The sequence below is a fragment of the Ooceraea biroi genome, chromosome 1 (genome assembly GCF_003672135.1).
Source record: "Ooceraea biroi isolate clonal line C1 chromosome 1, Obir_v5.4, whole genome shotgun sequence".
Classification (NCBI taxonomy): domain Eukaryota; kingdom Metazoa; phylum Arthropoda; class Insecta; order Hymenoptera; family Formicidae; genus Ooceraea; species Ooceraea biroi.
Genome location: NC_039506.1, coordinates 12,288,608 through 12,559,103, shown reverse-complemented (window position 1 = coordinate 12,559,103; position 270,496 = coordinate 12,288,608). Strand labels below are relative to the sequence as shown.

The window sequence follows — 270,496 nt, the reverse complement described above, 5'->3', positions numbered from 1 at the left end:
CCAGTCACACGCCCCAGTCCTTGCCGTGATCACCGAGTGGTCACTTTTCACGTCGCACGTTCTCTTCCGAACGGAATCAGCAGTCAGAGCCGGAATCCGACCACGACAGTTGGATCTCGCACACCGTGTGTTCCGCCCCCCTACGGAGGGGCTCCACTACTGTTAAAAATAACCTAACCCAACCCAACCCAACCCCGATTTTTTATTTAATATCGTCCTTCGTCTTGTTCATCTTTTATTGTATCTAAATAATTACCCTCCTTTGATATAATCTAACTCAAATCATAACTTATTTCATATAACATAATAATAAGAGTATATAACAGTCAAATTCCAGTTTCTGGTATTTGATGGTGAAAAATGATCTTTCCATATTAGTCGCACAAAATTCTTTTAAGGGCCTTTTATTTATTTTATTTATTTAAGGGCTTTTCATTTTGACCAAAAAGGAAGGTTTGTACCAAGTTTCATCGAAATCGGAAGTAAGTCGTTTTCGGAACTTTATCCCTTATTTCATGTATGCAATAAAATCATGTGTGTAATGTGTATATGCGCAATAAAGTTATGTGTGCAATGTGTATGTGCGCAATAAAGCCATGTGTGCAATACGCCATGTGCGCAATATGCATGGGCGCAATGAAGTCATGTGTACAAAATAATAATGCAACTTTCTTATTTTTTGTGTGCAATAAAGTCATATGTGCAATATGTATGTGTACAATAAAGTCATGTGTGCAATATGTATGTGCGCAATAATGTCATGTGCGCAAACGTACATTCGTATTTTTAATTATTACATGTATGCAATAGCGCTTGTAGGCAATCGCTCTGTAGGCAATTGGGAATGTCGATAATCGGAGCTGTCGGCAAAATGTTGTAGGCAATTGGGAATGTAGGCAAACGGGACCCCCCCCCGAAATTATAACATAACATGTATATTACTGTTACTTTGTGTTTACTGGGTATAAGCATGTTAGATATGCTAGTGAAAAGATATTGAAAAATCTGTCATGTATTGTTAGCATTATGTCAATAACAAATTACATGTAATACGTAATACATAAATCATGTGAAAATAATTAACTATTTAAATAATTACATTACACTATTTAAGATATGGAAGAAAATATGCGTCGCATGCTTTATGTTATTTTGTAAAGATGCATTTGTTACCAGATTTGTCAACTACTCGAATATTTATTTTCATTACTTTTTAATAAAAGTCCTTTCATAAATATTGATTTTATGTATCAATTAGTGTTTAAAGTGCATTTTATTTTTCTTTAATATATTTTCGAAATTTACAAATCCAAAGGTTCTAAAAATTTGGCTTTTGTTTATATTAAGACCAATCGTTACAGCACTCAGTCAGCCTCGTTCTCGTTGATATGATAAGATCTAAAGAACATGATATTCACATAACTGTAGGTCAAGAGACACGGTAGTGTCTCGCGCCAAGTATACGCGCAGCGAGACCGACTGTGTACTGTTACGCGAAGCGACGTTTTCACACACGCTTAGATTATCAGATCTTAATAACCTCTGAAAAGATCATTTTCAGAGTAACCTCAATGGATAGCTTGGGGTCGAATTATATAAGAAAAGTTTTTTTATTTTTTTCTATGTGCCCTAAGAGCGGAGATATTGCAATGCAAAGTTGGAAATGACGATTTTACAATTAAGATACTCCGTTTTCTCCGTCATCGTCAAGTGCGGGCAAGGGGGGTTGCGGAAGGGGAGAAGAAATGTGCTACAGAACGTTCTTCATTGGCTAGAGACTTGGCCAATCAAGAGGCACGATAATGTCTCGCGCCATGTGTGAATATTAGTGTTTACGACGTGATGAAGTGCAAGAAGTAGTTTGAATGAGTTCAAGTGCAATAGTCCAGCACTGCAGCTATAAAGAACACATGTCAAGGAAGATGTGAGACCGGGCGGAGAATCTGAACGCAGCCAAGGAAGACATGTGCGGTTGTAAGTACTTTTTGGTTATGTTGATTAGCTGTCAATAATTTTATATCTACGTTCTTCATGCCAGTGTTACCAGACTGTTCGCAACCTGCTAATAATTGCATTTCTGTCCTTTATCAATGATTAATTTTATTTATTGCATTTCTCTTCTTTAATCGATAATTAATTTTATAAATGTTCTTCATGGTAACTGTTCGCAACTTGCTAATATAGTTTATTGTATTTTTGTTCTTTTATTGATGATTACGTTTATAAATTTTATATCTTTGTTCTTTATGGTATTGCTAAATGTTTATTGCATGTGTGTTCTTTTAGTTTATTGCACTTCTGTTCTTTTATCAATGGTGAGGATGAGAGCGGAAGAGTGATGTGAAAGTTGGATGGATGCGGAGAAACATTTAGAGATAAAGAGTCAGGCATGAGTTCCTTTACGATGGTGAGGTTGATGCCGGAAGAGTGATGTGAAGTTATCATTACAATTACAATCATTACATTCGTGTATATTCGTTCCAATGTTTCGCATCAGCGTTCATCGAGTTTCCTTCGCTTCCTTTTCGTTATGACAGTTACATGTAGACAGAGATATATATTATTGTTAATATGTGTTGTAATTGTGTAGTTTATTTACGAAGATATTTACGAAGAAAATCGTTTTGTTAGAAAGAAACTCGTTTTGTTAGAAGTAAGATGATTTTATAAGATGATGTTGAAACAGTATAATTGTCTAATGGCAAGATTGGCTGTGTATTCTGTAATTCTTTCAAACCCGAAATTCTTTCAAAAAAGAACTCTACAAAACTGATATCTTTCAAACCCGAAGTTCTTTCAAAAAAGAACTCTACAAAACTAATGATATCTTTCAAACCCGAAGTTCTTTCAAAAAAGAACTCTAACAAAACTAATGATATTAACAAACTGCGCCAACTACAATGGGTATTTATGCAAACCAGAAAATCTATTACTTTAGTTGGGTATTTATGCAAACCAGAAAATCTATTACTTTTTATTATTACTCTTTGGCCGATATTCATTGTTGATTTTTATTTAAGACCATCTTAAGTACATTCATAAGATATTTGAATTGATACGAATAAATATTTTAATACATATACTATATAAATATGTCAATACAAATGTGTTTTTTGAAAATACTTGGCGCTGCTAAACCGAATAAAAAATTCTTAGTATTTAAATAATCTAAACATTACAATAATTTGCTTAGACTCTAATTTACACAACAACTTGCCGAAATACATAAAATATATGTACAAATGTAGTTAATTACACTTATTCTATACTTAACTCTAATGTCTCACATACACACACACGCGCGCGCGCGCACGAGAGAGAGACACACACACACACCTAACTTACATAACACAATCGCCGAAATACACACACACACATATTCACAAGAGAGGAAGAAAGAGAATAAGGCAATTAACATATTGGTTCGATTTGTTGAGAATTTTTTATTCGGTTTAGCAGCGCCAAGTATTTTTAAAAAACACATTTGTATTGACATATTTATATATGTATATGTATTAAAATATTTATTCGTATCAATTCAAATATCTTATGAATGTACTTAAGATGGTCTTAAATAAGAATCAACAATGAATATCGGCCAAAGAGTAATAATAAAAAGTAATAGATTTTCTGGTTTGCATAAATACCCAACTAAAGTAATAGATTTTCTGGTTTGCACAAATACCCATTGTAGTTGGCGCAGTTTGTTAATATCATTAGTTTTGTAGAGTTCTTTTTTTATTATCATTACGGTCGTCGTCGTTTGTGCAGTACATTTTTCTCTTCCTAGATAGCAGCAGCAGCAGTCGATCTTTTAATATATAAGTAATATATAATAAGTTGCACTACGTCGCCGGACGGCGACGGCGAAGACGTTGCACCACATCGCCGGACGGCGACGGCGAAGACGTTGCACCACGTCGCCGGACGACGACGGGGACGACGTTGCACCACGACCGGGTATTTTTACGCGAAGCGACGTTTTCAGACACGCTTAGATTATCAGATCTTAATAACCTCTGAAAAGATCATTTTCAGAGTAACCTCAATGGATAGCTTGGGGTTGAATTATATAAGAAAAGTTTTTTTATTTTTTTCTATGTGCATTACGAGTGCAGATATTACGATGCAAAGTATGAAATTGGAAAATTTTCGATTAAAAAATGTCGTTATCATTACCGTCGTCGTCGTTTGTGCAGTACATTTTTCTATTCCTAGATGGCAGCAGCAGCAGTCGGTCTTTTAATATATAGGGTACTCATTGCGGCTCGAAAACCCCGTCGAATGGGCCCTGAACGAACCCTCTAGGACTCTCCGTTCGCGAGATATCGCGAAAAAACTATTTTTCAAAGATAATTGCGAATATCTCGGAAACTATGAGAGATAGATAGTTGTTTCTGGCAGCATTCGACGCGGCTCGAAAATTCCCGTCGAATGGGCCCTGAACGAACCCTCTAGGACGCTCCGTTCGCGATATCGCGAAAAAACTATTTTTCAAAGATAATTGCGAATATCTTGGAAACTATGAGAGAAGTAAAGTCAAGACGATTCAACATGATTGCCCTATTCTAAACATATGTTTATATGATATAAACATATGTTTAGAAATATATATTTAGAATATGTCAAAACTTACGACAAAATGTTGCTTGGGTTTTACATGGTTTATAAAATACAGACAATGTTTCGTGTTATGTAAATACAGCATTACAATGTCTAATGCATTTAAGTCCTATTAGAAAACAATTGGTGAAGTGTAATAAATCAGATGTTTTAAGAATGTTGATGCATCGATATGAAAATGGAATGTGCAATTTGAATACATATGCAGTACGGCAATATTTAGGAGAACCGTTTTCAATAAATGTAAAACGTGATGTGTTTGAGTTTCTTACAATCCTGTTCACTAAATATGATTGTATAAGACAACTGGTAGAGCATCAAGTAACTTCTACTAGTCGATGTAAATCTTGTGATTATACAAAGGAATTTATTTGTAACGATGTAGTTATTTCAATACCTATTAACAATGTGAGAAAAAAAGCTATACTCTTAATGATTTATTAAATGTTACAGTTTCACATTGGTGTGAATCTGATGGATCATGCGAACAGTGTACAGGAAATGATATTTTGTTTAAGAACGAATTAACAGTAACGAAAGATATAGTTATTATTCGTTTAGTATTATTTTCATCTCAAGATGATAAAATGGTGAAAGCAATACGTAAATTTAATATATGTACTATTCCTACAACTAAAGTTTTAATAGCTAGACAAACGTATAAGCTTATGAATGTTATATTTCATAGTGGTTTTAGTATTGAGGATGGTCATTACACGAGTATATGTAGAGAAGGAATGTCTAGTAATTGGACTGCAGCTGATGATGCATAAATTAAGAAAAGACAATGGCCTAGAGGTGCTAAAGATATTTATATATTATTCTTACAAAAACTTGATAGTACATAAAGTATATATCAGCTCCCGTATATATACAAAGATCGCTTTGCGCCCGTATATATACAAGGATACAAGGTCGCTTTGCGCCTATACAGGGTTGGTGAGAGTAAAATAAGTGTTGCATAGTTGCAAAATTATACTGTAATAAAGTAAGTAACTAATAATTTAGTGCGAAATATCATTTCGCTGATAATAAATGTTATTACTGCCGTTAATAAAACGAAGAAAAAAAGAACTCTAAAAAAGTAATGATATCACAACAAAATTACCTTTTTAAAAAAAGGTACAAAAAAGGTGCCAAGTATACGCGCGCGAAGAAAAAACGAGTTCTACAAAAGTAATGATATCACAACAAAATTACCTTTTTAAAAAAGGTACAACAAAGGCGCCAAGTATACGCGCGCGAAGAAAAAAAGAACTCTACAAAAGTAATGATATCAAACCATTGCGCCAACTATAAAAATGGGTATTTATGCAAATCAGAAAATCTATTATTTTATTATTATGTATACAACATCCTATTCCAATCCAAGCGTTGTTTTAATTCTCTTTAAATATTATTATAGTATTTTTTCACAAAAATGTATGAAATCTTCAAATTGCGCCAAGTGCAGAGAGAATGTATCGAAAATTAATTATTGTACTATTTAAAAAACTCAAGTGGTAGTATTCTTATCAATTAGAGAGAGAATATATGTATATATTGTTTTGAAAAATTATTGTTGTACTACTTTTAAAAAATAAAAAGTGATACATATCTTTTTATTGTCACTCTTCCTCTTCCAATCCAAGTGGTAGTAGTTTTCATTTATCACTTGGATTTTAATTTGTTTGAATTCTAATGGAGGGAATAGAAAACGTAATAGAAAAGAATAAAAGAGGTTACAGTACAAAATGTAAAAAAAATAATATTTAGTTAGTGCAAAAAACTTTAAAAGTCTTTACTGTGATAAAGCTACGTGACAATTTGAAATGAATTATCCATTATCAAGCAACAAGCATGAATTATATACTCAGCCAGGGGGAAGGACAAGTGCCGTTGGCATCTTTTTCTAATATTTATTACAATAATATTGCCTAAAACATTTTGTTTATTGCTTTGCTGCGCAAGATTTGTACTTCCTCGCGCTGATTTTACATCTTTTTTAATTAATATCTCGATAATTATTGCGAAGATTACTATTATAATTAATTTATAATTTATGTATAATTTATTATATTATAATTAATTAAAGAGAATGCAAAGAGAACGGTACAACACTATTCTTTTCAACCCAATGCAATGTAATTCCACGAGCATTGGTACTTTTATTATGTTACAATTTTATTATCCTGTACAAGATATTATACATATCAGTATACAATATATTATACAGTGCTGGCAAAAAGTTCCGGAACGGTTAAAAATCTTGGAAAATAATGATTTAGTGGAAAAATGTTTCAAACAAAAAGCAGAGGGCTTAAAAAAATCTATTAGATGATGTCTATTTGACCTTGGTATGACCTTGGAAAGCCCGGTCATGGTTAACATAAAACTCTTAAATGGAAACCCCTATTTTTTATTACATATTCTTGTAGCTTAGCTCAGGAGCTTTTCGAAACGCTATAATAAATTTTTTTTCTCTTACATACTTTTTGACTTATAAGGCTTGAAGGTTACACAGTACCGCCGGCATTAGAATTACCCAAGGTGTACCGCGTGGAGGTTGCACGGTCGGATTTACACCTCTTTTGTGTGCGTGCGTGCGTGTGTGTGCGTGTGTGTGCGTGCGTGCGTGTATGAGTGTGTGTGTTTTCTTCATAAAACTAACTTCACAAAAATAATTTATTCTCGTGTTATGTCCAGAAGACTCCACGGTTCCTCGCTTCCATAAGAAAAATATTAAATTTAGAAATAGGAAAAAGTAACAAATAAGAACTAAACCCCACCAACGGAAAAAATGACCGAACGAGCGCAGGGGGGCCAGGTGGACAGGCGTTACGCCAACTATAAGGCTCGCAGCTTTTCCAATCCCAACTGTGCTCGGCCGGAACGTCCGATAGGTAATAAACAACCAGAATTAAGAGCTAAAATCACTTAGCGAAGATAGCTCCAGAACCTGGAAAAGCGGAGCGGTACCCGCTGACGGCAATAAAAGTAATCCACCAAAATTAAATACTGAGAAATCTGCTATATATGGGGAGATTCAAACTAGAGATACGACGCAAATGAACTAATGGAAACGTGAGCATGGATTGCAATATGGTAAACGGAGGGGTCTTCACAAGTGCCGCACTTTAACTTTCAAGAACAAAATCATAAATCTATCGGATACCAGCTGCAATTCGGGAAAACCAAGCGCTCCAATAGAAATGAATTTGTTTTACTCTTCCTTTCTTCTGGGAAACAAATAATCCCCACCTACGCTCTTTTAGCCCTATATAAAGGGAACAATTTGGTCAGAGGTCCTCTTCAATCTTCAGTTGGCTTACAATGCATATCGTACTGTTTCGTTCCCGTGATCGGGACATCGAGCATAAATCTTAGAGTCAGTGCTGGACTCCACCCGAGGGACCTCTGGTCAGGTTGGCTCCCTCCTCGAACGCATTGACGATCAACTCCATCCAAGAAGCGGTACCAGAAAAGTAAGCCTAAGTTAATTATTAATTTCATTTTACTCCCCTCCAACCGTCTTCGTGGTTTCATTTCGGTTACTGGCACAAAGAATCAATTCCGTCTTATTTCATTTAAGTGTCAAATTTCAATCGCGGACGCAGAAATACCCCGACAGAAACACAGGCAGAAACTGTGACGTGCAGCCAAGGGGCATCTTACACCGATTCAGCACAATTAACAACCGATTCAGCACAATTCACAACCGATAACACCGAGCGTTACTCACCCCTTTTTGTGAATATCTCGTCACCTGGATCTAGCGTAATCGGGAATCCATCTTCTTCTCCCGACCACTCCCCCCTTTCCCTCCCTAAGTTGTCCCCGCGGTGGTATTTACCCATCCCCTCTTCTGAGTTCGGGCGGACCCCAAACTCGACCATCCCTTCCTCTACACCCGAACTAAGTACCTACCTTCCCTCACCAGCTTCAATCCCTGAGAACCCAAATTTTTCCGGCCTGCCCATCCCTACCATTCCTACATTAAGGGAGTTTTCGCAGGCGCTTTCCACCTTTTATTAGAATATTTCCTAGATTTCTTTCCCACCTATTCTCTTCCACTCCCTCCTACCACTATAATCTGCGGACCAGGACCCATAAATATTCCTACTCTCAGGATCGCGGGCGAGAACGCTGGTCCCGACACATTTATACCCTTTATAACCCACCACCGCGTTCATCCTGTATTAATCACGGCAATTTATATTAGAGAGTTTATGTTTAATTTGGACATTTAAGCATGAATATGATAGATTTATTTTTATTTATCATTATAGTTTGAAATATCGAATATGTATCAATAGTATAGAAAGTTTAAATGCGAGTTTAATTTTTGAATTTTAAAATTATATAGACAACCTAATATTACCTCCATTATGCGTTACGAAATTATAGTTATCTATCCGTTACTGTAAATTATGTTATATATATATATATATATATATATATATATATATTCTTACCAACGATGTTCGGAAATGTATCATTCCTCTAATCAGAATTTTCTCAAATCATTTTGTCTTGATTTTATAAATTAGTCAAAATTACAGTTGCGCTATCTATAAGAAATAGAATCATGAATAAATTTGTACTCCAAATTCTAAATTATAGTCAAACGTATCAGTAGCGGTTCATTAATTTCATTTATGTAACCATTAGACAGAATATATTAGTGGAAATGTTTTAAGTGACAAACCCAAGTTTCATTTATTTCTAACTACCCTCGTATAACATCCCATTCCTTGACAGATCGTACAGGTCCTATCCTTGGTAATAGGGATTCATTTCCCTTACCTAAAAAGGACCATCGAGTTGACCATCTCGAATAGTAGGGTAAAATCGACTTCGGTCGTTGACCCGAAAATCGAGTGTCCGCTTCGAATAATAGGGTAAAATCGACTTTGGTCGTTGACCCGAAAATCGAAGGACCGTTTCAAATAAAAGGGTAAAATCGACTTTAGTCGTTGACCCGAAAATCGAAACGTATTGGTCGGCTCGAACACACGAGGTACGGCGGTTGTGTGCCTACGTACCTCGAGAGGCGTCTGGTTGCGCCCTTCCTCGAGCTCACGGAGCTCTGGACGTAACACTCGTATGTACGAACAACGGCATTACACATACACACGCACGCACGCAAGCACGCACGTTTTTAAAATTTAAGGCTTCATCCCTTCCTTGTTTAATATTGTTTATTGGAGAAGGAAAGGATACCATCTCTACCATTAATTATTATATGTATGCCAAACATAAAACAAGGTTATTTCAAAAATTATGTACAGAGTTATGTACCGTATTAGTACAGTATTATCTAGTTTTTTTCCATTCGATTTAATTGCGAATGGTCACACAAGTGTTGCGATGACGAATGAATAACAATGCTTTCGTTACCAATGGCAAAAATTACAAAAATTAGCGGCTGTATGCGCATTATGTAAACTCTGCGACTCTAAACTATGAAATGTATTATTAAGATAAATAAATACTTAATTAATGATATAAAAAATTAATAAAATTAATTAAAAGTTAATTAAAAAATTAATGATAGAAGAAATGAAAAAAAAATTAATGTGAAAATAAAGAATTAATGAAAGTTTTAAAATCATTAATACACTTAAGAGAACCTTTTTTAGAACACAGTTTATTTGCAATCAAATAGTTACAACCATTTGATATGTATCAATAGTTTACAATGATTTAGGACTAGTTACGACATGTCTATATACGTGTACGTATGTGTGTATGTAATTTAATATCTGAAGTCTAATAAACATGACGTAAAAGCAAAGGATTATTCAACGTTCGGACGCATTCGGAATCTTTGAAGTCTCTGGGGAAGAGATTCCAGATCCGTCTGCCATTCCGAATAATGGAGGCGTGCAATTTCGGTCTGAGGAAGTTGAAAGCGATAGGACTAGTAGCGTCAAACACGCGACCGAACAGGGTCGATCTGTTTTTTAGAGTGAGTGTCACGATGTCGCCCGTCAACAGGCAGTCGCAGAGAGAATCTAGAGAGAGTGGAGCGGATCGTGTTCTCTTCTCTGATTGGTGCCGCCATTAACAGGTTAACTTCCGTTAACTTTGTACATTTCGCACTTTCAATGAGACTGACGTGGACTGACGCTACATATTCTGGCATATTTGCACTTTTGAACGCATAGTTGAATGGTGGAAGACGTAAGAGTGTTAAAATATAACACTGTAATAATATTTTGATTTTAATTTTTGTGACTTATCACTGTTGATTATTTATTGCTATCTACAACTTTTTTGTTACCATATTTTTATTTTATACTACGTTTTATTACTTATTTGCATTCGATGATTTTAACTTTTGTTTGACTCATCACCGTTGATTATTTATTGTTAGTTTAAAAATTTTTTTGTTAACACAATTTTAGTTTATTTTATAACTTTTATAACCCATATATAAACAATACAGGTTAATGAGCTCCCACATGCGTCAAGTAAAACGAATGCGATCTCGTCTGCGATTTGCGTTGTGTGTGATAGTGCTGGATTCTTGGTTTGCGGTATGTTAAGCTTTTTATAATCTGTAATTTTATTTTATTTTATTTTATTTTAATTTATTTTATCTATATTCTTACATTTGCGCTACTCATCTGTTATGACCCAACATATTTTATGTAATTTATTATTTCACTGTTTACCCATTTTTACCTATATTCTTACATTTGCGCTAATAATTTGTTATGACCCAACATATTTTTATGTATTTTATTATTTTACTGCTTACTCTTTTTTCACTTTACGATTGTTTTTTCTTTTATAATTTATTCATTATATTGTTCAACATTCAAAAAAACACAGGTCGATGAGCCGTCAATCCGTTCCGCAATTAGCACACTGAGGGCGTAGTCCTATGGTGCGGAACGTGCGCAATGCGGAATTGGCGGAACGCTCGTGATTGGTTCGATCATTGTTACGTTCGTTCCGCCGATTTCTTTCCGCACATTTTCATTTTATCGCGGAATTACGTTACCAGATACCAGTGAAAAAAGGCAAAATGATTTTTAATTTGACTTTGCAAAAATATATGGTAAATAGTATTGTCAGTAAATGGCTTCACAAGTATAATGTTTTAGATTGTATTATCAGTGTAATCAGGAGCCGCATTTCAGGCAAAATAGGTTCTCGAACAACATATTTTTTACTGATGAGTGGTCGGACCAAATGTTAATAACGTTTCAAATATTTGAGGTGGCATTCTAAAATAATCTATATATTTTTCTATATGTCTTCCAACATTTCTTTTACAAGATTATCGCTTGCTCCTTGTAGCAATCTTTTTTCGGCACTAAATATGCTTCGTACTCAACACTTCCGTTGATTCTGTATATTTTCATTTTTTCTTACAATTCTGTATAATAAATACAGTTTTACAATTTTGCGACGTATCTCCTGTTTTTTAAATACACACCAACTTTGTTTTAATCTTTTTAGTAACTCACAAATAACAATAAACAATTCTTCAGAATTCATCGTTTTGCCTACATGCATTTTCACGTGCATACACTCGTAGTAATTCCGATCAGCTGAAGTTTATTTTCCTATGTCCCATGCAGCGGAAAACGCGGAAGCGTAATTTGTGCGTGCCAATAATATACGCTATTCCGATAGACACAACAGAAGAATCTACGGAAAAAATCATGTGATTGGCGTAGGCCAATTGCGCTTCCGCAAGTTCTGCTGCATGGAACATAGGAAAATACATTTCAGCGGATTACAGTTGGCGGAACTTCTGTGATTGGACGGACTTCGTTCCGCCAATTCCGCATTGCGCACGTTCCGCACCATGGGACTGCGCCCTGAAGATGGTCTAACGTATAGACCGAGACGTTTGTGATTCACGATCGATGTATCTCCAATCTTAAATAACAAGCACCTACACCCAGCTTCGCTTTTGCATCAGTTTATTTTCATATTACTGTAATAATATATTAGCAAAGTATTATTTTGTATGTGTGTGTGTGTGTGTGTGTGTATTAAATCTTCCTCAAAAGTTGCCCTGTTAATGGCGGCTTCCGGCCAATCCGCTTTACTCTCTTTAGATTCTCTCTGATGAATTCCAGATAAGCTATACAGCAGTGCTCGACGTCTATGCACTGAACTTGATAACGCTCGATGTTTATGTAGTGATTCTCATTGTTCGGAGCCTTAGTTTTGATTTTTATGTACTTGGCGTATATATTTCTTCTTTTTTTAAAAAGGTTTTTGTAGGGATTATGTATAACCTGTTGTTTTAATTCTCCACATTTATATTTCAAAAATTGTTTTATAAACATTAGATTGAAAGATGTAATATTTTCAAATATACACCCTACTTATAAATAGTCGCGGCAAAATATATCAAATGCGAATTTGAATTAATGACTTTCGATAAGTATATTTCATTGGTGAAATCATTAAATTTTGAGTTTCGATTTATAATATATTTTTATATTGTAAACCACAGCACGTAAAGTATTACAATATATTTTGCTCCTAATTTCTCCAAATAATGGTCTAAAAGAATAATAATAAGACAGAAGTCTTCCAAATCAAAATATCGTCCAAGCTACAAGACATTGAACAATGACACATACGTGTGTCTATGTTTACAGAAATTCATATAGTCTGCAGAAAATAAGATCCCATTTCACGTTAGACAAGCGAAACGTAAGGAGTGTAGAAAAATCTAGATCTGATCAGTGCTTTTTTTATATTTGGCCGTATCGAATCGATTGACGTCGAAAGTTACATTTTATAATTCTCCGTGTGCCATTTGTTCATGTTAAGAACACACCATACGAAAAGACGATTTGGCGAGAAATTTGGCAAAAAGGAGATTTGATACGAGAAACTTACAATCTAAGCAGCAATAATGCATAACTATATAGAGGACTATACAAAGAAACTGGCTTCGAAGTTATCGTATTGCAATTCTGGTAAGATTTAAAAATTACGTATCTACTACATTAAAGTTTTGTTTTTATACACATTTATTAAACGTGATTTAATCCGTACTTAATGTATTGTTTGCGAAGTGCATTGCGACAGAAAATTGGGTAAATCTACCGATTAGCGAACCCACCTCCTATCACCTTGTCCTTGACATATATTATAGAGGTCACCCTCCTGAGTAACATTGTGCAAGTTTTAGCCGTCGGTCGTTGTTTACTAAAAAGTTATTAACAAAAGAAGTTTAATGATTTTGCACGAATTTTCAGCTGTCTACGCGAACCAAGAACATAATATTGACATATATTACAAAGGTCACCTTCCCGAATAACCCGCACTAGGTTTTAGTCGTCGATCGTTGTTTATGAATAAGTTATTAACAAAAGAAATTTTACAAATATAGTAGTTATTTTGAATATTGAAAGATATAAAAGACGAATATGTATATGAACGAAGGAAGGAAAGTCATTTAAAGCAGTGAATCGTTAATATATAGAATAGTTTCTTTTAATATAAGTACAAAGTATTCTTCACTTTAACCAAAAGCATAAACAGTTAAATACAAAGTATTCTCTGCTTTAACCTAACCTAAACTAACCTAATCTAACCTGATTAGGTTATATTTTCCGAAACTGGAGCCTCAGACAGCTCGTTTTCAGCCCGCTTCGCGGGAGGGCGGGGGGAAGGGGCTTCGCCCCCCCCCCCGCCGGAATCCGTGCCGTGTACCAGGTGATCAAAATATGTACAGTAAAATCTGTTACACTGGTTCTGGCGGGGGGCGGGGGACGAAGCCCCTGCCCCCCGCCCTCCTGCGAAGCGGGCTGAAACCGAGCGTATGTGTCCGAGGCTCCAGTTTCGGAAAATATAACCTTTTGCTTGTTGTGGACGGCTGAAAATTCGTGCAAAATCATTAAACTTCTTTTGTTAATAACTTTTTAGTAAACAACGACCGACGGCTAAAACCTTTTGAAGGTCACTCAGAAGGGTGACCTCTATAATATATGTCAAGGACAAGGTGATAGGAGGTGGGTTCGCTAATCGGTAGATTTACCGAAAATTGTTTCTTTTCGAAAGCGTTACGGATTTCCGATAAAGTATTTTTAATTTTAGGTATTCTATCTCTCCTCTTAGTTAAATGGTTGTTTATCCTAAGTCCGTGTTTAGCAAATACTTCCATCTGTAACAGAAATATTCCATAGTGGCAGTAAATTAATTGTAGTTGAACATTACACGAATATATAAATGTTTAATATTATGTTATATTAACCTTCTGTAGCTGATCTTCGTTGTTACACTTGTCGATGAACTGAATAATAGTCATGTGATACTCCATTACATCTGGATTACTGTAAAATATATTATAGATATTATTTGAAAATAATTATTAAACATAATAGTAGTTATGGATATTGTGCGATAGAACGCTGAAACTCTGAAGAAGAATGCTGTACTTACGGTTCAAGTCTGGAAATATTGGCGAAGTTATTAATGAAAAGATCAATTGCTTTGTCTACATTTGATGGATCCTCCAGCATGTGAACAAATATATTGAAGGCACTGAACCAACTGCTAACGTTAAAAGTTAATTGCTTCTGCAGAATGTCCAGATTTGTCGAACAGCCCATGAAGTTATCATCTGACTTGTTGAGTACTGGCTGAATGTAGTAGATACGTAAGTATCTACTACATTCACTACCACCCGCATATTAGATGATTTTCGATTCACACCAACTATTATTAAAATTAAATATAACTATCTATATAAACATTATATAATCAAGTAGAAGTCTTAATAAATAAAAACGGTAAGTTATTTAGATGTACATTTTTACATATAAGTTATAGTTTCCTCTTATTATTATGTAATTGTTATCTTACAAATATAAATAACTGCCTGTATAATATTATCTCACTAAAAAAACCTGACAAAGGTGAAAAAATATGCCAAGTACATAAAAAGTCCCAACTTGTATACAACAAAAAGTTTAACAAAATATTTGTTATAAAAATCAAAACTAAATATAAAATCAATTGTTAAATAACCAAGTACTTAGAAGCAATTCACATAAAGCAATCGGTTTCTATCTCGAATACACAAAACAGGGAAGTGAATTTCCTGCGCCTATCTTTTCACGCCTCTCGGCTAATCCTGATGTTGAAGATAAAATGCGGTCAAATACAATGTTTTACTTGGTGGCATTGTATTTAGAACTTTTACATCATATAAACTGTGACTGCGATAGCTAGGATCTAGAAAATCTTGTAAAACCTATGCAACTTTTTCATGAATCAGTGGATAGAGGCAACAGCGCATCCGTTAAAAGAAGGTTATGCGTGGGCTGCTGCTATATTTGACTTTTCTCTCTATTTTGTAAGATATGGAAAGATAATAGAGACCGTCAGGTCGCGTAGAGGATCAGAATGAAAACAATACGATGACAACAGTAGGAGCATTGGCCATACACGCTAACAAGACTAGGCGTGAGGAGCCAGGGATCCCGATAGAGTCGAGGTCAAGACCAAGGCAATCTCCGAATTATTTTTCGCTTGCAATTTCATGAAACACTTGCGCTTCAGTGATGCTAGAAATTATCTCGCCGCTATACAATATATCTTACAAAGGAACATCGCGAAGTGGAAAATCCTGATTTTGATGAAACTTTATACACATGTAGGGGAGGTTAATAGATGAATTTAGAAATTATTCGTAGCGGCCCAAAAATGGTTTTAAGGGGTGAACCACCCTTCAAACGTAAGACGGCTTTTTGCTTTTCTCGATATATCTCTGAAATTATTCAAAATATCGAAAAACGTTTTATACAAAAGTTTCATGGTAAAAACGCCTCTATTTAATCACCTTAACAAAATTTTTTAAAAATAAGTTTTGGAAAAGTTTTTTCAAAAACTTTTGAAAAAAGGTATTTTTGAAAAATTCTATTGATGCGGTTAAATAGAGGCGTTTTTACCATGAAACTTTTGTATAAAACATTTTTCGATATTTTAAATAATTTCCGAGATATATCGAGAAAAGCAAAAAGCCGTCTTACGTTTGAAGGGTGGTTCACCCCTTAAAACCGTTTTTGGGCCGCTACGAATAATTTCTAAATTCATCTATTAACCCCCCTACATGTGTATAAAGTTTCATCAAAATCAGAATTTTCCACTTCGCGATGTTCCCTTGTTAGATGCATATAAAAAGGAAATAAATAATTATTTGTCTGTAGATTGTTGTACTCAGGATTTTTCCATATGGTAAGGCGTCTTGCTATAAGATGGAGTTGGTATGGTAACTATCTTTCGTTTTCTTCGAAATATAAATTGTCGTATAGTAAAAATATGAAAGTTCGTAGAGCACGTAAATCAAAATCAACGCCTTCTGTCGAGTTACCTATGAAATCATTAATATTCACGACCTTGGAGGAACATGTAAAAGATATTGTCAGTCAAGTTCCTGTTACTGTGTCAAATCTCGATGATGTTAATTTAGTTTACAAGTATAATCTGAAATGATTTGAAATGACTGAAAACTACATAAATACTGTAATAAATTTGAGTGGCTCTTTTGTAAACAGAACTTTATGCAAAATGGAAGCAAGCAAATACTTGACATACTTTCAGGTAGACAAAGACAAACACATGATATCTTATAAAAAGCGAATAGAGTCGTTAATGATGGTCAAGATTTTTATTCCAGATCTATTATTTTATTCCAGTTCTGACGACAAATACATTTTTGATGTACTCTCTCTACGCTGTAATTTTGAACTACTAATTACTTACGGCAATATTCTAGACATGATACTAGAGGATGCCGAAATCACTGAAAAAGGATTTGAGGACATAGAAAAGGAAGTGTACAACTATGTAAAAAGCAATGTAGAATGTTGTAAAGTGTTCTTAGAATAGTTGAATGTTATGAACCACGCGAAAAACGAGATTAACGTGGAACATGATCCAGTTTTCAAAAGCGCGATTGTATCAATGTTTAGTAGGACTACAGAAAAACTAGTTATAAATCAAAAATTCTGTTTTTTATAACTTTGACAAGCATCTACAGAAATGTACAGATATGATTAATAAATGGTTGTAGAATATATAATATATACATAATATCTGTTATATCATGCATAATATGTAATATTATACGATGTGCTGTACAATAGATATGTGTAATATATTCAATGTCATATAGTAATGTATGTATAGGAAATGTAAAACTATTCACATATTCATACAAGTTCATACAAGCATACATATTCATACAAGCGACACAACAAAAGCTTTTGCGAAAATGGACTCTTCTTGGATTTGTATACTTCGATACAAAACTATAAAATTGCTTGGAATCACTCAACTAGATAATATTAATTAATTATAATAAAGAATGTTGAATAAGTATTAAACTTATTTTATATACTTAACTTGACATAAACACATTAAATAAGAAACCAAATAAAAGAAAAGTGATCAGGACATTTAATTTTGTAGAATTAAAAACTAATACTTTCAAAACCTTACTAGATTTGTCACTAGATTTTCAAAATACTCCAGAATTTAGCAAATACTCCACTAAGTATTTAAAGTATATTTTATTAATTAATTTAAAGTATTGGTATTAATTATTTCATCTTAACTTGTCGCGTTTTCAAGTTATTAGCATCTAAAAATTTAAATTATATTGATATATTGATTGAATTATATTGATAAAATATGAAATATGACAATTATTTTATATTTTGTTATCATATACAATTATTAACATTTTAATTCTATTTTATAAAACTCCTTTTGTAATGCATTAGCTATGTACAGAGTGTCTCGCATAAGTTGTCCAATCGCTCTCCTGCAGGTAGATCTCGTTAAGTTGAACTAAAAAATCTTACATCATTTTGCAATTACCACGCAAAATTTCGAGTTATTAATGAAAGAAGATTAGCGAGTCAGTACGAATGAGAACGCGACTCATGTGGCGAGGAGGGTCGCGCGCTCGTTGTTGGTTACGGCACAGTGAGGCAGCGGTGCCAGAAAGCGTGCTTTGTAGCATGCGGTGGGGATGGAGTGGGAATGGTCTCGCGAATCGTCGCACGCTTTCTAGCCTCACCCTCTCCACTCACATCAGTGACGCCATGTACATGTATAAAAGATTGTCATAACTTACCTGTTAAAATAATGAAGCCTTTTATTATATATATTGGGTCGTCCGGAAAGTTCGTGCCGATTTTTAATAGATGGCGTTGGAACATGTCTGAATATATCAATGTTATTGAAAACATACGATTTATATACATATGCTTAAAGGTGACATTTCAACACATCTTTAGGAAAAAAGTTGTTTCAGATAAATTGATTCGTGTCAGTTTTGTACTCTTTTGAAGATGGAAGAAAACAAAGAACATTTTAGACACTTGATGCTTTTCTATTACCGGAAAGGCAAAAATGCCTCACAAGCAACAAATTCGATATGTTCTGTTTACGGAGAAGGCGCTTTAGTTGAAAGAACCGTACGTAAGTGGTTCGCTAAGTTTAGAGCTGGTGATTTTAACCTTAAAGACCAAGAACGCTCGGGCAGACCCTCTACTACTGATGATGACCAAATCAAGACACTGATCGAGAATAACCCGCGCTACACGACACGCGAATTAGCAGAGATACTGAAAATATCGAAAACCACTGTCCACGATCATGTAGTGAAGCTTGGTTACGTAAGTCGCTATGATGTATGGATTCCGCATAATTTGGCCGAAAAAATTTAATGGATCGCATTTCCATCTGCGACTCGCTGTACAAGCGCAACGAAAACGTACCATTTTTGAAGCAATTAGTGACGGGTGACGAAAAATGGATCATTTACAACAATGTAGAACGAAAAAGATCCTGGGGTAAGCGAAATGAACCAGCATTAACCACTCCGAAAGCCGGCCTTCATCCAAAAAAGTCATGCTCTGTGTCTGGTGGGATTGGAAAGGAATCCTATATTATGAGCTCCTACCACACAACCAAACGATAAATGCAAATAAGTACTGCTCGCAACTGGACGAATTAAAGACAGCGATTCAGGAAAAACGTCCAGAATTAGCTAATAGGAAGGGCGTCGTGTTCCATCAGGACAATGCCAGACCTCATGTTTCTTTGACTACCCGACAAAGATTGTTGGAGTTTGGCTGGGATGTGCTACCTCACCCACCGTATTCACCAGACATTGCACCTTCAGACTTTCACTTATTTAGGTCTGTGCAAAATTCTCTTAGCGGCAAGAACTTCAACTCTTTGATCGACATAAAAAACCACCTTGAGGAGTTTTTCGCCGAGAAACCTAAGAAGTTCTGGGAGAATGGAATCTTCCAGTTGCGTGAAAGATGGACAAAAGTTGTGAAACAAAACGGTGCATATATAAGTCAATACATATTTATCGACATAAAAAAATGTTGCCTTTGAATTTTCCTTCAAAATCGGCACGAACTTTCCGGACGACCCAATAGAATACGCATATCTTGCAAACGAAGAGGATTAGAAAATCAACAATATAGGAGTAAAACAACGGCAATGCATTACACTATTAAGTAGTGTTTTTATTTATAATTTATTACAATGTAAGCGACCGATCGGTATTACCATCCCAGACATAAGAGGACGAGGAGAAGTGTGGGTAAGCGGGGAGTTCGGGGTAACTTACAATTAGTGGACTAGAGCAATTGCCCGGAAAGCGAAAGACCCGGGTTCGATTCTCGGCTTCGGCTATCCGTACTCCCATACGTTTTTCTCTCGTCACTCTTACAGCTTCAGTAGTGGGATCGCGTATCCTAAAATGTCTTCGGAAAAGTTCGGGTCAAGCATTTCGGGTTTTTATTTCGCAGGGGTGGAATGGAGTTTTCAGGTGTAACCGGAGCATGAGTTGTGTCCATGGGCCCTGGGTGATGGGAACGGCCGGTGTGCACATTTAGAGTCTACGTGCTCATTTAACTCCCGTTTTGATCCGCAAGTTATATCGAACTAGCAGCGAATTGACACTAAATTTTAATCAGTGGAAACGGTTGAAATAAATTGGAGGTAGATGGTGTCAACCTCTACGTTTCATTAGAGTTACTATAATCAGAGTTTGGTCATAACGGCGGACATTTGCTTTAAGCAAAATTCTACGAAAGAGAGGAACATATGTGCAATCTCTTTTTTTCTATCTCTACTTCATACAAATTAGAGTTCCTATACTAATTTATATTAAAGTTATTATAGTAACTCTAGTATAAATTAACCTAATGTGACGCATCAATGTGTCAGCCTTACGCATATGTCCCTCTCTCTCGCAGAATTTTGCCTAAAGCAAATGGCAGTGTAGTGGCCAAACTCTGATTATATAATAGTAACTATGTTTCAATATTCGACAGTTATTTGTACGAGCCAGTATAACGAAGAAGAAGACAGTTATTTGCGTTCATATAGGAAAATGGAAAATTAACGTAATTTGTGGTCATATAATGAAACTATGACATTAATTAACATTTTAAAAGAGAAAAGAAGTTTGAAAATTATGGATAACAAAAGATTTCGCATAGGAGAAAACTTTAAATCGTTAGAAGACGATATGAAAAAAGAAGGTTGTTGCCGAAGTGCAACACAAACACGTATAAAATTTAAAGCATTAAAGCGCACTTATAAAGGACACCGCACTATTTCCACGTAAAAAAGGTTCCGACCGATTTTCTTCAAATTCTGTATACAGTTAGAAGTATCATTAGGTAGATAAAACATAATAAAGATTTTTCGAAAAAATCACTTTTTCAACCTATTGAAGCGATATACCTGATAATGATGCAGCATCCGTATTACACGACATTTTGAGATGTGCATTGTTCCTCTCTCTCTCTGTGTGTGTGTGTGTGTGTGTGTGTGTGTGTGTGTGTTCCCATCGTTGCTGGCAGGCTTTGGCGTACGGCCTAATGATGTAGAGTCCGCATTATATGAAACCTCCGCAGTCAGTTGGTGAAAGGATTACTCAAAAGTAATAATTCACGATCCCAGAGTGTGCCACGAGGAGGATGCGGTAGGATTTTACACTCTATTTTTCTAGTTTTTTAAATTAGCTTTTGTATTTTTTATTGTTTTTTATAGTTTATTTAGTTTTTATTTAGTTTTTTGTTCTTATTGTTTTATTATTTTTAATGACATGTATTAGTTTTTGAAATCGTAAGTATATTAAAGTAAATCTACGGCCGCCGGCCGCCCTGCGCGTACGAGTGTTTATGGGCACGTTACCCCCATTTTCGCGCTGACTTCGTGCGACGGACTGCAAAAGTTCCCATCTCTGGCCGAAGCCTGCCAGCAATGATTGCAACACGCACGCACGCACAGGAACAATGCACATCTCAAAATGTCGTGTAATACGGATGCACATCTCAAAATGTTGTGTAATACGGATGCTGCATCATTATCAGGTATATCGCTTCAATAGGTTGAAAAAGTGATTTTTTCGAAAAATCTTTATTATGGTTGATCTACCTAATGATACCTCTATAATTGTATACGGAATTTAAAGAAAATCGGTCGGAATCTATTTTACGTGGAAATAGTGCGGTGTCCTTTGATGTGTGTTTCTCAATTTTTCATAATAAAGTTTTGTTTTACAAGGGGACGACGTGACGTTCCCCTCACCGATGTGGATGAAACTTTACATACGTGTAGTACTTGACAAAAGAAGTTTATGGAACAAGACACTCGACGCGCCTCTCAAACGTTTGGATTTTCAATACATTGCAAATTGATGTGTATTTTCTTGTATTTCATCATACAAGCTCGGATTTGTTTGCCCTCCCCAAGAATCTATCAACAACAGAAATTTCTTGTTTCTTACATACGATGATAACGTTTCTTTCAAATACTTGGTATATAAATAAGTCGTAATAAGCTTCCCCGATTTTGATGATGTTACAACGACATTTTTATACTTTTTCACCATTTCGTCTACTCTTTTCTGTACCTGGGGCCCAAAGTTTCCTGTTGATTCTTGCAAACATATAAAAACCAATGGCAACAATTTTCCGGAAAGAGTTATCGAATATTGCGCTGTGTACGAATGTGTTATTTTATTAATACTGGATTTTTTAACGAGGACAGTTTTCGACCCTCGTTCAGCAAGACTGCGATTGTACTGACGATTGATACTGACAGCCTGAAAACAAATAAGAAAGTATATTAATTTATTAACATGTGAAATGATTTTATCTGTAAATTAGGTTTTTAAAATTACCTGTTTGATCAGTATTAATCACGAAATCTTTATCAAAATGTGGGATGAGAGCTCGTGTTTGTATACGGAAATTATCTGCAGCGGCCAATGTTAATAATGAATAATGTTAATGTTATTTAATGAATGCTGTCTGCTACGCCACGCATTCGGCTGAAAACTTGATGCGCTGCACAGGTACTAGAAGATACACATCAATTTGCAATGTATTGAAAATCCAAACGCTTGAGAGGCGCGTCGAGTGGCTTGTTCCATAAACTTCTTTTGTCAAGTACTACACGTATGTAAAGTTTCATCCACATCGGTGAGGGGAACGTCGCGTCGTCCCCTTGTTAGACAATACTGAAATTCTCAATAAGTGGCTTTTGTTGTACGAAACTATAATAATTGTACACTGAAAAAAATTTTCATCGGATAAACTGATTAAATAGTTTTCCGATTGTTAATTTTGTTTTCCGATTAAATGATGGAGATGTCCAATTACCTTCATCGGATATGTCCGATCATTGTTTTTGTCTTTTATACAATTTAATCGGATATCCGTTTGTTACTATGAAATTGGATTATCCGATAATATCAAACATATATGTTCGATTACCTTCATCGAATATGTCCGATTATTTTCTCTGTCTTTTACTCAAGTTAATCGGATATCTGTTTGTTACTATGAAATTGGATTATCCGATAATATCAAATCGAATATTTTTCTGTGTATACTGAGAAACATTTTCATCGAATAAACCAATTAAATAGTTTTTCGATTGTTAATTTTGATTTCCGATTAAATGATGGATATATCCGATTACCTTCATCGAATTTTCTTTGTCTTTTATACAAGTTAATCGGATATCCGTTTGTTACTATGAAATTGGATTATTCGATAATATCAAATCGGATAGTTGTCTCAGTGTATACTGAGAAACATTTTCATCGAATAAACCAATTAAATAGTTTTCCAATTGTTAATTGTGATTTCCGATTAAATGATGGATATATCCATCATGGATATATACAGGGTGTCCCGGGTTTTAACCGACAAACTGCGGGAGCATATTCTACTAGTGGAAATAAGAAAAAATTCTTATATTGAGTTTACTTAGAAATGCTTTATTACAAAGTTATAAACCAATATTGAAAAGAAATATGAGATAAGTAACAACGGAACAGTGTAGAATTTGGAAGGTCGAAGATGTTTATGTTATGTGCCCATTTGCAATTACGTAATTTGGGTTCATTTCGACCTATGAATGAATATGATGATGTTCGTTCAGCTCTAAGACACCGACGACGCTCGGAAAGAATCTTAAATCTTTTTGATAATATTCCTACACAAAGTGTTCGACGTGCTTCAGCTCAACTGCAGATATCACGAAACACTATTTGGAGAACATTGCGTGCTGATGACAGATTCGCATTCATTACACACCTGTACAAGAATTACTTCCAATCGATTATCAGAAACGAGTCGAATTTTGTAACTGGTATGTGAATGCAGTAGAAAGGGACAATCTTTTCTCATCAATAATATTATGGACAGATGAAGCGACCTTTACAAGACGAGGCATATTCAATTCTCATAATAGCCATGTATGGGCTCATAATAATCCACATACTACCAGACAAAGAAACTTTCAACACGAATTTCGATGTAATGTTTGGATGGGTATGCTTCATGACCGGCTTATTGGTCCGTTCTTTTTACCTGACCGATTGAACGGAGAATCTTTTCGAAGATTCCTATCAAACGATTTACCAATTTTGATGGAAAATGTGCCACTGCAGTTTCGTCAAAACAGCTGGATACAGTTAGACAGTTGTCTATCGCACTATGCTAGACAAGTTAGAAACTGGTTAGATGAACATTACGCTCATAGGTGGATTGGTCGAGGAGGACCGGTTTTCTGGCCTCCAAGATCGCCCGATTTAACGCCTCTTGATTTTTATTTATGGGGAACTTTAAAAAATAAAGTTTACAGTACAGAAGTAATCTCGCTTGAAGATTTAAAGCAACGAATTACTAATTCAGTTACTGAGATGCAACAAAATTTTCAGGAATGTCGTACTGTAACAAATTCTGTACTACGTCGATGTCTAGCTTGTATCGATGTGCAAGGACAACATTTTGAAATGCGTCACTAAATCATTGCGTACATAATTTTTATTTTTGTGAAAAAATCCGTTGTTACTTATCTCATATTTCTTTTCAATATTGGTTTATAACTTTGTAATAAAGCATTTCTAAGCAAACTCGATATAAGAATTTTTTCTTATTTCCACTAGTAGAATATGCTCCCGCAGTTTGTCGGTTAAAACCCGGGACACCCTGTATATCCGATTACCTTCATCGAATGTTTCCGATTATTTTCTTTGTCTTTTATACAAGTTAATCGGATATCTGTTTGTTACTATGAAATTGGATTATCCGATTATATCTAATCGGATATTTTTCTCAGTGTAGGATTGTGCTTTCAAAAAGTGGTGTAGGAGTTATGAAAAAATGTATATTCTATGATGAGCTTCATGAATTATTTAGATGTCGACCTATAAATATTCAAAAAGGAATGAATTCTTTAAATGCTACATCATCAGTTGACGTGAATATGTTCGACAATATTCCCGATGCAGATGGAGCAATTTCAGGGTGTTCAAAATTTTCTGATGAGTTTAATAATTCATATACAATAATCAAAGTAAAAAATCAGTTTAAAAATATTGATAGAAGTATTATATTTGACGGCTGTGTTCAAAAATTAATTAAATCATACGAAGATATTGCTAGAATTGCTATAGAAAGTCAAAATAAGATGATCCCACTAAAAACACCTTAGAAAGATGAAAAAGTACGCCAAGTACATAAAAAATCCCACCTTGTACGCAACAAAAAGTTTAAAAAACTATTTATTATAAAAATCAAAACTAAATATAAAATCAATTGTTAACTAGTTAAGTACCTCGAAGTAATTCATTTTGAGTATTTTATCCAAATGTTTTCCATGTATACTCTTTTATCGTATGACGACATTGAAGTACTTGAAGTGCCCGGGTCGCATTAAAACATACTGTTAGATTCAAGATACGATATAAATCAAGATATTGTACAAATTTATAAGAATTTTATAAGATATTTACAAGAAAACATGTTCAATGCGACCCGGGCACTTCAATGTCGTCATGCGATAAAAGAATATGCATGGGAAATATTTAGATAGAACACTTAAACTGAATTTCTTCGAAGTACTCGGCTAGTTAACACTTGATTTTATGTTTAGTTTTGATTTTTATAATAAATAGTTTTTTAAACTTTATGTTGCGTACAAGATGGGATTTTTTACGTACTTGGCGTACTTTTTTCACCTTTCTAAATGAAATGGCGTTCTTCGAAATGATATCTCGACAACGCGACAACATTTGCATGTAAGTACATTATCGCAGCTCATTTGCAGCCAGCCATCAATATCAAAAATTTTAGTTCGAAATTCGATGGTAACGCATTAAAATGGAGAATACATTTTGAACAAACAAGTGTGTGTTGCAACATAATTTATTAAAGCTTGTATTTGACGAAAAACTGTCATTAATAATTGTGCACGACTTTACTGTGACGAGAAAACGTGAATAATGATTGGGGAATGATGATGACAATTATTATTGCTCCGAACAATTTATTGCGGGTAACTGTATAACATGACATCTCTTTTAGGTGCATGTCTGCACACAAATTCCGCAGGATCTAAAATCTTACGAAACACATTGGGTACTCCATTCTTCGCGGCTGTATATTGTGATTTCTATTTTTCAATGTTGCTATGTTCCTATGATTTAACGTTAGCATAACTTCTTGCACCTAATTTCTTAATTGAGATATCGGCCTTTTACAAAAAAAGGAGCAAGAAGTATTTTCAGTTGTCCATAGCATCCTTCGTCAGTTTCTTCATCATTTTAAGAAATTGTAATAATTCTAAAGCTCATGTAAAAGTAAGGAAGATAATAATGTTTTTATCTTTTCCATTTTTATACGCTCTCGACATTTGCGATATTCTAATCTAAAATGATTTATGAGTGTTTACGAACAAAAGCGAACGGCTGTCCACAATGTTAACACAGAAACATAAAGGTAGATAACGCAAAAATATGAAAAACAAATGCATCTTGAATATTGTATGTCCACACAGAAAGAAAATTTTTGCTACCGTAGCTAATCATGATTTACTAAAAAATATTTGCTGCTGTAGCTATAAATTTCTAAACTACAGCAAAATGTTTACTCTTGCAGCTAATGAATTAGGAACTTTATCTAATACAATAGGTATCACAGCTAAAATTTAGCTGTCCATATATTACGACTGAATTTAATTACCACACGCAGTTTTTAGCTATGGCAGCTACTTTTTTCTTTCCGTGTAGGTTGAGCGGAAGTACACGTTAATTGATAATGAGCGGCAGATGGCAGAAGTTTAAGGAAATCGGCTGAGGCTAGACCAGCAGGACTCTCTCTCTCTGTCGCGGATCGTTGTAGCGTGCGGACGTAGGCCTACGTAAAGCGAGATAAGTTGTCGGGTTTTTTTTTAATTGTACTGCGTTCTCTTTGTTAATTTTGTAGCGTAGACTCCTCTTTCATATTTTTGTCAAATCGGTTGAATCTGTTGTTTTGTAACAAATCTTGATATTCGAATATCGAGCCGAATTGCTTTAGTTGGTGAGCACGTTGTGCCACGTGTAATTGCGCTACTCTATTACGCTGTATTATACTCGAATAAAATGGCTGTTATATCGTGTATTTCGTGGGTATTCCATAAAAATCACAACATTTATGTACTTGGCGTCGCGACGCTACCGCGTCGCTTGATTAATAATATTTTACAATAACAAGAAAAAATGATACAACAGCAAACGCAATTATTTATACAAAACTTGCATGAAAATACTTCACAGTCGCCAGTAACTATAAATTATTCCTTGGGGATACTACGATTTCCGGAGCGCCAAGGTTTGACCATGGATTCTTCATCTACAGGTCATTACAAACAAAACTTAAAGAGTGGTGAAAGTGGCTATCTGGTTTAGTTGAGAAGATATGGAGGTTTTTAGTTGGAATTTGAGAAATCGACAGAAACACTTTTTTGCCAGTTGCAGACTATTTTCGCGTTATTCAGAACAATGTAGGGTAAATCACAACAAACTTACCTTTTTAAAAAAAGGTACAAAAAAGCGCCAAGCATACGCGCCCGAAGAACGCGTTTAAAGATGACCTCTATAAAACTAATGATATATCAACAAATTTCGCCAATTATAAAAATGAGTATTTATGCAAACCAAAAAATCTATTACATTTATTCTATTTATTACATCTATTATATTTTTATACAACTAAATATTTTAATACATATATAAATCCCTCTAAAAAAACCTTACAAAGGTAAAAAAATACGTCAAGTACATAAAAAAGCAAAACTAAATATGATGAAATCCATAGTTAACTAGTCAAGTACTTATTGTTAGAAGCAATTCAGTTTGAGGATTTGTAATTTGAAATAATACTTGGCGTGCCCGGGTCGCATTAAAACGTACGTCCTACCTATAATTTGTGTAAATGTATGTGTAAATTATTTGTATTGAGTGAGTAATGAAAAGGGATATTTATAATCACTCGACTAATGTGCAAAACTGTAAACGTATTTGTTTTAATATTACCAAATACAAAGATTTACGAGTCATTAGTGAAAATACTCAAGGCAGTACAAATTTAGAAGAATGCATGTTCAATGCAAAACCCGGGCACGCGAAGTATTATTTCACATTACAAATCCTCAAACTGAATTGCTTCTAACAATAAGTACTTGGCTAGTTAACTATGGATTTCATCATATTTAGTTTTGCTTTTTTATGTACTTGACGTATTTTTTTACCTTTGTAAGGTTTTTTAGAGGGATTTATATGTATTAAAATATTTAGTTGTATAAAAATATAATAGATGTAATAAATAGAATAAATGTAATAGATTTTTTGGTTTGCATAAATACTCATTTTTATAATTGGCGAAATTTGTTGATATATCATTAGTTTTATAGAGGTCATCTTTGAACGCGTTCTTCGGGCGCGTATGCTTGGCGCTTTTTTGTACCTTTTTTTAAAAAGGTAATTTTGTTGTGATTTCACACATTTTGTAGTGTCTTTGTAGGCGCACAGCGACCTGTCTTTGTGGGCGCACAGCAACCTGTCTTTATGGGTGCGCAGCTACCCGACTTTGTAGCAGTGTGCGTGCGTGCGTGCGCGTGTGTGTGCGTGTGTGTCTCAAAATCGTCATATTTCGAATTTTCCATAACTTTATAAACGTTTCTTCGATTTTAATCAACTCTTAACTACCGTGCCATATAAAATGTATTAAGAGATGATTAAAATTAAAGAAATATTTAAAAAGTTATGCAAAATTCGAAATGCGACGATATTGATTGATACTGCATTTAGCATTATCGACTCTACATTTACGTGTCATTTCGAGCCATCTAGCGTCGAAATTAGCGAACTTCACATTTTTTTCATTCGTCTCTCAAGCCCCTCTTGCTTTCACTTGACAGACAAGGAGAAAACGGAGTATCTTAATCGTAAAATCGTGACATTTCGAACTTTGTATCGCAATATCTCCGCTCGTAGGAGAAAAATAAAAACACTTTTCTTATGCAATTCGAACCCAAGCTATCCATTGAGCCTACTTAGAAGTTGATCGGATCAGTCGTTATTGAGATCTAATAATCGAAGGCTCTCTCGAAACGTCGTCTCGCGGAAAGAGGCACTCTGCGTCTCGCGCTGCGCGTATATTTGGCGCGAGACACTACCGTGCCTCTTGATATTGACAATAACGGAGCTCGTCACGATGACCTTGACCTTGACATATATTATAGATGCTACCCTCCTGAGTGATCAAAAAGTTTTAACCGTCGCTCGTTGTTTATTAAAAAGTTATTAACAAAAGAAATTTAATGATTTTGCACGAATTTTTAACTGTCCACGTGAAGGAAGGACTTGAGTTTGACATATATTACAAAGGTCACCTTCCCGAATAACCCTCATTTTCACCCGTCGCTCGTTGTTTGTTAAAAAATTATTAACAAAACTGTTTAATGAATAGAGCATAATTTTACGATACCATATACGTTTACGAAAGAGTATATTTGATGGAATTATACATGGAAAGAAAAAAGTAGCTGCCGTAGCTAAAAACTGCGTGTGGTAGCTAAATTTCAGTCGTAATATATGGACAACTAACATCTTAGCTGTGACACCTATTTTAATTAGTTGAAAATGTTTAGCTGCCTTATATGCAAGACTTAGCTGCAGTACATATTTTAGTTAGCAGTTATCACAACATATGTTGCAGCGATTAGTTGTAGCGTGCACACTACTTGTATATGGAAGACACAATTTTTGCTGTCGTTGCTAATACTTTTGCTGTGGCGATCAAACTGATGCTAAACCCGAAATATGTTCTGCAGCTAAAAGTGTATACAAGATAGCTACATTAATTAGCAATAGCTAGATCAAGTGAATCACTAACTCAATTATTTACCACTGCGCATGCGCAGCGCTGTTCGCGCCGCGTTTGCATGCGGCAGCGAAATAATGTTGTATCTGTGACATATCGGTTAGTTCCGATAGCTATTTTTATGTTGCTGTACAATATGATCCTTACAGCTATGCATATTTTGCTACTTTCTTTATGTATTAGGTTAGGTTTCTCACTCATTAGGTGCCACAACAAACCATTTTGCTGTGGTTTCGAAATTTATAGCTACGGCAGCAAACACAGTTTTAGCAAATCATGATTAGCTACGGTAGCAAGATTTTTTCTTTCCGTGTAGCTTTAAATCAGAAATAGGTTTGGGTTATTTTCCGAAACTGGAGCCCTGGACACATACGCTCGTTTTTAGTCCTTCGCAGGAGGGCGGGGGGAAGGGGCTTTGCCCCTCCCGCCCGCCGGAGCCGGTGTAACTAGAGAGCCTCTAGGAGAGAGAGGCGACACGAGATCATGTGACCAGCTTCTTGCGATTGGCTGGCGGCAATATGGGCTAATTTGTTCATTGCGACGCCAATGTAGACCACATGTGACGTAGATTGCCGGCGTTTTTCAGACTGTGTGAAGGTGACTGTAAAATATGTGTGGTTAAATATATGAGGTAAATCTTACAAAGAACATAATAAATTACCTGACAAAGAAATCAGCGTCGCCAAATTAATAGATAGGGGGAGTTCCCTTAGCGCCGGACGGCACCTAGCATCGGACATACATTATATCTATGCGAAAACATTTGCGATCGAGCCATCATGTGACGATAGGGCGGGGAGGGGTATAGTGATCCACGCGCAGGTTGTGACACGATTCAGTCACGTATATGTAGGTGAGAAAAATAGTTGATTGTTGCATTTGGCGAGAAAACGTTGTATTGCGTAATTTAAAGACGAACTATACCTATAAAGATTTACTGACTACAATAAGTGTTTTAGTGTTATGATACACTTTGGTAAGGTGTTTTCAAATTACCTATGTGGTTTTTATAAAAGGTAGACTGGCTTTTACGATTATGTTATTTTTATTATGCATTTGTTGTCCCCTGGTTTCGGACAGAACATTTTTCATTTTTTTTTGACGAGAAATAAAATGAAAAGGAAATTAAAGAAAAAAAGAAAAGTTTAAGAAATAAATTAAAAAAGACGAATAGAGTAAAGAAGCTAAAGAAAACACCTACAAATACAAACGAAGGAACAACCTGCTTGGTGTGCCTAGACAGCAACGAAGAAGATTGGATTCAGTGCTGCAATTGCCAGGAATGAGCTCACGAGGCATGTGCTGATACCCCTGAGTGTTCTGATTATTATATTTGTGAGCACTGCAAACTCTAAGCTTTAATTTTAAAGTAGTCCAGTATTAGGAGGCCTATTTTAACCTTGTTCGGTACTAGGTGCCATTTTAATTTCTTACCAAATTATAAGTCAAAGTTTGATGTTGAGTTGAGCCTAATTTTTTAAGAAAGTTGATTATTCTGTACCCTTACTTTCGTTCCTAATAATGTCAACTTGTAATAAATGCAAACTAAAAAATAAATAAAACATATTATTTTTTTTATCTACGAAAAACCTTAAGTGTTCGCTGCTAGGGGAATTCCCCCTACTGTAATATTTATTATAAAAAACTAGAATATACAGTAAATGTATTATTTCAATATATTTCCCAAATGCAACTGACATTTCTTACAATCACAGTTTATTTATAATTTCTAATAATAAAGATTTACCTCATATATTTAACCACACATATTTTATAGTCACCTTTACACTCTGAAAAACGCCAGCAATCCGCGTCACATATTGTCTGCAATGGCGTCGCAATGAACAAATTAGCCCATATTGCCGCCAGCCAATCGCGACGAAGCTGGTCACATGACCTCGTGTCGCCTCTCTCTCCTAGAGGCTCTCTAGGTGTAACAGATTTCCTCCGCCCTCCCGCGAAGCGGGCTGAAACCGAGCGTATATGTCCGGGGTTCCAGTTTCGGAAAATATAACCTAACCAGATTAGGTTAGGTTATATTTGATTGAATGACTATCCTTCCTTCGTTCATATTCGTCGTTTATGTCTTTCAATATTCAAAATAACTACTATATTTTCGAAATTTCTTTTGTTAATAACTTTTTAATAAACAATGAGCGACGGCTAAAACCTTTTATAGTCTGCAACTAGCAAAAAAGCGTTTTTGTCGATTTCTCAAATTCCATCTAAAAACCTCCATATCTCCTAAACTAAACCAGATAGCCACTTTCATCACTCTTTAAGTTTTGTTTATAATGACCTGTAGATGAAGAATCCACAGTCAAAACTTTGCGCTCCGGAAATCGTAGTCTTGCCTATTCCTCTAATCCTGAACAGTTCAGACCTCCATTGCAATCATTTAATAAAGTTCGTTTCATAAAAGTACCATTTAATGTTAGTCAATCTTCAAAAAGATGTTTGCCAGTTATTCTGGCAAACACCACCATCCACACCAACACCACCATTATCATCAACTGTACCTTTTTCAGTTTCTTCCATATCAACAACTTTTCCAACAATTTCCCCAACTTCTAATAATTGTAATTTAAGCTCAACCTCTACTTCAAATCAAATCACAAAGTAAGATTTAAAGTTGTTTAAAAGTATTTCGGTTTTATTTGAAAGTGAAAACAACTTCGGCTTATATGCTCGCTTATGTTCTTCCCGTGTATCGCGCTAAACTAAAAAGACTTATAATTGACAAAACGCAACTGAACGAAAATAAATTCGCGTATTCGAACAAAAGATTAAACGCTTATTACTTGCGCACTTCGCTTAGCTCTCTTTGTCGAAGTAGTATCGCTACGACACAACTATTATTATTTAATGCGCGAACGTGTCGGAAGCGCCACGCATGCTAAAGAGGCGCCGCATATCGACACATCAACAAACGAACGTTAAAGCGCTATTGTGCACGTTTACTTTTTTAACAGAAAGTTTTATATGAAAGTTTTATACTATTACTATAGTTTAGAGTTTTATACTTTATATTTTATTTTTAAAGGTAACAAAGATAGTCATTTTTTGCTTGATCTCATTAAAATGAAACATTTAATTGTTTATAAAAGAATGGAAAATAATTTAAGTTTTTAAAATAGAAATTAAATGCAACTTGAATATAGTGATTTAATATAAATTTTTAGTTGAATTATTAAATAATGTTCCTATTATAAAATGTACCTGCAAAAACCAAAAACTAAATAGGTATATTTTCTTATTTTAAATATTATGATAAAGTATCCTGTGATATAGTTTCTTATTTTAAATAATGTGATAAAGGCAAGATATATATTTATAAGGGCAAGCTAATTTATAAAACATTTTTTCAAAGAACAATTTATGATAATATTAATAATAATAATATTATAATAACCAGTGTTCACTACCGTTTGTAAAGTTGTGTGTGTGTGTGTGTGTGTGTGTGTGTGTGTATGTGTAATATATGTAATAAAGTAAATAAAAAAATTACTTTTTAACAAGAATAATTATTTTGTTCAGACCCATGTCAAAACTATTAATACTTTCATAGTATTTATATAATTTGGTATGATTTTCTTAGAGGATATTGTGTCATATAATCACGTAGCGCATCTCGTATATTACTAGCATTATAAAAATAATATGTTCTACATTTGACATTTTGTTTCTTGATTCCATCCACTGAGGTAAAATTGGTTCATTTTTTAATTCCATAATATTATGTAATATGCAACATGCAGTTACTACTTTAGTCATACAGGTATAATGTAGATCTATACGTTTTGATAAACATCGCCACCGTGATTTAAGACGTCCAACTGCCATTTCAATATCCACTCTATTACTATTTAAATAAACATTAAATGATTCCTCTTAAGGTGTTAAACGTGCAATTTTTGTATATCTTTTTATTAACCAAGGTAGTAAAGGATATGCTGGATCTCCAACTAAAAGAATATGATATCCCAATACCATTAATTAACCTCGTTTTCTGAAATAAATATTATGATTATTTTACTTCTCAAAAATATTGCAGTAGAAATTCGTATTTAAAAAAATATAATTTTAGAATAATATATTCTGTTTCTTTATACAGCACAGAATTTTTAAATACAGCTGCGTCATGACAAGATCCAGGGGGTTGGCAGTTGACATTTCTAAACCTGATTCAAATGAAAAACTTAATTAATCAAAATTGCTTTTTTGCTACATATAACTAAATATTATTTTACCATAAATTATTATCTACTACTGCTTGAAGTATAATAGATGGCCATCCTTTGCGATTAACATAATCGTTATAACCATCTACAGGTGGTAGAATAGGAATGTGAGTACTATCGATTGCACCTATTACTTATGGAACATTAGTACGAGCTTCATATGCTGCAGATATCATTGTACATTCATTAATATCAGGCATTTTTATAAAGTTTTGACAAAAGTATTTTATTAATAGCAGCAACTGTATCATGAACACATCTCCATATAGATGTTTTATGAACCCCACAAATATTCGCAATTACACGATACTCGCGAGAACTTGCTAAATATTATAATGTTATAGCCACTTTTTGTTCAACACTTAAGGGGATCCTGGAGTCGTCTGTATTACTGACGGAGTAAATAACTGTTTTTAATAAATCTTTTTATTTGTTGCGCAGAATGAAAAATCCTTTCGTACGATGAAAGAAATCCTTTTGCACGATATCAAGGACCTGATCTTGTGCTCTGTTTTACTCTTGATCACGATTTCACATTCACAAAAGTTTTATAAACACTAATCTTTTTTACTATGCTTCTAACTTCACTTCTAAAAGCATCCTCATGTTCCTTCATTCTGTTCCGAGTTGAGAGCCCTATTTTGTACGAAATGTACGTACGAAATGTACGTACGAAATGTAAAATTGTTGTGGTCAAACAATAAGCCTAGAAGAAAACTGTAATTTTAAAACTTTTTCTCGTTTTTCACTATACTTTAATCGTGGAAAAGGATTTTTCATTCTATGCAATCAATAAAAAGATTAGTGTTCACAAAGTTTGAGTAATACAGATGACTCCAGGATCCCCAAGAATGGAGTAACAGGATGAAGGAGTAACAGGTTCTGATCGCACCTCATCACAAATAAATTGAAAAGTTGTACGTGTCATTCTGAAACATTCAAGCCAATCCTCATTTAAAAAGTGGTTAGGTACTATTATTTTCCACCAATGTTTTCTATGAGTTTTCATCCAAAATCTTCTTTTCACTCGATTTATTTTCTTCAGGTTTTCAATCATCATCACTAACACTTTCATATTATTTTCTTGTATTTTTAATATATTTTGCCAGAATATTATATGTGTGTTTATAATTGCTAAAGAGCACTGATTAATTATATGTGTTACATTTAATTGATAATTTAACACAATTTGTTTAATTGTTTTCTTTTGTTCCATTGTCTTTTTACTCAACTGTATGTTCTTCAGCGGTTATTCATTTATATATTCACAAGCAAACGATAAGTTGGCTCTACTGAAATATCAATCTTTCTCATTCCTACTCTACTCCTACTCTACTTCCAGTGGAAACAGTACATTAAATTCGATCCGCACCGAATCAGGATCGAAAGCGTGCTTTATAGCATGCGGTAGGGATGGAGGGGGAATGGTCTCGCGAATCGTTGCACGCTTTCTGGCAGCACTGATGTGAGTGGAGAGGATGAGGACCTCGACGTAAGGATTATTCTATCTCTCTTTAACACTTAACGACCAACAAAGACAGAATGCTGCTCACTGTGGTCGCTATCCCTATAAGCGACTTTATGGGTGGAACTTACCCTTGTTATGTCACAATAAAACCTCATCCTTTATTCCTACAGAAGATTTTGGGCATAGGAACATGTTTACAGAAAAATAGCAAGCAATATGCAGGGATATCCTGGACCACGCGGCCACATAGCTATAAAGATAAGTAGAGACTATACACTCGCTTCCTGTGCACATAAAGAGAATTTTTCCGTAGAATCTTTTGCAGCATTATATATATTCTATATATAGGTTGTAATAATTTTACTTTTGCGGATAAAAACATTTTACATTGCATTGTGTCTTGTGGAGATTCATCTTATTTCGATAAACCATTCTCAATCTTGTATGACACTGCAGTTTTTCTTCATATGAATCAAACTCTCATTTGGTAACCTTTTTTACTTAACATCGCAAAATTTTAGTAATTATTTAGAAAAAATGATATAAAATTTTCTTATTCAACTTAACCCACTGTTATGTGAATGTGTATGTATGTGCACATATTTAGGTACGGTAAGACATATGTTTACTTATGTTACCTATATGCGAGTATTGTATTATAATTATTGTGCAAGTAATACATAAATACTCGTACCAGGATTAAAATAAATAATTTTAAAATACTGTTGTTCATAAGTTAAGGTTTTAACTTCTTGCGCTAGAGTGACGTGCTATGCACGTCGCTCTGTTATCTGTTTCTAAAATGGGAATGACGTGCTACGCACGTCACTTCTTATCGCTTCGAATTGTTTTGTACGAGTTCGTCACGGGCATTTATCAATTAATTTCCGGCGTAAGAGGAAATACTTGATACTTAACTTCTTTGAGTTCTATTTATTTAAAAATAAAAACAAAATATTTGCTAAATTTGTTTCTGTATGTGTGCGCGTGTGTGTGTGCGCACGCGCGCGTGCGTGTGTGTACGTGATAATAAAAAGATTGTAAGGTGGAATTAAAGCTTGCTCATTTCTCAAGATATTTATATGTCATATTTTGCTGATAACACTTTTATTTGTTTGATAAGGATAATACTTTTGTAATTATGTTGAAATAAAGATATAGTTATGCAAGTTTGTGTTGTTCATATGTTCTCTTTTCTTATGGACACGTCAAAGTAACGTATCACAATACGCAATACCATACACGCTGACTTCTCAGAATTAAAACTTTATTGATACATTTTTTGAGCGAAGGTTCTTTATCTAGCTGTTTTCTTTGTTTAATAACAAGGTATCTATAAACTATTAAATGTTAATATTTACGTTGTATTGAAAAGTGGAAATACATAAGTTTTCTTCTAAAATCAATGATTTCAAATTTCGTGTCAAAATTGAATTTCACAATTTTGAGACATTTCAATAATTTTCCTTCTGGCTCGATATCGCGAAATATATATACGCGTGAATGAATATCAATCAGCTTTAATCCCGATTAAATCGATTGCTTTGTGCAAGAGATAACTGCATTGAAGAACAGGAAGTAACTTAATCCATGAGATTAAATTGTCTTATTTAATATAAAAAGGTGCTTCAAGAATATCTGAACGTTTTTCAAGTTCAGCTATATAATTATTATGTTGTCTTCCTTCCTAGTGTTTAGTTAATTAAGTTCCAGCAGTGTTTTTATATACACATCAATATAAATAAATTTATATAACACAATTATAAATAAAATTAATGTATAAATTTATGGCATTTATAAGTCAATATAAATATTGAATATTATTAAATATTAATTGTGTATCAATTAATGCAATTAGATATGTTTAAAAGCTGAGAGAGAATTCATTATAGCACATATATTCTAATTATAATAATTAAAGGATTACATTAAAAATATATATATAAGTAATTTAGAAGAACACGATATACACAGAAAATTATAAGCAATCCTTGATTACAAAAATAAAGTATACTTGTAATTTGTAATTAAAAACTGTATATTAATCTGTACAATGTACAGTTATAATTTATTTCCTATTTTTTATTCTGATTTTGAATCTGAATTTTCTTCGTACAAAAATGAAATGTCGTGGAATATGCACTTTTATCACTTGCTTATATTTTCCTGAAATTGTCCTAATCTTTCTCGGATCTAACAAATTAATTCGGCCTAAAGTATAGCAAAGCCTAGTAATTAAGTTTGACCTTGATAAATAATACGTTATTTATCATGTCACTTGCTGTGAGTTTGGAAATCTTAATTGTATTGCTTTATTGCGTCCCATTCGGCATAAATGCAATCGACTTGATACGTAATCTGTTTCTTCTTAATCAAACTTCCTTGAAACATTCTTTAAATATAATATTTTCTAAAGAATCCGCGATTATTGCTAAACATTGATATATGAATTCCATCATTGTTATACCATTGATATCGATGCAGTAAGCTTGATTAATATAGATTTAAAGTCAGGAATGACATGTACATACGTACAATTGTTCGAAACACAAATGTATGTCATAAATTGTGCTAAAATATTAGAGAGACCTCTCTTTTCATTGCGGATGATATATGACTTTAAAAGACTCACAAACAAATCATACAGATATTTGTCTTCCTGTAATATGGACTTAAATAACAATTAGACATTTAATATTAGTTGTATTAGAAGTGCTCACGTTATTACTTTATTTTTCAAATTAATAAAAATAACAAAATAGACAAAAATTCGTGAATCGAAAAATTCCTATTCTTACATGTGTTTGTAGAAATATGATTCATGCTCTCTAATAAGATTTCTAACAAGTTGTTTTACTATATTTGTTTGTTAAATTATTTCTTTTATTTAAAAAATAATAATTTTATTTTTCTCTTAATTAAATTAATTTTATGGTTATAGCTTTTTGCTCGGACATATATTAGATTAGCAATAGTTGATTGAAAATAATTAATTTTAAATATATTCATAACAAATTGTATCATACGGTTCATCGCCAAAAGCATGCGATTAAAAATAAAATATAAATATCAGAAATATTGGATACAATTAAATGTTTATTAACACATGTGTGTGTGCGCGTGCGCGTGTATGCGTGTGTATGTAAAATTTATTCTATATATATATTATTATATACATATATTTAAAATACATAAAAAAAATTTATTATACTTATAGTATTATATATCGTTTAATCAATTGCAGAATTACGTTAAGAATCCGAATAATAAAAGAAAAGAACAAGAAGAAATTAATAGTATTTAAATTATAATATTTTTTGATTTTTCAAATACTAAGTGATATTAGTCACGTTCGAGATTATCATGATTTCTTAAAATAAATAATAATGCATAAGAGAAAAAAATTAATATTGTGACAAAATTAGAATGTATAAAATTTTATATTGAAAACAATTTAATATCAAATGGTTAGACAATTGTGTAAAAGACTTCAATATGTGAGATTAAAATTCGAAATAAAGCATTTGAGTAAAATCATATTTAAAATTATAGTTTATGTGTGTTTTTTCCTTTCAATACATAAGTATGATATACATAAAAGTATATAATTATAGGTTACATGCATATTCCTTTGCCAAAAGCAAGAGCAATTCACTTTATACGCGAGCAAGCAACGTATTATAGTTATATGTGTTTCGTTTGCGAAATAGCACACGCTCACAAGAGAATATGCATTATCAGAATGTATCTAAGCTCAAGATCTGTACGTAGATCTGCGTAAGTGTATAAAAGCGATACGAAATATATCAGATCCCGTCATATGTCATCCACTTTGCAACAATGCATATTCTCCACCAATCGATCCTCCTCAGTGCGATACTAATTTCTTTTGGTAAAAACTTTTATTCAAATTCTTTCTTTCATTATTACATCGTTGCAGTTATACAGTGTTTAGACGCAGCAATTACTCGTCGTTGTTTAAAAAATTTGATAAAATTAAAATAAAATAAATTACAATTCTGATTCTGATAAAATTTTGGAGATGAAGCGACTTATTTGACGCGATATTTGAATTGCTTTGAAATATTATTAAGATTTTTATTATATTTTATTTTATTACTTATTATATTTTATTATAAGCATAATTAATTTTATCGAATGAATATTTTTCTTACACACAAAACATCTTCCTCTCTCTCATTTAGTCTTCCTCTCTCGCTCCTTTCTTCTTCTTTTTTAATGACTATATCATAGCTCTACATGATGCTTTCATTATTATATATTCATTATTATATATATATATATATATAATGAATATATATGATTATAGTGCTAACTTTGTACATACTGCATTTAACACAATCAAGTTTACGTAATGCAAGTGTTTTACATTCATGAATACAATCATCATACAATCGCAAATTGACTGTTAACTAATATATGAATATATATGTAAAAACTATCATCAATACGTTAGTTACAGGAGTAACATCGCAGACCAACGATGATTTTACGAAAGAAGAGACAATTTCGATGGAAATCCCCCCGGATGATGATGATGTGACTTCAGTTACATCAGCGTCGATCGAAAGTTCCGAAACTTCATCTGAGACATCAAGCCAACGAAAACGAAGAATAGTCGGAGGAGTTGATGACGAAAGAAGAGAAATAAGAGCAGTATGTCCACTCGAATCTATAACTCCGCCGAACGATCTTCCCAACTTGTCAAGTCCTCTTGAATGTGCACGTACTTGCAACGATCGTGAAAAACCCAAGATCTGTTATTATCGTTTCGTAGCAGAGATATATTCTTCACTTTCTGCGTAAGTGTATTATTAATAAAAATACTAATTATTAATAATTTAAAATTATAGAATTATATTGCAAATTGTAATACTCTGCATTTTATGCGGTGTATCTAAATAAAAAGATTAACATTATTAAGTTGTTGCGTAATTTCTGTCATACGCTTATCTTCGACGCGCAATAAATGATTATTAGATTTGTTTTTGAATTGCATTGCTAGATAGTGTGTAAAGGTACGCAACTAATCCAGTAGCGCAGTTCAAAAACAAATCTAATGATAATTTCCATATCGAAGATAAGCGCACAAAATATGACAGAAATTATGCAACAACCTACTAATAGATTGATTTCACCATTAATCGTAAGAGTAAAATTTTATTTTATTATAAAATACATCTCTTCAGAGAAAGAGAAAGAAAGTTTCAGTGAAGAAATTGCTGGAAATAATTTCCTTCCGCATCAATGCAAGCCTCACATCAGTGTCTCATGGATTGTCGAAGACATTCAAAAAGTATTCCTGCAGTATTTCGTATTTTGTCACATGAAGCGATAATACGATCTCGTAGTACGTCTGCAGTAGTAACAGGAGTATTATGAACAAGAGTCTTAAAATGTTACTAGGAATTTTCGAACGTCTTTGACAATCCGTGAGACATCGATATGAGGCTTGCATTGATGCGGAAGGAAATCATCTCCAGCAATTTCTTTAATGAAATGTTCTTTCACCAAAGTTTGTTGTAAAGAAAAAGTGTTTATAACTTAGAGAGGAAGCATTTCAATGTTTCTATGACTTTTTTTCATCCTTATAGTGACTATGCACTTAAAGTTTGTCCATCTACTTTTGAAACATCTTGCATATAAGCGAAGCAAGGGAGCTAGGAAGTGTCATTGTTCAGTATCAGATCTCTTTAATGGCTGAACAAATCAATTACATGATAGGCTTAATCGATAATTGATAATGCACTTTATATTAGAAAACTGTTCTATTTTTGCTTAAAGAAATTGAGTCTTTATTTATTTTCTTTTTTCCGAGAGGAGATTCGTCAGCTGCACCAAAAGATGAAGAAAAGTATTACAAAATGATGGCAAATATTTCGAAGATTGACATGCTTATTACGTTTGCAAATGTTTTGAAATAAAAAATTTGGGATAATAATTTATAAGTTAACATTATTGTCTTATATTTGAAAATTCAGCAGCGCTAAATTCTTTCCATTAAAAAATTTTATTCTTATTATTTATACATTCATAGCTCTAGTATAAATTTCAATGTGTCATAGAGTTCACTAGATATAGGAAACGGGAAATGATCATTATATCTGCATATACTACATAGCTGCCCGAATAGTTTGCTTCAAATTTACACAAATTTATGATACAATAAACCAACTATTTTGAATTAGCATCGATTTATCTGAAGATTGAGATATAAATCTATATAATTGATATAATTGTTTTATTTCCAAACTTTATGCAATCAATTGCAATATTTAGAATTATTGCTTTCTCGCAGTGTCCCAATCTATAATTTTGCGAAAATTACACACATATACATACACATATACATTACACTTCACACACACACACACACAAGGTGATGATAACAAACAGTTTTGATAAAAAGTTTTATCACATGTTTTATTTTTAGATTTGATACGAATAAAGATACACTGAGAAAAATTTTCATCAGATAAGCCGATTAAATAGTTTTCCGATTGTTAATTTTGATTTCCGATTAAATGATGGATATGTCCGATTACCTTCATCGGATTTGTTCGATTATTTTATTTTCTTTGTCTTTTATACAATTTAATCGGATATCCGGTTGTTACTATGAAACTGGATTATCCGATTATATCTAATCGGATATTTTTCTCAGTGTATTCTTATTCATAAAGATATCGCTCTAATCTGCTATCTGTAGAGTTAAATCACAATATATGAAATCACTGACTGAGTTTTGATTAATATGATTATTTTCCTTTTAATCGAACTATTTTATATTTATCTTATATTTTATTGTAACAGTTCGATAAATTTCTAAAAGCACCTTTAAAGCGTAACGTATCATAACGTATCATGTGATAGTTATTTTGATCTGTTTACTTACCTTACGAAGGCAAAAACACTATTAACACATTCGCAACCGGCAACGTAATTCAACGTCATTTTACAATCTTTAGCTGATTACCGGCAACGCAGTTCTACGTCATTTTAAAATCTTTACCTAGTTGTCGGCGACGTAATTCTATGATATCTTCTTCATATTTACAATGAGTTATGTGCACTTTACAATAACTAGGACTTTATTATTTGCTATTACATCTTTTTGTTAATATTATTTGTTAATTTAGCATTACATTTAATATTTAAAGTTATTATTAGATACTATATAAAATTATTATGTAAAACTAATTTATAAAATTATAATTTTAAGGTAAAATTGTTTTATTGATTTTCAAAAAATATATTTAATGAATTTAAAAAGCTCTTTTAATTTTAATATTTTCATATTTATAAATTTTTAATTTTTTCAACTTGCATTTGTAACAAATGCAAATGTTTTTGAATTTTAAACAACAAGTGGTTATGAGTGATTATGATATGAGAAAGTAATATTTTTTATATTCACTCTCATTTTAATAGCAGAACCCTGCGGTATTCAGCTATAGACTTTTGGCAATTGTACGCGGTATTTAGCTAATTGTAAGGCTCTTGCATCAGAATCGCCGGTCGCGAATGTTAATAATACTAAATATAATATCTATGTGAAGTTGACATCCCACTTTTAATAAATTAAGTTTTCAGTACACGAAATGTTAGTATTTCGTTTATAGTTGTTTATATGTTAACACAAAAAAAGTGTAGTATTGTGAAAAAATAGCACCCGACTATAAGATAAAAAAACTTTCAATGATATTGTTTTATTGATATATTCAAAATTGTTCGTAGTGTTTTTACGTTCATTTGTAGTTGCATCGTTATGTCTAGAAATTATAATAAAACTGACGAAGTTGTCTACTTTGAACATTTGAAATAGCTTTTCAACTAAGCAATTTATAGTCTGTTGCCAAACATATTTTCAAAATTTATAATTTTTTACGTTAAACTTTGCAAACGAAATTATTATTACTATACACAATTACAAACAATAACATTTCGTCTACTAATCTTAGTTTGTCAAAGATGGAGTGCCAATCTCATACAGGTAAAAATATTTGAAGTACATCCACGTCTATAGAGATTTATAGAGGTATAAAATAGCGGCTTTTGCGTAAACAACTCAGAAACACGTAATGTCACATTTTAATTAAAATATGTATAAAGTTGTAATTAAATGAAAAGACATATATATATATATTTTTTTTTTTACATATATTAAATAAAAATATTTTTACTGAAAGAAAATTTAATATTACTGAATTTCCAAATATGATAATTAAAAATTTGTCTTCCCTCAGTGCTTGTGAATATTGCAACCCGAATGCAACAAATGCATTCTGCAACAATTGCCAGTGCGTACCTCTTGACGGTGTGGAACGTCCTATTTTGACCATAAATCGTATGATTCCTGGACCTTCTATTGATGTTTGCCAAGGTGATACGATTGTGGTTGACGTTGTCAATAATATAGAGGGTGAAGAACTTGCAATTCATTGGCATGGAATACTTCAAAGAGGCTCCCAATATTATGACGGTGCACCCTTTGTGACTCAGTGTCCTATCAGCGAACAAAGTACATTCAGGTAACTATGCAATTAAATAAAAATTTGTAATACAAGATAAATTTCAGAAATTGTAATTTTAAATGCTTAAACTAGATCTTTTTAAACATATCCAATTCAAAACACTATTCGTATTTTTTGTCTCAACTTTTGAATGTTTAAAATTCAATGTCTATTGATATTTTATACATAATATTTCAAACAGTTAAATGAACTTTTCTTTCGATTCTATTTAATTTACGTCGACAATTGTATACTCGCAAAATATATAAGTACTCATTTGAATTATCAGAATCGGTTTTTTTAGAGGACTAAAGTTTGTACAAAAATGTATTATTTTATACTTTCGCGTGCAGTTCTGAAGAGAACCACTCTCTTTTATTATAAAAATTGTCTAGAAATGTTCCAAAAGCATGCAAATGAACATATTTTAAAGGATTCTTGGTGCAAGCATTCAATATAATGTTTAAATCTGTATAACGTCAATTTAAAACTATACTTTGTTCACTTTATGGGCTAAAATAATAAGTTGGTCAAAAAATGACAGTTATAGCGGACAATCGAGATTATTAAAATTTAACTTGTATTACTTTTTACAGAAAGAAAATTTCTTTTTGTAAGAGAAGACATCAAATTAATGTACACACCTGATATTTATCTATAATATTTATTCAATATTGCTGCTTGAATTTAAAGATTGTAATACTTAAATCTTTCGCTTCTTAATATCGATGAGTCTGACATATGCTAAAACTAGAAGTTTTCTAAAAATTAGCAAACGCCCGTATGCGAGGTATGAAGTTAGATAACATAATGTCTGAATTCTTGGTCTTCTAAAATTGACGAACTTAAGCGTAAGTTCAAATAAGTCGTTTCTAAAATTATAGATTCACTTGATTTAAAACGCATTTACTTGGGATAACACTTTTTATAACATATTATAAAATCAAAGTTATCTTTTTTGTATCTAATGTAACGCATATATTTCTGAATATAAATGCGTCATGTTATAGATACCTTCCTATTATTATACAGGTATCTCTCATTTGATTTTTATTTGATTTGTCTGTATAATAAATAATATAAGATATAGTGAAAGTGAAAAACAGACAAATCATACCTTGCAAAGTTTGAATAAAAATCTTCAATTAATGATTTCTTCCTACAAAATTTTAATGTTGTTTTGCAAAGAATAAAAGTTACATTGAATAGTTTTAGAAGAAACTTTTTTGTTAATGATTCAATTAAATATTTCTATATTTTTTATTTAAATACTTTAACGACTTAAATATGTGCCAATGCATTATTTTATTAAAATTTGTATCTTTGGTTATAGGAATACTAGTTTACGCAATAAAAATAACAAATTAAATTGCAAATAATTTCGGTATTTTTGTCAATGAAAATACTTAATTCAAAAACTGAAGAGTTAATCCTATCACACTTATCTTTACAATCTTTGTCGCTATACCGATGAATTCACAACGGTTGCCGACGATAGCAGCTAGTTAGCGCGCGCCTGTTCTTGTATAAGACATGTAATTGTCGCATCTTCATGTTTACGTGTATTAGTTCGCGCTCTTATTTACGCTACGGATGTGTTCTCTAAGGAATTATTATCCAATAAAATTGTATCTTTCAAAGTTCGAATTAAAATACTTGTTTAATTAATCATTTTTCTTTAGAATATTGTAATACGTCTATTAAGCTGACACAGCCACTTTAGCACAATCAAATAAAACATTCATAGAAATTTAGTGCTCTTTTGTTGCTAATTTGTTGCTCTATTCCGGATTTTGTTGCTGCAGCCATTTCTTAAAACACAGTGGCTGTGCTAGCTTAAGTTTAAAGTTAGCACAGCCATATTAAAAACATTTTTTTAAATAAAAAACAAGGCATAATTATTTAGTGCTATTTTGTTGCTAATTTGTTGCTTCATTCACAAATTTGTTGCACCACCCTTATCATCGGAACACTACCCTTAACTATTGCGCATTTAGCACAACATCCTACAACTCGAATTTCAGGAAAAATTACGACGGATTATGTCATTTCGATTTTGTTGCTTTACATTTTCGTCAATCCCGATTTTGTTGCTCCACCCCTATGAGCAGAAAGCCACCCCTAGTTACACCTACCCAGCACAACACATTATAACTCGAATTTCAGGAAAAATTACGACGGATTATGTCATTTCGATTTTGTTGCTTTACATTTTCATCAATCCTGATTTTGTTGCTCCACCCCTATGAGCAGAAAGCCACCCCTAGTTACACCTACCCAGCACAACACATTATAACTCGAATTTCAGGAAACATTACGACGGATTATGTTATTTCGATTTTGTTGCTTCACTTTTGATTGCTGTAGTCGAATTGGTAAAGACGTTATGGATTGTAGGGAGATTCATGTTCGAACCCTGGCTAAAGAGAGACATGTTTTGCAATAAATTGGTATTGAAAGTAACAGAACCCATGTAAAGCTGGACCCCCACCAACACCAAAAAAGTTCATAGCTATCAGAAAATTTAGTGCTAGTTATGTGCTAATTAGTTGCTCTATTCCCGATTTTGTTGTTTGAATTGTTTAGCAGGAAATTGCGATCAAAATGGGGGTTCCATCTTAACGTTAAGCCGGCCTCTCCCATATTGAAGAAACTATATAGAGTGCTCGAATCAACAAAACAACCACACTGGAATTTGTTGCTATTTTGTTGCTCTAAGATAGTGTAAATTAATTTAAAAAATATAATGCTGTTTAAAAGATACTAACATCCGGCTTAACGTTAAGATGGAACCCCCATTTTGATCGCAATTTCCTGCTAAACGATTCGAACAACAAAATCGGGAATAGAGCAACTAATTAGCACATAACTAGCACTAAATTTTCTGATAGCTATGAACTTTTTTGGTGTTGGAACGATGTCAAAAGAAAACTGAATAAAGAATTGTATTTTCTTAATGTTTCTTTCAGATATCAATTTACTACAGACAATGCTGGAACGCATTTTTGGCATGCTCACACCGGTTTGCAAAAGATGGATGGTATCTTTGGAAGTTTGATTATACGTCAATCGCAGAAACGTGACGTAAATAGTTATTTGTACGATTTCGATCTGTCTCGTCATAAAATCCTTGTTAACGATTGGATGCACGAATTAGCTATTTCGCGATTGCCTGGTCGATTTCACTCTACGAAATTCCAAGATCCAGATTCTATTTTGATTAACGGCAAAGGACGATATCAGGTTGGTTTACTTACTTTAATCATTTAAATAGGATGATATCTGAAGAAATGTAATTTTAATTATTTTTATACAATAGAATAAAAAGTATAGGCAAATAATCTAAACTGATATAAGATACAAATAATTTAACTCTAAAATGTTGAGATCATCTTGAAAAGTCTGTTTCAAATGGAAATAACGTGACACAAATTTTTACAATATATTTTAGTAGTTTTTAAATATTATCATATATTTTACAATTAGATTATTATATGTATTCAAATATTGTAATTTAATTATATATTAATTTTTAAATATAATTTTAAGTTCAAAGCTATTATGGTACTGTTTGTAGGATCCAGAAAGCGCTTTTATAACCGATACGGATTTGGAGGTATTTCGCGTGAGGCGCAATTATGCGTATCGATTTCGCATGGTGAATGCTTTTTGCACGGTTTGCTCATCAATTTTGACTGTGGAGAATCATAATCTCACTATTATAGCAGTAGACGGTTATCCGGTCAAACCCACTGTTGTAACTTCTATAATCAGCGTTTCAGGTATGATATTCTGACCATCTCTTACATTGTTTGGTTCGAAATGGACCTATATAAGATGATAAATAAATAAAGAAATATACATTATTTTATTTGAAAAATGAGATATTTTATTTGAAAAATGAGATAAGACTCGATGTTAAGAAATAACGTCAGAGACATAAAGTATTGGTTGGCCTTCAAGTTTTTCGTTCCACGTATGCTGCTCATTTTGCTCTTCGTTCTATGAGCGCGATTGTGCTTATGTTAGAGCATTCTTATTGTCTCGGCGCACGAGGTGTGTTCTTATTTGCTAATCTTAATCAGTTAATAACTCTTTATTGTATACAAAATGATATAAGACTTTTCTATTCATTCAATTCATTCTATCTTCACACGATTATTCGTTACCGATTATTACGAGACCCTATATGTAATATTTGTGCGCATATAAATTTGAAAAGCTTTTTAGTTTTTAATCCGACACAATAGTTTTACGGCAATTTAATGTCTTTAATATACATTTGCGTGAACAGAATTGCGTCTTTAAAACATTTTTTTAAACATAAATTATAACTTCTCATTGTCAATTTTACCATTTTTCTTGTTTATAATTGAAATGGTACATTTTATACAACATTTTTTAGAGGGCATAATGCTTACTAGACATATCTAATAAGATCAAATATGGAATATTTTCAGGGGAGCGTTACGATTTTGTCATAAACGCGAACAATCGAGTCGATTCTTATTGGATCCAACTTCGTGCACTAGAACCATGCAATGTTAGAGGTATTCAACAATTGGCTGTATTACAATATGATGGTGCTCCAGATACACCAACATCAGTTAAGCCCATCTTCATTCTTCCACTTTCAGAAGGAATTGTAAGTAATGTGAAAACATGCTATTTGCAATACGACCATACTGTCAATAAGTTTATAGTACACAATCGAAGTGTGTTACGAAATTTGTTACTAAATTGTCTTACGATCTTTCCCATTGCGTGAGCCAAAGACTATATACTTAATTTATTTATTCAGTCTAAAATTCAGTCCGGATGATTTTTTATGTATTCAACATAACAGTACAATCAGATATTACTTACAGTTGCATAATAAAATCTTTAATAAGATAGAAGAAAAATAGTCTACATGACTCATGTGATATATCATGATGTGGCAAGGTGCGTGCTTTGTATCGCTCCTGGCTCACACGCGATCTAGTACGCCAATTGGATAATTTAAAATAGCTCTCACTTAAAACCTATCATTTGGATTGAATTTTGGTAAAGGAAAAAGTTATTTTCTTTGGTATCAGGAATTTCCTAGAGTACTTTATATGCAATTATTTTGTGACATCCTGTATATTTAATTTTATTTGATGTTAAGGCTATATGGGAGAGGAATGTGGAAAAGAGAGAACAAATATCATCAACATATTTCCTTATATACATTTTCCATGCACATATGAACTTAAAACTTAATAACAAATAATTAATCAGTAATTATTAGTAATTCTTCAGCGTTTTGCACTTTAATCGAATAACACACACACACTGTATTATTTTTGCAGGTATTAAATCCACTTGATAGCCAATGTGATAGTCCAAGATCTGATGCGATCTGCGTCAACCATTTACAGAGCGCAATTCCAGTTGATAAAGACATTTTTACAAAGAAACCGGATGCTCAGATTTACTTATCATTCTCATTTCACCGATACAATCTGCAGGATCTGTTTTCACCTAATCAGTTCAATAGATTTTTAGGTAAGTTTTTTTCAAGGTGAATCTTAATGACTGTCCCAACCTTTTACCACGAGAGATGGATTACCGACTGCAACTGGTTAACTCACCGGCACATAGATGGCAGTTGTTGGATCGACCGTGATGTATGTACAGGCAAGTTAAAAATATGTTCAAATTACAGATATCGCACGGAGAAAAATAATTTAGATTCGCACAGTATATTTTATGCTTATGTCTAAAATTTTGTCAGTTATATGGACAGCAATGCCATTTGTTAAGAACATTGATTTTATTGAAAAATAATTTTGCCAAATTAGCAAATTGTTTAGCTATAAGAATAAAATGATTTCTGTTCTACCAAATACGTTCTGCTGTAATGTTAATCTATATTATATATATATATATATATATATATATATAAGCCAAATACCACTCACTCACTCACTCACTGACTCATCAACGTGCAGCCCAAACCACTGCACCTATCGACTTGAAATTTTAAGGGTATATTACTACTATCACGTAGGTGCTCACTAAGGGAGGGTTTTCCGAAATTCCACCCCTAACGGGTGAAAAGGTGTAAAATGTGTTTTTATTTAATTCTACACAAATATCGCGGGCGAAGCCGGGACGGGGGATGCTAGTAAGTTATAATAGAAAAATTTTGTCATCATCACATCAAATACGTATCACGTTTAATGTTCTTAACAACTGGCATTGCTGTCCATATGGATTATATAATAACTGACAAAATTTATGTAAGACATAAGCATAAAATATACTGTGCGAATCTAAATTATTTTTCTCCGTGCGATATTTGTAATTTGAACACATTTTTAACTTGTCTGTACATCACGGTCGATCTAGGTAACTGCCATCTATCTGCCGGTGAGTTAATCAGAGTTGCAGTCGGTAATCCATCTCTCGTGGTAAAAGGTTGAGACAGTCATTAAGATTTCATCTTGTACAGAATGTCTTTAATCTGATGCACTATCTGTTAATAGCATATTCCTGAGATCATTTGGATGCGAAAATCTGAATACTAAAACGTCAAATTTGTAACAGTTTATAATCGGAAGTTTACAGTTGAGATAAATTGCATAATTTAAAATTTGCGCACTGAATGGCGGGCCCTGTATTGCCATGCATCGCGTAATAATAATGTGCATATATATATATATATATATATATGATATCTCAAAATTTATTAATTGATATTGATTTTCATATTTTTACTATACAGGGTGGTCCACTTAAATCGATCATCTTAGATATTTCACTTGTTTTTGATGATACGAAAAAATGTCTAAGGAAAAAGTTGCACTGTTCGAAGGGACTATCATGATGACAGAACAAAAATTTTTTCAAGGCTATTTTTTTCGGAGATTCAAAGGTCAAGATAATTTTTTTAAATGGAGCTACATATTTTTGTTTGCCCAATTTTATAGCCAACATCGAGAGGAGTTCAGCGACCTATGACAACATGACCTTTAAATGATCTTGAACGCGGGAAACAGAAAAATCAAACTATGCTCTTCAACACAAAAATTTATTTAAGGAGGTGTTCGAAATGATGTCCTCCGACTTCAATACATATTCTAATACGATGCACAAATGATACTCTTACCCTTTCTATAATTTCTGAATTTATATTAGCACATGCATTCAAAATGCGCTCTCTCATGTTCTCTTGTGTAGTTGGTACATCATTGTAAACAGTGTTCTTTAACATTCCCCACAAAAAAAAGTCTAAAGGATTCAAATCAGGAGAACGTGTTGGCCAACTGATATGTCCTCCTCTTCCTATCCAGCGTTCCGGAAACATTTCAGCGACCTATGACAACATGACCTTTAAATGATCTTGAACGCGGGAAACAGAAAAATCAAACTTTATGCTCTTCAACACAAAAATTTATTTAAGGAGGTGTTCGAAATGATGTCCTCCGACTTCAATACATTTTCTAAGGCTCCATGGACGTTCTACTTATCGAAGCCACCTTAGATTTTCGACGGTCCAATAGTTCATATTTCTTCTATTTACTTGTCCATGGTTAGTGAACATTGATTCATCGGTAAACACTCTCATGTTCTGGAATTCAATGGAACGTAAGATTGAAATAATTCCATAGATGTATTGTGTGCGTGTGTGTATGTGTATGTAAATATTTATGGTCGTGAAATGCTTTCGCAGTTCAGTTCATTTCCTGAGCTTCTCGATATCAGAGTTTAAATATGACTGATTATACGAAAGAGGAAAGAATAGAAATGCTTCTTATTTACGGTGAAAGCGGAAGAAGCTCTACAGAGGCGCAGAGAATGTACGGCCAAAGATACCCTGAAAAGCGTTTACCGTCTCGCGCTGCTTTTGACCGTCTTATTAAAACATTTCGTGAAACTGGAAGTGTTTGTTCACATAAGAAAATGCGACCTCGTTTGCAAACTAATGAACCAGCAGAAGTTACTGTTTTGGCTGCAGTGGCAAATAATCCACATATCAGTTCTCGACAAATACAAAGAAATACTGGTATTTCCAAGACAAGTGTTTTACGCATTCTTAAACGCCACTCATTTCATCCATATCACATTGCATTGCATCAAGAACTTCATGGAAATGATTTTATTAATCGAATAGAATTTTGTCAATGGGCGCTACAACAGTTGGAGGTCAATGAATTCTTCTTCAATAGAATATTGTTTACCGATGAATCAACTTTCACTAACCATGAACAAGTAAATAGAAGAAATATGCACTATTGGTCCGTTGAAAATCCAAGGTAGCTTTGACAAGTAGAACGTCAACGTCCATGGAGTCTTAATGTATGCTGTGGTGTTTTACACAATCGAATCATTGGCCCTTTCTTTATTGATGGTACATTAAATGGTCAAAAATATGCTGATTTTTTGTCCCAACAATTACCAAACTTATTGGAAGAGGTGCCGTTAGAAACTCGTTTACAAATGTGGTATCAGCATGATGGTTGTCCGGCTCATAACGCACGTGTTGCACGTACAGTTTTACACACACGCACACAATACATCTATGGAATTATTTCAATCTTACATTCCATTGAATTCCAGAACATGAGAGTGTTTACCGATGAATCAATGTTCACTAACCATGAACAAGTAAATAGAAGAAATATGAACTATTGGACCGTCGAAAATCTAAGGTGGCTTCGATAAGTAGAACGTCCATGGAGCCTTAGAAAATGTATTGAAGTCGGAGGACATCATTTCGAACACCTCCTTAAATAAATTTTTGTGTTGAAGAGCATAAAGTTTGATTTTTCTGTTTCCCGCGTTCAAGATCATTTAAAGGTCATGTTGTCATAAGTCGCTGAACTCCTCTCGATGTTGGCTATAAAATTGGGCAAACAAAAATATGTAGCTCCATTTAAAAAAAATTATCTTGACCTTTGAATCTCCGAAAAAAATTGCCTTGAAAAAATTTTTGTTCTGTCATCATGATAGCCCCTTCGAACGATGCAACTTTTTCCTTAGACATTTTTTCGTATCATCAAAAACAAGTGAAATATCTAAGATGATCGATTTAAGTGGACCGCCCTGTATGTATACTATAAGAATGGCATATATTGTCAAGCGCCACAGTCGTCAGTTAAATTATTTGGCCGATTAAATCAAAAAAAGACCATTCGCTGAACAGGGAAAAAATGGATTATTTTGTAAAAAAATACAAAGCTAGACCGTATGTTGCACTTCGCACTTAGCAAATTATTTTTAACTTGAGCTGGAAAGTTATCTCGCACGCGACATATTTACTTGCTTAGGATTATCTTCGGATTATTACTTATTCCATTAATTGATGTAACATTCTAATACATATTTATACATGATTTTATGTATATATTTTTACAGTTGCACCTAGCCACCGTCACACCTCTGCTGTTATGAATGATATTTTATTTAGTTTTCCACCCTCACCACTACTTTCACAAATGGAGAATATTCCGTCTAACACAATATGTAACAGCACACACAAACCGGATAATTGTGATAATGAAGATATATGTCCATGTACGCATATAATAGAACTCCCATACAAGGGCATCGTCGAGCTCATCATGGTTGATGAAAGTAAGCACCTGTTTTTGTATTATAATAATTCCTGCATGTGTTTTCGCGAATCACTCACAATCTTGCAAGAAGTATTGAGAAATTAAGAAATATTGCATAAGCCACATTTAATTATATTTTAAAATTTTATTTATATTATTACTTTTAATATATGCCTAATTAATTAAAGGTATAAATATTTTCTACATACTTAATTTGAGTCGGGATTTTATTATCTTTTTAGATATCGCACGTATTAAGAAAATGCAATCAAGCACTTATTTTTTATTTATGATAATTTTCAATATACATAGAATCTTATCCTTAACCTACATAATCATAATTTATTTTTTACAAAGAAACCTTGACTTAACAAAACACACACACACACATATATATTTATGTCAGTTTTATATATTTTCTGCATATTTTTTCTTTTCAGCTAACGTCCCTGACAAGTTATATCATCCATTCCATTTGCACGGTTATAATTTCAACATAATGTATGTAGGTGTATCAGATAATAGGACTGTTAATAGTGCAAATGAAGTACAAAAATTGGATGAAATAGGATCTCTGCGTAGAAGAAAAGCTTTGCCACCATTTAAAGATACTATAGCTGTACCAAATAATGGCTATGTTGTCGTACGCTTCCGTGCAGATAATCCCGGTGAGTATTTTTTATTACATACATATACGCACGCACGCGCACTTTATGCGCTAACTTCTCAATGTTTAATCATATGCTATTATAAATAGTAGATGTAAAATAAGTTTTTTAATTTATTTAAAAAAGTGTTAAAAAGAAATCTAGCTACGCGATCTATTAGAAAATTTTAGGGAAGGCTATTAGCGATGCAGAAGGCTAATCTTTGTCAGATATTGTATAATACAGAAAAAAAAGATAATGTTTATGAATACGTATAAGTGACTACATATAATGATAAATACATGGAATTTTTTAACACTATTTATCATATAAAGAACACAAATCTTTTTTATAATATATAATATTCTTTCTTTTGTTTAATGGAAGATTAAATATCAAATACTTTACTTGCAGGTTATTGGCTTCTTCATTGTCATTTTATCTACCACTTGGCAACGGGCATGGCTAACGTATTCCACGTCGGAACACCATCTGATCTTCCACCTGTGCCGCACGATTTTCCAAAGTGTGGAAATTATTTACCGTATCCGTATTAAATAAATATAAATAATGCAACATTTGTTCTTGTATCTGGACGAATCATGCAATACATATAACATTGACATATTAACATACAATATCAGGATTAATAATAATTTTTCTCAGTAAAAGCTTTTGTTCGGTACATGTCCAAGCTGACATGATCAAATTACAAATTATATTATTATAAATTGTATATATTGCAAACTTATTAATTGTAAAAGATCTTAATAAATTTCTAATAAATATCATAACTAATGCAATTTTATGGTAATCCAACAGCGTTAATCCAAGTTATTTGCATTAAAAGACTTTATACTTAATCAAATATTCTTTTTTATAATTTTTTCGTAGTTGGCATTAGTTTTAGATATCACTACTTTTGTAGGGATTATGAAGAGTTCACGAGCAAAGCGATGCTCGAGCGACGAGACTACCCCGTGGCTATTATACGCAAAGCAATTAGTTATACGATTGTCGATTAATCAAATCTTGTTAACGACTGCACGGATCAAGTTCATAACAGGCTTAATCGTTAGCTGAGGGTCACTTTACATGACTAAATTGTGCCAATCACGCGCTTGTTGGTTAAAGTTATGGACTTAATATTCTTTTTGAATTTTTAATTAAAGTACGCTCATTAAAATTTGAAAAATATATGAAATTAATAGAGAGAGAGAGAGAGAGAGAGAGAGAGAGAATATGATTTCACAAAATTTTATATAAAATTCTACACTGTGTGAAAGCTTTTCTTTTATATTTTTAAAATAAGAAACAATTTTCTATAAAAATTATTTATAAACAATTATTTTAAATTTATAATCCTTTAAAATTTATACAAATATTATATCATTTTCATGTCATAATCATTAACAGAAAAGCGAGATTGAAAATAGGAAGAGTACTTTAGATTTTGATCGATAAAAAAAGACGAATAAATTTTTGCTGCAAATTTGTAATTCTAATATTTGAACGCCTCTTTGTATCAAGAACATCAATTGTATTTGTAGTAAAGCCATAGATGGCTGAAGCACTTATTGTAAAATTACTTTTTCCTTCGAAAGTTTGCGTCGTGAAATCTAGGTCAACTTTTGCGCGTTTCCGGTCGATTACAGATAAACTCTCTCATGGACATTTGTCTGCATTAACATACATTACTGGCACCGCGATGTCGCAGCCGAAACCGGAAACGTTGTAACTTTATTGATGCGACACTGAGTTCTGTATGCAAGCTTGAGAAGAAGGTCAATTAAATAGCTATGCACTGATCACCATAACTCCATGTCTCTATAGATTGGGTGTTTGTTATAACGTGTGTCTTGAAATCACTGAAAGCCATAAAAAAGCTCTGCTGTATTTTTATTTACTTGTTAATGATCATAATAATGATTATTTTAACTATATGAATTTATTGCGAGAAAGTAAACAAAGCGAATATTCTAAAACATTTTTTATATTACTTAAAATTTTAAGTTTACTTGTAATGGATCATTTTCCATTGTATTAGATGTGTGCAAAAGTTTTAGTCATTTTTTCCACGTTTTCGCTTTTTACTGCATATATGCAATACAATTCTAAGCATCAATATATTTGCTTTCATTACAATTACAATTTTCGGCCATTTCTCAGGTAAAGTTGCTGAGAACCCTCACCCTCTCCACTCACATCAGTGATGCCAGAAAGTGTGCGATGATTCGCGAGACCATTCCTACTCCTCCATCTCCACCACATGCTACAAAGCACGCTTTCTGGCACCGCTGCCTCACTGCGCCAGTAACCAACAACGAGCGCGCGGCCCTCCTACCGACGACCTCGCTGCACAAGTCGTGCACTCATTCGTTTACTTTTATCGTTAATAACTCGGTTATGCGAAAATTTGTATTGCGAAAATCGTAAAGTGGTACAGGACTTTTCGACTCAGCTAACAAAATTCCAAACTATACGTCATTAATGGGAAGGTAAGGAGTTATGAGACACCCTGTATAAATTCCATAAAAATTCGCGATTCTCCGGAAATATTCATTAAAAATATTTTTTAAAACAAATCAGGAACATGTTTGACTGTTATTGCAGAATGTTCTACTGTTGATGACAAATTATGTGCGCTGTGTGGCATATCTAGACCACGGTCTTACATACAGGTCTACCATGGACGGTAGTGGGGGTAGTCCGCTTAATGAGGATGTTTGTACTTCGAGTTGTGGCCGCAAGGTGGCGCGACGATCTAGGGATATCACATAAGATAGCTGAGTGGGTATATAGGAGAAAGGAAAAGAGAATTTTAATACTCTGCTTGGATAAACGTAAGTTTTAATTTATAGTCAGTCTTGACAATTTTTTTTACAACACATTCTTTTGGTTTTTTAATATTTTCTTGGTAAGTATTTTGCCTCATTCTTAATCTTATATAATAAATTATCGCATACGATAAAATTTCAGAAGCATGCACAGTGCAAGGGAAAGTGAAGTTGTAAGAAGACAAAACTTCTTCCAGCGTGCAATCAAAAACGTCTGACTGAGAAGCATATTTAGCAAAACACGATTCAATGTGATAAACAAGGTCAAAAAATCGCAAATTAGGGTAAATCAGACCACCTCGTGATTTCATAGCAACCAATTGGGATACAGAAAACGTGGAAGAGGAATCTGAGCGCACAGCTCGGTGACAAGTCATGCATGAACCAAACAATTTTAAAACCTGTTTGCATAAATATTCTGTAAAATAAGATAAGTGTGTTAGATATTTGTACAAACCTTCCCCATGTTTGCAGAATAGATATTCTACGCATTCTACGATGTCAACATACTAAAAGTAGCGCACAAAATCAATTCATCCATTTATAGTACTAACATTGCATGCAACAATTGTTAATATATTTAGTAAGAAATTAGTATAATGAGTATTATTAGAGAGTACAGTTATATATGTACATAATATACATATCTACAGATTGTTAAGATTTCAAGCAAGAAAGAAGTAAATATTAAAATAAAAACCTGTGACATAATATATAATACGATGTAGAGTTTCGGAGGAAGCATTATTATGCTCGCGATTATTATGTTCTATGATGTCATCCGCTTCCCAATCATCGTGTTGTAAAATGTGGTCTAATTTTTTCTGAACGTGTTGCTGATACATTGCACTTTTTCCCTTAGACTTCGACCCGTAAATATCCTTCAGTTCCTGTAACGAGAGGAGAATCTGCGGCGAGGGAATCCTTTCGGAAATGGAGCAGTTTCCAAATTTGGGAGGTTTTATTATACTGTATATTGACAGTACTTTATATAGTTGTAGGAACGTGGGACAGCTTGGATGATCGTTAGACCCAGCGGCTTGACGAATAGTGCCGAAGAATTTCTAGAACAGACCAATACATACATATACAGTGCTGGCAAAAAGTTCCGGAACGGTTTGTGGCAATTATATGGCCACATACGTCATCGCCTAGACGGTCAGCAGTATCGCGCGGCTAGACTCAGGCGAGGCAAATAGACCGAAAAACACGTCGTCAAAATAAACAGATTAGCGGATAATAGACTAGACCGTTAGATAGGGAATCCCCAATGAGCCGTTGCAGATTTGCAAGTGTTCCGCGAAATGTCGGGGGATTCCGTACCGACGACCGTGACGAGGCATACGCGCGGCGGCTGAAAGTGTAGTGATCGCGTCATGGAGGCGCGGGTCACCGAAAGAAGCAGGGCGCGATAAATAGGCGGAACGATTCCTCCCGTAGGAAATTCAAAAGGACCTTCGAGAGGTCCTACGAAACAAACAGGCTCGTGAGAGTAGGCTTTCGACGACCAAGAGGTCGACAAATAAGGGATTCGACTGGTAATCGTCTACGCGAGCGGACGTGTCTTTGTATATTCGGACTCAGAATACAATTCGGGCTGTGCTCATTATACACCGAGCAAATATTATAATCTTTTAATTACACCCGATCCGCTCCTTTTTTACCCGGCACACGAAGAGCCAAAGGTTAAAAATCTTGGAAAATAATGATTTAGTGGAAAAAAGTTTCAAACAAAAAGCATAGGACTTAAAAAAATCTATTAGATGATGATATATATTTGACCTTGGTATGACCTTGGAAAGCCCGGTCATGGTCAACACAAAAATCTTAAATAGAAACCCCTATTTTTTATTACATATTCTTGTAGCTTAGCTCGAGAGCTTTTCGAAACGCTATAATAAATTTTTTTCTCTTACGTACTTTTTGACTTATAAGGCTTGAAGGTTACACAGTACCGCCGGTAGAATTACCCAAGGTGTACCGCGTGGAGGTTGCACGGTCGGATTTACACCTCTTTTGTGCGTGTATGTGTGTGTCTGTGCGCGCGCGCGTGCGTGTATGAGTGTGCGTGTGTATGCGTGTGTGCGTGCGTGTATGAGTGTGTGTGTGTGTGTGTTCTTCATAAAACTAACTTCACAAAAATCGTTTATACTCGTATGTACGAACAACGACATTACACACACACGCACACGCACACGCACACGCACACGCAACACACACAAAAGAGGTGTAAATCTGACCGTGCAACCTCCACGCGGTGCACCTTGGGTAATTCTAATGCCGGCGGTACTGTGTAACCTTCAAGCCTTATAAGTCAAAAAGTACGTAAGAGAAAAAAATTTATTATAGCGTTTCGAAAAGCTCTCGAGATAAGCTACAAGAATATGTAATAAAAACTAGGGGTTTCCATTTAAGATTTTTATGTTGACCATGACCGGGCTTTCCAATGTCATACCAAGGTCAAATATATATCATCATCTAATAGATTTTTTTAAGCCCTATGCTTTTTGTTTGAAACATTTTTCCACTAAATCATTATTTTCCAAGATTTTTAACCGTTCCGGAACTTTTTGCCAGCACTGTATATAGTAACAATGAGTGGAGGACTATATTATATTTGTATGTATATGTAACCCAGTAATACACCAATTCATACACCTATGAAAGTTATAAATACCTCCAAGTTATCTTGGTTGACTTTTCCAGTTAATAAATATTTAAAATCAAATTTTTCGATGAGATAGCGGCACAAATCGATCGTTGAATGTAGAGACATTCGCAATGCTTCCGACGTTTGTGTGGTTAAATATTCATCAGCCGTTATGTCACCTTTTTCCTTGGCAGATTCCCACTCATTCAACCATTGGAGCGAATCTTGCAATATCTAAATATAAGGTACGGTCAAAGTCACGTTGCGAGGCGCTTCTAGACACTTTCTATCCTTTTCCTTCTGTCAAATGAGAAGAAGGATGAAGGGTGTCTGGAAGCGCTTCGAAGCGTGACTTTGACCGTACCCATAGTGAATCAGAAGAACAGATAACATCATTTATAACGGAATTAATATTTGGTAGGGCTATTCAATAACCATCAATTAATTACCTTAAAGTCTTTGGTTTCTGGGGTCAGACCTTCATTGGGAGACTTTCGATTTAACGCATCGAACATGTCATTTATTTGTGTGCAGAATTTAATCGTTTCCTCGTATCCAGCGAGAGATTTGACTCCACGCGACAAATAAAAGGCCAGACCTTGTGCGACAGAGTTACTAAAAATCTATTAATGTGCAAGATCATGATGGTTTATTTTTCATGAACCATTTAAATAGCATTATATGTATGTAAATAATATAAATAGCATAATATTAATAGCATGACAAGTGAAGAAAAATACCTGTGTCGCGAGTCGAACACACATTTTCGAGGCGTTGTCCAATACAATATGCCTTCGCGTTATTTTAGGACAAGCTCTGGCATTTCCTGGATGTATACTGTCGAGGTCAAATAAAATCTTAAAGTAATCCCAGCATATGTATTTATCCGACGATTTCTGCAGAAATGTTTTTTTAATTATTTCTTCAAATATTTAAGTACCATGTAGCATCGAATATACAGAACTTGTTGAGTTTAGTAAGCGGTATCATTATTTTCATACACGAATCTACCTTAATGTCAAACTTACCCGCAATTTGTTTTTATTGTAGAGCCGGTTTCGAATATTCTTGATGATGTGAGGTGTATCAGAAAAAACGAACACTTTCCGGTCCTTATCGACAGGATGCGTGAACGATGTTTTTGTGTTCCTCATTGCACCTGAGACACCCAACAAAGACCACATTTTTACATTTGTCGCTGCACCATCGGCAATAACGCCGTGAATTTGTGCTCCATTTTTTTCCACAAAAATAATAGCTTTAATCAGCAACTTTGCAAGTTCCTCGCTCTTAACTGGCTTTTTTGAAGCAAAAACAGCAATTGGTTGAGTATACGAATATGTAATAGACTGCAACATGAGAACAAGACCGTGCGTTGCTTGATCTTGAATGTCCGTACAGTGTGGTCCGTCCTCACCAAAATCCGTTAAACCAACGTAAGTCAAGTTTCTTGAACAGACTGTCACAGACTTTCTCAAATTGATTTCATTCAATAAAAGTACACAATGTCGCTGCAGAGGAGATTTATCTTTAAAATACTGTTTCAATAATTGCCCAAACTGTTCATCAAAACCGCATTTCATATCAATGAGCGAAAACTAATTGCGAATTGTTCTCATACAGGGTAGTGGTAAAACATTGTTTTTTCGAAGAAACTCGTAATAGCTCGGTGAACGTATGTTCATTAAAATGCATAACATTATCCATTCATCTGAGTAACGACGACTCTTCAGGCTTTTCTTCGATGCAGCCGAGATGATTTCTCTGAGTGCTATATTTTGCGCAGGTGGAATATTCAATTTTGAACACTTTTCGTCCAACGTTTCGGCACGAAAAGAAGCGATTTCGTCGGCTTTTTCTTTCAATGATTGCGTGAATGATTGTATACGTCGCTTAAGGTTGTTTTTTGCGCGCCTTTCACGGAACTTCGCTTTCCGTAAAACAATAAACTTCTTTTGATCGATGGGATTTGACGCTTGATGTATACGCTTTAATGTTTCAGTTTTTTTTCGATCTCGCTTCCATCTGCATTATTTGTTTCCTCTTCTTCACGCAGCTGTCACATCTTTTCTGTTTCGAGATCATTGTACAGCTGTTGTCATGCCATCTTTCAACATAGTCTTTGAATGCAGTACTAACCGACAAATGATGAACGTTGATAGCACCTAGACCATTGCAAATATTCATGTTTTTGAATCTCTCCAAAGTGTTCAGCAGCGATGTGTCTTTCAAAACTGGAGGGAGTTGACATCTCTCTGGATCCACGGGACGTCCATGAACGTAGTAGTGAAGTATTTTATCAGTATTGATCTTAATACTTCTTTCTAATACTGGTATAAGCATACTATTTCTACGCATCTTTACGAGATGTGAGAAGACTACGCTTTGTCCTCCTTCCTCATTGAATTCCGTAACAGCCCACGATTTTGGTATGGTGATAGATTCGTTTTCACTAATCGTAGCCACTTTACTAGTCTCATTGTTGATTGTGGTGCTTGAAATATTGAAATTTCTATCACACACTGTGAACACTGTAGGCATTGTAGACACTGAATCTATTGCATAATTTTGCACAGTTGATGTGATACCAACAATCTCATTCGGCGGAAGAACCTTCGGCGGAGGAACTTTATGTTGAATGGACTCTTGCGGCAAATCAACCTGATTCTCGACAAGATTATCCTGCACTAAAAAAATTAATTATTTCATTAGGATATTTTTATTTAATAGTGACATTTTTGTTATCCTGACTAATTATTTTGGCTATTATCAGTTTTTAAACCAGGCAAAGAAAGTTTTGTTGCCTGAATTCAACATTTATTTGGCAACATTTATTTAGACGCCAGAATTGACCCATTTACTTTATTTTCTCAGTATGTGAGAAGACTTTTGTGATGAAAAAAACTTTACAAAATGAAAGATCAATCAAAATATCATGCATTGCAATTAAAATATGAAGCATTTTTTCACCATGTAATGTGTAGACACTTACACTGAGTTTCTTGAAATGTTGAGGCACCTTGTTCCACCTCAGAAGGGATGTCGAATATTGTTGGAACTGCTGAATTGGCTAGCCGTGGACGCACATAGGCAACCTGAAATCAATGTACAAAGGATTACAGTTACATTCACTGAAAGCTATAGTCAGAACGAGAAAAAACAGAACGCGAATGATATATTTTACATATTTAATTCTATTCTTCCTACAGATAAAATGACTAAACTTACTTGAGTAATAATCCGACCATCGTTGTCGCGTTTTATCCATTTTCTTAGAACGCGTTGTTCCTCAAAATGCTTCTCGCAAACGTAGTGTGATTGCTTCAATTCAATGTCAGGAATTGCTGCTTGCCATTCTTTAAATTGTTCAATATTTCTTGGCACTTTAAAAACGGAACACTGTTGTTTCATATTTCTATTTCCCGTTTTGCACTTTGGTACTACACACGGCTTCGTCATATTGAAACCAACTTGAAACTTTGCCAATACGTAAGACCAAAGCACTTGATTGCCACCACCAAGTTTAGTGTACGGTTGAGGTTACATCTCTATATAGCAGCGACGCATGGTGACGATAGCACGAGTCACAAACTGCTTCATTAAGCTGACTTCCCCCACCACTGAAATTTGGTCTCCTTGCTAGACCTGTTTATAAGACCGTGATCTAGACATACAGTTTCGTCCGAAAATTATTTTGTTGATTCTACTTATCACGATATACTTTCATCTGAAGTCAATATAACGGAGCCTTTAATAATAAATATGAAAGGACAGATTGAAAATGTATTACTCTTGATGGAAGCACGAGCAAAAAAATCGTGGTTGTGCAGTTCTTTACGTAAAATTAATGATCCACTTCTAATTGACCGATATTTAAAACTTCTAGAAGCTGTAAGTACATTAAAGAACGTGTCAAAACTCATACAAAATATTCATGAATGTACTGTAAAAACTTCAAATGATAAATTAGGCCATACGCATAGCTGTTATATCGATTTAAATCTTTGTAAAGCGATGTCTGTTCCAATACAGTTATTACGCCTTATTTCCCCAAAGTAAGAAATATTAGACGTTTTATGTACCAACTTAAAGGTTTTTATTAAAAGATGTTGTATTTTGACGAAGCATTATATTCTGCTGATCTGAATACATTAAATGAAATTGTTACTTCAGCACAAGAAAAAGCAGATATGTACAAGCATCAGCAAACTGAAATAATTTTGAGTGATGATGATGTTATTTCTAAATATCATAATACATTTACGATTTTGAAAAAACGTTAGTTGGACACACCACGGTATATTTGTATATCGTGTGAGAGACTTTGTTATAAAAGAAATGTTTGTAAAGTTAGTAAATTTCAAAAAACACGGAGAGATATTCCAATTTGGAAAGATTTAATGGCATGTGTAGAGCAACAAAAAATTAATGCGCAATATATATGTCATTATTGTGATCGGAAATTTCGTAGCGGTTTGATGCCTGTTTATTGCATTCTAAATAATATCTCCGTAAATGATGTGCCTGAGGTAATATCGCCTCTTCATGAATTTGAAAAGTTATTTTTATAGACAGTTAAAGCTTTTCAAACTGTTATTAAAACAGTTTGAAAAGGAACTGGGAACAGTTGTTAATAAAATACCTGAAAGACAAAAGATACAAAAAGTTAAAGGTAGAACATTTCATTTACCACTTCCTTTACAACAGACTTTCAATAAGTTATGTTCTAGCACTGATTCAATAAATTTAAAAAAATCACGAACTTGTTTTACTTCGAAATGTTCCAACTAAATAAAAAATTATCTGGGAAGATTTAGTGGATATTAAAAAAGTATTTGAAGCTCTAACATGGTTGAAAAATAATAACTCTTTATATTCTAAAATTATACCGTCCGATACTCACGATCAAGCGACGCGGTAGCGTCGCGACGCCAAGTACATAAAAATAAAAAATAAGGCTCCGAACAATGAGAATCACTGCATAAACATCGAGCATTACTAAGTTCAGTGAAATATTTTAATCATAAGTTTATGTGACCTGTCAAACGATATGAATTCCAGATAAGCTATACCAGGCCTGCGGCCGAGTTGCACTTTTCGGCCGATTTTGTCTGTTACCATCTTCACTCTTTTTGCTTCATAGCTCGCGGAGACGTCAAGACGGTCAAGCTCAGGTACGGATTATCTGTAAGTCACGTATGGGCCTTTGACATTGATATTGATATTGATGTCGCGCGCTGTTTATAGAATTATTATTATTATTATTATTATTATTAATATATTATACAATTATTAAATATATAGTATAGCTTTGCGGCGCCAGAAAAATATTTAATGAATAAGACAATAAATATGCGACCACCACTGGCAACTTTATTGATGTCAAAAATATGCACAACGTTTCGACTCCATTCGAGTCCTTATCAAGTGCAACACGTTAATTTTCTACATAAAAGAAAAGCAAAAATTAATAAAGAAAATACAGACCATTAATATATAAACCAAAATAATATGAAAATAAAGTTGAATAAACTATCTAGAAATATACATATTTTACAAAAGTAAAGTTGCCAGTGATGGTCGCATATTTATTATCTTATTCATTGTACAATTATTATTAATATTTTTATTTAGTATACCTATACTATAATACAAAGCAAATATACATATACATGATACATGGTACATATTTAAATTTTACTTAATAACGTAAGCAATAGATTTCCACATCACCCTTGAGGTACTATTGTTGATGCGGTTTGTATAATATATTAATAATTATTATTATTATTAGCTGGTATTCAAAACTCGAAAGTTCATAGCCGCAATTACCAAAGTTCGCCATCGATCCCTGTCCTGAGCTACTGCCTCCCAATCCCCACTCTCGGCGCCTATATCATTGAGATCCGACTGAATATTGTCTACCCATATATATTAATAATAATAATAATAATAATTCTATAAACAGCGCGCGAGATCAATATCAATATCAATGTCAAAGACCCATACGTGACTTACAGCTAATTCGTCCCTGACATGGTAACAGACAAAATCGGCCGAAAAGTACAACTCGGCCGCAGGCCTGAGCTATACGGTAGCGCTCGACGTCTATGCACTGAACTTGGTAACGCTCGATGTTTATGCAGTGATTCTCATTGTTCGGAGCCTTATTTTTGATTTTTATGTACTTGGCGTCGCGACGCTACCGCGTCGCTTGATCTGGAATTCATATTATTTGACAGGTCACATAAACTTATGATTAAAATATTTCAGGAACTAAAGCCGTTATCAAAAATCTAACGGCACTTTTATTATATTTTCAGATGCATATTTAATCGCGATACTGGCAAATATCTGATGGTCGGACATATTTTATTATATATTTTAACTGCACGCCAACAAATTTGTTAGACTAGATGCAGTGATCTTTTCCTCGTACTAGGAATTAATTCAAAAACTGCGCGCTAACAAAACGCAGCGATTTCATATTCCAGAACGAATCTATTGATCAATAGGAATCGAATTAATTAATAATATTCATTGCGAAAAATATCACCCCACGCCAGGGTTTGAACCTGGAACCTCCCTCATTCCGTGCGGACGTCTTTACCAGTTCGAGCACTTGGGGCATGTGATGATACTCCTCGCAACGAACTTATAAACACTCATTCTCTCATTCTCTATAATTTGTGTAAACTCTATGTGTAAAGTATTTGTATTGAGTGAGTAATGAAAAGAGATATTTATAATCACTCCGCTAATGTGCAAAACTGTAAACGTATTTGTTTTAATATTACCAAATACAAGGATTTACGAGTCATTAGTGAAAATACTCAAGGCAGTACAAATGTAAAAGAATGCATGTCCAATGCGACCCGGGCACGCCAAGTATTATTTCAAATTACAAATCCTCAAACTGAATTGCTTCTAGGTACTTGGCTAGTTAACTATGAATTTCATCATATTTAGTTTTGCTTTTTAATGTACTTGGCGTATTTTTTTACCTTTGTAAGGTTTTTTAGAGGGATAAACTATTTTTGGAGAATTTGGATAATGTAGAATTTGAAAGGTAAGAAACAGAAAATGATATACAAGAGTTTCATTTAGTGACGAATGTGAATAATTTAGTAAAAATTTAGAATTACATATGCAAGAGATAGATAAAAGATCATGTAGAAGTTACACTGGATGATCAGCGCGAGGTAATGCTAACTCAAAAAGATAAAGATGATAGTTATTACGAGCAATATACTATATGTATATCCTCTATATGAAAAAAAAGAAAATCAACTGCAACTGCCGTATATCAAATGTTAAAAATTCAGGATTTATCTTTGGATAATCATGAAAAAAATTTGGATTTGATGTGTTTTCCAGCTTTATTTCCATTTGGTTAAAATGCCCAATGATGAAAGAAGACCGGTGAAACTTCAGGAACATGCATTTATTAAATGTCGTTTGACTCTAAGCATCCACAATTTAAATTAAATCAACAATACTTGTTTTACTTGTTAAATAACACGAATATTCGTCGTGGAATTTATCATAAAATGAATATAACTCCACAGATCCATAGATTCGTTACACGGCTGCGGAGTATTTAGAAGCTATGTCGAAAGCAGATTTGGAGTCCGACTTAAATACAATGTTTTCTTCACTTCGCAATACGGAATAATATTAGCGTAGACCGAGAAGTGATTTGTCTTGTATGACGCAACATTACGGACCTGCGACATGGTTTCTAACGTTAAGTCCTAGTGAATAGTACGATTTAGGTGAATATATTCATGAAGCAAATGGATGGCAAAACTCTTCATTGAGTACCAATGTGCTTGTTGCTAAAGATCCTGTATCAACGTCGAGATTTCTTGATAATAAATTTCAATGCTTGATTTTATAGTTTGTTCCAAAGATTCTCCAGTTGGTGAAGTAAAACACTATTTCTAGCGAGAATATCAAGGTAGAGGTATACCTTAAATTATGTTGTATACATACAACATTTTCACTTACTAATTTGGATTAAAGATGCACCGATTTTCGATAAATCTTTTATTGAAGAAGTCTCTAACTTTATTTCACAATACATAAGCTGCAAAATGCCAGATAAAAATATTTTACATTATTCTACAGATGCGTTAATACGCATTAACGACATAAATATAATTATTGTCTTCGTTCTAAAAAATAGGACGTAAAGTTATTTGTAGGTGTCGGTGTGGCTTTCCTCCCGTTACTGAAACACTAAATATAAGAGATGTAGCAACTTTAATAGCAAGAAAACAATTAAAACATAAAAGCAGATTATACGGTCTTCCTCGAACAAACAATGAAGTTGACATTAATGATTATAATCCTCCTATTATTCTTACTGCGTGGGAAGAAAATATGGATATACAATTTATTGGTGAAAAGTTGATATTGCTGACTTGATACGTTGCTAAATATTTGAATAAAGCAGCGAAAAGTGAGTTATCTGATTTTGATCTTGAATAATAAAAATAAATCATTGGCAAGTATTCTTTGGAATTTTGGTTTATGATCCATAAGCAACAGAGAATGTGGAGTTGCTAATACATTGCTAGGTATTTCTTTATATGGCAATTCTTGAAACTAGAAAAATATCTTTTAAAGGATTTTTTAAATCTAGATTAAACAAATTATGTAATTTTATTAATGATTTTCCGTTGGACATTGTTTGTTTATTGCCTACTCATATGTGTGATATTCTTAATGCAACAATATTAAATCGCATTGCTTCGAAAGAGATATTATTAATTGTCGAAGACACGATTGACTGTATTCCATATATATGTGAGAAAGAAAGTATCAAAAGTATTATCGAATAATGATGATGTTAATTCTAAAACTGCTGCACTTTCAAAGGAATTGTAAATAAGATTGGAGCAAAAGTTAAGGCGTAATATTGACTAATCTTGGGTCTTGTGAACGGTACACAATAAAGATTTCATTGGAAGAAATAAAGGAAATAATAATATTAAGCAGATACTTTTATATTATAAATATTTTAATACATATAAATATTTCAATACAACTAAATATTTTTCAAAATACTTATAATACTTTGGCGCTGTCGAATTCACATTAGAAGATCGGGAGCACTAAACAAAAGAAGAAGATGCTTACAATGATTCACAAGTTAAGTCTGTGTTCACGACGTTATAATAAAGTGTGGGTTTTATGCTTTTCTATTTAAAAGGTTTTGATGTAAAACTTGCACAATTATCTTAAAAATATTAAAATCTATAATATCCACCAATATTTTCATAGTCATAAAAAATGCTTCTTCCAATGTTTTTGACGGCTGCCTGCAAATTAACATATTATGCATTCAGACAGTATAATAAAGTAAAATAAAGTAAATATAACACTAAAAAATAATATATTTCTGTCATAATAATAATAAAAATAATAAAACAAAGATTTCTTATTTTTATGTTAGATTTTTAAAAATTTTATTTAACACAAAATATGCAATTTTAAAAACAGAATTTTTCCACTTTATGACTATCTTTCACTTCGAATTCTCCGTATAACATGTTGATTAAGCGTTGCAATGTTAAACGGAGTTAATAGCTAATTGAATAAACTATTGAACTACATTCACTGTCATTCATTTTAATCGTTACATCTCGATATTTTTCTAAATGTATAATTTAATTTAATTATAATTTAATTATAATTATTATAATTTAATCACTTTGCAAACTTTATAGTTGCTTCTCTGATCGTCAATATACGCTTAAAACTTAGCACACGTAAGATAAACATTTGTATTACTTAACATAAGTAGCATAACAAATGAAAGTATCCAGTTCAATCATGGAAGTGTCATGTAAACTATTAATATTTCTATATCTCTTCTATAGCTGTTACTTGCGATATGACCTACAGAGAAATTGAGTCTCTGAATAATACATCTACGTTTTATGCTGCGGTCGTTGCAGTACAAGATTGATTGACTAGGCGATCGACATAAGTGGGATACTGCATTCTTTATGAATAACAGCATGTTCATTCATCTTCTAAATCCCAGGATGGGAAACATCATTATGGTGCAATGATGGAAAGTATTGCATAAGTGGCAGTATACATGCATTTACCTAAGACAATGTTACCTAAGACAATGTAATAATATATAGGATTATACCTACTTATAAATATTGTGAAAAGAAAATATATTGTCTAGGAAAATTATATTGGAATATTTGAAAGCATATTATGATTATCATAAATTAAGATATGATTTTATTAGTTGGAGCGGGCTTTGAATAATTGCAGAGACACGTATGACTTGATAAATCACTGAGATTTTAATAAAATAAAAATACAAGAGTACGAAAAGACGATCCAAAATCCGAATGCAAATTAACCAGCATCTTTTGAACAAGTATTGAAGCAACAAACAAACATTGTATCAGCTATTTCAGTCGGATTTTAGTTTAAAATAGCAGAAGAAAAACTGCAGCGCGTGTGCATTCAATTTTATGTTAAATTACACACCCAAAAAAAATTCTATTCTTTAATAGTTCCATTTTGATTATAGAGGATTTTCCTCTGCTATATGGTCACAAGATGATACCCTGAAATCTAGAGGCATATCCTATAACTATGAGATCCTGAAATTAAGATTACAATCCTCTTAATGCTATAGAGGAATCTCCTCTTCTAGTAAATCTAATAATATTTTTATTTATAGCATTTATGACGATACCTTAATGCCCGATTCCACCAACGTCGCTTAATTTTAACCGTAGTTTAACTCACTCTTCGTCTCTTTCTAACTACCTGCCTTAGAAAGAGACAAAGAGTGAGTTAAACTACGGTTAAAATTAAGCGACGTTGGTGGAATTGGACCTTAAACGAATATTTTCTACTTTTATCCTTAAAAATTTCTGAACTTCGTTCATAATATCACTGCACGAAAGAACAAACAGAAACTGAAATTCAGTGCACACGCTACACTCGCTATAACGCACACTGTGTGCCAGACGGCAACCGCGGATCACGACTCACAATAGTGAAGCATGACACACCAAGCAAGAACTGCGTATGTGTGCGCTCAGCGCTTCGCGCCGTTCGCAGTCTTCTTCTTCCTACAAGTAACACTACCCAAGTGTCACTCGCCGATTTTCTTGAAACTTTGCACACACGTAGTACATCGAAAAACATTACACACGTGTCTTTTTATTTGTGCTAACAACGCATTTTAAGGTTAGAAAACGCATTCGAAAATTTAACACTCTATAGCACAATGGTAACTAACGCTACTCCTGAGCGTTATTCTCTTACAGCTTTTACGACATTACTCTATTATGATTTCATTGTCTGAATATTTGGCATTAATTTTACGAGATTCGGAATGGCAGATTCAAAATCGCGGGCCGAAATCACAGAATTTTCAAAAATTTTATTCAAAGTTAGTTTCGAAGAAGTGTTTTAGACCCGTGATTACGATTTTGATAACAGTTATATCAATCTAGAGGAATTTTGTCAAACTACTATTAACATTGTAAACAGTGACTCGAAAACCACCAAAAATGGTCTTTGAACTAATTTAAAACAATTGATTTGGTCCGCATTTTGGATACACCATATTGAATTTGCCATTTTTCATCCGCCACCTCTAGATTGATATAACTGTTACCAAAATCGTAATCACGGGTCTAAAACACTTTTTCGAAACTGACTTTGAATAAAATTTTTGAAAATTCTGTGATTTCGGCCCGCGATTTTGAATCTGCCATTCCGAATCTCGTAAAATTAATGCCAAACATTCAGACAATAAAATCATAATAGAGTAATGTCGTAAAAGCTGTAAGAGAATAACGCTCAGGAGTAGCGTTAGTTACCATTGTGCTATAGAGTGTTAAATTTTCGAATGCGTTTTCTAACCTTAAAATGCGTTGTTAGCACAAATAAAAAGACACGTGTGTAATGTTTTTCGATGTACTACGTGTGTGCAAAGTTTCAAGAAAATCGGCGAGTGGCAGTTGGGTAGTGTTACTTGTTAGTGTTTAATGACACCCGATCCCTTTCAGGTTCGATATGGCCAATTGCAAAAGTGAGTGAAATACGAAATAACAAATTGAAAAAAAAACTCGGGACAATCGTTGTGCACCTGACGACTGTCCCCTTCGGAATGATGGTTCGCAGTCACTTCTGCGCATCGTGCAGTCGATTGTCACAAAACTAATACTTAAATGACAATCTTCTTCTAACAAGCGCGCGTGCCACGAATATCTTGCATATCCTCTTATTTCAAGAGGCTATTCAAATTACATAGTGATATTTCTGATAGAGGAATTTACTATTGAGTATAATTCACGTATCCACTCTTTTATAGATGAATACGTATATCTAAAAGAATATACCATTAATATGTAAGATTTTTTGCTTAGAGGAAATCCTTAGAGGAATTCCCAGTTTAAGACTAGAACTTTTTTTTTGGGTGAAAAAATGGAAACTCTCGAATTGTTAAAAATTGTTAAAAAATAACTTACAAAAAGTAATACTCTATGATGTATCACTGTTTTTGAGTGACACAAAAAATTAAAAATTGGCAGAATATCGATCGCCAATTTAAAACTCAGGTATCGGAAATATGTCACATGGGTACATGTGTCATTCTGTCAAAATTGATTGGTACGTATCATGAGAAAAGTTAAGCTCTCCGGGTATATTGTTTAATACCATATGTATACCAAATAACAATATGTTTCATATTGTTAATCACTACTACCTACTTTCGATTATTAATTGCCTCATGCGAACCACGGAATTGTAATTTCTGTTCGTTGACGGACACCTGACTCGTGGATCGTCATTGATTGATCGACGTTCTGACTTCCTTGAAGTTTTTATGTCAAAATAGTTTTATGGCTTAAAATATTCTCTCCATAAGCTGTTTTCAGGAATTTAATAGTTTTTATATCACTTTTAACTAATTTAACTAATTTAACTTTTTATTAATTTAAGACACATTATTGTTATTTTTGTGATTCTTTTCGAGTGTAATCATTCTGTTGTTATTGTGATAGTTGCTGCTGCTATAAGTGCTGTTAATATTAATTGCTATTGCATTTGCTATTGTGTAACTATTGTTATTGGTTGTTATTATTGCTGTTGTTGAATTTTTAATCATGCCAAATTTTGTTGCAAATTCATTGTAAAAAAAATAATCTTGACTTTAAAACCCCTGAAAAAATAATCTTGAGAAAAAACTGTTTTCATTATGTCATCATCATGGTTCCTTAAACGGTGCAACTTTTTTATATACATATACACATTTTTTTGATAATAATCAAAAACAAGTAAGATATTTAAAAATATAATGCTCGGGTTTAGCGGACCATTCTGTACATACGCACACATGTACGCACTTTACGTGTGTAAACACATAAACACTTTGCTAGATAATATTTCATCCCTTTGAATTGTGTAAAAATGCCAATAAATGTATATTGTGAACAAACTATAAGTCACAAATATATACGCAATGACAAGCAACGTTCATAAAAATTTTAACGTGCTTAATGTAAAACTTCGAAATTTAACTGGAGGTTTGACTAACATTCAATTTCATAATGTGGTTCTGTTTGAGCTCAAAAACTCAAAAATATTAGATAAAACTTTCAGCAAAATGAGAAAATAGGTCAAGTATCAGCACTTGAACTATTCCCGGAGAATAAGAAATATTGCCTACACGTCAACATTGTGACAATCTTGTGTAACAACGTCTCATAATCTATTCTCGCGGCATCTAGTATAATACATTCGATTTATGTCCCACATATATATTGCTTAATTCTCGACTAATCGTCCTAGTTTTGACGATATCAACCAAACTTGCATGTATGCACGATCGGGAAAGCTGGATTTATATTTGTACAGACCAAACAGATTTAATGTACGACATATGTGTGCGGACTAAATCATGCAAACGCAAATGGCTGACAAGATTTGACCAATTCGGACATCGAATAAACTCATCTGGTAGCCAATAAATAATTCTGCGCCGAATATTTATATAATATATGCGAAAGTATTACAGTCGCATTTAATATATAATATTTAATATACAGTGCTGGCAAAAAGTTCCGGAACGGTTAAAAATCTTGGAAAATAATGATTTAGTGGAAAAATGTTTCAAACAAAAAGAATAGGGCTTAAAAAAATCTATTAGATGATGATATATATTTGACCTTGGTATGACCTTGGAAAGCCCGGTCATGGTCAACGTAAAAATCTTAAATGGAAACCCCTATTTTTTATTACATATTCTTATAGCTTATCTCGAGAGCTTTTCGAAACGCTATAATAAATTTTTTTTTCTTACGTACTTTTTGACTTATAAGGCTTGAAGGTTACACAGTACCGCCGGCATTAGAATTACCCAAGGTGTACCGCGTGGAGGTTACACGGTCGGATTTACACCTCTTTTGTGTGTGTGCGCGCGGCGTGTATGAGTGTGTGTGTGTGTGTGCGCGCGCGCGCGCGCGTGTGTGTTCTTCATAAAACTAACTTCACAAAAATAGTTTATACTCGTATGTACGAACAACGGCATTAATGCCGTCCGAATACCTGTGTGATCGCACACAATGATCAGGTCGCTTACACAATGCCGGTTGTAGGTGAGGTAAACACGAACGAGCAATATAGTTATCGGAACACCTCACTATACGCGAGAAAGTTTATAAGTGACGCGCTTTCTTAGTGTGCGTCACACGTATTTTCGGACGGCATTAATGCCGTTGTTCGTACATACGAGTATAAACTATTTTTGTGAAGTTAGTTTTATGAAGAACACACACGCGCGCGCGCGCGCACACACGCACACTCATACACGCACACATACGCACGCACGCACGCACACATACACACACACAAAAGAGGTGTAAATCTGACCGTGCAACCTCCACGCGGTGCACCTTGGGTAATTCTAATGCCGGCGGTACTGTGTAACCTTCAAGCCTTATAAGTCAAAAAGTACGTAAGAGAAAAAAATTTATTATAGCGTTTCGAAAAGCTCTCGAGATAAGCTACAAGAATATGTAATAAAAACTAGGGGTTTCCATTTAAGATTTTTATGTTGACCATGACCGGGCTTTCCAATGTCATACCAAGGTCAAATATATATCATCATCTAATAGATTTTTTTAAGCCCTATACTTTTTGTTTGAAACATTTTTCCACTAAATCATTATTTTCCAAGATTTTTAACCGTTCCGGAACTTCTTGCCAGCACTGTATAAACCTATCATACATGATATATGGATAATGAATAATACTAATAAAGATGAATAATAATAAGTGAAGATTAATAGCAATAATAGCAAATTAATTTTTTATTTATTATGTTTTATAACTTTCTTAAATTTATCATAAACTGATTGCACTAACTTAATAATCTTTTGTAAATCTTGATCGGTGTGCTGAGCTTTTCTTAATCTGGCGATTAAGAAACCATCGTTTACTTTCATTAATGAGACAAATTTGGAAGAGGATTTCTACTTAATGAGTCTACGTGCATCATATTCTTTCCTGACCGACGTTGTATCTCATAATCATACTCTTCTAATGCAAGAGTCCATCGTGCCACGCGGACGTATAAGTCTCGTTTATTCGTCGTTAAAGTACAGACCGCTTTGCAGTCGGTGATGATTTTTAAATGAATGCCTAATAAATGCAATCGAAACTTCTTCAATGATTTAACTCTTTCGCTACTACGGGTTATAATCACCTGCCGCGAGACGTTGTCCACATACTACGGGTGACTATAGTCACTCGCCGTGAGATGCTGTCCATATGTCATGGGCGATTATAATCACTCGAAATGAAACAAACATTATGTTACGGCGATTGAAGTCGCCTGATACGTAGCACACAATTACTGAAATAAGAAGTATGTAGTTGTCGAGGTAGTGTTTTGTCCAACACATAAGTCTCGTTATTCGTCGTTAAAGTACAGACCGCTTTGCAGTTGATGATGATTTTTAAATAAATGCCTAATAAATGCAATCGAAACTTCTTCAATGATTTAACTCTTTCGCTACTACGGACTATAATTACCTACCGCGAGACGCTGTCCACATGCTACGGGTCTATAGTCGTCCGCCGTGAGATGCTGTCTACATGTCATGAGCAACTATAATCGCTCGAAATGAAACAAACATTATGCTACAGCGACTGAAGTCGCTAGCACATAATTATTGAAATAACAAATATGTAGTTGTCGAGGTAGTGTTTTGTCCAACGCATATTATTTATTTTTCTCTTCTTTTATTGTCTTACCATTTTTTACCATTAAAAAGTTATTGTTTAATATTATTATAACTACTGTAAAATATTATTTTAACGAATATTTATTTCGATAACCAATTAAAAATAAAGGAATTAGGTAAGACTTCCGAATAGCTCCCCCCCCCCTCAAATTTTCATGAAAGTTTTAGGATATATAGAGGTAGAGGTGAGGAAGGTGTGGGTGGAAGGAATTTGTGCGGAAACGCCTCCTAGCGAAGAAATTAATAAAAAAAGGTTTAATGATTTTGCACGAATTTCCAGCTGTCTACGCAAATCAAGACCTTGACCCTGACATATGTTGTCAAAGTCAATGTCCTGAGTGACCTTCAGAAGGTATTAGCCGTCGCTCGTTGTTTATTAAAAAGTTAATAACAAAAGAAGTTTGATGATTTCGCACGAATTTTCCGAAACTGGAGCCCCGAACATACACGCTCGGTTTTCAGCCCGCTTTGCGGGGGGGGCGGGGGGAGGGCCTTTGCCCCGCCCCCCGCCGGGATACCTGCCGTGTACCAGGTGATCACAATCTGTACGGTGAAATCTGTTACATCGGCTCCGGCGAAGCCCCTCCCCCCCGCCCCCCTGCCACCCCGCGAAGCGGGCTGAAAACCGAGTGTGATACTTCGTTAGTTAATAACTTTTTAATAAAGGTCAAGACCTGACCTGACCTAACCTAACCTAACCTAACTAACCTGGTTAGTCTCTACACAGATCAGTATATTATGTTTTGACTACTAATTTTAAGTAGTATAGTTATCAAACTTCTTTTGTTAATAACTTTTTAACAAATAACGAGCGACGGCTAAAACCTTCTGAAGGTCACTCAGGAGGGTGACCTTGACAACATATGTCAAGGTCAAAGTCATCGGAGGTGGGTCCCCTAAACAGCAGTATTACCAATTTTGTTAACACAAACGCGAGCAGAGGTAACATACTAAGGTCCGTTAAGATTACATATGCGTGCAAAATCCTTAAACTTCTTTTGTTAATAACTTTTTAATTAATAACGAAGGAGAACTAAAACCTTCGACAGGTTACTGAGGGAGGTGACCTCTATAATATATATCAAAGTCAAGTTCTTGATTCGCGTAGGCAGCTGGAAATTCGTGCAAAATCATTAAACCTGTTTTTGTTAATTTCTTCGCTAGGAGGCGTTTCCGCAAAAAATCCTTCCATCCACACCTTCCTCATCTCTACCTCTACATATCCTAAAAATTTCATGAAAATCGGAGGGGGAGGCTATTCGGAAGTTGAGCCAGGAATTATAATAAATCTTGTTTTAAGTAAAAATACCTTGAATCAAAGAAAGCAACTCTCCGAGACGTAAAAAGCAACCTCGAAACGTCGGAGACTGCTGCACGCGCATTGTACCGCGCATTGACAGAGATCCCCGTTCAGCGGTGCTGTTCAGGCTGCGTTTTCATTTGGAACCGGAAACTTCATAATCGCCTGAATTTTGTCTCCGAGAGTTTTATTCCATTATTTCCATTATTGATAGCATGCCCTAGGTATTCGATTGTCGTTTGAATAAATCGACATTTTCGCTAATTGATACGCAAACCGGCTTGACTCGATGCTTCTAACACACGTTTCAAATGAGCGATCGCTTGTTCGATGCTTTGCGAAAAAATGATTAAATCGTCCATATTAATCAACACAATTCTTTGAAAATTCAGATCTCGAAATACAGCACGTCTTACAAACTTTTGGAACACAGCGAGAGAACTGCAAAGTCCAAAAGGCATCCCCATAAACTCATATTGACCTGTTGGAACAAGTGTAAAGAAGTATTTTCTACTTTCTTCGGATACCTCAACATAAAAAAACCCATTTTCTAAATCAAGCATAAAACTTTTCGCGCCTTGCAAACGGTCGAGGTGATCCTCGATCAACAGCAATGGGAAGCAATCCTTTACGATTTTCGGGTACATTTGAACTGTTGATGTCAACTGATTTTTCAGGATTCAGGATTTTTCTGATTTGTCGCTTAACTTTGGACAGCCTATTTTCTCATAGCAAGCTTGGTTGATTAAATTTAAGTCGCTATCGGTATCTATGACGCTAAGAAAACATTTATTCTATTTTTACTTGTTTTACCTGTTTTTGTTGCGGACTCTTAACAATAATACATGCTGTTTCCTTTTGGATACTACTCACTGCCTTACATAATTTAGCGATGTGTCCATATTAGTTACATTTAAAGCACTTGGCACCTTTGTCTTTCATCGGGCACGCTTTTCCGAAATGATCTCTGCTACCGCAGTTAAAACATCGTTTCGCCTCCGTCGAGCTAGTGTCCCTACGAGTCGTCTTCTTCTCTTTTGGCTTCATCCTCGACTTTCCTTCTTTTTTTATAGCTTCATATTGGATGAATTTTTCTTTTAGTTCACGTATTGTTTTTGCTCCATGCAGTACTGTTTTATTGCTTGCATCGTCTTGAATACCCTCGATAATATATTGAATTTCCGATTGCGTATCCACGTCGGCTTGCGCAGCAATTTCCAACATTTTGTAAATATATGCCTGGTAAGACTCGTCAGATATTTCCTTAAGTCGTGACAATTCCTGGTGTACCGCATGACTGTCTAGAATATCGACAAATTTCTCTATTAATGTTGTAGTTTCCTCCACGTCTTTGTGCATCTTTCGTAATTAACAAACAGCTTCGCTGAACCACGGAGAAGACGCTTCGCATATGCCTTTTGAATGACGGACCATTTCCTCGAAATCTCTAATCCATCTTTGCACGTCAACTTTATCGTCTCCACTGAATGTTTCCAAAGAGTCTTCAGCATCCCTGAACGTTAACAATTGATTTCTTCGGTCTCTTTCTGTTCTATTTTGTCTTCTCTTCAGTTGCTGACGCTTCGTCTTCGTCGAGTCCGTATTGCTATCGCGGGCATCCTCTTGCTCTCCACATGCGTCTCTGTCGTCATTTTTATCCTCAACATCGTCATGACGTCCCGTTTCACGTGCTCGCGCTCGAGTTGCATAAATGGTAACTGTCGTAGGATAACGATTCATTCTTCAGTCCCACAGTCTTTAATTTTTGTTTCTTCAATTCTTGCTTTAATTGAACCATCGTCATGTCTGCCAGCTTCGCACTCAGGTCGTCGTTTATCGCACTAGAACCCGATTCCGCCATTATGGTTACGCCTTAAAACTTATTGTATACCGGTATTCTTCTTCTTACACCTTTTCACGCACTCTGTCTTGCACCTTTCTTCTTCGTACAACTAGTATTACACTCGAGGATGTGATCTCGGTTGAGCCCCCAATTGTGGGATTAACAAGAATTTATTGAGAATGTAACACTAGAAAGACAGTAGATAGAGCTACTAACGTCGCTGGTCGAATACAGATTGCTTGCTCGCTTTTCTATTACTCACGCTTTTATATCCTATCCCTTCCTTTACATCGACGAAATATAAAAATATAAAGGAGACCGACAAATTACATTGTCGCTTTGTTAGCGACAATGAAAAAAACGTTCGCCAAAGAAAAAAACAACCACTGTGATAATCACACTGTGATCTAATCGCGCATGCCGCTAACGATGCAAGCAGTACATCAAATATATACTATGTGTTTCATCCCACATATATTATTTATGAAAGTGCACTAGAGTTTTATACGCGCTATTGACAACATAAGACACTTGTAGCTTATGCCTCGACAAGGTTTATAAATATAAAATATAAGTCCATTGTAATAATGTAAATTTTTGTCTCACTGTCAAAATAAAAAACATGAAAATATTTTAATGAATACGCTTTTTTGAATAGACAATTTTTTATTGTTGCCTGACCACGTAAATCTATGGCTGAAACCATCGAGAGACGCTTTCAAAATTGCAACAATATTTTGCAGCGTAACCCCGAAGTAGATTGAATTACGACACCTGCAATTGTAATAAAATTATGAAAACTTGCATTTATACTTATTTATATTGTTGTATGCATGCATAACAGCTGATATAGTATACTTACAACAGTATCGAATTCTTAGTTCAGATCGAATTCTTAGTTCTTCATCGTTCAGATTTTCAAATGCCTCGAATTGCCCCATATTTGCAATCGGAAGAAACTTTGGGTTCTGCAGAATACCACTGCATTTTTTTGTAATCATTTGCTTCTGCTTCTGTTCGATGCGAGCCAATGCTTCATGTATCCATCTAAAAATTGGAAAAATATGAAAGTATTGAAATTAAAGTAAATAAGAATATTACGTGCTGATTATTATTAATTAAGTATTGTACCGAAATTCTTCAGGTAACTTCATCAGATACTCTTCAATTCTCCTTCAATTTCAAATAAATGGAAATAATAAAACATAATGTTAATGACACACATATATCATACACACACGTGCGCGCGAGAAAATATTTGAAAAATTAATTAATCTTATGAGATAATAATAATAAAAACGATATATATTAAAAAATATCCCTAAAAAACCTTTTTAAAAAAAGAAAAAATATACGCCAAGTACATAAAAACTCCCAACTTGTCAAAACTCAAAACTAAATATGAAATCAATAATTAACTAGCCAAGTATTTAGAAGCAGTTTGAGTATTTTACCCAAACGTTTTCCATGCATTCTCTCTTATCGCATGACGACATTGAAGTACTTGGCGTGCCCGGATCGCAGTGGTCATGTATTCTTGTAAATTTGTACAATATCTTGATTTGTATTGTATCTTGTATCTTCATGATTTTCAATAATGACTCGCAAATGATTTTGTGTCTCTTATAGGTAGGACAGGACGTTTTAATGTGATCCGGGCACGCCAAGTACTTCAATGTCGTCATGCGATAAGAGAGAATGCATGGAAAACGTTTGGGTAAAATACTCAAACTGCTTCTAAATACTTGGCTAGTTAATTATTGATTTCATATTTAGTTTTGAGTTTTGACAAGTTGGGAGTTTTTATGTACTTGGCGTATATTTTTTCTTTTTTTAAAAAGGTTTTTTTAGGGATCTCACTCTTTTTTGTAAATTTTAAAAATTTGACTATATTTTAGTTTTACATTCTTTTGAACATATAATTAGTATTACATAATTTCTTTTTATATACAAAAATTGTAATTGTGTACGCCAGCAATGATAATAATAGACAAAATTTCAGACGGCCTTGTTGTAATATATTCGTTTAATTTCAATTTCACTTGAGAAGGACCACAACCCATATGGTCGAAACGTTGTGAAGTAATAAAGAAGGAATTTTTGCCAGTTGTGTCGTCTGAAATTTTGTCTATTCTTTTTATATGTTTTATTATCGATTATTTTGCATACTAACACGTACATCGTTCCGATGCAATTTGTAATAAGAATTTTATTAAGAATAATCTTTTGATTTTTATATAATGTAAATTATTTTTATATATTTTATACTTTTTTCTGTTTTTCTAACAAAATTTCTCTATGTGATTTACAATATTTTTTATTATAACTTTAACAATATAACTTTACTTTTACATAAATCATTTTTGCGAGTTTTATAATTTTATGCAATGAATGTGGTAGCGCTCGACATTATGCAATGAAATTCGTGGTATTGGTGCAGTCAATCCCTTTCTCACTAACTAATATGACGTTGCACCACGTCGATGACAGCGACAACAACGACGACGACGTTGCACCACGTCAACGACGACGACGATGACGTTGCACCACGTCGATGACGGCGACAACAACGACGACGACGTTGCACCACATCAACGTCATCGTCGTCATTGTCGTCGTCGTCAATGTGGTGCAACGTCGTCGTCATTGTCGTCGTCGTCGTCGATGATGTTGCTTGCAATTACTTGCAATTTATGTCTTTATCGTGAAATAAAACATTTCGCATGTATCACATTTTTTATAGTATTTGCGATTTATATCTTTATCGTAAAATAAAACATTTCCCATGTATTATTAAAATCATTTTTAATTTATAATAAATTAAATCACTCATGTATGAACAGCAGCTTGAGGGACAAAATCGCTTTGCATGTGTATGTGCGAACATACGTACGTGAGTCTGAACCAGAATACGGAAAACGGAACGTCACGATTCTAACGTACGATTATAATATCTCAGGATTGACTGCACCAATCTTATTCGAACTGGTCGCGATCGAAAGCTCGCATTCACATTTTATTATACAAGTGCCGTTAGATTTTTGATTACGGCTTTAATTCCTGAGATATTTTAATCATAAGTTGATATGACCTGTCAAATGGCATTAATTCCAGATAAGCTACTTGGTAGCGCGCGATTGGTAGCGCGCGACGTTTATGCAATGAAATTGGTAACACTCGATATTATACAGTGACTCTCATTGTTCGGAACCTTATTTTTGATTATGTACTTGGCGTCGCGACGCTACCGCGTCGCTTGATATTTACATTAGGGTTTGTAAGAGTGTACTTCTTCTAATTTCTTTGAAAATGCTCCTGCAGTATAACAATGTGGAACGTTCACGTCAAGCTTTTGTAAAGTAGTATGTGTTATGTCGTCAGATTGTAAAGGTTGACAATCTAGTTGTGTATAGAATGGAATAGTGGAATGGATAAATGGTCGTTGTTGCTAATGAAATGTCAGATTGTACATGAAATAATTGCAGTGTTATCATTGTTGAATATCGGCTTTCAATGGTAAGATGTGCGTTTGGATCGAATGTATTACTGTGGATTGAATCATTCTTTGACTATAAATCTGACTGTGAATTCAGTTGTCTTCTTGCAGTCTGTGAAGACATCGATGTTTGTACGTCTAGCATCTGTCCTTTTAGCAATCGCGATGAATTTGTATCGTCACGTTGTCTGGTATACAATGATGCAGTTTGCAAATGAGATGGTGATCGTATTTGTATCTTTTGTTGTCTAAGAATTATCTATCGTGTCTGTCCTACAAGGGTGTCGTGAAGGGTCGTTCAAAGTATCTGCTCTTGAAACATGTCGTTCACAATAGTCCATTATGTCTGTTCTAGAAGTATGTATTTAAACTTTTTTCGTTTTAAGTCCATAGTGTTTGTTCTACAAGTTTGGCGTTCTTCAGTCAGATTGTTGAGTCTATTTCTTTAGGTCCATCTTTATCTTCATGCTTGCATTTAGTATTCTGGGTCGAGAGCTATTCTTTCGTTAGGATAGTGTCTCATCACTACAGGATGTGGTGCAGAATCTCTTTGGTTTCGGTGCGTTTCGTTTTTCTCGGTTTATCTATATGAAATACTAGGATTAGCACATATATTGCAATTGATTTTTCAATCTTTATTTTGCAATATATGAGAATGGTATTTACAGTGTTCATAAATTCTTCTCACCCACATTCGTGTTTACTAAAAATCACTAAAGATTGCTTTAGGTTTAGAGAGCAGTGATACCAGAATTCATGTGTCTTTTCACCGCAGCATGTATGCGCAGTTCTCTCTTGTTATCTCCTTTACTGTAGTTAAATAAAGCCGCGTTTGCTGACGCGACGAGTAATATCCAATGTGTGTACAGCTTTTGGGGAATAGCAGTAAATCATTGGATATGCGTCACGTGTCACGTATCGCTCTGGTATGCCATTGAACCATGCATGAGCAATTGACCAACCACATTCGATTATTCCTGAAACGTCAAAAAAACAATCGACTGTGATTCCAAACTTCATATTTTAATATAGAGTTTACAGCCATCAAACAAGAGACCGTGAAATAATCATGGTTGAAAAATTATAGCAGGCGCGAAATTGCACTTAAACATAATTGTCCAATCACAACTGAAAAAAGGTGTTCGAGAAGCGCAGTCGACAATTTCAAACTGCGATAAATAAATGTCTTAAAAAATGCACCAACAGGTTTTGGATAATTGTCGCACATAAATATATGTACATTGGTTTAGAAACAAAAAATTGAAGACAAACTAGACATGCAGTTCTCGAATGCTACACTTTTTTTATACACATTTTAGGAAATTATCAATTTTTTAGTGTTAAAAAAAATCTTTTATAAATACATTTATATTTATAAGACATATTTTATAAATACACATACACTTATATCTATATTTGTGCAAAGAACACTTTATACACGGGTGGATGTAAAATAATAAATAATTTTTTAACTGCAATAAAATCAGTTGTCGATATGTAGTTGAAAACATTTGCTAACATTTTTGCTGCAAACATTGTTACCAAAGCATGTTAACAATTTGCTATCAACATGCGATTTTTAATTTAATAAATATTTCTGTCGTTATTATGGCAACACAACTGCAATAATTGCCAGCAAATAGATTGCATTAGTTTGCTTTAGCAAGAAATGCTATCTGAGCACATTTTTGCTACATTCAATCCAGTAAAAACATTTCAGTCAACTGATTTAGTCAAAATATCATCAAGAGTTAAGGAGGAGGATGAAAGCCTGAAATTTTTATTCCAATTCTGACTTTAACATATTGTTAATATAATGAATTCTAATTATTTTTTATATCAAACTGAAATCGAAGAAAATGAGGAGCAATGTTTTGATTCGGTTCTTCTGTATTACTTTCGTACAGCAGACGTAATGACTTATAAAACATAAAATGATATAAAAAATTTCGTGAAGGAAACTTTGACCTTAAGGGGTAACGCCACTCTAGCGCCCGGAAAAACAGCCTAATTTTGACAATTTTTTATGGGAATATAATGAATGGAATACAAAATCCGTTTAAAGGCCTTTATTGTACATACTTTGAAGTGTATTTACAAATTTTTATTGAATTTTTTTACAAAATGGCGGCGTCAGAGCTCAGCAAAGGAAGCCTCTTCTCACAGATAGTGTTCCGCGGCCGGAAAGATTTCTCCTCTAATTTTTGACCTGGAACAAAAAACTAAACATTTTTGAGTCTTATATAAGGTTAGCTCGGGAAGTACGTACGGAAATTAAAAAATACCGTTTTTTGTAAAACTGACGCACGTTTGAACAAAAAGTTTTTTTACCTAAAAATGATACTTTTTGTTCAAACGTGCGTCAGTTTTACAAAAAACGGTATTTTTTAATTCCCGTACGTACTTCCCGAGCTAACCTTATATAAGACTCAAAAATGTTTAGTTTTTTGTTCCAGGTCAAAAATTGGAGGAGAAATCTTTCCGACCGCGGAACACTATCTGTGAGAAGAGGCTTCCTTTGCTGAGCTCTGACGCCGCCATTTTGTAAAAAAATTCAATAAAAATTTGTAAATACACTTCAAAGTATGTACAATAAAGGCCTTTAAACGGATTTTGTATTCCATTCATTATATTCCCATAAAAAATTGTCAAAATTAAGCTGTTTTTCCGAGCGCTAGAGTGACGTTACCCCTTAAAAGCAACGTACCGGCGAATTTCCAAAATTCAAAGACGAGGAATTGCAATAGCCATGGAATAAAAATTCCATCAAAACACAATAAGAGTTCGCAAAGCAACTTGGAATAACTCAGTAGGCTTCCGATTTTAATTATATCAATTGGAAAAGATTCAGAAAGAAAGTCGATAGAGTTTGCAGTGTTTATCTCGAAAAATAAAGTCATAGTTTGATATAGCCATATCTTCTCAGACCAAATTTAAAAGAAAAGATTTTTTGCACCAGATTATCACCGGTGATGAGTTTATTGCTGCATCCAGGTCAAAGAATTACTATAAAACGCTATTAACAATTTATGTGTTTGACTGATAAGTTGATAAAAAAGACAATTTATTAGACTAATCAGAGAATTTGATATGGCATATTCATCAGATTTGGCTACTTCAGAGTCACTTGTTCTGGTTACTCCAACATTATCTGATTGATACTTATCAAGCGACGCGGTAGCGTCGCGACGCCAAGTACATAAAAATCAAAAATAAAGCTCCGAATAATGAGAATCAGTGCATAAACATTGAGCGTTACCAAGTTCAGTGCATAGACGTCGAGCGCTACCGTATAGCTTATCTGGACTTCATATCATTTGACAGGTCACATAAACTTATGATTAAAATATTTCAGGAATTAAAGCCGTTATCAAAAATCTAACGGCACTTTTATTATATAATATGGGTGCAAGCTTTCGATTGCGACCAATTTGAATAAGATTGATGCAGTCAATCTTGAAATATTATAATTGTTATGTTAAAATTGTGACGTTCCGTTTTCCATTTCCGTGGGATTTCAGACCACTCACGTACATATGTTCGTACATACCATGCAAAGCGATTTTGTCCGTCAAGCTGCCGTTCATACATGCATGATTTAATTTATTAAATTAAAACTGATTTTAATACTTGGATAATGTTTTATTTTAAGATAAATATATAAATTGCAAAACTTATAAAAAATTTAAATTTACTTGTTTAAATGAAATCATCGTGATAGCGTCGCAATGATAAGTAAATAATTCTTCTAATTTTGAACGATATATTATGACAATTTAAGATATAATTTGGAACATTTTATACTCATAGAACGAAACCGAGGAAGAAAGAGAGGGAGTGAGAGAGAAAATTTTAAATTGTCACAATTTATATTTGACAATTAGAAGAATTAAGGTGATTTGCACGATCAGATAAATCTTTATTATCCAAAATTTATATGTTGGATGAGATCTCACAGCAGAAATAAAATGGCATATTATTGCGGCAATACAAAAATACATACAAATAGTTAAAATTAATGAAACATAAAACTTTTTACAAAAAGTAATGAGATCTCTCTAAAAAAACCTTACAAAGGTAAAAAAATACGCCAAGTACATTAAAAAGCAAAACTAAATATGATGAAATCCATAATTAACTAGCCAAGTACCTAGAAGCGATTCAATTTGAGGATTTGTATTTTGAAATAATACTTGGCGTGCCCGGGTCGCATTAAAATGTACGTCCTATCTATAATTTGTGTAAACTCTATGTGTAAAGTATTTGTATTGAATGACTAATGAAAGGGATATTTATAATCACTCCGCTAATGTGCAAAACTGTAAACGTATTTGTTTAATATTACCAAACACAAAGATTTACGAGTCATTAGTGAAAATACTCAAGGCAATACAAATTTAGAAGAATGCATGTCCAATGCGACCTGGGCACGCCAAGTATTATTTCAAATTACAAATCCTCAAACTGAATCGCTTCTAGGTACTTGGCTAGTTAATTATGGATTTCTTCATATTTAGTTTTGCTTTTTAATGTACTTGCGTATTTTTTTACCTTTGTTTTAAAATTATATAGAAAAATTCTGAGAAAACATTGATATTTTCATTAACTCAATATTGACAAGTTTTTATCGAGGATTCGTCAACTGCCTGATAGATAGATCAAAGTCAGAAAATAATGGAGAAGATTGTAAGGATCACAAGGCTATTCTTGTTATTTTATAAAAAAATTTTAAATTATGTAAATAAAAGGCACCGAATTTATTTACATATCTAATATTACATAAAGTGTTTCCTCTAAAACTATTCATAATAACAAACAAATCCTTTTTTTATAATTTTATAGTTTTTATGGTAATTATATAGTTTAACGGAGCACTCTTGGATGACCTTGACCTTGACATATATTATAAAGGTCACCCTCCCGAGTGACCTTCAAAAGGTTTTAGCCGTCGCTCATTGTTTATTAAAAAGTTATAAACAAAATAAATTCAGTGATTTCGTATGGTTCTTCGACTTTTCACACGAAGCAAGGACTTGAAGTTGACATATATTACACAGATCGCCTCACCAAGTAACATGCAGAAGGTTTCATCCGTCGCTCATTGTTTATTAAAAAGTTATTAACCAAAAAAGTATCACGCATGGTTGTCAGCCCGCTTCGCGGGAGGGCGGGGGGGGGGGGCAAAGCCCCTCCCCCCCGCCGTGATACGTGTTTGAACGTCTTCTATTATAATATAAAACAATCGTGTATCACACTGAAATTTGTTACACTGGCCACGGCGGGGGGAGGGGCTTTGCCCCTCCCCCCCAACCCCCCCGCGAAGTGGGCTGAAAACTATGCGTGATACTTTTTTGGTTAATAACTTTTTAATAAACAACGAGCAACAGATGAACCCTTCTGCATGTTACTTGGTGGAAAATCCATACGAAACCACTAAATTAATTTTGTTAATAACTTTTTAATGAACGCGAGCGCCTGGTAAAACCTTTTGAAGGTCTCTCAGGAGAGTGACCGTTATAACATATGTCAAGGTCAAGGTCATCGGAGATGCCTCCTTTTCTTCAGGTTTACCCACTTCTTTTGTTTACAACTTTTTAATAAACAACGAGCGACGGCTAAAACCTTTTGAAGGTCACTCAGGAGGGTGACCTTTATAATATATGGCAAGGTCAAGGTCATCCGAGGGTGCTCCGTTAAATTATATAATTACCTACTAGTTATATAAATCATTATACTATTAGTATTATAATACTATAATTTCAGGATACTATAATTTATAGTGTGCTAAGGCGCCAACTATACAGAATCACAGTATCTTCAACTATATTTTTTTATCAGTGCGCAATTCCCAAGATATCAAAAGGAGGCCTTTTCGTTTAAGTCGATATTTATTTAAAACATTTTTACTTTGCATGACGTTATGATTAGAAACTCATTCACTTATTAAAAGTGAAGTGGAATGATATTTGCTTTAACATAGATAATTCATGAATATCTTTAAACGTTTCGAATCTGTCATCAAGTTTGTATTAATGTAAACAAAAAATATACAAATTCGACACATTTTATAAAGTTGAAATACTCGAAATATTCGAAAAACTACTTCTTCTGGACAACTTATAACATTTTAAAGATTCCAAAATTGATTAGTCTCCCAGTTTTACTATTGCACATAACATCTAAGTGCCTGACACAAAATACAAAATATAAATAGGAAGAAATAAATTATGAATAACTAGAATTATTTAAATAGTCTGGAGATTAGCTCCTGCTATACATGCTATAGAGATATGGTTTATAAGCTTTATCAAATATTTTTTGTTTTGTTTATTTAACACTTAGTTAATATAATGTAAATACAATATAAAATATAATATAAATACAATATAAAAAATATAAATACAATGAAATTAAGATAAATCTTAATTTTGGGATATTAAATTTTTGGAAACAATTCAAAATTTTCAGTTATATATAAGTGTGTTCTAAGTTCGTGTGAAGCCCGATCAATTATTTTTTATATCATATTGGACATTAATTAGATATTAACAATGTTTCGTAGATTGTAGTTGTATGCAACAATAGAAATGAGGCAAATTATACATTTTTAAAAATTTTTGGAATTTATTCCAGGAACATTCCAAACTTCAACTAAATATTTTTGTTAAATTGCCGAAGCATACCTATATGTGTACACCTGTGTGAAGAAAAGAATGTAAATAATGAATAATACAGATAACGAGAAATAAGATAACTTATGAATCAATGATACAAATATTAGAGGCATGAAAAACGTTTTGTCTTTTTTTCAGTATTTTGATATTATTATTTAAACGTCAAATAAAGTCTCGCTTTTTTATGTTTTTGAAGAGTTGGCAGCAAAGTTTGTGAAACGTATATTATGATTTAACAATAAACATAATTTCGAAAAAAAAGTAAACGCGATGAGCAATGAAAAGCAATTATATGTATGCTTTCCGTATTCAAATCGTTTTAAATTTGGGCTGGAAAGTTTTTTTCGCACGCGGCGTATTCATCCAACTTGGTGTCTTCGGATTATTACTTATCCTAGTCAATATGCAATATTGTTTAACTGTATAGTATTTTTTTCCAGATGTAGCTGAGATGCGAAAAACCTTTTTTTCGCGAAGGAATTCAAAATTTACCCGAGAAATAGCAGAAAATCGCGAGAGCAAATATTTTGGTGACTAAATTGTACTGCACATATTATTCACCTAAAGCGAAAAACGTGCAAAACGTGACTGAAACTTTTGCTAGTACACCTAATAATAAATAAAAACTAATAATAAATAATAATTAAGTATTGAATTTTTCTTACATGAACATTTCTCTCCATAATACTGGATTTCAACTAAAATTTGCAGACGCGAAGGAAGAAAAGAAATATTGCTGTAATGAGAAAAAGAGCGCGCGCATGCTCCTGCCGAGAAGGAGGCGCGTTCGAGAGTTTGTGGGAAGTTGAGTTCCGTGTTTCATTCAGTTTACCGGCACTATTTGTGCGTTACGGTACGGATTCGTTCCGCGGACGCATTTTCAGAGCCTAAGCGGGTCGGTGATCAGTGAGGTGACAGGAAACATACGTTAGATGCTCACGGTACTGATACCGAGATTATAATTTAGGATATCTCAGTGTGCGTTTCGTATAAGAAGTCGCGAAATGGTACGCTGCCGAAAAAGGCATATTTTGAACCATTTAATCAGAACAATTCGACGAGAATGATAATCGTACGTGCCGTACGTATGATATTTAACAGTGGTGATTTGCGCGCGTCAGTTTGAGTGAATTTCAGTTCGACGATTTGCTCATGGTGATATTGAGGGAGACAGTTTGACGTGCCGCAATAAATTGCACCGACGCAGCTGATTAAATCGAAAAATAAACTGTATTCAATTTTGAGAAATGGCAAGCAACAACGAGCTCGTGTATGACCGGATTGAGTTGTCTGTTCGAATAAAAGTGGATTATTGGCGATTTATAAAAGATGGCATCGCCAACGGTTCGTTAGAATCACATTAACGCGATGCATTCGCGAAGTTTCAGTGCCCATAAGAAGAGGCGATCGAAGAACTCGACTCAGATCGCATTTAATCGACCGTGTAATTATTTGAAATTTCAGCAAACTTGTTCATTCTTCTTTACTAATAAACAATTGCAGTCTATAGTAATTAGCGTTCTAATTAATTAATGCTTCAATAAGCATGATTTTTCAGTAAATCGTCGAATCGGCGACTACATCGTTAATTTTAATTTAATTAAAGTCCTAATTTGAATTAAAGACTAACTAATTGCGATCTTTCGATACCTCGAGAAATCGAAAATCACGAGATTGGACAGAATTCCGGCGAAATGATGCGAAATTCCATCAGTCGAAGGAATTACGCGTGGAACGCACAGTCAAATAGCGGTGAATTTAATTATGCGATGGTGATCGACAATTGCGTTCTCTTAGGATGCAAATGTGTCCATAATTACAGCATTATAGTGCACTTGTGTGTAAAATTTCGTGAGACTCGAAATCAAATTTGGCAAATATTCTCGAAATACTTCTGATTTTTGATGAGGCAAACTCAAGAAATGCCACTCTAGAGCTTGTTTTTTTTATAAATGTAGAATATGTTCTTCTTCTTGTCTTGCCAATTTATCAGCGAACTTTCTTTCAAGAAATTGCGCGGAATAAAAATAGAATTCCAAGTATTGCGTTGTGGATTCTTTGCTAAAATAGTGAGAAAGAGAAATCAGCACAGTATCGATTATACTATCAAATGGCTTAACATATTTTTTCTTATTAAATTTTTTCCACTGAATTGCTTCGACAACAAAAATGATATCCGCGAAACGCGGTCGCGCATTTTTATTTAACCAACGTACTTCTAGTTATTTTACGCTGTCAATCGAATAACGCAATTCCGTTACCAGAAAAAAACCAGCAAAGTTATTCTACTTTAATCGCCTAAAGCGCGAAAGAGTTAACAATGTTAATCGATCACACCGAGACGCGAAATATCAGAGAGAGAAATTTCCGGAGTGCGAATCCTCATCAAGATTTTTTCGTAAATTGATACTCTCGCTATCTCTCTCAGCCATTCCAATCGAAGAGATTTAAACCGAAGTTTTGTTTCAAAAGAAGGAGACTAATCGGGAGATTTTGCAGAGCAAACAATTTCTCGCGATTATTTCGGTCACGACAATCGGTTCTCCATCACGTCAAATGAAATAATTAACGGTGAATTAGCGCGACGAGAGGGACTTGATAATGTCACTTTACCTCGACACGTTTTGTCAACGCACGTCTCGTCTCGACAAAAGTGATTATCATAAAAGCCGATAAACGAGATCCACGTCGGAAAGGTCGTATTTTTGCATTCGTGCGATTCTCGAAAGTGAGTTTTCTTGGACAATTTGTTTTATTGAGCTATATATTACGATATATTGGTAGAATACTGATCAATAAAAATTCTAAAATTTCAAAGCTTTTGCCAGATTGGCGTGACGATGACCACAATTATCGTCTGTATGTAAATAGGCCTATAAATACATAACTCGACTATATAAAAAGCAATGGCAAACCATATGATAAATTGAGGCGGATGATAGCGTAAAGCTGCTGAGCGTGTGATCGTGAAAAGTATATATAGGACATGTAGGGATATATAAGTGGCCTAAAAGTGAAAAGGAAGATTGGTGGACAAGAAAGTGGAGGAAATTGCATTTTGCTTCGCGCTTGAAGAATGTTGACGACAATGTCCACGGTCTCGCTCGAATTGAATTCCTCCTATTACACAACGGCGATCGGCAACAGCGCGCTCGAAAATGGATTCTCAGGTATCCTCGCGACTACGATCTTTTGTAATCATTTTTCCCGAAGCGACGCGATGCCACAATCACAAAATATACTGCAAAAATTATTGAAAAAGTCGTTACGCAAAATTATAATGCTCAAATCACTCACATGTTCCTAAAGTGATGAGTCTGTTATATATTATATTACAAAGAGATATTCTGCAAAAATTAATAAAAGCTTTTATGCAAGATTTAATTAAATCTTTTACTTCCCGAAATAATTTCTCTAATTATACATGCAAATTCCAATACATCGTATTTTCTAAATTATAAAAACAAAGATAAATAAAATTTATTGTTTTTCTTTTAATATAATATGTAGAATGACTTTAATTTAAATTCTGACTTACGATAATCATGTCATGTATTCAAAAAATGTTGAACATCATATACAGGGTGTCCCGGGTATTAACCGACAAACTGCGGGAGCATATTCTACTAGTGGAAATAAGAAAAAATTCTTATATCGAGTTTGCTTAGAAATGCTTTATTACAAAGTTATAAACCAATATTGAAAAGAAATATGAGATAAGTAACAATGGAACATAGTGTAGAATTTGGAAGGTCGAAGATGTTTATGTTATGTGTATTCACATGTATTCATGTTCACTATGTTGAAACGATTCAGTATGATTGTTACTTTCACAACAGTAGCCGTTAGATTTCAATCGTCGTGTGAACTAGTAATTACTATCAGAATGCCAAAAGTGTTTTCAAATGAGGAATACACTGATATTCATTTCGTGTACGGATTCTGTGACGGAAATGCACGAGCTGCCGTACGAGAGTATCAACGTAGATTTCCTAACAGGAAAGTACCAGATAGTTCTGTGTTTAGTAATACCCATTTGCAATTACGTAATTTGGGTTCATTTCGACCTATGAATGAATATGATGATGTTCGTTCAGCTCTAAGACACCGACGATGTTCGGAAAGAATCTTAAATCTTTTTGATAATACTCCTACACAAAGTGTTCGACGTGCTTCAGCTCAACTGCAGATATCACGAAACACTATTTGGAGAACATTGCGTGCTGATGACAGATTCGCATATCATTACACACCTGTACAAGAATGACTTCCAATCGATTATCAGAAACGAGTCGAATTTTGTAACTAGTATGTGAATGCAGTAGAAAGGGACAATCTTTTCTCATCAATGATATTATGGACAGGTGAAACGACCTTTACAAGACGAGGCATATTCAATTCTCATAATAGCCATGTATGGGCTCATAATAATCCACATACTACCAGACAAAGAAACATAATTTTTATTTTTGTGAAAAAATCCGTTGTTACTTATCTCATATTTCTTTTCAATATTGGTTTATAACTTTGTAATAAAGCATTTCTAAGCAAACTCGATATAAGAATTTTTTCTTATTTCCACTAGTAGAATATGCTCCCGCAGTTTGTCGGTTAAAACCCGGGACACCCTGTATTTACGTAATTCACGTGTTTTCAGTAATTGAACCAGAGAACGCTACTTCCGAGCTGTACATGCTTCCCGCCTACATTCGAATTACATCCATGGTAACCTGCATTATCGTCATGATATTAGGAATCGTTGGTAATTTGATGGTAATTTTACTTTTAATTTATCACAAAATTATTGTTAATCACAGTTGTCTACAATACGAAATAAGGTAAATATTAAGATTAGGGGCGAACTGATTATACTTGTTTATAACTTTAAAACAAACGAGCTAAAACTTTTTACAAGTTAATCACAGCAATGAAATCGATGTGAGGTCACCCCTAATTTTAATATTAATCAAAAATAAAATGTGAGCATGTAATATCCTTATTCTCATAAAATTGGTAAATATTATACATACGTATAAAGCATGAAAATAAAATGTAGTCTCTCAGTTTCCTTAAAATAGTCAATAATATACTAATAAAATTAGTCTTTCCAAAATCAATGACCTTTATATACAATATCAAGATTATTACAATATCGATAATGTTACCGATGAAATTTGGAAAGCACATTGTAAGAGTATTCGAGTAACAAAATTCCGGAAGTAGCACATGAAGATAGATTAATGTGATTGGAGATACAGCTAATCATTACTGCATATATCTATCAATCAGTACTCACTATTCAGAGAGACCTATGTAAGATACAATACAATCACATGCAGGTTCAATCAAGTACAATCGAGTACACTAATGCCTTTCGATTTTGATTATTGACAGTTGAAGTCTAGTGTCTCTCATAGTCTAGTGTCACTCTAGGCCTCCGTTTTCTCCTACATCAACTGATGAATAGGCAGCGCTCATTGCACGAAGACAAATGCAAAATACGCGGATGACAAATACAGGATAGGCACATATCGCGCAGCATGTATGTATGTAAAACAAATAATAAAAAATTATGCACTTTTCGCCATCGCAACTTTTAGATTACAAAGTAATATTTAACTGTAATTTCAAAACAAAAATATTGTGTGTGTGTGTGTGTGTGTGTGTGTGCGTGCGCGCGTGTATGCTCGTATGTATTGTGTTCTGAGTGAAATTAGAAATTACATTTTTAGACTCTTCTAAAAATAAAAACAGATGCTCCATTGTATAATATTTATTCAGTTCTAGGAAAACCCAGTTTATTAAATATTTGTTAGATTGTTTAAAACATTGTACCTTTTATGAACACATTGTGATAGCGAAAAATACATAACCTTTTATTATTTTTATACATACAAGTCGGATGAAAAGAGTACAAAACCATTCACGTGATCATCCTTGTTGCCTGCGCATTTTGCCTTTATTTCGCGCACTGACTTCTTGCGTGACACCAATTGATATAGGAGCAGGCGAGAAGCAGCAGAACGCGAGAAATTAGACTTTAACTGTCAATAATCAAAATCACAAAGAGAGAGAGAGAGAGAGAAATTTTGTCATTTTCTCCGTAAAAGCATTTCCATCAGATCTAAGAATTTGCTTTAATTTAAGATTTTAAAAAAATTGAAAATTTAATGCAAGAAATGCGGCTGCTGAGGTTGTCAGACGTAACGTTTTTTTCCAGGTACCGTTAGTGGTTCTACAAGGCAAGGACATGAAAAACAGCACAAACATCTTCCTGGTGAATCTTAGCATCGCTGACCTGTGCGTGCTCGTCATTTGCACGCCCACCGTACTCATCGAACTACAAGCAGGACCACAAGTTTGGCCGCTCGGCGAGCACATGTGTAAGTTCGCACCAATGACGCAGCTAAGATGACGCGGATAACTTACTTTGATGTACCTGTTCCTATCCTCGTCCGCCCATGTGTATACATGATCGCTACCGACATGGACATGACATGACGATGATCCGCCAGCCGTCCAAAAATATATCGAACATCATCTATCTTCTCGATAGATAAGTCAAGATAGAGCCTCAGTTCTATCTTCTCCATTTTTATCGATCGCGACGTGCTTTTCCCTTTCGTGAATCTCCGCATATAGTTCGTTCACACACTGAATACCACATGACATGCCCGTAATTTTGCTATTAGTGACGCCATGAAAATCTAACTATAATAACTCACTGGCTAACGCTAATGCTATTAAATAGCTTATCTAACGATGTAACAAATAAATCTCAACACTTGTAAACCTAGAGAAGGAGGGGAAAAGGGAAAGGGGAGGGAGAGGGAAAGAAAGGTAACATGTAAATGTGATAAAAATTTTAAATACAAATGAAACTAAATAATTAAAAAAATTGTTTAACATATATTCTTTAATTGCTTATAATGAGAACTTTATTACGATGCGGATGACCAGACATATAAAATTCATTCGACATTCAATACATAAACATAAACCATGCATTTTTGAAAACATTTTACACAAATTTTGTGTTGTATAAATAATTTTGCTGCATCAAAAAGATATGTTTAATATCATCATATTAGCTTTCTGGGTCAGACTTTCCCCGTATACAGAGTATTCCAAAATAAGCGCATATGAAATACACCAAAAGATTCTTAGTACCAAACAAAGCAACTTTTTCCTTTATCAAAATTTAGTCCGAATGATAGTTTTTCGATAAGAGCTATTTCAAATTATCCAATTAGCGTATATATTAATCAAAACATATTTATATATATTTTAACAAAAAAGATAACATAAGAGCCAAAAAAGGTAAAATATCAAAATTTGAAAACTTATTTACTATTTTATTTAAAACTTTTTCCTATGGAAACTATAATTGTTTTTCTACGAAAACTATGTTCATTTAATAATACATGATTCAATATAGTATAATAGTTATAGAAAATATAATTCTATATATTTTTCAATATTTCTGTACATCTCTCTCTCTCTCTCTCTCTCTCAGAAATTTTTGTAATTTTTTAAGAAATTACAAAAGTTCTTAAAGAAATAAACAAAACAAAAAATAAAAAAAATTAATTCTCTTAATTTAAACTATAAAAACGTAACTGTTTATATACACATGCTGAATATGTTGAATATTTGTTTCGAATGTCATCATGTATCCTTAAACAATCATTATTATTAACAATAGGCAAATCAGTTTGCCTCTTCACCGTTTTATGCATAAAGCATACATAATTTTAAGATTTCTTTCTTAAAAATGCATTTTAAAACAATAACAGTGCTATATATTGCCAAATTTACTATTAAGTGTATTTTAATAAAATAATTTCATACAAATTTAAACCTTTAAAAAAATTTGGAAATGAAACGGAGAATGTAGAAAAGAATACTAAATTTTTGAAAAATATAATTACATTGTTATAAAACAAATCGAAGCTATACATAAAACTTTTATTTAAAATCTTTTTTTATATCTCGTAAGCAGTTCATCGTACATATCACACGATCATGCATGCATGAATGTGTATATAAGCTGAAAAGCAATTGTCATGTTAAGTATGAGCATGATAGTTTTTCAGTCGCTTTGATCTCTCACGTGTTTCATGATTATTCATGCAAATCTGAATGTGTATAAAAGCATATTTTCAGTCACAATATATTGATCATAGCGTCAGTATGAATGATAAAGATTCTCATCGTGAATTTATTGATGTTTATCGTGAGATGCTGGCTCCATGAAAAAAATGATCGTTATAAAAATAAACAGGTAAAAGAGGACTATTATAAAACAATATTATTAAATATTTTAAAATATTAGAAATTTTAGAATATTATAAAAAAGTAGCGTCAACACAATATAACTATACAAGTTTCTTCACACATTCCGTAGCTATTCTACCTGAAAGTTCAAAGACAGCTGTTTGACTTCCATAACTGTCATGCACGCTTCATCATCTATGGAACTGACATGTATGGATGACCATGTATAGATTTCATTCCATTCAGTGACATTCGTTTAGAAAAAAAGTTAAAAGGATTCTTTCACTTCTATAATATGAAATTGAGCACTTATAAAGAATTGTCGTCCCTTATTTACACAGGATTATATAGGATGATTCAGAACAACTATTTATTCTTGAGATGTTACATTGTTGAGTGACTTCTAAGACCACTTTTCCTCTTGCAAAATTTTGTTCAAGGCCTAAAGTTGCAATTCTAATAAAAAATAATCGGAAATCGAATATAGATGAAGGACGGCGCAACTCAGACATAAGCACTTATTGGCCCTTTGCAATCAGCTGATAAATTCTTCGTTACGCGTTTTAAATATTTCAATAAATTCCATTAATTTACATGATGCATGATTGCAAGCAAAACATTAAAATTGAAAAGAATATAATTGTAATGTAACAAATGTCATTATTACACACACATATTTGGAAATGCAGCTTTTATTTAACATAAATCACGGTTTGAAAAGTATATAAAAGTACATTGAATTTCCCTTCGTAGCGTTGTTTTGTCTTTGTTTCTATCTAAAGAAAATCTTAAGAAAGTTGGATGAATATAATTATATCCTATTTATATTGTAGTTCTTTATTATTGAACTGAACTGTGATAGAGTCAAGGACTTAATTTGAAAAGTTTAATAAAGTTTATTTCAAATGTAATGGTAAAAGATAAGAAATTTGGACAAACTTAATGATATCGGCGATTGAGCAAGTGCAAACTCTAACTGACGTCTTAACGCGGCGGACGTACAAGGCTCTCTATATCTTGAAGCTTTTGTATCTCTCTCTCTCTCTCACACACACACACACACACACAGAGAGGCTGCTATTTGTGATTTTCGGATAAATTCCATACATCTTCTGACCAACAGCACGTATCGGCGAACAAAGGAACACAATTCCAACGCAAACATGATCCCTTTTGTCAGATCGTCCAACGGGTGTTCAAGAAAATCAATCTTTAACTATCCTAAAATTGTATAAACTTCGCGTTCCTACAGTATTATAATTATAGAATTGATTACAATAATTATGCTTTATTTATTTACGCTTTATAACTATTACTTTATAATTTGTAACGTCGGAAGATTCGGAAAATCATGGTGGAAAAAACTAGGTAGAAAAATAATGTAGGTTACATATTTTTCGGGCACCTCCGATTGATTATCACTGTTAGAGTCACAATGAAGATTTTTATCAAAGGAGCCACGAAAAAATCAAAATTCGAAAAAGGCTTTATTCTAAACAATTACCATTACTGTAACACAATTTTTATACTTTGTTGCAAATCAATTTTTACACGACTTTTTTGTACGATTTCTTTTGCATCCATCATGTAAAAAGAGACTCAGGTGTACTTAACATGACTCAGGTGTACATAACTAGATTCGCTGGGATTGTCTATTCTCAAACATTAAAAGCTATATATAAAAAGAGAAATATGACAATCAATACAATCGGCGTTCGCTTGAGGGCATGAAAAAGTGAATTGGATTATTTATTGATTCAATTAAACACGATTCGCGCTTCAATCAAGACCTAACGTGTTCGTTTCCAACATTAAATAATCTGTTAAATCAATCCAATCCGTTTACTGTCGTCAAGCAAATACATGGATTGTGTTTATTACTGTGTTTCTTTTTTTATTTATTTTAGTGTTTAAGAGTGGCTAATGTTTTTCAGTTATTCGGCAAATAATTTATTGATTTAATTAACGAATTGTTGGTTTCCAGTGAATAAATATCAATGCGAAATGTCAATGAGATATAACGGTACGAACAAAACAGAAAAAACGAAAAAGTCATAACACTACTTTTTTTATAATGTATTCAGCTATTGTTCGATATGAGTATACCTTATTGTGATATTGTATACGCGATAGTTATCTATACTAATATATAAAGAGGTAAAGTTTGTTCCATTGTTCGGGGTAATCTCAGAAACTACTAAACCGATTTGAAAAAATCTTTCACTGATGGATAGCTTAGATCTTTCTGAGTAACATAGGCTATGTGCAATCATCTTGCAACTTCTAAAAATGTGCGCGTCGTAAAAAAATACGTTCTTTATGCTTTACATTTTCCAAATATACCGAGCGCGCGAAGCGCGCGAGGAACAAGCGCCAGCTAGTGCTATAATATAATCGACAGTTACATTGATAGAAGATTGTTGCAATATGAATTAATTCTAAACTATGTTTACCAAACGTAGTTATGTAAGTATAATATTATATTATCACAATAAATTGGAATACAACAAAATTTTATACAAGTAATCTACACATTACTTGCATCATGTAAATTAATGAAATTTATCAAAATATTTAATATGCAAAGCGAAGAGCTCATCAGCAGCTGATTGCAACAATCATAGCAAAGAAAGTACTCACGTCTGTCAGTGAATTGTGCGCCCTTATTTGATCTTATACTTCGTATCCGATTTGATTGATTAATTATTTCTTATCATAATCCTAAATCTAGGTCTCGAGCAAGATTTTACAAGAGAAAAAGTCATCTTAGAACTTACTCAGGAATGTAATATAATATTTCAAGAACAAATGATTGTTCCTTATTACTCTTAATTTTAATGTATTTGAAACTTAAAATCGAAGAGTGACTCTTTTCTACATTCCCTTGCTAGTTTCATAATAGAACACAATTTTATATTTTTGCAAAACTATATTGAATATAGAAAGCATTGGCAATGACTTAAAAATTGTATAATTTAAAAGTAAATATTTTTGTTTAAATGTTGTTTATTTTCCATGTTAAACATATATGGCATTAATTGTTGACATAATTATATTCTTATTTGAATTCAAAATCAAGTCTGATATGCATTTACATGTCATTACATGTTCCTGTTTAACAAAGAAAACGAACGGTAATATCTAAAAAAACTAGCGCCACTTCCGATTTCGCCACTTTCAATAATTTTTTAATATGTCATCAAGGTCCTCACCCTGAGTGACCTTCAGAAGATTTTAACCGGCGGTCATTGTTTATTAAAAAGGTATTAACAAAAAAGGTTTAATAGTTTTGCATGAATTTTCAATTACCCACGTCAAGCAAGAATTTGACCTTGACATATATTATAGAGGTTATCGCTATCACAATATCGAAATATTTATGATCATAAAGTTCTGTACATCTGGTGAAATTACAAGATGAAGTACTGTATTATGAGTTTTTATAACCGACAGTCAAAGCGGATTATCTCAATGAACGATTAAGACATTTAAGCAGAGCATTCATGGAGAATTAGTTAAAAATAGCTGCAAGGGTCAAGATAAGGTAATCCTGCTTTATAATAATGTCAGACCTCATGTTGTTGCTGCGACTAAAATATGCGACATAGAATCGAAATGGGAAATTCTTTAGTCCAGCTTATGCTACAGATTGCACCATCTAATTTTTCTTCCTCAGATCGATGCATCATCTAACATACGGATCTAAAATGTTAAAACAGTTAAAAACTAGACAGATACATTTATTGATTCAAACAATGGGCCATTTTGTAGAAGCGAAATTATTAAATATTAATTAATATTAAAGATATAATAATTAAATATTTTGATTATTTTATTTTTATTGATTCAAACAATGGGTCATTTTGTAGAAACGAAATTATTAAATATTACTTAATGTTAAATATATAATAATTAAAAATTGCTTAAATATATTAAATTAAATGATAAAATTATCTGAAAAGTGACAGAAAATAATGGATAATGATGATAGATATTTCGATTGAATATGGTACATATTGCTTTGTTATTATTCATAAAAAAAGATATTGCTAAAAATCTTAAAAATGTTTGCAAGTCTAAAATGCTTCAAATATTACTGGTCATGTCACAAAAGCTTTCTTTAAACATTCTAAGACAAACATTCTAATACGAAAATGACGAGAAAGCAATTAACCTCGTTTCATTATTGAACCATTAAAAAGAAAACAGAAAATCTCTTCTTTTTTCAAATCATATTAAATCTAATTCGGTCTTATCTTACTCATTTACATATTTCATTTAATCGCTCATTATCTATTTGAAACGCTTTTTAAAAATAAAAAAAAATAATAAGAATTCTTCTTGTATAATGTTCCGTGATATTATTATCATCACAGGAATTGGCATAATTCTGTAAAGAATCTCCAGCATTTAAATTTTGGTTTTATTAGTACAATGCAACTCGTTGTAATGCTCACAGCGCGCTCGTCGCCAGATTCGCATAGTTAGGGCGAGCTCGCGAGCGCACTACGAATTGCTCGCGAGGCGCTCGCAGCGATCCATTTGCGGTCGGTCTTTCCAACGAACACAAAGAGATTCGCAGCTCTAGTGGGGACGTCTTTTCGAACGTTCGTCAGGACGTTCGTTTGGACGTGTCAGCGAATAACAAACAGTCAAATATGGCTGCGATATCTGAAGAATTTGCTTTGCGATTAATTGAAACTTATAAAAATTTTCGATTCTTCCAAGCAGGTACCCAAAGTCGGTAGGAAACATCCTGATAAAATTTTAGTATTGGGCACTAACGCACTGAAATTCCAAAATCAGGAGTTCTGATCCAGCTCGTTTTTCATATAACTCGGTGTGCCACCATCGCTGAGATTTTCTTTGCTTTTTAAGCAAATTACATGTAACTACAATTGCTCCACTGCACAAAAAGAGGTCTTCGACAATTTCGTCGCACACGGTCGTAAAGCATTCCCGCAAAAAAATGAACTGAATTCAGATACTTGACGCTGGCACGTTCGCGACGCGCTCGTATCGCGCTCGGCTCGCGAACGTATCGAACGTTGTTCGCGGCGCACTCAGCGCACCACGAGCATTACATTACGCGTTGCATTACAGGCTGAGTTTGTCAAATGTATAAGTACGCCGCTTAAGAAGGTAAAGAAAGGTTTCGAATTACGTTTTGTAATTATTGTGGCCATAAACGTAGTAAGAATAGACTGCGCGTTCCTTACCTTTCCCATGTAGAGACAATGTACAAACTTTAAAAAGAGACAACATGTTTTAGGTCGGCATTCTCTCTCTCTCTCTCTCTCTCTCTCCCTCCCTCCCTCCCTCCCTCCTTTCCTCCCACCCTCCCACAAAATTTGAACATATCCGATATAATAATGCTACAAATCTGTTAAATAGAGATTTATCTAGTTAAGATATAATTTGAAACATTTTATACTCATAGAACGAAACCGAGAAAGAAAGAGAGAGGAAGAGAGAAGAATATTTTAAATTGTCACAATTTATATTTGACAATTAGAAGTATTAAGAAGATTTGCACGATTAGATCTTTATTATCCACACATTTTTATGCTGGATGAGATCTCACAGCAGAAATAAAATGGCATATTATTGCGACAATAGAAAAATACATAAAAATATTTAAAATTAATGAAATTAAAAAATTTTTACAAAAAGTAATGAGATCCCTTTAAAAAAACCTTACAAAGGTAAAAAATACGCCAAGTACATAAAAAAGCAAAACTAAATATGAAATCCATAGCTAACTAGCAAAGTACCTAGATTTCAGTTCAATTCAGTTTGAGGATTTGTAATTTGAAATAATATTTGGCGTGCCCGGGTCGCAATGGATATGTATTCTTCCAAATTTGTACTGCCTTGAGTATTTTCACTAATAACTCGTAAATCTTTGTATTTGGTAATATTAAAACATATACGTTTACAGTTTTGCACATTAGCAAAGTGATTATAAATATCCCTTTTCATTATTCACTCTATACAAATAATTTACACATAGAGTTTACACAAATTATAGATAGGACGTACGTTTTAATGCGACCCGGACACACCAAGTATTATTTCAAATTACAAATCCTCAAACTGAATTGCTTCTAGGTACTTGGCTAATTAGCTATGGATTTCATCATAGTTAGTTTTGCTTTTTTATGTATTTGGCGTATTTTTTACCTTTGTAAGGTTTTTCTAGAGTAACTGTGTTACCAGACTTTTGACTTTTGATTTGTATTTTTTTACCTTTAGTACACTCTCTGAAGATTTTTATTTTTTATTTTTGCATTAATAATTTCAAGAAACTTGCTTTTCTTTATGTGTATCATAATTGCACATTGCATATATGCATAATTAAATCGATGTTCGAAAATAGCTAAATATTATAATATAACGAAGCTATCAAAGTCATTACAATATTTACGAGTATTTTGACATGCCTAAGCGTGTGAAAGTTCAATTCTGTCATTGGTAAACTTTCAAAAATTATTATAACTCGTCGTATTTTCATATTAGAATATTTATCTTAGGATGTCCCATAGAATCTATTCTAAACATTATCATCGGTAATTTTGGGATATCCTACATCCTAAGGTATTAGTCAAAAATATACACGTATATTGCAGGAGACATTTACAAATCTCATTATGTATTCGATGCTTATGATATTAGCAAAAGCGATGACAAAGCAAAAGAGAAGGATGATGGAAATGCCGTTGATAAGAATATTTTCATTTTTCTCGCATCTCGCTGCACAGATTTAATTGTACATAAATATGTAATATCATCTATGTGCACTGCTTAAACTTGTACCTCGTACATTATTATTAAGGTTCTCTGCATGACCGTATTAGAATATACACAGTTACCGAAACACTGGAGGCCATAATGACTGTAATATTAGAATATGGTCATGCAGAGTCTAATGGTCTAATCAATCATTTTTGTTCTTTTAGAAATGAGAATAATAGTTAAAGCTGATATGTAGCTAATTAATGTAATTTTCTGTTATTAATCACTATAATAACAATTTTCAAGCACTAATTGAGATTATTACTAAAAATATGACTGATCTTTATTATAGAATTACATGATATATCTTATTCTAACAATTTGTTCTATGAAATACTATTATATTCTACAGCAAACGTTTTACAATGATAGTTACAAATACAAAATATAATAGTTACAAAATACACATCACTGTAAAATAATAACTTTAACAAACATACGCTTCAGTTTTTTTCAAACTGTTAGCTATTCATTAAGTTAGAGTAATTTAGTAAAATATAGAAAAGTTAAAACTTTTGTAAGATAATCTTATAGTTTTAAAGCCATATAAAATATATAAAAATCTATAACAATTGTAGTATATAAAATATTTCAATTTTGGCAAAAATCATATTAATATTAAATAATAAATAGGAGCATAAAGTCAAAAATATGTTTTATTATATTTCGTTTATTCTATATTTATCTGTTCTATATTTTGAATTAATGCAAATAGAATCATAGGAAAAACTTTTCATTTTCAAGAAGTAAGAAATATATTATTGAATTGTTTAATTAGGTATATACAATGTTACAAAAGTATCGGTAATAATTTTAATTATGTTAACATATTTAATTACATTAATTGTATTAACACATGATTAAATATTATATGAACATTCTAAGACAAAACTTCTAATATAGAGAAAATCAACACGGTCGGTATGAAATATGGTTTTCTGCATAGAAAAGTTTGGATCAAAGAAGATAATTATTCCTTTAAATAAATTAATAAAAAGTATTTCCAAATATGTTAATATTTTCTTTCCTTATCGATTTTTCTCTTTATCGACATTTCATGCAGAAAACCATATTTCATATCGTATTGATCGTATTGATGTTTTCTCATCACATGAGAAATGTCATTTATTCATTGCACGTTTCGCACGAATGCTTTGAAAATTCCACGCGCATCGCGTTTCCATATGACAATTTAGATATTATCATCCTGATATTCGTCGGTCTTGACAACAGTATACAAAGAAATAAAGTAAATAATAATATCGAGTGTTAATGTTTCTATTGTGTTGAGTGAAGTGTTGCGGAAGGACTCTTTTGATATGTTCCTGAACGCGTGAAATTTTGACAAGCTGATTGGTGAACTTTAAACCTTTCCCGTTTAAAAACTGTAGTCTCGACATTTTGATATTAGGATTTTTGTCTTGAAATGAACTTAGGAATCTACCATTCACGGCTTATACGGTAGGTCTGGAACATCTTGTATATTATAATTTTTCTCAGAATGTTTCATAAAATTTGCCCTTAAAATTATGATTAATAATTCTGAGACATCCTGTATTTACGTTTCATTGTTTGCAAATATTTGTCAAAAAAGGACATTTGATATACGTGTATAATATATTGTACCGTATGATAATATGATACCCGGATTATTAAATCAAAAAAGCTGCGATATAATCGTTCAGAATAATATTTCTTACAAACATTTTCCAATTAATTTTTCTCTTCTTTTTTTCTCTTATGATATAAATATTAACGGTTTGTGAATTATTAGTGAAGAATTATACACAAAAAGTAACACAGTAATATGCAGCCAACTTTAAATCTTCAAGTTAAATCACGGATATAAGATGGAAAAGGGGAAAACGCGCACTTGAGAAACAAGTTGATCGACATTTATCTTAAACGAAGACTTTCAGACATATTGTCGAAGATTGTTTCGATAGTTCTGGACCGCTCCTGATTGACGAGGATTCCTTGAGACTTTTTTTACCATTGGATGATTGACTGTAATTTTAGTCTTTTTATAATTCGTTGAATCGATATTTCTGCTTCAGAAGTGCGGGTCAATCGATCGAAATGTAAACGACATTAAGATCAATGCGTGATCGATAAAATTAATCGAAAATTAATTCAAGTAATTGTATCCAATCCGTATAGGTGGCGACGTGGATATGATGAGTTGCATTATATAATAATGTCTTTTGTTCGCCGCTGCTGCTTTGACTGATTGATTGCAGATTAATTCAAACCTGATTTGTCATAGTATCGGTAGCGGGAGGGCATTTGACAAATCCTGATATGTTGTTCTTGAGGAAGATAGCAACATTCTCGAAGTGATCTCATCGTCAAAATAAAGACACATTTAAGATATTTTTTTCATCCACTGCTCACTTTCAGTACATAGCGTTCTTCCTTAAAATACTTTATGTAAGTTGAATTGAAAAGTCTTGGATTAGTTTTTTCTGCGATGCTTAAGGCTCCTGGGTGGTCACCGCGGCCATGTTGAATTATGACGTCAGAAGCGAGGAATCATATGCTCAGAATTCTTGCGTGCCATTTTCTAATAAAAAGATATTTTGATAAACAAACGCTACAGATCGCTTCAGCATACTTGTAAAATATTCCGAAAACTAACCTTTTCTGTCAACAATCAAGCAACAGTCATAAAATGCCTGTAATATGAAAATAGTCTTGCGCATGCGCAGTAATGACCATATGACCAAGTTTCATATCACAGTCATCTTACGACTATTGATTGACTGTTGACAAAAGGTTAGTTTTCGGAATATTTTACAAGTATGCTGAAGCGATCTGTAGTGTTTGTTTATCAAAATATCTTTTTATTAGAAAATGGCACGCAAGAATTCTGAGCATGTGATTCCTCGCTTCTGACGTCATAATTCAACATGGCCGCGGTGACCACCCAGGAGCCTTAAGGAACTATTTTGAAGTAAATTCCGACTAATCAGCGCCGTCCTTTAGAATGATGCTTCTCTTCCCTTTCGCCTTCATTCTTTCGACCTGTCCTTCCTTCAGAAGGATGAATATTAGTCTCGCTCAAGAACATCGCTTAAATTGCCCGCTTACATTAATTTCACAACATTCATACAACGAAACTTCGTACTAAGGTCATTTTTGAAGTCGTCTGCAATTTTCTCATCATATTTGCTTGAATCATTGTCATATTCTGGAATAGCTACTTTTTAAACTTTATTTTTCATTCTTTTTTTAAATGTTAGAAATCAGCAGGTCGTTTACGCAGTCGTAATATGAATTTATTGTTCACAAAAGTACAAAGTGATTATACACGCATTGCTCAAAAAGCGGCGGCGACGAATAAAACGAATAAAGAACAAAAGAAAATATAATGCAACTCCGCGTCACCACCTATACGGATCGCCCTATTACTTGATCTATTAATTTTATTGATTAAACTAAACTTATCAATAACGATAATATTAAAATGACCACACCATGACATTGAGAGATAATTTTAAAGATATTATTAAAATTGTTTCCATGGAAATTTAAAATATTTTAAACATATATTATATATAAAAAATTCTTATGTATCTTCCATCAAGATCCAACAGCTTAGGAAACTGAAATGATTTATCATAATATGAGATATTGCTGAACTTACTACAATTTAACATACTTGGCTTGGTAACATTTGCGATCTACTTGTCTCTTTTTTTATGAAAATGTGGGGACCTTTAACGTACTTCGATCATATAAGAATATTTCCTACACAAGTACATTACATGCACTACAGAATATCAACTGACCTTATAATCAATAATATTTTTCTATAATACTTAACGAACATCACATGAAATTGTGCACTCCCTGCAAAGCGTCACCTGCTCTTGTATGACTCTTACTCTACGTCGAAGTGAAGTACATCGTCCACTAACAATTTCGATAGATGTATACGATACCTGTCAAAGGATCCATGAAACTTGAGACTGATTAAACTCTGAAGCAGTCAAATGCGAAGTTGATCGAGTTCAGTTTGGCTCGCGCGTATCTCATTATGTGTTTGCTGTTCTATTATCACCTGCAACCATTATAGTCAATCAGTAGCCGTGATCCCATCAGTAGTCCATTCGTATTATAAAAATGTTTCTACTTTTATCTTACATGCTCTATATTTCGTTGCACAGATCAAAGTAGCTAAGTATCACATTTTAAAAATTCGGAAACATTAATTATCGTCTAACAAAATGTACAGTTCAAATTGTTTGAAATTAGGAATTAGGAGTTCAGGATTATAGATAAAAGTAAGAAATAGATAACACGTCACACGTGGAATGCATACTGATTGACATAAGCCAATCTCCAATTGCATATCATTTCTCATGCCAATGTACTAAAACCATATATTTTTTTAAAATTAGCCTTTTCAAAAAAAGATCAAGAAAAAACACCAAATAAGTGCAAATTATTTGAATGCGTTTTCCTACAAAAAAAGGGTGATACCAGAGAGATATATTAAAACTTAAAAAATGTAAATTAAATTATTTAATTTAAAAAAACAGATATGCAGAAAACTTGCCACTGTAAGATTCAATAACATGTAAATTACCACAATAATAACAAATTTTATGCGTTAAGTATTTCCTTAGTGCTCCGTTTGTCCGTCCGTCCGTCCGTCTCTCTCTCTCTCTCTCTCTCTCTCTTTTTCTCCTCTCCTCTTTTCCATTCCTCTACTTCTTTCGTTTTTCTTGTTTGGGGGTGTATGAGCGCAGCAGAGATCAGCAATTTACATATTATTGATGGTATGAATAAAATGTACATCGCGATTTAAAAAAAAATCATCGTGACAGTATACAAAAATTGGGAATTGCCAATAATTATAATTTCCAACATGACAATCATCCAAATACGGCTTACAATACAAAGCAGTGGGTTTTACATAATGTATTAAAACAATTGCATATCCTTCTGCAATCACAGAATATCAATCCTATGAAACATTTATGAAGTATAGTTGGAAATGCTATTAGAAAAAGAGAAATTTCCAATCAAGAAGACTTAAAAACTGCTCTTTAAAAAGAAGCGAAATCTATTTTAGCAATTACAAGTGCAATCGATGTCTCGAAAACTACAGGCTGTAATTAACTCCAATGATTATCCTATAAAATATTAAATTATTTTATACAAATTTAAAAAAAAGAAAGTACGCGAATACTTTTTGTATATTAAAATAATATAATTCTTCTTATTTTTGTTTATTATTAGAATGATATATTTGCTTTATCATATTTGTTTGTTTAAATAATTTTACAAGAAATGTACCATATGTTCCATATTGTTAATAAATTACTAATTAATGTTTATCTTCTACAAATAAGGCATATTTCATAAAGATCTTCTCTCGAATAGTTTTTGCATTCATTGTTTTTAAATTGAGTCTTTATTCTTTTTCTTTCTTTCAAGAGAGGATTCGTCAGGTACCCGATAGATGGAAAAAAGTATTAGAAAATTATGCTAAATATTTCGAAGATTGACATTTTTATTATCTTTTTGTAATAAAGGCTCAACTTCTTTTAAAAAAAAACGCCGAATTAATTTACAAGACATAAACTTAGTGTTTTTTGTTTATTTTTCTTCTAAAAGGTAACATCTTGAAGACTAAATAATGTACATAAAACTCAAAATAATGATTATATTAATCGAGTATTATCGTCAGTTTCTCCCGGAATTGGCAATAGTAAACTTAACATTTACCGCCGATTGTCTGCATTAATAGCACACTTTTTATTCCCATAATTTTGATCCGCGCCACGTATGAGAACAAATATCGAAATATACGAGCTTGTAAACCATCGGTACCATATGGCGTTGCGGGAGCGAGAGATTTTTCCAACTTACGATTTCTTACGAGCGATATTGTTTTACATATCGACTTTCCGGTACTCTTCGCTCGGAAGCGCGAGAGAAGATAAAATGTGGGAGTAGAGAGAGAGAAAAACAAAGAGAGAGAGAGAGAGAAAGAGTTAAGATTGAATCAGTGAGTAGCGAAAACACGTTGCGAGGGATTTCTGTGGGCTGTATAAAATGCGTTAACCGTTCGAAGGTCGCACAAGAATGATTCAGATGGGGTGAAGGGGAAGTAATGGTGGGTGATGAGGAAGAGGCGTTTAGGCGCGTCTGGGTTTTATGAGGCGCATACGGCTCGACGCGACGTTCCTCTCGATGTTCTTCTTTCCTTCTCGACATTTTTTAGCATATCTTTTGCCGAACATTTATTTTGAAGCAACCCTTCACGGTCGAGGCCATGTAGCGTTTATCGTGACATGAAAGGTCTCACGATGATATGCGGATTAGAACGAGGTATTTCATACGGAAAGTGAAAAGTTTTTTATCTCCCTTTTCCTTGTGTTGAATCATAAATTAGACTGGCTCGCGCACGTCGTGATTACATCCGCGGAATTCTAATTAAATTTTTCGACACTCTCGGACGTTTAATGGAATCACTTGGAATTGTCAATTTTCGGTGCACACCATGCCTTCATTATACAATTCAATAAGTTAGTCTTTAGTTCGTCTTTATTGTAGATTTAATTTTTTATACCATAAGTTTTAAAAAGTTAAAGATTATATAATGCAGGTAATGTTATACGTAGTTATTATAAATAAATAACTTTTACTACCTTACTAATTGAATATTTGCATATAAAAAGTGAAACTGATATAAAAGTACTGTTTACTGAAAACAATATAAAAAATATACTGTTTACATACTGATATATTTTCGGCTTTAAATAATACCTACAATAAAATAAAAGAGAGAGGGAGAAAACGGTTAGAACGATTGAAAATTGTTTGCAAAATATCTCTTTATTTATTATTGGTTTTGTTTATCTTTTGAATAGTTGTAAGTATTATTGACGAAAACTAATTATTTTTCTCAGCAATTCAGCAATATGTACAAAACGAAAAAAGAAAGTATTATTATCCTCGTGTAAGAATTAGCGAGTTCAAGCGAATCGCAAGATATGCGAGTTGTGAAAGCTACTGGTATTGCGAGATTTTTTTCAATCGTTCTTCTTTAAATTTCTCATTACGAATTCATTAGGCCAATCGGCTTATTTAATAAATATACATAAAAATAATTATAAAGAGCTGATTGCTTGCAAGTTCTTCTCTCTACATAGATCGTTATATTATTATCAGTATTAATTCATTATAACGTCCCACAGAGATAAAAATTTATCTCCATTAATATTCGTACGAAAATGTGTCACAAGCGACATAAATATCGATGACATATTTTTTTAATAATGTTGATTTTATGAAAATTTATACTTTTTTCTAATTTCTACTTATAACACTTTTTCAATAAATTGTAATTATTTAACACCTACTCTCGATATAATCAATAAAAGCTTTTCGCATCACAGTTTATAAAAATATTATTACAATTTTATTTTTATTTTATTGAATACGAAATTGTTAAATGTAACTGATGAGTAATATTCCAGTATTATGATTCTCATATACAATTCTCTGACAATATAAATAAAATTTACCGCCTCGTAAGCAATTTATGTCACAAAAACCGTGCTATCAAATGTTTAACGTTTTTTATTAACCTATTAGATTAAAATGCTTGCCATAAGTTACACACACTTGTGTACACTTCCTACTTTCTGGAGAACAGAAAAGGACAGGAACTTGACAAAGGAAGAGTGGACAGGAGTGTACGACAAAAGAGGCAATCCATCACTATATATAAGACACCTTTTTAATTAAACTGAGGTTTCGAGTTTACATGAGAAACTAAATATAGAACACGAAGGAGGAAGAGCCTTGTCCCTTTTTCTTTCTTTTTTCTTGGCTATTCATGGCAAATGGCTATTCACATTCCGTGCAATTTCGCTTATGGTCGAGGGCCAATGAGATGTGAGCTACTCTAACTCTTAATAAGAAATTAGGATGCCTGTTGTCGCAAAAATAAGGCCAGATTTATCTGTCCAATTTAATTGAAATTTTTCGGTCAATGACTAGTAAGATTGAACACAGCGATGCGTCTTATAAGTGGTGGTACAGCTGCGCTGCACTCTTAAAATTAGATTTAGAAAAATTGTTAATAGAAATACAAAATGTGTGGTGTACTTTGTCGTTAGCAAAATGACCTTTCGGTTTCCTTGTTCGGTAAATGATTTCGTTAGCAAATGATTCAACTGACTGTAGCGTTCGAAATAGTAACTATTTCACCTTTGGATTGGAGAAGCTTGTAAAACAGCATACCCTTCATGATCTATCAGAAGAACAGGAAGACCTTTTTGATATGAATGTTTGACTTTGCTTGAATGAATGGTGGTTCGCGGCTTATGACTTATCGTTCCCACAGATTATTGATGAGTTGACCGCGAGTAACAAGATTCGCACTGGACGAATCAATGAATCGCCTTGGTGTCTTTTTTGTACCTTTGTTTTAAAAAAGTTTAAGTCAAGTACGGATATCACAACTTTTTAGTATACATTTTGTACATATATCAAAAATAATCCAACTAACTGACAGTTTCAAATATGAAAATCATATGTGTAAATATAAAATGACCAGATGTTTTATGTTGGATAAGAATAGACCGAGCGTGAGGCGCGAAACCTGACGGTCAGGTAGTAAGAGACGGAAAGTAGATCTTTCTCTTTCTGTTACACTCCATATATACAGGGTGAGGCACCTAAAACAGGCCACCTGAATATCTCGGCTGTTATTGGTGATAGAAAAAAATGTGTCAGACCAAACTTGCATGGTTTCGAGGGACACATAATTTGTTCTAAATAGTTGTTTATTAGGTGGACGCGTAGAGGTCATATGAAGGTCAACTTCATTTTTTTAAATGGTATGATATGTTTTTTTATGTACCATCTAGAGCGTTTGAAGATGCGCACATTGATCTACGGGTCAAAATCATTCAAGGTCACTGAAGGCCAACTGCAAGGGAAAATAATTTACTTTATATGAGCGATCGAATACTTTATTTATATAATGGCGATTTATTATGTACTATACACTGCTACTTTATTAAATGTTCAAAGTGGTAACCTTGAGCATCGATGCATGCTCTAAAGCGTTGCGAGAGAGATATCACAGCATGTCGAATTTCGTTCGGATTAATCGCGGTGCAAGCTCTTATTATACGCTCTTTCATCTCTTCTTTGGTTGACGGTATTTCATTATATACTTGCTGCTTTAAGTTTCCCCATAAATAAAAATCCAAGGGTGTTAAGTCTGGCGAACGTGCGGGCCATTTGTGATTTCCTGTCCGACCAATCCAACGATCTCCAAAGTTCCTATTCAGAATCTGTGTAATATTTCTTGCCGAATGAACAGGGCATTTGTCTTGCTGGAACCACATGGATTGTCGTGTGTGGAGTGGAATATCTTCTAGCAGTTATGGCAAAATTTCTGTTAAAATTTGCTCATATTTCCAACTGTTTAATATACCATCAATAAAATAGGGACCAATTATTTTATTGTCAAGAAGTCCGCACCAGACATTTATAGACCATGATTTTTGTTTGTCTACCTCTCGCAGCCACCGTGGATTTTCTATTGACCAGTAATGCATAGTATGACGATTGACATGACCACAGTTTGTAAATGTCGCTTCATCCGTAAACAAAATTTTGGTCAAAAAAGTATCATCGTCTTGTACTTTCTGTAAACCCCATTCGCAGAAGTTCAAACGATTTCGGAAATCATTCCCGTGTAGTTCTTGATAAAGCGAAACATGAAAAGGATGAAATTTATTTAGATATAGTATTCGCAAAACACTTCGTTGGCTGATACCACTTTCACATGTTAGCTGTCTTGTACTAAGCTGCGGATTTTGTCTTACAGCTGCTAAAATGTTTTCTGTATTTCTATTATTAATTGCTGTTTTAGATCTTTTGCGTGGTTTATTATCAACACTCTCAGTTTCTTCAAAAGTCTTTATAACGTTTGTATAAACAGACCGCGAGGGTCTAGCACGTTCAGGAAATCTTTCTGCATACAAACGCACTGCTTCTCTCATAATTTGGTGACATTCGCCATAAATGTAGATCATATCTACTTTCTCCGCCTTTGTATAACGCATTTTGGAAGCTACAAATCACACTTACCAATTAGATCGTTAGAATATCACAAACTAAACTATTCCTACAGGCTACAACGTGTGTACAACTGAGTGTTTGTTTACATTCGACGATTCGTATTATCGCGACGTTACTAACCAGAGAAATTACATTAAACTTTATTATGTGAGCGATACAACTTGTATTCTGTACCCAGAAATAGTTTAGTTTTTTTGAGTATGCATTACATAAACAAAGTATTCGATCGCTCACATAAAGTAAATTATTTTCCCTTGCAGTTGGCCTTCAGTGACCTTGAATGATTTTGACCCGTAGATCAATGTGTACATCTTCAAACGCTCTACTAGATGGTACGTAAAAAAACATATCACACCATTTTTAGAAAACGAAGTTGACCTTCATATGACCTCTACGCGTCCACCTAATAAACAACTATTTAGAACAAATTATGTGTCCCTCGAAACCATACAAGTTTGGTCTGACACATTTTTTTCTATCGCCAATAACAGCCGAGATATTCAGGTGGCCTGTTTTAGGTGCCTCACCCTGTATATGGGGATGGTCTCGTGACACAAGTAACGTATCGTGTTCGTGTGCCACAGATAGTCGCGAGACCATTTCTGGACCCATTTCTGGCATCACTGACATGGACACGACACGTAGCTTGTGTGCGTTACGAGACCACCCCTTCCACATGCTATCGCATGCTATCGGAGTCAGAATCTAGCATCTTTGGCATATGCGAAAACAATATGAATAATTATGTATTATGAGGGATCCATCTCCGATGACATATGTTGTCATTCCTGAGTAACATGCAAAGTTGTATCCCTCGCTCATTGTTTATTCAAAAATTATTAACAAAACAAGTTTAATAATTTAATACGAATTTTCAGCTATCCACGGACGGGTAATGCAGGTGGAAGCCCCTCCACTTGCATTACTCGTCCCACGCAAAGATTATCGAGTTAACGGTACGATTCTACATTGGTTTAACGAGGTCTATGTTTTTGACTTTTCACGTGGAGGCAAAGCCCCTCCATCTGCACCCCCGCCGAAAAAAAATATAAACTCCAGAGGGACTACCCCGCCCACGGTGGACTCCGATTGGCATGGAATGTCCAAGACACGGACCTCGTCAAACCTATACGGAATCATTTACTAATCATTAAACATTCTTTCTACGTTAAGCAAATGGATCTATTTCCGGTTAGGTTAATAACTTTTGTTAAGAACTTTTTAATAAACAATGCCAGCCTGGTAAAACCTTCTGAAGGTCTCTCAGGAGGATGTCCTCTATAATACATGTCAAGATCATGGTCATCGGCGAGATTCCCTAATAAACAAAATTACCGATTTTTTTAACTTTTCTCGCGCTAATTTCTCCACTCCTATTAATTTCCGCAAAAAACCCTTTACACGGTGGACGTGTCTCTTAATGACCTACAATTGCTGCAAATCTCATCAAATTTGGAGGTGGGAGCTATTCGGAAGTCTTACCCAAAAGGCAATCTCTATAACCTATCGCGTGATTTACAGGGTCTTTCTGGTTTCGCTACCTTCTAACCCATAGACGTATAGATATAGACTGCGCCGTTTGTAGAGAGCTTTAAGCCATCATTAGAAAGAGAGAGCAATAGTAGGGATATACATCTCTCAATGAACATAATAGTAACCAATAATAACCGTGTTAGAAAGAGAGGTGTATACTTCATCAATTTTGTCATTGTTATATATGACAATCACAAGTAGAACTATGCAACAAGTGTGATATAAGAAAGAGAAAAAGTCGTCCGTGACTTAAGATAATGGTTAAGATAATGGGTACTTTCCAGCAAGGAGACACAGAGGCACTGTGTCGCACAATTGAACACAGTGTAGAGGTGCTTGCTGGAACAATGTAATTTCGAATAGTCACTAGTTCGCGCTGATATAAACTTTACTTTCAAGATCTATGAATGTGTATTAGCATTTTTATTCAAGACAGCAGCTATAAAAAATGTACAAATTATATTAAACAATAAAATAAATTATTTATTAATTATTAAAATTCTATATTCCGAAAAAATTTATGTATTCTTATGTTGTTTATTTCCATATTCCACAAATAAATTATTTTCATGGTCCATAAAAATATCTTTTCCAATAAAGCATGAATGATGTGCGAATGATGAACAAGAGAATATTCAAGAGGATACGAAAGAGTACATTAATCTCAAAGGCTGCGAATATAAAAATTGTTAAAGTTACTGTAATTGGTAATCCTGATTTACGGTACAACTATCTCGACTCTGCTTCTCACAATCAGTTGTATCGAGTTGTGTCGTTGTACTAAAGCACCTATGTCGACGCTGTGTCACACCGTGTCGCCTGTGTCGCTTGCTGAAAAACACCCAATGTCTTCGATAAAAGAGAGTGGTTAGAACATAGACGTATAGATACAGACTGCGGCATCACTAGAAAGAGAGAGCAATAGGGATTGATGTTGGGGTATACACCTCTCAATAAACATAATAGTAACCAATAGTACCGTGTTAGAAAGAGAGGTGTATACCCCAGCTATTGCTCTCTCTTTCTAGTGATTAAAGCTCTCTTACAGACGGCGCAGTCTATATCTTTACGTCTATGTTCTAATCACTCTCTTTCATCAATGAAATTATCTTAATCAGTCACAGACAACTTTTTCTCTTTTTTAATCATACCTGTTGTATAGGTCTACTTGTGATTGTCATATATGACAAGGTCGAGGCTACTATAGTTTTTAAACGGGAAAGGTTTAAAGTTCATCAATCAGCTTGTTAAAATTTCGCGCGTTCAGGAACATATCAAAAGGGCCCTTCCGCAACACTTTACTCAACACAATGGAAACATTAACACTCGAAATTATTATTCACTTTATTTCTTTATATATACACGTACTGTTCGCAAGACCGACAAAAATCAGGATAATAGTTTCTAAATTGTCATAAGGAAACGCGATGCACCTCGAACTTTAAAAGCATTCGTGCGAAGCGTGCAACGAATAAATCAACGAGAGAAAATCAATACATTTGATATGAAGTATGGTTTTTTGCATAAAACGTCGATAAAAGAATCGATAAGAAAAGAAAATATTAACATATTTGGAAATACCTTTTATTAATTTATTTAAAGAAACAATTGTCGTTGATCCAAAGGAAAATTTTTATCAGATCCAATAAGTTTTAATTCGCAAAAAATACTAAAAAATTAACACTTGAAAGTTAATAAAGATATATCACAGATTCGTTACAAATAATAATAGCAGATGTACACAATACACAGTACATGCGTGAATAAAGTGAAAAGGCTTCACTTGTCATCCCACAGAAACCTAACTTAATATATAACCGTTATTTTAGCATTATTTCAGTCAATTTTCAATTACGCCAATAAATCTTTTAAACAAGTTCATTTAGGAGTATTTGGGACAATCTCACTGAATTTCATGAGAATTGGAGGTTGGATATTTTTAGAACTATATCCAAATTAAATTAAGATTAATCAAAATATCCAAATATATCCAAATTAAATTAAATTAAAATTAATCCGCATTTTTCTTTATTATTTCATTCCACCCAACGGCTTGATTTCAGAATCATTCTTTTATTCTCAGAGTTTTATCTTCTCCTCCTTATACTAATATTTCTTCAACGAACAATCAAGCCGTGAAATAGTTTCTTCAAATGAAGATATGAAACCATTATACACGTGTATTGTCGCTGTAACGACTTTTCTTTCTTTTCCAAGTGCTCTTTAATAAGTTCTTTTGATTATATTTAATTAAATTCATTACTACTGCATCTCTCGCTTGATAAATTCTTTTGAATAAGACATTGTCATAAAATATGTATTATATATATAAGAGAATTTTTTGTTAATATAAATAAATAATATAGTATATTTATATATCTTTATTTCATCTTTTAATTCTTTATCAAGCTTTTCAAACTTCGTGAATACATCTTAAAACACTTTGTTTCAATATTTAAAATAAATACAATAAAGTGATGAAACTTTTGTAACTAAAAATCTGAGGATAATTAGTCTTTCCTATAATATTTTTATGCACATTCGTGTTTTGTTTTGCAAGAAGTGGACCGATTCTATTCAAACAATATTCGAAAAATCTATATATTGCTATTAGTCTAGAAAAATTTTTTAAATATTCTGTAGAATCTCTCCTTAAATCACTAGCATATCTAAAGCATACCTATGTAAAGCGTTATATCTAAAACTCTTATTACAATTAATACAAAAATATTGATTTTGTTACTAATTAAAACATTATGCAATTAAGTATTAACTGAAAATTATGCATATCTATATGTGCATATTATTGAATTAATCGGAAAGACCATGTGGATTTTTTTAACAAAATTCAAAAAGCTTTGTATTAAGAATTATTACATGAGAACGAGAAAGTAAACGAGAAAAGATAATTATCTATGCAACATTGTTACTTACATACGTTATTTTAAGTAAACAAATTTCAAAAATAAATAAGAAACGGAAGCAATAGTAGTTAAGCAATAGTAGTTTTCTTAATAGAAATTTAAACAATAGTACATATATTATATATTGGAGTTGACCGAAAGTTCGCGCCGACTTATCTAGGAAAATTCAAACACAAAACTTTGTATTAATTCTTAATACAAGGTTTTGCGTTTGAATTTTGCTAAAAAATCCATACGGACTTTTTGACCATCTCAACATACGATCTCAATATACGATTTGTCTAGAGTTTGGTGCAATTGAGTTTTTCAAATCTTTTTCTTCAGCTATTTCTTGACGAGTATTATTTGTATTATGAAGCTTGATATTGCAGTTATGAACATTCAAACTTTCGAGGCATTAGTGTCATCAGCCTTGAAGTTAAATGCGACAGTACCTTTTTGACATTCGAAAAATACTATTAGGTTGTAACAAAAGTTCATAGCGTTGTTTAATTTTTTTTATAAAAAGAAGATGAAAAGGTATGAAAGATGGAATAAAGTTATCACAATATAACAAATGGTAAGACAGAAGAACGCATACATGGTTAAATTAATATTTATTACATATATATAATAATTTTGTCTTAAAATTTCACTAAAACAACGCTGCAAACTTTTGTTACAATCCAATATGATAGAATCAGACAAAATTAATGGTAAAACTCCTGTTTAAGGGACCCACCTCCAATGACCTTGACCTTGACATATGTTGTCAAGGTCACCCTCCTGAGTGACCTTCAAGAGGTTTTAGCCGGCGGTCGTTATTTATAAAAAAGTTATCAACAAAAACAGTTTAATGAATAGAACATAATTTTAAATAGGTTTGGATTAGATTATATTGTATTTTCCGGAAGTGGAATCCCCGTTAGGGAGAGGGGAATTGTAAACATATTGTAATATGAGGATATAATCTGAACGTCTTCTAGTATGAAACAATCGTTTTTCGACACCTTGTACATTTAAGAAGTAAATATATGTGTTGTAACCGAATATATCTATTTTTTTTCTTGTTTTACATTCTTTTCGTTTATAAAGTACATACAAGAGAGAGAATTACATTGTAAATTTTGCATATATAAATGCAATTTCTGAGCAATTTTTGCATGACATTTTGGCTTTTACCTTAAAAAATGCATATACAGATGAGAGGAAGCGCAATGTTAGACAGATTTCGTTATTTAAATCATGAGGTAATTCTTTTAATGAATAAATATTATTGTTCTTTATACTTTGTAGGAATTTGGACGACTTAGACGCAGCCGTGTATATAGCTACAATGTTTATTTTAAAGAGATGCTAGATCTAAATTTTAATCCAATTAAAAACTCTTAAAATTAAACTTATTTTTTTTTACTTTCGATTAAAGTAGTTTCGAAAAAGTCTTTAATTTCGAGTAAAGAAGTTTTTACTTTCGATTAAAGTAGTTTCGAAAAAGTCTTTAATTTCGAGTAAAGAAGTTTTTACTTTCGATTAAAGCAGAGAATAATTTGTATTTACCTGTTTTGTGCTTTTGGTTAAAATAAAGAATACTTTGTATTTATAAAAAAATTATTCTATATTAATGATTCACTACTTTAAATAATTTTTGTTCGTTGATGTTCAAAATAACTATTATATTTTCGAAACTTGTTGGTTAATAACTTTTTTATAAACAACGACCGCCGGCTAAAACCTCTTGAAGGTCACTCAGGATGGTGACCTGTCAAGGTCAAGGTCATTGGAGGTGGGTCCCCTAAACAGGAGTTTTACCAAATTAATTATAGAATTAAATCTTGTTTTAAGATAGGCAAGTGAAACAGATAATGAAACATGAAATGATGAAATTAATTATCTACGATAATGATTGTTTGAATCGTTCAAACGTTTTTAGACAGCATACTCAATTTTGTACGAAAACGTGCAAACAGTGCATAAAAATTCTTTGATTGGACCATTGCGTGTCTGCAAGACTCATCGAGAAGCTAATTGGTATATTTAAACGCGCTGTACGTGAAATTGTAACTAGGAATTTGAGCAAAAGGAAGGTCTGTATACACTTCATACCATACACAAAGGATCAAAAAAATGGAACAGAGCACTAGCAAGGATATGTTAAGAGCGACCGACTGAGTCGGATTTCATGAGAAACATCGATGATGAAGCATGGTGTTTTCAATATGAATCACTTACAAGCGACAGAGTGCGGAATGGTAAAGTCCAGAACCGTCGAAAGTACGCATACAAAAGAATCGAATCGAAGACATTGCTCACTGTTTCCTTCGATTCGAAAACAATCGTCTACAAGGAATATATCGAAAGGTCAAACGATGAATGCTGGTTATTATTCAGATGTTTATCCTTGTTTGAAGTTTTGTTTTGAATCGTTCATGAAACAAGATTCTTTGAGTTTGGCTTAAATACTAAGAGCAAGGGGCTTGATTATTGTTGTTGATGATGCATCGGCGCACAAATTCAAGATTGTATGTACGCGATTTCTTGGCCAGAAGAAGCATCACAGTATTTAAATGCCCTCCGTATTCGCCTGATTTGGCACCGTGTGACTTCTGACTATTTCCAAAACTCAAGTTGGCGATAAGAGGAAAGCATTATTGATATCATTCAGAACATCCGAAGAGCTTTGACCGCAGGTTTAGAGGCCATTTCGAAAATAGAACACAATGATTGCTTCGAAAAAGTTTTTAATCACTTCCAACGTTATATTGACTTAGAAGGAGTGTATCTTAAATTAAAAATAATAAAAGCAATAAATAATTGACGTTTTTTTTTTTGGTACCAGTCGCTTCAGAACCTGGACAGATCGTGTATATATGTATATACAATATACCTATTCAAATTTCTATTAAGAAACCTTGACTTCTAAGATCTTATTAATCACTATCGCTTTTTCTGTTTTTTGTGTGTTCGTAAAACTTGTCTGTTTAAAATAACGTATAGTGCACAGAGATCATTTTCTTTTCCTGTTCACTATCCATTCCAAACTCTAGACAGCCCCTGACTGCGTACGAGCAGTAACGAATTTGGTAGTCCAACAGTACGTTGTTAACTCTTCCAGTCAGAGCGCAAACTCTTTGACTTACAATTAATTTACTGACAATTTGCGCAAACGACACGAGCCGCAAGCCATAGCGAGTTACAACAAGCTATCTTGTTCTCACGGCACATAGAGGTTCGCCGTGGGACCTCGGCTGACAAGCAACGAAATATTATATATTCGGCGTATGCAAATGTTTTAGTCTGTTTTCAATGCTCTGATATTATTATTTAAAATTCAAATGAATTCTCCCCTTTTTGCAATTTTATAAGATTGGTATCAAAATCTATAAAACGTCATATATTATATATTTTATTAGTAAACATTACAAAGTAGTAAACACGATGTGAGTACGAAAAGCTTTATATTTGACGTCTACATTCGGTATGAGTTCCAGCAAGGGAAAAATGCTGCTAAAGCATGTGAATCGATTTGCTTTGTTGTTAATGAAGATGCTGTGTACGTGCAAATACTGGTTACAAATTAGAGGTCGATGATTTGGAAGCATTATTCAGTGAAAATCCATCACAGACGGAAAAACATTTGCACAGACAGTTAAAAGTTTACCAAGCAACAGTTTCGAATTGCATAAAACGGGAAAAATTCAGAAGCTCGGAAACTCGGAGTACCGGATGAACTCTAGGAAAACAGCATTATCCGCCAGTTAAACATGTGCATATCATTGCTTTCTAAGCAATGCAAGAAGGCTTTTTTATGGAAAATACTTATCGGCCACGAAAAATGGATTATATATGACAAATCTAAACGCAAATATTCATAGGTAGATCCTGAACAATCATCTACATCAGTAGCAAAATCAAATATTTATGCCAAACAGTTTTTATATGTATCTGTGTATCTGGTAGGACATAAAAGGTGCTTTTTAACGAGTTCGTCAATCCAGATGAAACAATTAATGCTGAACGCTATAGTCGTCAATTAAGTGATTTGGCTGCAGAAATGGAACAAAGAGAACAAATATACTGGACGGAAGATCATTTTGCTGCACGATAACGCTAGGCTGTATGTTGCACTTCGCACTTAGCAAATCATCTTTAGCTTGGACTGGGAAGTTCTTCCGCATGAGGCGTACCTATCTGACTTGGCGTCTTCGGATTATCACATATTCCGATCGATACAGAACGCTTTAGTCGGACAGCGCTTTCGAGATGTGGCAGAGATATGAAAGTGGATCGACGATTTCATTGCCTTCAAACTGATGTCTTTTTTCATGACGGAATCTGAAACTTATCCGAGAGATAAGATCCGAAAGTTATAGATAATAAGGATAAATCAAGAAATATAACAGGCTCGAAAATTCAATAAATAAAATAAATCACAAGTTCATATAAAAAAAGATTAGTCTCTGAGATGGTCAATATCAAAAGACAGAAAAATCCGATTAACTTGCAGAGTGATACTTTGTCGTTACCGGAGGTATATTTTCCGATTTTGAATCTGTTCCCTTCTCCATGACCTTGGTTGCCTGTTTGTCTGCCTGTTTGTGTGATCTCGTCACATTAACGTCCGACATCTCTCAGTCGCGCTTGTTACATCGGACATGACCAAAGTTTTATATATGTGTTTAATATGTATTTTCTCTTGGCTTTTCCTCGTAATGAATTTGTACTCATAAGTATTTATTTTTCTTTCTCTTTTTTATTATTTTTTATTTCCAGTTTACAAACTTTACATGATTGACTTGGTTATTTGTTCGTCTGATGTTTTTGTTTTGTTTTATAATAGGACGTTTTACTTTACAATCAACTATTACATATGCTTTGCGTGTCGGTCTATACAGTTTAGCGTTCCTGCGATGATTATCATTCGGTCTTTACAATTGTATATTGCGCACAATTCTTTTAATATGCTATTATGTGAGTACTTATTTATTTCTGATTTTATGGTTATTAAGTTATACATACATTTGTGTCTTTGATTTGTAACAGGATCTTGTTATGCTGAATTTTTGTAACACTGAAGATGGTCCAATGTTGTGACCGAAACGTTTGTGTATTGAGTTACCTCTTGGATAAATAATAATAAGCTCTGACATCCAGCTTGACTCGTTGCCGTGATTTATTTTATTTATAAGGATAAATATTTTCAAGATTGAACGATATTATATAATATTAAAATAAAGTAAAACTTTACAAAACAAGACTAAAACTTTTGCATACACCTTTTACATAACACGTGTTAAGATGACCAGCAACATTCTTTTCGGAGAGTTCATGCAGTTTTTCCACGCATTTTCACCGATTTTTCGAGTTTCTAAATTCTTTCTATCTTATGCAATGTTTTCGAAATTGTTGTTTGATTAATTCCTAACTGCTCTGCGAATTCCACTTGCGTGATAAACATTTATTATCAATTTCATATACATATGTAAAATTAGTCACACTTTTTGGAATTTTATATTTTTCGGTAATACGGACCATCTCCAGATTTCACTAATTTTTTAATATGTCATCAAGGTCATCACCCTAAGTGGTGTAAAGATTTCAGTCGGCGTTCATTGTTTATTAAAAAGTTATTAACAAAAGAAGTTTAATAGTTTCTCATGCGTTTTTGACTGTCTACGCAAAGTGAGGAGACTTGACCTTGACATATATTATAGGGATTATTCTACCGAAGTAATCTGCAAAAGGTTTTAGCCGGCGGTCATTGTTTATTAAAAAGTTATTAACAAAAACTGATTAGTAAATGATTCCGCATGGGTTCGACGAGGTCCGTGTCTTGGACATTCCACGCCAATCGGAGTCCACAGTGGGGTAATCCCCCTGGAGTTTGTTTATATTTTTTTCGGCGGGGCTGCAGGTCGAAGACCTTTCACCTGTATTATGAGACTAAACTTTGGGATGCTTGATTTACATGAAATTTACATGAATCCTTTTGTCTCTCACATTCGAAAAGTGCGACGAATTTAATGTGATATAAACAAATGAAAAAGATAGTCAATTTCTTATTCAAAGAATTTTAATACATATGTATATCCATGTGTATATGAAACTTAGCAAATTCTAGGAAACATTAACGTATACATGACTATAAAAAAATCTTACGAACAACAATCTTGCTAACAAAAATCTTAATCGAAAGATTTGCATTTAATGTTGATGAAATATAAAAATTTAAATACGTAATATAAGCACTTCTAGTTCGCTGTCCTTCATCGATTTTGTATTACCATGAGCTTATGAACTGCCGAAGCTGCATAAACTAAATTACCCTTTTGGAATCACCTTTCCTCAACATAGAATAGTCCATTAGATTACTTTGCAGTATCTCCACAGAATAATTAAAATTAACTAACAATAAAACTTCTAGCGACATTACTAACAGTTTTGAATTAATTAAAACAACAATTGAACAACATCTACTTAGAACATTTTCAATTATTCTCTCTCGATATGATGTATCTTTTTCATGAACGTTCCTATAGAATGTACAGCTTGAAATCTTCTGTCAGTTCGTGCCAGATATTTCTTATATATATATATATATGTGGAAATAGTAAAATGCGAAAAAAATTTCAGCAGGCGCAGTAAAGTTTAAAATGGAAATATGCTCATAATTATATGAGTTTTTCTATGCAGACTATTAAACCTCCTGTTACAAGCACAGTTAAAACTCGCCACAGATTGAGTGATAACTATGCGGTCAATAACGAAACTAGAGCAATTGATCATCTCTTCCGGAATTACCTTAATAAATTGAATTTTTTAGATGTTACAATGATAGTGAAAGTGAATCGCATAGAATCTAATTTGGGTATCACAAACCCAAATTCTCAGGAAGATATGTATATTTATATTTATCAATCAAATAGCTTAAATCGACCAAACTGGTATTTATTCCTTTACTAAGTACACGACGTTTCGGCCTTAAAAGTTTAAGCCCTTCTTAAGCAAACAAACAACTAATTGTAAGTCATTTTCTAAAATTATAAAAAAAAATTTATATTTATCTTCCTGAAAAGAAAAATATATATTTATATTTATCTTAAGTTATATCTAGATATTGTTATTTATATAGGGTATCAAAAAATTATTGATATTTTTGTGTATTTTAAACAACATTGATTCAATTATTGGTGTGTATATAAGTAGAGTATAATTACACACAAGTCAAATAAACATATATTTTTATTATTATTATGTGTGATCAAAAGAACGGAAAAACCTACGAGACATGTGATACACGTATCGTACATGCAAAGCGACTGTCCGCGCGAACAGAACAAAACGAATGAAAAAACCGCACGAAGTAACAGCACAGTGGAACGGCACGGAAACTATGAAAATCCACTACGAAACATAAAAACCTTTAAAGACCGCGAATATATTAAGAAACAATACCTAACGGCCTAAATATCCTATTTTCTAACGAAAACAATTCAAGTCTTACAGAGTACACAACGTATTGAGTACAAAACGTTTAGCAAATATAAATCGCAAAATCGACTCTTTCAGAGTTACAAATGTCTTTCGATAATTATGTCGATTTATTATTTTAATTAGATAATGATAGACGTGCATTTCATGTACAATATGTACATATAGCGTGGTTTCATGACATACAGAGCTATTTATGTACTTCCATTGATCACATGTGGTGAATAAACGAACGAATATTTTTTTATTACATTATACATATTACTTTATTATTACTTGGATGTTTACCGAAGGTGTGTTTTGCCTTTCTTTCACGTTTTTATATGCTTCATATCTTCGTATGAAAAAACTGCGAACTGTTTCTAAAATGTTTGTTTTTCTTTAAATTAACTCAGGTGCATCTTTGATTTGTTGATGTAATTCTACGTTATTTACTGGTGAAGAATATTCTAAGTTTTTAATAGCCCAAATAAGACAAGAATTAATTGTTGAAGCTAAAGTTCTTCTGACAATAATGTTTGAATCTTTTTTTACAGTTGTAAAATGTGTGCCTTGTTATCAGGAGCGAAAACAGATCTTTTGGAATCTCAATTTCGTATTTGAAATGAACTCGATTATAATAATATTGATGCAGAGTTTTGAATATGTGCGTATGAGATGAAATTTCTGTAGTATTCGTATTGAAAAAGTATCCGATTTTGATATCTTTTTGCATAGAGAACACTTTAGCCGTATAGCTAAAGTATTTCCATTAACAAAACTATGTATAGAAATGCATGTCTGTCATTATCTGATTAAAATAATAAACCAACATAATAGACAGCAGATTCTCTTTAGACTGTCAATCACTAATTAGAAAGACAAATAAGTAAACATCTAAGTAATATAATAATATGATAACATATTTGATCATTTATGCGCGTGATTAATAGAAGCATAAAAATAATTTACGTTGACTTACTAACAAAACCAAAGAACATTTGTAACACTGAAAGTCTTAATTTTTCGGTCCATGTTCTCTAAACATTTTACTCAATATAATACTCAGTACTACCAATTCTATGAGTCCTAAATTCTTTTTTTAAATATACTCTATACAGGGTGTCCCGGGTTTTAACCGACAAACTGCGGGAGCATATTCTACTAGTGGAAATAAGAAAAAATTCTTATATCGAGTTTGCTTAGAAATGCTTTATTACAAAGTTATAAACCAATATTGAAAAGAAATATGAGATAAGTAACAACGGAACATAGTGTAGAATTTGGAAGGTCGAAGATGTTTATGTTACGTGTATTCACATGTATTCATGTTCACTATGTTGAAACGATTCAGTATGATTGTTACTTTCACAACAGTAGCCGTTAGATTTCAATCGTCGTGTGAACTAGCAATTACTATCAGAATGCCAAAAGTGTTTTCAAGTGAGGAATACACTGATATTCATTTCGTGTACGGATTCTGTGACGGAAATGCACGAGCTGCCGTACGAGAGTATCAACGTAGATTTCCTAACAGGAGAGTACCAGATAGATTTAAAGCAACGAATTACTAATTCAGTTACTGAGATGCAACAAAATTTTCAGGAATGTCGTACTGTAACAAATTCTGTACTACGTCGATGTCTAGCTTGTATCGATGTGCAAGGACAACATTTTGAAATGCGTCACTAAATCATTGCGTACATAATTTTTATTTTTGTGAAAAAATCCGTTGTTAGGTGTTATTTATATATTACGAAGATTTAACTCTCTTCCTAAGCATCCCGGATAAGACTTCAATTGTCCAATTCTTTATTGAACACTTTCAACTTGCATGAAAATTCACGAACAATTAAGAAATAAATATTATATAAAGCGAACACAAATATCATTACGGTACCACGAAAGCTTTTTCAGATTAAAACAATACGGAACAACGTGAAACATAATCTTGAGGCTTGAAGTTCTGCATTTTTATAAAACGATGCGCATGAAATTTATATTTTTTCTTAAAATACATTTCACTGAATTTTTTTAAACATTTAATTCGCCATTTAATTGACGTGTACTATTCATTGGATTCTCTTTTATAGCATTATATGCACAATTGCTTTCCCATCTGTAACAGTACAAAGGCTGTTCTAATCTGCCAATTTGTCTAGCATTACAAGTTCTGTACTGCGAACACGATTTATAAGGTGCAGAAATAGATTTTTATTTGGAGCTGTACGATCCAGACGTGGTTCGCACAAATTTAGCTTTTCGCACGCGTCAATCCTAGCGTTTTGCCTTCATATTCACTATGACTAAGCAGCATATCAAAATATTTTTGTGATGTATAATCCATCATAGGTTTTTGTTTGTATCATGGTTCATTTGTTTCGATTTGCTTTTCTTATGCAAACAACCGAAAATTGATTTCTTTAAGAGGTTACATACGTTTGTAAGTCCAAAACCTAGGTCGAAATTAATGAAGCTTTTTAGGTAAATTATATTTTATTAAAAAACGAAAAGACATGTCTTATAAAGTCTTCTAAAGTTTTTGGTGAATACCTCCTAAAAATTTTGATAAGAAATATAAACAATTGTGGCCAAGGCCATTTTCCTGAACGGTGTTTTTGAAAACAGCGTTTGCGGTAGAAATACCAGAAATATCTCTGCTTCCTCTCAAGAAACAAAAACCAAAAATTTTCCGTAAAAGATGAATAAAATTAGTACTTGTCATAGCCGATATGGAAAATATTGATTTTTCGAAAAATGGCAGCGATTCGTAGCAAAAAATACGATGTTTTTACCTAAAAATATTGGTCTTTTTTTATTTATAGAAAAAAACTAAGTCATAAATCGAACAAATTTTATGACAAGTACTAGATTGTTGTATTGAGAGTAGCTGTAAAAAATTTCATGCTTGGTTCACTGCGAAATATTTCTGATATCGATTTTTAAAACACCAGAAGAACGCATTTAAAGTTTTGCGTGAAACTAACAAGCATATGCTGAATAAATAGTTGAATAAAATTTTTTGCTTTACGCAGTATCATCGATGCCTGAAACATATAATTCTCCTTCCTTTGATGTAGAAGTTTCCTCATAATCTTTTCTTTGTTCTTTGCAGCATATACGTGCACGACAGCCTTTACTAGACCGCATTCGAGCACTCAATTTCTCCAGGCTATAACTTCGTTATTTTCGTGAATTTTTCAATGAAATTTTCAGAGAATACTCTTCACAATAATAATAAATACTATTGAAAAAAATGTAATTGAAAATCGTTGTTTTTTGAACCTATAAACGTATAATTTCTTAATGCTTTGATATTTTCTTTAATATTGTAGATGTAACATGCATATTTGAAGAACTAAAAATCCAAATGGATTTCCTGTGAGAAATGATCAATATAGAGAGAAGCAATAAATTCATTAATTATGCAGGAAAATTTTGATCAAGACAATTTTGATCGAAACAATCGCGTATTATAGTTGTTGCACCATTTTATCTTTTGCTAATTATAAAAAGAAAATAAAAGTAATAGAAGTATATAATTTTTAATATTCTATAATAAAAACTTATGATAATATGACAAGCGCGTGCGAGAGAGCGAGAGAGCGAAAGAGAGAGAGATATTTGAACTGTTTTAACAACAAATGCAATACCCTCGAATAATACGTAAAAAATATCGGTAATTATGCATAGGGGATGCAACTGCGATGACCTTAACCTTGACATATGTTGTCAAGATCACTCCCCTGCGTGACCTTCAAAACGTTTTAGCTGTCGCTCGTTGTTTATTAAACAGTTATTAACAAAAGAAACTTAATAGTTTTGCATACATTTCCAACTGTTTACGCGAAGTGGGAAATATTTTGACTAATTATTTATTTATTTAAATACGTATTTTATTCATTTACTGATGGATAAATTTTAGCCATAATTGAAAAAAAAGCATCGATCCGCTCCAGAAATGAACATTGCGTAACGCATGTACTTTCCGCGTATGTGTGATGCCAAATTCAAGTATTTCCTTCGTGTGGAAAGTACAGGCGTGGATGCAGTGTGTTCCGCCCCCCTCCCTACGAGAGAGCTCCACTTCCAAAAACTCTAACCTAACCCAACCCAATCCCATTTTTGATTCCCAGTTTTGAATCCCGCGAAAACGGTGAGGAAGACTTGATCAAAAACGGGGTTGGGTTGGGTTAGGTTAGATTTTTTGGACGTGGAGCCCCCCCGTAGGGGGGCGGAACACACTGCATCTACGCATGTACTTTCCACACGAAGGGAAGATTTGAATTTGATATCACACATACGCGAAAATTAAAAATTTGTTAACAAAATTACACAGATAGCAAGAACTTGATATTGACATATAATTAAACAAATGATTTAATTTATAGAAACTAATAATAATTTATTAAACTAATAAATAAATAAAATAATAAACTCTGAGCGCAGCAGGATATCAGTGCTTGAATTTCTTTATTTGAGTACGTGATGACCCCAATGATGATAATAATAAACATTTCGGTCCATATGTTGAACCATCTTCTGTATCATATAAAATATCTGAATGTAATGAATTTCAAATGATCTGACTCGCCAACTTATTCGTTTATTATATTCCAAAAATTAGTATAGACTCAACATTTTGGTATTAGGATTTTCATTTCAAAATGAAATTTCAAGAATTCATTATAAAAATGTAATGCGTGTGTGGGACATGGGACATATATAATATTTGGTGTATTTATTAGGTCATTACACCGTTAACTAATAAAACAGTCCGAGTCGGGTCTACATGCGATACAACTCAATATAGCGATGTTGCGAAGACTTGTAGTTTTTGTTTTTTTATTGCCTTGCTGTTTTTTAAGAGTTGCCTTGCTTTTGTGTTTCAAGGGTTGACTATTATAAAATTAATATACGACAAGCTATGATGTGCTGGCATAAGTATGTGTTTGATTTGATTCATCGCCATCTAAACATGATCAGATTACTTAGTTAATATTATTATTTGACCTAATATTATTGTTTGAAAAATAGAGTGAAAAGTGTAGCTGTAGCAGATCAATATTAAATCATTCGACCAAATTGTCCTGAATGGGAATGTTTCATCACGTCTGTCGCTGCACGATACGACGGATAGATTTGAACAACTGCCAAAGGCCATTATCGCCAAGCTCGTTTCCACTGTGATCACATTTCACGTAATTTGCGCAGAGATTTCTATTTCTCCTTTTTTCTTCTCCTTGTTTTTTCTTGTTTAGCTTCCACTGTACAATTGTATTGCACTTCTGCATGTAGCGCTTGCGGAATTGTAATTTCCACCCGCGCTTCTAATCGCTTCTATAATTGAAATGCGTGAACGATACTCTACCTTTTATTATTGCAACCTAACAGTCATTTCGTTAGCGATGTTCGGATCAGCGATGATTTTTGTGAAACGTGATGCTAAAAAAAAATCTCGCGTCAACGAGAGCCGACAGATATGATAAAAAAGCTTATTTCTTTCTTTTGTTCTTTTTTGTTATTATAACATACTTGGATTCTATAATCAGAATTTTATTCTGAAAATCCGCGAAAGTTAGCATGAAGATTCTTTACGTTTCCGTTTCATTCTTACAAATGTTTCTTTCCAACATGAAGATAATATGTTTTTAACAAATCTGTGCAAAATATTAAATTTATCTTTATAGTTATCATTCTCATTGATTCCTTGCGTTTTCTGTTTTTGTGTTTTGTTTTTATCACGCTGTGTTAGATAAACATACTTCATTACGTTCATTCTACATTAAAACATTAATGGGAAATGTGTTTACATAAGAAGATATAATAAGCAAAATAATGATGAACGGATGCTATATTACATTTAATAATGTTAAACTTACTTATTTTAAATAATATTAAATAATAATATTAAATTTAATATAGAACGGATGCTATATTAAATATTTATATTTATTATACTTTCTGATATCAACAAATTTAAAAGCAGCATTTTACTAATTTTTAAAAAATAATCATTTCACTAATGGACTAATGGACTATTTAAAAAGTTTTTTATCTTTAGTTGTTAATAATGGAATATTATATTATATTATAGATACATGTACATATGTACAAAACAGTAAAAATCAAAAAGTTAAAGTTAATAAAATAAAATAAAGTTTATCAAGGCCAATGAATAAAAATGATTAACTTATTATGTTATTGTGTTAGAGTTCGTAACTTTATTTTAATTCTAATTGTAATAAATAATAACTGTTGGCATTTCAAATGAAAACAACCAATTGTTTTTTTGAAAACAATATATTCTTTGTCTTCTATAACACGATTTACCAATAATAGCAACAGAAACTGTATACCATTATACCATTACGTCAAACAGCGCAAGCTAACAGAACAGCATGGAAGAAGAACAAAAAAAGCAACGGAATTCACGTAAACTTAAAAAACTATCACTTAATAACGCATTTATTGGCCACTATTGGCCGTTCCCTAAAATCAATCATACATCTTGAACAAAACGTACTTAAGTTCTAATTAGTGACGAGTGTGAGTGATATAAATATAATCCAACAATAACAATATTAATAACAAAGAAGTTAATATTAATTAATAAATTAACAAATAATGTTTAGAAGGAAAATAATAGTCTTCATGTATGTACGATACGCATACATTAAGACCTTATACGAATGTAGTTAAAACAGGACATTCAGCAAACTGCCTTGCATAATATCAAGCTGTTTGAAGAAACGATTATAGAAATCGGGCAATTGCACGACGACGCGCTAACCCAAATAGATAAATGAAGTTAAGCGGGTTCTATCACACGTATCGTGTGCTCGCGCCTATGTTAATATAAACCTCAAAGATAATGAACTGTGTTTAATGAAAGTGATGCAATAGAGTCCGCAGAAAGAAAACGCTTGTACTATAACACGCCCGCACGTGTAAGTTTTCACGTGGAGGTATATTATAATATTATATTATTGTATAATATTACAGCCTATTCACGAACATATTATATTTATCTATATTATGCCACTGATTATCTTGCGATTGTAAATGAAATTGTTATTCCAATATAATGTCAATCCGTAGGAGTCTTCATATATCAGTTTATTGTTGTGTATATTGTTGTTGACCCCAACATTTGATGGTATCTCGTTAACTGTATTAATAAATGCTTCATTTTGCTGTGATACTTGATAGTGATTATTTAATTGCTTTGGTACATATCAGTATTGCATTTCGATTCCAAATAATTCATATCTATTCGACACATCTGTGAATGTTTTATAATCAATTAACGTCAAAACGATTTACTGGACGTCCCAGATCGCGCACATTGTTTATTGATAATAAATTTCTGAGATTAGTTGAAGATTAGATGAAAATCCTAATATCAGAACGTTGAGATTATAATTAGTTTTTTATAGGTTTAAGATTAATAAATTATTATACGTGTGCAAATTAATTCGGTCCTTTCTTTAAAGAAATTTTTTAAGAAGGCTTTATTTACTTCGTTATTCAAGGGGAGAGAGGAGTCATCAGCTACCTGATAGTTGGAGAACAGTATTAGAAAATGATGGCGAATATTTCACAGTTAACACATGTTAATTGAACATTTATTACTTTTTAATAAATTTTTTCAAAACAAACACCAAATTAATTAGTGCATATAATAAATCACTGCTCGGATATGGCATATCGCGCAGTAGTAAACATATATGGTACGTCTGAACTATCTATTATATATATATACACACACACACACACACACACACACACACACACACACACCACACACACACACACACACACACACACACACACACAGGGTGTCCTATTTTATATTTGTCAGTAAAATATTTCGATACGACGTCGTTTCAGAGAAAAATGTTTCAGACAAAAGTTATATGGCTTCGAGGGGGCAAGATGATGATATTCTCAATTTAATTGTAGATGGCGCCACTTTCGAGATTTCATCATGGCGGCCATTTTTTAAATGGAAGTCGATTTTTCTCTCTAAATGAAAGTTGTAGCTGATAATGAGACGAATACAACTGTTTTTCGTTTTTTGAAATTGGACCATTTTTCAGTGAGTTACAGCGTTCCAAAGTATACTGTTTTATAATTTAAGTATACACATAAACCAAATCTTGTATCGAAAAATGTTTCTTACAAGTTTTATGACTTCAAGGGGGACATAAGATGCTGCCACTGATTTGACCTTGGGTGCACCTGTCAAGGTTTATGTGAAGGTTAACTTTTTTTTTAATGGATCTCTTTATTTCTCATTATACAGTCTTGTAGCTTACCTCGAGAGCTTTTCAAAACACTATAATAAAGTATTTTTTCGTTAAATATTATTCGAGTTATGAGAACTACAAGTTACAATACTGTCGGCATTTGCATTACCCAAAGTGTACCGCTCTATCAACTATCCTACTTTTAGCGCTACCCAGGAACAACGGCATGGACGTAGTAGGTTTCTGTTCCCTTCGGGGTGCTTTATTAATGTGAGTCCCCTTGCCTCTTACAATTGGGGTGCTTGTTTAATGTGAGTCCCCTTGCCTCTCACAATTGGGGTGCTTGATTTACTATAAATTTTTCGATACAAGATTTGGTTTATGTGTATACTTAAATTATAAAACAGTATACTTTGGAACGCTGTAACTCACTGAAAAATGGTCCAATTTCAAAAAACAAAAAACCGTTGTATTCGTCTCATTATCAGCTACAACTTTCATTTAGAGAGAAAAATCGACTTCCATTTAAAAAAATGGCCGCCATGATGAAATCTCGAAAGTGGCGCCATCTACAATTAAATTGAGAATATCATCATCTTGTCCCCTCGAAGCCATATAACTTTTGTCTGAAACATTTTTCTCTGAAACGATGTCGTATCGAAATATTTTACTGACAAATATAAAATGGGACACCCTGTATATACAGTGCTGGCAAAAAGTTCCGGAACGGTTAAAAATCTTGGAAAATAATGATTTAGTGGAAAAATGTTTCAAACAAAAAGTATAGGGCTTAAAAAAATCTATTAGATGATGATATATATTTGACCTTGGTATGACCTTGGAAAGCCCGGTCATGGTCAACATAAAAATCTTAAATAGAAACCCCTATTTTTTATTACATATTCTTGTAGCTTAGCTCGAGAGCTTTTCGAAACGCTATAATAAATTTTTTTCTCTTACGTACTTTTTGACTTATAAGGCTTGAAGGTTACACAGTACCGCCGACATTAGAATTACCCAAGGTGTACCGTGTGGAGGTTGCACGGTCGGATTTACACCTCTTTTGTGTGTGTGTGTGCGCGCGCGCGCGTGTGTGTCTTCATAAAACTAACTTCACAAAAATAGTTTATACTCGTATGTACGAACAACGGCATTAATGCCGTCCGAATACCCGTGTGATCTCACACAACGATCGGGTCGCTTACACAATGTCGGTTGTAGGTGAGGTAAACACGAGCGAACAAAATAGTTATCGGAACACCTCACCTATACGCGAGAAAGTTTATAAGGGACGCGCTTTCTTAGTGTGCGTCACACGTATTTTCAAACGGCATTAATGCCGTTGTTCGTACATGCGAGTATAAACTATTTTTGTGAAGTTAGTTTTATGAAGAACACACACGCGCGCGCGCACACACACACACACATAAAAGAGGTGTAAATCCGACCGTGCAACCTCCACACGGTACACCTTGGGTAATTCTAATGTCGGCAGTACTGTGTAACCTTCAAGCCTTATAAGTCAAAAAGTACGTAAGAGAAAAAAATTTATTATAGCGTTTCGAAAAGCTCTCGAGCTAAGCTACAAGAATATGTAATAAAAAATAGGGGTTTCCATTTAAGATTTTTATGTTGACCATGACCGGGCTTTCCAAGGTCATACCAAGGTCAAATACATATCATTATTTAATAGATTTTTTTAAGCCCTATACTTTTTGTTTGAAACATTTTTCCACTAAATCATTATTTTCCAAGATTTTTAACCGTTCTGGAACTTTTTGCCAACACTGTATAATATAGTACACTGCAAAACATGTCCACTTTAAATTCCGCGAAACTATAACGGAAAAAAAGTCATTTTTTTCCGCTTTAACTTGTAAATGTGAAATTAAAGCGGAATCATTGCGAGTTGTCAGTTACGTTATTTTCGTAATGATTCCGCTTTAATTTCACACTTACAAGGTAAAGCGGAAAAAAATGACTTTTTTTCCGTTATAGTTAAAGTGGACATGTTTTGCAGTGTATAACTGTCTATAATATAATTAAATTGCTTTATCACAGTAAATTGTTTATATGATTTGCTATCCTGCAACTATTCCCAATTTCTACAATTCAAATTTCCAATAAAATTGATTTAGAGAAAGTTAATATTAATTTTTTACATAGTATGTAGCTTTTGAAGGTTACTTAAAGATCACATAAGTTTGTAATATAGGAAATTATTTTTTATTTAACACATAGCACAAGTTTTTTTTACCTTTTAATCTAATCAACTTTTGTTAAAATAAAACTTTCTTTCATTTAGTGTCACTACTTTCCTAGATGTTCGATTAAATTGACAAGGACCATTCTTCACAAGCGTTACCTAAGGTAAACGTAATAAATGTTACAAGTCCAATTTTCTGTACGTAATTGAATACGCATGTTAACATATCATCTTGTGGAAAGATGCATTAGGTAGCAGTTTGCAGTTTGCCTCGGGTGGCATTCCTTAGTCAGTTCCATGATTACTTTTTAAAATTTATAAATATTTATAATTCACATAACTTAGTTTATTGTGTATGCGAATATTCTAAATCCTACTTTTTGTATATCCTTAATAAAGGCTTAAGGGGGGAGCCTGCTTTAGAACGCTGAAAATAAGGTATATTTTACGAATTGTTTTTGGAGAAACTATACAGCGGATCATTATAAAACTTTTATGCATTTATTAGTACATGTATAAAGATAAAAAAAATTATTTTTTGATTTGAATATATCGCTTGTAGAGGTCGTCCTGGAGAAATCTTAGTGCAGCCGGCATTGTAAATTGGTGAGCATTCTCCTGCCTCCAAATTTCGTCTAAACTGAAAAATTGAAATATATTCTCGTTATTTATGAATTCCCATCATCGATGAACCAAAGAGAGAAGAAAAAAGTTGAAAAGTGCCAAAATGGTGGAGCTTAGAACACAAAAGTACGATTTTTAGGCAAAGTTTTTGAACTTTTTCATGCAAAAATAATTGTTTAACTTAATGTTTTTATGAATATTAAAGGTTCATCGACGATGGGAATTCATAAATAAGAAGAAAATATTTCAATTTTTCAGTTTGGATGAAATTTGGAGGCAGGAGAATGCTCACCAATTTACAATGCCGGCTGCACTAAGACGCCTCCAGGACGACCTCTACAGGCGATATATTCAAATCAAAAAATAATTTTTTTATCTTTAAACATGTACTAATAAATGCATCAAAGTTTTATAATGATCCGCTGTATAGTTTCTCCAAAACAATTCGTAAAATTATACCTTATTTTCAACGTTCTAAAGCAGGCTCCCCCCTTAATAATGTGGACGATTAGGATGATTAATGCAAAAGATGTTTAAAAGCCGCCTCATGGAAGCTTTGAACAGTTTCTAAGAGAACATTTCACGAACTATTTGCACAACAATTTTTAATGCGTTCTATCATTTGTTCCCGTGTTATTAATCATTGAAAAACGCAATTTTTAAGGTAGCTGTGAAATAGCTTCGAATAATTGAAGAAGCACGTATTACTTGAGAAACTGAGGTTTTAATTAAAGAATAATAAAGTCAGAGCAGAGACATTAACATGACGTGGTTCGAGAGAGGACACTCACACGTAAGATAAAACAGTGACATAGAAACCAAACGAAGTCCACGTTAATAAATTGTTATAAATAAATGATTAACGCCATGGCAACGATTCACCTGGAGTGCTTCAGATTATTGTTGAAAATTACGGCGGGACACATGAATTTTCAACAGTAGCCCCATACAAAAAATCTGGAGGTGTAAATTCTGGAGATCTCGGTGACCATATGACAGATCCAGACTGATCAATCCAGTGTAGAAGAAAAGCACCATCGAATTATATAATAACATTATATTTTTCACATTAAATGTGGAAAATGGTGAGGCACTGTACTGTTGGAAGCACATTTTTAATCGAGTTTCTATAATATTATATATGATGAGCCATTCTTCTGATCTTTCTGGCAACTTTATTAATAGTTCACTTTTTTTAACGTTTTAACGTTAAAAAAATTATATATCACTATTCTCCAGTAAAATCGGCAAATAAATTTGCAAACATTCCAGGCAAACTTAAAAGCTTTATCAAAGTTGAGGATCCATGAGATAGTTATTCACAATGCCGCATCAAACATTTAAACTCCATTAGTGCTGATAAGCATTAGTGCTGCCCATGTGCGAACGAACAATTGCCGCCCCCTTAAACTAAATCGAAATAAATCGAAATAAATTTTGCTGGGCTGGACAAGGCAGGAAAAATTTCTTGCTATAATCAATAAACAACAATTCTTACTTAGGTTTATTTATTTGATCAAATAGGTAATTAAAATTGGAACAATGAAAAACATATACATATATACATAATTTACATAATTTAGGTACATAATTTAGGTATATAATTTATTATAAAAAAGAAAACAAACATAATTTAATTCATCAATTTAACTCAGACTAATATTTACCTTTCTAGCTTTTTTAGTAGCAAATTCTTTGATAATATCTTTTTTATCCAGGTTTCTAAATATTTCATTCTCTATACTTAAAATAGCCAAAGAATTGAGTCTTTCTTGGCACATTAAAGATCTCAAATAGTTTTTTATTAGCTTAAGCTTAGAAAAAGACCTTTCTCCTGAAGCTACCGTTACGGGTAGGGTTAGTAAAATTCTTAAAGATATTGTTAGGTTTGGAAATGTTGTGGTTAATTCATTTTTTAACATAAATTGCAATAGATCAAAAGCACCAAGTTCATCTTCAAGAAAAACTGAAACATTTTCAATTTCCGTATCAAGTTCTATTGCATCAATATCGCACTCTTTGATTGAAGGATCGGTCAGTTTTGTTTGTAGGTCCATGCAAGTTTTCAGTCTAAAATTTTTACTTTTTTTACTAAATTCTTTTATATTATTTAAAAACCAAAACAAGTCATTAAAGTTTTTTATTTGTTCAAATCGTTCTTCAATTTTCGAAATGGCAATATCTATTATAGTGTAGAAAAAATTTATTTTGTATTTGATTTTAGGATCTGATATATCATTATTACTTTCGTAATCAAACATTCGTTTTTTCTTCCGTGGTCTGACAATTGTATCATTTAAAAAAGTTGGTTCACAATCCATTTCAATCGCTATTTCTTGAGCATCATTCAATATAATTTCGAACTCATTAGCCGATTCTTTTAAAAAGGAAAGTAAATTATCTAACATTTTTATTAAACTAGGAACAATCATATTTAGACTTTGCATGCTTTTGCTAACAACATTTATTTTTCCTAAAAGCTTGTACCAAATAATTACTGAACAAATAAACTGAAAGCTTTTAATTTTAACAATAAGAGATTTGGCTAAATGTTTGGTATCATTGTCTTTGGATTCATCACTATAAATAGAATATAAAGCATCATAAACATGATGTAAATTAAATCTAAGAGCTTTAATAGACTCTACTCGGCTCTCCCATCGAGTATTTGACAATGGTTTTAATGTTAGACTTGGAACTTCAGTTTTTAATATATTCCAACGATAAGTAGAAACCGAAAAAAAACAATATAATTCTTGGACTATATTAAAAAAATTTGTAATCTCCAATGAACCTGTAGCAGCGTCATTTACTACTAAATTTAAACTGTGTGCTTCACAAGGCACAAAAAATGCTCTAGGATTGATATCAAGAATTTTCTTCTGAAGACCATTATGTCTCCCCTTCATATTAGCTCCATTGTCATAGGCTTGACCCCTAAGATTATTTATATTTATATTTTCATTATCAAAAAATTCACAAGAAAATTAGTCAATCCTTGACCGGTCGTATCAGTCACAGGGAAAAAACTTAAAAAATGCTCTCTAATTTCTATTTTTTTGGAATCTTCGTTCAGATGCACAAAACGTACAACTGTGATTTGTTCTTGGTGACTAATATCTGGGGTACAATCTAGAATCACAGAAAAAATATTTTGATTTATTTAATAGATTAATAATTTTATTTTTAACTTTTTGGCCTAATATAGAATTGAGCTCGTTTTGAATATTATGACCTAAGTAATGAGTCAAACGTTTATTATCAGATTGAATGCGTCTGATATGCTCTGCTAAAACATGATCGAAAATAGAAATTGTTTCAATTAGTTTTAAAAAATTGCCATTATTTTGCTCGAAAAGAGTTTCACTAGAGCCTCTAAAAGTTAAATTTTGCCTTGCCAAATATTCAATCACATGAATAATTCTTTCCAGAACAAGTGTCCAACGGTTTCTTTCTGAACTTATAAGTTTTTCATTTTCACAGTCTATAGTTGTTTCAAGTTTTAAAGATTTTTTCAAATTTATAACAGATAATACATTATTAATATGCTCTTTACTTTTTTCATGCCTCTCAAGCGCTTGAAACAAATGTTTCCAATCGTTGAAACCATTGCAGTCAGAGAAAGACAAGTGAGCTTTTGAACCAAATAGTTTACAATTAAAACAATAAACTGCGTTTTTAGATTCTGAGTATATCAGCCATTCTCTGGAAATTTTTTCATTATTTTTCAATTTTTTGTAATAATAACTTGTTGAAAATGATCTATTTTGTTTGTTTAACGGAAAAGAAAAATTTTTTATCTGAATTGGACCTAGTTCTAACAAAGTGAATTTCATTTGATCCGGAATAAACTCTGACCAAGAACCAATGTCCCTTGGAATTACTTGTTGACAATTTGTTGATGATGAATCTGCCGATGTACTTTCAATTGGTTGATCAAGTATTGAGTCTTGATTGTTAGTTTTATCAAGAATATTCTCAACATTAGGAGTTGCTTCTTGAGTAGCCTCCGACAAACATTCTTCACTCGATGAATTCTCCTGTTCTTGCGTCGGAGTTTTTTGTATTAAAAACTTTTTCAATGGTGTAGTGAATTTTTTTACTGACTCTTCTTTCTCCAATCTTCTCTTACGATATTCAGATCCAGATAAACGTTTTCGACCGTCTGACATCTGACATAGAAATAATAAATAAAATACAAACAAGTAAATACGATCCATTTTATGTTTTGAAATATAAAAACATCAACAAAAAAGAATATATAACAAATGATAACAGTGACCTTCGTAGAAGCTCTTTTAATAACAAATTCAGTATTAAGCAATTGAAAGGTGTTTCATTTAGGTACTTACCTTTAATTCACAGAACAATTCGCAAAGTAGAAATAAAGAAGTTTGTCTTTTAATATTGTTGAGATTTAATTAGATAAAACAGAAACACTTAAAGAAACAAGAAATAAATTTTAGTAAAGACTTTCTTGTAACGAGACAGCTTTCTCTATTAATCAGCTATAGTATCTTTTGTCTGTTATTATATGTTTGTTTTTCGTCTCTATGCAACGCATTCATATTGACGTGAGCGCCAATTTCAACAAATATGAAGCCGCGTTACAGAGAGCGGCCACCGGAAAAATTGACCGATGCGCACTTTGACAAAGACAAACAGCTTATTTATTATTTGTCTTACAATTAGTTAGAGAGCCTCTGAGGGAGGCTCTCTAGTCGTTATCTCACCAATGTAGTTCACGTCCACTTTTAAATACTGTTTTGAGGTTTCCCGCAAAATTTGAAAAATGTTATATTTTCATGAAAAGCATTATTTTATTTTGTCAAAATTTGTACTCTCAACAAAATTTGCCGTCCCTTATGTCCTGCCGCCCGTGTGCGGTGCACCCTTCGCACATGCGGTTAAGACGGCCCTGGTGCTGATGATTAACCAATTGAGATTATCGTGGATTTTAAGGATTTTGAGGATCAATAATGATTATCCTGATAGTTTAGTATTATGAAATAGTATGTTAGTTTAGTATTATGATATTGCTTCATCAGTAAAGAAAACAAAAGCAAGTCTGAAAAAATTGAATTAGTTTCTAATGTTTTCTAATGTCCATTAGTAACATTGTATTCTCATGTCTCATATCCTCTTCCAACACCTATTGATTGTATGTTATGGATAGTAATTTGCAAATTTCAAAATTCTATAGATTGTTAATTTTAGAATTCCCATACATGAAAGTGATTATGAATCGTAGTTGAAACTGCAGTATAAACATTATCATTATTAAAAGTGTGACGAGCTCTTATATGAACTATGTTGTGCTGTCATAAGTATGTGTTTAGTTTGATTCAACGCCATCTAAATGCAACCCGAATTACTTAGTTAATGACCTAATATTAACAATGGCACCTATGACTAAACAGAGTTTTTTCGAAGAGGTAGTATTGATACCGAGTCTTGAATGGCAATACCTTTCTTGTGTGAGCGTGCCGTGAGAATTGTCCGACATCACAAGTCCCGGGTGGACAGAACAGAATACGGAAAGAGAGAAGTCGGATCATGAGTTGATTGAAGAATGCCACTCAAGGCTAAATACAAACCGTTACCTAATGCTTCTTTCGAAAAGACGATACGTTTACACATATGCACGGTTACGCATAGAATATTGGATTTGACCTTGTAGCATCTATTAAGAAACACGATGGTATCTTGCGTCAAATGCACGAAGCGACGTACGAAACCGCCCCGTGCGTGTGTATGTACGAGTTGTAATGTGTATTTGTCCTGCTTTTTTAATGTTTTTAATGACGAATATAATTACAACCTATATTATTAAAAATATTTAAAAATCGGGATATGTTACAACATAATATATGTACACGAAACAACTATTAAGTGCGCAAATTAATTCGGTGTTCCTTTTGAAGACATTGTGCCTATATTACAAAAAAATAATGAACATTATCGTTCTTCGAAATATTCGCCATCATTTTCTAATATCCTTTTCCACCTATCGGGCAATTAACAAATCCCTTTTCAGAGAAAAAGAAAATAAATACCGCCTCAAGTTTTTTTCAAACAAAAGCACCGTATTAATTTGCACTCATATTAAATAATATACTTACATTAGTAAAATAATTATTTAATAAATAATTTTTTTGAAAAATGTTTTTAAGTTACTATTTTAAAATTGTGATTTAGTAAATAATAATTCTTTATTAAGTTTTATGTATAGGTTTTATATTTCAAGTTTTGCAAGAAAGAGAAGCCAATTTTTAAAGTTTTTGCTAAAGTTTTTGGAAAAAATCAGAACAAAATTAAAAAATTATTGAAAAGTTTTCTGAAAAAATAGAAATACGTATAGCGCTTATTGCTGTCTATCATACAAATGCTTATTGGTTAGAAAAGTTTTAACCGTCATTAAAATAAATGTATAGGCGCAAAAACATCTGCGCTTTAAAAAGCAAATAATATTATATAATATTATAATATATAATTAATTTACATAGACATGTACATGTACACACACACACACACACACACACACACACACACACACACACACACACACACACACCACACACACACACACACACACACACACACATATAACAAACTAAATTCGAAATTACACGAATACAATTTACTTGCCCAAAAAGTTCCATTAATTTCATTTCGAATTTGCTGTTAATGAACCTAATTAATCAAATTACATGCGTAAGAATCACTGAAAATATTAAATTGCATAATTCTTGTCTTTTTTTGTGCGCTTATCTTCAACGCGCAATAAATTATTATTAGATTTGTTTTTGAACTGTGCTCCTAGGTTGGTTGCATACTACTTAGCAGCGCAGTTCAACAACAAATCTAATAATAATTTATTACGCGTCGAAGAAGATAAGTGCACGAAATACGATAGAAATTATACGAGATGATGTTGGATAAAGATGATTTTACAATGCACGAAAATTTAATAGCAGCGGTCATTTAAAAACCTGATTGAAAATCTTTTTATTAGGTTATTGCCGTTTCTCTAAGAATGGAACTTTTTATATTTCTATATTCCAATTTTTCGAGAAATTGCGAATTCTGAAGATATAAATGTATTACCTACTTACGTCGCACTTGTGAATCATTTCGCGACTATTAAAAGTCAATTTTTACGTGTTCATTTATCGCGAAGCCTTATCGACTATTTGACTTGGATTAGTTTTGAGTTCTGCTAACGCGTTATACTTTAAGCGACCTCAAATTCGCCCGTGATTCGAAAACAGCTTGTGCAAACAGTTTCAATATTTTATGTTTCCTAGAATCCGTAAGGCACGAAAAGTAGGACATATTTCAGAGTCACATCACATAAAGCGAAATTTTTAAATCAAATTTTAACATTTTACCGATAAAATGGCTAGAACTATTTTTCATATACGCGTATATTGCATTATCGACGAGACATGTAACTTTGAGCTTAAATGCAGATTTTTTAAATTTCATATCAACCGACGCGGTAGCGTCGTGACGCAGTCAAGTGCACAAAAAAAATACATGCAACAAGGTCCGAGCGATCCGAGCGATGTGAATCACTGCATAGACGTTGAGCGTTACCAAGTAGATTATCCAGAATTTCATGTCACACAAACTTTCGATTAAAATATCTCGGGAACTAAAGCTGTTATCAAAAATTTAATCGGCACTTTTATGATATAACGGATGCAAGCTTTCGATTGCGACCAGGTTGAAAAAGATTGGTGCAGTCAATCTCTAGATTTCAAGATCTATTTATGTGATTGTAACATTTCATTTTTCACCTTCCAACAAAGTTTCAGTTTCACTCACATACATATGTTCGCATATACATACACGTGCAAAGTGATTTTGTCCCTCAAGGTTCATAGAAGCAATTCAGTTTGGACAATTCAGTTTACAGAAGCAATTCAATTTGTAAATTGAAATAAATGTAAAGTTAAATGTCGATGAAATGGTAATGCAATTAAATACTGAAACGAATCTTTGAACTTTATGATATCCTTAAACTTATATATGAAGGGAATTTAAGAATGTTGTTTTAATACTTATCGATGAAGCTTTAAATATCACTTTAATGTAGATACATCTTCGATTAAGACAGATATATTTAATACAAAAACATATACTTCTTTTTAGAGATTTATTGCAACTTTTACCTGTGCATGAAGTTCCGCCTTTTATTGAATTATCAAACTTAAAAATTGAGAAGTACGTTGATGCAATGGGTTCTGTAAATTTATGATCTTTATTCAATTATGATGAATTACAAATTAATGTGCGATAACAAGGTGATAACTCTTATCGAGATATATTAACGAGAATTCAAGTTCGAACAGTAACACATTCGGATATAGCTATTGTAAAAACAAGGAAATTACATTTTAGAGAAACTAATTGTGACCGGTTACAAGAATTAATTATTTACAAAATTTACTAATGGATATAGTTTGTTTACTTTCAACTTGTGCATTATGTGATATTTAAAATAGTGCAATGTTAAATCATATTTTTCTTCGGATAAGATAAAACTCATTGCTCAAGATCTGGCAGAATGTGCACCATATTTAAAAAAAAGTTATGAAGATGAGAATTAAATAAAGAGTTCTCGAACAGTGGGATTAGCAAGAATCATAACTGTCAAATTAGCAGCACGTGTAATGGTTAGAAGAAATATCGATGTTAGTTTAGGTTTTGTAAATGGTACGATTGGTACAATTACATCAATTATACGTAACGCTATTGACAATGAAGTAGAAAAAATAAAGATAATAGTGTCAGGCATGGAGCATATTATAGAACGTTAAGTGTCAAATTTGAAGCAATGGATAGAGCATTTGTTATAAGACAACAATTTCCTATATATCTAAGTTATGGTATCTAAGGTATGATATCTAAGGTATGATTATCCATAAAAGTCAAGGCCTGAGTTTAAAGCATGCTGTTGTAGAAGCTGGAAATTCTATATTCAGTTCAAATATATATCGCTCTTTCACGAGTGATTACGTTGAGCGGATTGCGTCTTATAAATTTTAATCTCTCTTCTGTAAAAGCAAATGAATTAGCTGTAATAGAATATAACGGAACAGATTGCAAACACAGTACATATCTTATACATATTAATATTTTGAAACAACAATTTCACAAGGTTCGTGATACAATTTGGGCAATACCAAAACTGTCTTAGAATGTCAAGTTAATAATAAGAATATTAATGATTATAGTTAATAATAAGAATATTAATGATTATAGTTTATGGCATATAAGAGGACTTCTAAACGTTGATAATATATCTTGCTATGCTAATGTTTCAATTCAATGTATACTTCATTCTTCTACTCTCAGAAAATTGTTGCTTTGTCTTGAGCATACGAATATTATAAGAAAATTTATCAATTTTGTTACGTGCTAAACGATAAAACTATTAATATAATGTTAATACGCCAATTAGCAGGACATTAATATCTTGAAACGATTCAACGAGATGTTAGTGAGTTTATTATTGTTAAGAGGTTTTGTATTTGGGGCGTAGCGGTAGTTGTTGATGCGTTACTTTATTTCCTTTGGTGTATCATTTTTATTTTGATTTACGTTGTAGTTTCAGTTTTGACTTGTCTCTTGACTTACACACAACACAGTCGAGTCCTTTGTATTAGCTCGAGTTTATTATTAAACAGTTTATTATATTTTAATCGAATATTTGTGTTTAGTTATTTTATTAGCCCAACAGGTTATGGGCCCAGAGCCGTTTAAATAAGTAATAAGATATCGAACGAATAATGGATGTAAAAGTGAGCATTGAAAAGCTCAATGGACAGAGCAATTGGCCGCGATGGAAAAGGCAAATAAAACTGCTGCTAAAACATCACGATGTCTTCGATATTACGATGGGATCTAAAGTTCGACCGGAACAGGATTATCAAACGAACGCCGACTATGCGAAGAAGGTTAAACAATAGGAAAAAGCCGACAGTATGGCTCAAGTAATTTTGGTTACCAATATGAACGACGCAAATGTGGAGTGACAGCCACGTGTAAATCGGCAGCAGACATATGGAAGCAATTGTTGTCTGTTTATGAACAAAGCTCAGGTCAGAGGTTGGATAGATTGCTTGAATCTTTCTTTTCAGCGGAAAAGAAGGCTACTGAAGATATTGCAGGTTATGTATCTCGTTTAAAACAATTGTTTACTGAGATCAACGATGAATTAGATTCATTAACGCAAGTAAAACTGCCTGAACTTTTATTATTAAGTCGAATAATGAGTACCTTGCCGAGTGAATATTTTGAATTTAAGAATGTTTGGGAAAGTGTACCTATACAAGACCGAACCGTAAATTTATTTCTTGAACGTCTCAGGTTAATTGAGATGCGGTTACCTGAGAGTACGAAGACTGAGAGTGGTGCTGCACTTTCTATAAAGACAAAAGGAAAGGATATTAAGAAGAAATTTCGGAAGTCCATTCGGTGTTTCATTTGAGATGAAGAAGGACACCTGGCTGCCAAATGTCCAACAAAGAAAAAGGATAGATATGAGAAGAAGGAACGTGAGAAGGACAGTGCCAACAGTGCATTTTTGTGTTATACCGTGAGTGACGCTATACAAAACAGTCAATGGATAGCAGATTCAGGAGCGTCAAATCACATGACTCATCGAAAGGATTGGTTCGAAGAATAGACGGATTTTGTGAATCCAATAGAGGTCATTGTAGGCAATAAGGCTACTATCAAAGCCTATGGTGAAGGCAGTATTCGAGTGTACACTCGAGTTGGTCGAAGAAAAATAGAGAAATCCATAACAAATGTGTGGTATGTTCCTGAATTAGGACGAAACTTGATGTCAGTAGGACAAACAGTACGAAAGGGATTTGTCTTCAAGGCTAACAACAATAAATGCATGTTTCTTCATTCTTTTAAACCGCAGCTATTCGGCAAACAGAACAATGGACTATTCGAGTTGGATATGGAAGTAGTGATGCCTGGTTACTGTGGACAAGCCTTGGTAAGTCAAACGTTATCACTGCAAGAATGGCACGAGCGGCTGGCACATCAAAATAAACGGCATGTACTGCATATTTTACATGATCGTTTAATAAGGACAAATAGCGAAGATGATTTTTGCTCTGGATGTGTATTTGGCAAACAACATCGTAAAACCCACAAATCAAGAAATGAAAGAGCATCGATACCAGGTGAAATCATTTATGCAGATCTTTGCGAACCAATGGGAAACGAGTCAATCGGCGGGTCATGTTACTTCGTACTTTTCAAGGATGATTTTTCTAGATTTTGTCAAGTGTTTTTCTTAAAACATAAATCTGAGGTTGTATATTGCCTTGAAACATTTCTTGCTGAGGCAAAAACAGCTGGACACGTTATAAAAACCCTGATGTGCGATAACGGAACAGAGTTTGTCAACGACAAAATAAGAAGAATTCTCAATAAAAAAGGAATTAATATGAGAACAACGATGCCTTATACACCGGAGCAGAATGGAGGTGCAGAAAGGGAAATGCGAACTCTAGTTGAGAGTGCACGTTCTATGTTGCAAGCAGGAGAGCACCCAAAACGCCTGTGGGCAGAGGCAGTTAACACCGCATGCTATATCATCAATCGGAACCTTCAACAGTTGATGGGAAAACACCTATTCAATTGTGACTGCAGAAGGAATTATATCCAATTCATCATTTAAGAATATTTGAATCTATTTGTTATATACATGTACCAAAACAAAAACGACAAAAATGGTCTCTAAAAGTTACGAAAGGAATTTTGGTAGGCTACTGTAATGAAAAAGATGGCTATCGTGTGCTTGTTGGTAACAAGGTAATTACGTCATGTGATGTTGTTTTTGAACCTATTAAATCAAAGGTACAATATTTGGAAGAAGACAAAAAATCTTTTTTTTTTTCAAATTACCGGTTTTTGAGAAGAATAATCAAATAGAAAAAATATCAGATATTGAGGGAGTAGAAGATATCACCGAGGAAGAAGATTTCATGGATGCAGATGAGTTTAGAAGCAGTAATGAAGAATCAGAAGATACAGAAGAATCTGAATTGCCAAGGAAATCGACACGAGTGAAAACTAAACCGACATATCTGAATGATTATGTCTGTGTTGCAGAAAAGATTCCAGATACCAGAGAAGCATTAAAATCTGCACAATGGAGCCGTGCAATGGATGACGAAATGCAATCGTTACAAAAAAATGTCTACGAATTATTGGATCTTCCAAAAGATAAAAAGGTCGTAGGAAGTCGATGGATTTTTCGAATCAAGTGGAAACCTGATGGAATGGTCGATCGTTACAAGGCGAGGCTTGTCGCCAAAGGTTATTCCCAGAAAGAAGGCATAGATTTCGAAGAGACCTTCAGTCCAGTTGCAAGATTTGAAACCGTAAGAGTAGTATTAAGTGTTGCTGCTAATGAACGACTATCACTGCAGCAATTTGATATTAAAACAGCCTTTTTAAATGGACACTTGAACGATGAAATTTATATGTCACAACTCGAAGGGTATGATGATGGTACAAGACGTGTATGAAAATTAAAACGCAGCCTATATGGATTAAAGCAAAGTTCTCGATGTTGGAACGAGCGTTTCATAACTTTTATGAAGAAACAAGGATTCAAAAACAGTGAAGCTGATCCATGTCTGTTTATACGTCGTAAAAACGGAAGAAAACTCATAGTCGTGAACTATGTGGATGACGGATTGGTTGCTGGATCTAATGAAGAGGATATTCAATCTTTCATTTGTAACATGAAGAAGGAATTTGAGATGACAGTAAATTTTCCAAACTATTATCTAGGGATATCAATCGTTCAACAAAAGGATGGTTTTGTTGTACTAAATCAGACAGCGTACATCAAGAAAATTCTTCGTAAATTTGAAAAGGAAAATTACAATGCTGTAGGAACACCTATTGATATTCGAGTATCTGATGACGAAAAGAAACCTTTGAGCACCAGGATTCCGTATCGAGAAGCGCTTAGAAGTTTGATGTCTGGAACTCGTCCTGATATTGCTTATGCAGTCAGCATGGCAGCTCAGAACATGGAGAACCCCACTGAATAGGATTGGCATTGTGTGAAACGAATATTTCGTTATTTACAAGGCACCAAGGAAACTAGTCTAATCTATAGATCGGACACAGAAAGAATATGCCTTACAGCGATGCCGATTTTGCAGGAGATAGCAAGACACGTTGATCACGTTCTGGAGTATTGTGTTGTTTCGGAGGAACTGCAATAAGTTGGCTGAGTCAGAAACAAGGAAGTGTTTCTCTATCCACGACTGAAGCGGAATATATTGCCGCCAGCGAAGCAGTAAAGCAGATTGTATGGTTGAAAAGACTATATAATGAAATCGCGGAAAAACAGCCTACACCTATACTTTATGTGAATAATATGAGTGCTGTTCGATTATCAAAAAATCCGGAATTTCACAAAAGGAGTAAACATATTGTAGTTCGACATCATTACGTTAGAGAACGTTATCAAAAAGGAAGTTTCGATATTCAGCATCTAACAATGAGTGGAGAAGAACAAATTGCAGATTTGTTAACGAAAGGATTGCCTAAACCTCGATTTATAGAATTGATGGTACGAATGGAACTTCAGGCCAAATCAAAATGAGGGAGTGTTAAGAAGTTTTGTATTTGGCGCGTAGCGCTAGTTGTTGGCGCGTTATTTTATTTCCTTTGGTGTATCATTTTCATTTTGATTTACATTATAGTTTCAGTTTTGACTCGTCTCTCGACTTACACACAACACACAGTCGAGTCCTTTGTATTAGCTCAAGTTTATTATTAAACAGTTTATTATATTTTAATCGAATATTTGTGTTTAGTTATTTTATTAGCCCAACAATTATACATCTTATTAATAATGTAGATAATATAAAGAGTGTAATCGAGCACCAATTACACATAACTTTATGATGTAATGTATGCAAATACAAAAATTTATACAAATTATATATTATTTTGTTCCAATTATCCAAAAATTGTAAACAATCATATACTTTACAAGACATACAATATGATTTTTGATGTTGGAATAATGTTGAAAAAATAGTAATTGTGGTATTTCTACACTTGAAAAGACTGAGAGATATAATAATAACAGGAAGTATTATCATCTTACAGTTACAGTTATTTAAAAGTAGTAATACATAAATTAGTAAGATAACAGATCTAAAAAATTTAAGCTGTACCTACGGAAAAGATACGTATTGGTGTAAATATATATATGAAATTATTAGTAGAATGTTTCATCAAAGTAAAAATATAATTGATGGACATTATACAAACATAGTGCGTGCTAAATGTACCGAATGACAATTAATAAATAATTCGAAAATACAAAAGTGTAATTGGCCTCGAAATGTTAAAATGTATATATATTGTTTGCAGAAAAAATATAAATACAAATATAAAATAAAATATAAATATAAAGGAGGATGTTAAAAAAGTGCCGATTTCTGCCCAAAAAGGTGTAAAAGGGATAGTGTTTTTTTTTATAGATTTTGACCTCCTGAATACGATAAAACAATTGAAAAGTGTGTGAGCGTTAGGGACCACCTTGAAATTGAGTTTAAACATGGTATATCTAGAAATTCGGATGATATATGGAGCCACGACAAAATACGTCCGTGTGAGTTTTTTGGGAGGAAGGAGGCAGAGGGAAATAAAAATATGTTTTGTGAGCAAAAGCGTAAGTAACTCAGTGCGGGGAAAGAAGGGATAATCTCATTCTCTGCCGAACCCGGAACCGCAAGGAGGATGCGACGAGATGTTGGGTCCATTTTTCTATTTTTTTGTTTTTTACTTTCACTGATCACTGATCACTGATTATTACAAACACATCTCCTTTTCTCCCTGTCCCCTTTCCTCAAAAAACTCACACAGACGTATTTTGTTGTGACTCCATACATCATCCGAATTTCTGAATATACCATCTTTGTTCCGTATTCAGTATAAATATGATTAATATTTACACCGTAGCTTCGTGTGGATTTTGAAACGTTTATTATCGGCACTTTATGTACTTTCAAGAATCTTATTCCGCGTTGTATTCGCGATTGGTTATTTGGAACGCTTGGACATCGACAACGCCTGGGGAATGACTTCCCTGAGTCGATGGGCGACAACGCCTGGGGGATAACTTCCCTGAGTTGCTTGACGACAACACCTGGGAGACAATGTCTCTGAGTCGCGCAGTGACACTCGCTCGTTCGTGCTCTACCGTGCTGTAAGGCTATCGAGAACAAACTGCCTAAATCCGAAATACGACTCGATCGTATCGGCCCTTCGGTCCGCCCATCTTGTCCGCGGATTGGTGGTCGGCAGATCACTCGATCCGCGAGTCGAAGCCGCGAACGCGCCGATAAACGCGGCCGAACATCACAGACGCCGACCGCCCGTTGCCGCCGTCTTAGAAAATGCCGACTCAATTAACCGGAAAGGAGGGAACCGCGTTCTGGAACGAGCGAGAGTCTCTAACGTTTATGTATATGCGAGTGTGTGTACGCATAGGTGTTCGAACAATACTTATATAATATTTGCTGTGCACGGACTTTATGAGCACTGTACGCACCAATCTTCAAGCTCAATTTTCAAGGTGTTCCCTAACGCCCACACACTTTTCAATCGTTTTATCGTATTCAGGAAGTCAAAATCTATAAAAAACACTATCCCTTTTACTTATACCTTTTTGAGCAGAAATCGGCACTTTTTTAACATACTCCTTTGTAATTTTTACAAAAAGCAATGAGATCCCACTAAAAAAACGAAGGTAAAAAAATACAAGTTAAAACATACTGTCCTACCTCTAATTTGTACTTTACGTGTAAATTATTTGTATCAACTAAGTAATGGAAAGAGATATTTATAATCACTTTGCTAGTCTGCAAAACTGTAAACGTGTTTGTTTTAATATTTCCAAATAAAAAGATTTATTGAAAATCATGAAGACAGTACAAATTTACAAGAATACATGTCCAATGTGACTCGGGCACGCGAAGTGTCCAAATACTATTTTAAATTACAAATCCTCAAACTGAATTGCTTCTAAGTACTTGGTTAGTTAACTATTGATTTTTTTGTTGTGTACAAGTTGGGATTTTTTATATACTTGGCGAATTTTTTTACATTTAAACCTTGTAAAGTTCTTTTAGTGGAATTTTTATATTTGTGTTTTTCAATAGTATCTTCTTGCAATTTCTAATTGCTGTTAATCATTAATGTTCATTTATTTATGACATTTTCTTCAAAATTTGTAAATGAATATCTAATAATATAATAGTTATAATAATTTTAATAAAGTCGCTTTTATTTGTACCAACATTTCTACTGCATGCTACTATATGCAGAAGTATTAGTATATGAATTCGTCTGCTAAGTGCTAAATTCTGTGCGAAAATTTTAAATTCTACATTGCATACGCATGAATGTAAAATTTAAATTAATCTTTCTCAAACATGATCGCGTTTAGTTATTATAATCATTACAATATTTATGTGTATTTCAGCCTGGAAAGATGTATATATTTATACGCATATTTATCCATGTATATTTATCGGTTAAGATTAAAATTAATTAGATGTGTATGTACCTGTGTACAGATTTTTACAAATAGTGCGCTTTATTAATACGATTGTTGAGAACGAATAAACTTCGTATTTAAAAAAACGATAAATTTTTCACAAATTTTATGTTAAGGAAGACAGTGATTAACACTTTATCATTTTCTTGATTTAACATTTAGTAACAAAACAATCAAACATTATAATAAAGTTTAAAGAAGATTTTTTAGTTGAAGCAAAATAATATAGTAACATTTACAAACAGTTTTTAGAAACAGTCTCAAAGGAGAATGCAAATTCCAGAAATACAGTTTTCTAGTTATTTCGGATACTCATTGTTTACATGGCGAAATTTGAATAATTTTATTGAATCTATCGTAAAATTTAAATTCGTTTGAGACATTATGAATGTCAGTGCACTATGCTCAGCGGAAGTCAATGAGAACGATAAATTCGTCAACTCGACATGCTGTAAGCCGATTTTCCATGAACTTCCGCGTGATATTTGGATCACGTAAACGGGAGTACACCCACTATATTACGTTGTCGTACGTCGTCGTAGGAAAACGTGAAATTTTTCTCAGAAAGGATTTTTTATGGGAGCATATGAAAAGGAAGCAGATGGTATTCTTGGCCGTTGGCATTCTCGGGAAAATTGCTTATGCGGGACATATGGTTTATCTAGTTTTTTCCACGAAGAGCACATCCAGAGACTAAATGATAACATATGGGGTAACATCTATTGTGTAAGTTAAGATCATCAAGATAATTTTTCAACATTTTCCAACGCAATGTGTTATTGACAATGTAAAATTATTTCGCATTCCACCTCGCTCTCTCTTCTTTAGAAAGTAAAACCCGGGAGTGTGCAGCAAAATCATTATAATTGAATCTTCGCGTTTCGCCCAGCTCCTGAAAAAGAGAACGTAAGGTATCGCCTGGCGTCAATACAGTAATAACCGTAATAAATGCAATAATAAATAACAAGCTAATAAAAACTGATAAACCAAAATTCTATTTGACGAGGAACTTTTTCACTTTGTTTCGCTGCTTTTTGCCAACGCTTCTCGTTCTTATTACTTTTTGAATGGATATCACAAAAATAAACTAACTACGTGTTGTGAGACCTGAGATGTTCATGTTACAGTAGGAATAAGGTTTATTCTGAGCGTTCAATATACATATCATGGGTCACTTTACGCGCTAGATGGATGCAAAAATATTTGCGGAACAAATTGCGTGACAAAGATTTGCATATAATCCAATTCTATTAATTACATGGAAATGAATTCTGTTTTTCTTGCACATTGATATAACATCATAATAAAATAAATAATTAATAATTTGAAATAAGCCTCTGTGTGCGTTTGTACGTTTTTATTTTATGAATAAATGATTTATTTAGTTTTTTTATTCTACATAAATAAAAAAAAGATAAAAAGTGAATTTACAGATATTAAATAATAAAATTAGCTAATATTTCACTTGTAAGAATCATGGTAAAGAATATAAAGTTATAAATAAAATCTATTAATAATTTCACATTGTTATTTATAGCAAATAAGTTACAGTTATGCTAACATAATGATTTGTCCTCAGCTAAATATTAATATATAATCATTTAACAATGTTATATTTCTATCCGTCATGTTTCATTAAAGATTTAACAATGTAATAGCAGCTTGAATTTCTATATTTCGAAACGTTTGTCAAGATAAAAATGTTTCAATAATTTTATATCAAGAATAAAATGTTAATTATCTTATGTTAATTAGTCTATTTATTTCTTCTTGTTATATTTTTATTTGATTTAGATAACCAGATGTCTAAGCATGATATATAAGAAAAACAGAATTTTCAGTGAACAAATGTCCATATTTATGTTCTTCAAGTAGTAAGAAGATTATAATTTTTTAAATTGACATCTTCATAGTTTGTTCGAACGAAATTATATTAATACAAATAAAAACTTATGCGAAATGCCAGTAAGTTTAATCTTAACTCTATTTATTCCTTGACCATAACTGGCAAAAAATTATACAAACGGCACTACGTTTCGACTGCGATTTCAGTCCTTATCAAGTGCGTCAATTTCGTTAACATTCAAAGTTACTTTCTGTAAACCAACAAATTGCTTTCTGTAGATAACAGACTAAATAAAATAAAATAAAATGTAATAACTTACTTCCAGAAAGCAACCGAACAATGCAACATTACAATAACATAATTAAGGCACACAAAGTCACAAACACCGAGAACAGCATCCATCCATGATGAGAGCTAAGAACGTTCTGCGCTAGAATCTGTTTGCCAGGAAATTTGACTGGTCTGGGCAAAACAACTCCTATGTATTTTTCAAAATCTCATGATATATAGTGGGCAAGTTCTCCGTATCCTTTTGCACATTAATAGTATTATCTTGTTTTTTAATATAAATCATTTCTGCTATTTCTCTCTTTTTTGTGTGCATTTCCTGGTGGACAACTTTAACGTTAGACCAGTCAAATTCATGACCCTCATAAAGTCTATGCTTATTAACAACCGACTGGTTATTGCAGTGCTTCTTAATATCTGACATATGTTCCCTAATACGCGTTTCCAAATGTCGCTTAGTTTGTCCAATGTAGCGGACTCGCAATCTCCGCAATCAATACGATATACAACACCGGATTTTCTCGCGTTATTCAATGGATCTTTTCCTCTCTTTATGACACAGTCTAATTTTTTCGAAATGGTGAAAACAACATTAAATCCGTAACGTCTAAAATACGTTTTTCGGTTTTCGCTCATTTTTCTAACAAATGGTACCCTAAGATAATTCTTTTTGCCCATATCAGCATCATTTATTTAGTCTGTTATCTACAGAAAGCAATTTGTTGGTTTACAGAAAGTAACTTTGAATGTTAACGAAATTGACGCACTTGATAAAGACTGAAATCGCAGTCGAAACGTAGTGCCGTTTGTATAATTTTTTGCCAGTTATGGTCAAGGAATAAATAGAGTTAAGAAATTATATTAAGTTAACTTGTATGTGTTTTCAATGAATCTTATGATATTTCTCAGTTTCACACTGATTGTGAGAAAAATTTCCATCGGATAAACCGATTAAATAGTGTATCCAATTGTTGCTCTTGTTTTCCGATTAAATGATGGATATGTCCGATTACCTTCATCAGATATGTCCGATCATTTTCTTTGTTTTTTATACAATTTAATCGGATATATCCGTTTGTTACTATTTAATTGGATTATCCGACTAGATAGGCCATAATATTTTTCTCAGTGCATATTTTACTAACAAGATAAGAAAACATGAACTTAGATTACACAACAATCGTATCTTACTAATGAAATATTTTTTGTAAAAATAGCAATAAGGACTGTCATCTTTTAAGGGGGTACGCCACCTTGACAGGTTCAAAAAATGGAAAATTGCTTTATTTTAATGTTTGAAGTGTCTGAAATGTTGAGCCAAAAGGATTTTTCAAAATATGAAGTATTTAAAGTTACAGCACTTTGAAGGGTCGCGCGTCCGCGCAGGTAGAAAGCCGCGTAGCGGAAGAAACCGAGACCTGTTTCTCGTCGCCCGAATGAATTCTTTTATGCTTTATGGCTTGAAATCAATATGAAAATTGTATTATCATCAAGGATCCCTTTATGGCCCAGGAATAGCTGACTAAAGGTAAATTTAAAAAAAATTAGTTTTATTTATCAATAACTTCATTTGAAACTTTAAACGCGTTTTTCTCGAAATCACATTTTTTGACCTTGCCACCAACAGAACTTTGGCGCTGTTCATTCGATTGACTTGAACTTTTAAGGAATCATAGACAACAATATTCTCTTTCGCGTATCATAGCCGATTTTTGATATGTTTATTTATAACAATTTTATGAAAGTTTAAAGTCAATTTTTATATAGAAAAAACTAATGCTCAATTTTCAAAGTATCGCCATTTTTGTTAAAAACAGAATTTTTAAAAACTGCTACGATACGCTGAAGACAATCTATTTTTAAACAAAATTCACAAAACCGGATCTATTTTTTACGTTTCATGTCCATTTGGTGCTGGTGGCAAGCCGACCGTGCCACGCGCTGCACGCTCAGCAATCGTAATAAATATCTCATTATTATTATTATATTTGTATCAGAGTGACGTGTTTACTTAAAGTTTAAAACATACTTATTAATCCCCAAAAACAGTTATTTGATTCTATTGATTAGTCTCTGAGAAATATCACTTCGAATTTGACCCATTTTTTGAGGCTGTCAAGGTGGCGTTCCCTTAATATTTCTACGACAAGATTAGTGGATATTTCTTGCTCTTTTTAAAAAATAGTGGAAAACATATGTATAAAGGTAAAAAAGTTATGATATCCGCAAAAACCTATCTTTTGAAAAAAAAATACAGAAAAAGTCGTCAAGAGTACAAGCGCTTATTGCTGTTTTGGATAAAGTATAATATAATTATATTTTAATTTCTTTTAATTTAATTTTAATATCGATCTATATTTAAAGAATCCTTACGAAAGTTGTGATATCTAAAACTAACGCTATAAGAAAAATATAGAAAAGAATATTTTATTATAGTATTTATACATCTATCATAATTAAAAAACCGGAGCAGAAAAGTAATGAATGTTAACATATATAAAAAAATATTCTTACATATTAAAAGTTGTGATATCAGAAATATACTGCCAACTAAGAAGGAAAGAGAAGGAGAGGGAGAGAGAGAGAGACAAAAAAGGAAAGAGAGGGGAGAGGAGGGTTAGGACACACATTCATATGAACTTTTGCTTAAAATGACCGATACTAGAATATTGACCTACCTTCCAGGGATACCCTATATATGAGACGATGAAATTAAATAAATTATAGCATATAATGTTTACATATTCTATAATATAAGTCAGGTATGTTAAAAATAATATGTAAGGTTGTTTTTTAGGAACGAAAATTTCGTTAATATTGATGCATACGTAGGTAGGTATATGATAGTACGCGATTCAGGCATACGAAGTTGGCGTAAACGTCATGGACAATATTTTATTGATTATTGTGTTATAGATAATACCAATTTTATATCGCAAAAAAATGCAAGAAATCACCGCAATACTAATGGTTTCTTTGTAATGATTACCACTAATAATCAAAACGTAATTATCACAGGCGAACAACGGACAAAGACGGCATCTAGATTTTTTTTTATTACCCCGAGCTCACATTTACTTTGACATTTTACGAGGACCGTTTTATGTAGCAAAAAAAGAAAAAGGAAATGCACGACAACAATAATTTTATCCAACCGACGCGGGCAAAGAGGTCGTGAAGACCACATCGTGCATTTCTCTCTTTCATAGACAATATGGCTTAATGCTAATTGAGTCGTAAAACTGAATTTCCTCGTGCGTAAAGTCCCGATAATTTCCCGCGACGCGTATTCTCTCTCGCTATCAGGTTGTATTATCATATATAAAAATTTCACCCCTCACTGAGAGATCTTAGTAATTTATTCAATTAAATTCACATTTATTTTAATTCTACATGTTTATTTTAATTCTATATGTTGTTATAATATAATTCGTGCGTAAAATTACAAGTACCATTCATGCCTTTCTGGAAGATGTCAGTATTCATTATGGTAAATATTCACTTATGGTCAGCACCCGCAAATGTCAATGACCTTGACATATGTTATAGAGGTCATCATTCTAAGTAACCTTCTGCAAGTTTTAGCCGTCGCTCGTTGTTTATTAAAAAGTTATTAAAAAAAAGTTTAATGATTTCGCACGACTTTTCAGCTGTCCACGCGAAGCAAGAACATGATATTGACATATATTACAAAGGTCACTTTCTCGAATAACCCGCACTAGGTTTTAGTCGTCGATCGTTGTTTATTAAAAAGTTATTAACAAAAGAAGTTTCGAAAATGTAGTAGTTATTTTGAATATTCAAAGACATAAACGACGAATATGTATATGAACGAAGGAAGGAAAGTCATTTAAAGCAGTGAATCGTTAATATTTAGAATAGTTTGTTTTAATATAAGTACAAAGTATTCTCTGCTTTAACCTAACCTAACCTAAGTTTTTAAGTAAGGTCCTTTAGAGAAAATCTTTGAACTACGATAAATAAAAACTTGGAATGTCGAATAGATTACTACGTCATAGATAAACACGACTGTTCCTCATTTACAACTCTCCTATACCAACTATTCTCTGCTTTAATAAAAAAATATATTAATGATTCACTACTTTAAATGATTTTCCTTTGTTCATACATGTACTATTTTACATACACATTAGTAGTTTATGCCCGATACCGTGTGTTCCGCCAATAATTGTAGTCAAAGGGTATGTCCTTGACAATATAAATTTAATGAAAATCCTTACCATGTACATGGTGTCCAATAATTAAGTATAATTTGTAAGATTTATTTTGTTAATAACTTTTTAATGAACAGTGAGTGACGGCTAAAACTTGTTGCCTGTTACTCAGAAAGGTTACCTCTATAACATATGTCAAGGTCATTAACATTTGCGGGTGCTGACCATAAGTGAATATTTACCTTCATTATAATAAACTGAAAAACTACTACGTTTGATTATAAATTAATAATAAATTAATCCAATTTTAATTTTAGTCTTATTATACTTTGATTACACTTTTAAAAATACACTGAAAACATTACAAGAAAGTTATAGAAAAGTTTTTAACCTGCGATGAACTTGTATCTAAACATTAAAGGAGATATATCTGAATGTTCATTAAATCCAATCACAAATTCAAAGTAAATTATCCATGTAATTAAATTATCAAGAGACGCGATAGCATCGCGACGCTAAGTACATAAAAAATAAATAGCCGCATGAGAAATAGCCGCTTGATACAGCACTGGCGTGACATCGTCGAGGCGCTACCAAGTAGCTTATCCGGAATTTACATCATTTGACAGGTCACATAAACTTGTGATTAAAATATCTCAGGAACTAAAGCCGTAATAAAAAATCTAACGGCACTTTTATAATATAATATGGGTGCACGCTTTCGAACGCGATCAATTAGAATTAAATTGGTGCAGGCAATCCTGAGATATTGCAATCGTTATATTAAAACTGTGACGTTTCGGTTTTCATAGAATTCAGACCACTCACGTACGTATGCTCGCACAAACACATGCAAAGTGATTTTGTCCCTCAAGCTTGCGTTCACACATGCGTTCATACATGCACGATTTAATTTATTCGACGACGACGTTGCACGACGACGACGACGACGACGACGACGATGTCGTTGCACCACGTCGATGTTGATGACGACGACGACGACGATGTTGTTGCATCACGTCGATGTTGACGACGTTGCACCACGTCGACGACGACGACGTTGCACCACATCGACGTGCTGCAACGTCATACGGCAACGTGGTGCAACTTCGTCGTCGTCGTCGTCGTCAATGTGGTGCAACGAAAAAAAGTACAAAATCGCTTTGAATGTGTATGTGCGAACATATGTACGTGAGTCTGAACCTGATTTCGGAAAAGGAGAAGAACGAAACGTCACAATTCTAACATTCAATTACAATATTTCAGGATTGACTGAACCATTTTTATTTGGAGTGGTCGCAACCGACAGCTTGAACCCATATTATCTTATAAAAGTGCCGTTAGATTTTTGATTACGGCTTTAGTTCCTGAAATAGTTTAATCACAAGTTTATGTGACATGTCAAATGATATGAATTCCAGATAGGCTATACGTTAGCTCTTGACGTCTATGCACTGAACTTGGTAACGCTCGATGTTTATGCAGTGACTCTCATTGTTCGGTACCTTATTGTTTATTTTTATGTACTTTTCTATAAAAACATTAAAAATTAATGAAATATAAAAAATTTTTACAAAAAGTAATGAGATCCCTCTAAAAAACCTTACAAAGGTAAAAGAATACGCCAAGTACATAAGAAAGCAAAACCAAATATGATGAAATCCATTGTTAACTAGCCAAGTACCTAGAAGCAATTCAGTTTGAGGATTTGTAATTTGAAATAATACTTGGCGTGCCCGGGTCGCATTAAAACGTACGTCCTACCTATACTTTGTGTAAACTGTATGTGTAAATTATTTGTATTGAATGAGTAATGAAAAGGGATATTTATAATCACTCCGCTAATGTGCAAAACTGTAAACGTATTTGTTTTAATATTACCAAATACAAAGATTTACGAGTCCTTAGTGAAAATACTCAAGGCAGTACAAATTTAGAAGAATGCATGTCCAATGCGACCCGGGCACGCCAAGTATTATTCCAAATTACAAATCCTCAAACTGAATTGCTTCTAGGTACTTGGCTAGTTAACAATGGATTTCATCATATTTGGTTTTGCTTTTTTATGTACTTGGCGTATTCTTTTACCTTTGTAAGGTTTTTTAGAGGAATATATTATATAGCAAATTGGATGTGTTGCGAATAAATATCAAAGCATGTTAATAACGACTGCATAATAGGTTTATTCTGATAAAAGAAAATTATTGCAGAATATGCTTTTATTCAATTTCAGTATTTCGTGTTCATTTAAAAAAAGTTACTAATTATTTTTGAATGCAATCTCTTTTGTAACAAACGAATATTTTACAAACTACTTTCTTTTTTAAATTTTCCTATGCATAGGTATACCTATTCCTTGACGTGTGTCATATCAATGGAAAAAAAGTGATTTAAAATCAGTTGATTTTTTTCTTATATTTTAAATTAAGGGGTTATATACCTCCATAGCGGCGAAAAATTGATATGTTTGGGGAATTTTTTTAGGGGGTATATCTGAAATAATAAAGTAAAATATGAATTGCATATGATTTACTAGTCCTTTAAGTGTAAAAAAATAATTAATAATAAATTTTTGAATATTAATAAAATGAAGTTTTGTGGCAGTAATTGGACCGCTGCTGAAAAAATGTCCCCTCAGAGTCGGCATGATATCTTCTTGTAACATTGATGGATCTGACAAATGCAAGAAATTTCTTGTAAAGTAATGTTGTAGTTATAGTCTGTCGAGCCAGTTTTTAATTTCAAAAAAATAAACAATTTATGCCATGTCAAAGTTGAACTTCATGTTTTCATGAAAAATTTCAGTCTTTAATTGTTTATAAAACTTGTATTAAACAAAATTGCAAAAAAATGGCTCGACAGACTATAGACAAAACGATTACGAAGATTTGAGAACAAAAAATTTTAAAAAATATTGAAAACTCTTCGAGTTATCGTGCCGACCATGTCAAAAAAACTGGTTTCGAGAAAAACGCGTTTAAAGTTTGAGAAGTAAAAATCGTGTAAATATTAATTTTTGTAGTGAGCTTAATCTCCCATTCCAATTTCATATTGCGTGCCTTCCTTCTCGATAATTTTTATATTTTGTACAGTTTTCTGTAATCTGTAGGCTGTTCGAGCTTCTTTGCGGTAGCCTGCGCCGCACGCAGCAGCTGCGCGCCGCGGCCCGCCTCCTGACGCGCGGTCATATTTATTGTTATATCTTCGTTACGGATTGGAATTTTTCACTAATTCTTTTTTTATTATAGTTTTAAAAGTATAAAGAATGAAAATGAGTAATAAAAAAAAATCGATTGTTTGAAAATTCTGGAGGTATGTAACCCCTTAAATTCAATTAAAATTCACGCGCACTTTATATTTAACTGTTTATATTTAACTGTTGCTCATACATCATCCGCCAACAGAACATAGTGCAGCGAAGCGTGAGATACGTGGAATTTCATGTGGTATGCAAAAATTGATAGCCGATCAGAAATAAGCATTTCCAGATCGAATATCGGATCAACATAGATAGAAAACAAATATGAATTACAAATATGCATTGTTTGTACAGTATTTATTTCTTGTTTTTTTATACAACGTATTATTTGGTAGCCTATTGGACGTGATTGAGGTTCAATTAGATTCAGATTAAGTGACAGTCGGGATTACCATCAATGATTAGAATGTTTTGCGATTGTTGGTGCTATCTCTTATTCAGGATTGGGTAACTTCATTTTTTTCTTTAACTAAGGTAAGTTTAAAGTTAATGATCCAGAAATTAACTAAGTTTACGTTAAAAGTTACTTAGACAATTATATTTTTTTGACGCATTGCGACCAACCATTTTCACGACTTTAATATTGATGAATTATTTTAATTTGTATAAAAAAGGTAATAAGTTAATGTTAATTTATTTAAAAATAACTAGTTTAAGTTAAAAGTTAACATGTTTAAAATTAACTAAGTTACGTTAAAAGTTAATACCTGTTTAACTTTTTAACTTAACTTTTTTAACTTAACTTTTAATTATTTAACTAGTTACTACCCAACCCTGCTCTTATTAGTATAACGACACTTTGACATCACTGTGACTAAGTAAGATATTTTTATCGGGTAGTCGTTGATCTCTATTTTGCAGGAATGGTTGAAAAAGAAACGAGACTACCGAGGAAAAAAGAAAACTTATTGTTAGGTTGCATAATTAATGAAAAATTCTTACGGAAATTTTAAAGAGCCCGCACAACAAAGTTAATCAATTATTAACTGGTTTTGTGTGAAGAAAACCGATTAATAATCGCACTCAGAAGTGATCGATCACGCGTTTGTTCGAAAACCGACAAAAGGTACATATCGCGCGTCTTATCCAAGAAGGCTCCAAAATCAGTGTAGCTGCGAATACAATAATACAATAATAAGAAACGAGGTGTAGAAGTTTTAATTAGTAGTATCAGAATGTTGCGCAGTACAACTAACTACAACGACTAACGTAGCCAAGTAATGAGAAAAGAATTTTGGGTTAATAAGACTGAACTATCGTCATTTTTCATAGGTAGGTATCAAATTAGTCAAATCTATTTCATGATTTTTTCACCATATTGTGAGAGTATCGCTTTATTCCAGAAATTTCAATTCATTGAGATAGTTTCTTGGCAAGTTGTAATCATTTTTCCCGATTCTTCCTTTTTCATCGATCTCGCTTTCTTTTCAATCCACTCTCGCAAAATAGAGAGCAACATAGCAAACAAAGTGACTATAAATGCGGTTTCAACTCAGAAACAGAATTGATTATTAATCCTTTTGTTAGGTAACATGTGAAACCGACTGTAATTTAATACGCGCCTTCTGCGGATCTATTGACCTATCGATGATTGACACCGAGACATAAATATATAGGCTGCGTTCAGAAGACAAAGCAGATCAGTGAGTGCTCAATGATCCTTATGATTGGTTTCTGATCCAGCGAAGATCTAAAGGCAAGAATTATATTAAAGAATCACTGAGCGCTCACTGATATCCGTGTGTGTGTGTGTGTTTTTTGGATAATGCGAGCCTGCTACTAATCGCTTCGGTTAGTTGCTTGCTCGCTCTGCTCTTGATATTTTATTCTAATAAAGCGGTGTGTGTACTCTCTATTAAAGTTTTTTCGTTCACATATCCCACAACACCTTTCGCTAGGGCGGGATTGACTAAACATCACCGCTGAGTCCGGGAGTCCATGTCATAAGTGTACAATTTGCGCGAAGACAATCTCCGGCGTTTTGTTTTTGACAACTGCATACTTGTTATTTCAGTAAGTGTGTGCTGCGTATCGGGCGACTTCAGTCGTCGTAGCATAATATTTGTTTCATTTCAAGCGACTATTTCGCCCGTAGTGGCGAAAGAGTTAAGAAAGACAGACTTCATCATATGAAATAATCATTATAAATAATAATAATTAATTAGAATTAATTATTTGTTTATTACTTATCACATAGAAATCAACTATTTTCTATGAAAATTTCTAATGTACGAATCTTTTTTACATTCACTGTAAATATTAAAATATGAAATAACATTACATGTAATAAATCTAAACTAAAGTTCTTCAATGGTATCGTGAAATCACGCGGGCACGCAGAGCAGGGGATATAAAAGAGTGAGAAAGAGAAATGGTATCGTTAAATCTATCACATATACATAAGTCACATAATGATCGGTAAGGTAATCTCTAATTATTCTGTATAATTACCAAGTATTTAGTAATCGAATGTTATAAACTGAACATCAATAATTAATTTTATTATTTATATTACGCATACTCTGCTATTCTAGTTTAGCTATATTAGTTATATCATGCTGTATATTCTGTATAGCACGATAGTAATTACGAATATCTTTTTCTTTCCCATGCAAGTAGTCCAGAGTTAATCCTATAACAATAAAGATTGATTGATGCTATATTGATCGAATCTTGAACAGAAAGGTCTAATAAAGATGAAACACGACGTGTCATGTATGTAAGATTCCATAAAGTTATTAGTAATTAGATATAGACAGAGTACACACACACACACGCGCGCGCGCGCGGAGAAAATTTTATTAATGTATAATACAATTTTAAATCATATTTTACTATTTTATGTATTATCGATGGACCATCGTAACTTTATAGAATAAATTATAGTGCAACATAGTAAACTTTCAAATTAACATTCACCATAACATGTTTTATCGTTTGCCATTGTAAAAATTCGTATATGTAAAGTAATCTTTATTGTGTATTATTATAAAATGTTATAATGCTAAACCTTAATTATGTCTTCAGATAACGTGGTTTCAACAGTATTATCAGATTTACGATTCTGTAGTAACTTGTCTTTACGAAGAACAGTCTTTCTATAATTGAAGTGATACCATAATTTGCCGCTCGCATTAATTTGTTTACCGTTTATTACTACAAACGGTTCGTAATATGTGTTTTCTTTTTCACCAGGAAATGTTTCTGTTATTTCCTTTGCTAATGCCTGAAACTTTGCACTTAAAATCCTGAAACAAAATATATTGAAAAGTAATTTTTATTTCTTTTTATTACATATTATATAAAGTGTGCAAATTAGAAATTTGCACATTGCTTTCTTATCATTATATTTCTTTCATATTGCTTCTCTTCAAAATGTGCGGGTTTTTCAATTTTGCCTTTCTTATAAAGGAAGTTTGTGAGTTAATTCTAATGATAAATCAATAAATAATATTCTATTTATGTTAAAAAAATGAATTTCGCATTCTAAAAAATTGTAGAAGTTTAAACGTACACAGACATTTTTCAAAAAATTCATAAATATATAAAAATTCAATAAATAAAAGTGGACTTACTCTAAAGTACGGAGTTCCTGTCGTGGAGAAATTGTCTGTAGGATATTATTTATTTCTTTTTTAATTATAAATCGTGATAATCGATTACGAGCATTCCGAGTTAAAAATCCGTGCTGGTTTTGCATAACCAAAATAGACCGACCTTTTCCCTCTTTAATTAGAAATTTATACAATTCCTAGATGAATAAAACTTATTTAGATGAAATAGAAAATATGAATCAAAACTACGATGTAACAATTACTTTGAAAATAACAAATCGTCTTATTATTAATTCTTATTTTATGTTGAGTATTATCCGATTGTGATTGAATACTTTCCGATATAGGAAGTACCTCAGAACCCGATGAATCTTCGAAAGAAGTCTGTAATTAATTTGTGCGAATGTATGAATACATATTGATTAAAAGTTATTAAATTAAATAACAAAAACATACGGTTAATTTCTACATTAGGGGACTCACCTCCGATTTTGTTCAAACTTTGCACAAAGCTTCCTTTTGGCCTATAATGAAGAGTTATGATATATTCAAGGCGGGTAAACAATATGTCGTCTTTGAGAAGAATCTTCGGCTGTACTTCCGAAAAGCTCATATCTCCGATTGTCTTGAAATTTTGTATACTATTGTATTTTGTCGCGCTAATTACGAATATGACAATGAAAATTGGCGATAAGGTCATCTTCAGGGTCAAAATGAAGGAAAACCTTTTTGTATATTTCTTTTATTATCTTCGTAAATATTCATTTCAGTGGAAAAAGTTTTAAATAAAAGTTGTTCTTCTCTTAAAAATGCAACTTTTATGCTCTATACACAATTACTGTAAAAGCAGTCCTTCACGAGAAAAACGCTTCTTTGGCAATTGCAGACTATTTTCGCGAAGTTATAAATTGAGTTAGATTATATGAAAGGAGGGTAATTATTTACAATAAAAGATGAACAAGACGAAGGACGACCTTAAATAAAAAATCGGGGATGGTTTGGGTTAGGTTATTTTTAACAGTAGTGGAGCCCCCCGTGGAGGGGGGGCGACACACGGTATCCACGCATGTACTTTGCAAGACGAAGGACGACCTTAAATAAAAAAGCATTCTGGATACCGCAAAAATAGTTTCATTTTGACCCTGAAGATGACCTTGTTGACTTTCCCCAAGGACGGCATGTTGTTTGCCCGCTTTGAAAATATCATAACTCCTAATTGTAGGCCAAAAGAAAGCTTTGTGCAAAGTTTGAACAAAATCGGAGGTGAGTCCCCTAATATAGAAATTTACCAACTGCATTATCAGCGATTGTTGATGATAATGTGGTGACAACTGAGGTGTAGAAAATAAAGATTCTCTAGATTCTATGTTCTGAGGAAGAGGCGTTAAATGTTTCTCACACTCACTTAGATATCTATGAAAATAAATAAATTATTTTTGTTTTGCATAAAATAAAAATAAAGCCCGTTTTTGCTTTAACATAAAAAAAATTATTAAAAAATACCATATCGTCATATATTATATCTATCGTCTTAGTTAGACCTGCAGTTAAAAATGATGATTCTGTATCTGATGATGATGGAGTAGTTGGATTTGTATCCCTCCACTCATTGATCTGTATATTTTAAGTTAAATAAATATTGTTATGTCCGGGTGCACTTCCACACTCTTGCACTCACTCTCGCGTCCGCGGAGCGCGCACACCGAAACTCTCGTGCCGATTAAAGAAAGAAACCACCACTTCTGATAAACGTGAAAGCTCTTTATTCCGTTCGTAGCGCAATATTACAACACGTCTGTACGGCTCGAGGTGTCGTCTCTTTCTGTCGTCAAGTAATTGTTTATCCCGTCGCCCCGGAAATGTTGACAGCGTTGTCAGGAAACTCGCGTCTTTCCTCACAGCTGACAGCTGCAACGCCCGGCTCTTTGTTATACCGAGTGGCCAGCCCGGACAAAACAATATAAATATTGTGTTGAAAACGATAACAATATACGTTCACATCACTAAAATATTAAAATTATAATTTTTTAACAAAAAATATAAAATATAAAAATATAAATTTTAACTTTAGTCATTTAAATTTTGCTGTAAAGAATATATGTATACATAATACAGTCAACTCTAATTTGTGTAGAGCGATACAACACATTATTTGAACGTTTATTTATCAGAATATAACCAATGCGTTTCACAGAAAACAATTAAACAATGATTTAAATTAAACTTTGGTTTTAATAATTTTGGTTTTAATAATTTTGGTTTTAATAATTTTAACAGTATAAATTTAAATACCTCTTTTGGATTGTTATCTCCACATTTAGACGTCGACATATTTAGTACTTCTATAGTATAACAAAAATGCAACATAATTAAAAAAAAAGTAACAACTAGTATTTAGAATCGAATTTTATACATAAAATCTTTTAAATATAGTCAATTAATTTCATAACAACTCAGATATTAATTATGTATAGATGAGATATAATGAGATATAACAATCGGAAGATAACAAGTTAGATAGGAGAGTATAAATAAATAATAGGTAATACTGCAAAAGAGGGAGTCTCTTCATGATAAAGATTGAACTGAGTACTTACGTCTTTACTTCTTTCCTAGTTATTGTCACTTTCCTTTTCACTTTCCACACACCACATTTATGAATATCACGAAACGTCTGTCAAATAACGCATCGTCAAACAAGTCGCGACAAGATTTGCGATGATCTGCGGTCTGCGCGTTTCGGTTGACTATTGCAAACAATCGACTATCGTTTTTTCCTTCCTCTCGAGTCCTTAACAACAAGTTGAATGTTTACATGATTTCGATGTAACGTTTACTATGGCAGTATTACTCTTTATCACATATGTAAAATAATTTTTGCGAAACCGATGCTCAAGCCATATTCTAAAATGAAAATAGTTTATTTTTACTATGGTATGTAGTACAAATTTACTACATACATTTCTTTTACTTTTCGAAATATTGTTAGTATTCACACTCATAGTAGTTTCATATGAGTTTAATGGTTTATTTTTTATTACCAGTACACTTCGACAATATCACGTTCACTTCGGTTTTCTCACTTTATTGTTTAACGCTTGCACATCGACAACGCCTAGGGGATAATTTCCCTGAGTCGAATCACGACACTCGCTCGATTCACGACAATGCCTAGGGGTGATAACCCTTAGTCGAATCACGACACTCGCTCGATTCACGACAACGCCTTGAGGATAATATCCTTGAGTCGCGCAATAATACTCGCTCGTTCCAAACCTCCGTACTCTAGAGCAGTGGAAATTATACTGACTAAACCCGCAGGACGATTTGATCGTATGGATCCTTCGATCCGCCCATCTTCTCCGCGGATTGATGGTCGGTAGATCACTCAAGCCGCGAGTCGATTTGCGAGCGTGCCGACAAACGCGGCCGAACATCACAGGCGACGAACCGCCCATTGCCGTCATCTTACAAAGATATCGGCTTAATTGATTGAAAAAGAGGCTTGTATACCGGAACGAGCGAGAGTCCCTGATATTTATGTATATGTGAGTATGTGTACGCATACGTGTTCGAACGAAGATTTCTTTTATGTTTGCCATGCACGGTCTTTTTGAGCTCTGTACGCATCAGCAATATCAACTTTTATCTAACAAATTTTTGCTTTGTAACATAATAATTTTGACTATAAGGAAGTGTAAATATTGCACTGCTTTATTGTTTTTAAAATAATGAGCATAGTATCTAAACTTATAATTTCCTGATGGTTCGTAGCTACTGTCATATTATGGTAATTTTTGATATAAAATTTTCTCCGTGTACATACGCGTACAAATGGTATAAAGAAATCAGTAATCAAATGTTTCGTGTAACAGTCACAAGCACGACGACGTACGTCTCTTCTTACGAGGAAACATCAACCACGTGCCAAAGGGGCTCTGGTCCCCCGAAGGAAAGGGATTTCCCCAAAGACCGAGAACCCACTGCTTCACCACTGAATGATTTATTGTCCTAAACGTGTTAAAACTTCAAAAAGTCGGTCCACAGGTTATAATCCCGATTGTTCTTTTGCGCCACGACAAAGCTCAGTTCTCGAAGATGATTCGCTTCAACTTGGATACAATTTATTAATTAATAAGTTATTCGATATATGCGTCAAACTAATGAAGAGTTTTGTTTCTTGATTGAAAAAATTATGCTTACATTATCTTTATATATGTATAATGTTAATTATAATATTTTAATAATAAATCAACAAATAATAAATTCCACAAAAAGAAAGTTTATTTAAGATTTACTTGACACAACATATATAAATCTTCAGATCTAATAAACCAGATTAAAAATCACATAAATTTCACATAAACTTTTAACAAATTAGATGGGTATGAATAATTAAATAGCAACCTTATAAACCACAAATTGATTCGAAAAAATGATAAACGATTAAATTACAAATTTTACGAGTAAACTTTCGAGAAAGTATACTTAATACAAAAAAATATATGAATTTTTAGATAGATTGATATCATATATTACAAATTTTTCAAATGAGAATTTTTAGGAAATTACAATATTTTATATATAAAGATATATGCATTGGAATAATCACAACCTATTTCAATCTTTGTATTATATTTTATAAAACTACCTGACCTTTGAGCTTTAAAAAAAAAGTTAATGTAACATCGGTGAGAAGCTGTCATATGGAGCATGAGCGTAATTTTAATAAAGTACTTCGTTGTGATATTTTCCCTATTAGACTTTAATCACGGCATGTATTTCTTATCAAAGCGCGAATATCCGCTGGAACTATGGGATTTTGTATCATTATAAAGTGACTCAGAAATATTAATCTGGGAAAGCATTACCTTCCATCCACTTTTGCAAAAATACAGGCATACAGAGTGTTGCGGGTCACGTGCGAGAGAATCGAGATTTAAATCGAATTTATACAATCAATTCCATATACATGCAAAATGCAATATGCCTTGAATCTGGAATCTGAAACTGATACCAATCATATTAAAACATGCATTTAATTACAATGTATCATTCATTATGACAATACTAACCATAATTTTATAGAATGCGTATAATAAGATATGTGTATGTACAATATAACACACAGAAGGAAAAATAATACATCAATGCATGCAAAAAACAAAAATATGGCAATGTTGTTGCTATATTTTTGTCTAATAATGTCTAATAATGTTATTGATATGGCATAATATTATTATTATATAAATGTTATATTAAATAATATACATTTAAGTAAATAAATTAAATACATAACTCAGCTGATATATTAATATAATATAATATTATTATTATTAATATTGCTATTAATATTAGTATTAATATTAATATTAGTATTAATAATACGTAAATAATACTACTGCTATTCAAAGATTTTTAGAAGCCTTTAAATCAATATAGAAATGTCAAAATTTTATCATATCATCGGTTTTTCATAAAAGTCGAATAAAAATTTATGTCTAACAATAATTCAAAAATATAAATTAGTACTTCAAATAAAACTTTTAAATACAATCTCAATTAAAACTCTTACGGTGTTTATTGATTATATACAATATATACAGTTTGGCAATTAAATAATAAAACTGATTTTATTAAAGAAACTGACAATAATTAAATTTAAGATCAATTTTGCTTCGTTTCAAGTACATATGGCTTCGATACATATCTAAGCTAAGCTTTATATCTTTCTCTCAATTTCTATTGGGAGCAATTTTGGGAGCAGAAGATTATTTATTTTTATTTTATTTTCCTAACTCGACATCACGTGACTATGTCCTGTGTTTCCCTGTTTTTATAATTGATATAGCTACTAAAAAGAAGACGTTTTGAAGACCCCAAAAAGGTCATTTCCGTAAGCTAAACAAAATCTCTACACTTCACCGCAATAAGTAATTGAACGTGTCAGTTGTTGCGTCGAAGCTGAAGCAAGATATATCGAAAAAATTATATAAAAAAGATAGGGTAACTTAGGGTATGATGGCCATACGGAAAAGATGGCCAATGGCTGTAATTTTTACAATAATTGTTAAATAATGCATTTTGGTACTCAATCTTAAAGATAATTAATATTTACAGTAGTTAATATACGTACACTAATCGAAATAACAATATTATGAATAATATCTAACATTTTAATTTTCGATTACCTGCATAGTTTTTCATGTGTCTAGTAAAAGCTGCTGTAATGTGAAATAAATTATAGTTAAGCTGTCGTAATCAACATTAGATACATAATAAAGGTATGTAACTTGTAATTTGAGTTATAATTTGTATTTACGTTATCATTATTTATTTATAAATACTATGGCTATCTTTCCCTCACAGTTTAGGTAAGATAGCCCACTTTTTTCAAGATAAGTTAATGTATTTTACTTGTTAACTTCTTTTTGTTTATTTATCTGTTAAAACATTATGCGTTTTGTTTATTTATGTGTAAGAGTTCAGTTGTCAAATATATATTGTCAAAGAAATATTGTCAACATAAAACTAAATATGTGAAATTATATATATGGTTAACTGTCGTAATCAACGTTAAAACATTATACGTTTTATTTATTTATGTATAATAGTTCAGTTCTCAAATATATATTATAAAATAAATATATTGTCAAATAAATATTGTCAAAATAAGATTAAATATGTGAAATTATATGTATGGCCATCTTTTCCCTAAAAGTCAGGTAAGATGGCCAATGCTTATGTTGTAATATTTTGATAATATAAAAGTTCTAGTAATTATTTTCTCTTTAATTTTGATAGTATTACATACTTTAAGCTTTAGTGAAATAATATACCAAACGCCATTAAAAAATAACAGAAATAAATGTATGTTTTTTGCATTTAAAAAAACTATGGCCATCATACCCTAAGTTACTCTATATAAAAACAATTAATCAGTTTTAAGCACAACGTTCTGTTGCCTCTTTCTTTTAAGAGGCTTTAATCTTATTACTTGAAATCTCCTTAATTGCTGGATTGCATAATTGTATGAGCAGTCGCGCGATTCTCGCGGAGCCCTTGAAGGAAAGAAACACCAGGTCGGCTGGGGCAAGGCTAGAGCAAGGTGGAAAAGAGCCGACGCGCACGTTGCTGTAATGCCGCGGACAGGAGGCAACGTGACGGTGACCTACGGGGCTGAAACGTGTACGTGGAAACTTCTACCCCCTGCTACGAATTACCGTTGCTCTTAGCCTGTACTGCGTCGAGGCATTTAATGCTACGCCCGGTATATAACACTTTTTCTCTTGTGTCCTACCGGTTCTCCACATCCAATTCTTTCTTTAACCTTCGTGGCAGGAAATACGATAGAAAGACGTCGGTGGCCAAGCGGTGGCGAACCCTATGGGATTTCTTCGATCTGTAGACGTAGACAGATTCGCCGGGCAAGCGAAAAGCAAAAGAAAAGAGAAAGAGAAAAACCATCGGTCTTGCTGTGGCGCGTTCAATCGCATTCCTCCAATCTGAGTCTTTCCTGATCGAGACAAAGTTTTCTCTGTTTTTTTTCTTGTCTACGACATATGTCGTTTCGTTTTTTTTTTTCATATCAAAGAAAACGCAATTTCGTCAATTCTGATTCGTGGCTGTTATTTGTCAATGAACTTTGGAGTCACTTTCTTAAAATGTCGAAGCAAGATTTTGACTTTAACTCTACATTTTCTAAAACAAAGTTTTAATCTTTCAGATAACACAATTTATAAAATATGTATAAATCTTCGTGTTATTCATATAGAGTGTTGCAAGCCGAGTGGTCTTATTTTTCAGCTTTGTCAAATTTTACTTTTCACTTACAGATAATTGATTAATTAAAAATTAATTTCTATTCAAGACTACTAATGGAGTAATATCCTCAAAATGTGTATCTTGCACATATCTTGCTTCTTTTACTCGTAAATCGTTGATATAAAAACATCATTTCATGCATAACGACTTAAAATGTCGTTACTCGAATGCCTGAACAAAGCAATTTGATTCTGTTAATCTATATATATATAAGCCATATTATATATAAAAATCAATTCACAATAGGACGTTTTCTCGGAGCTGCAATTACATTTCTCACGATATAAGGGACAACATAAAACTCATATAAAAACACAAATGGACATTTTCTGTGTACGATAAGGTCGATGATAATAAATGTGCTAGCTCATTTAATTTGCTCCTTTGATCGATTCGCGACAAGATCCACTTACGGGAGGGATGGAAAAGAAAGATCTTGCCACGCGAAATGATAGATAACAACTTTTCTGCAACCTAAGCGATACTGCGGAACTATACAATCACCACCATCTATAAATGACTTGTTAACGAAAGACGAAAAACTAAAAACGTTTCCAACAAAGAACTCACGTTGTAGCGATACTAGCTACAAATATGCGATAAATGTTGCTTATTTCACAAAAACGCAACGTGAACAAAGATTTTAATTTTTCTAACGCACATTCACACAAACTTCTCAAATTAAGAAACAAAACTTTATCACATTTTTCATTTTTTTTATTTTACGGGGAAAATATAGTAACCTATTTAGTGATGAACAGATCTTTAATATTCTTCAAATATCTTCTTTTCTATGTATATTATTTCTTGTTAATTTTATTGAGACATTTTGATTGAGGTACGTGTGAGAAAATTCATATAAAAAATTATATAAAAATCTCTCTCAAGTTAAATTAATTTAATGAGATTGAAATAATCATTATGTCTATACACATACATATTTCGGGATTTCGAATTGCATCGTTTATCTTCTATTTGTTTTCTTGATCGACTATGCTGTTTCATATAATTACAGATTCGTCGAGCAATTTAAAACCAATCTTTCTTTAATAAAAATAATAAGACATTTGCTAGGTCGCGAACATTCTACACAAGATGTATAATTAAGAATCTTAGAAGCTAACATCTTCAAAATAATAAGGGACAGAGATATATTTCTTGCACTTTTATGTACATTGCACCCGTAGAACGAGAATTTTAGAACTCTGGTCACCTTAGGAGTTGGGATTTCGAATGAGCAAAATAGAAATAAGACATGTCTTTCTACAAAAAATACTAATTAAGTTGTGATAATGAAACTTCACTTATAATTTACGTATACTAGCAACACAGGCGCGCGCTACGCGTGCTATTTTATTTTATTTTTCACGATGAAATAAATAACACAAATTTATCAATATAACCGCACTGACAGCCACTATGACATTCTGACATTCACAACACGAAATTCAAGTCACACGAAGTTAAATTTCAAAATGTAAGAGAAATTTGCTTTAATTATAAAAGCACATTCGAAATTTGTTGTCGATGTGAAAAAACAGTTTTTATTAGTTGCGTCCACTGTAATCAATTTTTGTGTCTTGAACATTTTAATCGCACATGTTATCATTAACTCAAAATTACTTAAAAACATAAAAATGCAGAAAATTAAATCAAAAGAATAACAAAATTTAAAACAGAAAAATAAAAAAAATTTAAACAGAAAATAAAAAAATAAAAAACAGAAAATCCAAAAAAGTATTTCAGACAAAAGTTGTTAAAATTAATTAGTAGAAAAAGATAATGTAATAAAAAATAGGAGTTTTCATTTAAAAAATTAAGTTGACCTTGGTCTGACCTTGGTAACACTACCCATGGTCACACTCATATTGCCACTGAATGCGCTTTTTAAAACCTTACAACTTTTGTCTGAAACATTTTCTTCTAAACTGCAATGCTTATGAAATATTCGACCGTTTCCAGCTTTTTGGGACACCCTGCATGGGAAGGTTTTTATATCGCCATTGTTTTTAACGCAAAGGTAGGGGCTGTAAGTTGCAGAACATGCTACTGGCATCACCCACAACATTTCTGCATATAGTTTGAATCGAAAACGATGAATCAGCTGGAAACGTTCCCTTGTAAGTCTAAGGAAATATGGCACTCTTTTCAGAGTTGAAAGATCATTCCAAGTAAGAGTGAATAACTTCACTCTCAAAAAAGTGAAATTTCACTCATTTTGACTGGCAGTATTTTCATTATTTCTTGGAGTGGCATCTTACTCCAAAAGAGTGAGATTCCACTCCAAGAAATTTAGAGAGTGTATAGTTAAATAGATATATTATAATATATTCATACACATTGTATAATAATTGCTTGGAACTTTAGTAAAAAATGTTACAAATTTTTGTTACAACCCGATACGTACAAGTACGACAGACTGCGTTATACAGGGTGTCCCGGATTTTAACCGACAAACAGCGGGAGCATATTCTACTAGTGGAAATAAGAAAAAATTCTTATATCGAGTTTGCTTAGAAATGCTTTATTACAAAGTTATAAACCAATATTGAAAAGAAATATGAGATAAGTAACAACGGATTTTTTCACAAAAATAAAAATTATGTACGCAATGATTTAGTGACGCATTTCAAAATGTTGTCCTTGCACATCGATACAAGCTAGACATCGACGTAGTACAGAATTTGTTACAGTACGACATTCCTGAAAATTTTGTTGCATCTCAGTAACTGAATTAGTAATTCGTTGCTTTAAATCTATCTGGTACTCTCCTGTTAGGAAATCTACGTTGATACTCTCGTACGGCAGCTCGTGCATTTCCGTCACAGAATCCGTACACGAAATGAATATCAGTGTATTCCTCATTTGAAAACACTTTTGGCATTCTGATAGTAATTGCTAGTTCACACGACGATTGAAATCTAACGGCTACTGTTGTGAAAGTAACAATCATACTGAATCGTTTAAACATAGTGAACATGAATACATGTGAATACACGTAACATAAACATCTTCGACCTTCCAAATTCTACACTATGTTCCGTTGTTACTTATCTCATATTTCTTTTCAATATTGGTTTATAACTTTGTAATAAAGCATTTCTAAGCAAACTCGATATAAGAATTTTTTCTTATTTCCACTAGTAGAATATGCTCCCGCAGTTTGTCGGTTAAAACCCGGGACACCCTGTAGTTTTGATTGTGATTTATCTGCTCCGTGACGATTTGTCTCCCCAACACATAAGCCTTGAAGTTCGCATGGGAGAGCAGTCTTTCGAAGTATTAGCCGTTTTACATGCTTCTATGTGTTATACTCTGCATGCCTATGCATAATGTGTTTGGTCGTATTTCATAGTTGTATATGTGTGTGTGTGTGTGTGTGTGTAGTATTCTCGAGCTATAACATCTTTCTCTTGTTAGAATAAGAATATACAGAGTGTCTCAAGAGATTAATGAACTACAGTCGCTTCTCATTTAAGAATTATTATAATCATCTCACTACATTTTCATATTAAAATATTTGTCTTAAGCTTTTGTCTTAAATAGAATCCGTCATAGAATCTTAAATTTATTATTGCTGCTTTTGGGACTCCCTATATACATTACTTTATAGTTGTGCTATCTTCGAGACATAATAGCATTTTATTTGATTTTTTTTCATTCGGTGTTTGAATGAATGAATTGAAAGATTTCCTGCAAGGGCGGTGATTTTTCATTATTAAAATCGCATTATTAAAATCAGTTGTAATATACAATTAATATATGTAATATAATTTTCATTAAACTAAAAATAACGTTCTTGATATTTAATTAAACGTATAATTAGATACAATGCTATTAAAACTTTGTCTCAACATTTTGACTTATTTATTTGTTAGGATTCAAACAAAAGGATGAAAATTATTTTCAAAGTCCTTAAGTAGCAGGAAGTGTTGGATTGTAATAGAAGTTCATAGCGTTTTCTTAGTGAAATTCCAAGACAATTATTATATATGTGTACTAGCATCCCCCATCGCGGCTTCGCTCGCTCTATAAAATAAGTTTATAAAAAATAAGTTTATAGAAAATGATATAGCCTATGACATTCCAGGGACCCTCAAGATACTCATACTAAAATTTCAAGTCGATTGGTTCAGTAGTTTTAAAGATCCTAGGTAACAAAGGAAAATGTGACTTCTCTTTATATAATAGTAAGATAAATATTTATTCAACCACATAATACGCTGTTTTATTCCATTACTATTTGCCATCTTCATAGCTGCACTGTAACAACGTATTACAAAGTTTCACGCATAATATAGCATCTATTAAACAACTCTACGAACTTTTGTTACAACTCAATAGTTCACTGCACGTTTGAAATACATTGAAGTTTCAAATAAGCTTTCATTCAAACGAATGAAAACCATTTTTTGAAATTGCACGTTTTAACAATTATATCTAAAAAATTATCTTTTCAAAAAAAAGATAGAAAATATCCTTATTAAGTTTACACGTTGCGGATTATTTGATTCTATTTTGCTACAAAAAAGATGATGTCAGAAAGTTTTATCTTCAATCAAAAAATAAATATTTAATACAGAAAACTTGGCGCTGCGAGATCCAATAACATATAATTGATCACGATAATAATTAATTTTACGCATATTATGATTGTATAGTTTCTTAGTGTTTTCTGTTTTTTTCTTCCTCTCTCTAATTCATTCCCTCTTTTCCCTCTCTTCCTTCTTCTTATTTCTTCTTTACATTTATGACAATTACGTACACAAGTACGTATTTCTCATATGTCATAACATTTCTTTTTAACTCCTACAGCTGCTATTCGCTATTACGAATGATCATAATATAAAAAAATTGGAATTATAAATTCCATTGGACGACGACGTTTTTGGAATTTTGGAAGATGAAATTTAGCTAATTTGATCTCTGCAATAGGGGACGTAGAATAAAACTGAGATCACTTTTATATTATAATATAAGAGAATCATGGGTTATTGATCGAGTATATTTAAAAACAATTGTTTCAACCTGTCTCCGGTTGTTGCCACCGCGATATAAGGACCGGGAAGAACAATCAACACACTTTGAATAAATGAAACTTTCTACTTTAATAGTAAAATAATGTGTTACAACTCAAATTGCGTATTGCCTCTCTCTCACGTTATATCTGTCATAAAACCCTATCTTGTACTCATCCCACGGCTGCATCTCCAAAAAAGAAAGTTACTACTTAAATCCTAGCGATTATCGCGCCAACTGTCGGCGAAGCTTACTTGGTTCTTACACAAAAGAAGGCGTTCTCTTTACTAATTACTAACTTATATTTACACCGGTGATAATTATGCTTTCGCTCAACTAGAAGCTCCGCGTAAATACACGTATATATGCAGTCCGTCTCGTCTCTTGTTCCTTGATTGTCGCGTGAATTTTGCGCGAGATATTGTCATATATACTATACAATATAAAATGGATTTTAAAAAATGTTGTAGTTTATTCCCACTATGCACAGATAGGAAAATAAATGTTATTTTGAGTTCAAGCATGACAAAGAAAAGCTGTGAAATAAGCATGGTCCTCGTTTCTGAAAATTGAAAAAATTCAATGTAAGCAAGTTAAAAATTAGCTATGTAATTTTAATCTTACATTATTTTTTAAGTCTAAATTTTCTGAAAATGAAGATACAGCTGGAGTATCTTCTTTTTGTTTTTCAGTTAGACAAACCTATTCTTCATTTAAAGATATCACCGAGCTCACATGAACATCATTAACAGTTGCATTGCTTTGTTGCTCGGTGTCAAGATGAAGATAATTCAAAATAACTGATGCAACAAATGATTGACCACTACAGTCAGACTGCATGGAATTTTCTTTCACTCTTCTTCTTTTTACATCCAATTCTAACGTACTTGAGGAAGAAGTCTCAGTCTACAAACATCATAAAAACATTATAAAATATTCCTACAAAAATACTGCAGAATTTTAGGCTTTGATATAAAAATAAGAAAAAGAAGAAAATCACCTGTCCATAAGAAACATAGAATTTCTGCTGAAAATTCATTCGGTCAACCGCCTTGGGCATTAATTCTTTCAAATATTTCCCATTGTTTTCAAAGAGTTGTGGAATATCACTTTTTGTAATACCATTTTCTGGGAGCAGACCGATTTTTTTCAGCAGAAAGGTTACAAAATCGATGCAACATCTATTACATCAGATGACAGAATGCTATTAAAAATGTAATAGAATCTATTCACATGCAGTGCTTATTAGCAACAAATTGGCGGGAGAAATAGAGCTTTACATGCAATCTGTTATTAGATTACCTTAAATATATAGGAAATATTAAATTAATTTAATATTTAATATATCTTATACATTTATTTAATTAGAAAGTTGTAATTATATAATATATACATTTAATAAAATGAGGCGATTTTATTTATTACAAATATAACGACACGACTACAACGTTTCTCAAAGTTATGTCAGAGATTATGTTGCGCTCTTATGTATTAAGAAGCATAAATCTCATCAAGAGAAATTTGTGCCAACAAACGCTCGGGATCTTCTTTATCCTTATGTTGCTCTAGGTTCTAACATCAGCTATAAAGCGCTTAAGGACTATGGGGAAGCATCACGTCTAACTTTCTCACTGCGATCTCAAGCTCTTCATAAAAGAATGAGACCTTACAAGCGAAAATGATTGTTTAAAATATTAACGAGAAAGATTTACATAAAAACTAATAACTTTAATTTAAAATAATTTCCTGGAAAAGTTAATAAGCTTTCATATCAAGCGACGCGGTAGCATCGCGACGCCAAGTACATAAAAAAGTATATAGCTGCATGAGAAATAGCCGTTTGATACTGGCGCTGCATCGTCGAGGCGCTACCAAGTAGCTTTCTCTCGAGTTTTCACATTTTTTCGCCTTATCCGATAAAATAATGTCGGAAACAAAGGTCATAGAAAATTTAATGATACTTTTATTATATAATGTTGATACGATCTTTCGATTGCGAGTAATCCGAATGAAATTGGTACAGTCAATCCTGAGATCTCGAGTCGAGTCCATGTAAAATGACACTTTTGACTTCCAGTATTCAGTTTTCAGTCTCACGTACACACCTTACATGTACACACGTATACATTTAAAGCGAGTTTGTCCGCCAAGGCGCATTTTCATGAGCGCTACCAAATTCACTGCATAAATGTCAAGCGCTACCATATTAATTGCATGAAATAATAAAACTCGTAAAAACTCATAAAAATAATTTACTTAAAAGTAAAGGTATTTATAATAAAAAATATTATAAATCATAGTAGAGAAAATTTGCTAGTAAAATAGAAAAAAATTATAAAATATATAAAAATAATTTACATTATAAAAATCAAAAGATTATTCTTAATAAAAAAATATTACAAATTGCATCGGAACGATGTGTTAGCATACAAAAAATTGATAATAAAACACACAAAAAGAAATTATGTAATGCTAATGATATGTTACAAAATAATGTAAAACTAAAATGTATGTTGAAGCCTATCGAGTTATCGATTATCAAGAGACACGGTAGTGTCTCGCGCCAAGTACGTAATATCTTCTGCCGCGCATAAATGGCGAGGAAATCACCCGCGGTGTGGCGCGATCAGCGTGCGTTTTTCAGTTGTTGTAAAAAAGCGAGCGAACGAATAGTATAAGAACGACGACGAAAGCGAGAAGTATTGTGCGAAGAACTGCGCGAGAATAAAGTATATTGTGATGATTAAAGCATACGAGTACAAGCTATTACAATATAGTAAAGAAAAATATATTAGAAATGTATCAAAATTTCTCAGGATGTCGTCATTATATGAAAATATTAATATAAATATACTAATGTGGAAAACATAAAAAATTATATTTTATTATTCGTATTACCTGAAATTTAAATTAATCGTATACTCTTCAAGAACTATAATAGAACATAATTTCTCATGTTGGAATAATGTACAAAAATAAAGTTAATAGTGCCATTTTTCATCATGGTGAAAATGTTAACGATGAATATTACACGAACATATTGGGAGTTAAAGGTACAAAATGGATATCTATAAATGATTTAAAAGTTAAGATATGTCATTGGTCTCAAAATGCTAAGGGTGCATAGATATTTTTTTTTTAAAATAATAATCTGTATTTATTTTTTGAAAATTAAAAGTCTATACAATTAAAATTTTAAAGATTTACAAAAAGGAGTGAGATCTTTAAAAAATCTTAAAAAAAAGAAAAAATATACACGTACATAAAAAATCCCAACTTGTCAAAACTCAAAACTAAATATGAAATCAATAATTAACTAGCCAAGTACCTAGAAGGAATTCAGTTTAAATATTTTATCCAAACGTCTTCCATGTATACTCTCTTATCGCATGACGACATTGAAGTACTTGGCGTGCCCAAATCGCATTAAAACGTACTGTCCTACCTATAAAAGATACAAAATCATTTGCGAATCGTTATTGAAAATCAGCAAGATACAAGGTACAGTACAAATCAAGATACTGTACAAATTTACAAGAGACATGACCACTACGATCCGGGCACGCCAAGTACTTCACTTAATTATTGATTTCATGTTTAGTTTTGAGTTTTGACAAGTTGGGATTTTTTATGTACTTGGCGTATATATTTTTTCTTTTTTTAAAAAGATTTTTTAAAGATAATAAATCACTGTATTCTCTATATGGTGTTCTTGTTGCTATTATCATGAATTAAAAGTTCTAGTTATTGCATAAATCATTTATTTCAGACTGAAAAACAAGAAATGATTTTTGTCAAAGTGGTATTTTATCTTCTAACCACCATGCGAATGAACACTTAAAAAATTACGTTTCCATTACTTTGATCTACATTACACCATTTTTCAAGTTCATCAAACTCAAAAAATATTTTTGTGGGTTCCTGTAAATAACGTAGTTCAAATACATTATTATGCTGCCACTCCGCAAAAATTTGTAGACATTTTTGCTTTCTTTCCCTTCTTATACTGTTCCATTATAACAATACAGATGGATTCTGGCAATCAAATATAAACAACAAGAATGAGCAATTTTTATTTTTTTAATCTTATTTATTATTACTACCTTTTATCAGTATTATTACTTCTTCGAAGAGTAGAATTGTTTTACCAGTTGTCTAAATGGCATCTTGATGCATATCGCGATGAATAAAGAGACCACAAAGGATGTAATCACAGTCGATATACTTTCCCATATCTAGACAACAAGAAACAAATTCTATCACAAATAAACACAGCTTTTATAAGGTTATTTAAAGATATTGCAGTAAGAATACAATTAATATATAATGTGATAAACAATCATGTAAGACAATTTGCCATATACATACTACATTAAAACAGGAAAACATTTTGGCGCTTCTGGCTCGTCCAATGTGAAAAGCGTGGAATATATCAGCGATGAGATAGACTCCGTAAGTCAATACTGCCAATGGTTGAACCCAGCGAGGAGTAAAAATATTATGGTAAAATTCTGTCAGAGAGAAAACGCATATATTATATAATGAAAAAGGAAAATATCTTGGCATAAATATTTAACTTGAGAAAAATTTGTAACGTAAGCATTTACACAAGGAATGCACTTTCATTTTTAAGAACATAAAATACATTTTTTCTTTCTTTCTTAGTTTTTACTTAATGTGAATTCACTATTATCTTGATAAATTGATTCAAAATTATGATTATTGCGACTATATTTATTAAATACTTTACTATAAATGTGGCATGATTAAATAAAAGTAGGTTACGCAACATCTTCATCATTAATTATTGATTTATTTTAGTATACCATACCTAATTGGCTACCAGTAGATAGTACAACTATCATTGTGCAGGTCCACAACGCAGGTATTAATCTAAACCAAAATGCATAAAATGTATTTTTGAAAATTGACCAATTATCATATGGTATAAAGATTTTACGTGACCATACGTGAAAAACAACGATTACAATCACCGGCAACGGTACCACTAGTATATGTGACCAGAACTGCAAAATATAAAGAGCTATAGGTTTCCACATGTTAACTGAGTTGAAAACATATTGTAAATACCAGAACAATGCAAGTACTTTCGACAGTCGCCATTTTATTCTTCCATGATCATAAAGTATTGCACCAGCGATTACACCAATGAGATTTGCAGGTGCACACATATGTGTTTTTATGTAATAATTTATGTAATAAAGTACATCTTCTAGTTTATGCGCCCTGAAAAAGTTAAAGTGACTCAGAATTTTGCAGAAAATAATTATAGATTATAGAACTTAGCATTTGCTGATACAGATGTAACAAACGTTCTGTCTCTAAAACGTGTAAAACGTGTAAAAAGAAATATGTTTCATATTAAAACACTGCATAACATAACGTGTAAGTAACAAATATAACAAAATAACTTACTGTAAATATTGCCAAAACAGGTATTGCGCCATAAGAATATGCTGCAATAAATGGTATCAAGCAACTAGCAAACGTTAGTGTTCCGAGGAAGAAATATCCGATTTTACGCAACATGCGCCAGAATGCATAAATTATAAATTGATTAAGAATGAAAAATTGAAAATTGGCAGATAAATAATATGATTGAAACATACACTAAAATAGATGAATACAATTAAGATATACGTGTATAAATAACTTTAACAATTATTTCGCATATAATAATACATTAACTAATTTAAACACACATTCCTTACAATTTCTGACGACTTTACTTAATTATTGATGTATAACAGATTCGTCCACCAATTAGTAACACATCGTATGCTTTCTTGTTCGAGTTTATGCTTCCAAAAAGGTCCTGAACCAAGACGTGGCAAGATCCAAGCATGAAAAAAGATTACTGCCATGTAAGACGACGTTAATCTGCCAATATAATTAAAACAAAAATTGATGTAATGTGAAGTATTTTATATAAGAATTTACAATAATTTAGGTTGTGAAATACAGTGTACTGTATGTAAGCTATGTGAACCTAGTACCCGACTTTAAAAAAGAACACCTTCATATTCGCATTCGATTAACCCATTAACACCCAACAAGCTCGAATTCTTTGCTCATTTTCCAGCCTCATTCTCGGAAAGAATCACGAAGCATATTTTTACCAAAACAATGATTCTTACTATTTTTGGGTGTGCTCTTTCGAATTCCGAGGTCAAAATTGAGCCTCCGTGCCTCAGAAAAAAATATGGCGTATTAAAAATAAAAAAAACCAAAAAATTGAAGACTTTTTTTCTAAATGTTTTTTCTTGTACAGAAAAAGGGTTGGAATCCACTTCTAAATTCAACTATCGGTGCATAAAATAATTGAACTTTAACGACGAATTTGTTTTGTTTTTCGAAAAATCGCGTGATTGTCCTAAAATGACGGTTATATGAGGAAATTTTCGAAAAATACTGATTTTTTGTAATCTAATAAAGGTCGAACTATCGAGGTTTCTGACACTTAAAACGTTACCAATTGTTAAAGCTCATTACCGTAGATTATGTTTCAACGTAATTTGTAACTTCAAAGATGGCAGATCCAAGATGGCCGCCAAAATTTCAAAAATAATCAGTTTTTCTGTTATTACTCGCTTCTGGAACTTCAATCCGGTAGAATTTATACTATTTTGTGTTTTTGACATTGCTGATTACGACTATCAAGTTAGATTTGCAAAATCAGTTTGTTTAAACAAAATTATTTAAACAATTTACTGCAAAATTGTATTTTTTCTAAACTTTTATGCCAAAATCTTCTTCTACGGAAAAAATTACGTAAAAAACGTGTTACATTTTTGAAATTACTTGTAAAACCTGCTCTTTCATTACGTATCTCTTGGCGTATCACATGGAAGTATGAACACTTTTTTCTCCGCAATTTCTCGTCAATTTACAGCTTCATCGAAAGTATATTGGGAGAACTAGAGCATATTTCCGACGTAATTTTCTCCGTAGAATAAGATTTTGGCATAAAAGTTTAGAAAAAATACAATTTGCAGTAATTGTTTAAACAAACTGATTTTGCAAATCTAACTTGATATTCGTAATCAGCAATGTCAAAAACACCTAAAATAATATGAATTCTACCGGATTGAAGTTCCAGAAGCGAGTAATAACAGAAAAACTGATTATTTTTGAAATTTTGGCGGCCATCTTGGATCTGCCATCTTTGAAGTTACAAATTACGTTGAAACATGATCTACGGTAATGAGCTTTAACAATTGGTAACGTTTTAAGTGTCAGAAACCTCGATAGTTCGACCTTTATTAGATTACAAAAAATCAGTATTTTTCGAAAATTTCCTCATATAACCGTCATTTTAGGACAATCACGCGATTTTTCGAAAAACAAAACAAATTCGTTGTTAAAGTTCAATTATTTTATGCACCGATAGTTGAATTTAGAAGTGGATTCCAACCCTTTTTCTGTACAAGAAAAAACATTTAGAAAAAAAGTCTTCAATTTTTTGGTTTTTTTTATTTTTAATACGCCATATTTTTTTCTGAGGCACGGAGGCTCAATTTTGACCTCGGAATTCGAAAGAGCACACCCAAAAATAGTAAGAATCATTGTTTTGGTAAAAATATGCTTCGTGATTCTTTCCGAGAATGAGGCTGGAAAATGAGCAAAGAATTCGAGCTTGTTGGGCGTTAATGGGTTAAGCGCAATTTGTACCCGTTTGTTCCGCTTTTCTTTTCGTTTGTACCTCAAAGGGGTGGAAGTTACAAGGGGTTGAAAAAATCACCAGTACCCCATTTTGAGATACAGCAATCTTCCAAATGCTACTCGATTTAAGTATCGATAATACTCGTTTGTACCGCTTTTCGTTTCGTTTGTATCTTCACGGGGATGGAAATACGATATATTGAAAAATCGTGTAAAAGTAAGTAACTTTGTCATGATTTTAAATAGCGAAACCAAAGAAAACATTAAAATTGCTGTCATATTTACCTGAAATATCTGGATAGGACGTTATTGAAAAAATTGAGTTTTTTCTTTCGATCTAGGTCCTTTAATAACTGATATGTGACTAGAACAGCAGATATGGCAAAGAATATATCTGCTTTCACAAATGATTTTGCAATAAAAATACCCACTGGCATGTACAGTGAATACAAAAAGTATTCGTACAGGGGAAATTTCTTTGAAAAAATCGTTATTTGTAGAAAATAAACTTTAATTATCAATATATTAATACTGAATACAATATGTTATACTTCTGAATAATATTACATCAACAAAAATATAATAATCGAAACATATCGTCCTTATAATTAACAAAAACAAAAACTTGTATTAAGTCCTTGCGCAGAAAGTATTCGTACACTCCTTTTTTAATTAAAAAAACTTATTAATTAATACTTTGTAGGGTTTCCATTAGCATTAATTACAGCTTGTAGTCTTTGATTCATCGAATGTACCAACTTTTGCGTGACAGTTGATGAGATAGAATTCCATTCTTGTTGAAGAGCTGTTTTTAAATCATTTTGATTAGAAATTTGCCTTTTTCTAATAGCATCTCCAAGAATTTTCCATAAATGTTCAATAGGATTCAATAGGATTGAGGTCAGGTGATTGAGGAGGTGTATATAATTGTTTTCGAACATTATATAAAAGCCATTGTTTTGTATTATATGCTGTATGTTTAGGATCATTGTCCTGTTGGAAAATATATTTTTCCGCGATTCCTAATTTTTGTGCACTAGTATGAAGGTTTTGTTTTTTAAATCTCTATGTACATTTTGTGGTCCATTATACCATCAATAAAATGTAGATTGCCGATTCCAGCTGCGCTCATACACCCCCAAACAAATACAGAACCGCCACCGTGTTTAACCGTCGGTATAAGATTTCTTGGGTCTAATTCTGTATTGTTTTTTACGCCATACCATACGCCTGCCATCGGAGCCAAAAATATTATATTTGCTCTCATCTGAGAAAATAACTGTGTTCCAGAATTCATCCGGTTTATTTAAGTATTGTTTCGCAAATTCTAATCGTTTATTGCGATTAGTCGCATTTACTCAGAACTTTTTCCTGGCAACACGGTCATGATATCCGTTTTCTCGCAACACATTTCAAACTATGTTAGCGGAAACGTCCACACCGCGATTTTTTAGTTCGCCCGCAATCTTTGGAGTACTTGTTTTCGGATCCAGCTTTACTTGGCGAAGAATTAAACGTTTGTCGGTTTCAGTGAAGGCTTGTGGTCGGCCGCTTCTTGGTTTATTTTTAACTGTTTTTCTAATACAAAAACGGTCAATTATTGATTGGACTGTTGATCGAGGTCTATCGATGAGCTGAGCAATTTCCCGTAGAGAATACACTGATTGTGTAATTTAATAATGATTTTTCGCTCTTCTTCGTTAGTCTCCTTATTCTTGCGACCCATTTTGCTCTAATAACGCAGTAAGACTGATATGGATAGTATTTCTAGGACCGTAACCAAGAAGTAAAACACACATTCCTATTGTAAACAAAAAAGCTCTACGTAAACACTTGTGTCGCAACGCTACAATCTAAATCTCTCAACTGTACGAATACTTTCTGCGCATTGATTTACTACAAGTTTTTGTTTTTGTTAATTATAAGGACGATATCTTTCAATTATTATATTTTTGTTGATGTAATATTATTCAGAGATATAACATATATGTATTGTATTCAGTATTAATATATCGTTAATTAAAGTTTATTTTCTACAAATAAGGATTTTTTCAAAGAAATCTCCCCTGTACGAATACTTTTTGCACTCACTGTATATAGCCTACAAAATATATTCTAGAATGAGTTAAAAATATGTTCTTAAAATGTATTATAAAGAGATAAGTCCATGTTAAGGCTCAGTTGCGAAAAAGAGATATTATTAAAAATAAGTCGCTGGTTGTCCGGAGCTCCCGACAGAGATGGCGGTAGAAGAGAAAGAACTAATAGAGCACAATAGTTATTCAGTTACAAATATTATAAGATAATATAATAATTTATTATAAAAGTATTATTATTATAAATTTATTATAAAAGTATTGAAACATATTATGAAACATAGTATTCACATATAAAATAAATGTTATTCTTTGAATCTAAATAGTTTTATGTCTTATTAACACGTGTGTGTAAAAATAAAAATAAAATATAAAATCTTGAACATATAAATACTACTATGTATTCTAAATAATTTTTATGAAAAAATTAGATTAACAACATTAGTAAAATCGTTTTGCAAATATCGGGCTAGTATACCGAATACTGGTCCAATTGTATAACTAAGATTGGCCCACTTGTGTGCCCAATACTGGTCCAGCTATTTACTCAATACTGGTCCAATTGTATAACCAATACTGGTCCACATAAAATATGGACATACCCACACAGCACACTTTATCTGAGAGATATCCCATAGATATCATTTTGGGATATCTCAATAGCCATAAAATCAGAAGCGTGCAAAGAGAATTGGCCGCCCGCGTGCAAAAATAATTTCGCCGCCCCAAAAGTGTGCATACATAGTTAGTACTGAAATTTTTTCTTTTAAAATAAAATATTTAAAATATTTAAAGTCTTGCCAACATTTAGAAAGTTGCCAATTAGCTGCCATTTCATCGCATTTATAATAAAATAGGTCCTAATATAATTCAATGAATTTCGAATTTGGCCGCCTTTAATTTTAGTCGCCATGCACGCATTGCAGGCACGCCACTTTATAAGATAACCCAAGATGATCTCAGTTATCCGAAAGATGTACAAAATATGCACAAGTGCATTGATTTCTATTTGTGAACAGTTCACTTTTCAATAAATAAGAATGATATACTTGGCTAATTGCATTGATTTCATGTATATTTTTGAAAAAATAAATTTTCATAATACACTTTTTTAGAAAGGTTGTTTTAGAATTACACTGTTTTTATAAAGTTCGATACGTTTTATGTACTTGGCGTACATATTGTTTCTTTTTTTAAAAAGATTTTTGTAGGGATGTAAACGCACACATACACGCGCGCGCACCAACACACACACAACGATATTAATATGAAAAAAGCCTATTAAGCCTTTTTCAGGAAATTATTTATCCGCAATACGAGAGTGAGAATGTATTATAAGTGGCTGGAAAAGAGAAACCTAAAAATTTCTAAAGTCCTTGCAAAGATGATAAAAATCGAGAATGAGGAAAAAGCATGCATATAAAAGTCAGCGTTACGAATGATCAACCATTGAAATAATCTTCTAAATAGACTACCTAGAAAGACAATAGATTTTTTATTATTTTGATACCTTATCATTTGTAATACATACCTATACAATTTTTCATAGCACGTGATATATCAAGATAAATAAGAAAATCAGCGCAAAAGATAACTTTCTGTTTACCTATTGCATGGTGAAATTCGATTAAAGGGGATTTAGTTAATGCATCATTCATGATTACTTTCCTGCAAGACAATAAAATACATTTTACTCTTTTTTAGTAATTAAAATTATATGGACAAGTAAAATTTAATAAACGTGATTATCGATATCTATATTTTATCATTCATTTTATAATATTTGCTTTTCCTATTTTTTCTGATTTCGTTGGAATGTTTAGTGACGTATTAAAAAAGTTATCTTTGTCTTTGGAATGACAAAAAGATTATATGACACTATTATACATATTAAGATACTAAAATACATTAAGATATTAATTTTATTATACGGTGGGAATCGATCTCAATCACAAACATTTTAGCGAAATAAACAAAAACGAAATTGATTTATCATCAGCCATCGTACACTTTAACACGTCGATCGATATATTGTTATAGCATAGATACGGAGTCAAAGGAAATATTGCGTTTCCGTGATGGGCATGCGGATTCTATTAGCGCTAAAGCTAATAGAATGCCGATACCTAGTTTCATTATTGAACTATAATAAAATGAATCGCTTTGCCGCAGCAAAGTGAAAAAAATTTATACATATTTTGACAACATATATATACAGAAATACTTAAAACATATCTAAATTAAACGTAATATACACAGATATATCCACACTATAATTTTGTTAGATATTTTCTTTCATTAAAATTCCTCCTTGCATCAATGTTATTTAATTTTACTGATGCTTTTCTATCACGCGAAGTAGTTTTAAAATTCTCTGTAAAATTAAAATATCAGTCAAGGAACATTACAAGTGAAGTTCCTTTAACTTTAACTTCAAGTCAGTCTCTTTAACTTTAACTTTAGTTCAGTCTCACGTAATCACGTCGCTTTTAAATTATTTTTGAAACTCTTTTAGTTTTCGAGAGAAGAGATGAAAGGACAAGGCAGAGAAAATGATTTTATACGAAAGCGAGTCAAATGTCTGATGAAAGTGATGCTGCAAAAATAAGACACCCATATGGAATATAATGGAAAGATAAATGAGTAATTTTGTTCCGCTTTCTAAGAGAGATGGAGAATGTGTCTCCAAAGCTAATTGTCAAACCATGTACAACTACAATCCGAGGCCAGATGTTGAAAGGGTCTCGTCCTTTGCTTTGAGAAAGAAACTATAGCGTATCATCTTTATTATAGAACTCCGGTCCGCGTCGCTATCCGCCGTAAGATGAGCCGAGCGTTGTTCTCGTTTCGCAACCCTCTGAACGAAAAATCTAACCACGCTCCCGCTCAATTGCCCTTCTGTGAAGGCGGTGGAATTGAGGCAATTTGTCTGAGATGTCCCTTTGCGAGTCTCGACGCGTCGAGAAAACCGTAATAAAAGAGTAGGTTTCTTTGCAACTATGCGCCTCATTGTAGCGTCATTTCGATGATTTAATATTAGGTGCACAGATTAATTCGATGCTTTTTTTGTAGAAAGTAAATCTTTATTTACAAAAATAATAGACATGTCAATCTTCAAAATATTCACCATCATTTTATACTTAATACTTTTGTCTATTTATTGAGCAGTTAATGAATTCTTTTTTGAAAAAAGAGAAAATAAATAAAAGCTCCATTAAAAAAAATACCGAATTAATTTGGGCCCAGATAGCACAGAGAGTTCGAAAAGAATTCACTTGTATGTCACAAATTCTGAGTTCGTTCTCAGATGCAAAAAGAATTCTTTTACGTTCCATAACATTTTTTCTATCCTTCTTGCATCTGAAAATGAACTCAGAATTGGTATATAAATATTTATTAAACATTTAATATAAATATTTAATATTAATATAATAAATATTTATTAATTATTTGTTTATTTAGTTGAAACAATCAGTAATCAGGCAAAATAAAAATCAGGCACAGATAACAATTACTAACCAAAGTGTAAGTTCGAGAGCTTTCAAAACTATGATCAACAGTGTTCTCATTTAACTTTACTTTACTTTCTGGACGAAGTAAGTACGCGGACGTTGTCTCTGAATTCAGTGCACTGTACTTTTTCCTAGCAACGGAAATTTGATTCGTGCAAAAAAATCTTAACAAAAATGGCCGGATAAAGCGGAGGCCAGTTAGAGCGAGACCGGATAAGAGGAAGTCTATTGTACATACACATACACGCGCGCGCGCACTATGTATGCAGAGTTAACTATCAACAACAGTATCGAGTTGAAATTGTAAATGCTATTTACTGGAAAATTCGATGTATCGAGTTACCTTATTCGCACTAAGCGCTCCTCATTTGTTATAGTGACTTTACAGAAAGTAGGATAATTAATTGGTTTAAAACTTGGTGTTACGCTTCACAACTCAGGAAATGTTTTGAAGGTGAAAAAGACAGAATCTATATTTGACTTATGAGTCAATAAAAACATTAAATATTTGTTATATGACTATGTATTTCATTACATCATGTACTTTCCTTGCCTATATAATATACATTAGCTGTATACTATATTATATATAATATAATATATAATATACAGGGTGTCTGACAGGACAAAACACCTTTCGCCCACAGATAAATCTCGTCAAATTAAAAAGTCCTGTACCACTTGCAACCAACTTGATAAATATAAAAATGATTTATAAATAATTTATTTATAAATAATCTTTATAATTATCTTTCAACTTATTTTATTAATGAAATAAATAATAATCTATTTTAACATATCTTTTATAAACTTTTTGCTACATTATCTCAATATAATTAACAACTTCACAGATATTCCATTTCATAATTTTTTAATAAACTAGTACGACACAGGCACGCGCTATATTATTTTTCAATATTAATAATGTTTTTGAATAATAATATCTTATATATATTATTTATTATATGCACAATTATCACACTCTACCAAATTGGTAACCTCCACGCGAAAACAGCCGCGCGATGGTAATATAAACTAAATATAACGCTCAACGCGAATCGAGATAACCAATCAGCGTCACGGAAAAGAGGAAACAACGATTTCGATTTGATTTAACACGGCTTTTTTAAGAGTGGATATTTTAATAGTAAAATTTTCATAAAAATACCTTGAGTTGAGTTCTTCATAAAGCAAGATATCAAGATAAACTTCACGAACGGTCTTCCGCTTTGTACATGTTACGGTCAGAGTAATAAATGCGGTAGTATTAATAATTACCGGTAAGTATTAATAATAACCGCAACAATTGGTCAATGTGATGAATACCGAGAGAATAATCATTTTTACCGGTTATTATTAATAATTCCTTAACGAGTTTGGTTAAAGTAATAAAACACACATGATTTGCTTTATTTAAAGTTTGATTATATTTTTTCGGCGGGGGTGCAGGTGGAAGGTGCTAATAAAATATAAAATAAGGAAAACTATTATTTGCATTTACTTTAAATTTCTTTATATTTCTTAAGCAACTTGGGTTTTCGAGGTTTCACACAAAGCAAAGTTTTATATTGAAACTTCCACGCAGTACTTTGGATCACCTCAAAGTTTTGTTATATTTTTTATGTGATCGTCCTAATCTTACTAATTTGCATTGGAAGTACAATTAGTACGATTCCAAATAGGTCTTCAATTCATGTGAAGCGAGATTCCACGCAAAGCAAGGTTCTATAATGTAACTTCCACGCAGTACTTTTGGTCACCTCAAAGTTTTGTTAGTTTTTTTACTTCTTTCCCAAGCATATACTTTCCCAGCATATTCAAAGATTTTCAACGAATTAATAAATTTGAAAAGTATATGCTTGGATGGAAGAGCACGAGGAGACGGGCTTCGCCCGTCACCTAGTACTCTTCCACATAAAAAATATAACAAAACTTTGAGGTGATCCAAAGTACTGCGTGGAAGTTTCAATATAAAACTTTGCTTTGCGTGAAACCTCGAAAACCCAAGTTGCTTAAGAAATATAAATAAATTTAAAGTAAATGCAAATAATAGTTTTCCTTATTTTATATTTTATTAGCACCTTCCACCTGCACCCCCGCCGAAAAAATATAATCAAACTTTAAATAAAGCAAATCATGTGTGTTTTATTACTTTAACCAAACCCGTTAAGGAATTATTAATAATAACCGGTAAAAATGATTATTCTCTCGGTATTCATCACATTGACCAATTGTTGCGGTTATTATTAATACTTACCGGTAATTATTAATACTACCGCATTTATTACTTTTCCCGTAACATATATATATATATATGTTTCTGTGTGTTATGCTTTTGTCCTATTCCTATTCTACCTTTACTTATACAAGTGACAAACACCAAAGTTTGAAAGAAGTAAAAATAATAAAACTTTTAAGGCAAGAAAAAAAAACTGTGTTTTCATCGAATTTATTACTATTATTGAATTTATTCATACGTACATTATTTCATTCACTAAATAAAGCGCAACTGGTATAATATTAGATAACTGATTTGTAATATTGGATTCTATATTAATTTATTGTATATTCTTTTGCGATAAAATAAGAAATTCTTCAAAAGAAAAATATGAAAAGGTTTCTATGTACAGGTAAAGCTGTTCCATTTGTAGAACTAACAGTTGCACACGCTTCGGTGCTTACCATTTTGGCTATTAGCTTCGAACGCTACTACGCCATCTGCGAGCCTTTGAGAGCGGGGTAAGTGAACATTTTTTATAAAATCTTTATCTTTAAAAAATAAGAAAGAAAGAATTGATCAAAACGTTAATAATTAACAGTTAGGACTATTGCGTGAGTTATGAAAATTTAAACTCATTTTATTTTTTATTTTGCCTGCAGGTATGTTTGTACCAAAAAAAGGGCAACGTTGCTGTGTGTGTTGGCCTGGATAACTGCAGCCATGTGTACAAGGTGATTATACGGAATGATTCAGAATTAACATTCGTCCTTAAAGATTTATATTCCTGGGTGAATTCTAAGACTATCTTTTCTGTTACAAAATTTGGTCGATGCTTAAATTTTGAGTTATAATACAAAATAGATAACCAATATTCTATAATCGAAAACAGGAGGCAAGCAAAAAGCACAGCTCACCATCATATGCGGATTGCAAGATGCCCGTTGTAATCAGTTGATGAGCTGACTAGCCTCCTGTTTTCGGTCTGAGATTGGCTGTTGTTTTATAATTCAAAATCTAAATATCAGCCGAAATTTGGCAAAAAGAAAAATTAGAGTCTTAGACTTTACGAAGAAACGTGATCTTTTAAGGACAAACGTTTGTTCCGAATCATATATTATACATATATAAGAGAAAGTAGATTTAAAAATTCATTATTTGCTTTCTAACTAACTAAAAGTTAGTGCCCTCGACTTTTCTTCTGCCTCACTTCTCTCTCTTTTCTCTCTAACATCTATCATTGAACCTTTCATCCTTCCCCCTCTTGCTCTCTGTTTTTCCTCTTTCTTCCATCCCTTCTCTGTCTCTCTCGTCATTTATTTTTCTATTCTTTATTTTTCCTTTGCTTGACGCATGGCATGTTTCTCCACTCGACATTTTGTAGTACTCGTCTCCGTTTACATTATCGTCATGTAGAACGAAATTTCCACCTATGATCTCTGTCAACTTACTTCCGGGATACTATGTTCTAGAACTCATTTGTACAAATTGCAGATATAATGGACCAACCTTTGTTAAAACCAGATTCTTGATATTGCAAATTAAAAACTCTTATGTTTCATATACAAGTTGTCTGACAGGACATATCAACTTTAATGTTCAGGTAGAACTGATTAAACTTAATAACTTAAACACTTCTGTACCATTTTGCAAACAACCATGTAGAATTTTGAGATATTAATTAAAGAAGATTGGCAAATGAGTACGCATCTTGTGCGTCAAGGCAAGGACTTCATCATTTTTCATCATTAAATATATTACAATATTGATTGTGATCATTGCAACAAATTCTGTATACACATAATCTCATTAGTTCGTCAAATTTTAAATTAAAGTGCGTATCCTGTGACGATTCGTGATTGTTCAGAAAATATATACTGTAAGAATTTTATCCTTATGGTATTTTAGGTTTTAATAATGCTAGCTTGAACTTGAAATCTAATATTTGCCGTCCTGCTTTTTCGTGGTTCTGATAAAAAAATGTCAGAAGAACTTTTGTAGAAATGAAGAGTTAGGCAAAGTGATTGCGCAAAATCTACAAGAGTATCAGCACAGTATACAGGCTGCGTCACCAGAATCCGGACATGAAAATGTTTTATCGAAAAAGTCGTTTATTATGGAAAAAAATATGAAGGTACGAATTAATGAAGGAAGAAATGCTTCTATATTTAAGTTAAGGGAATCTTCTAGAGTTCTTTTATTCTATGTATATACATGAAATATTGTTACATTTATCAGACAATAAACAACAAAGTAAACATGGAATGAAATAGAAAAAAGAACAAAAATAACACATTACTTTCTTCTTCAGTTGCTGGTGATTGTACCATTGCAGTATCTATAATCCGGTAAATAAATATATATTTAATAAATAATACTCGAAATATATTCTGCTGTCAAAATGGCAGTAATATAAATAAAGTAACGTCTAAATAAGTAGACTAAAGAGTCTAAATAAATAATAAATAGAGTGACGTCAGAAAACATCATTATGATGCCATAATGACATCTTCTGACGTCACTCTGCTACTGAGGAAGAAATCTCAGTATATTTTACACATTTACACATATGAGAAATTTTAAAAAAATTCATTTACGATAAAAATATGAAATGTCTCTGTTTTATTAAGAAAATTTCTGAAAATATAGATTTCTAAAACAATTTTAGATTTTTATAGAAAATTTAAACGGTTTTATGAGAAATTTTAAGAATATTTTTCACCAGGGCTTACTTGTCACTAGTAAATCCAAAACCAACATTTTGTGAGTATGGCAGTTGGATGTAAACATGGCCTTCCTGTAATTGTGTGCTCATCTTCTTCAAAATGAAGGTAGCACAAATAACAATTACGATGGGCATATTTCCGGACCTTTATGTAATAAATCTAATCTGCCACAAGCGTGTATCCATGACAAACACCTATAGAAATTTAGACGTTATACAACTTTCTAACTTTAAAAAAACTTTGAACATCGATATGATTGCCAGATTTGATCGATGAATCACTGAAATATTAGCAATTTTAATTGCTGGCGAAGTAATAATATCTATAGTATACGCAAATAATATTTTCCTTAAATAAAATGTAACATTATAAATATGTTCATTTTAAATATGTTCACATAAAATATGCTTCCCAACAATATAATTTTCCTACTAATTTTATTTTAAATCATCTACATAATATTGATGTCATTGTTTGACGTATTCGCATTATGTTAAATTAACACAGAAATCTGTATAACACAGATTCTTCGCAGTGCACACTTGAAAATATAAAAATACTGTTATTAGCGCATCAAAATGGTGTCTTTCGTTGAAGCCTATCAGACATGAAAAGATTAAGGTCTATCTTGAGGTTTATTAGGAAGGGATATGCCACCATTGCCATTTCGGCACCTTCTTCTTCTGTATAGGAAAGAGCACACCGAAATGGTGGCTGATAACATCCTCGTAAAAAACCAGTGAAGCGAAAATGCAGTGAGGCGAGGCAAAGTAGACTTCTATCCCAAATCGATGCGTTTAAAGTAGCGGCTACGAATGAAGGACTCTACGCTAATATTCGCGAGTGCTCGATATTATGTCATTATCATAATTTTCTTCACAAAAAGGATCTCTGTCAAGTTCATAAAATAAGAGACCTCACGATGCTCGTTGCACAAAATGCAGCCAATTTTATGTTCTCTTGTTTTCTCGAACGTGAAACAATTAAATTGTATGAGACTATTATGTATATCTATGGACAATACACAAATGGATCTTCATCGAGACGTAAAAATAAAAATTAATATTATGTTGCGTCACGTCTGATAAAAAGGAATTTCTAAACGGCATCGTGTGTGCTAAAAGCCACGTTATTTTATAAATGATGTAACATTAATATTCTTTGTCAACTTTTTTGTATAAGTAAAGGATTTTAATAAATTAAATACAATACAAAATACTAATTAGATTTTAATTTTTATCTGACTTTAAATCAATTCCAATTTTAAATCAACTTCAACAATTACTTTCAATTGATGTATTAATTTCAGACTTTAGATAGAAATTTGAAAATGCAAAGTTAAGACAGACTTTAAACTACCCAATAGTTTTTACATAAAAATACTTGACAACGAGATTTTAATTTTAAGCTGAAGAAACTATAAAAATTTTAAAGTATATTAAGTATTATTATAAGAAAATATAATGATTTCAAGTCAACACTTTACGAGATTTTAATTTTAAGATTTAAAAATATATAAAAATTTGCAACCCAAGAAAAATTAGGCAAGAGTTTAACCTATCGAATAGTCTTAAAGTTATTAAAAATAAAATAACTTTTTAATATCGTATTCAATGAAATTTTAAGCTTAAGCTTTATAAAATATAACTTGAAGTCCAAAAGTATAAAAAAAGAATTAAACTATTAGGTGTTTATTACATAAAAATATAAGACTCACATATTCTCAACAGATGGTAATAACAAATCTCTGTGTTATACGAGCCGGAAATATTTCATGCAGAGAAAATATTTCGCTATAGAGAGACTCTTGAAACTATCAGTTTTATGATATCGGGTGCACAGGAGACGCATGTTTCCTCTTCCGGAATGTGCTTCAACCAACGAAGATGGCGAAAGAGAAAGAAGGACAAGTAAACGCGATCTTTGCTCGATAAATTCTTGGCAGGCACATTTTTCTTTTACGCTCAAATGCTCTATGATGAAAGCAGATACATGTCCACATGTTCTTAAGGTTGCAGATCGACACGCGTAAGGAGAGTATCGTGTGTAAACGTTTCTTACGAAAATGTGTGGACGACGTGTGTCGCTATTTGAGTGCACATCATGCATAACACAAATCTAGAACATGTATCTGTTCGAAGATAACATTTAAAGTGAAAACTTTGCAATTCTTCACTTCGACTGATATTTTGAATTTGCTGTGCTACAAAAATATATATCATCAAGTATACTTTTTTGGGGAAGAGAAATTTTAATGTTTCCTACAAGCTTGATATATAGGTAATACAGCCATAGAAAATTAAACTTGTAAATGGATTCTATCGGTGGTTTATAATAAATTTTCAAGAAACTAAGTTATTTCCCCTTTTCAAATACGCATTTTAAAAACATGATTGAGAGGTATCAAAAAAAGAACAGAAAATTGCGAGTTTTATTCTACATGGTCTAATTGTGGCTACCCTCTCAGATACATGCATTCAATCGGATTAAACCGATTAAAACTACACATAATGCGATATATCGCTTAAACCACTTCACGCAAGTCTATACATGATACATTGAGCGCGCGTTACTCATACATCAATGTTTCTTAGCCATTAAGTAAAAAAATCTTAATTTTATTATATAAAGTTATAATAAATTTTTAGTTTTTATGCACTTATTATACACTTTATTATACATTTATAGCAGCAGACATGATACACAAGTATAATAATAATTACAAATACATCTTAAATTAAATATTATGTTGCACGAAAAATCAATTTTGACGCGAATCAAAATCTTCGTGTATTTAAAATTTTATTGATTTTAGTGTGTTACTAAAAGTAAAAAATTTTCAAAAAGTAAAAATGTAAAAAGTAATCAATGTGTGTGATATTCTCAATAAAATTAATAGCCACGTACGCATTAAATTTATTATATCTTTGGACCGTTAAATATTATAAAAGAATTAAAAATTTATAGACATTCTCGACAAAACGACATGTCTTACAGAAATGTAGCGGTATTGCTAAAATCTTAAACGCCGTTTATTATTAAATCTTAAATCTTAAATGTTTAAGAAGATTTGAATCAGGAATTTGGAATTTAAAGTTTGTTATTCTTATTCTTTTGCTAATTTATTCAAAAATATGGAATGATTAGAAAGTTACACTTAAACAAAATTAGCACTGTTGCATACGTAATATTTCTCCGTTCGAATAATGCTCGTTTTCCACATTTGCGTGAGCTTGAGGACTAAACAGGGAATCAAATTATATCGCAAATCATGCTAAAATCATCGAGCTTGAAACCAACCAACGCTAAATTTAAAGCGTTTTGCACTTTCCTCGCATTTATCGATGCTTACATTTCAAAATAGTGTACAATATGTACGATGACCCTGTATATATAGATATACATGTGATGTGTCACGGTAGAAAGTTGAAGCGCGAGTTTCGCAGATGTAATATTTCTGCGGATAAATTTACAAAATTTTATTTCAACATGAAGTGCAAATTGGGACATCATTAATATCCCGAATGCAAATCAAATCAAATTGCATAAAGAAACTTATTTACATAACTGCGTAAAAATTCGCTAAATACGTCCGAGAAATTATTTCCTCTGCTCTCTGCGTTTTATTTCACTTGCAAAATTAAAGCAGTCGGAAAATATTTTTGTACCTTCGAGAGGGATGTAATACAAGATTAAAGATATAATTTTGTCGAAAATATAACAGAAAAAAATTACTCTTTATACAAGAATTATATTTTGTTACAAGGAAATCGCGCAAACGCGAAAATCCTGATTTTAATCTGAAATAATCTGGGATAAAACCAGGATAAATATAAATTAAATTAATAGATAAACTTATAATACATTGTAACGCGCGCCACACTTATTAACAAACATTAGAAGATATGACTAATTATAAAATAATATACAACGAATATTTAATTCAATACAAGGAATACTTAATTCGATGAATATTTGATTGAAAACGAAATAAATGTATTCATATTTCTATTTAAATCTCGTATCAACCATTAATATATAATAAGAACATGAAGAATACTAGTCAATAGATATTTTAATTGGGTAAATCTTCGGAAAAGCGACCTCCTCGTAAAAATTAATAAGAATACCTGTTCCCTTTGTATTTTTGCCTCCTGAATACGAATATGAAACTTAAAAATGGCGGTCGAAACTGGAAATATCACAAAATCGCAAAAAACACTGAAAAACGCAGGTTTTTGCAGTATATCTCCGAAAATATTTCTTTCTTTAGTTTGTACACTGTTCTTTTTATTTAATATGATGTAATAACTGATGTAATAAATTCTTTTTGAACAAAATACAATGCAATTTGTATTTGCAGATTTCATCCGCTGACATCCCAGTTACCTTTCAGCGAGTCGCTCGGCGCAAGCGGCTGTATTTTATGCGTGAGCTGCGCGCGCGTTGTGCGATTGTCATTAAATTTACAGATACAGATGTCAAAATTTTATAAATCCACGAGTTGTATATTGCGCGACGTCCTTTGAAACATTTCTACAGTATGTACTGTAGTTACCGAAAGCCCGTCTCGCTCATAAAGTAACATTGCTCGCCGGATTTCTTCGTCAGATTCTTTCCGTCGCCATCGTGTTCAATAAAAATTCCACGCATCGCACAGTCGTTGAACAATGCCACAAAAAACGTAAATAAATCTCGGTGTACATTTTGGTGCGTCTCTGTTCGCTCAGTAAATTTTCATTACGGATTACGTCAATTTGACAAAACTTTAATTGCGGTGACCGCATCTTGTTCGTATACGCTTCAGTTTCTCCTATCAGTTTCTGAAACTTCACCTAGCTCTCTCGCTATCTACTAAGATCATTTGATAAGTGCTTTATGTCGTTATCATCATTAAGTCGCACCAGTATTATATACATCATGATCATTATCAGACACGTTTGTGCGATGAATTAAGTGTACTTAAACGGCACAAAACTTATACGGCACTTACCTTTTTAAAAAAGGTACAAGAAAGACGCTACGACGCGCTGATTAATTTTATGAAAAACATATATTATAACATCATTTTAACAAAAAAGTGATGATATCAAAACATCATTTCGATTATGAATAAAGTATTATATGACATAATTATATTTTATTAAAATACTCTTATTAAAAACAGTTTCTAGAAAAATAACGAAATGCCGCCAACTATGAATACAAATTTTCATACAAAACATATGACACGAAATAAGTTATATTGATTCACAAATTCATAATTGTAATATATTTAAAAGATATATTTTTAAAATGTAATAAGTACAAAAGTTTTTAATGCAAAACAACTTGCTGGATTAACTATGATATAAATGTATGTACATCAAAATAAAGTATATATCGTAATGTACATAATATGATAGTATAAAAGATACGATAATATAATAATAAAGTTATAAAATTTATATAAATTGCATTATTATTATATTTGTATTTACGTTTTTATTTCACATAATTTATAAATTGACATTATTGTCTCATATCAACCAGTAGCAGCGCCAGGTTTCTTTGCATTAAAAACTTTTGTGCTTGTTACATCTCATTCATTGATTAATGATGAAAGGTGGATTGTTATCGATCAAGATACATGCTTTCATCTTATAGTTCGCGATATAAGAGAATGAACTATATTCTCACATCGCTTCATGAATATATGTACCTTGGAACAATGTACATATTTTACATATGTACATAGTTACATAAAGGATGTAACAAAGGCGGTATAACTAATTAGCTCTAGTTTTAGTTTCACTTTAAGTAACCATTACCAACAATTAAAAACTTACAATCATAAAAATATACATTCCTTTACGTATGAAACATAAAACTAAGAAAATATATATATAAACAAAAGAACGGACTAAAACTACATATTTTTAAAACTATACATATAGTAAAAATCACAAAGACTGCAATCACAACATATCTATATTGTGAATAATCTATTTTTTGTATCAACTTGTTAATAATTCGATATATCTATCGAATTTATTATCAGAGCAAGAAAATATAAATACATAGCTTTTTACGGGAATACAAAATAAAAATTGTGAAAATTTTAACATTAAATAATAATGTGTTATAATAAATAAGATAAAATGTATCTTAAAAAATACACTTCATGCAGTTAACATTCACTTGCTTAAAAGGAAAAGAGTAATAAACTAAATAATAATAAACATAATAAAATAAAAAGAAAGAAGCGAAATGTTCTCAAGTTTATAGCATTCAAGTTTAATATTGAGTAACAGTTGCAATATTTTCACAATTAAAAAGGATGAAACATTCTAGATGTTCATAAAGGCATGAGAAAAGAACAAAATATTTTTAACAACTTTAATGTTAAAAAACATTTTGTTCTAAATAAATTATTAAAAATACAGGTAAACATTTAGAATAACGAACCCCGCTCCAATCACTTTGACCTTGAGATATGTTATAGAGGTCATCCTTCTGAGTGATCTTCAGAATGTTTTACCATTAGCTGGCGGTCATTGTTTATAAAAAAGTTATTAAAAATAAAAACGTTAAGACCTTCTTTTCGTCAAGATGAACAAAACGATATAACACACTTGTGAGTACAGTTCATGTTTATTGAGAAAACGCATTTCAAAATCTATACCTTTATAGTATATAAATTATTTCCTCTAAAAAGAATTATTTAAAAAAATAAAGACGTTAAGACCTTCTTCTCGTTAAGACGAATAAAGTGATATAACACACTTGTGGGTACAATTCATATTTATTGAGAAAACGCATTTCAAAATATGCACTTTCAAATGTATGTATGTAATAGTATATAGATATAGATATAGATATAGATAAAACCATATTGTTAAAAATTGGGCTTTTGGCGTTGAACTATATTAACTATAACTATACTATATATTACTATGATATATGTATAGTTATAGTTAATATAATTCTTAACTTACAAAGACACAATATTTATTGTAGATAAAATATTTATTTTTATCTACAGCAAATGATGAAAGTTTATGACGCCAAAAAATGTAAGATTTTAACATCACAACCTGAGTATTTTTTTCGCATTATATATAAACAACATTGCAAGATTTAAAAATTCGGAAGTTTATATCTTTTTGCAACTTTTTGAACACTTTGTAAAAATATTTCCAGTGAATCTCTAAAGTACAATATAGAGGAAAATTGTTTATATACCTTTGAAAAACGCTTAAGCGAACCGCTACATTTACTGCCATTTATATACATTTACTGTGTTCTTTTTCCTATCTGATTGAGCAGAAACAGAAAACATCGATGTCTTTTATAATATAGAATAGGGTTATTAATTAATGAGAAAGCAATATGTCAAATCAAATCCGCATTTGGTATCTAATCCGAATTTAGTCATCCTATTCTATTGCATGTGCAATTATGCATTTAAAGCGAGAAAAAGATTAAATTTTTTGCGCATATATATATATATATATATATATATATAGTGTAAATCATATGTATGTTTCACAACATATGTTTAGCTTTTTATTATATGCTTTATATTTTCTTTTCGTTTGTTAATGTCTTTTCTTATAGCTGTCACTTAATAATTATATATATATATATATATATATATATATATATATAATCTATCTATATATATAAACCAAATACTACTCACTCACTCACTGACTTATTAACGTGCAGCCCGAACTACTGCACCTATCGACTTGAAATTTTAAGGGTATATTCCTACTATCACGTAGGTACTCACTAAGGGAGGGTTTTCCGAAATTCTACCCCTAACGGGTTAGAAGGGGTAAAATGTGTTTTTATTTAATTCTACACATAAATATCGCGGGCGAAGCCGTGACGGGGGATGCTAGTAATATATATTCTTGTTTTATTTATAAAATGTATAGTATATAAGATATAACAAAAAAATAAAAACAGTATTTCGTATTCAAAAGAAATGACAAAAATATTTTTTAAATTTATTATAATATAGATTTTATTTCTCGGTAAATGTACAAACTTATCTTGTTGATAATTTTTTAATAAGCAGTGAGCGAAAACTTTTCACATCTTAAACAGATCCTTAACAATATATGTCAAACTCATTGAAATCGGTGAGGTTGCACCTAATCTTAACATTTACTCACTTCTCCTTTTTTTATAAGCTATTTTATAAGTGTATAAGATTCTTACTTAAACATTGGAATTTAAATCTGAATTTATATAAAAGAAAGTAATATCGTAATATTTCTCTCTCCCTCCGCACCATTTCTTCTCCTCTCCTCTCTCTCCCCATTCTCACAACTATCCATTTCTTTCTCCTTCACTCTCCTTTTTCTTTTCCCCTTCTTTCTTTCCTACTATTACTGATTCTTTTCGCAGTTTCTTCATTATCATTTAAATTTTTAATGACTCAAAATGTTATTCTTATTGTTAAATCTTTTTATAACATTACAATAGTTTCTTTCTTTGCCACAATATTCTCCTCCTCCCTTTCTTAATGTGGCGTACAATTGTGAGTATCATGTTTCATCAAGCACTTGGGAGAAACTCGATACTCCTAACTTCCCAAGCCTTTACCATCCAAACGCGAAAATCGACTTCAAGTAACAACTTCTCTGATAATGCGCTAGAATAAGAAAAAGAAAGCGGTGTTTTATTTTACGACGTGGAAAAGCCATCATGCAAGAACTATGCTTTTCTTCCGTCTATGTACAGTTTGTCAGAGAAGATCGTGATCAGCATAGTTATCTCATTTTCTTACCTCTTACCTCTTCACAAAAGTTACACATGTTTTATTTGCTTTTTAGTTAGAGAAATTTTTCTCTACGTAAGAACTGAAAAAAGTCTTAAACCTGAAAGGCAACATTGATTAACTTTCAATCATCCTTAAATTTTTTTGAGGAATTTTCAAACATAAGATACCCGTACATAAAATATTTTAAAACTGTCTTTCCCAACATGAGTTCGTGAAAACCAAAACTGTCAACACAGTGATTGATTAAAACGTAAAAACATCAGAATTATTTGTAAAAAAGCGAGAGAGCGAATTAATGTAATGAGACAGTCTCAGTCTGTGATTTGATAATCGAGTTATATCATAACTTTATATAAAAACTAGCATCCTCCGTCACGCGGGCTTCGCCCGCGATATTGTGTGTAGAATTAAATAAAAACACATTTTACCCCTTCTCACCCGTTAGGAGTGGAATTTCGGAAAACCCACCCTTAGTGAGCACCTACGTAATAGTAGGAATATACCCTTAAAATTTCAAGTCGATAGGTGCAGTGGTTCGGGCTGCACGTTGATGAGTCAGTGAGTGGTATTTGGCTTATATATATATACAGATTACATATATATAGCTTACATATATATAGATGATTGAAGATAGAATATAAAAACTCCAAATGAAAAAAAGTGTTAAGTGTGGAAATTAATTCAATACTCTTATTGAAGAAATTGAAACTTTATTATACCAAAATAATAAACATGTCAATCATCGAAATATTTTGATTTTCTAATACTTTTTTCTATTTATTGGACAGCTGACAAATTTCCGAAAAAAGTAAATAAAGAATTTCTTAAAAAAAACAATATTGAATTAATTCGCACATTTAATATTTTGCAAATTTACAAGAAAAACGAGCATTTTGATATTATTTTAACTCTACAAAGAATTTGCGTTACAGTCTGTACGGCTTGCACGTCCAGTACGTTCAATTTTATGAACGTATTTTTCAATATCCCATGGAAAATCGTAATTCAATATATGTGTTGAAAAGTAATTCTTCGACTAGCAACCATATCGGTTGCGAAAAGAATTTGAACAGCTCTAGTGTTCAAATCGTCTAAAACTTGTTCTCTATCTTGTTGCTTTCTATCACCATGAATACTTCGACAATCGATATTCGTTATAGCCAAATCACTAGCAATGTTGTCCATTTTTGCCTTATCAAAAAATATTATCACCTTATTCAGAGGATCTATTTCGTGAAAGAACTAGTACGTCAGGTCTGTTTTTTCCTCTTCATCAACCAAATAAATCCTCTGCAACACAATATAGACAGTTGCTAAATCCAATGATCCGATTAACACTTGAATCTTGATTTTTCATATAAGACTGTACTAAACATCTCACAGCAAACTCAAAAATATAATATTAACTCAACTTGATAATGATATCAAATGATGTTGATATCATACTTGATATGAAAATCAAACTTGATAATGATATGTCGATAATTATTTAATTCAAAAAATTTTATTAACGCACTATCGTGAAATAACAGTATTTCTTAACTGTGATGCGAACTCTTCAGTCACTAGCAGTCGTTATACTTAATAATGCCATCGATTATTCTTTTATTAAAACACACACACACACAGAGGGAGGGGGGGGGGGTAAAGTTCCGAAAAGTACTCACCCCCGATTTTTTCAAAACTCAGTATTCCTACGTATTTTGACGCGCTAATTACGAATATCATAGTGAAAATTGGCGACTATTTGATTTTCATGGTGAAAACCATGAAAAACCCATAAAAATTATAGTTTTTTATGCTTATCTCAATAAATACGGAAAATCATGATAAATGTTTTAGACAAAAATTTAGATTTCACAGAGATAAACAATTTAGGTTCTATACATTTTCACCGTACGAATAATAGTTTTCAAGGAAATCGAGTATAAAGAGAATAATACTGAAGGAAAGTCTCTTCCTCACTATTTTTCTTGAAACTTCACAGAATAGTATATTGTGGCCCGTAAAACACAAACCGGGATGCTTTTTTACCGTGAGTCCCCTTGCCTCTCACAACCGGGGTGCTTTTTTTACCGTGAGTCCTCTCGCCTCTCACAAATCGGGGTGCTTTTTTACCGTGAGTCCCCTCGCCTCTCACAAACCGGGGTGCTTTTTTATAAAGCAATGTTTACTCTACATCTAATTTTGACTCTTACTTATTAGAATGAACTTTGCTTCGTCTTGCAAAGTACATGCGTGAATACAGTGTGTTCCACCCCCCACCCTACGGGAGACTCCACTACTGTTAAATCTAACCTAACCCAACCCATTCCCGTTTTTTATTTAAAATCGTCTGTAGTATGCATAATTACCAAATTATCCTTTTATTTGATAATTCAAAAGTGGCCGTGTACATTAAACAAAATTATATATTAACGCCAAAATTTATATAACTTCAAACCTAACCTAACCTAACATAACCAAACAATATGGCTTCGCAAAAAATAAAAAGTGACCGTGTACATTAAACAAAATTATACATATATTAACGTACAAATGTATATAACTTCAAACCAACCTAACCTAACCTAACCTAACAATATGGCTCCGAAAAATGAAGAGTGGCCGTGTACATTAAACAAAATTATATATTAACGCAAAAATGTATATAACTTCAAACCTAACTTAACCTAACCTAACCTAAACCAAAACCAAAACCTACACCTAATATTGTAAAATTTCAGCGTCAATCGTAGAGGACGACATTCTCCTTCAGTTTTATCGTCTCTCATAACTTTTCCATTTATAACCTTCTAATAAACAATAAGAACCGAATAAAACCGTTTGGAAGTTACTCAGCACGATGTCTTTAATAACATCTGAAACAATGATCGCAGCTAGCTTTCTTATACGAAATAACTACCGTTTTGTTTTGTCGATTATTATTATTCTCAGGTATACTATTGCTCATTCTCGGAAACTCATTCTCCAACAATTCCAAACAATATCAAGGCTTATGCTGGAACCACTGCAATGATGACTAAAACTGACTTACACATTTTTCTTGAGGAGATTCTCTTCCCTTCATTGCGTAATGCCAAGTTTGACAAGTATCTATTGCTGGCGGATAGTTGGTCTTCGAACAAAGACGATGAACTCTTCAAGAAGGTAGCCGAGAAGTTTCCTAGCATCACTGTTGAACGGATGTGAATACCAGCGGGAACAACAGGAATGATTCAACCACTGAATGTGTACTACTTTAGACCCTACAAACGTTTCATTCGGCATGTGACGGATTGTTTAGAACTCGATGACAAAGTGTGGCAACGCAACAACTACTTTAAATTGCAAGCACTGGCGCACTTCTAATTCAGCGCACCAAGATTCGTTGATATGCTAAAATATTCATTTTATAAGGTGGGCTACTTAAGTACCAGGCCAGGCAAATTCAAAACTCCAGTTGAATTTTGCTTTGATTTCGATTTCGTGGAAAAATGCATGTTTTCAAACTGTGGTAAGTTGAGTGAGTTTCGCTGTGCTCATTGCGAAAATAGCTTTTGTTTTGGTCATACTTTTCTTCAAACGTTGCACATTGATTGCAATCACTAGTAGATCAAAATCTAGCAGTTCAACATTTTTAATCTATTAAATTGAAATACTATTTAATCGCCAGACAATTACATACATTAGATGAAATTGTCTGGCGATTAAATAGTATTTCAATTTAATATATTTATATCTTGGATTTAGTTATAGGTGTTTGCAATGTGTGCCGTGTGGGGGCGTGTTTGTGGGTTTCTCGCAAGTACTCTGTACGGCGCCGTTGTAATATACAGGGTGTCCCGGGTTTTAACCGACAAACTGCGGGAGCATATTCTACTAGTGGAAATAAGAAAAAATTCTTATATCGCGTTTGCTTAGAAATGCTTTATTACAAAGTTATAAACCAATATTGAAAAGAAATATGAGATAAGTAACAACGGAACATAGTGTAGAATTTGGAAGGTCGAAGATGTTTATGTTACGTGTATTCACATGTATTCATGTTCACTATGTTTAAACGATTCAGTATGATTGTTACTTTCACAACAGTAGCCGTTAGATTTCAATCGTCGTGTGAACTAGCAATTACTATCAGAATGCCAAAAGTGTTTTCAAATGAGGAATACACTGATATTCATTTCGTGTACGGATTCTGTGACGGAAATGCACGAGCTGCCGTACGAGAGTATCAACGTAGATTTCCTAACAGGAGAGTACCAGATAGATTTAAAGCAACGAATTACTAATTCAGTTACTGAGATGCAACAAAATTTTCAGGAATGTCGTACTGTAACAAATTCTGTACTACGTCGATGTCTAGCTTGTATCGATGTGCAAGGACAACATTTTGAAATGCGTCACTAAATCATTGCGTACATAATTTTTATTTTTGTGAAAAAATCCGTTGTTACTTATCTCATATTTCTTTTCAATATTGGTTTATAACTTTGTAATAAAGCATTTCTAAGCAAACTCGATATAAGAATTTTTTCTTATTTCCACTAGTAGAATATGCTCCCGCAGTTTGTCGGTTAAAACTCGGGACACCCTGTATATACGTTTCTAACATCTTCATGCATCAGCGTCTAGGGCAAGGGATCGTCTGCACAGCCCTACTGATGAGTCTGCAGACGATCTTAAGACGAAACGCTTTTCTAACTTCAGGATTTTCTCTCGTGGTAAAGGGAAAAATGGTTGCTGCATTATTTGACAAATCCCGTCGGCGTACAGTATATCGCGTTTGAAGGAAAAATATTGTTAACCATCTAGTATAGCCAGTTTGATCGAAGGAAAAAAATTTCATTTTTTAATCTAGTTTCAAAGTTTTAAACTTATTACACAGGAACAGATTACAACCAAAATAAAGCATAACCTTACTTCAATGCATTGTTATCATATTGGTCATTCATATAAAAAGTTACTGTTAAGGTTTGTTTATAATCAGTACAATACTTCAAAATGTACCAATACGGCACCGTGTTTGGCATCCGATTATTCGGATCCTGATGCATAATGGGAATTAATATTTGGCACAATTTTGGTTTGAGACATACCTAATCTATTGGTAATAGTCGCTTTTTATTTCAGTCTGGACAATGTAAGATGTCCCCTTGTGAGATAAGCATAAAAAACTATAATTTTTATGGGTTTTTCATAGTTTTCACCATGAAAATAAAATAGTCGCCAATTTTCACTATGATATTCGTAATTAGCGCGTCAAAATACGTAGGAATACTGACTTTCGAAAAAATCGGGGGTGAGTACTTTTCGGAACTACACCCGCACGGCAAGAATGCCGCAACATTGCAGAACCATTGCGAAATGTTGTTGCAAGAGTACTGTAAGATTACAGCAACGGTAAAATGTCCGCTTTCAGAAATATTGCTACAAAACATTGTAGCAGTAAAATATACATGCAATACTACTGTGGAAATGTGCCAATATATGGTTGAGCTGGATCTTTTGTGCCTAATAATATATTTCGCGTTATTTTATGTATATTTTTCGCTTAACAAACTATGCAATCACGTAATTAAATTTAAATTTAATTATGTGATTTTACTTTTCTAGCTTCAACTTGAGACTGCATTTCAAGACCGATAGTAAACGGTCTTGAAACGCAGTCTCAAGTTGAAGCGTAGTTTAAGCGAAGTCTAAGCGAAGACTGTATATAAATTCATGTAAAAAATATTATTAAGCACAAAAGATCCAGTCCAACGATATATTGGCACATTTACTTGCTTGTTATCATAATAATAATCATGACTAACATTAATATAAATACACACATTATTTTACGTTATTTTAGATTATACACAAGTTGGCATAATAGCTTTAACACGAAGTAAAACCATTCTAGAATACATGGATCTTTTATGAAAAGTTTAAAAATCACTTAATGCATGCATTAAGATTAACATGCTAACTTGTATGTATAGTAACGCATAAGTTTATTTTATTTTAATCTTAGAGTTTGGAGGTAATAGAAAAATTTATATACATATATAATTAATATAAATGCTTTCAATCCTATGTGTATTAAAATTATTATATAAATAATAAACATTTTTAAATACTTACTCTAATTGTAAGTGACACACAAACACACAATAAAAGTACTTGCTATTTTCACAATATTTTACAATGTTGCTGTAACGTTGTTTAAACTATATATTGCAAATTCATGACTATATAATATTTCTGCAACATTGCACTGCAATGTGCAATATTGCAATGTTGCAGCAATGTTGCTGCAAACTTTTGTGCTGTATGGGATATGAGTATTACATATATGGAATAACCGAATACTCGGCGTAAGCGTCACCCATAGCGAAGTCAGTCTGCGTTAAGGGTAGCGCTAACTGCAAGTGCGAAGTTCGAAACTAATTGTTCATTATTCTCTCTCAATAATAAATAAATGTAAACAGGTAAAAACATAAGTGTGAAGACATAACAGTCTTGCAATAAGGAGATATCCAGTGATTTAAGTATAAAATAAAGAAGAAAGCGGAAGTAACAGTTTGGACAGTTGTTTCAAAACGACATTTAGAAGCAAGCTTTATAGCGATGCATAATAATTAAAGAGCTAGAAATGATCGACAAATATAATCCTGTTCTACAAAAATATGAATAGAAAGGGAAAAAGAAAATTTAAGTTGACACATGTAGGGAGAAGAAGGAAGAGAAAATTAATTTAGTGCAAAGACAAGCAAAGACATATTTCAGTAATACATCTGCAAAAAAATTGAGAAGTCATAGAAAATGAAGAAATTAGGATAACAGAACAGAATACTAACTAGTTATTTTTTGTTTTAATGTTTTAATGTGCTTTCAGCAACTTCATCGTTTGCAAAAACTGTAACAGATAAATAAACTTCAGCAAAATCAGTTTTCAGAAATACGGTTTTTGGATTACTGAATAGATCTGTGGAACTTATGAAATATCTTTGTAACAAACTTTGTACTTTCAAATATTTTATCTCCGTTTACGAGTAATGAATTTAATTAGTATGATAAAATAAGGTGGTTAATCTTCGATTTTTCGCCAGTGGAGTATATATATAATGAAAGACAGCTGGAAAAACTTATTTTTCGACCTTTATCTGGCACATATATTTTTTCTCTTCAAATTTCACAACGTTTCGACCCTTGGTTTGGGTCCTTCTCAAGTGAAAAATAATAACATTACATCAGCTCGGACATTCTGTATAAAATGTACAAAACCAAAAATCAGCATACATGTTGAAAAATACGGTTGCGTCAATGTAAAACTTCTTACAGTTATTATAATGGAGTTAACGCGTTTACAAAAACATGATGTGATACTAATATTAATGCAATAAAAAACACACTTCAGAAGCTAATAACTTAAAATGTACGTCGGAAATAATAATAAATAACTCACATTAACGATGACATATATCGCATATGACATGTATGTATAAAACGATGACATATAAAAAAGAACCTTAGGGTACCAAACTCACATATTAAAGATAGTTGGGATTTTATTGAAAAGATAAAACAAGTGAACATTAATGATAATGATGTGTTGGTATCGTTTGATGTCGTTTCCTTATATACTAATATTCCTAAAGATCTTGTTTTACGGGGTATTGAAAAAAGATGGAATTTAATTGCTACGGGGACTGCGCTAAGTCTAAATCAGTTTTTATTTGCTATAGATTTATTATTAGGTTCTACGAGCTTTCAGTTCAATGGCAAATTTTATGAACAAATTTTCGGATGTCCGATGGGCCTTCCATTGTCGTCAATTCTTGCAGACATTGTATTGGATGACTTAGGGAGTAGTTGCGTGTCTATGTTGGACTTTGATGTGCCGGTTTTTTATCGTTACGTTGACGACATTTTCACTATCTTTCCGTTTGACAAGGTTTAATATGTTCTGCAGATTTTTAACTCTTACCACGATAGACTAAATTTTACAATTGAAATGGAAAATAATAATAGCTTAAGTTTTTTAGACATAAGTATAACTAGAGAAGGTCAACGATTGATAACAGATTGGTACCGGAAACCTACATTTTCCGGAAGATATGTCAATTATTATTCTCAACATCCACAAAAGTATAAAGTTAGTGTTATAAATAGCTTAGTAGATAGAGCTGTTTTGCTATCTGATGAGAGGTTTCACGATTCAAATTTAGAAATTGTAACGAACATATTAAAAAACAATTGTTACCCAAGCGATTTCATTCTTAAACACATTAATAAAAGACTTAGAAGCGTAAAATATGGTAATATGGACAACAACTCTGTGGTTTCTGAAAAACACAGTGTGGTGATTCCGTATCACAATAAAATTACCTTTTTAGAAAAAGGTACAAAAAAGCGCCAAGCATACGCGCCCGAAGAACGCGTTCAAAGATGACCTCTATAAAATTAATGATATCAACAAATTTCGCCAATTATAAAAATGAGTATTTATGCAAACCAAAAAATCTATTACATTTATTCTATTTATTACATCTATTATATTTTTATACAACTAAATATTTTAATACATATAAATATTTCAATACAAATAAGTGTTTTTTTAAAATACACTCACTCCCAAAAAAAGCGGTACACTAAAATTTAGGGAAAAATTTACCAACCTTCAAATGATCATAACTTGGTAAATAATGAAGATAAAAATATGTTCAAAAATGCAAAATGAAGCTTCAAGTATCCACTTTAAGAATATTTGAATGGCAATTATGGTCGGCCATTTGATTCAAAATGGCGGATGACAAAATGAGAGGATGCAAAAGTGATAACCGAAAGTCCGAGTTTGTGACGGTGCATGGCGTGAATTAGATATCGCAGCCTAATGGGACCAAATGCAAATGAAAATATAGAGTGTTATCTTTAAAATGCTTTTTACTAAGCTCGATGCGATCATTTTTCGCTGAGTTGTGCAACTTTAAAAAAGAAAACACTCTGTTAAGTAAATTTGGAGTATCTCAACAAAAAATGATCGCATCGAGCTTTGTAAAAAAGCGTTTTAAAGATAAAACTCTATACTTTTATATGCATTTAGTCCCATTGGGCTGCAATACCTACTTTACACCATGTGCCATCGCAAACTCGAATCTTCATTTATCAATTTCACATGCTCTCCCTTTCCGCCATTTTAAAAAACTCGTCGTGCACAATTTCGATTTAAATTGCGAAAAGTAGGGTTTCAAAGCTTTAAAACCGTTTTTGAAATTTTGTGCTAGGATAGTTAGGTACCGAGATATTCAATTTCGAATTTGCAATATTGTCGATTCAGCAAGGCCTAAGGAATTAGAAAACCCTGCGGTTCGTTTAGTTCTTTTATAATTCCAACTGCTGCGTTCATTATTCTTTATACTCCAAATCCTTCTTATGTGGTGTGTGTGTGTGTGTGTGGGTGTAGGTGTATGTAGGTGTATGTGTGTGCGCGCGCACACACACACACACACACACACACCAGAAGGAGGGTTTGGAGTCTTAAATTACTGTGGAACTGACGAACCACGGGGTCCTCATCCTTGTGATATACACACACACACACACACACACCACAAGGAGGGTTTGGAGTCTTAAATTACTGTGGAACTGACGAACCACGGGGTCCTCATCCTTGTGATACACATACACACACACACACACATACACCTACACCCACACACACACACACACACCACATAAGAAGGATTTGGAGTATAAAGAATAATGAACGCAGCAGTTGGAATTATAAAAGAACTAAACGAACCGCAGGGTTTTCTAATTCCTTAGGCCTTGCTGAATCGACGATATTGCAAATTCGAAATTGAATATCTCGGTACCTAACTATCCTAGCACAAAATTTCAAAAACGGTTTTAAAGCTTTGAAACCCTACTTTTCGCAATTTAAATCGAAATTGTGCACGACGAGTTTTTTAAAATGGCGGAAAGGGAGAGCATGTGAAATTGATAAATGAAGATTCGAGTTTGCGATGGCACATGGTGTAAAGTAGGTATTGCAGCCCAATGGGACTAAATGCATATAAAAGTATAGAGTTTTATCTTTAAAACGCTTTTTTACAAAGCTCGATGCGATCATTTTTTGTTGAGATACTCCAAATTTACTTAACAGAGTGTTTTCTTTTTTAAAGTTGCACAACTCAGCGAAAAATGATCGCATCGAGCTTAGTAAAAAGCATTTTAAAGATAACACTCTATATTTTCATTTGCATTTGGTCCCATTAGGCTGCGATATCTAATTCACGCCATGCACCGTCACAAACTCGGACTTTCGGTTATCACTTTTGCATCCTCTCATTTTGTCATCCGCCATTTTGAATCAAATGGCCGACCATAATTGCCATTCAAATATTCTTAAAGTGGATACTTGAAGCTTCATTTTGCATTTTTGAACATATTTTTATCTTCATTATTTACCAAGTTATGATCATTTGAAGGTTGGTAAATTTTTCCCTAAATTTTAGTGTACCGCTTTTTTTGGGAGTGAGTGTATTTTAAAAAAACACTTATTTGTATTGAAATATTTATATGTATTAAAATATTTAGTTGTATAAAAATATAATAGATGTAATAAATAGAATAAATGTAATAGATTTTTTGGTTTGCATAAATACTCATTTTTATAATTGGCGAAATTTGTTGATATCATTAGTTTTATAGAGGTCATCTTTGAACGCGTTCTTCGGGCGCTTATGCTTGGCGCTTTTTTGTACCTTTTTTTAAAAAGGTAATTTTATTGTGATTTCACACATTTTGTAGTTTCTTTGTAGGCGCACAGCGACCCGTCTTTGTGGGCGCACAGCAACCCGTCTTTATGGCCGCACAACTACCCGACTTTGTAGCAGTATGGCTAGACGTGCGTGCGCGCGTGTGTGTGTGTCTCAAAATCGTCATATTTCGAATTTTCCATAACTTTATAAACGTTTCTTTAATTTTAATCAACTCTTAACTACCGTGCCATATAAAATGTATTAAGAGATGATTAAAATTAAAGAAATATTTAAACAGTTATGCAAAATTCGAAATGCGACGATATTGATCGATACTGCATTTAGCATTATCGACTCTACATTTACGTGTCATTTCGAGTCATCTAGCGTCGAAATTAGCGAACTTCACATTTTTTCATTCGTCTCTCCGCGAGCCCCTCTTGCCTTCACTTGACAGACAAGGAGAAAACGGAGTATCTTAATCGTAAAATCGTGACATTTCGAACTTTGCATCGCAATATCTCCGCTCGTAGGACAAGTAGGAGAAAAATAAAAACACTTTTCTTATGCAATTCGAACACAAGCTATCCATTCAGCCTACTTAGAAGTTGATCAGATCAGCCGTTATTGAGATCTAATAATCTGAATGTCTGCGAAAGCGTCGCTTCGCGTAAAAGAGTCACGGTGTGGTCTCGCCGCGCGTATACTTGGCGTGAGACACTACCGTGTCTCTTGATGTAAAGGGTTTGAGCCACAATATTGAAAGAAACTTTAAATTTTTTGGTTTCAATGTAATATGTAACTTACCGAAGACAATGAAAAGCATCATATGTAGAGGCAAAGATAAATTGGAGTTGTTCCAATGTGTGGAACTAGTGTATAAAATTAATTGTAAAGATTGCGATATATGCTATCCCTACAAAACCCTTTTTAAAAAAAGAAAAAGTATTTACGCCAAGTACATAAAACGTGTCGGACTTTGCAAAAACAGTGTAATTCAAAAAATCTTTCTAAAAAAAGAGTATTATACAAATTTATTTATTCATTCAAAAATATACATGAAATCAATACAAGTAGCCAAGTTATCGTTGTTATTATTCGAAAGTGCACTGTTCACAAATGGATATGAAATCAATGCACTTTATCTAGTATTTCTTTAAAAATGGATTTTGTCAATGCAATATCCAATAATTATATACAACAACAGATTTATGCAAAATTAATCCAACAATTATATGAAACAAAAGTTTTATATCATAGTGAAGCAAAAAACTTGGCGTGCCCGGGTTGCATTAATTGAATTCTTGTAAATATGTTTATAATTTCAAAATTGCCTTGGAAATATAAAACATCTCTTTCTTCTTTAATTGTTGCTTTTATATATTTATATTTCTACAAATATTGTATGTAAATCGTTTCATTACTTCACGCAAATAATTTGTACACTGTAAAACATTGATGAGCATTGCATCGTAATACAACCCGGGCACGCCAAGTTTTTTGCTTCACTATGATATAAAACTTTTGTTTCATATAATTGTTGGATTAATTTTGCATAAATCTGTTGTTGTATATAATTATTGGATATTGCATTGACAAAATCCATTTTTAAAGAAATACTAGATAAAGTGCATTGATTTCATATCCATTTGTGAACAGTGCACTTTCGAATAATAACAACGATAACTTGGCTACTTGTATTGATTTCATGTATATTTTTGAATGAATAAATAAATTTGTATAATACTCTTTTTTTAGAAAGATTTTTTGAATTACACTGTTTTTGCAAAGTCCGACACGTTTTATGTACTTGGCGTAAATACTTTTTCTTTTTTTAAAAAGGGTTTTGTAGGGATCTCACTCCTTTTTGTACATTTTTAAAATTTCGATAGCATAGAATTTCGATATTCAAAAAATAAATTATTATTTAGAGATTATTATTTTTATTAGTAATTATTAACAGATTGACTGTTATTAATAGATTATTATTTTTCTAAAAAAAATATGTATGCACCCTTAACATTTCGAGGCCAATGACAAATGTCGATGTCTCAACTTTTAAATCATTTATGGAAATCCATTTTGTATCCTTAGCTCGCAACATGTTCGTGTAATGTAATGTCCATTATTAACATTTTCACCATGATAAAAAATAGCACTGTTAACTTTAAAATAGTTACATAAATAAGTACTTCTAGGTACATCTAGGTACTTCTAAATACTTCTTGGCTAGTTAACTATTGATTTCATAGTTAGTTTTGATTTTTCTAAATAGTTTTTTAAACTTTTTGTTGTGTACAAGGTGGGATTTTTTATGTACTTGGCGTACATTTTTACCTTTGTGAGATTCTTTTAGTGGGATCTCATTGCTTTTTGTAACTTTTTAAATTTTGAGATATCTCGAATCCGCTTGCGCAGTCTTCTTTAAAATCGTTTGCAGTTGTTTCGTTTCGTTTGTAGTTGGACCGAGATATCTCAACAAAAGTTAACAATTTTTTATTTAAACAAATGTTAATAACTTTTGAAAGTTCAACTATAAACCAAACTAGAAACGATTCTGAAAAAAACATCGCAAGCGGATTCGCGATATCTTAATTAGGTTATATTAATTTAAGAGAAAACTAATTAGTTAATTAAAATTGTTGTTATTAAATTTGATTATTTCGATGAACCGCGCGCGTTGATCTTTACCAACGAATAAATTTGGGCGATACGTATACTATTACTAAGCGAGTCACTGTACCTCAGTTACATAAAAACGCGCCTTGGCGGACAAACTCGCTTTGAATGTGTCGTGTGTATGTGAGACTGAATATGAACACTGGAAATCAAAAGTGTCATTTTACATGGACTCGACTCGAGATCTCGGGATTGACTGCACCAATTTTATTCGGGTTACTCGCAATCGAAAGTACGTATCAACATTATATAATTAAAGTATCATTAGATTTTATATTACGATCTTTGTTTCCGAGAATATTTCATCGGAAAATCTGACAAGGCGAAACTCGAGATAAGGCTACTTGGTAGCGCCTCGACGATGCCGCGTCAGTGCCGTGTCAAGCGGCAATTTCTCATGCGGCTATTTATTTTTTATGTACTTGGCGTCGCGACGCTACCGCGTCGCTTGATATTGGACAAACAAAAAGACACTTGAGAGTAAGGATCAATGAGCTTATGGCAAATATACGCAAAAATGAACATTCGGTTGTAAGTAAGCATCGTTTAAGTGAAAACCATGACTTCGACTGGGATAAACCTACAATTTTACATCGTGAAACACATAAAATAAAGAGAGAGATAGCGGAGATGATTTATATAAGAAAACACAGCAATTGTATCAATCTTCAGACAGATACGGAGAATCTATCGGACATGTATGACAATATTTTGAAACTTTCTTAGCTCGACAATATTTTGAAACCTTCTTAACTCGAGGTACCATTGTGCCTTAGACCATCAAGTTAGGCGGATGTGTAACAATGAGAATTTTATACGATCGTTTATCTGCAATGATTTTAATGTTAAATACGTGATTATCGTGGAGAGTTTTTCTGACAGTATATGCGATATATGTCATCGTTAATGTGAGTTATTTATTATTATTTCCGACGTACATTTTAAGTTATTAGCTTCTGAAGTGTGTTTTTTATTGCATTAATGTTAGTATCACATCATGTTATTGTAAACGCGTTAACTCCATTATAATAACTGTAAGAAGTTTTACATTGACGCAACCGTATTTTTCAACATGTATGCTGATTTTTGGTTTTGTACATTTTATACAGAATGTCCGAGCTGATGTAATGTTATTATTTTTCACTTGAGAAGGACCCAAACCAAGGATCGAAACGTTGTGAAATTTGAAAAGAAAAAATATATGTGCCAGATAAAGGTCGAAAAATAAGTTTCTCCAGCTGTCTTTCATTATATGTAATTAGTATGTTAGATGCTTGTAAAAGTTCATATGATATTAAAGTCATTCCTTCCTTTTGAATCGTCCCTATTGCTATCAAATATACATACAATATAATACATTGTACATTAAAGCTTATTGGAATTTATTTATGTGTGTGGATAAAAACCATTACAAAAGTCATTGTCAAATGTAGTAATAAATCCTCCGGCGAAAAAGGTTATTTGTCTATACTTTATTTGCTTTCTGTTTATTTGAGATACGCGAGAATACATTGGATATCGATGCGAAGCGAAATATTGTTTTCGCAATAGTATTTTTTCAGGATAAATGGCATTTTAGTGCAGTTCGCGCTACAGTGACTTTATTACAGTAAACATAGAAATGCCTATATAGAGAGCTAGTTTTTAGCTGCGCATTTAAAGGTCCACACACAATTTGTACACCTGTTTGTCTGCGTAGTTTAAGACGTTGCAGACAAGACATTGGATACACCCATTGTGTCTAGACAGGAAAATTCTTTATCTTGGTCTGATTACATATTCAATACTTTATGAATGACGAATATTTATTATCATAAAATTTAATACAGTAATATAATTTTTCTTTTATGTTCTAGTCACATATTTGAACACATATTTGACATTTTATGAATCAAATAGTCACATATTTGACATTTTATGAAGCAAACGGAAAGAAAATATACATATTATTGTTCTCCTTTGTCAATAAAACATAATTTTTATAATATTAATGTTTTTCAATTATTTCAATGATTAATAATTTAACATTTTAAGAACAACTCGATATACTTAAATATTTTAAATAATATTTTAGCTATTATATAAATATTAGTAAATAAACGAACAAATATATTCTTGTACATTCCTAATTATGATAAATAATACAAACTAATAATATATATATAATTATTAAACAAGACAAACGGTGTGACTCGTAAATGCGTGTCTGTCTATTCAAATTATAATACGATTAAGCGACTTCATGAAAGTCAGCGTAAACCACTAAAAAACACTTTAGCTCTTCTCACACGATGCGTCAACGCACAAGTAGAAAATTTACCATTACATGCGCGACTTCTCCATTTCCATACGAAGAAGCATTTTCGCACTGTCTTAAAATCGCGAAGCCGATCGAAAACTCGAAAGAGCGAACTCCGTCACGCTTATACGCCTTCTTTCTTCGCTTATCACTGCAAATCAAATCACTGCGACCGAAACCGGTCATCTCGTCGTCGTCATCATCATCATCATCATTACAAGGGAGAAACATATTTCTCCCTAGTTCGAAATAAAATGTCTTGCCATTTTTTTTCGATTGATTACAGTCCGATGATCTGGGTATCGCAGTATCATGAGATAAGGATGACGCCGAGTCACGATGTCACGTTAAAGAGCATCGAAACCGATCAGTGCGAGAATAATCAAGTGAATCGCCTTATACCAATGTGCCTGACACAGGCTAACACCGTCGCCAGTGTTACATTCTTTCTGTTGCTGGTGCTGCTATTCTTCGTCGCACCTTTCGTGATACTCATCACCCTGTACTCGTCCATTGTCAGCTATCTAATCCACGATTCATCGTCCACGTCCTCGACTACCACGAGCCATAACACCAGCGACTCGTATCATAGCCGTGCTCGTCGACAAGTAGTGTACATGCTGTTGGCCGTGGTGATCAGCTTCTTCGTATGCTTGTCACCCTATCGGCTTCTCATCTTGTACATCGTGGTAGCGCCCGCTGAGCAAATTGCTGCGATCGATCATGACACGTTCTTTGGTCTGCTGAATTTTTGCAGGATCATGTTCTACCTGAACAGCGCTGGTAATCCGATATTGTACAATCTGATGAGTAGCAAGTTCCGAAGGAGTTTCTTGAGACTGTGCAGTCTTCGGAAAGATTCTGAAAGCACACGCAGAAGTGCGATCATCCGCGCACGACGAGTCGCGATAAATCGGCAGAATCGGAGTCAGGAACAAAATTTTTTATGATCGAATAATGAAATTAGCAAAATACTTTATTTATCATATGCACGCTCTCGCGTGAAATTAACGATAAGTGATACATTGATTAAAATGCATCAAATAAAAATGTTAAATACAATGTGCATTTATTAAAACCGAAAGATTCTTGCGCAACCTGAGAGATATACAATACTTTTAAAGAAACATAGATATTGGAAACAAAGATACTGGAGAATTATATTTGCATTTAAAAAATGTAAAAAATATATAATATTATATAAATAATTGCGCTTTCTATGAAGAAATTCGAAAATACAACGGAAATTTTGCTGCAGAAAACTATAATATGTAAGATTAAAGGTAAATCTACCGATTAGCGAACCCACCTCCTATCACCTTGTCCTTGATATATATTATAGAGGTCACCCTCCTGAGTGACCTTCAAAAGGTTTTAGCCGTCGATCGTTGTTTACTAAAAAGTTATTAACAAAAGAAGTTTAATGATTTTGCACGAATTTTCAGCCGTCCACACAAGCAAAAGGTTATATTTTCCGAAACTGGAGCCCCGGACACATACGCTCGGTTTCAACCCGCTTCGCGGGAGGGCGGGGGCAGGGGCTTCGCCCCCCGCCCCCCGCCCCCCGCCAGAACCAGTGTAACAGATTTTACCGTACAGATTTTGATCACCTGGTACACGGCACGGATTCCGGCGGGAGGAGGCGAAGCCCCTGCCCCCCGCCCTCCCGCGAAGCGGGCTGAAAACGAGCTGTCCGAGGCTCCAGTTTCGGAAAATATAACCTAACCAGGTTAGGTTAGATTAGTTTAGGTTAGGTTAAAGCAGAGAATACTTTGTATTTAACTGTTTATGCTTTTGGTTAAAGTGAAGAATACTTTGTACTTATATTAAAAGAAACTATTCTATATATTAACGATTCACTGCTTTAAATGACTTTCCTTCCTTCGTTCATATACATATTCGTCTTTTATATCATTCAATATTCAAAATAACTACTATATTTGCAAAATTTTTTTGTTAATAACTTATTCATAAACAACGATCGACGATTAAAACCTAATGCGGGTTATTCGGGAAGGTGACCTTTGTAATATATGTCAATATTATGTTCTTGGTTCGCGTAGACAGCTGAAAATTCGTACAAAATCAGTAAACTTCTTTTGTTAATAACTTTTTAGTAAACAACGACCGACGGTTAAAACTTGCACAATGTTACTCAGGATGGTGACCTCTATAATATATGTCAAGGACAAGGTGATAGGAGGTGGGTTCGCTAATCGGTAGATGTACCAGATTAAAATATATAATAGATGTACAAAGGCATTGAAAAATATAGTTGTCAAAAGAATACAGAAGAGTATAGAAATTGCGAAAGATTATATTTAAAGAAGTATCTAACAAGATTTGTATTATAAATTAATATTATAAAGGAACACAAAACCAATGGAAAATAATCGGAAGTTCTTATACATATCACTGCAATAAATCATTAGAAAATCCTTCAGGCTGAATGGTTCCAAAAAGGAAAGTGTCTTCTCTTCTGTTTTAAATTAGTCGAAACTGGAGAAAAAAGTTTCGACGTTCTATGGAATCAGTATCAGAAATATTGAACTTCGCGAACTTTCATGAAAGTTGGTGCGCAAAAATCGATTTGCGCAATTCGCGTGAGTACAAAAAGTTCCATTCTACGTGATGCGATCTCATTATCAATATTTGTAAATGGATATGCGCTTGTACACATAAGTATCAGACGAATATTTCTTACTTATTTCTTATATCTTATATAATATTTCTTATATTTGTTCGTGCAAAAATATATACAAATTTCATAAATACCCCGTGTAAAATTACTTAAATCCTTTAACTATAATTTTTTAAGTGTTTGCGAATTTTATATTATTTAAAAAAGTGCAATAAAAATTGCGTTTGCATTAGAAAGAATATAAAACAACATAGAAGCATCGAAAAATTATGTTTTTAGTAAAAGGCTACATGAAAGCATAGCTATTAAAAGCTATTGAAAAATTATCATGGAGAAGAAGAAAAAGAAATGTATATGTTTTGCATCATAATGAAAACACTTTTGTCATGATATTTGACAAATATCTAATTAATAAGTAAGTAAGTATAACATAATGCACAGATAAATATAAATATTTAAAATATGTTATTTTAATATTATTGTGTACATATTTAATAGCGTAATACATAAATAAAAAAATATTATATATGTATATACATATATATATATATACATATAGTTAAAATATTATTTTAATGTTACATATACAGGGTGTCCCAGACCTACCGTATCACCGGTTAATGGTAGATTCCTGAGGTGATTCTGAGACGAATATTCCTCTTGCAAAATGTCGAGAGTGACGTAGTTTCAGTGCTACGAAGGGTTGTAGTTATCCTATCCTTGTGTAGAATTTTTCCGCGTTCAGTGACGGTGGGTCGAAGGGGTCCCGCGCATCGCACACACTTCAATTTGAACAGCCGCGAAAAATTAAGATCAAAAAATTAAGAGGAACATTCGTCTCAGAATCACCTCAGGAATCTACCATTAACCGGTGATACGGTAGGTCTGGGACACCCTGTATTTAGGATATAAAGTGCGTTTTTCTTGCACAATTAAAACGGTTTCTAGCATGTTAAAGTGCAAAGTTTGTTTCGTTAAAGGCATAAAAATATATATACATAAATAGTATATAAATTGTCGATACTTTTAGTGTTAGGTGACGAAATCATCTTTCAGTAAATAGAAAATCTTCTCAAAATTCTATATATAAAAATTGTCGAGTGAAATGCATAAAAACTAAATATTTTATACTTATTTATATTAGAGATATTTATATCATACTAATATAATAAAGAGGTAAAGTTTGTTCCATTGTTAGGGGTAATCTCAGAAACTACTAAACCGATTTGAAAAATTCTTTCACTGGTGGATACCTTAGATCTTCCTGAGTAACATAGACTATGTACAATCGTCTTGCAACTTCTAAAAATGTGCGCGTCGCAAAAAAATACGTTCTTTATGCTTTATATTTTCCAAATATACCGAGCGCGCGAAGCGCGCGAGGAACAAGCGCCAGCTAGTTAGAGATATTTGAGATTTCTGAATACTGCATATTTTATTCAAAAAAATATTCAGATATTCCATCGTTATATGATAAATATTTTGTAACACATTCTTTTACGTTGTATTTCTTCCTTAGAACATCATAATAACTCATAATAATAAACAGAGAACAGTTGTATGTGATATTTAAATATTTAAACATTTTTTGAATAGATTAGATTGAATAAAGTAGATGTAGTATCCAAAACTTTCAAATGTTTCTTGACATATTTATTTTCCGAATACTTTCAATTAATATTTTTGTACATTGATAAGCAGGAATGGTGTCCCTCGCCTACGTTCACGGAGCTACGTTATGTGTGGCACTGACAACCGCTGACAACCGAAAATAATTTCTTCTGTTATAGGATTGCAGAATTAAATGTACAATTAAATAATATAATTACAATTATACTATAAATATAATATAAATACAATTATATAACTGCAATGGTATAGTTACAAAAATAAATATAATTAAATAATATAAATTTATAGGAATAATGCTTTTTATAATTGTACTATTATGTATTCAAAATTTAAATTTAGACCATAATATTCCTAGAATATTTATTTTAATTTCCTTCAATACTTATTAATAATTTTTATTGTTATTAAATATAATTCTGCAATCTTACAACACAAGAAATTATTTTTTATTTGCTCACAGTGCAAATGTACAAACGCGTGGACAGTCTCAAACTTACCCGCAATGATAGTTGTAGTTTTACACAAAATTATTTTACAGCATATAATAGAAGAATTATTACGCAATCATAAATAAATCAGTAATGAATAAGGATGCGCGTGCATTTTGGCATTTTGGCTTTACAAGGAAGTCGGAATACGTAATATCATAAATTAAATTTACGAGAAATTTAATAATTTGATGCTAAGAAACATCTAATTTTTTAAAACATTAAAACTGCTCGAAAAGTGCACTGTAAGATAGAAAAGGATGAGATGCTGGTCGAAATATCGGAGTTCTGGCTTTCCTACAATAGTTCTCGTATAGGTTCGACTGTAATTATGAATTTCCTACAGAGTTCTATGCACTAGCGATGTTGTATAATTTTTTCAAAAAGTAAAACTGCTCAAAAAGTGCACTGTAAGATAGAAAAGGATGAGATGCTGGTCGAAATATCGGAGTTCTGGCTTTCCTAAAATACTCCTCGTATAATTCTGAATGCAGTTATGCATTTCCTAAAGAGTTCTATGCACTAGCTGTGCATAACTAGCACAAGACGTGCAGTTTTCGAGCAGTTTATGTTTTAAAAAATTATACAGTGTCGCTAGTCCATAGAACTCTTTAGAAAATGCATAAGTACAGTCAGAACTATACGAGAATTATTTTAGGAAAGCCAGAACTGCTAGTTTAGAGCTAGTATCTCACACTTATATGCGTAAGTGCGTTTTGTGATGACAAATTATTTTCTACGGAATTTAGTCGTCAGAACTATTGACAGAATATGCGTAGGCGAAAGAACTCTCCGGAATATTACTCGTCTAAGCTCAAAGATTCGAAATTCGATGAGATGCTGTGAAGCCATACGAGAAGTTAGCATCTCATTCCTTTAAAACGCGATTTTATGGGGTAAATCGATTGAACTATTGGTAAAACCTGTCAGGAACTGTAGAACTATGCTGGATGCAAGGTAATTTACAGTTTATTTGTGAGATGCTAACACTTGAGATGCTAACTTCACACACGTGAGAGAGAGCGGATCTTATAGATGTTTTTTAACATCAAACTATTAAATTGTTCGTAAATTTATAATTTGTGCTATTATGTATTCCGGCTTCCTTGTAAAGACTTTTTCACTCGACGAAATTTGCGACGCCCAGTTCGCAAGAGATAGTAAAAATTCACCCCAAATTATTATTAAGCATGAAGGTCCGCTGCAGATCAATGTAGACGATCTTACATCTTAACGTTTTATATTTTAATAAGAATTTGTATTCTCTTTTCATCAAATTTCATCTCTTTAAATGATAAAAATATATAAAGATATCGCGGTATCCTCTCCTATGTATAGCTGTGTCACTCACACTCGCTGCATTCAAGTGACAAGAGTGACAGCTATGGGACACCACTAACCGGCAGCACGTCTTGTCATGCTTTCTCTCTCGCTCGTGTGTCTTGCAAAAAGGATGCAACATCGGAGCGCCCCCCACTATCCTTTCCCTTCACTCCTCGATCTCCTCCACGCTTCCACTGACGTAGTCGCAAACTTCATGCTGCACTTTGTCTCGACTACATATAAATATTTTTTTATCATTTAAAGAGATGAAATTTGATGAAGAGAGAATACAAATTCTTATTAAAATATAAAACGTAAAGATGTAAGATCGTCTACATCGATCTGCAGCGGACCTTCATGCTTAATAATAATTTGGTGTGAATTTTTACTATCTCTTGCGAACTGTGCGTCGCAAATTTCGTCAAGCGAAAAACAGTTTTTACAAGGAAGCCGGAATACATAATATCACAAATTAAATTTACGAACAATTTAATAGTTTGATGCTAAAAAACATCTATAAGATCCGCTCTCTCTCTCCGAAATTGATTAAAAGTTGTAATTATATTTAATTCTAAATTTTTAATTCTTATTAAAATACTGAATTATACTGTCCACAGCCAAAATGCACGCGCATCCTTATTCATTACTGATTTATTTATGATTGCGTAATAATTCTTCTATTATATGCTGTAAAATAATTTTGTGTAAAACTACAACTATCATTGCGGGTAAGTTTGAGACTGTCCACGCGTTTGTACATTTGCACTGTGCGCAAATAAAAAATAATTTCTTGTGTTGTAAGATTGCAGAATTATATTTAATAACAATAAAAATTATTAATAAGTATTGAAGGAAATTAAAATAAATATTCTAGGAATATTATGGTCTAAATTTAAATTTTGAATGCATAATAGTACAAGTATAAAAAGCATTATTCCTATAAATTTATATTATTTAATTATATTTATTTTTGTAACTATACCATTGCAGTTATATAATTGTATTTATATTATATTTATAGTATAATTGTAATTATATTATTTAATTGTACATTTAATTCTGCAATCCTATAACAGAAGAAATTATTTTCGGTTGTCAGCGGTTGTCAGTGCCACACATAACGTAGCTCCGTGAACGTAGGCGAGGGACACCATTCCTGCCTATCAGTGTACACAGAAAACTTATGTGTTCAAAATTAATTTATTTCTGCAAAAAGAAAGACAAAAATGTATGATATCGCATTAAACAAAAGTACAAATGTCATATTTATCGGTTATATTTATGGAAGAAATGAGTCAAAAAAGTGGGATAGGCTGTGTCGGGACACGGCTGCAAGTTTTTAACGTGAATACGTCATGTTAATGGAAAGAGTTTAAAGAAAGATAGTAGTTTCAATCAACTGTGTATATTTTCCTATATATTATAATCCAAAGTCGACACCTTGTATATTATAATAAGATAAAGTGAGATATCTTATATATTATAATTATAATTAAAATGAGATTGTATATTAAAATTGAATGAAAGAAATTTCGTCACGCGTCCGCGTCACGCGTCTCGCGTCTCGCGTCTCGCATCTCGCTCAACTTTTCAAATTAGCATCCATCGAGTTATAAGACGTATTCACGTCAAAAATAAAGTTTGTTATATTATTCAACATTTGCGTTCACCCTTTTTTCCTATTTTTAATAAAGCGGGACTAAAAGTCCTAATCGCGCGCGCGCACGCGCACAGACACCCATACATGCACACAGGCACACACGCCATGTTATAAAATTATTCTAACCGAAGCAATTGTACGCCAACGGGATTTGTTGGATTAAAAACACAGCTGTTATTCTAATCAGAGTACGATATGAATCAATATGAATAAATAATGTTCGCTGCGAAAACTTCATATTGATATTGATTCATATTGTATTCTGATTAGAATAATAGCTGTGTTTTAAGTCCAACAAATCCCATTGGCGCACAGTTGCTTCGGTTAGAATACACTAAAAAAAATCTGGTTGCATTAATTAGAAATCTGGTAGGTTCAACCAGTTTATCTGTTGGAAAATGGACGAATCAGAATTCCTTTAGGAATTACCAGATGAGCATGATTAATTCCTTCTTGTTAAATTTACCAGATTTTCTTGATAATAATACTAAATGTATTTAGTTAAATGAACATGACTTTTTAGTGAAAAGAAACGTTTTTCTGTTTCATTACCGTGAGTTTTCTTGGATTCCTGTAAATGAAATATCATGTTGATATTTATACAGGATGTCCTGTAATAATCGCCTAACCTCTCGTATGCCAATAGAGCAGATCGAGATGAACAGAAAAGTCCCATATCATTTTGCGATATTCGCAATAATAATCGAAATATTGAATATTAAAGTCAAGCGAATCCAGAGCGCGCGGAGGCGAGTGCCGAGCCGCTCGAGGTATAGGATTATTATCGCAAAATGGTATGGGACTTTTCTGTTCATCTCGATCGGCTCTATTAGCATACGAGAGGTTAAGGCGATTATTACGGGACACCCTGTATAAAAAAATATGGTAATTGTGAAGGAGAGCTCCTTCCTCTCCGATTTCGCTGAAACTCACCAATATTGTGTATTTTTGTGCGTAGAACACGAATCTGAAAGTTAAAATCGTTGTTCTCAAATAGGAAAAAAGTTACGAAGTGTTAAAATGTGACAGTTTCGGGGTTAGGAAATCTGTCATACCGGCAGTCTACGGGCGTAGCGCACATTGACGGAGCATGCGCGGTGATGTGAAAATGCGCGAAATTAGAAAGAATAGTTAGAAAAATGTCACATGATGAGCTATTGGATTGACAAGTTAAATATACAGGGTGTTTCAAAAGTGATGGCCAAAAATGTAGGGATGAGTAGTAAAAACGAAGAGAAGCAAAAAGTTCCAGTAAACATGGGTCCGCAAATTAACCGTTTACGAGATAATGCCATTGTTTTGCTGGTTGGGGCCCGCTGAATACTAACAATAAGTACTAATTCCAACAAAAGCAGTGAAAATTTTATTTAATTTATCAATTACGAGACAGTAACATTCATAATTTTGGCTTCAACATCACAGAAATGTGATTGAACATATACAAATGAAATTGTGCATAAACCACATCTGCTGGCGTTGCTGCAATGACACATCGTCGAGCAAATTTGGAAGATCATTCCGCAGAAAGCGCAGGTACCGCTCTCCGCTTAGCTTGTTTGGGAGAAAATGTGGTCCAATTAGACGGTTGCCGAGTATTCCTACCCAGACATTGAACGAGAAACGATTCAGCGGGCCCCAATCAGCAAAACAATGGCATTATCTCGTAAACGGTTAATTTGCGGACCCATGTTTACTGGAACCGTTGCTTCTCTTCGTTTTTACTATTCATCCCTACATTTTTGATCATCTCTTTTAAAACACCCTGTATAATTTGATAATTGTGCAATTACAGATGACCTCCCCGATAAAAAACAGGGGATGAATTGGGTTAGGTTAGATTTTTTGGAAGTGGAGCCCTCCGCAGGCGCAGGGGGGTGGAACCGTGTTTATAGTTACAGTGAGTATTTCAAAGAAATGTTGGAGTTAAACTTTAATTTATATAAAAAGAATTTAAAAAAAGTAAATTTTAAATCACTAATTATTCTCTGCTATAATTTAAATTATATAAGAAAATAATTTACTTTTAATTAAAGCAGAGAAATTATTCTCTGTTATAATTTAAATTATATAAGAAATAATTTACTTTTAATTAAAACAGAGAAATTAAAGAATTAAAGCAGAAAATGTTTATAATTGTTTAAAATTATCATATTCCTATTTACCGACGTTAAAAATCTTTAAAATTAAAAAGAAAAAAACCGAGACTTGAGCGACGATTTTCCTTCTCAGAATATATTCTACACATAAAAATACATATATTTACAAAATTACAGGAAAATCGGAGCGGAGAGCGTTATACTGTATATTTACCCACTGTATATATTTAACTTGTCAATCCAATAGCTCATGTGACATTTTCTAACTATTCTTTCTAATTTCGCGCACTTTCACGTCACCGCGCATGCTCCGTCAGTGTGCGCTACGCCCGTAGACTGCCGGTATGACAGATTTCCCACGGAGTTAAAGGAGGGAGCAGTAGGGTCTACTATAAGTGCGGGGTATGAAGCAATGGCGGGGAGGGGGATTTGATCGTCGGCCATGTCTTTACGGGCTACTAGTAGTGTCACCTATCGACAATGAACTATATCATCTGTTTGTTTAGTTGGTAATATCGATAAGTTTGCACAATCTGAAGCAACAGAGGAACTCCTGCAGATGATGAACGACTTATTTGATATTTTTAATTCTAGAAATTTACGACAAAAGTTTTATAAACGTCCAATAAATCCAGATAATTACGAATCAGTTTTATGTAAACTGGAGGAATGCAAAGAATATTTGTTGAACTTAAAATTTGAAAATGGGCAATTAGTAGTACGTTCTAATCGTAAAACGGGAGTCCTTGGCTTTTTAATTAATATCGAAAGTTTGAAAATGTTATATCAAGATATATGCGATAAGGAACAAATTCTACCATATATACCGTTATATCAAATTAGTCAAGATCATCTGGAGATATTTTTTGGATGCATTCGAGCTTTTGGACGACAGAATAATAATCCTACTGTTAGACAATTCAAAGCTGCTTTCAAAAGATTATTGCTCAGAACAGAAGTTAAGGGTGCAACAACGGGAAATTGTATAGCTCTAGATGATATACCTATATTAAATGCGACTTACACTATTACAACCAGAGGAAGTAATAAATAAAACTTCTACAGTCGTGCGTATGATAGATGTATAAGTTGTCCTGATTTTGTATCGTCGATCAAGGCATTTGTACATAGTTCACACATAATTCGTTTTGTTAAATGTCGAACAATAAATCCAGCAATATACGTAACAACTTCCGTAGCATATTCAGTTAAATTGGTAGTATGTAATAGAGCTACATATGGATGATCATAATCAATTGCAACATTGTTTACATAATTTTCATTATTGATTTGATAATCATCTATCACACGCACGACTGTAGAAGTTTTATTTATTACTTCCTCTGGTTGTAATAGTGTAAGTCGCATTTAATATAGGTATATCATCTAGAGCTATACAATTTCCCGTTGTTGCACCCTTAACTTCTGTTCTGAGCAATAATCTTTTGAAAGCAGCTTTGAATTGTCTAACAGTAGGATTATTATTCTGTCGTCCAAAAGCTCGAATGCATCCAAAAAATATCTCCAGATGATCTTGACTAATTTGATATAACGGTATATATGGTAGAATTTGTTCCTTATCGCATATATCTTGATATAACATTTTCAAACTTTCGATATTAATTAAAAAGCCAAGGACTCCCGTTTTACGATTAGAACGTACTACTAATTGCCCATTTTCAAATTTTAAGTTCAACAAATATTCTTTGCATTCCTCCAGTTTACATAAAACTGATTCGTAATTATCTGGATTTATTGGACGTTTATAAAACTTTTGTCGTAAATTTCTAGAATTAAAAATATCAAATAAGTCGTTCATCATCTGCAGGAGTTCCTCTGTTGCTTCAGATTGTGCAAACTTATCGATATTACCAACTAAACAAACAGATGATATAGTTCATTGTCGATAGGTGACACTACTAGTAGCCCGTAAAGACATGGCTGACGATCAAATCCCCCTCCCCGCCATTGCTTCACCCCCTCAGACCTATGCTCTCTCCTTTAACTCCGTGCAGATTTCCTAACCCCGAAACTGTCACATTTTAACACTTCATAACTTTTTTTCTATTTGAGAGCGACGATTTTAACTTTCAGATTCGTGTTCTACGCACAAAAATACACAATATTGGTGAGTTTCGGCGAAATCAGAGAGGAAGGAGCTCTCCTTCACCATAATTTCACTACAGGAGGAAAACGTGCCGTCCGTGCCGATCCGTTTCCCGAACATGCATCAACACGCACGACACGAAACAATAGAATACTGCTGGAGTGCCCTGCGATTAACCAGAATTCTGGTTGCATCTTTGTTTGTTCTTATGTCTAGTGTAATATAACTAGAAGTTTTATAGATCCAACTGGAAAATACTTAACCAAATTCTTATAGTACAGTCTATCAAACGTTCTAGTTATAAAATATCCAGTCCTATCGTGATAACTAGAAATTCTTGGTTAATTTAACCAAAATGCATTCAATCAGATACGTCTTGTTGGTACAATCAAATCATTTTTCTCACAAGGGGACCTTACGGCTACCGGGTCTCCGATTTTCTTCATACTTACAGGAGTTGAAAATCAGTACCCGAACATCAATTTCCTAAAGCAGTACGATGCGCTTCTCAAAAACACTCGAGAAAATCGACTTTGAAGATTTCCGAGCGCTGTAAGTACAGAAAATTTAAAGTTATTGTCAGAGCCGCTCGTAGCCGAGCGCATAGCACTCTGGTCTCATAAGCGCGAGGTCGCTGGTTCGATTCTCGTTGGCCGCAACTTTTTTTTTATTAATTTTACTTGAATCCTATATCTAACATTAACATTTATCAAATTGAAATGCTAATTAATAAATATGTAATCGTAATGTTTGTAATAAAAATTAACATCTTTTTATTTTTAATTACCACTCGCTTGAAAATACGAATATTTATAATAAATTAAAATGTGGTACACAAATGGGAAACATTAAATAGGGAATAAAATACTTTTTTATTTCTAGAGATTACGAGTAAATACAAAAATAATATTAAAAACACAAAAATGATATTAATAAAAATATTTTTTTAATTTTTATGAATTATTAATTATATGTATTAATTGTATGAAATATATGAACAATAAAAATATAAGTATAAATATAAATATAATAAATATAAGTGATAAAGGGTTGCGTTGCGCATGTTAAGATACGCGGACGGCTGTGGAAAAGTTTGGACGGAAATTACGGATAAAGTGGTAATTGCGAGATCTGAAATTGCCAAGGTGCGCGTCTAAACAACGGATATAGTGCGCGCCGCCGGTGACAGTGTTGGTGAGAGCGCAGAAAGCGATCATCAGAGAAAAGTTGCCGAATAAAATACGTGCTGACGATCCTAACCTAGACACGAGAGACCAGATCGTAGTACATAAGGGAAATACGCGGAAGGCAAGACCACAGACAAAAGGTAAACAAGATAGATAAGTGGCAGTTATCAGCCGATAATAGAAGGAAGCAGTTATCATCGGAACGGAGAAGTCAGGCTGGGTCGGAGGAAACAGTGGAACACCAATGAATAAGGCAGGTGGAAGCTCAGAAAAGGAAAAGGAATCAAAAAGAAAAGAAAGATCCATCATCATAGAAAGAGTTACCAGGCAGAGGACAGGCAGTCTAGGATCAATAGCTGACTCATTCAAGAGAAAAAGAGAAGAGGAGGACGAAGAGGACAGGATAAAGGCGGAAAAAGAATTTTACGAGATCTTCCGTAAATCTAGGATTGTGGATAGATCACCACCACATAAGAAAGAAGAAGAAACCGAAGAGTCACGGAAAATTCAGAAAGGAAAGAAAATAGGGGACAAGGAAGAAACAGACATGGATAAATTAGAACAGATAACGGAAATTATGCTAACAATTAAAAAAGACACAGAAGAGATAAAAAAGAAAACAAAGAAATAAAGGCGGAATTGCAAGTCATGAGGGAAGAGTGGAAAAGAAGGCAAGAAGAATGGGTGAAAGAGAAGAAGATAATGGAAGAGAGACTAAATGAACTAGAGACTAAAGAGGAACAAATGGAAATGATGATAGCAAGAATGAAACAACTGGAAAGGAAAGACGATGAAAGAGAGAGAAGAGAAAGAAGGAACATCATTATGAAAGGAGAGGGGATACCGACTGAAGGATCACCGAAGGAGATAATAAAACAAACATTAAGACAAGAATTGCAAATTGAGGCGGACATAGAAGATGCGTACTGGATAAAAAGAGAGCAGAGTAGAAGAATGCTGGTAGCAAAATTAAGGAGTTGGCAACAGAAGAAGGAAATATTAATAAAGAAGAGCAAAATGAAAGGAAAGAAACTGTACATTGACAATGATCTAACGAAAAAGGAAAGAGACGTACAAAAAGAGATAACGGGAATAGCAAGAACAAAAAGAGAACAAGGATGGGAAGTAAAGATAGGATACAAGAAACTTATAGCCAACGGAAAAACTTTCATATGGGAGCAAGAAGAAGGAATGAAGGAGATAAATTTTCGGAACAAACAAAGACCGACACAGACCAAGGCGGGAGAAACACGGAACGGATAAAATAACGAGACAGAACAACAAAGGCGACGAAAACTGGCTCAGAAATAAACGAACGAAACAACACACAAGGAATAAACAAAAAAAGGATGACGCCGAAAACACAAAAGAGATCAAGGTAATATTTTGGAACACGGAAGGAATTGCAAGGAAAGATAAAGATTTTTGGGAGTATGCACGAAAATTTGAGATAGTCAATCTAACAGAAACGTGAATAGAAGAGAAAGGGTGGAAGAAAATGGAAGCATGGATGCCCAAAAAATTTAAATGGGAAATCCAATATGCAACAAGGGATAAGAAGAAAGGAAGAGGAAGTGGAGGCATGATAGTAGGAGTGAAGAAAAATATCAGGATGGAAGATGTACAAAAAGAAACAAGAGGAATAATAAGCTACAAAGTAAAGATTAAGGAAGAAATATGGAGAATTATTTCAATCTACAACAGAGAAGGGAAAAAGAGGACATTAGAAGAACTAGAAGAAAAAATTGAAAATGAAAGAGAGAAGAAAATGATAATTGGAGGAGATTTCAACGCGAGAACGGCACAGAAAGGAGAAATAGTATGGAATGGGGAAGAAGAAAGTAAAAGGACTTCGAAGGATAAGACAATAAACAGACAAGGAATGGATTTGATAGAGAAAATAGAAAAGATGGGACTTGGTATACTAAACGGAAACAAGGAAGAGGATGAACAAGGAGAGTGGACGTTTACAGGGACAATGAGAAAATCAGTAATAGACTATTCAATCTGTAATGCGGAAACATGGGAAGAAATTAAGAGCTTCAAAATAGGAGAGAGGACGGAGGCAGATCACCAACCACTGGTGGTAGAAATGAAGGCGAAAATAGAGGAGATAAGAAGAGAGGAAGAAGAGAGGGAACTAGAGATAGAAGATTGGTCAGAAGAAGGAATAAAAATATATAAGGAAAATCTTAAGAGAAGAAAGACAGAAAAAGGAGCACAGGAAGAATGGGAAGAACTAGTGGAAGAAATCAGAAAGGCGATAAACAAAAAGACAATCAAGAGAAAAGCGAAAGGAATAGGACAGAAAACTTGGTGAGACAAGGAATGTAGAAACAGTAAAACGAAACTAAATCGATCTTTAAGACAAATGAAAAAAGGAACGATAGAAAGAAGAGAATATATAGAAGAAAAACAAAGGCACAACAAACTATGTGAAAGAAAGCGAAAAGAGGACAGAGAAAGAGAACAGAAAAGATTAGCAGAAATAAGCAACGAAACAGAGATATGGAGATACATAAGGAAGGAAAGAGGTCAACGAGAAAAACTGGACAACAGCATAGGAGAATTACAATGGAAAAGACATTTTATGGAATTACTGGAAGGAAAAGAAATAACCGATACAGAAGACGAGCAGGAAGAGAAGGATATACGGGAAAAATTGTGCAGAGAGGAAGAGGCAGTGGAGGAACGAGGAGGAATCACAGAAGAAGAATTAGAAACTGCGATAAAAAGGCTCAAGAAAAAGAAAGCAACGGGAGAAGATGGACTCAAAAACGAAGTATGGCTAAATGCAGACAGAGAAACAAAAGAAAAATTAAGAAGAATTCTAGGGAAGATGGAATGGAAAAAAAATACCAAGAGGGTGGAAAACAAGCTTAATATATCCAATCCATAAGAAAGGAGACAGGAAAGAAGTTAAAAATTACAGAGGAATTACACTTTTGGATACGGCATACAAAATTTATGCGATGATACTTGGAAATAAGTTAAGGAAGGAAGCAGAAAGACTATGGATTCTTCCAGAAACGCAAGCGGGATTTAGGAAGGGGAGAAGTAGTATAGACAACATATTCGCACTAAAAACAGCGGCAGAAAAAGTGATATCGAAAGAAAGAGGGAAGCTGTACGTATTCTTTGCAGACCTAAAGGCGACTTTCGATAAGGTGAACAGAAAGAAACTATGGAAGGTACTAGAAGAATATGGCATCAACAAAAGATTAATTGACAGAATAAAAGATATCTATGAAGAGACAATTAGTAGAGTAATTATGGGAGACAAGTGTACAAGCAGTTTCAGGACAGAGAGAGGATTGAGGCAAGGGTGCCCACTCAGCCCACTTCTCTTCATAATATTCATCGCAAACGTTGAAGATTTCTTAAAGAAAAGACAAAACGGAGGGATTAAAATAGGAAGAAAGAGAATACACAGTTTAACGTATGCAGATGATCTAGCAATGATGGCGGAAACGGAAAAAGAAATGAAAAAAATGATGAAGAGCCTAGAGAGATATCTGGAAGAAAAAGAATTAATACTGAATGCAGACAAATCGAAAATGTTGGTTATTTGTAAGAAAGAAAAAGTAAAACAAGAAAGAAGATGGAGATGGAAGAGCGAAATAATAGAAGAGGTCAAAGAATTTAAATACCTGGGATTTACATTTAACAAATGCAACACGGACGAGGCGCACATAAAAGATGTAGTGAAAAGAGCAGCAGCAGCCATGGCGCAGATATGGGGAATAGGAGAAAGGAAATTTGGAGGAGATTACGGCAGAAGAATGTTAATGTTCAATATCATGGTCAAAAGCATACTGTTATATGGAGTGGAAATATGGGGGTGGAGAGAATGGAAGGAAATAGAAACACTACAAGAAAGATATATAAGATGGACGCTAAGACTAGATAGATGCACACCAGGCTATATAGTGAGAGAAGAGACAAAAACAGAACAAATCAGTATAGAAGCAGGAGGAAGAGTATTAAAGTACCAAGAAAAGATAAAGAGAGAAACAGAAAATGAGATATTAAAGGAGTGCAGGAGAGAGATCAACAATGCAGAATGGGAGAAAACACAATGGGGCAGAAGGATGAAGATGTTCTACGAAGAAGGCGGAACAAGTCAATGGACAAGAGAGGCAAGAGAGGATTTAGGAGCAAACACGGTGGAAGAATGGATGAATATCTACAGGGAAAGGAAACTGGAGGAAAGAAGGAGGAAGGTGAAAGAATTAAAATCAACAAAGGAATACAAAAGATGGAAGACGGAAGGAAGAGCAAGATACTTAGACCAGAAGGGAAAAGGCAAGAAAATAAAAAAACAATAGCAAGGTTTAGGTGCGGAAATGAATGGAAAGGAAATAGATACTGGGAGGAAGAAAGCAGGAAAACGTGCAGATTATGCGGAGAGGAAGAAGAAACTTGGCAACACATACTGAAGGAATGCCCAGAATCCAGAACAACTAAGACCGAAGAATCGATAATGGCAGAAGAGGGAGAAGGAATAGAATGGATGTTGGAGTTATGTAACAGAAGGAAGGAGGGAGAAAGACGGAAGAAAAAAGAAACAAGATAATTAAAGGCATACAATGAAATAAATATAGGAAGGCATGTAAATAGACGCAAACTCATGTATCCCGAGAAGGGAATCATTATCTTTAATAAAAAAAAATATAAGTGATAAAATAACTGAACAGTATTATTGATACATATTATTTTTGCATTTAACAATAAGACGTTTTCCATTTTTGTACCACATTTTAATTTATTATAAATATTCATATTTTCAAGCGAGTGGTAATTAAAAATAAAAAGATGTTAATTTTTATTGCAACAATTACGATTACATATTTATTAATTAGCATTTCAATTTGATAAATGTTAATGTTAGATATAGGATTCAAGTAAAATTAATAAAAAAAAAGTTGCGGCCAACGAGAATCGAACCAGCGACCTCGCGCTTATGAGACCAGAGTGCTATGCGCTCGGCTACAACCGGCTCTGACAAAAGCTTCAAATTTTCTGTACTTACAGCGCTCGGAAATCTTCAAAGTCGATTTTCTTGAGTGTTTTTGAGAAGCGCATCGTACTGCTTTAGGAAATTGATGTTCGGGTACTGATCTTCAAATCCTGTAAGTATGAAGAAAATCGGAGACCCGGTAGCCGTAAGGTCCCCTTGTCAGTGTAGTTTTATAACATCTCACAATATCGAGATTATTGTCAGAATTGAACGACTAATCACTAACGTATTAGCAATTTTAATGATTCTATTGACGAACTAATAATTTCTTCGGTAATTATGCCTTATAGGGGAGCCAGCCCCGATAACCTTGACCTTGACATATGTTATAGAGGTCACCCTCCTGAGTGACCTTCAGAAGGTTTTAGCCAGCGGTCATTGTTTATTAAAAAGTAATTAACGAAAGAAGTTTCGAAAATGTAGTAGTTATTTTGAATATTCAAAGACATAAACGACGAATATGTATATGAACGAAGGAAGGAAAGTCATTTAAAGCAGTGAATCGTTAATATATAGAATAGTTTCTTTTAAGGTGATCCTGAAGTTGCTAGTGAACTATTTTTTCACTATAGCGATGGTAATTGCAGTTTCGAAAATTCTCTTTATTGCTTGTGCAGAATAAAAAATCCTTTTCCACAAATGAAGTATAGATAGAAAGAAAGTCCGCTCTACAGGACTTTATATTCAAAATGGAAAAAAGTTAAAAACTTGCATTTGTCTTTTCTAACTTTTTTCCATTTTGAATATAAAGTCCTGTAGAGCGGACTTTCTTTCTATCTATACTTCATTTGTGGAAAAGGATTTTTTATTCTGCACAAGCAATAAAGAGAATTTTCGAAACTGCAATTACCATCGCTATAGTGAAAAAATAGTTCACTAGCAACTCCAGCATCCCCTTAATATAAGTAGAAATTATTTTCTGCTTTAACCTAATCTAACCTAACCTATCCTAACCTAACCTTGGTCAGGTTATATTTTCCGAAAGTGGAGCCCTGGGCACATACGCTCGTTTTCAGCCCGCTTCGCGGGAGGGCTGGGGGCAGGGGCTTCGCTCCTCCCCCCCGCCGGAGTCAGAGTAACAGATTTCACCGTACAGATTTTGATCACGTGGTACACGGCACGGATCCCGATGGGGGAGGGGCGAAGCCAGGTTAGGTTAGGTTAGACTTAATATTTTGAGTATGAACAGTTTCGGAAAATACACAAATATATAAACTAATTTGAACTCTGTACGGTAAAATCTGTTACACTGGCTCCGGCGGGGGGGAGGGGCGAAGCCCCTCCCCCCCGCCCTCCCGCGAAGCGGGCTGTGAACGAGCGTAGATAACTAAAAATTTGTGCAAAATTATTAAACTTCTTTGGTTATTAATTTTTTAATAAATCATGACCGCCGGCTAAAACCTTCTGAAGGTCATTCAGGAGGGTGACCTCTATAACATATGTCAAGGTCAAGGTCATTGGGGCTGGCTCCCCTATAATGCATAATTACCATTTCTTCTACTCAATTCTACTTTCCTCCGCGCTCTCTTCCTCTCCCTCTCTGCCCCCCTCTCTCTCTCTCTCTTCCATTCTCTCTCTCCGCCCCCTCTCTCTCTGCCCCCCTCTCTCCCCCCTCTCTCTTCCATTCTCTCTTTTATTTAAATCCTTCATTTATTCAAATGCATATCAAAATATGTCACAAATAATTGCACGGCTATAGAAAGTAATGCACATTTTTGATTATCAAGGAGATAGACAATCCATCAATATCGCGGCAACAATATAAATGTTTTTTTTTAACAATGAATCGCTTTTATATGATTATTGCTTATTGAAAGCTTTGCTATATTTCTCAAACGTATATATAATAATACAACACCCAAAAAAAATATTCTATTCTTAAACTGGGAATTCTTCTAAGGATTTCCTCTAAGCAAAAAATCTTACATATTAATGGTATATTCTTTTAGATATACGTATTCATCTATAAAAGAGTGCATACAAGAGAGGATGCATGAACTATACTCAATAGTAAATTCCTCTATCAGAAATATCACTATGTAATTTGAATAGCCTCTTGAAATAAGAGGATATGCAAGATATTCGCGGCACGCGCGCTTGTTAGAAGAAGATTGTCATTTAAGTATTTGTTTTGTGACAATCGACTGCACGATGCGCAGAGATTCCTCTAGCATTAAGGACCGCTTTTACCAATGCCGTTTAACTTTAACCGTAGTTTAACTCACTCTTCGTCCTTTTCTAACTACCTACCTTAGAAAGAGACGAAGAATGAGTTAATCGACGATTAAATTAACTGGACTTTAGTCGAAGTGATCCTCCCTAAGAGGATTGTAATCTTAATTTCAGGATCTCATAGTTATAGGATATTCCTCTAGATTTCAGAGTATCATCTTGAGACCATATAGCAGAGGAAAATCTTCTATAATCAAAATGGAACTATTAAAGAATAGAATATTTTTTTGGGTGAAAGACTTAAAACTAATCGATTTCTTTCCTTGAATATATTTTAGCCCCATACTACTTATGGTGACTTATGAGGTTGAGGAGTACGACGATGGTACTTATATCCCAACGTGTACAACACCGGCTTCGTCGACGTGGATGACAGGTTTTATTCTGACCACCATTCTGATATTCTTCGTCATCCCTATGTTGCTTCTAATTATCCTGTACACGGTGATTGCCCGACACTTGATGGCGAATCCGGCGATAAGTCGAGGGCCGGCAAACAATCTGCTCAAATACCGCAAGCAAGTGGTCCTAATGCTTGGCACAGTCGTATTATGCTTCTTTTTGTGCCTTCTACCATTTAAGGCCTTTACACTCTTCGTCATATCTGTTCCGCCAAAGATAATCGTCTCGCTCGGTATCGAGGGTTATTACAGCCTACTGTACTTCTGCAGACTCATGTTGTATCTAAACTCTGCGATCAATCCGATCCTGTACAACCTGATGTCGAGTAAATTCAGAGAAGGTTTCCTCAAGCTATGTGGCTTCGGACTCATTAGGCAACGTAAAAAGAAAAGCATGTCAGAGCGTACGGGCACTTATACAACCGGATCAACTAATTGCAGCAGCAATCACTCAGATTTCTGGCGGCGGCACAGCAGCAACAAGAGCTCTAGCGTGAAGGTACCAAGCAACGATCATGCATCTGTGGACAAACAGATCAAGCTACCCTTGTTTACAACCGTCGTGACTGGAAATATCGCTAAAAAGAAGCAAGAGAGCTATGTTTAACTCTTTACGAATCGACTTCTAAACGTACCGAAGGATATTGTCTTACCGAAAGGTAGCCAAGTCAGAGAGTTCCGCTAGTTTTTATTATAAAAGAAGTGAAAAGTCTCATATAAGTACTTTTCCCATTGTTAAATCAAATATAAATAATCTATTAAACGCTGTAATAATATTATATTTTTGTATATATAAAACTCTATTTTATTTCTTATTTTTACATAAGCTGGTCTCAATTCCGGCCTTTTCAGTATTTTTTCTTTATTTAAATGAAACGAGTGATACAATATGTTTTTGATGACGAGCTTAAAATTGATTAAGATTAACTTCAAATAAAAAGTAATTAATTAAATTCAAATTAATTTTAGATTAACAATATGAAATCTTAATCAAAGATATATATATTTTATTATCCATTTACTTTAAATAACGTAAAATTGCTAAAAAAAAGTGAGGAAACTTATGTTACAATCTATGTGTGACTTGGAGAATTCTTATGTTGCAATCTAATATTAAAGATTTCTTATATGAGATTTGTTTCATTTTTTATGTTTATATAAATAATATTATTTTTTCACTATCTTTATTCGTTTGAAATTTCAATTCTATACATTTCTCCTACCGACGTCTCGCTGCACGAGCCGCGCTCTCATACGTTAATATCAATCGTTAATAACTCGGTTATCGATTATTATCGCAAAATAGTACAGGATTTTTCGACTCAGCTAAGTCTAAACTATATGCCATTAACGATGACACCCTGTATATTGTACCCTGAAAATAAGATATTTTTAATTCATTAATAGTTTAAAGTCTCAAAAATTTAATTCAATTAGTTCATTACGCTGAATACAAAAAATGCGTTAAATCTTTTATTTTATACAAAAAAGAACATTTTTAAATGTTCGATCACTGTGCATTTAAATAATTAAAAATTTTTATTGAATTTTTTCTATACGCCAATTGATTTCGAGAGAAGTTGTAATCCATTAAAATATTGAACGCAAATCAAATAATACGTGCAATAATGAATTAGACTTTCTCATATTCTTTCATAAATACTGACTTTTGCACATTATTGCACATGTAAAGTTCTTCATGTGATGATTACATTAGATTAGAAATTATGTTTGTTCATACTAAATAACTTAAAATGTTTCCTCGATAGCATTTTGTAACAATGAAGTAAGAAACTGTTAATTGTTAAAATGAATGTTCACTGTTAAATGTTAAATGTTTATTGTATCACCGTTAGATTAAGATTTGTATATTCGAACGAGATTAGTACAATAATTGTGTCTTTAAGTGTAATAACAGTCACTGTGACAAAACCGCGATAACTTTAGTTCCTCGATTTTCTATGTGATGTGTTGTATATTATATATTTATATTAATTAAGCAGTATTAACTTGCACAATAAATTAAAAGAATTCTTTGAGAGTTAAGAAAGTAGAAAAGTCGACATACTTTTATACGCAAACATTACGTTCCTAAATGCTTCAATTGTAACAAAATTAATGTAGATTTAAACATAAGGTAGAATAAAAATAAGAATAAACTAATATGTGAGATATAGGAAAAAAAATGTATTGTTGTAAATAAGGAACTTATTTTTAAGAGTTTCTTGTTATCTTATTTTTTACTAATAGTTGGCATACAGTTGTTTTGTTGTATTCTAGAGAACACAAATGCGCTCTGTGTGCTTCAACAATGGGATTAACAATGGTATCTTACCCACACCCACACCCACACCCACACCCACACACCCACACACCCACCCCCACACCCACACAGACACAGACACAGAGAGAGAGAGAGAGAGAGAGATAGAAGCATGATATTATTAAAAATTAGTATAAAAAGTGAAAGCAAAATTGCTTTTTATGATAATAAAGTTCTCTATAAAAGTACTCTATAAAATTCTCTATAAATATACCAAATTACATTTTTCGGTTCATCTTGTTATAAAATATATAGCAGATAATATAATATTATAAATATTTCTCATAATGCAGGCATCTGATAAGAAATATTTTTTAATGAGACTGTAAAGATTTAAAAGCAAACAAAATACGGTCTTGCTCTTGAAAGTATTATTAACGCAAACTAGCAAATCTCATGTTAAATATTTTTTAGAAGCTTTTTTGTATAACTATTATAAAAATACTCATATGTTTTAAGTATTTTTTGCATTGTGAAATCAACTGTTTCTTCTTTCTACAATAATAAAATGAAAGTCTGACTTAAATATACATTAGTAACAGAATTATGATATGTCGACACCACTGGCAACTTTATTCAGTGAAAAACAACGTTTCGACCAGAATTTCTGGCCCTCTTCAGGTTTCAAGTTAATATATACAGTTAATTACAATGTCGTTTTCTTCCTATAACCAATCAATAACGCAAATTACACTACAATTTAATAACTTAAACAGGCACACAATATGATTACAATAAAAATTCACTTCGATAAATTACAACAGAATAACATACTAACCAAAAAAAGGACATCGCATAAACTATCGAACAATGACAAAGAATCACGTCCGTACTCGATAATGACAAGTCGAAGAATGATGTTTTCGGTGACGAATCAAAACAGTTCTAAATATTTTTCAGTATAGGATCATAAACACCCGGCAAGTTATCAGTGTCCGTCTGTAGATTGATCGCATTGTGATGTCTTTTAATAAAAATCATTTCCGCCACTTCGCATTTATGTAAATATTGTTCTTGGTGTAAAATGTCTACCTTTGACCAGTCAAAGTCATGGAACAAGGAAGCTCTGTGTCTGCTGACAACTGACCAATTACCTTCACGTTTTGAAATATCGCTTCTATGTTCCTTGACCCTCGTAGCCAGGTGCCTTTTTGTTTGGCCCACATAGCAGGCATCGCAATCCTTACATTTCAAGCGGTAAACTACACCAGTTTTGTTACTATCGGGTAGCGCGTCTTTGCCAGATTTTATGATACAGTCTAATCTCTTATTTATCGTGTGTATTACATTAATGTTATAGCTTTTAAAAACTCTGTGGAGAATGTCACTAAGACCATTTACAAATGGTAACACTACAGATTTGGCTCTATTATCACCATCCTCATTAATGTTGTTTAGCTTCATATTAGTGTGTTTTAGTGCTTTGATTCTTTTGTTTACGTGTTTATCAACAAGTTTCGACGGATAACAATTGTTCAATAAAATCTCCTTTACAGTTTCAATGTTCGTGCTATGAAATTTCACATGCGAAAGTAAGATCGTTCTGTCAATTAAGCTTGTGATTACCCCGATTTTATGTTGTAGAGGATGATTGGAAAAGAAGTTTAAATAACGGCCAGAGAAAGTTGGTTTCCGATACCAATTCGTGACTACAATCCCGTTGTCCCTAATTAACATTGTGTCTAAAAAACTAATGCAATTATTCTTTTCAACTTCGATCATGAATTGCAAGCGTGGGTGGTAACTATTAAATACTTGCAAAACTTGTTGAATCCTGTCAGTTGGCAAAAATAACAAAATGTCATCGACATATCTATAATAAGTTTTGCTGTTAAAATCTATCTGTTACTATTGATTATTACCTGGCGGAACAAACTGCACTATAATTAAATATACATAATAATAATATACCATAATTGACGTTTTCATTGTTGACCTAGCGATAATTTAATTTGATAAACATGTTGTCGATTTAAAAGAATGTCACGCCTGTGTATAAGTAATGTGCGTGCTCATATGAATGTATATATGTGTTAAACAAGTCATTTTTTTCTGTATATAAGTGCCCTACATATTGTTGTTTTATATAAGATCTCCACATACTTTTTAATATTAATTTAAAATTTATTATCGAAGAATTCTTGAAATAACTTATTGTTATTTATTATAATATATTATATAAACATCATTTTAATGTAAAGAAGGATTTAATTGTATTGAATTAACAGGTCCTTTTCACACTGAAGATGGTCAAATGTTGACCGAAACGTTTGTGTAGATCCAATTATGGATTAAATTCTGATTTAATAAATATTAGCACCGCCAACCTGCTACGCTCGATTCTATTATTTAATTGTATTTCAATACTCACGAGCTTGTTTCACTATTATTTATACGCTAGTTGAAGATGCGTTTCTTTGAGTTTATTAGTTATTTTTTGGCCATAGTGCTTGTAATCTGGCTAAAGAATGTATCAAGTTACTTAGAACGCAGATTAAGACGCAGATAAGAATCAAATTTATAAGATCATGTATCAGATTGAACTTAGTACCTCCGCACCTGAAATGTTTTACTCAATGTACGCAATTTTTCTCACAATATGATTCTGTCCGGAAATATAAAAAGTTGAATCTGCGCCATGTTAAAAGGATATTACATTTGGAGCTGTCGGACGCTTATAAAATTTCCACTGTCTTGTGGTGTATTCATGCTGTTATTAGCTTGTTAAACAATCAGTTACCGGGAAATGTACTCAATAACTTTATGAGAAAACAAGAGCATATTAATGATAAAATTTGGTCAAGCGAGAACAATAGAATAGATAAGAAAGTGACCTGGTTATCTGAGAGACAAACATTGGCTGTGAGGAATGACATTGAACCTATTAATTACTATACTGGAACTTCGACTGATGGTCGTAATTTCGTGTCTTTTTCAAAACCGCAATACAGTAGTTTCCATAATATTGACATTGTGCCATCTAGTTTTCCTTCTGAGGCTGATTTGAATAAATTACATAAAAAATGGTTTGTCAATGTGTCAGGTAGTCACATCCCTGAGAAAGTTCAAACGTTGGTCCAGCTTGAAGGTAACTTTAACATGCCCATCACTGGCAAAATGAAATCACGGGTAACTACGGACTTCATAAAAAACATTGAGTATAACTTGGACAGATTTAATGTTGCTACTTCTCAGTCGATCAGAAACCAGTGCACTCATGCTCTGGAGAGGTTTTGTTCCAGCTGTATTAAATTGAGTCCTGTTGACAGCAATTTGATTGATTTGTATAAATCGACTAAAGTTTTTATGGCTGAAAACCCACACCTCTTCTTCACGAAGGCTGACAAGAGTAACACAACCATTGCTATGAGTATGGCTGATTACCAAGCGAAAATGGACTCTCTTCTCTCGGACAACAGCACATACCTGAAGATAAATAAAGATCCCACCAAATCTGTAACCAATAAATTGAGAGATCTTCTTACAAGATGGAAGAAGAATGGTTATATCCAGAACTCTCAATATCGATCGTTGCTGACAACAGATGGTATCCTCCCTAGAGCATATGGCCAGCCTAAGATACATAAGGATGGTTGTCCCCTTAGAATCATAGTGTCCTATACGAACAGCCCACTTTACGCATTATCATCGTTTTTACATCATATTATTTATAATAACGTACTTTTTCCTACAAGTCATGTGAATAATAGCTTTCAATTGGTTAATAACTTGAGAAATTTTGATATTGATGCTAATTGTCAATTCGCGTCCCTTGATGTTGTTTCGCTATTTACAAATGTTACAGACCTTGCAATACAAAGTATTGAAAAAAGGTGGGATCGTATTTCCGAGGGTACTTCCATCCCGTTAAATGAATTCTTGATTGGTGTTAATTTTGTTCTTGCGTCGACTTTTTTCTCGTTTAACGGTGTCACGTACAAGCAGATATTTGGTACTCCGATGGGATCTCCCATCTCACCCATCATCGCAGATATGGTTTTGCAAGATATTGAGTCCCAGGCTGTCAATGTACTTAATTTACCGTTATTTTACAGATACGTAGACGACATTTTATTTGCATCACATTCTGCTCTGTTCAATGATATTTTAACTGTGTTTAATTCATTTCACGACCGATTACAATTTACGATGGAAAGGAGTAACGCTGAATGTTCCATTAATTTTCTTGACATTTACATTACTTTTAAACAAGGTGCCTTTACTCTAGATTGGTATCATAAACCAACTTACTCCGGAAGATATTTGAATTTCCAATCACATCACCCTATTTCACACAAACGTGGTGTTGTTTTCGGGCTAATAGATAGGGTATTACAAATTTCTGATCCACAATTCCACAGAAAGAACCTTGATCTTACAATTAATGTTTTACTTGACAACGGCTATCCGCTACAGTTCATTTTTTCCTGTATAAATTCTAGACTTAAGAAATATTCAAAGTAAACTTTGCTAAGTTGATAAAAGCAATCCTTTATTAATGACCAAGGCTGGCAATACAAATTAGGCGTAGACATAACGTTTCGACCTTATATTTCGGTCCTTTTCAAGTGTCATTGCTTCGCAAAGTTATTTTCTAGATATAAAAGAACAAAGTAAAAATGATAAGAATTTGTTCTTTTATATCTAGAAAATGACTTTGCGAAGCAATGACACTTGAAAAGGACCGAAATATAAGGTCGAAACGTTGTGTCTACGCCTAATTTGTATTGCCAGCCTTGGTCATTAATAAAGGATTGCTTTTATCAACTTAGCAAAGTTTACTTTGATTAATTTTCTGGCGACTTAAAGGATTATTTGATTTAAGAAATATTGTTATAGTTCTGATACTGATGCGTATGAGTCTAAAAAAGACAATAAATTTTTCACGATACCATATATTAAAAATTTATCAGAAGATTTGTCCAATAATTTAAAAAAGTTCAACATTAACATGTCGTTTCAACCAAACAATTCATTGCATAAGTTCATTTGTGTGAAAAAAGATCCTTTAGATGCGATGTCGCATTGCAATGTTGTTTACAAGATTTCATGCAACGAATGCGATGCTTCATACGTGGGACAGACCAAGCGCCAACTGCACACTAGAGTCAATGAACATAGAAGAGACATTAATAAAAGATCAGGTTCTCCTTCCGTCATTTCTACCCATAAGTTAGATTCAGGTCATGATTTTAAATGGAATCACGTTGAAATCTTGGACGAAGAAATTGCATATAAAAAAAGAATGGTATCTGAGATGATAACTATTAAGAGGCAATTAAATCCTCTTAATTTACAAAGTGACACTTTGGCGTTACCTGATGTTTATTCACCTATTTTGAATACTTTTCCACCTAAATAACCTTTGGCTACCGATTTCTCTGCTTGTTTGCGTGATGCTGACTGTGTGATGTGTTGTTGTGACTATGTATATCTTTGAGACTGTAAGTTTATTTTATTTACGATTTTAACGATACGCCCTTTTGAGGGCGATCGTTCCGACAACCGGCCGACCATCCGCCGGACAATCGCCTCGCCGACGACCATCCGTCGGATTCCGCCCGCCGTCATCGGGGTGAGGGCATGAGCGCTTGCGCTCATAAAAACATATTATCATACGCGCGAGTTGTTTGTCGCGCCGGCTACGGGGTAAGCGCAAACACCACGCCGATCCCGTTCCGAGCCGCACCGTTTAACCTGCGCTGGTGTGCGCAGGCGCGATCCCCCGAGTGGAGCAAACAACCACCGTATAAAAAAGCGCGGAACAGCGTAACTAGGGCAGTCGAGCCATCGAACATTCGTTCGTACGTTCGTATCCGATCTCCGCTAAACCCTGATTTCCAGACACCGCTCCGAGCGAAAGCTTGGAATCCTGATCCGCTCCGCCGTTCTACGACGAAGCGAGCTCCTGAGCCAGCGTCCGTTTCACGATCCGAAGCGCATACAGTCCGAGGGCAGTGGCATCGTCTCGAGGTGGAGCATTCTCCGTCTCTGCCGAGTTTGTCTCGACGACGACCGCAACTGACACTCGGAACCAGCCGCAAGTGCACCGACGGGTACGGGAGTGGAGTATTCTCCGTCTCCGCCGAGACTCCTCTCGGCCCCGCACGCACGTGGACAGAACCGCGCCAGCCAACCGGTGCAATTTCAGACAGAGGTGAGGTGTTTCTCGTCTCCGCCGAGCCTTCTCGGATAAGAGAGCGCACCGGGAACCGAGCAGTCACCTAGCCCCCGCGACGACACGGACCGGAGTGGAGGATTCTCCATCTCCGTCGAGGTTTCTCGACCCTGTCGCCGCGGAATCCGCTCCTCAGTCCCGACCCGCGTGCATAGGGGTGAAGTGTTCTTCGCCGCTGCCGAGGCGACTCGGCCGCACGGGGACGGCCATCAATACGGGGATCTAAGGGCCGCCCCTAGATCTCGATCGACATGCCTGCCGATACGTATCGCGGCTGAGCTGAAGCAGCACCGCGTGCTCGTTCCCACCCGAGGGGGGGTGGATAGTCTCGCGTACTGCGCCCGCGGTACTTTGTATATTTACGCGACACCGCGTGCCCCGGTCGAACCACGAACCCGCGACACGCCATCGTAAGCGTACCGCGCGCAAAGCAATGTATATAGTGTATCTGGTCCGTAATATTATATAATAAACGTTATTGTTGTTACTTATCCACGCGCATAGTTGCTCATTGTCACGGACCTATCCTCGAACTCGTCCCGGCGAGCTAGTCCGCATTCGAGAACCTGATAGGTCGTTTCACGATATTATTGGTTTTATTTTAATATGACTCCTCTCTATGCTAACTTATTGATAATTCTGACGTTTTCCAATTTGTGACAGGATCACGCCATGTATATAATAATGTACTCCGGTGACTTTGGTCTGCCTCTTATATTTTTGCGATGCTGTGTTCTGACTGAGTTGAAAGTCGATTGAACAACTGCGATGTGATTCTGCGTTTGAGGTGCTCCGCTGGTGCGTGAGTTTTGCGTAATATGTTCATTTTATAATATTCGTGTTTTTAATTGTATTGAATTAATAGGTCCTTTTCACACTGAAGATGGTCAAATGTTAACCGAAACGTTTGTGTAGATCCAATTATGGATTAAATTCTGGTTTAATAAATATTAGCACCGCTAACCTGCTACGCTCGATTCTATTATTTAATTGTATTTTAAAGAAGGCATTTTGGACAAAACTACGATTTCCGGAGCGCCAAGTTTTGACCGTGGATTCTTCATCTACAGGTCATTATAAATAAAACTTAAAGAGTGATGAAAGTGGCTATCTGGTTTAGTTTAGGAGATATGGAGGTTTTTAGTTGGAATTTGAGAAATCGACAAAAACGCTTTTTTGCTAGTTGCAGACTATAAAAGGTTTTAGCCGTCGCTCATTGTTCATTAAAAAGTTATTAACAAAAGAAGTTTCGAAAATATAGTAGTTATTTTGAATATTGAAAGACATAAACGATGAATATGAACGAAAGAAGGAAAGTCATTTAACCTAACCTAACCTTATCTAACCTAATCTGGTTAGGTTATATTTTCCGAAACTGGAGCCCCGGACATATACGCTCGTTTTCAGCCCGCTTCGCGGGAGGGCGGGGGGGGGGCGATGCCCCTCCCCCCCGCCGGGATCCATGCCGTGAACCAGGTGATCAAAATCTGTACGGTGAAATCTGTTACACCGGCTCCGGCGAGGGAGAGGAGTAAAGCCCCTTCCTCCCGCCCTCCCGCGAAGCGGGCTGAAAACGATCGTATGTGTCCGGGGTTCCAGTTTCGGAAAATATAACCTAACTCAAATTTATTTCTGATTTAAAGCTAAAATTCCATCAAATATACTCTTTCATAAACGTATATGGTATTGTAAAATTATGCTCTAGTCATTAAACTTTTTTGTTAATATTGGGTTGTCCGGAAAGTTCGTGCCGATTTTTAATAGATGGCGTTGGAACATGTCTGAATATATCAATGTTATTGAAAACATACGATTTATATACATATGCTTAAAGGTGACATTTCAACGCATCTTTAGGAAAAAAGTTGTTTCAGATAAATTGATTCGTGTCAGTTTTGTACTCTTTTGAAGATGGAAGAAAACAAAGAACATTTTAGACACTTGATGCTTTTCTATTACCGGAAAGGCAAAAATGCCTCACAAGCAACAAATTCAATATGTTCTGTTTACGGAGAAGGCGCTTTAGCTGAAAGAACCGTACGTAAGTAGTTCGCTAAATTTAGAGCTGGTGATTTTAACCTTAAAGACCAAGAACGCTCGGGCAGACCCTCTACTACTGATGATGACCAAATCAAGACACTGATCGAGAATAACCCGCGCTATACGACACGTAAATTAGCAGAGATACTGAAAATATCGAAAACCACTGTCCACGATCATGTAGTGAAGCTTGGTTACGTAAGTCGCTATGATGTATGGGTTCCGCATAATTTGGCCGAAAAAATTTAATGGATCGCATTTCCATCTGCGACTCGCTGTACAAGCGCAACGAAAACGTACCATTTTTGAAGCAATTAGTGACGGGTGACGAAAAATGGATCATTTACAACAATGTAGAACGAAAAAGATCCTGGGGTAAGCGAAATGAACCAGCATTAACCACTCCGAAAGCCGGCCTTCATCCAAAAAAAGTCATGCTCTGTGTCTGGTGGGATTGGAAAGGAATCCTATATTATGAGCTCCTACCACACAACCAAACGATAAATGCAGATAAGTACTGCTCGCAACTGGACGAATTAAAGACAGCGATTCAGGAAAAACGTCCAGAATTAGCCAATAGGAAGGGCGTCGTGTTCCATCAGGACAATGCCAGACCTCATGTTTCTTTGACTACCCGACAAAAATTGTTGGAGTTTGGCTGGGATGTGCTACCTCACCCATCGTATTCACCAGACATTGCACCTTCAGACTTTCACTTATTTAGGTCTGTGCAAAATTCTCTTAGCGGCAAGAACTTCAACTCTTTGATCGACATAAAAAACCACCTTGAGGAGTTTTTCGCCGAGAAACCTAAGAAGTTCTGGGAGAATGGAATCTTCCAGTTGCGTGAAAGATGGACAAAGGTTGTGAAACAAAACGGTGCATACATAAGTCAATAAATATTTATCGACATAAAAACATGTTGCCTTTGAATTTTCCTTCAAAATCGGCACGAACTTTCCGGACGACCCAATAATTTTGTAACAAACAACGAGCGACAGGTGAAACCTAGTGCGGGTTATTCAGGAAGATGACCTTGTAATATATGTCAAACTCAAGTCCTTGCTTCGCGTGGACAGTTGAAAATTCGTGCAAAATTATTAAATTTCTTTTTTTTAAATAACTGTTTAATAAACAACGAGCGACGGTTAAAACTGTTTTAAGATCACTCAGGAGGACCTCTATAATATTTGTCAAGGTCAAGGTTATCGGGGCGGGCTCTGTTATTGTCAATATTTACCCTATATTGTTCTGAATAACGCGAAAATAGTCTGCAACTGGCAAAAAAGCGTTTTTGTCGATTTCTCAAATTCCAACTAAAAACTTCCATATCTCCTAAATTAAACCAGACAGCCACTTTCACCACTCTTTAAGTTTTGTTTGTAATGACCTGTAGATGAAGAATCCACGGTCAAAACTTGGCGCTCCGGAAATCGTAGTATCCCCGAATTTTGTATAATTTTTATATTTGTTTGACGTCAACCAAGATGCCGCAGGTTATCTCAAAGCTCTCTCAGAAAGAGAGAGTGGAAGAGAGAGAGTAGCAGAAAAAGAGCGGCAGAGACAGACAGAAAGAGAAAGAGAGAGAGAGACATGGCAGCCGCAGTTAAAAAGGATTTAATTCACGAGTTCTATTTATATTTATATTATTTATATTTTTTATATTTATATTATTTATATTATTTATATTATTTATATTTATAGTTATATTTATGTTTTATATTTATATGGTAATATTATTTATCTAACGATATAAGAGAATGCAATGTAGAAATTTTAAACAACTTTAATATATAAACATAAATTCAATGCCTCTTTCTTCTTCCACGTTTGCTCCAATATTACTGGGCAGATGACAGTTGGTATAAAACTCGCATAAAGCGATTTTGTTGTTTTCTTATTCCCGCTTTCGTCCCTCTTGGTCTGTAACCTACAATTTATTAAAAGTAATTTATATTTGTGCAAAATTTGAAGAAAAATATATACTTAAGTAGTGATATGAAAAATATATATATTTTTAAAATTTATGTACTTTACGTAGTGTATATATATACTACGTAAAGTACATAAATTTTTAATAACTTACAATTAAAGCAATTAATTAATTAAATCATTAAAATATTACTTCGTCTATTGACTAGCGGCGATGTCATCGATGACGGGAGGCATGGGAGCTATCCTGTTTAGCTGAGTGGACGCGGCGACGTCGGCGACGCGATCGGCAGCGAGGCCACTAGTGGTGACGGAAGCGGCCACGACCTGCAATTAAAATTACTTTATTAAACTCAATTTATAATATATATAAGTAGAGGCGAAGTCGTCATTGTTTTTTGATGTCGATTTGTAACAACAAAATAAATAATTTTCGCGAAATGTGGTGTACCGTTGTAAAAAGTGAACTCTTGGCTACATGCGCATTTTTGATCTGCATCGCTTTGTTCAACCGATATAGGGTAAGAACGACAAAGCTGCAAAAATTAAAATGTCAAAACTGCTGAAGCGGAGTTGTTACACCCCCGGAACGGAATCGTCACTTTATTCTCAGACTGGATTTTAAATGAAGAAAAACATAATTCCAATCACGAAGAATGATAGAATACATTTTATTAATTATTTTTTATTAGAAAAATATAAACATTTAATCATCGGAATCCCATCACTGCTGATTTTGATTTTCGCTCGCCTATCGTCGAAGGCTGAGATTCTAAAGTTCCGTATATCACCATGACGAGACAAGGAAGAAGTCGTGGGATCGAATTTGTTTCCATGCACTGCCGGCCGTGGCATGTGTTTCTAGCGTATCGAATAGCTTCTTATCTCGTTTCTTCGCCCCGGTGGTTTGATGACGATTTCACCCCGGACACAGATTTCAAGTTTGGTCACTCATAAAATATTAGAAATTAACGCAAGTAAAAAAACTTTATTGGATTCGTATTCAGCATATATACACTTTAGAATCATCTTATCACGAGAATGTGAGAAAACATAATATTTAAAATAGTAAAACTTTTTAACGCGCAAAAAATTTCACTTTTGATATCCGAAAACACCTTTGTCGTAATGAAACAACATGACATATAACTTCACTAAACTCTGTTGGTCACGTGAGCACCATAAATAGCGTTTACAATATTAATGGCGAGTTCACGAACGCAACGTACAGATTTTGAGATAACTGTAGTAACGATTCCGTCCCGATGAGGATTGCGTCCCGATCTACCCTATATATTCTTTTAATACATTAAAGTTAAAACAATGAATTAATTAAATAATCAAAATATTACCTTGGCTATCGGCGACAGAATGAATGGAATTGACGGTGACGACGCGACCGGCAGCGAAAGAACCGGCAGCGACGGGAGCGGCATCGGCGACGGGATCCAAAATCTTCTGAAAAGTCTTTTTCCTCTATATCGACAATCATCTCTATAATGTAAAATAAAATTATTGCAAATAATAATTATTACAGAATACTTTTTTTTTCTCTTCTGTCATATTTGTACGTAATACATACGCGAGAAGGTGAAGATTGCGTTTATGTGGATAAATAAAGTAGCATTGTTGCGTAGTAATAGAGTGTAACTATTGATCAGGCGACACGAGGCCATAGACCAGAGATTCCGTCGCATTTGGAAGGGTGACGAAGAAGGTTTCGCTCGAAATCGCGATGGTTCTGGCGGCTAGAAAATAAGGTAAATCAGAGAATAGCAGAGTTCGAGAGTAGGCACTACGCGAATAAAATATAATTAGCCCGCGAACGATATTGGCGATCGAGATAGAGGCGTCGATCGCGTTGGAAAATGGCTTGAATTTATTGAAGTCCGAGTTTCCGTATATTCGCGACAACGATCGAAATAAAAGCGACTGATCAACGAGAGACGATTAAAGAGAATCGACTGTCCGAACGACGTGATACGATCGAGATTTGAAGTGAGTCTGCTGCGAGCACGTACAATAGACTCGTTCGGGTTCGACAGCGGGGCAAACAAATTCGACGAAAATAATAGTTATTTCGATCGTTGTCGCGAATATAAAGAAACTCGGACTTCAATAAATTCAAGCCATTTTCCAACGCGATCGACGCCAATATCGTTCGCGCGCTAAGTGTATTTTGTTCGCGCAGTGCCTACTCTCGAACTCTGCTATTCTCTGTTTTACCTGATTTTCTAGCCGCTAGAACCATCGCGATTTCGATCGCAACCTTCTTCGTGACAAGATCTCCGACGTCAAGATTTCCGTTAAGTTTCTAGCGCGCTGTTGTAACTAAGTTAATTATATTAAAGTGTGGTTCCTGCAATTCATTGACTCTATTTTCTCATTCAACCTGCACACGTCCTCTCAAATATAAATCAGGATCTTCTTCACGTGCTTTCACGCCCAGCGTTGGCTGACCTCACGAAGCGGGATCTCGGATCGTAGCAGCGATCCTCCGCCTATCAACGAACATTTGCTGGTCCTTCGAGCCGGATCGGGACACGTGAAAAAGGACTGCATATCAAGGACGGACGGAGTTGATATCTTCTATTTTTCTATGTCTGGGCAAACCATGGCTGATCAGCTCGAAAAACAGCTTCAGCTGTATCGATTGATTGATCGCGCTCTGGACAATTTTAAGAAGGTCTGTAAAAACAATTTGACACCGGCAAAAGTCCGATCACGAATCTTGTCACTGAAAGACAGCTGGAGCCGGATGCTGGATGGTCACGCAACCCTCTCCAAGAATATACCTCAGGACAGGCTCGTCGGAGACGAGCTTTTTCAGGGATGAGATCATTGACGCAGCTTAGGACATTTATCTCACTACATTGGACTACATGGCGGAGTGCCTCGAGGAGCTGGAGCCCCCTGTAAGTCCCACTGGTTCGATCAATTCTGTACAATCGTGCTCAAATTCAACCGCGCTGTCGTTATCGCATTTGCCGCCAATCAAATTACCGCCATTTGACGGAAATTATGAAGACTGGGAACAGTTTCGCGATAGGTTTACCGCTCTTATTAGTGAGAATAAAGATCTCAGTCAGTTCGCGAAAATGCATTATTTAACGTCACGTTTAAAGAGTCGCGCCTCCGATTGCATTGCTAACATCCCAGTAATCGCCGAAAATTTTGATGTCGCGTGGAAGACGTTGACTGCGCGTTACGAAAGTAAACGTCGATTACTCAGTCTCCATCTCTCCACGTTGCTCAATTTAATGGCACTCCCACGTGAGTCTGCCTCCGATCTACAAGCGACAAAGTAGCGCTGCGCGTAATCCCCGCGACCCGGAGAATCCCCCTGTGGTCAACGCTGATGGATATCAGGTGTCATCATCGGTGCTCGCGTATACTTCCTCGCGTGATGTCATACCCCCGTGACGTCATACCCCCCCCCCCCCTGAAGGACTTCTCCGCCCTGCACTCCTCGTCGCCCCATGGGGGAATCTATAGGTACTATACTAGAAGTGCGTGACCTGATCAGCGAGGTATTTGGATTTGACGAAGTAGTGCTTATGATACCCCTCGCGTGACGACATACCCCGTTACGTTTGCTATACAATGCATACTTTATAATATGTATGTACGGGGTGAGGCACCTAACTTGCACACCTTGAAAAACTTGTACATGAGAAGGTGTACGAAAAATTGTTACATACAAAAGTTGCATGACTTCGAGGGGGTAATTACATAGTGTATAAGTTTTTTATAAGTGGAGGTGTTTAAAAAATTTCAAGGTTAACTTTATTTTTTTTAATGAAACACTTCATTTTTTGTTGTATTATCTTTTTCTACTAATTAATTTGAACAATGTTTGTTTGGAACATTTTTTGTTAAGAGAGTCAAATTTTCTTCGCCAGGAAATAGATAATGAAAAGCAAAGGTTTATGTTGACTAAACTGGCAATCTTTATTAAATCAACACGACCCGATCACATTTCGATCGTGATTCCGGTTAATAATGACTAATGGCGATAGTAGGAAATAATGAAGTGATATCCAATAAAACCATTGTTTCATTGAATTCTATGAAACAACCGATTTTTAATGCTATCCACAAAGGTCCAGTTATCACGTATGTAAGATTCAGGCTTTGGAATGGACTCAATTTGAATAAGATTATTTGCACGACTTAGCTGTTCGATACGGTGTTCCAGCCACCGAAGCTCCTCGTCTCGCTGCTGCAGTTTCGCTTCCTGGCTCTCGCGTTCCCGTTACCGCTCCTCCTTGAGCTTCGTGAGCTCCTGCAAGACGGCACGTAGCATTTCGTCACCCACTGTCGCCAGAGTCTGAGCCCGCGTTCTCCTCGGGGAGCGAACCGTAGCCATTCCGCTGTCCCTCACTTCCACTTTTGGACGAGCCCCCAAAAAATGTTACATCCGGACGTCCTTCCATACTTTCCGCACGTTCACTCACTTAAGAATGAGACACGTTTTTTAATGAACAAGAACTCTCTTTTATTAATAACACTAAATAATTTGGATAGATTTCAGCGATTGACAATGTGCTGCTCCGATCATGTTTAACGAGCGACTGACGAGCGAGCTTCGTGCAGCGATTCAGTCCGAAGCGTTCTTTATTGATTTTGCTTCCATCAGCTGTTCCACATACCGAGTGTCGCGCTCAACACGGGTGCAACAATATTATAAAAGTGCCGTTAGATTTTTAATTACGGCTTTAGTTCGTATACTTCGTATACTAGTCGAGGACGATTTTGAGCAAAGATAAAAAAATAGTATTTATTATACGCTTGGCAACACAAACAGAATGCTTTAGCACATACATTTATGCATATATCGGAGCAGATATGCATTTTCCATATACAGGGTGTCCCGGGTTTTAACCGACAAACTGCGGGAGCATATTCTACTAGTGGAAATAAGAAAAAATTCTTATATCGAGTTTGCTTAGAAATGCTTTATTACAAAGTTATAAACCAATATTGAAAAGAAATATGAGATAAGTAACAACGGAACATAGTGTAGAATTTGGAAGGTCGAAGATGTTTATGTTATGTGTATTCACATGTATTCATGTTCACTATGTTGAAACGATTCAGTATGATTGTTACTTTCACAACAGTAGCTGTTAGATTTCAATCGTCGTGTGAACTAGCAATTACTATCAGAATGCCAAAAGTGTTTTCAAATGAGGAATACACTGATATTCATTTCGTGTACGGATTCTGTGACGGAAATGCACGAGCTGCCGTACGAGAGTATCAACGTAGATTTCCTAACAGGAGAGTACCAGATAGATTTAAAGCAACGAATTACTAATTCAGTTACTGAGATGCAACAAAATTTTCAGGAATGTCGTACTGTAACAAATTCTGTACTACGTCGATGTCTAGCTTGTATCGATGTGCAAGGACAACATTTTGAAATGCGTCACTAAATCATTGCGTACATAATTTTTATTTTTGTGAAAAAATCCGTTGTTACTTCTCATATTTCTTTTCAATATTGGTTTATAACTTTGTAATAAAGCATTTCTAAGCAAACGCGATATAAGAATTTTTTCTTATTTCCACTAGTAGAATATGCTCCCGCAGTTTGTCGGTTAAAACCCGGGACACCCTGTACATATCGGAACACATACATTTCCATATATGGAAGTGCATGTGTTCCGATATGTATACAAATATGTGTATAAATTTATGTGTATTAAGGGGAAGCTGGAGTCGTCTGCAGTACTGGCAAAATTTGTGAACACTAATCTTTTTATTGATTGCATAGAATGAAAAATCCTTTTCCACGAGTAAAGTATAGGCAGTAATGACTACGGGACTAATGGAGCTTATGTGAAAAACGAGAAAAAGTTTTAAAATTATAGTTTTCTTCTCGGCTTATTATCTGTTCAAAATCATGTGAAATATACAAATTTCTGGAAGATTGCGTCGGAATAATATCACTCGAATTTCAGACAAACAAGCGGTCCTATTCGATAAACTTGTTTCTCACTTATTTTGTGCAGGCCGATTAGATCGTGCGGTAACGGCCACGCTTCTTGGAGCGGTCGGATTCGCTGCTCTATCCGGTCGTCCTGGCAACCACCTCGCTACAAGCACGCTCTTTTAAATTTTGTCTAATCTAAGACACTTCGAACTCATTTGTCTCTACCATATATGGCTGTAGCAAGCTGTTTGCCACTAACCGATGTTATTATTTTCGTCGAAGTTGTGTGCCCCGCTATCGAACCCGTGCGAGCCTATTGTGTATGCTCGCAGCAGACTCACTTCAAATCTCGATCGTATCACGTTGTTCGGACGGTCGATTCTCTTTAATCGTCTCATCGTTGCCCGTCGCTCTCATTTCGATCGTTGTCGCGAATATACGGAAACTCGGACTTCAATAAATTCAAGCCATTTTCCAACGCGATCAACGCCAATATCGTTCGCGCGCTAAGTGTATTTTGTTTGCGCAGTGCCTAATCTCCACTTCTGCTATTCTCTGTTTTACCTGATTGTCTTTTTGTAGCCTGTGGAGGGGATGACACACACAAGCTACGTGTCGTGGCCGTGTGCGCTCGGAATCACTTGAAACCGTCTCGAGCTAAGAGTAAAGAACCACAGGAGAGAGCATTTCGTTTCGGCATAGCTGACGGAAGTACTATATAAAAAGTGGACACTCAAGATAGCCGCTTACGTCAGGATCTAAAATGTTAATGCTGTACATAACATTGTAAGAATAAAAACAATCATTAAAAAACGTTAGGATAATTCAAGTAACTTCTATACAGAGATTAACGTTCGCGTTAACAATTACTAACCGATGAAATGTTATTCCATAATTTCGGGCTGCTGTAATCCCACACATCTGACAATGTACCATGGTGCTCGTTTGTTATAATAAATAATTTTCGATTGCTTCGCTCGTTATAACCTGTTGCTTGATACGCAAAGTCTGACGTAATCATAAAAGCTGCTGATTTATGCCTGCAGGCAGCGCTGATAAACGTCAAAAAAAGTGGACGCTCAAGATGGCTGCATGATTATTTCTGTCAGCCAAAAAGCCTACCCCCACTACCGATATGCTCCCTCCTGTGGTTCTTTACTCTTAGGTCCCGAGCATACATGGACATGACACGCAGCTTGTGTGCGTCATCTCTTCCAAATGCGATCAACGGCCGGAATCTGACAGTTCTGGTCTACGGTCTCGTGTCGCCTGATCAACAGTTACACTCCATTACTACGCAATAATGCTACTTTCTTTATCCACATAAACGCAACCTTCACCTTCTCGCACTCGCGTATGTACTACGTACAGATATGACAGAAGATAAAAAAATATAAGTGTTACGAATCCCTCCTGAATTTCTCGTATTTATAGAATCGTGTTTTCTAGAATGTATTATCTCTACCGTTAGTATCTATATTTCTGTTATATTTCTTTTGTGTTTTGAACGAGAGCCGAGAGTCTAACGATGTTTGCGTATCGAGAGGTACGCAAACATCGTTAGATATTTAAAGTCAGAATTCTGTCTTTCAATCTTCTCATAATCCCTGCACAATCCTCCAACAGGTTATGGGCCCAGAGGTATATGTGCATTGAGAAGTTTTAAGTGAGTTAAGTAGGAGAGACACTATATTGTCGTGGTGATAAAGTGAGGCAGTTTCCTCCACCATGAGTGACGTGTTTGACTTGAAAAATATTACAAAGTTCAATGGAACGAATTTCCAGCTTTGGAAATTTCAAATGTCAGCAATTTTTGAGACCAGTGGTGTCACGGAAATAGTAGAAGGAATTTTTCCAAAACCAGCACAGACGGATCAAACATACGCAGCATGGGTTTCCAAGAATGCAAAGGCAAAATGTATTCTTGCTTCATCGATGGAGTTCTCCCAGTTGGAATATTTGATAACTTGTTAAACAGCAAACGAGATGTAGCAGAAATTAAGCAGTATCTATGAACAACGGAACGAAGCGAACAAATCAATATTACTCTCGAGATTTTATGAGTACAAGATGGGCATCAACGATACAGTAATGCAGCATGTTGCTAAAGTTGAGAATTTGGCAAGACAATTGAAGGACGTGGGAGAGATTCTATCCTAGGTGGCCATCAATACGAAGATCCTAATGACACTTCCTGGAAAATTCAATCCGCTGATCACTGCGTGGGATAGCGTTCCTGTAAAGGATCAGACCCGAGCGAACCTAATTGAACGTCTAATAAAGGAAGAACAACGCTTGACGGTTATGGACGCAACAGAGGAGGCGCTTGCAACATCAGATTTCGGAAAAAGGAAAACGAAAGTGAATTCCAACAAAAAATTTCAGAATTCGAGTTCAGGTAATATTAAAAGTAAGAAAGAAGTTGAATGTTATTTTTGATGTTCAAAGTTATTACAAAGAATGAAGCGAATGTTACTATAAAAGGCGACTTATGTAAATGGCATCAGCGACTTGCACATATAAATTATAAAGCGTTACGTGACATGGTTAATCGAGAGTTAGTTACTGGAGTAAAATTAGAAAATAAAGATACAAGTTTTTGCGAACACTGCGTAGTAGGAAAACAACACAAACTACCATTCAATAGAAAAGCACGGGCTAAAAGAACCAAAGTAGGCCAATTGATTTATGCGGATTTATGTGGTCCAATATCTACAGATTCGGTGGGAGGATCAAAGTATTTTCTGCTTCTCAAAGATAATTATTCAGGTTATCGCGTAGTATATTTCTTACGGCATAAAAGTGATACATTCGAGCGTTTCAAAGAGTTTGAAAATGCGTTCTATAATAAATTCGAATACCGAATAAAAGCCTTGAGATGTGATAATGGCACCGAATTCTGTAATAAGCAATTAAAAGAGTATTTGGTTTCGCGCGGAATAAAATTGGAAACATCGGCACCATATGTGCATCAACAGAATGGTCAAGCGGAACGCGAGATACGGACAGTAGTTGAATGTGCTCGTACTATGCTACTTGCAAAGAAGTTATCTCAAAGATTATGGGCAGAAGCGGTACATACTGCAATTTATATTTTAAATAGATGCATTACATCATTGTCAAATGAAAAAACTCCGTTTAAATTATGGACTTTGCAACGTAATATCTGCACTCGTAATACACATAGAAAAAAACTAAAAAAACTTTTCTTATATAATTCGACCCCAAGCTATCCATTGAGGATACTCTGAAAATGTTCTTTTCAGAGGTTATTAAGATCTGATAATCTAAGCGTGTCTGAAAACGTCGCTTCGCGTAACAGTACACGGTCGGTCTCGCTGCGCGTATACTTGGCGCGAGACACTACCGTGTTTCTTGATATAAAACTTATATATACAGATTCTCAGAAAGAGGGTTATTTATTGTTTGAAAAGAAATAAAAAGATTAATATTTTTGTTACTTCAGCAAAATAAAAAAGATGATAAAATGAAAAATTAAAGAAATATTGTAAGGTATATATATATATATATATATATATTTAAAGAAAGTAATAAACTTCAAACGCTATCAGTTATTTAAAAAATATAATATTGCTCTAATTTAAATATATTTCGCGGCCTATTTCTTAGGGCGGATATTTTACTGTTGCCATAAGTTTGCTGAAACATTTCGCAACTTTCATGCAACATTACAAAATGTTTACATTAAAAATAAAGGCATCGCCACCGCAAATTTTTATTTATCATGGTTTAGGTTAGCACTGCCGCTCAGCGCTCACCCGCAAATGATTGAGTGATTGTTTTATTTCGCATTTCGCATATATATACCCAACGCGGGTAGTAGGTGCGAACCAATGAAATGCAAAGTACTCACCCACAGAAAAGATTTCTGGACTTAATGCTATTACTATTTAATCTATCATAAAATAAGATCGCTATAGCGACAATCATATTTATTATTGAAAAGAAGAATATTTTAATCTTGAATAGAAAATTCTAAAATCTAGATTAAAATAATCTTGGTGCTATCTCATTAATTTTCTCAGGAGGATTTAGATAAAAATTTGTAGCAATTTCAAAATATTCTTGATTTAAGAATATTGTGAGATCTAAAAGACATCTTATTCTATTCTTGTAACTTGTAATAAGAGAATTTGTAGAATCTGCACAAAACGGCCAATATTTATGTGTTGCAATCGAAAATCGGGAAAGTGTTTCTGTGTATTTCTGTGTTTCTGTTATTTACAATGAATAAGTGCAAATACTCTACAAGAAATATTAAAAGATATGGAAATGTCTTATCTCGAATCTTATTTCTCAAGTAAATATATGTATACATATATGTATATACTTACTTGAGAAATAAGATTCGAGATAAGACATTTCCATATCTTTTAATATTTCTTGTAGAGTATTTGCACTTATTCATTGTAAATAACAGAAACACAGAAATACACAGAAACACTTTCCCGATTTTCGATTGCAACACATAAATATTGGCCGTTTTATCAGAATAAAGGACGCAGGAGCGCCGAGCCGACGAGCGACTGTGAGAAAATGATGTGTCGACATCGACAAAAGACGGTAGCACATAGTTTCGCACCTACTATAAAGTGGTGCTAATATCAAATTATTCTACATGCAAGAATATATAAGCATAAATTTGTATATGTCACTCTTGTCTCAAGACAGTAAGACAATCTTATTTAATTCGAGAGAGAAGAATAGAAATTACTGATTTAAATTAAAAATTGTTTTATTTATATATTTTTTATACTTGTAATACGATTAAATTAGTCAAGAATATTTTTCGTCTTGTTATCAGAAATCCTTTCTGAGGGTGCTCATAAAACAATCGCTCATTTATGGAATTCTGATCGGCGACGCCTACTCTGAATCATTATAAATAGAAGTCGCGGGAAACAATTTGTTAATCTCTTTTGTGACTTTCTGTAGGTGTGCATAAAGTCATGTATAAAAATTTGTGCTCTGAGGTAAGAGGTCGGATAGTTGGACAGTGGCAGGCTGGGAGATCAATAGCAAATATTGCTGCTGATATTCCCTGCTCCACAAATACAGTCCGCAGATGGATACAGCGATTTGCTGAAGGTGGTGATCATGCATTGCGTGATCATCGCAAGCAAAATCGCCGACCACGACTGACGACACAGCAACAAGACGAAGACCTTATTGCTTCTGTACAACAACGGCTTTTGGTACCGTTGTGGAAGCTATCCATCATGCGGACGTACAAGTATCCGACAGAACTGCAAGACGACGACTAAATGAAGCCGGATACCACTGCTATCGTCCAGCCCACAAAATTCCATTGACTCCTGAACATCGGGAGCAACGTGTCGCGTTCGCTTTGCAGAATCTGACGACGAGCCGTGAGGAGTGGAACGTCACGATCTGGACCGATGAAAAGGTCTTCGTATCGTGTGCCGACCATCAACCTCATGTCTGGCGACGAAGTGATCAACGGTTGCATCCGGACAATGTTGTGCCTATCCACAAAAGTGGAAGAATTTCGTATGCGATGTGGGGCTGGATTTCCGGTGACGCTATAGGTGAATTGGTCGACATTCCTGCAAGGATGAACTCCGCGGAATACATTCGCATAATGGAAGAAGTTCTTCTTCCATCAGTGCGAGAAATGTATCCTGTGGAGGAAGTACCAATTATCCAATTAGTGCAGGATAACTCCGCTGTCCATACATCGCGCGCAACGCAAACATGGTTTCGGAATCATCCGGAGATTCACTTAGTCGAGTGGCCTGCTCGTTCGCCAGATTTAAATCTAATCGAAAATGTTTGGGCACAAATGGTTCTACGCTGGGAACCAGGAAGGGAGAGGACGGTAGCAGCGTTAGCCGCCCATGCGAGAGAAGTCTGGAAAGAACTGCGGTTTCAACCCGACTTTCTCGCGAACCTGATTGATTCGATTCCTAATCAACTCAATTAAGTTATAGACCGTGACGGATACTGGACTGATTATTGACTGGAACTACCGATCTCAATCCTGTCGGGACAAAAATCGGCCCTTTTCAGGGCCACCAATTTTTAACGTTGGAATATTACTCGAACGCATACGACATTACATTTAGAAGACTAAACGAATTAATTTAATTTCAATGATTAATTTTTTCGCCTTCAGCGAGTTTGTATTTATTATAATTTATAATCATAATTATAATATATTATAATTATTTGTTATAATTTAGGTTAGCGCTAAGTCGCTCAGTAGCAAATAATTGAGTGATTGTTTTATTTCGCATTTCGGATATTTATACCCAACGCGCGGGTAGTAGGTGCGAACCAATGAAATGCAAAAAAATGTGAAGCTAAAAAGAATTTGCATACGTGTGTAAACATAATATTAATGAAAGCGCATAGTCTATGAAATACAAAGTATTATTTCGTATTATTACAAATACATTGCGCATCGTAATATTATCTGCGTTACTTACAGACTGGAGAGATTCCTACTACTACTTGTCCTTTAGCCGCCACCGCCATCTGCCCATCGCGCTCCTTATTCGCAAGTAGCGACGGCATTTATGCCGTTGATTGTATACGGCACGGATCCCGTTGGGAGAGGGGGGAAGCCTAACCTAACTTAACCTTAGGTTTCAGCCCGTTTCGCGGGAGGGCGGAGGGCAGCGGCTTCGCCCCTCTCCCCCGGCGAAATCCGTGCCGTGTACCAAGTGATCAAAATCTGTACGGTTAAATCTGTTACACTGGCTCCAGCGGGGGGGAGGGGTCTCGCCCTTGACAACATATGACAAGGTCAAGGTCATTGGTGGTGGCTCCCTATATCTATATAATTACCTTTTTTTAAACGACTTTTTGAACTTCTTCTTCTTTCTCTTTTTTTATAGCGTTTAAAATCGAAAATATATTTGCTAGAAATGTTATAGCATGAAGGGGATATAAATAAATAAAATATTATAATTAATATCTGCGCAACGCCGCTCTGAAGAGAGAAGTTGTGACCCTGCATCCTCGTATATGTGGCTATAACGCTTGCAGCTAAGGATATATTTTTCAAATTTTCTCATTTGATGCTTTTTTATAGTTTTGAAAACAATGTTTTTTAATTTTATACCTTTTTATTGTGATTTTATTTGCCATATTGGATCCACCATTTTTTATATAAAAAAATATATCAAAAAATGACAGGCGGTGTTCAAAAATTTATGTTTTTACCAAAATTTGGATTCGTGATGAGACAGAGACAGAGGAGTGGCACGATTGACTTGGAATGGCTCCTTGGACCCTTATGCATGACCAGCCTTATAACTTCATACTTATATATTGTATTCTTCCGAATGGGACACCTCACCGATTGCGATACCCTTTTGCAGGTAGCCTCACGAGGTCATATAAAGTTCAATTCCAAAGTCCTATCTTCGGCTTTTGAATAGTTTGAAAGATATAAACAATAATAAAACTAAAAATAATAATAATCGACAAAAGAAAATTCTGCCCGAATGACCCTGTCCGTAATATACAGGGTGGGGCAATAACTATTACCACCTTAAATATCTTCTAATTTATAAGGTCCAGAGGAAAATTTATGTAATCAAAATTATACGGTACGAAGGGGGCTAACATATGGCGATAATAATTTTTGTCCTGGTGGAGGCGCTTCGAAGATATCAAGGTCACCTTCATTTTTTTTAATAGGTTCGGTATGTTTTTTTCCATAATTTTATAGAGGAGCTTAAAACAAGTACGGAACTCATGACACAAAATTATTGAACAAGATTAAATGTAAATGAAAACGATAAAAAGTACATTTTTATATTAAATGAAATTTACGTTTAAAAGATGTACGAAATGACGCTTTATTAGTATGTTTTGTCGGAATGTTTTGATTTTGACATTCC

At 33.4% G+C, this 270,496-nt stretch overlaps 9 protein-coding genes and 1 pseudogene across 18 annotated transcripts; 6 read left to right on the top strand and 4 right to left on the bottom strand.

Annotated features, from left to right (window-relative positions):
* Positions 1–14,636: 14,636 nt before the first annotated feature.
* LOC105275080 lies at positions 14,637–15,232 on the bottom strand. The gene is made up of 2 exons (XM_026971126.1): positions 15,028–15,232; positions 14,637–14,918 (listed from the first exon to the last, which is right to left on the bottom strand). The coding sequence occupies exons 1-2, from the start codon at positions 15,195–15,197 to the stop codon at positions 14,825–14,827; spliced, it is 264 nt and encodes an 87-aa protein (XP_026826927.1). The 5' UTR covers positions 15,198–15,232; the 3' UTR covers positions 14,637–14,824.
* Positions 15,233–39,877: 24,645 nt separating this feature from the next.
* Positions 39,878–55,638, top strand: LOC105275069 (laccase-4). Of its 2 annotated transcripts, none has more exons than XM_011331711.2 (10): positions 39,878–39,951; positions 40,537–40,882; positions 44,327–44,611; positions 47,563–47,836; positions 48,171–48,375; positions 49,054–49,238; positions 49,927–50,122; positions 53,978–54,196; positions 54,618–54,845; positions 55,239–55,638. In XM_011331711.2, exons 1-10 carry the CDS (start codon positions 39,900–39,902, stop codon positions 55,379–55,381), a joined length of 2,133 nt encoding a protein of 710 aa, XP_011330013.2. In that variant the 5' UTR covers positions 39,878–39,899; the 3' UTR covers positions 55,382–55,638. The 2 variants fall into 2 exon arrangements, with proteins under 2 accessions (XP_011330013.2, XP_011330014.2); XM_011331712.2 differs by having other exon boundaries at positions 39,881–39,951; positions 40,543–40,882.
* Positions 55,639–58,205: 2,567 nt separating this feature from the next.
* LOC105275070 (transposable element P transposase) lies at positions 58,206–63,872 on the bottom strand. Its single transcript, XM_011331713.3, is given in 8 exon segments — positions 58,206–58,725; positions 60,339–60,545; positions 60,761–60,934; positions 61,052–61,207; positions 61,340–62,317; positions 62,319–62,998; positions 63,304–63,406; positions 63,540–63,872. Coding segments are annotated over 8 exon segments (2,928 nt in total). The 5' UTR covers positions 63,771–63,872; the 3' UTR covers positions 58,206–58,326.
* A 14,896-nt stretch (positions 63,873–78,768) lies between these two features.
* LOC105275071 lies at positions 78,769–81,050 on the bottom strand. The gene is made up of 2 exons (XM_011331714.2): positions 80,618–81,050; positions 78,769–80,529 (listed from the first exon to the last, which is right to left on the bottom strand). The coding sequence occupies exon 2, from the start codon at positions 79,269–79,271 to the stop codon at positions 78,816–78,818; it is 456 nt and encodes a 151-aa protein (XP_011330016.1). The 5' UTR covers positions 79,272–80,529; positions 80,618–81,050; the 3' UTR covers positions 78,769–78,815.
* Positions 81,051–89,738: 8,688 nt separating this feature from the next.
* LOC105275077 (growth hormone secretagogue receptor type 1) lies at positions 89,739–247,505 on the top strand. 5 transcript variants are annotated; one of them, XM_011331726.3, is made up of 7 exons: positions 89,739–91,369; positions 92,754–93,095; positions 94,583–94,698; positions 96,146–96,308; positions 196,612–196,720; positions 196,862–196,933; positions 244,071–247,505. In XM_011331726.3, exons 2-7 carry the CDS (start codon positions 93,002–93,004, stop codon positions 244,798–244,800), a joined length of 1,284 nt encoding a protein of 427 aa, XP_011330028.1. In that variant the 5' UTR covers positions 89,739–91,369; positions 92,754–93,001; the 3' UTR covers positions 244,801–247,505. The 5 variants fall into 5 exon arrangements, with proteins under 5 accessions (XP_011330028.1, XP_011330027.1, XP_026829181.1 ...); XM_011331725.3 differs by having other exon boundaries at positions 92,744–93,095; XM_026973380.1 differs by having other exon boundaries at positions 89,739–93,095; positions 94,583–94,687.
* Positions 184,435–187,061, bottom strand: LOC105275075. Of its 5 annotated transcripts, XR_002192983.2 has the most exons (5): positions 185,799–187,060; positions 185,661–185,717; positions 185,522–185,583; positions 185,059–185,201; positions 184,435–184,925 (listed from the first exon to the last, which is right to left on the bottom strand). XR_002192983.2 is itself a non-coding variant. In XM_020030292.2 (4 exons), the coding sequence occupies exons 1-4, from the start codon at positions 185,880–185,882 to the stop codon at positions 184,809–184,811; spliced, it is 540 nt and encodes a 179-aa protein (XP_019885851.1). In that variant the 5' UTR covers positions 185,883–187,061; the 3' UTR covers positions 184,435–184,808. The 5 variants fall into 5 exon arrangements, 4 of the variants coding, with proteins under 4 accessions (XP_019885851.1, XP_019885850.1, XP_019885852.1 ...); XM_020030292.2 differs by having other exon boundaries at positions 185,522–185,717; positions 185,799–187,061; XM_020030291.2 differs by having other exon boundaries at positions 185,522–185,937; positions 186,423–187,060.
* LOC105275072 (thyrotropin-releasing hormone receptor) lies at positions 223,170–224,617 on the top strand. The gene has a single exon (XM_011331715.3). It carries the CDS (start codon positions 223,661–223,663, stop codon positions 224,354–224,356), a length of 696 nt encoding a protein of 231 aa, XP_011330017.1. The 5' UTR covers positions 223,170–223,660; the 3' UTR covers positions 224,357–224,617.
* Positions 236,387–238,770, top strand: LOC105280638 (annotated as a pseudogene).
* A 4,592-nt stretch (positions 247,506–252,097) lies between the features above and the next one.
* On the top strand, positions 252,098–253,754 carry LOC105275079. Its single transcript, XM_011331730.3, has 2 exons — positions 252,098–252,673; positions 253,358–253,754. Exons 1-2 carry the CDS (start codon positions 252,100–252,102, stop codon positions 253,390–253,392), a joined length of 609 nt encoding a protein of 202 aa, XP_011330032.2. The 5' UTR covers positions 252,098–252,099; the 3' UTR covers positions 253,393–253,754.
* A 5,794-nt stretch (positions 253,755–259,548) lies between these two features.
* On the top strand, positions 259,549–259,974 carry LOC109610706 (hypothetical protein). Its single transcript, XM_020030285.1, has one exon. It carries the CDS (start codon positions 259,549–259,551, stop codon positions 259,972–259,974), a length of 426 nt encoding a protein of 141 aa, XP_019885844.1.
* The last annotated feature ends 10,522 nt before the right edge of the window (positions 259,975–270,496 follow it).

Bases quoted from the DNA above. Each gene is read 5' to 3' on its own strand.
- LOC109610706 (XM_020030285.1), top strand. From the start codon at position 259,549: ATGGCGGAGTGCCTCGAGGAGCTGGAGCCCCCTGTAAGTCCCACTGGT.
- LOC105275075 (XM_020030289.2), bottom strand. From the start codon at position 185,882: ATGTGTGCACCTGCAAATCTCATTGGTGTAATCGCTGGTGCAATACTT. The intron at 185,202-185,521 runs GTATGGTATACT...TCTCTCTGACAG, and splicing joins ATCTACTGGTAGCCAATTAG to AATTTTACCATAATATTTTT. The intron at 184,926-185,058 runs GTATGTATATGG...CTTGTTGTCTAG, and splicing joins TGTTTTCCTGTTTTAATGTA to ATATGGGAAAGTATATCGAC.
- LOC105275079 (XM_011331730.3), top strand. From the start codon at position 252,100: ATGAGCGCTTGCGCTCATAAAAACATATTATCATACGCGCGAGTTGTT. The intron at 252,674-253,357 runs GTGAGGTGTTTC...AATTTGTGACAG, and splicing joins CGGTGCAATTTCAGACAGAG to GATCACGCCATGTATATAAT.
- LOC105275071 (XM_011331714.2), bottom strand. From the start codon at position 79,271: ATGCACAAAGACGTGGAGGAAACTACAACATTAATAGAGAAATTTGTC.
- LOC105275069 (XM_011331711.2), top strand. From the start codon at position 39,900: ATGCATATTCTCCACCAATCGATCCTCCTCAGTGCGATACTAATTTCT. The intron at 50,123-53,977 runs GTAAGTTTTTTT...ATATTTTTACAG, and splicing joins TCAGTTCAATAGATTTTTAG to TTGCACCTAGCCACCGTCAC. The intron at 54,197-54,617 runs GTAAGCACCTGT...TTTTCTTTTCAG, and splicing joins GCTCATCATGGTTGATGAAA to CTAACGTCCCTGACAAGTTA.
- LOC105275080 (XM_026971126.1), bottom strand. From the start codon at position 15,197: ATGGGCTGTTCGACAAATCTGGACATTCTGCAGAAGCAATTAACTTTT. The intron at 14,919-15,027 runs GTAAGTACAGCA...TATATTTTACAG, and splicing joins AATATTTCCAGACTTGAACC to TAATCCAGATGTAATGGAGT.
- LOC105275072 (XM_011331715.3), top strand. From the start codon at position 223,661: ATGTCTTGCCATTTTTTTTCGATTGATTACAGTCCGATGATCTGGGTA.
- LOC105275077 (XM_011331726.3), top strand. From the start codon at position 93,002: ATGTTGACGACAATGTCCACGGTCTCGCTCGAATTGAATTCCTCCTAT. The intron at 93,096-94,582 runs GTATCCTCGCGA...ACGTGTTTTCAG, and splicing joins GCTCGAAAATGGATTCTCAG to TAATTGAACCAGAGAACGCT. The intron at 196,934-244,070 runs GTGATTATACGG...AATATATTTTAG, and splicing joins ACTGCAGCCATGTGTACAAG to CCCCATACTACTTATGGTGA.